Source organism: Molothrus ater, chromosome 21, assembly GCF_012460135.2.
Source record: "Molothrus ater isolate BHLD 08-10-18 breed brown headed cowbird chromosome 21, BPBGC_Mater_1.1, whole genome shotgun sequence".
Classification (NCBI taxonomy): domain Eukaryota; kingdom Metazoa; phylum Chordata; class Aves; order Passeriformes; family Icteridae; genus Molothrus; species Molothrus ater.
The window spans coordinates 8234604-8510592 of record NC_050498.2 but is presented as its reverse complement, the minus strand read 5'-3'; the positions used below and the strand labels follow the sequence as shown (position 1 = coordinate 8510592).

Sequence of the window (275989 nt, the reverse complement as noted above, 5' to 3'; positions counted from 1 at the left end):
CAAATCTCATCATCCTCCATGGCAGTGCAAATTGCTGGGGTGCCTGGCTGTGGATCACCTCATTTGAAAGCAATTCAAGGGTTCAGGATCAGAACTCTATAAGAACTCTGAAGACAGGCAGACATTTTTAGAGATAGAGGAATTGGGTGAAACCCAGTTTCATGCACTTGCACTCTTCAATATCACCTTCAGCAGCCTTTCCTGGGCTCCTGAGTGACAGAATCTGCCTCCAAAAACAGAAGTGTGATTGCAGCTGGGGTAGATAATCACTGAGACTGGAGATTTGAGATGAGGTGTGAAGCTGTGGAGCCTGTGGAGGTTTTTTTATCTTTTATTTTATCCTTTCAGGCTTTGGCATCTTTTGTTTGCTGCTGGTGGGCGTCTGCTATGCCTTGGGCCTGTTACCACTTGTGTTTTCACTCTTGCTGGGAAATAGTGCATTCAGACCTTTCCTTATTGCCTTAAGTCTAAAAAAAGAAAATTAACTTTGTGTCTGTTTTATTTCCTGGCTGTCTGTAGAGATGTTTGTGGCACTTGCCACGAGGGATGTGCCAGCCCTGGTGGCAGGAGGGGATGTGTTTTCTGTCAAACCTTCTATCAGCCAATAAAACAGATGAGCTGCTCAGTATTTATCAGTGTTTATTAACACAGTTGGCTCTCAAACATTCCTGCTGGATTTATGCCAGATTTACAGCATCTCCCTGAACTTCCCAGCAGGACCAGGCGTTGCAGGCAGGGCTTGGTCTGTCAGGGGATGGTGACAGACCATGTTCCACCTGACTCTGGGCCAAACAGCCACCTGGGATGCTGTGCACTGAGGAAAAATTACTGTTCATTTTTTATTTGGTGTTCTTGAAAGGCTCCAAGGGGAGGGAGGGGGTTCCTTAGGAGAGGGACATAGTGAAAATCTGCATTTTCTCCCATAATGGGATGGTTCCTCACCTGCAAGAAGACACTGTCCTGTCTTTTTTATGTTGTTGGGGACCTCTCCAGCCTCTGAGAGCCCCCCATCAGCTCCACCCCGATCCCTCTGTGCTGCTGTGGGTAGCACAGGCAGGTCCTGGAGCTGGCACTGGTGCAGGCAGGACGTGGCAGTTGTCACACGGGGTGGGATGGTGTCACCTTGTTCCTCAGCCCCTCTGCAGCGACCTGGGGACTGGGGGCAGCTGGAGAGGTTTTCCCCATCCCCCTGGGGTGGTAACCACAGCACAGCATTCCCAGCAGGCAGCTCTGGAACTGAGCAGGGAAGGAAGGGACAGGTTATTTGTGGCAGCAGAAATCCGGCGTCACCCGGAGACTGGGCAGCTTGGACCCTGGTTACATTTTGGGAAGGATCTCTGTCTATTCCCAGTCCAACTCTTTGTGCTTTATGGACAATAAAAGTTTCATTCTGTTTGCTTTGTGCCTTCAACGAGCAGCTTGTGATCCAACATTAAGTTGCCTGACCCCATAAAACCATGGAAGCAGAAAATGAGCTCTTGTTCGGGCTCGTAGGCTGCTCCCTCCCTTTCCATCTTATTCCCCAAATCCTCGCTGCTTACACAGCAACCCCAAGCCTGGGACCACACTTCCAGAGAAGACAGATGCTTCCTCCAGGATTTTTGAGCCTGTCCAGCTGCTCTCCAGCTTGGTTTGTTGGTTGCTCTGTTTATTTGGAGCTTTCTCTCACCTGTTTGTTCATGAAGACGTAGATGATGGGGTTGTAAACCGTGGCCGTCTTGGAGAAGTAGGAGGGCAGGGATGCCAGGGCTGGCTGGATGACAACGTCCTTGTTGGTGGCCACCACCAGTGCAAAGGTGGTGTAGGGCAGCCAGCAGGTGAGGAAGGCCACCACCATGGCCACCACCATGCGCGTCACCTCCCGCTCTGCCTGCTGGGTCGTGTCCAACTCCTGCTGCTGCGCCGCTGCCTGCGGCGTTTGGGAGACAGGAGAGGCCTGTCAGCAGCCTGGAACAGCCTCCCATCCCTTCTGGGACGGATCATGTGAGGAACAGCTGCTCCCTTTGGAGATTTAAAAAGGTTTATTGAGTGTGAAAAATGCGTATTTTATGATTGGCTTTTCGCAAGTAAAGTTAAAATAGGAACTATGCGATGTAAGATACTTCTTTAAAGAAAGGACTCGCGCTGAGATAGCAGCTACAGGACACCTGAATCCTTCAGAGAAAAAGAATTTATTGCCCCATTATCAGAAGAAACGAACTTCTTCCTGCCTTGAAGACACTGTTAGGATTCAGAGGAAGAAGCTGACACTGCCCAGACAGAATCCTGTGTTTGAATGGAATTTATGCATCATGGATGAGCTGTATGAATATGCAACAGGCTGTTGTTTTTAAGGGTTAATCCTCTGTTAACGTGGGTCCTTTTTCAGGCTTATTTTGCCCAGAAAAGGTACCTGGACATCTGTAACTCTTTGTTTCTATTGTCTCATATCGTCCTAATTCAAATTGTCCAAATTATTATTACTCTAATTGTATTACTATTTTTACAACCATTTTATTACTATAAAACATTTAAAAATTTTAAAAACAAGCGATTGGCATTTTTCACATTAAACCTTAACAAAAATACAACAAAGGACTACATCAGGAAAAAGCTGCAGCCCTGGGAACTGCCCCTTGTGGATACCATGTTGTCAGTTCATCTTCAAGATGGATGCTCAGTCTTTTATAGCCCTGGGGATTGCATCAGCCAGCCCTGGCCCCTCCCAGAGTCTGTCAGTCAGCTCTTCTTTGCCATTTATCAGTGGAAACTCTTTTCTTGTACCTGTATTGGAGGTCAGGTGTTGTCTGCCTCACCCCCTGAGCACCCTCAAGCTTTTCCATTCCCACCTGCCCCATGCAAGGGACACCTGTGCAGCTTCTTTGTACCTGTCCTGGACAGCCCAGGCTGTCTGATGGCAACAATACAGGGGGAAGGGGAACCATGGGGAGAACAGAGGACATCTAAACTACAATAACAACTACACATCACTAAAGCTTTTCTTAACATTCACCCAATAGGTATCTCCTAATTGTGAGAGCCAATCATCTCATTATCCATCTGTAACAGATGAGGAATGCCATGATTGACTCTCACAATTAACAGAGAAATATCATGGATATAGGTTAAGAAAAGCTGTATAGGTTTATAGGTATGTTGTTCCCCCTCATGTGGTTATCAAGGGACATCTGGGAGGGCTGGCTTGTCACTGCGGTGACACCTGACCCCCAGTCAGGATTTGAGAGATCTCCACCACTGGACAGCGAAGAAGGGGCTGATGGACAGAACTTTGGGATGGGTTAAAGGGTTAAAAAGGAAAAAACCTCCATTGTGAGGGGGCTGAGCACATGGCAGGGAAAATCTTTTGCTCCCAGCACCGTAACCTTTTTGCTTTATTCAGCCTTCTGCTGGATTTCTGATAAGGTTTAATAAACCTTCCTAAACTATGAAAAGTGAGTAGCCATTTCTCACAACTGGGAGCCCTGATGGCAGTGCCAGGAGGAGCCTGGCTGTCCCCAACACCTGCCCTGAGGCTCTCCATCCCCTTGGAGACGCTTTGGGAAGGGGCTCACCTGAGCTGGGCTCACTTACCGCCCGCAGGGTCAGCAGCAGGTTGGTGTAGGAGAAGAGGATCAGGCTGAGGGGCACCACAAAGCAGGTGACAAACAAGGCCAGGATGTAGCTGCTGTTGTTGCTGCCACCCGTGTACCAGTTGGGCCCGCAGGAGGTTCTCAGGCCTGGAATAAAGGTTGGGAACGAGCCCAAAGCATATGGGGCTTGGATAAGGGCTCAAGGATGGGCTCCAAAACAGCCATGCCACCTCATGTGCCCATCCCCAAGGGCCTAGAGATCAGCCACTGGGGGTTTGGGCTGGCCAGATGTGATTTGAGATTTGTTATGGAGTTGTGCCAGGCCCCTACAAGAGCAGATTTGGGCTGGGTGCTGCTCCAGCAGCCAGAGCAGCTCCAATAAGAATGGCTGCAGAGTGTTCTGTGGTGGGGAACTTCCAAAGAACAGCCTCCAGGAGAGGATTATTGGCTGAGCAAGCAGGAGATATTAACGGGAGAGATTGACCCTTTAGACTCCATCCCAGACCTTCTCCAGCTACCCCAGGCTTGAAAACAAGATGCAAGAACTCAGCACAGCGGAGTCTGATGCACATCTCCCCTACCTTCAGGCACGTAGCTGCTCCAGCCCAGCAGTGGTGGGGTTGTCCAGAGCAGGGACCAGCCCCAGGTGAAGGCACAGCCACTGGCAGCGTGCTGGTGCTGGAACCGAAAGTCTCCCAGGGGTCTGCAGACCACCAGGTACCTCTCCAAGGCCAGGATGGCCAGGGACCACAGCCCCACGATGCCTGGGGGGACAGCAGGGGTTGTGTCTCAGGGACAGCTTCTGCTGCCTGTGCTGGCACCTGCTAGATGATGGTTTAGTTCAAGGAAATATTGTTTGAACAAGAAGTCGGATGTTTTTTCCTTACATCAGGGACAGCTGTGATATTTGGCTGTTAGAGACTGTGATTTTGGCACTGCTTCTCTCACAGCAGGGACAACTGGGATATTTGGCCCTTAGAGATGAAGTTGGCAATGGGTGGCTGTGATGCCTTGTGGTTACAACAACAGAGTGTCTTCAAGAAGAGGTTCTGTGCAATTTCCAGTCCCTGGTGCACAGCCAGCACCCATGAAATACATCCCAAACAAGGATTCCCAATGTCCCCAAGTGGCATTTCCCACTCTGTCAAGACCAAGACTGGATGTGTGGTGACCTGGCACAGCCAACCCTTCCCTGTGCTAACCAAGAGCTGAAGGACACGGCTTCCACAACGTGAAACTGTTGACTTTAGGTGCTGAAACATCTCCAAAAGCCCCTCTGCTAAACCCAAAAGCACCATCCAAAGCCCAGGGGCAGGTCTGGAGTGCTCTCCTTACCTGTCAGGGACACCATGAAGCCCTCCAGCTGGCAGAGGCGCTCCCCAAAGACGAAGAAGCCGCGGATGTTGTTGGAGAGGCTGACGGAGCTGCCGCAGAGCGTCACCAGCAGGTTGGCCACGGCCAGGTTCACCAGGATGTAATTGAGGGGCGAGCGCAGCCTCTTGTGCCTGATGGACACCACGATGACCAGGCCATTGAGCACCGAGGCCGAGGCCACCACCAGCCCCATGAGCACGGCCACCCCCAGGTACACGGCCCTGGGGGCCTGGTGGGGCCACTGGGGGCCATCAAAGGGCCCTGGGGTGCTGCTGTTTGCGGGCTCCTGGGTGCTGTCCATGGAGCAGCAGCACCTGGGGCAGGTGAGCTCCCCCAAAAGCTGAGCCTCTTTATAGAGCTGGAGGGGCTGACGTGCCCCAGAGCAGCTTGGCTTTCAAATACCTTAAGCTTTATTTTAATCTGAAGGGTTTGTCCTCCCTCCTGCTTTTTATAATCAGCTCTTTATTCCCGAGGGGATAAAGAGTGACTTAAACAGAAATCTGATGGCTGAACAGAGCATAATTTAATTGAGTAAATATTTTTTTCCTTGTATTTTCCATCTGTGAGCCTGGCCTTGGCACCTGCGTCTGGACATCATTCCCTGTGCCCTGGGTTTGCTGGGCTTCAAGGCTACTAAATACATATTAAACATAAATAAATATAAATATATATGTAGTATATATACTTAATTGGGCCATATAGATGTATTTTCTCTCTCCAATATATGTATTTTCTCTGTCCATATATATATATATCTATATCTCCATCCCCATATATATATTTATAAATACTTATAAGTACATATATAATATTTATAATACATTTATAGTATTTTATAGTATTTATATAGTACATTTATAATATTTATGCTATATTGGGCCAAGAAGCCCCCAATGCTCTGGTTTAAAACCATTTCTTCCCAAATCCTTGCCATCCCCCAAATTCAAAAGCTGCACCACCAGCATCAACCCTTCTTTTTCTTTTTTTTTTTTTAATTTTTATTTTTTTAACCTTTTTATTTTCGGTTCTCGTTATAAATATTAACAAATCTGACCAAAAGTACACAGATAGGTAATACTGAAATACAAAAGTCTCTCAGGATGCAGGTAAGGACGGTTTCTGCAGCCTTCACATGGTAGCAAAACATTGGTATCAAACATTTTCACGAGGCCTGGCATGACAACCACCAACTCTGCATGCAGCTGGGACGAGGGACGGAGCGTCCACTTAGAAAAGACTGGGGTACAAAGTGAAGGAACCCACACACACGTGTCCTACTCCACCTCAGGCATCAACCAGTTTCATCGGCTGGGAAAAAGGATGGATTGAAAGGAACTTCGCCAGAAAAGGGAGGCACAGCCAACCTGGTGCTCCTGGAGCTTCCCTGGAAGCTCAGACCCCAACCAGGTTTTAAGGTGCTGGACCAGAAAGGATTAGTGGGAACATCCGACTTGACAGGCTGCCAGTATTCAAATAAAATCCATGCACATCTGCAGGATGCATTACAAATATTGAGTTATTTAAAAAACCCCTAGGAATGTTGTTTTTTTTTCTTTTTATCTCCCTCCCCCCACCCCAATATCAAACAAGGTGTAACAAGGTGTAACAGGATCATCACTTGGAAAAGTAAACATAGGTTTCCACAGATTCCAGTGCTTCCCAAGAGAAAAAAAAAAAAGAAGTTGGCAATACCTGCACAGGGTTTGGAAGCTGAGGGTAACTGAGACTCGTGGGGAAAGAGCAGCTCTTCCTAAGAAATCATTGTTTAAAGGCTTCCAAACGTTTTGGGAATGGTGCAGCATTTCCTAGAAAGCTTTAGCTTATCCCACTGCATGTCTGGTGGGATGATGATGAAGATCCAGCCAAGGTGGATCACAGAGGATGACATCTGGGATTATTGTAATATTAATATATTATTACTGTGCCATATTAATATTACTGTGTCATACACAGAAATTTATTTGGTTTGGATGCTGTTTGAGGCAGAAAATGAATCAACCTCACGGCCATGCTGAGCTACAAACACAATTCCAGCTCAGCTCCGAGGCTCAGCATCTTCATTATTTAATGCATGAATTGGAAAGGGATGAAAAAGGGAAAAAATTATAGAAAAATTCAGCCTGAAAGCTGTCTTTGCTGGAAAAACAGCCATGTTGCTGCATGCCATGGTTTCATTAGGAGAGAAGCTGCTTCCTGGGAAGCAGGAACAGCCAGGCTGTTCCAGGGAGCTTTTTCATTTTGCCTCCCAAAGGTGAAGCTGCCTGATCCCAGGAGGAAAAGCTTGGTCTGCACAGCTCTGCTGCCTGCACGTGAGTTTTACTGGAGAGGACGAGCACAACATTCCTGGAAGGAGAGCGAACACTCTGTCCGGGTTCACCAGGGACACGATCATTCCAACAGAGGAGCTTGAAATGCAGAAAAGACTGTTTAGGCCCAAACCACAGAGACTGACAAACCACCAGAGATATGGCACAAGCTGCCTCGAGGAGACAGTTCTGGGTTCTGTGTGTGTTTTTTGGGGACGCCTTTTGCCGATGCCGGACACACGGACGCGGACGGACGCATTATTATTTTTTTTTTTTTTTGCCACTGACTTGCAAGGCAGCGAGAAGGTAAACTGTGAGTAGAGAGGCAGGATTTGGGAGAGGAGCCAGACTGCAGTGCATGCAGGGGTGCACACCTGCGTGAGTGTGAGTGTGAGTGTGAGCGTGCGGGCGCGCGCTCCAGAGCGGGGCTGCGGGTGCGGCAGGGCGCAAAGAGGCGTTCTGGAAAAGCCAGAGCAAACCATCCGTGCCTTCTTCCCTGGGAAGGGCTTCCCTGCAGCCAGGCCCTGCTGGGGGGTGTCCTGCTGTCCTGGCTGTCCTGGCATCCCCCCGTACCCAAAGCTGGGAGGAGCCCGAGGGCGGTGGAGCCGCGGCCCCGCGGGGCTCAGTCGCTGAGCACGGCGCCCGGCAGCTCGTTGGTCAGCGTGTGCCAGCGCTCGATTTTCTTGTCCTTGTTCTTCAGGCAGTCGAACCAGTGCTTGAGCCGCTCCCCTTTGGCATTGATTCCTAACACGACTCCGCCTTGGGAGGGAGACAGAGAGAGGGAGAGGTGTGGGGGGAGCATCAGCTCTGCAGGGGATGCTGAGAGATGTGGAGGGGTGTAGCCATGATATTTTCTGAAAATCTAATCCTTTCCTTAGGATTTTTTTTCTCATGAGAAGCTGAGAGGCCTCAGGAACAAACTGTAAGCCAATGGTTATCTGCTGCTGTGGAATGCAACAGGTGCATCTGGGATTGGTCTTGTGTGGTTGTTTCTAATTAATGGCCAATCACAGCCCAGCTGGCTCAGACTCTCTGTCCGAGACACAAGCTTTTGTTATCATTCCTTCTTTTTCTATTCTTAGCCAGCCTTCTGAAGAAAATCCTTTCTTCTATTCTGTTAGTACTGTTTTAATATAATATATATAATAAAATAATAAATCAAGCCTTCTGAAACATGGAGGCAGATCCTCGTCTCTTCCCTCATCCTCAGACCCCTGCAAACAGCATCACAGAGGGGGATGCTGGAGGGAGCCAGGTTTCATTAGGATTCATCAGCATCCTCATGGCATCCAACCTGATGTGGAACCCAGCCCAGATTCCCCACCCCTCGTGGCTGTGGTGTGGGACCTGTCCCAGGCAGTGCCCCAGCCCCAGGCAGTGCCCCCGTCCCTTGTGCCAAGGGCTCACTGCAATCACAGGGGCTGTGAGGCACTTGTTAGTGATAAATCACAGTGACCAGAGACAAAATCACAAACAGCCTAGACATCCAACAGAGATAAATGAAACCTCCCTGTTAAACATGTTTTGCACTCAGAGGAAAACATCTGAAAACAGAAGGGGAGAGGCAGATGCATTTTCTCCCTGCTTGGATGCTCTGTGAGAGGCTCAGGTGCAGGAGAGGGATAAAAGCAGAACAGAAACCAAGCGAGAATGAATGAGAAAAACCAGGAGGGTGGAGGAGTGCAGGAGAAATAAGAGGCACAGAGAGCAAAGATAAATAAAAAAGAGGCCAAGGAGGCCTTCTGTAGTGTGCCACTCACCTATGAAATCATTGGATTTCCCGATGTCATAGTCCCACACTGTGACTTCCAGGGTCTTCTTTGCCAGGTCACCGTGCTTTATCTCATAGAAAAACTCCTGTGGAGGAGCAGAGGCAGAGCCAGGATGAACCAGGGACTGGGGCTGCCCATCCTCCTCCTCAGGCTTTGCTGCCCACGGGGAGCCCAACCCCAATCCCTCACACAGTGACCAAGGTGGTGATTTTTTATCTTTAAAGTCTGAGGTTGAGAAGAGCCCCTGGGTGAGAACCACACCCAGCCCAAACCCACCTCATTGAACTCGGGGTTCAGCGTTTTCTTCTTCACTGCTGTCTTGTGCTTGGATTTCTTGTCCTCATCTGGTTTCAAGTAACTGCAAGGAGACCAAAGTGGGTCCCAGTGAGGAGGGCAGGAGGCCACGGGTGGGGACAACAGTGGCTGCAGCTCCTGAGCAGAGCCAGGGTGAGGTGGGTGACGGAGCCCCCTGAACCTCCAGATCCTCCTCGCCTGCTCCCCGCTGCCAAAATGCTGGGGCCGGCTGGGAGGAGGCAGCATTTCAGCATTTCCCCTCCTCAGAACCGAGCCAGCTGCTGGCTGCCATCAGAGAGCACCGATTATCCCATCTCCAGTCCCTAGGGGACACTGGCACTGCACACAAAATGCTCTCCAAACCCAGCACTCCCAGCCCAGGACCTGTCCACGCTCGGGATTGTGGCTGGTCTGCTCACGCAGAGCCTCTCCAGGAGACAGGAACCACATGCAGGGTGGCAAAAGGGAGCAGCTTTGAGCAGCTTTGAGCTGTTCCCTGCTGATATTCTGGACAGCAAACAAGATTAAAGTGTCATCAGGCAGAGAGGGGACCTGAAATGTGGGGCAGGCCAAAGCCAACCCATCGTGGTTTTGTGCTGGTGCTGTGCCTTTAAACATCAGTTCTGCTTCCTTGCTACACGTTCCAGATCTTGCTGATAATTAAAAAATTAGGGCTTGTACTGAGAAGCATCAGTTCCCTATCTGCTCTGATCCCAGCCCTGCAGATGCAACCTCCTGTGGATGGCACAGGGGACACCCAAAACTGACTGGGTGCAATGGCAATTGTGTTGCTCAGGGACTGATCCTCCCATGGGCATCTAAAAAAGCAACAGGGGATTTTTATACAAACACCTCCACCCCTAAAAACCAATTAAATAAGAAGGTGAAAGCGTGCTGCTGATGAACTCCATGCCCGGGTCTCCCAGGTGAGGTTTCTCCCAGTATCTCTGCCTTAGCAAACACCATCCCTAAAAGTGCCCAAATTTGAGTCAGCGCAGTGGGGACAAGCAGGTAGGACAGGCAGGCAGTGAATTTGGAAAATGCCATCCCCAAAAAAACCAGGAGCTGTTTGTTTTTTTGGGTGAGGCAGGGCCAGCCCAGCAGGGACAAACCCACAGCACCAAGTGCTGTGCCCACCTCACCTGGAAGCTCTGCCAAACAATTGCCAGGGAATTAAACCCCGGGCAGGGACAAGCTGCTGCCTGACGGCCTCATTTGCATCTCCTAATGAGAGCAATTAATTCCCGCTGCAGGGAGGGGCGGGAGGGGACAGCAGGGCCGCGGGTGACACTCACATTTTGACCACATTTTGACAGGTGACACTCACATTTTGATGGGCGACACATTTTGACAGGTGACACTCACATTTCGATGGGTGACACTCACATTTTGACCACATTTTGACGGGTGACACTCACATTTTGATGGGCGACACATTTTGATGGGTGGCACTCACATTTTGACGGGTGGCACTCACATTTTGACCACATTTTGACGGGTGGCACTCACAATTTGATGGGGGCACTCACAATTGATGGGTGGCACTCACATTTTGACGTAGGGGTCGGAGTAGCCGTTGGCATCCATGGCAGCCAGGTGGGCACAGCGCATGATGCCCACCTGCAGCCCCTGCTTCTGCGAGCTGTACTTGAGGGAGATGAGGATCCTGCCACGCTCCTCCAGAGACTTGTCCTCTGTTTTATCTATCTGGGGAGGGAATGCACCCAGTCTGAGCGGCTGCACCAGGGTACAGCCACAGCCAGACACCTCCCCAGCCAAGGGATGCTCTTCCCCACATCGCCGATTATGTCTGAGAGGCCAAACAGCTCCACATTCCCACATGCCACAGGGAGAAGCTGCTGTATCTGTGATTCCTGGTTGGGATGAGGCTCTGAACCCCCCTCACTCACCTGGCAGCTGCTTCTCCAGGCAGATGTTGAAGTTTTTGGTCTGGTTGGGTTTCAGTTTCTTCAGCGGGATGCGCGTCTCGCCGATGAACTCGTTGTGCCGGAACTTGTCCTCGTCACACACCGAGATCCTGCAACAGCACAGGGTGAGCAGGGACACTGGGGACAGGGCAGGGTCCCCCTCGTGAGGGAGCAGCTGAGCTCACCCTTCCCCAGGCCACAGACAGGACAGCTCCTCTGCAGGCAGCTGGAATGGAATGGAATGGAATGGAATGGAATGGAATGGAATGGAATGGAATGGAATGGGCACAGCCCAGCCAGGGCAGCTCAGGGTGTGAGTCTCTGTGCCTAAATGCACATCCCAGCCCAGGCACTGCTGGAAAAGCAAGCAGCCACCCTAATGACTCTTCCATTAAAACATCAGAGCCATCAGCGACTAAAGCAAAATTATTCAGAGTTGCTGGAGCTGCATTTTGCCCAGCCATGGAGGCTCTTCCTCATCCCTCCCTTGTGCGGCTGGGAGAAGCCTGCTTCCCACACAGCTCCTTCCCTCCTTCCCGAGGAGCTCGGGCGCTGCTGGGAGTGTGGCAGCTCCCAGGGTGACCCAGGCTGGGACACAGAGCAGGTCTGCCACCTCCTGCCCCAAGGCCAGGGGTGATTCCCACACCCAGAGCATGGGAAATGTCACACCTCGGGCAGGTGAAGCTCTCCCAGCCCTGCTGGGATCCCGGCGTGCATCCCAGTGAGGTGGTGCTGAGCCCAGGCTGTTTTCCATGAAAAAAGCTTTTCCATGAAAAAGCCACCACTGCCTTTCCCTGAGCTGGCAGCTCATGAGTCATTCCTCTGCTGCTCCTGACAGAGGAGCAAAGTCAGTGCTTGCAGGAGCCTCTGCTTGCAGCTCCCGAAATCCCAGAGGGCCAGGAGGGTGCCCTGAGGGAGCAGCAGTGCTGGGAATGGGGAAAACCATCCCCATGCAAAGGGAGCATCCTGCATCCCCACTGGAGCCATGCAGGGACTGGCTGGGCTCCCTGCCCACGAAGGAAAGGCATTTATTTTCCCTTCCCTTCCATCCTTTCTCCTTAAAAAAAAAGAAAATACCCAGTCCTTTTGGTGTCCATCTCCCCACGGGTGGCATTGTGCCCCCAGGGACCGCAGGGGAAGGGGGGAAGGTAATTAAAGACAAATAATGCCCTGTGATTCCCACCTGAGGGTAAATAATTGCACACCACACCTCTGGCCTGCTCAGCATCTGGATGGTTTATCCACGGATGGGTTATCCCTGCCCATAAATCTATTTATCAATAGATTATTTATCTGTGGATGCTTTAGTGCCTTATCCAAGGATGCTTTGACCAGCCTCACGCTCACAAATGAGCAATGAGGAAGCGAGGAAGCCGTGGGGATGTCTCAGTGCCACAGCACAAGGATCATCAGGGCTGGGGAGCAGCACAGAAAAGGGGTTTGGGAAAAAAAAAAATGACATGAGCAGGAAAACAGGGAATGCTGCTCTCCAGAAAAGTGTGCTGGATGCAGCGTTACTATAGATACCCACAGCAAAAACCACCCCACCACAAGGCTGAAATCCTCAAAGAGAATCTCAAATGCAGGCACAATATTCCCCATTTCCTCTCCTCTTTCTTGTAAAGAACAAAACCAGCAAAGGAGCAGCAGCAGCTCCAGAACTCCACTGCACTTGCCTGGAGTGTGGAGGGGACAGGAGGGGACAGGAGGGGACAGGAGGGGACAGGGGTCTCACGGGGAGCTGGCAGCCCAGGATCTGTGCCTACACCCAGCAATTGAGGAGTGGTCCTGGCTCCTGGGCATTCAGGGTTTTGGGATGGTTTACCTCTTAAAAACGTGACAATTCTCCTGGCAATGTCCAGGGAAGCACAGCAAGATCCCAAACACAACGTCCTGCTTGCTATGAAAGCTCAGGAGCCTCAGGATGGGCAAAAGCCCAGGAAGGAAAGGTGAAAAACTCCAGTGGTGGTGGCAGGGAGAGCATCTCCAGTGTCATGCTGGGAGGGACCCACTGGGCCCTGTTTCAGTGCCCTCAGGGACATGGGAAGGCCCTTGGGAAGTGGTTTTTGGCACTGGGAACTGTCCCTGCCCTGAGCAGCACAGTGGAGCTGGAGACACCTCCAGATCCCTCCCAGCCCCGTTTTCCCTGTGGCACCTCTGGTCCCCACATTTGTGCCCATGTGTTGTGATGCCCAGAGGGGCTTTTGTGCCAGCTCTCCCAGTGCCTCAGCCCCCAGTCCCAGTTCCTCTTCCCAGCTGCAGTTCATCCCCACTGGAATGGGATTCCAGCACTGGCCCAATCAGTGAGTTTTGAGTGAGATGAGCAGGAAGCTCCAGCCCCATCCCTCCCTTTGGAAAAGGGCAGACTGCAATCACACCAGCTTGGATTTCATTAGGAGAAATCCATGTGATGGAATTTTTATGCCTTGGGTTAGAAAATCAGCCCCATGACAAACAGCACGAGATGCCTCTGGCAGCCTCGTTCCCCTTCCATCCCCAGCCTGGAACTGGAGCTTCACCCCTTCCTCATCTCTCCTTATTAATCCCCATCCCTCCAGCCTGGTGTTCCATTTGATATCCTCACTGTGGGGTCCTGATCTTTACATTAATGGCTGTGAAAAGCACCTTGGAAGGAAACTGAGCAGCAAATGAACAATCACTGCTCATTAAACTTCTCCTCCCTCCTACTCAGCCCGGGCTCCTGGGCTCCAGCCCTGACTCACTGAGCAGCTCCAGCAGCTGACTCATGGCTTCTGCTCCCTCACACGAGCTCCTTCCCAGTGTGGAAAGGGGAAATGGGGGTCAGCAAGGACCCTTTTCCATAAAAACACCCAGAGCAGAGCCTGAGATCATCCCCTGTGCCCAACATCCCTTATGGCAGCAAGGGAGGCTCCCCGTGAGGAGCAGCTGATGCTGGCTTGGTTCAAGGACAGGCAACGCCAGGCAAGGAGACAAAATAACACTTTGGGAAAGGCCAGTTCTCCAGAAAACAAAAGGAGGGTTCCATCATGGGCTCCACCACAAAAGGCCTCAAGTCTGAGCACAGAAACCACAGCAGGAATGAGCTGTAATTACAAGTGCACCTGCAATTCCGAGCAAACCTCATTCATCCAGACTAAAGCAATTTGGGACCCCAAACCTTGAAGTGGCTGCACTCAGCTTATTAGTCCTGATCAAATACTATTTTCTGAATAATACATTTAATGAGTCATGATGTTTGTCAAACACATGATTAAACAAAGAATTCCTGGCATTCGTGGGCTAGCTGAGTAGCCCATGAATAATGCATCAGCTCGCCAATATATCTGGATATGAATAATTGTATCCAATATCTGGCCAGCTCGGGTATTTATTATGAATGCAATTTATTTATTGTATATTACATCTATTATTTAACTGGAGGAGATTGTATTCTGCCTGTTCCAGCTTCCCCTGCAGCATTTCTCTGCCTCCCCCTGACATTGTTCCCCGTGCTGGGAATGGGGGCTCCAGGGTGGGATTTCCCCCTGGTGCTGGGAGGGAATCTGTCCCCAATCCCTTCCATCTGTGCACTCCAGTGTGTTTTGCATGGCTCTGAACCTGCCTTTTCCCGGGCTGGTGGGTGGCTTCATCCCTGCTAAGCCTTGGGCTACACTCAGGGATATTCAATTCAATGAATGGATGAGACCTTTCGAGATCCTCCCACCTGCTGCTCTCTCTATCCCAAATATCTGCTGCTTTCTGAGGGGGTTGGCTCATTAACAAAATCCTGCTTGCCAGAGCAATTAGCTGGGCTGCCTTCACCTCTCCTTCACCTCGGGGAGGTGAACCCTGCTGGCTCCTGGGCTCCAGGACAGCAAAGTCACCGCACCAGTTCGGACAAGGCCACGCAGGGATGAGGGAGAACCTGTCTGGCCATGATATGGGGCTGGGGGGCTTGGGCAGGAGGGGGTCCGACACCCAGCTCTCTGGGATGTCCTGACAAACGCCACTTGTCCCCTCCACAAAGGCTGCAAGCGCTGGCAGGGTGCCCCATGCAATCCATGCTGGACACGTCCCACCAGGTGGGCAGGGAAGATTTTCTCTGGGTGCTTTTCCAGCTTCCCTGGCACGTCTCCAGGCTGCAGGGAGGCAGCTTTTGATCTTGAGCCTTTATTTTCACATTAAAGAGGCTTTGGAATTGCATTCCCTGCCCAGCTCAGCACCAGGGAGGCTCCCAGGGAATGGGCTCCACCCAGACCCACGGGAGCATCACTGATGCTCTTTCAAGCAGCACCAGCTGCCTGGCAGGAGCCTCTCCTGATTAACACAGGGAAAACCAGAGTCCTGCTGGCTTTGAAGCTGCCTTTTCCTCGTGGAAAAGGAGATATTTGGAGGGGAAGATGGATGGGTGAAGCAGAGCACCCAGTGCATGGAGATGTTTCCTGTGGGAAGCAGCACTGGGGGAATGAAGGGCCAGCTCAGAGCAGAGAAACAGCTCCAGCCACACCAAAACACTGACAGATGGCCAGTTTAGATGGGATATTGGGAAAAAAATCCTTCCCTGGGAGGGTGGGCAGGCCCTAGCACAGGGTGCCCAGAGAAGCTGTGGCTGCCCCTGGATCCCTGGAAGTGTCCAGGATGAGCTTGGACAGAGCTTGGAGCAACCTGGGGCAGTGGGAGGTGTCCCTGCCTTCTTTAAAGTCCATCCAGCCACATTCTCCTGCAGACTGAGGGGTCCCAGGTGGGCTACAGGGGTCCATGCACAGTTTGGAGCTTTGGGGAGGGCACAAGGAGCTCCACAGCACCCAGGCTGGCCGGCAGGAATGGGATGGGGCAGAGCAGGGGGGAAAAGGCAAATCCAGCCCTGGACATATTTTGGTGCGTCCCCCATCCCACAGCTCCCTGCTGCCTCCAGGATAAACAGCCCTTCCCAAGGGAGAAGCAGCTCCCAGAGCCCTGGAGGAACGGGGGGTCGAGCCCTGCTGCTCCCTGTCGCCTTCCAGCAAACAACTCAGCCACCATCTCCTTACAAACCCATTTCCACGCTTGAGGAGGCTGCAAACTTCAAAGCCTGCAGTGAAAAAAAAAAAACCCACCAATAATAACAACAAACTGGAGGCTTCCCAGCCCCACCAGCCTGCAGCACTTCCAGCATGACTAATGCTTTCCAAGTGAAATAATAATCCTGGTGCTGAATTTCCCATCACCCTGCACTCTGCAGACAACAGGTGGGCTCTGCCCTGCCTCAGCCCCGAGCAGCACCTTTCACCAGGCAGCTTTGAGCTCCTGGCATGGGGAAAATCACAAATCCCCAGGGCACCTGCAGGTGAGGAGGGTGGGATTGCAGCCACGGAGCTGGCAAAGCCCTGAGTGCTTGGAGAAGGATGTAAAATCCCTTCTTTGCCAGTGGATCTGACAGCAAATCCTGCAGAACAGCCCCAGATCAGGGTGGTGATGGAGCAGCTGAGGCTGCCCACAATTCCTGCCCTCATCCAGGTGGGGCAGAGGCCAAAACATGAGAAATCTTTGCATTCACAGGTATCAGCTCCCTGCAGAGCATCATTCCAAACTCTGCCCCTGCTCACTTCCACCCTCACACAGCCTCTGCCAGCCCCAGGGAGATGCTGAATGCACAGACTGAAACAAAATAAAATAAACCTTCTGTGAGCAAAACAAAACAAAAAAATAAAGACTTACATTCTTTGCTTAGTTGGACAATAATTCACAGGTGCCTCCAGCTTTCTAACAAAAAGCTCAGCTCTGAAAGGGGCACAGAATTCCCTGAGATTTTCTCAGCAAGACACAAACCACAAAGCCTCAACACGTGAGAGCTGGGCACGGAGAGTTAAACCCAAACCACAGCACCTGGGCAGGCAGGAGCCAGCCAGAGGGTTCTGAAATTCAAGATGCAGCAGGAACAGGCTCCTCACTGCTTCCCCCAGCCCAGGCTGCCTGTAAATCATCTCTCAGAGGCCCTGGGGGTGATGGATGCGCGCAGGGCACCCACGCCAGCTCTTTGCTGTGCTGGGGATAACTCTGCCCTGCTCTGCTGGGAGCAGCTCCAGCAGCCTCCCGTGGGGCTGAGCAGGGGTGGGGTTGTCCCTGGCGTGGGGAGGGGGGCATGGAAGGGGGACCCACCTCAGCGTCTTGCGGATCATGTCCTCGTCGGTGATGCCGTAGTAGGTGAGGGTCTCGTTCCACGTGGGGTTCAGGGTGTTCCTCAGAGTTTTGGTTCTCAGCTTGTTTGCCTGACAAAGCAGAGGAGGTGGGGTCAGTGGGATTGGTCATCTGGGCAGGAGAGGAGGCCCAGTGTCACCGTCACGTTTTCTGGAAAATCCCTTCGCCAGGATTTCTTCTTCTGGGAAGCTGAGAAGCCTCAGAGGAAATCGAAAACAATAATTATCTGATTGTTTTATCTGATTGCTTTATCTGATTGCTTTATCTGATTGTTTCTCTTGTGTTTTGCTGCTTTGGAATGTGGTTTGGAGATTGTTTATCCAGCATGTGGATTGTTTTTACTTAATGACCAATCACTGTCCAAGCTGTGTTAGGACTCTGAGGAGTCAGCCACGGGTTTTTAATTAGTATCTTGTTAAACCTTCTGTAAGGGGCCTTTCTCTATTCTTTAGTATAGTTTTAGTATAATATAGTATAATATTATAATAATATAATATAATATAATATAATATAATATAATATAATATAATATAATATAATATAATATAATATAATATAATATAATATAATATAATATAATATAATATAATCTTAGCCTTCTAAGAACACAGAGTCAGATTCTCAATTCCTCCTTCGTCCTGGGGACCCAGCAAATGCCACAGCCCAGTTTGGAGATGAAGGGGCAATGGGTGCTGTCACTGTTCTGTCCCAGCACTGGAACCCTCATTGGGGTGGCCTAAATTCACCCCTAATCCAGCAAAAATCTGAGGGGCAGGGACACAGCAACTCACTAATTTCCAAACCATTCCAACCCCTCATCCTGCATCCTGGAAACAGCCAGCAAAGTGGGAACCTTGGCAGAGCACACGGACAAGGATTTCATTTAAGCAGTAAGAGAGAGCAAGGGAGGGGAAAAAAATCCTTTCTGGATTAAACAAAAAAAAAAAATGCTGATTTGCTGTTCTGGCTGTTTGTTCGCACTCCTGCTCCCAGCACAGTTCTTGATCCTGCCTGGCTCCAAACAACTTCCCTGGCAGGTGTTTTGTCAGCACAGCAGCTCCCTGCAGCAGGAGGATGGGGACAGCAGGGCTCGTGTCCCCTGCACGGATGGGACATCCTGGCACACAGCCACTCCCCAGCTCAGGGACAGGGATCTCCTCACTCCCCGAGCCCCTCTCATGTCTGGGGACAGCAGAAAAAAGAGGCTGAGGCTGCAGATTGGGCTTCTCCACCCGGCTCCCAGCCTGGCACCGCCTGGCAGAGCAGCAATTTTCCCTCTAATTAGGTGTCAGACAACTCAATCCCTGCCTCAGCTGCTGCTGGGCATAAGAAACTCTCAGCACATCCATACCTCCAAGCTGTCTTGTGGATCCTTGTGGGGAGCTGCTGCATTCCCCACCCTGGGTTCACGAGCCCTGAGTGACCAGGACAGCAGGGAAGGTGCCCCAATGGCACCACAGCCTGCTCAGACCTGCAGGCACCAGATCCTGATCCCTGGGGCCCCAGGGATTGGGAAGGAAAGTGGGCTTAGCCAAGGGGGTGACATGAACACCACCCAGCTGCCAGAGCTGCCCTGGGAAGGGACACGAGCGAGATCAGAGGAGCTGAGCTCCGGGAGTGCCTTTTGCTCCCATCTGGAATGACTCAGGAGTCAGCACCAGCTCTGCATGGGGATGAACCCAGCCCTGCTCCCGCACCCACGGGTGCCTGAGAGCCCAAATCTGGGACAGAAACACCCGAGGGACTCAGGGACTGTCCTGCTGCAGGAACAACCAGCCCAGGGCAAATCCCAAACCCTGAGAGCTGCTCCCCTCTCCCAGGGCAGATCCGGGCGGTGCCGTTTGGAACAGAGCACAGAGATGGGGCAAGGAGAGGGTCCCCATGGCTCGTGGATCTGCAGCTCCTGTGCTCCCTCCCCTCCTGCCTGCACCAGCTCCAGCAGAAATGCTAATCAATGGATTTGCAAAACATGGGAATGATGATAATATTGCTGATGAGAGCGCTCGCAGCTCTGCTCGCAGCGGAAACTCAGGATGTGGTTAAAAACTCCCTCTGCCACCCTGAACATTGGGAATTAATCCAACTGAACTGTAACAAGTAAATACACCTCCCTCCCCCCCACCCCCAAAAAAAAAAAAGGTCTTTCCTTTAGTGTGGAATAAGAGTGCAATTAATATTCCTAACACACACATCGAGCATTTAAATTCCACATCCCCATCACTTACACCCAGCTCTCACCACACATCAATATCTTTAATTACTCTTCTCTCCAGCAAGTGCTGAACCTAAGGAGATGGAAATATTTCCCTTATGATTTATACTCTGTTTTATTATGATCTGAGGGGTTTTAAATGCAAAACAATAAGGGTGGGGAAAAAAAAAAAGGGAATTAAAAGGGTCTGATTTGTTTATGGCTGAGGTTGTTTCACTCTGGAATGCAGCATTCCCATGCTGGGCTCCCAAGGTGAGCAATCAGGGCTGGCACCTGGCTGCCAGCCAGTGGTTTCCCAGCAGGGCATTTTCCATCCCTCTAAGGACGGATTCAACCCCAATTCTCTCCTCCTGCTCTCTCTGAGCACCTTTCACTCAAGACACTCAAGGTCTGGGTGCAGCAGCCCCTGGGTCAGGAGCTTCTCCCAGGCCTGATTTCCAATGAGAAGCTGCAGCCCCAGGAAAGGAAGGAGAAGTGAAAAGGTTTCTCACCTTACTGGCTCCGGGGAGCAAGTGCAACTTGACATAGGGATCAGCCAAACCATTGTGGTCCATTGGCTTCAGGCCCTGCAGAGGCAACAGCAAAGAGCAGGAATCAGGAGGGCAGTGGGAGTGCCTCGGGCAGGCAAGGGGGCCTCACTGAGCCCATCCTGGGGTCTCCACGGAGCTGCTGTGGCTTCGCCAGGATTGGGAGAGTGGGTTCTGCAGGATCCAGGCTCAGCATTCCAGTCTGTGCATTCCAGGAGGGGCTGTGGGCAGCTCCTCACCTGCACATGGCAGCATCCACCCCTCCCTCACTCCCTGCCAGCAGCCAGCTCTGCCACCCTCATCACCATTCACTTGGGGGTGAAAGAGAATCAGTGCAGTGATTTCCCAGCTTTGAAATTACAGGGTTCTGTCATTTAACAATTGCTTCTGAGCAAACACACACCTCTGCTGTTGTGGTGCCACTTGCAGAGGGTGTGATAGCACCTACCTACTCCCAGCTATTAAGGAAGAGCAGCTCCAGGCCAGTGGGAGGCTGATGCCAGCCAGATGCTGTGGTGTTCACAGAGTAAATTTGGGGTTGCAGGAGCACCAACGCAAGGACACACTCCCTGTGGCCATTCCTGATGGGTTTTCTACAAGACCCTCACAGTTCTTAAAGGATGATGTGGATCAGGTTTGTTATCAGGGAGGGCACAGGCTGTGCCTCTGTTCCTCTTCTAAACCCCCTGAAAATGATCCAGGGGTGATGCACAAACCCAGCTCAAAGCCACACCTGCACAGACCGCATGGAAAAACAACTCCACAGGGCAGGGAGGCAAGTCAGGAGGGTGAAAAACGGAGCCTAATTTTCAGCAGTCCTAAGTAGAATTGAGGATGGCTCCGTGGTGGAAGTCCTTGGATTATTTCCAGCCTGGCTGTGGGATCCCTGCAGGAATTATTGCTGGGCTGGCTGAAGGCAGGGCTGTGCCTGGATCAGAGCAGGGCTTCTCTGCAGAGGTACCCATCCAATCCTGGCTCCAGGGGGATGCTGAAGAGTCCTCACAGCCTTTTTGTGAGGAGCAGAGTGCCTGGATAATGAGTGTGTGTGTGCAGCTGCCAGGGATCCGGTGGCAGGGAAGCATTTGTATGGACTTCTGCACGCAGAAGGAACGCAGCCATCCAGGATTTGGGCAAATCCAGCAGGGAAATGCTGGGGGAATCATTTCCATGCCTCACAGGCAGGGAATAACTCACCCAGCCTGACCCACAGGGACCCTCTCTGAGCTGCAGTTTTGTCCAGGATGCTCCTGACCTTGGGAGTGTCTCTGACTTGGAGCAAGGGCTCTGCCACAGAGACAAACCTGCTGCCCTGGGGCAAGGGAGGCCAAATGGTGCCCAGCAAAGAGGATTTTGCTTCTACAGCAAAGCCAAAAGGATAAAAATACCAGCAGTGAGTGGAGGTGAATGTGCTTTGAGTGCAGCCTCGGGGGCGATGTCTCTGGTCCAGGAGATGATGAGGATGGGGCAGGCAGGGCAGGAAGGGGCTGGGCTGTCCCCAGACTCTGCACAGCCCAGTTGTGCTCTCCCCAGCCTCCCTGGCCAGAGGTGCCCAACCTGCACAGCAAATGAGATCAGCACCGAGCAGGCAGATTCCCAGGAAAATGGATGGAGAATGACAGGCAGCTCTGTAATTCACCCATCAATTCAGCTCAATTAAATTACCTTCTGAGGAGGCTATTAAAGGCTTTTTTAATAGATGTGCTATGGAAGATGGAGTGACAGGAGCCTGGAAAATGGCTCCTAATGTCACGTCTACCTCCCTCCCGTGTCACTTGATACGTGTTTGGCACAAACAGCTGAATTTAACAGGGCTCTGCTTTGCAAGGATCCCTCCCACAGGGAGGAACCCCTCTGCTTCCCCTGGGTGCAGGGACCACCAGCCTGGAGCTTCTCCAAGAGGGATGAGAGGCAGAGAGGGACAAGACAGAGAGGGACAAGGCACAAGAGCCTCCCCCAGATCCATCTGGGGCAAATCCTTGGCTCCAGCCCTTCCTGCTGCTGCTGCTGCGCTGATTTGTGGAGCTGAGATTAAGTTTCTCCTTTTCTCCTCCTCTACCCAACCCCAAAAATCTCTGCTGCAATCCTACAGAGACCTCCAGCTCCCTGCATGCCAGGCTCTGCCAGCTGCTCCTCGTGCCAGTGACATTTAGCTAATCAATAGGGTTTAATTACAGCTTGGGCTAATCGGGGCTGCCGATTAACGCCACGCTAGAGGCGTCCAGAAATCACAGGAGATGGATTCATCCCATCCTTCACCCCACAGCCAGCTGCCTGCCCAAAAACCAGCCTGGATAATTCCCAGGCTGAGGCATCCCATTCTGGAAAAAAGGGGGCAAACTGCATTTCCACCCTGCCAGCCCAGAGGAGCCCGACAGCTGGAGGAATTTCCCTGCAGTGATAAATATTTATGAGTCAATACATAAGTAATGCTCAGTGCAGACCTTCAGCACTCACCTCGGGTGGAAGGGAGGGAGGGAGCAGCCAAATGCTCAGTGGGGTGGAAGCTCCTGGGTGTTTTCTGGCCAGAGGTGCAGGGAGAGCAGGCCAAGGATGCTCCAAAGGGCAGCAGCTGCCTGGCATGGCCTGCCTGGGGCCAGGAGCTCCTTCACCATTGCCCTGCAGCCCCCTGAGGCTCGTCCCAGGCACCTTTGTCCCAAAACCAGGGGACCACTGGAGCTGTAGGATGGCACAGCCTGCTGTGTCTGTGCTGCTGCCGGCCCCTATAAATCCCCTACAGCAAATTGGGCTCTGTGGGACTGAGCACAAAGTGAGATCCTCAGCAAAGCCATGGCATGGCAGGTGCCTGCACATTCACCAAATCCTTTCCCATCCTATTTTCCAGGAGGGGGTGATGCCCGGCAGCACACCCCAGCCCTGTCCCACGCAGGGCAGCAGAGATACACACAACCCCAACCCCAGGGCTCGTGCAGGGGAGAGGGAGAGCCCTCCTGCCAGCCTGGCTGCTCCTGCAGTCCAGGAATGAGCTCCCACAACGCCCTGGTTTATTCTCCTATTGATCCGAGCCGAGCTACAACGTGTCTGAGTTCAGCCGTGCCTGAAGTGTGACAGGCGGGGCTGCTGCCAGCGCCGAGAGCCATCGGGGCCAGGTGCCTGCTGCCAGCCTGGCTGCTCCTGCCTTTTCCTGGCTGCTCCTGCCTGTTCCTGCTTTTTCCTGGCTTTTCCTGGCTGCTCCTGCCTTTTCCTGGCTGCTCCTGCCTGTTCCTGCTTTTTCCTGGCTTTTCCTGGCTGCTCCTCCTTGTTCCTATCTGCTTTTGCCTGCTCCTGCCTCTTCCTCGCTGCTCCTGCCTGTTCCTCCTTGTTTCTGTCTGTTTTTTGCCTGTTCCTGCCTTTTTCTGGCTTCTCCTGCCTGCTCCTCCTTGTTCCTGTCTGTTTTTACCTGTTCCTCCTTGTTCCTGTCTGTTTTTTGCCTGTTCCTGCCTTTTCCTGGCTGCTCCTGCCTGTTCCTCCTTGTTCCTGTCTGGTTTTTTGCCTGTTCCTGCCTTCTCCTGCCTGCTACCACCTGTCTGGGTGACACCCAGAGCTTCCCAAATCCTGCTGTGAACTTACACCCCTCATAAACCCCTCAGGAAAACCCCTCAGCAATGTTCCCAGGCACAGCAGCAGGGTGAATTCCCACGTGGAGTGAGGCCCTCAGAGCAGGGAATGGCTGGTGGAGCACCACAGGTTGGATTGAACCTGCAGCTCCCCAGGAGTGATAATGGGACTCGTGAGGAACAGCAGCAGATATAAAAGTGCTGGAGATTAAAAAAAAAAAAAAAAAAAAAAGATAAAGAGAAGTAAAATAAAGGGAGAGAGGGGAGGTTGTTTGAGGTTACCAGAGAGAAAGAAAAACGTGTCTCACGTGGCTGGAATAGGTTTGAATGGCTGCTGGCAGCAAGCAAAGCTCCAGGAGCTGCTGGAGTTGGGCACAGCATTTCCCTGGAGGGTGACAGAGGTACCCAGGAGGGCAAATCCAAGGGTAAATCACAGCCCAGCACTGCTGGGGCTTTTCCCCCACCTCCTCCTCTGCAGCTCTGCTTGTCCCAGCCCCGGAGCCAGCGGGGTCCTGGCCCTTACCTTTCTGTAGTCAAGTTTTGGCAGCTTTCCCCAGGCGAGAGATGAAATGAGAGCGAGCAGATGGCAATGTAAATAAAAGAGAAAAATGGGAGAATGAGAGCAGAATGGAAATGAACAGGACTCCAGAGCTTGAATGTCAGGGTGGCCAGGGGGGCTCTGCCCTCCCCGTGGGCAGGGGGTGATGCTGGGGTACCCCCACACCCCCGCGTGGGCACAGCAGGGACCAGGGCTCTCCTGTGCCAGCCCTGCCTGTGCCATTGCTGATGTGAGATTTATCAGCTGCTGCCCAGAGCTCTCCTTCCTCGCTGCCTTCCACCCACTCCAAACCCAATTAGAAATCTCCTCCCTGGCACGGCTCCCGTGTGCGCCGAGGGAAGCCTGACCCGGCGGATTCACAGGAGACGGGGAGGGAAGCAGAGCCCAGAGTCTGCCTCAGCCCTGCCCTGCTGGCACCTGAGGGTGCTGCCCTTGCCAGGAGCAGCTCCAGGAGAGCCGGGGCTGGTCCCTCCACACCCATCCCCAAAATCCAGCTTTGCTGCTCGTGTTCCAGCCATGGAGCACGGCTGAAACGAGCCATGGAGGGGGGAGAGGAGCATCCTATGGAGGCAAACAGCGTGGTCTGGCCCTCTGGGGGGGCTCAGCCTCTTCTTCTGCCTTTTTCCAAACCCCCCATCCCTTCCCAAGATCCACAGGGATTGAGTTGTTTCCCCCCAGCCCATCAGGAGCCCTCTCTGGTGGTCACTGGGTGATGCAGAGGGGAACCCAGCAGCATCTTCCACAGGCTGAATCAGGACCTCAGCTCCCCGTTCCTGCTCCCAAATGTGCAAAAAGCCCCTAATTGCCTCAATCACGCAGGCGGCAGCACTTTGGGGCCGTGATTAGCAGCATTTAAAAGAGCCATTTATAAACCGACAGCCGGTCACAGTAAATAACAACATCGGGATGGGCTGCTGGAAAAAGCATCAATCATCAATCCCAGCTCGTCACGGGGGATGAGCAGCCGGCTCCCGAGCCTGGGAACGCCCTGAGAGGCAGGGGTGGAGGGGAAGGAGAGGGCAGAGGGGTGGGGAAGGTGGCGGAACCCAGGGATGCTTGGCACAGCCATGGATGAGGTTCCCTTGGCACAGCCATGGTTTGGGTTCCCTTTGAGGGGAATGGCAGATTTGTGTTTCCAAACAAGCCGTGGGTCTGCTGGTAGATAAAACCAGCACTGGGAGAGAAAAGAAACAATGGGAAGGATTGCACTGATTGATGAATGGAAAAAGAGATTTGCTTTTACAAATAAACTTTAGGCTTGCTGATAAACGAAGTTGGACATTGAAAGATGAAAGAAACGACGGGGAAGAAAAACTCCTAAATTTCATAAGAATTAAAAATTAAAAGGGAGGGTTATACATTGGAGGGAAATCTTTGGTATCAGGCGTTTTGGGGAGTCTGAACCTCTCAAGTACCTCAGCCAATGGGGAAAGAGAGAAGGGAAATTGGGATAAAAAGGAGGCTGCATCCTCCAAAAATTGGAGAGATCACAGGGGAATGCCCCATGGCCTCTCCCTTTATTTGAATAAAGCCAAAAAGGACTCCTCTGTCTCCTTTTTGGACATAAACCTCTAGTGTCTGTGGATTAATTTTCCTAAGACCTTGGCACAGGGATGGGTGAGGTTCCCATGGGTCAGATTCCCTTGGCACAGCCATGGGTGAGTTCCCCATGGGTCAGATTCCCTTGGCACAGCCATGGGTGAGTTCCCCATGGGTCAGATTCCCTTGGCACAGGGATGGGTTGGGTCCCCATGGTTCAGATTCCCTTGGCACAGCCAGTCCCTGCTGTCCCCACAGCCAGGCTGAGCCCTACCTTGGCTTTGTTGATGGTGCAGTGCAGAGCGTTGTTCTCCTGGTCGTAGAGCAAACTGAAATCCAGCGTCCCCAGCGCGGCTGCAAGGGAGGAGAGATGTGATTAACCTGCTGCACCCTGCAAACACGGGGCTGCTCTCCCTCTGAGCACTAAGGGAGCGTGTGGAGATGCTGAAGAACAGGCTGCAGGCATTATAAAACACAAAGCATCCTGCTGGGAGCCCTGTTATGAAACGTGGCCATTCCCAGGTTGGCACAGCCCTGGGAGAGGAGTGAGGGATGAGTGGGCGCAGCTCTGCCAGCACTGCAGCCTTTGCTTCCGTGGGCTCTCACCTGGCTTATCCCCATCCCTCAGCAGCCTGACTGCAGCCAGCAGCTTCCTGTCCCCCAGGAGGTGAAGGATGTCCCCTGGGAAGGTTTTGGGAGTGGCTGGGACACAGCTGAGAGCTGCTGTTGGCACATCCTCCCCTCCAGCGCCGCTGGCATTCCCAGGGCGTGTATTTGTATAGTGACACCTTCAAACAAATGAGCCACCAGTGGGATCCCTTCCCAGCTCCAATCTGGCTGCAAACTGTAAATTAAACCCAGTGAGGATGGAAATACTTTCCTGGTTAAAATGAAAAACACCAACAGCTTTTAATCAGCTCAGTGCTCCTTTATGGCATCCTCGGGATCCAGGAGTGGCAGCATCTCCTGGGATGGGACACAGGGATGGGGCAGGGGAGCAGAACAAAACCAGAGGAGCCTCAGCAGCAAAAGCCCTTTTGATTTGAGAAATTATTTCCCTTGGGATGATCTGAGCACATCTCACTAATCCAAAGCAGAGGAAAAGCCTTAAAAAGACAGGCTTCCCAAAAAACACGGCTTAACCTTCTCCAAGGCTGCCAGGCCTGATTTGCACACCAAAGCCTGGGCATGGAGCAGCCTCTCCCCTGGCTCAGCTTTACCTGCCACCAGCCTGGAACTTCCAGGGTGGCTCTGGACCCAGCAAACCCCACTTTTCCATGCCCACCTTCCCCAAAAGAGTTTTGCCTGAGTGCTGCCCTGCCACCAAGCACCATCCCACCGCTGTTTCCAAGGTAACTGCACCTTCCTGCCGTGTTCAGAACGTGAAAAAACATCCAAAATAAAAACCAGAACAGTTTTGCTTAATATCAAAGCAGGGTTTGCTGACTGGAGAAGAGTTGGACAAACTTTATGGGAGGAAATGAGGTGGTTTTTTTTCCCCTCCCAGCATTGATAGCAGCAAGGCACCCACGGAGTTTAAGGATATTCAGGGGACCAAAACCATCCTGCTGCAATTTCACAGTGATCTCCCAGCCCAAAGGCAAAGGAGCTACAGGTTTGCCTGCTGGCAAAAGAAAAAATAATTTCTCCCAAAAAAATACCTTGAGTTCAAAGCAGAGTAAACACCCAGAGAGAGTCCTGCCAGAATAATGCACCCCCCCTGGTTGTGCAGCAATTTCATGGCACATTAGCTCCTGGTCTGGGTAAGGCACAAATCAGAGGGGTTTTACCTGCCAGGGGAAGATGAGGGGTGAGGCCAAACCTGCTGTGCCCTGTGCACCATCTCTGGCTCTGGCTCAAATGAGCATTTCCAGAGCAATTCCCAGCTAAACCCCCTGCAGACCCTGCAGGGAGGGAGCACCAGCAGAGCTCTGGGTGCTCTCAGTGATGGGCAGCTCAAGGATGGCAGCGTGAGGAGCTGGAGGCTCCACAAACCCAGCCAGCAAAACTTCCCAAATCTGCATTTTTCACTCAAGAGCGGAAGATGAAAGCTCCGGTTTCGGAGCCTCATCATTTCCACCTGCCCTTTAATCAGCATTTCCTGCCAGCCCCACTGCTCTGCCCTCCGAGTTCAAGCTGTTATTTTATTTTTATCACAGAAGGGGGCCCGCGGTTCAGCCTGCTGGATTTGGCAATTTATAAAACAAATTAAAAAGCTTGGCAGGCAAACAAGAGTTCAGCCAGGAAATACTGACAAAGCCCCAGCCTGCCCCAGGGGCGAGGACAGCGGGGAGCCCTGCTAAAAAAACCTAAAATCACCTTCAGACAGCAGCAGGAGCTCGTTCTGCAGGTGGGGACTCAGGTCCTGCCCCCCAGCTCTGGCAGTCCATGAGCAAACATCCAGCAGCTCCCATCCCTCCTGGAGCTGGAGCCCTGCATGTCCATGAGCAAACATCCAGCAGCTCCCATCCCTCCTGGAGCTGGAGCCCTGCATGTCCATGAGCCAACATCCAGCAGCTCCCATCCCTCCTGGAGCTGGAGCCCTGCATGTCCATGAGCAAACATCCAGCAGCTCCCATCGCTCCTGGAGCTGGAGCCCTGCATGTCCATGAGCAAACATCCAGCAGCTCCATCCCTCCTGGAGCTGGAGCCCTGCATGTCCATGAGCAAACATCCAGCAGTTCCATCCCTCCTGGAGCTGGAGCCCTGCATGTCCATGAGCAAACATCCAGCAGCTCCATCCCTCCTGGAGCTGGAGCCCTGCATGTCCATGAGCCAACATCCAGCAGTTCCCATCCCTCCTGGAGCTGGAGCCCTGCACCCCTGGCTCTGCTCCAGCCCTGGAGGGGTTTTTCTAAGCAGAGATGGTTTTTATGGATGGTGAGTCTCAATTCCCAAGGAAGGGAATTCAATTCCCGCCTTGTGCAGAGGGATGTAGAAACATCAGCACAATGTGTGCTAATTGCTAAAAATGTGGCTGATTGATTAGGGGAGGGGGAAATGTTTGCCGAAAAGGGGTTTGGCAGCCAAGGTGCTGCTGTGGGGCTGGAGGTGAGCGCTGCCACCAGAGCCAGGAGCCAGCAGATGCCCAGGACTCGTGGGACACATTCAGGACAGGGTGACAGCCCCACAGCCTTTGGTACATCCTGGGAATGCACAGCCAGGGATGGACCCAGCACGGCCAAGGCTGGAGCTCCAGCTCAGGGCTGAGGAGGTGGCAGCAGACCTGCAGCCCCAGCAGGGGTAGGAGCCACCCCTGCAGCCCTCAGGAGCACCCTGTGAAGCCCCAGGAGCCCCACCCCAGCCCTGTGCTCCTGCAGGGCTCAGCACAAGCCACCAGCCCTGTCCCACCGCTCCCACTCCCGCAAAGCCCAGCAGCACATCCAGCCCTGGCTGTGGGAATCCTGCATCCCCAGCTGGCAGGATTGGGCCCAAAAACCTCTGCAGAACAACCTAATCCCCCTTCTTTAATTGCTCTCCCCCTCCCACTGGAGATGCAGCTCGATTGTGATCTTAATTAGGGGAGCAAGTACCTAAAAAAGAAAAGGGCAGCAATTAGACTCAAAGCACTGTTACCAGGATTATTTAACTCGACTGGGCTATTCTGAACACTGCCCTCTAATCACAGAGGCTGCAAATAAAAAATATAAATAAATGCCTTTGTCAGGCTTTACAAAGGCAGCTTGGCGCTCTCCAGACAGCAGGCAGGATGTATCATTATTATTACAATTATTCTGCTCCAATGATAAAATAACCATTAGGAAAACTGAACTCATTAGCAGGTTCTGACCCCCTTTCCTCCCCATGAGCTGGGAGAGATTGATGGGAAGGCTCTGGCCAGGGCCTGCCTTTTAACACAGCCTCTAAAAGGGAAAATAAATCCCACTTCCACGGGAAGGTGGCCTCTTCTCCCACTGCCCTTTGGGGGAAAAGAAAAAACCACCTTTGGGTGTTTTGATTAATTCAGGGGGCCGGGGGATGATTGGGGGGCAGCAGGAGCAGCAGATGTGTCCGTGGGCTCAGCAGGAATTTATTGTTTATTGCTGACATTTCCTGGCTGAAGGAGCTTCTATTTATACCTGTGGGATGAGAGGTAAAAAATGTGGTGATGAATCTGAGCTCTGCTCCCTTGCCCAGCCCCTGTCCTTGGTGGCAGAGCTGCCCTCTCCATAGCCTGGGATGCTCCAAAGAAAAGAATTTCACATCCCAAGATGTGGAAGAGCCACTGATACTCCCAGAAAAAGCTCCAGCAAAGCCTGGAAGTGATGATGGAGCACACTCCTTACCCTCCCAAGGCAGGTGTGACTGCTTCAGAAAGCCCAGCAAAGCTCTACAGCAGGAGAAGTTGAGGTGTGCACACAAAAACCCCACTATAGAACTAATTAAAAAGGAGTCCAAAAAGCCTTAAGTCCCTCTGCTTATCAGCATTGCTGCTCCCAAGATAATCTGCTCACGGATTTTGTGCCAGGGAGATCAGAGTGGAGCAGTAAAAAGACTGCTGGGGATTGTCTGGATTAGCTCTCCCTTACAGAAAGCACAGGTTCAGTAACCTTCAGACTGGGTATTTTTTAATGCACTATAAAAGATAGGTCCCTATTCTTCCATTGCTTTAATTTTCCCTTGCAATGGAGATAATTTTAAAGGTCCTGAAAGGCAGCAAGTAATTCTGTGCTCTTACAGCCCCATATAAAATGTTGGTAAATGAGTCCTCAGGAGGAACAGAAATTATCTCCTGCCATTTCCGAGCCAAGCTGCTGAAGAACATTTTGGTGGGTGTGCTCCTGCCTCCCTGGCATCCTGAGCACATCCAGTGGCACACAGTGGGGACTTGAGGACTGGCCCCATGAGCCTGGAAAACCCTTGGGGTTATTCCTGGAAAACAGAACCATCAACCCCTGCAGCTGGGGCTGAGCTCCCCCAGCACCCTCAGCATTCCAGCCCGGGCACTGATCCACTCAGGATGCTGCTGTGCAGCCAGGGGTGGGTCCCAGTGGTGCTGAGCTGAGGAGCTGAGCACAGCCAGGTGTCCCTGGTGGCAGCACTGACCTCTGGCATGGAGCTCCAGCCTTGGCACCACTGCAGGATCCGGGGTGGTGGAGGCGGCTGGAACGGGGCACGACTGAAAGCTGCATCACCATCAGCTATGCCATGAAAGCAGATCTCTGGGAGGTTTTGGGGCATGTCCCAGGGGCAGCACAGCACATTGGGGCATGAACATCCCCGTCAGCACCACAGGAATCAAGAGGACACAGTCGCGGGCTACGTCAGGGAAGGTACAGGTTGGATATTAGGAAATTATTCTTTCGGTGAAAAATTTTAAATGCTCTTCCCAGGGAAGGGGCAGAATCACCATCTCTGGATGTGTTTAAAGAAAGCCTGGACATGGCCCTTGGTGCTGTAGTGTAGCTGAGGTGTTAGGGCACAGGTTGGACTCGATGATCTTAGAGGTCTCTTCCAGCCTCATCATTCTGTGATTCTGATGTGCTGCTGGCAGGGCAGGACATTCCCAATCCTACAAAAAACCCCAGCAGGGACCAGATCCAGCACACAGGCAGGAGACCTTCCCTCCTCAGCTGAACGCGGGAGGATCAGGAGCAAGGAACAAACACAACTTTTCTCTCTCGCAGTGTTCCTTGCCTGGCCGTGGGTTTCTCACTTAAAATTTGCAGCAATTAATATTTCTTCATTTTGGAGACATGGAGCCAGCCCCTGGTGAGCTCTGGAGCAGGGAGCTGCTTCTTCATGGGGTTGGTTGATGGATGCTCATCAGCTCTTCTGTCTTCTCCAGGAGGAGTGTTCAGAGGAACACTTATCTGCTCAGAACAGTTCAGAGATGCAATTATGTTTTACAGCACTAAATGGTCCCTGATGTCAGCAGCAATTAGACTTTCAGCAATTTCAGTTTAGAGATGGCCTTCAAATCTCTCCCGCTCTCCTCCTTTAATGAAGTACAGCATTGCAATTAACAACCCCCCAAAATTGCCTTCAGTGTTAAATACAAAGAGGAGAGATCGGGGAACCCCTTGGGAACAGGGGGTGTCTCTCTGTGTCTCCTCCTGCCCGCTGGAACTGGGAAAGGTGAAGGGCTGGGCAGGCTGTGGGAGGAGGGAACCTCATTGTCCAGCAGCTGTGTGGCTCCTTCATTAGCAGAGGTGCCAGAGGCCACAGCCCATATGCTGCTGCTGCTATCCTGGATGCTGGAGGAGGGATGCCCGGGCAGACCCTGCTCACCCTGGTGTGCTTTCCTCTCCTGGTGTTCAACTCCAGCACTTTGGGGTGTCCCTGCCCGTGGGCAATCCCTGGGAAGAGGAAGGCTCCTCGGAGGACCAGGATGTGCAGCCTGCACCTGGATATCACTGCTGGGATGGTCAGCAGGAAGGTGTGAGAGATCCCAAATATCCATCTATGCCACAGGAAAGCAGAGAGGAGCTGATCCAGAGTCACCCCTGGGACACCTCAGTGACACTGCCCAGTACCTGCTCACATTTCCCCAGCGCTCGGGCTGTGCTCTGCTTGGCAAAGCCGTGCTCTGCTGAAATCTCTGGCGGTTTGTTTAGTTTCCTGAGTGAGAAAAATACTTCTTTTGGCCTTATCTGGATTGAAAAGACGATTCAAAGCTTATAAATAGCAGTTGCAGCATATGCTAAGGAGCTGTGTTCCAGAAGTAAATACCCTGCTCGTTCCTCGCCGTCTCCTCTGCCTCCCCCTGTCTGGCCAAAAGCACTGCCAGGTGACTTGCAAACCCTGCACCCCTTCAGACCTTCCTCCTCCTTTACATCTTCAAGCAGCCAGTAATTAATATCTCCATGATGGCTTTGCCTGCCTAATTATCTTCTTTGCTCAAAATAAGAGTCTTCCTAAATAACTCGTGTGGCGCTGCAGGCGTCACGAGCCGCCGCGCACCAGGACTGGCCTCTCAGCTGCACTTTGGAGAAGTGCTTTCCATGCTGCTGCTGCTGCAGCTCCAGAGCTCAGGAGGATGCTCTTCCATGAATAAAACCGGGCAAGAGGTGGAATGGGATGGGTTTGTGCACACAGGAGCAGGATGGGGCAGCATTTGCAGGGATAGCGGCTCCCGCTGCAGCCCGTGGCTCCCCGGCTCTCTCCTCACCTGGAAACCCAGAGCCAAACACATTTGGGGGAGGGAAGGAATTCCAGTGTGACCACAGCCTCTGCCCAAAGGCAAACAGCAGCTCAGGGAATGAGGCATTTCTCCAAGGGCTGGAAACTTGATTGCCTGTTAGAGGAGGATGGCTGCTCCCTGCAGGGCTCTCTATCCCCTGCGAGAAGCCCTGGCAGTGCCCCCTCTCAGGCCCTCTGCTCATTCTGGGGTTTCTTTAAAAATCCCTCAGGTACAAATTCCTGCTGGTGCTGTGGGGGGGAAGGTGCAGGCAGTGGAGGGGCAGCAGCATTTGGGTGGAATCAGTGGAGATGGGAGGCGAGAGCAGCTCCTCACAGGTGGCACATTGCCATCTAGCTGGCATTTGCTTATTCTCCCTGCAAACCAAGTTTCCCTGCTGCCCAGCTGGGTGGGAAGCATCCCTGGTGTCTGAGGACCCCAGGGAGCTGCTGCTGTCAGAGGGGAGCCAGAAATGAGGTGACAGCCAGGTGTCTAAAGGCAGCAGGAGCCAATTCCCCCGCCCAGCCTCCTGCCTGGTCCTCTCAGCTCACAGCAAATGCTGGTCCAACAGCACCAAAGCATCCTTCTGCAGCAAATGCACATTTCCCTCTTCTCCTGCCTCATTCCTTCCACCTCCTCAGCAGCTCTGCTGGGGACAAACCCACTGCAGGAACAGTCCTGCTTCGCCAGGGCAGTGCCGAGTCCCTGTGCCAGGGTCTCCCAGGGGTGCCCACCACAGCCCTGCAAACCCTCACAGCAGCACTGCTGGCAGGGGAGAGCTGGCTCCATGAAATTCCCAGTGATCCCAGAGCCAGCCCAGATGCCTCCGCTCATTTTCTGCTGTGTTGGTTCCCTGCCTGCTCCCTGCCACTCGCTGCATTCAACAGGCTGCTGGAGAGGTGTCCAGACCCACAAACCCGATCCTCCCATGGCTGTCCCCAGCTGTCCTCCCACCTCAGCCAGGTCCCTGCCCATCTCTGGGAGGATCCCACCTGCTCCCCTCAGCCTGAGGGTTCCCAGTTTTCCAATGCAGGCACTCACACCCCCCTGCCACATCCCCGCTCCCTGCAGGTGCCACACCTGGGTCAGGCCACCCTGCTGGGATGGCAGCAGGCACTGCAGCTCCCACAGGCTCCACAGGGTTTGCTGGTGGGGTTTGAAGCAAAACTCAGCAAAGGATTTAAGAACAGGGTGCAGCCAGCCAGCCCAGGGGAGCTGCAGGACCCACCCAGGCAGGACCCACCCAGGCAGGACCCACCCTGCCCTGCTGGGGCTCTGGAATTCAGGCTGGGATGGCAGCTCAGGTCCGGCTGGAAAAACCCCAGAATACCCAGGCTGGAGCAGTAACTCCAGGCAGGAAGGAGCTTGGGGAAACCCAGACAATTGCTGCATTTCTCCAGGCAGGGGCAGATCTCCTCCTCCCACCCTGGCACCGGGGGAGGGAAACCCACAGGCAGGTGGGACAAACAGGAGGGAGCCATTCAATCCTCCTCCTCCTCCTCCTCCTGATGGATCCTGCCACCAAAATCCCTCCCCCTGCACCTCTCCGGGGCTGAGAGCATCTCTGAGGAGTGAGGCAAGATGTGCCTGGCCAAACCTCGATTTATGGGTGCTGCACCCAGCTCTGACACCTCCATCCCCAGAGCCCCCCTGCACCGCGTGTGCCCCCCGAGGGCACTGACACCACCGACACCCCAGTGCAGGCACAGACAGGTTCTCCAGGGGAAATTTAGTGCAGGTGACTAATGCAGCAGCCCTGAATCACCCTCCAGAAATGTGGGGGAGCTCCACACACTCCCCAGCGTGGCTGATGGCTCCAATCAGGCTGCAGGATCCCCTCCCTGCTCCCAGCTTGGGGAATGGCTACAGGCAGCTCTTGCCTGGATTTACAACTTGGCTGCTAAACACGGGGGAGTGACAGTCCCATCCTGCACATTCGTGCCAGCCAATGTCCTCAGGGTGTCTGGGCCACCCCGTGCTGTCCCCGGAGATGTGACACCAGCGCTGCCACCTCCCTGCTCTGCTCCTGGCACCGCTGTGCCTTTGCCAGCCAAAACCCCACCACACCTCTGGCAAAACAGCCTCAGCAGTTTTGCCTGACACCTGTTACGCTGCAGGAAACACTTCCTAACGCCAGCCTGGGTGAGAGAAACACCCGCCGGCCCCGGCACGGAGCCAGGCTGCTTCCAGCTCCCGGGATCCAGATCCCAGCACCCCGGATCCAGCATTCAAAATCCAGCACCCAGCATCCAGCAACCAGCACTGAAAATCCAGCACCCAGCATCCAGGATCCAGCATCCAGCACCCAGGATCCAGCCTGCAGCACTCAAAATCCAGCATCCAGCACCTGGCACTCAAAATCCAGCATCCAGGATCCAGAACCCAGCACTGCTGAGGGATAAATGCAGAATGCAGAGCCCTGGGCAATTTCCCTACGAGGCACCCGAAGCAAACGCTGCACTCTGGGCCCCCAGTGCCACGCTCCCCCCTGGCCCTGCAGCCCGGCTTCTCCCGTTTCCACCGCCACGCTGGGCAAAGACGATGGGATAATTAGAGCAGCTAATGACCCAAAGCCGGTTAAAGTCCCCGTTAAGTGCCCGGCTGGGACAAACGCGGCTTAGCAGAGATGTTCTGCCTGGCAGTGCCAGAGCTGTCGCCTCTCCGCGGAGCCGTGACCCCGACACCAGCATGGGGACAGAGAGCGTGTGCCAGTTCGGGGCTGGCACCCAGCACCAGCCTCACAGAGGGGGACACGGGGGCAGCCGTGCCACCCTGGGGCAGTGCGGCCCTTCGGGGTCACACTCGGGGGTATAAATGGAATAAATGGCAGCAGCCCAGCGGCCGGCAGCGATGCCGAGGCAGGGCTGTGACATTGGGCCAAGGGAAAGCCCCCGGCTGTGACATTGTGCCAAGGGAAAGCCACCAGGGCGCTGGGCCCTGCGCGGCTCAGCCTCCCCTTCCCCCAGGAGGAGCGCGCAGCAGCGCTCAGCAGCACCCGCTCCCTTCTCCCCGGCATCTCCCGGCTCCAAACTTTGGATGCCCTCGCAGGATCTGTCCCCCCAAGGCTGGGCTGGATGGAGCCCTCGGCGTTTCTGTCACTCCGAGGGAAATCGGGTGATCTCGGGGGCCCAGGGCCGGGCAGCGCTGCCGTGCAGCTCCAGGCGCCGGCTGGGAAGGACGTTTTGGGTGGGGAGGGGTTAACCCTTGCTGCAAACACCTGCATCCACCACGGCCAAAGCCTTCTGCTCCAAAGGCCCCCCGGTCTCCTCCTGCAGGAGGTTCTGTGAGGAATGGAGGGATGAGACGCCAGAGTTTGCCGAGGGAGAGGGCAGAGCTCTCATTCCCGACAGATCTCCCCGCTGTGGAGCCGGGCGATGCTGGAGCCCGTGGCCAGCTCAGCAGCAGGGTGACTGGAGCAGCCTGCACCGCCCAGCCGGATTAAAAGGGCTCTGAGCCCATCCGGAGGGCTGGAGGCACGGAGCCGAGCAGGGACGGAGGCAGAGAAGTGCACCAACCACGACAGCAACTGGTGGCTCTTGGGAGACTTCCCTACTTTGGGTTCAGCATCCAGCCTGGCTGCGGCACGGACACTCCCAGGGCCCCCTCAGAGCCTCCCCGGCCACACCTGGGGGCTCCTCACGGCTGCACTGCGATCCCAGCTTCCCCAGGATGGACGACCAGCCCTAAACACCCATCCGCACCCTCAGCACCAGGGCGAACTCCCACGGAAACTTAGCAACTCACTGCAATCGTCGGACTCGTAGCCCTCGGGGTCCACCAGCTCCTCGGGCGCTTGGCTCTTGGCCGGCTGCTCGGCGGGCGCCGTTCCGTGCGCTCCGAAGAGCTGGTCCACATCCTCCTCATCGTCGCGGGGATGCTCGGCGGGGCTGCCCGAGCTTTGGCTGGGCGCGGGGCGAGGGGCGCTGCCGGTGCTGCTGCTGCGGCCGACGGCGGCGGGGAGCCCGCGGGGGAAGCGGGGGAAGTAATCGGAGATCTGCTTGATGGGTTTGATGGGTCCGGGGCAGACGTCAATGGCCATGTGCTCCTGGATACTTATGGTCATTTTCTCTCCTTTGCGGAGTGTCATGCATGCGGCTGTGGCTGCCGAGCTGCCCCCAACCCCGGAGAAGCCCGGACCGTGCGGGAGAGGGAAGTTTCAGCCGGGGGTAGATGAGGAGGAGGAGGAGGAGAAGGGTTCCTTAGGTGGTCGTGGCGCCCTGAGCCTCGGTGGCCGCACGCATGCTGCTGCTGCTTCTGCTGCTGCCGCCGCCAGCCCCGGCGCTCGCACGGCCCCTGATCCTGCCAGCGCTGCCTGGGAATAAATGAGCGAGACAGAGAGACGGATAAGAGGCAGGGGGTGGGCTCTCGGGTGATGTCACCAGCTAGCAACAAAGCGGTGCCCAGCAGCGGAGGAATGAGGGCTGTGGCCGGCCTGCCGCCCCGGGCACACGGCCAGCAGCTTGGGCAGCCCGCCCTGCCCCAGCCCCAGCCCCTGCCCCTGTCCCGGCCGGCAGGAGTTGGGGTGATGGGGTGAAGGGAGGTGGGCTTTGATTCATCTCCCGGCAAAGCGGGGCTGGTGCTGCCAGACCCCTCCTGAGGTCACCGGGCAGGGTCAGGAGCCAGCATCCCGGTGTGTCACATCCCGGTGTGGTGTGGAGAGGGACAGGGACAGCCCCCAGGGACAGGGACAGACCCCCAGGGACAGGGACAGACCCCCAGGGACAGGGACAGCCCTGCAGGCAGTGCCAGGGAGATGCTGTGCCAAATCCCCAGCTAGGGGCATGGATGGCATCACTGCCCCACTCCCTGCAGCCCCCAGGGACAGGAACAGCCCCTAAGGATCCTGAGAGCCCCCAGGGACAGGGGCAGCCCCCAGACCCCAGGGACAGGGACAGCCCCGCAGGCAGTGCCAGGGAGATGCTGTGCCACATCCCCAGCCAGGGGCATGGATGGCACCACTGCCCACTCCCTGCAGCCCCCAGGGGCAGGGACAGCCCTGATTCAGATCCCTGCTGCCCCAGCCCACAGCAATGTCCCTTCCAGAGCTCAGCACCGGCTGGATGAGCTTCTGGAGCTGGGAACACACCAGGGAGTGAAGGAACACATGTGCCCTGCTCAGGGTGGCACAGCCCCTGCCATCTGGTGTGTGGCTGTGCCATGGAGCTGGTACAGCACCACAGAGGGGCCAGGGATGGGCTGGGACAGGGCTCAGTGCCACTGTGGCCATGCTCAGCACCCCGCCTGCCCCTCCCTGGGCATGGCCAGGGCCCCAGCACAGCCAGGACAGGAACAGGCTCCACCACAGGCTCCCTGGAAAATGCTGAGCTGAGCTTTGCTCAGGGAGTTGATCTCAAACTGCTGGTTTTACTCATTCCCCCCCGTGTCCAAATCAATAAATCTGTGGCTTCACAAGCTGCTGGAAGTGGACTTTTCAGCAAGGAGTGCCAGAAGATAAACACTGGGAGAAAATGATGCAAAATCCTGCCCAAGTTACTCACCCTGCCCAGGAAAATGTGTCTGAAATATTTCAGAGGAGGAGCCTCTCTGCTGGCTCAGCTCTGGGGGGGTCTGGTGTGAGGCTGGGATGCTTGGCATGCTCTGGTGACCCACCACCATGTCCAGCTGCCCACCAGGCATCCTGGCACATCCCTTAGCCATGCACACAGAGCTGCAGTCTCCTGCAGCCTGGCAGGCGGGTGATTATTAAAAACAAAGCTCTGTTCTTCAGAGGATTTCCCCCAAATCCCAACAAAATGACACCCAACCTGTCTGTCTACAGCAGAGTTCAGCTTTCATTCAGATTTTGGTAAATGTTAATGCAAGTCTTTGAGTCATAACACACTGACACCAGGCAAACCAACCTCATTTACTCCTCACAGGCAAGTGAATGTTTCTCTCCTGAAGCATCCAAACTTGTCACTGCTGTGTACCCAGACATGAGGCACATCTGAGGATGATCTAATGACCTGGGAGAGCAGGAGACAGCTCACTGCTCCTTTGTGCCCCTGCTGTGTTTTCCCTCCGAGGTGGCTCCTGCCTGTTGCAGGTCTAACAGCAGATCCAGCCTCAGACAGTTTAACCCCCTTCCCACATCCAAGGGCTCCCAGGACACTAATTCAGAGGGAAATGCCATCCAGAGGCTGGAAACCTCACAGGTGGGCTGATGCTGGGTGGAAAGATGACGGCAAGCACAAGGAGGTACCTCTGGATTTGGGTGTGTCCATCCACACAGGCTCCATCTTTGGGTGCAGCACGCAGGATGTGGTGTGGACTCAGACAGAACGAGGCAGAAATTGGGCCTGATGCCCAGAAAATAGCAGCAATTTCCTCTGAGAAAGGGCAAGTAAATAAATAAATAAAATCAAGTTACACGTGAGAGCCTAATGCCGTTACTACCATTACAAAAGCGTCATCATTTCAAATGCTTCCTCAAAGACCCAAATAGGCAAAGATTGTTTTATAGGACAGAAAATCAAGGCTCTGGGAATTAAGCTGAACCTCTGAGCTCCTCTTCCTCCTGCACCCACAGCCCACAGCCGGGATCAGGGCCCAGCAGCACCAGCTGGGAGATGCTCAGCTCACCCGGGGATCCACTCCCATGCTCAGCTCACCCAGAAAAGCAACAAGGGGACAAAAAAGGCAGAATTGAAGCAGACAAACTCCCTGAAGCAGGGCGGGTGTGGCCCCTGATGGAGACCCCACCACCAGCTCTGCAGACAGAGAGAAACCAAATCCAAGACCCACTGCAAACAGCCCAGGTGGGACCTTTGCAGTCCCTGCCCGATCCCAAGCCTACAGAAAGCAGCTGGAGCCTTTTCTTAGCCTTTAATGAGTCCCAAAGCAGCTTGGTCTTGATAACACACACTTTTCCTGCCTTCCCATCCTGCCTGAGTGTTTCCTCCTGCCCTGCACAGCCCCATATGTACCCAGGGCTCCCCAAACGTGTCACGCACGACAACACAGAAGGTGAAAGGGACAAAAATAGAAAGTTGGGCTTTGGAAGACAAAAGCAGGGCTTGCAGATACAAAGCCAGTTTCCAGGTAAAGCTCTTAATTCCCACCGTCTGTCTAATGCCCTGGAATGTGACTTGATTTGATCCCTGGCTCTGCTGGGGCCATCCAGAGCTGCTCTGCCCACGCTCGTGGCCTCTGCTGCCCTGAAAGGGGGAGTTTGATTTCCCCACCAGCCCCCCGGGAGGAAAAGGGAGAGTTTTAATGTTAAAATGCCAATTTGAACCCACAGTTTTTTCCTGGCAGGAAGCAAAGCCACTCTGCCAGGGCAAAGCCATCCCTGTAGGAAGGGGGAGGTGGCCATCACAGAGCCAGCATCAAAGCAGGGGTGGGATGAGGAGAAGAGTAATTTTCTCTGTCAAAACCCATGTTTTCTCCCAAGACACTGAGCCCAGCACCTGTGACATTGTGCTTGGGCTGTGGGATGCAGGAACTGACACTCAAACTCCAGCCCAGGCTCTGACAACACCAAGGTTTTACTTTAAATGTTGCCCTTTGGGCAACAGGGGCACAAGCACAGGTTTAAGTACACCCAGAAAAAGCCTGTGGCACTCACCCTCCCTGTGCCACAGCCCAGATTCCTCCTCTGCAAATGGGCAAACAGAAGGGATGTTCCTGCAGCCCCCAAAACTGCAGCACACAGATTAAACACACACCCAAACCCACAGCCTGTCCTCAGGGCACACTTCAACCAATTTTCTTACAAATGCTGAGCACCAAGCTCTGCTGTTCCAGGTTTAAATCCAGAGAGAGCAGGGGCTGGTTCCAGCCTGATCAATTAATTTCCAAATGGAGAGCACAGCAGCAGGCTGGCACATCCCATTGCCTGCCAGGGGTTCACCCACTGGTTCTTTATTTATTTCTTTGTCAGCTCAAAATCTCTCTGAGCCCCCCTGCTCTGCTGGAGAGAGCACAAAGATGCCAAATTAAAGCCTTCACCACCCCTGGGTCTCATCCTCGACCTCGGAGAGGTGGGACAGGGGGGTTTGTCAGTGTCCCCAGGGAGCTGACACAGGCAGCACCAGCCCTAACTGGAATTTCGCTTTTCCCAACCATTTTTAAGCCTGAAAGTCCCCGCAGCTGCAGGCAGGAGAAGGTGCCAGCAGACACCACCAGCTCAATCTGGCTGCAGGGGCAGGGCTGGGGAGTTCAACACTGCCAGGGGATGCCAGCACTGCTGGAAGAGACCCCTCCATCCCTCCGGGCTGGCTCAGCACTGACCCTGCCCTCAGCTCTCCTGGCTGGGAGGTATGAAACGTGGTTTTTATTTTTTTTTTTTCCACTGAGCTTAGCTCCAGCATGGCTGTGTGCATGGGAAGGGGGTTAATTGAAAAGCAACACGTGCCTGGCTCCTTGGCTGGCTCGGGGCTCTGTCTCCTGGCTGATGCACAGCTCCTGGCTGCCTCCCCTCCAAGACCCCTGCCCTCCACTGCTGGGGAGGCTTGGCTGAGCCCATTGCACTCCTTACCTGGTCAAACAGCCTTTGCATTTGCTAGGTAAAGCAATAATAATAATGGTGATAACTGGGAAACTTGGCCAAAATAATCCTAAGGAGCTTATTGCAGGCTGTGCTGATGACGGCTCCCCAGCAGTGCTGATATCTCAGTGCACCCTGGCCCCCACTGCTCCTCTGCTTGGATAATATCTGAAGTTATCTGTGCTCCAACAGGCCCTGCTAGCAACCGTTATTTGACCAGATTTAACCAGCAATTACTAGCTGTGAGCAAAATCACTGTGGTGGAATACAACCCACATCCTTTTCACAACACAGACACAAACAAACCCTTGCATTCAGCCAGGCAAGGGCCAAATGCCAGCAGGGAAGAGCCCTCTCCCCTCAAAACATTGCTTAAGGTTCCCAGAGACTTTATGAAACACCCAGCCAGTGGCAAAGGTGGATGGAATCTTCCTGGCCAGCATTTTGCTACCTGCAGAAGGACCTGGAAAGGAGCTGGAAAAGAGGAGGGAGGGAGGGAGGCATCAGCTCTCCCTGCATCCTCAGGATGGGCCCAGAATAGCTCTACTTTTGGTAGGGGCTGATGTTTAACGTTCAGCATATGTTGCCATTTCCATGGGAATCCCAAAATAGTTGGTGTTTTCTTTTGTAATTTCCATGCCCTGAGGTTTTTTGGAGTCCTGAGCAATGCCTGCCCTCCTGCTGGGGAGGGGACCTGCTCTGCTCTGCACCCTGACACCCCCCTGCCAACACCCCAGCACCTGCCAAGCCAGCAGAGGGGACAAACAGCTGCTGTCAATCCCACTCTGTGGAGCACAGCATCAGTCCACCCAGGGTGGGTCTGCTCACAGCAGGAGCTGCAGGAAAATCCACCCCAGCAGTGCCCAGGACTGGGGTGACACCCAATCTTAGGGCACAGCACTGCCAAGGGCTCAGTCCTCAGGGGGATTTTCTTGGGGATGAACCTTTTTGGAGTTTTTCCCTCGGATTTTTCTCCTGATCTGTGGGTTCCTCTGACCTCCAGAGCCTTGGCAGGGGTTTGCCACCACCAGAGCCATCCTCTCACACGGCTGGCTCTGATTGTTGTGAGATAAATGCAGACCCACTCCCTTGCAATCAAGGGAGGGGAGACTCCTGTGCAGCATCAACTCCTATTAGACTAATTTTATCTGCTCTCAGCGCCTTCCCAAGCTGGAGTCAACGTCCTCTGAGATTATCCAGCTGACTTGTCTCAGGAGTTTCACCCTGCTTTTACCTCTTCCCGACTGTCTTCCAGCTGCGGGAGGATGACAACATCCCATCCCTCCTCAAGACTTCCCAGGCAGCCAGGAGCAAAGCCTGGTGTTCATTTTGCAGCAGCAGCTGATGCTGTGGTGGCTGGGACACCAATGCTGGCCTGGAGAGCTGAGCTGGGGCTGGGCTCTGCTGCCTCCGCACCCCCAGCCCTCCCCACTCCATGAATGTCCAGGAACAGAGCTCCCATCAGCAGTTGGGGCCTGGCCCCGTTGCCATGGAAATGGATAGACTTTCTGCTCACATTTTGGTGGGGAGAGGCATTTCAGGAGTCACAGCAGCTCCCAGAGTGAGCACAGGAGGAGCCAAGTGAGGGCAGAAAGCAGCAGAGCTCCACAGAGGCACTGAGGGGAAACTGCTCCCAGCCCGCGCTCCAGGAATTCAGAGCTGGACGCAAGCAGAGGGAAAAATGCCACCAATAACCAGCAGCAGAGTGAGCCCCAGAGATTCACAAAATAACATCTTGGGTTTGCAGTATTAAAGAGCAATTTGGCTGCATTAAGAGAGCTTTAGAGCTGCTCCTCTCCCACATGCGCGTCAGGCTAATGACATCCTGTCAAAAGCAATCCACCCAAACCCCCCTGTGCAATCCCTGTACCTGGCACAGCTCTGGGGCAGCTCTGTCCTGCCTGCTGCTCCTCCCAGGGCTGGCAGATGCCCTGTCCATCCCTGGATCATGAGGCTGAGCCATGAGCTGTGAGGGAATGACCCATCCTGGGGGCCAGGGCGTTTTCCTGGCCCCATCCACGAATCCCAGCATCATGCCAACATGAAAAAAAGCCACAGAAATGGAAGAGCAAGAAGAGGAGCAGGAAGAGGAGCAGGAAGAGAGAGGAGCAGGAAGAGAGAGGAGCAGGAAGAAAAGCAAGAAGGAAGAGGAGTAGGAAGGAAAAGGAACAAGAAGGAAGAGGAACAAGAAGGAAGAGGAGCAAGAACAGAAGCAAGAAGGAGAAAAGACCCCACAGATTCACAGTGGGATCAGGCTGCTGGAGAAGCAAACAACCCCAGATTCAGCCCTGAACCAGGCAGGGCTGCTCACACGGGCACCACAAAAGCAAACTCACAGCAGCACCTGCGGGTCAGCAGGGAAGGAATTGAGGCCACAGCCCAGACAAGCAAATTCCTGCCTGGAGAGCAGCATTCCTGGCAGGGCTGAGCAGCCAGGCCAGCCTGCAGGATGCTCCCAGACCCAGGGGCTATTCACTGCCTGACCTTATATCACCCCACTCAGGACAAAGCTCCTCTCCACTACAGGGAAGCCCAAGCATTTTCCAGCTCTGTGGTGATCCTGGGAAAACAAAACTTTGGAGCAAAGAAAACCCACCAGATGGAAAAACAGCAGCCAGAGGGAGAGGTGGCATTCCCCAAAACACAGAATTTAACACCATCATCGAGGGGGGCACCTCCCAGGTCATTTAGCAGCCAGAGGAGTCACTAGATGGCCCTGCTAGCCCTGTTCATCTGATCTCAGCACGGATAGCGAGAAATGCTGCCCCGGCTGCTCTGCAGGAGCTGGGAAAGCTGCTCCAGGTCTCCTCCTGAGAGGAAGGGCCTCAAGGAGAGCGTGGCACCTTGGGCAGGACATGTGGCACCTCCCAGGCAGGTGAAGGGTCCCTCCTGGCGCCACCGTGCCCTGGGTGTCCTCTGCCCTCCCCGAGAGTGGCTCCAGGTGCCAGGGATGCTGGGAAGCTCAGCACAAGGCTGCTGACAGTGATGGGTGTAAGAGCCAGGGAACCATATTAATGAGCCCCGTGCTGCTGGATAATGATGACATTAGCGTTATTGGATTAGCACATTTGCATAATTTGGGCACGAGCTGCTTACCTGCGCGGGGACATGTGTTTACATGAATTTACATCCCATTTGCATCCCAATCAAGCTGCATCCTCAGCAGCTTCCCTGGCTGACCAGTCAGGGGCCATTGGCACCTCCACCCAGGGGGCATTTCCTGCCGGCAGGGACGGTCCCAAACCACTCAGGTGCAGGAAAAACAGCAAGATTTTCCCTCCTCGAGGTGTTCCTCACACAGGTTGGACCTCGTTATGCCCCCTATCCATCCCCAGCCTCAGCACTGGGGCAGAGTGACTCCTCCAATGACCTGGGAGGTGCCCCCCTCAACGGTGATAATTTCATTTTAAAGTTTGTGTTTTGAGGAGTGCCACCTCTCCCTCTGGCTCCCATTTGGATCCCGTTTGCATAATTTGGGCACAAGCTGCTACCTGCACGGGGACATATGTTTACATGAATTTACATCCCATTTGCATCCCGATCAAGCTGCACCCTGACCAGTCAGGGGCCATTGGCCCCTCCATCCCAGGGGGCATTTCCTGCTGGCAGGGTCGATCCCAAGCCACTCAGGTGCAGAAAAAAAAGCAAAATTTTCCCTCCTCGAGGTGTTCCTCACACACCTCGGTGTGGAAGGTGGACTTCCATTGTACTCTCATCCATCCCCAGCCTCAGCACTGGGGTCACCCAGGCTAAAGTTGTCCTTCCCCAGCTCCCCCAAGCTCCTGCTGCCTCCCGGGTCCCAGGATAAGGGGCAGCTGAGTCCATCCCACTCACAGCTGTGAAAAGGGATCCATAAAACACTCCCAGCAGGCTGCAAAGCTCAGAATTTAAGAGGCCAATAAAGGGAGCCCAAAATGAACTCCTTTCTCTGTCTCTTCAAATCATGTGCTCTTTGATTCGATTACTTGATTTTATAGGAAAGGGGGAGGGAGATTCAATTATTTGGTTCTTGATTTCTTAGCGCAGCAACACGGAAACCACAGAAATTCTGCAACCACAGAAAGGCAGAAAATCCCTTCAAAGCAGCATCACAGCAACTTGGTGGCAACATCAGGTTTATGGAGCTGTAAGAAATCAGCAGCTTCCCCTCCTGGGCTCCTTAGCAGAACCTGCTCCAGCATGAAAGGGGTGCAGGAATATCTGAGCACCAAGTCCTGCAGCCCACCCACAAAATTACAGGGTGAGAGGTGGCAGCTGCCTGGCTGTGTGTCCCTGAGTGCTTCCCTAGGGCAGAGCTGCTCAGGGAGTCACCAAACACCTCCACAACCCCGGGAATTATGATTTGGGAGGGAGCAGGAGCTGCACACTCGCTCCCAGGCATCTGCAGCCCCCCAAAATCGCTGCTGCCTCTGTCCAAAGGCTGCCATAAAAACTGACAGCAGGACCAGCCCAGGGGTGTCCAAACCGTGTCCATCCAGGCTCGGGGTAACCACACAAATCTGCAAATTACAGGGATTTATCTCTGAGTGCCGGCCTGCAAGATGTGAAGAGCTAAAATCCCCAAAGTGCCTTTGGGATTAAACCTACCTGAAGCCATCAGCGGCAAGGAGAGCAGCAGGGATTCCTGCTGGGAAGGGTTTCCTGGGATGCTGGGAGCTGGAGCAGCCCTCTGTCCCCTTTCCTGGCGCACACAACGGTGCTGCCGCGTCAGTGAAAGCTCAGATGGTGCTCTCAGGGTCTGCTCGCCCAAACCGAGCCACAGCTGCTGCTTCCCCTCCCGAAGAATCTGGAAAGGAAAGGAGCATTAAGGAACTGCTCACCTGGGTGAATCCAAGCCTGGGGGATTGGGTTCAGAGCCCAGCTCCGCTCTGAGGAAGGTGAGGAAGGTGAGGAAGGCCTGGCCCCCAGCCACCACATTTTCCAATCCCTGCTCAGCCTCAAAGCCTGGCATTCAGCACATCTCTGCTCCAGCCACTTGGGCTGCTAAACGGGCGCGTTTTCACTCAAAACCCTCCGGGAAACTTTTATCCTTATTTTAAATGGACTGCATTGTACTTCACCCCAAAGCTGTTCCTCACAAAGCTCACGAGAAACAGAAACAAACCCAGCAAAGGGGCCGGGGGGAATCTCACCTCCACAGGAGGGACATCACCCCAATTTCTAGCTGAAAAATTTCTCCTGCTTTGGAAGAAAAACAGGCTTGCAACTGTGAAAAACGCCAATCACTTGTTTTTAAATTTTTAAAAGTTTAATAGTAATAAAATGGTTGTAAAAATAGTAATACAATTAGAGTAATGATAATTTGGACAATTTGAATTAGGACGATATGAGACAATAGAAACAAAGAGTTACAGACGTCCGGGTACCTTTTGGTACCTTTTGCCTCTGGGCAAAATAAGCCTGAAAAAGGACCCACATTAACAGAGGATTAACCCTTAAAAACAACAGCCTGTTGCATATTCATACAGCTCATCCATGATGCATAAATTCCATTCAAACACAGGATTCTGTCTGGGCAGTGTCAGCTTCTTCCTCTGAATCCTGAGTGAGGCAGGAAGAAGTTCGTTTCTTCTGATAATGGGGCAATAAATTCTTTTTCTCTGATAGATTCAGGTGTCCTGTGGCTGCTATCTCACTGCTGCAAGTCCTTTCTTTAAAAAAAGTATCTTACATAGCATAGTTTCTATTTTAACTTTTTTTTAATCACCTAAAACTATATTAAACACAGTACTTAAGAGAATTAACACAGCATTACTTTCTAACACAACACATACAATATTCATTTGAATATTTGCGAAAAGCCAGTCACAAAATCCATGCATTTTTCACACGGCTGATTGTGCCATCAGGTGCCAAAGGCAGCTGCTAATGCCTGGTGGCTCCGTGGTGTCACAGGAGCCCAAAACCACGGCAGCAGGAGGGGACAGAACCCTGGAGCTCTGGGCTTTGTGGTTTTCAAAACCCTCACCCTAGGTGGAACCCTAACCCTAACCCTAGGCAGTGAAATCAGCTGGGGTTAAAGCTGGTTTTGATGAAAAAGCTGTAGAGGAAGGCATCTTGTGGCAGTTTTGTGTTCCCCTTGGGATGCCTTTTGCAGCTGCAGTGTGCCTGGAGCTCTGGGATTTCTGCTTTAAAACCCCTAAGCCTAGCTGGAACCCTAACCCTAACCCTAGGCAGTAGACCCAGCCTAGGGATAAGTCTATTTCCAAGTAAAATGCTGTGGAGGAAGGCCTGTTGTGGCAGTTTTGTGCTCCCCTTGGGATGCCTTTCGCAGCTGCAGTGTGCCTGGAGCTCCGGGCTTTGTGGTTTTCCAAACCCTAACCCCAGGCACTAAACCCAGCCTAGGGCTCAGGCTGCTTCCAAGGGAAAAAAACTATGGAGAATTTTGTGTTATCTCAAAATCCGTCAGGACTGAGACTGTGCTGCAAAAATCTGACTCCTGCAGGCTTCCCTCTGCACAGAGGTAATGCACCAGGCTGCATCTGATTTCTCCTCTCCCCTTCCAGCCCTCTCACCCTCCTTTCCCTGTCTTCGAGGAACAGATGCACCCATTCATAACCAAGCAGAAGAAAGTGTGAATTTTCCTTCCCCACTGCAGCGCAGCTTGCAAAGCAGAGGAGGGAAAATGATGTTTTGCACGAATACAGAAATTATCTGCGCTGATCTTATTAAGCCTGAATGGGGAAGCGACGGGAAAAGAAAGGAGGGAAGTGAAAGGCATTGTTTGGGTGCAGCATCATTATTGTTTACCCTCTCCAAGCACTCCATCATCCTCATCCCAGCATCTCCCACGGTGACGGGTCAGGAACAGGGATCTGTGACACAGCACGATGCAGAGCCTGCCTGAGGGATGCAAACCCGGCAAGGCAGCACCTCGGGGAAAGCCTCACCTGCAATTCCCAGGCAGCTCACAAACGTTATCAGTGCTGAAAATATCCACGTGGCACCAATTAGCGCCAGAGCACTGGGATAGGCAGGGGTGGGGGAGAAACAAAGGCTCAGGAACTCCCCAACCCACACCCCCACACAGGGATATTCTTATTTATCGCACGAATAAATCCCGTGCCAGATGCCCAGGACACAAGAGCCAATTGCTCATGCTAAAGGCAGCACAGCAGCTCCGGCAAGTACAGAAAAGCAATCCCAAGGTGGAGATTCGAACAGAGCACGGCTCACCTGCTATCGAAACTGGGAGAATTTGGCAAGTTTCCTCCTCAGCACTTAGCACATCAAGGCTGCTCAGCGATGCTAATTAAACAGGTCCCTCCCAGACACAGCCTGGGAGATTTACATCCCTCGTTTGCATTTCTCAGTTTGTTTTTCCTTCCTCCAAGGCACCATTTGAGCGGCCGCGGTGTGATTGCTTGGAGGGGCTGGATTTGGCACGGGTGCCTTTTGAAGATGAAGGGCTGTCCTGTCAGCAGCTCCAGGGCTGCTCCTCCTGCCCTGCTCTCCCCCAGTGGGGCTCAGATGGGCACTGAGCTTTCCTTGGTCTCTGGGGCTTGGTTTCACCGGCTGGGAAATAAAGAATGCTGGAATCAGCTGCTCTGGGCGATCCAGCTGCTGTCCCAGGGGCTGGGAGTGGATCAGTCTGGGCATTCTTTTGAGGATGAGCCTCTGAAATACCCGGCAGGGTTGTTAGGACCAGCCTCAGAGGTGTGATCCCCCCACCCAGCTCCCAAATCCTGTCCCAAAACCAGAGACCAGGGCAGCTCCCACACCCCTGTTCTGCTCAGAACAGAAGTTTGCTGGAACGGAAGTTTGTATAAGTGCAAATAACAAAAAGCAGCCTCGGCGCTGTGGGAATTTGTCAGCTCCGGAATCACAGGTCAGTCACACTCAGGGCAGGAGGTGTCTCTGCCAGCAGCCCTCTCCCGATAAGGCTCTGATTAGCAGCAAGTCACCAGGCTGATAAGAGGTGGGAGGAGGTGACAGCTGGCATCGTGTTCCTGTCTGTTCTGCCACCGAGTAAAGCAGATCCTCATCTCCTGCCACCCCAGCACCACCTGAACCTGCTGCTGACAGAGGCAATGGTCAGGGAGGACTCTGGGGGAGGAACTCAGGATGGAAGCGTCCCACGAGGTGCTGACCCATCACCTGCCATCCCACGCCTGCTGGAAGTCTCATTATGGGAGGGAGAGCCCTGCCAAAACGCTCCCCTGAGCTGTCTGTCCATCCCAGCTGCCTGCAGAACAGGCTGGAGAGCAGTGCCCAAGGCAGAAGGAACAAAGGGATGGGAGGAAGAAAAGGGACAGGGGAGCTGGTGAGACATCAGCCCTCTCCCCTTGGAGGAAACAACCTCTGGCAGGGGAGGGGAGCAACTGCACCAAGTTCAATTTCACAAATGAACTCCAGAGGCTGTTTGCCAGTTTGTGTCACTGTCCAAGCCCTCCTGCAGACTCTCCAGACCCAGCAGTGCCCAGAACCACGTTGCCCAACGTGAAAAATGCGTATTTTATGATTGGTTTTTTGCAAATATTCAAATGAATATTATATGTGTTGTGTTAGAAAGTAATGCTGTACTAATTCTCTTAAGTAGTGTGCTAAATACAGCTTTAGGTTATTAAAAATGTTAAAATAGAAACTATGCTATGTAGGATGCTTTTTTCTAAAGAAAGGGCTTGCACTGAGATAGCAGCCACAGGACACCTGAATCTTTCAGACAAAGAGAATTTTTTGCCCCATTATCAGGAGAAACAAACTTCTTCCTGCCTCACTCGGGCAGGACGACGCCGTCAGGATTCAGAGGAAGAAGCTGACACTGCCCAGACAGAATCCTGTGTTTGAATGGAATTTATGCATCATGGATGAGCTGTATGAATATGCAACAGGCTGTTGTTTTTAAGGGTTAATCCTCTGTTAATGTGGGTCCTTTTTCAGGCTTATTTTGCCCAGAGGCAAAAGGTACCCAGACGTCTGTAACTCTTTGTTTCTATTGTCTCATATCGTCCTAATTCAAATTGTCCAAATTATCATTACTCTAGTTGTATTACTATTTTTACAACCGTTTTATTACTATTAAACTTTTAAAATTTTAAAAACAGGTGATTGGCGTTTTACACACCCAAACACCAGCCGCTCACCCCATCGCTCTGGCCACAGACGCCTCTAACAGGTGAAGCACTGCCCTCCCCTCCCAAAATAAAGTGTAAAAACCAACCAGGGGAGCTTGGCAGTGCCCAGGCAGCGTTTCTGACTCGCAGAGATCCCACAGCTGACTCTCCCATCTGCTGGCTGTTGTCATGGCAAGCAGGGAGGGGAAGCAGCAGCACCAGAGCTGCTCAGTCCTTGACATGCTCCATCCTTGGCCTGATGGCAGCTCCCCAGCACAACAATCCCAGCAGCAATTACTGAGGAGCTTTTAGAGCAGGGGAAAGCAAAAAAAAAAACAGATTAAAAAGCTATTTGAAACCTTGAGGCTGAATGCTGAGGGCACAGGAGAGCCAGGGCTGTGTGAGCTCAGCACACAATGGGGAGACACAGAGGCACTTCTTGGTGTCCCTGCTTGTCACAGAGCCTCGGGAGGCTGTGGGGACAGCACTTGGCAAAAGGACAATTGCTGCTGCTTTGTGAGTCTCGGTTGCAGTGTGGAAAAGCTTCAGGGAAGGGCCGAGGAGCTGATCTGTGTCCCTGCCAGCCCCAGCACCAGGCACAGAGGAGGGGACAAGACAAAAGGTGACTTTCAAGTGCAGGATTCAATTAAAGTCCAGCCACACCAATCACAATTCCACTGGCTGGGTTATTGTCTTACCTCGCTGGAGGATTTGGAGAGTATCTACAAAAAAACTTCTTTACTGTTTCAGGAATGGCAAGGAGCTGTTACTGAGCAAAAGCTTTATTGTTTCCAGTAGTAAAACACCACATAAAAGTTGTGAGGGATGGAGGTGAGAACAAGAAAATAATAAACACAAATGACCAGAGCAGACTAAGCACATTCACTGAGCTCTTCCTGCCCACATTGAGCTGGCTCAGAAGACAGGTACAGGTTTAGGGTAATATTCCAACAAAAGCCACAAAACACAACCAAGAGAATCACCACAAAGGGAAAAGTGGTCTTCAAAATAAAATAATGCACAGAGCTGCAGATGTTCCTCTATCACATTCAGTTGTGCCTGGATCACATTGTCCAGGACCAGATCCTTCCCTCAATCCAAGAGGAGTCTTTCCACAGCTGATTGAACAGTTCTGGTTTGAACTCAGGTGGAATTACCCCATGGAGTTAAAATACACAGGTAAGAAAGAAAAGTTTCCGGCCTCACTAGCACCAGAGCAACGTCAAATTTATCTCTGAGGGTGTTTTATAAAAGCTGGCCTCAGTTAAAAACCAAGCTGATGCCTCACAGTGGCACAGCAAGGACTCCCAGGCTCCTGTGCAGAGCTGGCAGCCCATGGGGTGGGAAATGAGGGTGGGAATGGGGACACCAGAGACCTGCCTGCACTGCCCTGGAGAGAAGCACAAGGGACAAGGAGAGTTAGAAATGACACTCAAGATTTTAAAAGCTCTTTCCAACTCAGTGTAGAGCTGGTGATGAGAAAGGAACAGGTTTAAGGAAAACAGAGTCAATTCCTAAAAGTCTTTTCCCTTCTCCTTGTGCTGTAGAATTAACTTTGCCTGGCAGGCCAGGCTGAGGCACTGCACTAATGAGCAAGGCAAGAATCACTTGGGTTGTCAAAAGCTTCAAGGCAAAACAGAACTCTTTTTGGTGCCTACACACACTGGAAATTGAAGACCCTACAGCCCTGAAACCACACCAGTATTTCAGCTGGAGTTCCTTTTTCAGCTACAGCTGATGGTTTTGGCATTCCCCATTCCACAGATGCAGTTAATGGCCAGGTTAACAGCAGACCATGCCATAAAACATCTCTCAGTGGAGAACAACCTCATCCTCTGCTCTCTCCAGCACTGCTGGTGTGCTCCTCACACTCAGTGATTTCTTTTTCTGCCATCTCAGGGAGCCCAAAGGTTTTGTTTCCATTTGTAAAAGGGCAGGAGCAGATCACAGAGGGAAAGGTGGGAAGCATTTCACCAGCAAGCTGCCACAGCACATGACCTGGGGAGCAGTGAGGGAATGGCCTCTGTTGGGCCTGGCTCATCTGGAAAGCAAGCCAGGGATTGATTTCCCATCTCCTGCCAGAGTGTTCCAGCACCCAATCTCATTTATCTTCATCCTGCAGCCATTTGTAAGAACACACACTACATGCACACAAAGTGCCCAGAGCAAAGGGAAACAGAACAAAAGAGAAATAACCAGGGGAAAGGCTGACATTAATGGGCACAAATTGCCTTTAACTCTGTGATTTCAGAGGGAACTTTTTGGAATCCTTTGTTTCTTCATAATAGACAGGTCGGGTCCAAAGCATTTAATAAAATCCACAGACTCCCAGTGTGGGTTTTGTTCAGGCCTTCAAAGATCTAATTGCTCCAGAGATGTGAGGTAATTTGATTTTTCTCATCTGTCAGGCCTTAGAGGGAAATTGTCCATTCTGGAGGATAAGCAGGACCAGGGCATGCAGTTTTCAAGAGCCTGACTCATGATGACACCACCAGAGTCAGCCAGATGCTCAAGACTTCCAGGAAAAAGGCAAAAGAAGGTGTGCACGTGGGAGGGGAATCTGCAGAGCTTTACAGGATAAAGTCATTTGAAAGCTTTTATCCCATTTGGGCACTCACAGGCAGCCAGCTGGGCTGGGGTTTGGGGGTGTGCTCCCCCCAGGAGCTGCAGCAAACACATCTCCCCTGACCCCCACCCTCCCATGAGCACAAGGGGAGTGAAAAAATCCCAGCAAAACCCTCGGAGTGCTCCTTTACCCTGAGCAGAGAGGGAGGGAATGGGAGCGCAGCTTCACCAGGTTCATCAGGGGCTTCTGGTTCCTGCTGCTCCCTCCAAACTCACTCCAAGCAGAACAACCGACAGCAAACACAGGGATGGGAGCAAATCCCAGCCCCAGGCTCTTTGCTGGGGCTCTCAGGGTCAGGCAGGGCTGTCCCAGCTGCCACTGCCTGTGGAGCAGCATCACAGAGTCACCACTGGCAGCAGCTCCTGTCTGGGGTGGGATCTGAGGAATGGCAGTGCTGGATCCAGGAAAAGGCAGCTCCATCTTCACCCCCCTCAGAATCAGGGCCGCGTTCTGGTGTGGGCTCCTCGTTTGCCTTCAGAAAAAAAAAAAAAAGAAAAAAAAGAATAAAAGTTTTGTTTGGAAAGCAGCGAAGGGGAGAGGCTCCACAAAGTTATTTCACGTTGCTTTTGTGTGCTCAGTGCCATTTTGAGAGCTCCCTAAAAATAATAAAGAGAACATCTATGCATCATTAGTCCAGCAGTCAGAGCCCATTAGACTCGATTAAAGGAAGAAAAGCCAGGGGAGGGAAATGTGGAAAGGAGGAGAAATGAGGAGTTGTGCTGCTAGAAGTGGCCCTTCAGTACATGTTCCCAGGTCAGAGAGGAACCAAGGCTCAGCTCTGAGGGGTGGCTGGGCAGATCTGCCATGAGACCTTCCTGCTCTGGGCCACGGACAGGAGCCACAGCACAGGGACAGCCCCAGAGCTGGGGATGGGCACAGGACAGCCCTGCTCGACGCCAGATTTGGGCTCCTGTTGACTGAACAAACCTGAGCTGATCCCTTCAGTGCCCTGGCCAAGCTCAGGCTCTGCTGGGACACCCTGCTGCTCCTCCTGGAGAAAGGACAGGGGAACCACAGCACTCAGTGCCAATTGTTCAAGGCAAGAGGAGTCCCAAAGCAAATTCCTCCCAGCAGCTGCTGCCTGACATCCCTGCTGAAAGATAACCACAGAACCTCTCCCTGTGTTTACAAAGACTCCAAAATCCACTTTTCACTTCTATCTGGCTGACTTCCCCTGCTCTTTCCTTCCTGCTTTGTTTGCAAAGCTGCCATCAACTCCTGCCCTCGGCGCTTTGTGCAAAATGCTGAATGGGAAGTTGGAGTGAATGTATTGCAGAGGGCAGAGAATGAGTCTGAGGGGGTGGGGACAGGAGGCCAGACAGGCTGTTTGATCAAAGACCAAAGCACAGACCTCTGCAGTGGGAAAGGAGGCACAAAAACAGGAGTTTCATCCTCAGCAGCAGACTTGTTTCCTGATAGATTGAGTGAAAGAGCTGAGAGAATGAATCTTTGTCATCCCTCTATTTTGAAGGAAGAAGCCTTCAATTTAAAACTCCATAAAGAATTACAGGAGTAGTGAAAGCAATTTATTTTTTAGTTACTTGAGCCTTTATTCGCTTAACTCCGAGGCGGGCTTGAAAGAGCAGGAAATGTTTTGCTTCTTCCACTCGAGGATGAAAATATTTTAATTCCCTCAAACATGGAAAGGGGCACAGGCTTCTCCTGAGGTTCATATTTACAAATGCATTGTATCTGGAATGCAAACTTGAATCGTTTCCTAATGCTGCCACTACCCAGAGCTATGTTTTATTTATAAGTACAGCAGGACCACTCGGTGCTCTGCGGATCTGAGGAGGCAGAGACAGCTCAAAGCTCCTCAGCCATGAAGGCACAATTCAATTTTTTCACTTTGGGGAAGACAGACAACTTATCCTCCTCCTTGGCAGCAGGAAAACTCAATCCCAGGGAGCTCTGAGCAAAACAGCAGTGCCCAAAATGTGATGAGGCAGCCAGTGAAGGGAGCAGAGGCTTGGATGGGTGTGGGTGAGGGTCTTTCCTTCATATCTGATCCCCCTGTCCTTCCCAAATTGTGCCCTAAATGCAGGCAGAGGGAGGAGGAGCAGGGATTTCCCACCTCTTCCAGCCTGCTGCAAAACCAGCCCTGGAAATCCACACAAACAAGGAACAAGCCTGAAAACATTTCAGCAACTTTCTCACCAGGCACAAGAAAACAAAAGTCAACTCCCCAAAGACTGCCATGAAGCAAGTAATTAAAGAAATTACTACCTCATTTGGAGCCTAATTACTGTTAGGACAGTTTTTTTTCCCTTCCTACATGGAATGGAGTAGTCAGACCCACTGAAGCAAAATGCTACCTCCTCATGGTCCCTGAGGGAGCAAAGCAGACATCTGAGAAGAAGAATGGAAGTGAAAATAGAAGTTAATGCTTTAACTTCAAAGATGCCCAGAGAATTTCCTGCCACAACAATAATGCTGGATGGCTCTGCCTGGCTCATGTATTAACAGCTTGAATATTTATGAGCAAAAGTGGATGCCTAGCCAGCCAGGGAGGCATTGAGCCCACAGGGAGACACCACCTCATTTCTAAATCCAGTCAATTCCTGAAAGACAGGGCATAAATCTCCCCAAATTAAGAGAGCTGGGAGCAGCACTCCCTGTCCATCTCCCTCAGCTCTGCTCAGCCTCTCCCAGCACAAAGGAGGCACCCAGGAGACGTAGGGGAAGGGTTCAGGCTGGACCTGGTGACATCTGGGGATCTTTGCAGCAGGTCTCACCCCGTGCCTGCACACCAGAGCATTTCTGACCCTCAGCAGGCAGTGCCACCCTTGTCTCAGCTCTGTTTAACGCCGCTCTGTTGAAGTGCCAGCTGCTGCACCACTCTTTAAGTATTAATGATTTAGACAACACATTGGCAAGCAGGCAGAGATGGGGAGGCTGTGATTTGCACTCACTCATCAAGAGCTTCTCTCCTGGCTGCCTCTCAGAGCTGATTCCAGCAGGAATCAGAGCTTCTGCAGCCCCACAGCCCATGCCAGGCTGGTTCCCCACTCCCCAGCAGCCAGCTGCTCATGGAACAGCCAGCAGGATTCACCATTTCTGGGGCAGATTCCTCAGAAGATGCTGAGAACCCCATCAGCTGGCACCCATCAGTGCAGAACTTGCTGCTGATCTGAGGGGAGATGACTTTGGTTTCATTTACCCCCTGCAGCAGGCCCAAGCTTGGATTTCTTATCTCCATTAAAAGCTCTCCCTGGGCTAATGAAAACCACTGTAAGATACTGATCATTTCTTTGTTTCATTCTGTTTCATATTCCCCTTCCTTAATAAAAACATCATAATCAACACAAGTGAGGATTTTGCTCTTTTTTAAGGCATCTCTCAGCATCAGCTGTGCAGCCAGAGCAAGGTGAGTCACCTGCCCTAGCTGGGAGCAAGAGGGAAAAAGAAAGGAAGACTGCTCTTCTTCCATATGTGCAAATTTAATTTTCTTTAGGATAAAACCTGCTTCAGGACAATGAGTGTGTGACCTTCCTCTTGAAAGCTATCAGGTCAGAGCAGGCACCTCCAGGAACTGCAGCTTCAGAAGCAGAGGGAGCAGCAGCCCCTCCGAAAACAGGGCTTTTGAAAGGCTTTGAGAGCAGGTGGTAAAAAAATTAAAAAAAAAATAATAAAACTGGCAGCCTCTCAACTCACCACTCTTCTGAAACTTTGGCACATGGGCTGAGGTTGCCTCAATCCCAATGCAGCTCTGACAATGAGTCATTTTATGACAAACTCCAGGCTTCATTATCAGCCCCAGGAAAGCCCAGGCAGGGCTGGAGCAGTGCACTGGAAACCTCCAACCTCTCCTTAAGAGCTCCTTGTCCTCCCCTGGCCAAAACCCTGCTGCTGGCTTGGTCTTCAGACTGAAAGAGCCCAGGACAGTGAGAGCAGCTGCTTTTGCAGCATCTGTCCCCCGTTCCCTGCTCTGGAGGTGGCCTGGGATCTCAGGATGCTCCGCAAAGCCGCACTTGAGAGCGGAGTTAGAGCAGAGGTGAGAAAAGAAGTGCAAAGAAAGAACAACACCTGAGGTGATAATATGGAGCAAAAATTGCTCCTGACAGGGCGTTCTAAAGGTGCAGAAAATCAGCTTTTAACAGCCCCATCCTGCAGCTGAGGATCAGCAGCTGAAATGAGGAAAGATCTTTGCCCTTGCTCTGCTCTTAGGGCAGGGCAGAGCTCAGGGAAGGGAAAGGGCAGGGAGAGGCTGGGAACCCTGAAATCCACCACTCTTTAAAGATCTCAACAGCAGGAGCAGCCTCCTGTTAGTTGGCAAAGAGAGGCACCCAAAGTGCTGATTTCTTGCCTCCCTGCCTGGATTTGGGGGGGCCACAGAGCCCCTGTACCTTGAGCTCTGCTCTGAACAAAGCAGCCCCTTCTGCAGGAGCACTGAGAAATAAATGACCCCAGACATAACAAAGATCTTTACAGAAACTCCCTAGGCAGCCAACCTGGCTTAACCTTTTCCTTAGCAGGATCCTCTCTGCATCTCAGGGCCAGCTTTAACTGGGCTCAGGAGGTTGCTGCAGTTTTCCTTTTTTAAATATCAGCCCATGCTGCCTGTCACTTCAGCTCTCCCCCATCTTCACAGGGAGATCCCTCTGGAAAGATCTGACCCCTTGTGCCAAGCTTTGCATATGGAGTTTTTAGCAGGAAAATGGGGGGTTTTTCTTTCTTTCTTTTTTTTTTTTTTTTTTTTTTTTTTTTTTTTTGCCTCTGAAATAGAGTTTGCACTGTCATGGCCAGGCAGCAGTTGGCTCAAAGAGCAGGCAGAGAAGCTACAGAACACTGAGTACAAACACATTGTCCAGGAGTGGATCCATCTATCCACCAGAGGCAGCACCCAAAGGGTCACCTGCTGTCCACCAACACCCATTCCAACCCCAAGGACAACCTGCAGCTCCCCTCCACAGGCAGCAGGAATCCACCCTCTCTAATCCTGCACAACAGGAGCTTAAAATAAACCCCCTAGGGCAGGCTCTAATCCAGGGGGAGGAAGGACAGAGCAGAAGAATCACTTGTTTGGTTTGTCTGGTGAAAAACTAAAGGAAAACTGCCAGTGCCTGGAAGCTGGGGAGGGAGGGAAGAGCAGAGGAACAATTTTGTGCTGCCTGTTTCTAGCAAGAAGAGAAGGGAGGGAGGGGGACCACGGCTCCCTGGTGCACTGAAGGATGAACCTCCTCTCTCTAATCCAATTTATGCCTCAACATGGCCAGCACCAAGCAAGGCTCAGGAAGAACAGCAGAGGCAGTTCAGAGGGCAGGAATGCTGAGGAGGGAGCGGGGCTGGATGATAACTTGAGGGGTTAGTGACTAAATTAGTGGGAACTGCAGAGAGAACACATTTGCATCTCTTTCAGCTGCTTCAGGTGTGATAGCAGCCTCTGCTTTCCCAGTCACTTAATTGTTCTGAGGTTTTTTGAGGGGGAAAAAGTGTCTTTCTTCTGCACTGCAGAGTTCTGGGAAGAGCCATGCTTGGCTTTAAGAGCAACTTCACTCCAGGAAAAATGTTACTCGGTCTCATAAAGCTGCTGGACTTTGCTTTGCTTCAGGAGAAGCTCCATCTGTTCTGCTGGCTCTGCAGGACACAGAGGAGCTCTGCAGGGCCACAGCCCCAGGCTCTGAGTGCTCCTGGCCGTGGGTGTAGGCAGCTCCCACCCCAGACCATTACTCATGTTGCAGAAAAGCTTTTGCATTCAGGGAAGAAAGTGTGACACTGTGACAGCATCTGCTAATACGAAAAGAAAAGAAGCAGAGTGGCACAATGCCAGTGCCCCCATGAAAATACACTCTCCCTGGTGTCTGCTGTGAGATGTGACCAGGAATAGAGCAAAACAGGCTCCCACTTAGAAATAAAGAAGAGAAAACTTCATTAACTTACAACTATATGTAAAAACAAACACACAGAAAGAATGAAAACCTTCCAAAAATGTTTCCTCCTCCCCCCAGCAGATTTCCAATACATCCATCCCTCAGATCACCAACTCTCAGTCATCACCACCCTTTAGATAATCAATTCTCCGTTCATCAAGGGGTGAGGAGTACCTCTTGTGCCATAGGCTTCCCCTGGAAACACGGTTGAGACCTCTTGACCACAGCATCCCAAAAACCTCACTTCCTCTCAAACCACGACACAGAGAAAAGTGATCCTAGGGCCACAGCTTTGTGTGCCTCTGGCAATTCAAATTGTCCAAATTATTATTACTCTAATTGTACTACTATTTTTACAACCGTTTTATTACTATTAAACTTTTAAAATTTTAAAAACAAGTGATTGGCATTTTTCACACCCAAACACCAGCTGGTCACCCATCCGCTCCGGCCACAGACGGCTCTGACAGAGGAAGCACTGCCCTCCCTTCCCCTCCCAAAATAAAGTGTAAAAGCACACAAAGCCCTTGGGAAAGCACACAAAGCCCTTGGGAAAGCTGTGCTTTCAGGGGGTTCAGCCCCAAGAAGCAGGGGTGTGCCCAGAGAGGGGGTGCAGCTTACCAGGGCTGCTGGTGCCGGCGTCGCCGTGGCGCCTGTCCAAGGCTTGGTCACCCTGGCCGCTCTCCGTGGGGCTGAGCTCGGCCCCCTGCTCACTGCCCAGGCTGCTGTGGCTGCCCCACAGCTGGGGACACTGCGGGGGCTCCAGGGCTCTGCTCCTGGCCTGGCTGGGTCCACTGGTGGGTGCTGTAGGGACAGGACAGAGACGAGCTGAGGGCGTGGAAGGGGGTGGTGTTGTATTTAGGGGAAGGAATAATAATCTGGCTCTGTGTTCTCAGAAGGCCAATTTATTGTTTTATGATACTATGTTATATTAAAGAATACTTTACTAAACTATACTAAAGAATACAGAAAGGATGCTTACAGAAAGCTAAAAAAGATAATAATGAAAACTCGTGACTCTCTCCAGAGCCCCAACACAGCTTGGCCCTGATTGGCCAATAAGTCAAAATAATTCACAGCAGAAAGCAATGAAACAATCTCCAAACACATTCCAAAGGAGCAAAACACGGAAGAAGCAAATCAAATAATTATTGTTTTCCTTTTTCTCTGAGGCTTCTCAGCTTCCCAGGAGAAAAATCCTGAGCGAAGGGATTTTTCCAGAAAATGTGAATGCAGAATTTTCCAGACAATGTGAATTCAGAATCCACAGGATGTGGATACTGAACTGGGTCCTACAGGGAGCAGGAACATCCCAGCTCCAGCCAGGAGCCCTCAGGAGCAGGGTCAGCCCCAGTTCTTGTGCTCTGCTCCCAGGAAACACCAGTGATTCCAGGAGTGAGGAGCTGGCCAGGGACGTGGTGCCAGGAGCTGTCACATTCACATTTTCTGAAAAATCCCTTTGCCCAGGATTTTTCTCCTGGGAAGCTGAGAAGCCTCTGAGAAAAGGGAAAACAATAATTATTGATTTGCTTCTCTTGTGTTTTGCTCCTTTGGAATGTGTTTGGAGATTGTTTCATTGCTTTCTGCTGTGAGTTGTTTTCACTCATTGGCCAATCAGTGCCAAGCTGTGTTGGGACTCTGGAAAGAGTTTTCATTCTTATCTTTTTAGCTTTCTGTAAGCATCCTTTCTGTGTTCTTTAGTACAGTTTAGTAAAGCATTCTTTAATATAATATAGTATCATAAAATAATAAATCAGCCTTCTGATAACATGGAGTCAGGTTCATCATTCCTCCCTGCCATGAGGGTCCCCACAAATACAATAAGGAGCAGCTCCCAGCTCCTGGAATGCTGCAGGCCATGGAAGGAGCCAGGGAGAAATCCCAGGGAGAAAGGCTCAGACCCTCACCCAGCACACCCAAGAGCCAAACACTGAATCACTTCACACCTCCCACCCTCCAGCCACAGGGAAGTGCAGCTCCTCACCCATTCCTGCTTGGAGCTTTCTCCCTTGAGAGCCTTTTGATCCCACAGGGCCAGGTTTGTCATCCAGGCTGGAGGAACTGAGCTCCGAGTCGCTCTCACTGTCACTGGAAACCACTGCAGGAGAGATCAGGGGGAGGAGAGGAGACAGACACTCAGCCACAACATCCACAACACTCCCCAAAGAGCTGCCAGATGGATCCAAAGGGAACAGGAACAAACTCTGACTCCCTGCTCACGTCCTCCCTCCCCAGAGGAGACCCTTCCTGCTGCTCCTTCCTCCATGAATCCTCTGGAAATGCTGGAAATCACCACAGCACGAGGTGGTTTCACTCCTTGCAGATGATTTAGAACTCTAGAAGGTGCAGACACCACCAGTGCTTCTCTCCTAAAGCTGGCTGGGACCACGGGGGTGTGGTGCTTGTGGGGTCCCCAGGATGAGGTGAGAGATGAGAATTTGGCTCCATGTTATCAGAAGGCTGATTATTATATGATATGATATTTTACATTACTTATATTATATTACATTATATTATACTATATTTTACATCATTTACATTATATTACATTATATTACATTATATTGCTATACTAAAACTATACTAAAGAAAGAGAAAGGACACATCAAAAGGCTTTAACAAGAATGAATAATAAAAACCTGTGACTCCTCAGAGCCTCGACACAGCTGGACCATGACTGGTCACTAAATTAAAACAATTCCCATGGAACCAAATCAAACAATCACCTGTTGGCAAACAACGTCCAAGCCCCATTTCCAAAGCAGCAAACACAGGAGCAGCAATCAGAAAATTATTGTTTTCATTCCTCTCTGAGGCTTCTCAGCTTCCCAGGAGAAAATCCTGGGCAAAGAGGATTTTTCAGAAAATGTCCTGGTGACACGGGGGTGCTCCTGTGCCGCTCTCTGCTGCCACTGACCCACCCCAGCAAGCCCCCTCCTCCTGATATTTGCTGCCTCCCACCCAAAGTGGCTCCCTGAGGGATGGTACAGGGCTGGCTCCTGCTCAGCTGCCCCTGCTCCACCCCTGGCTGATGAGGGGAGAGGGGTTGTTCCCCTCCAAGCTGCATTTCAAGTGTGGCAGGGTCTAAGAGGAAAACACCAGATAAATCCTGAGCACATCCAACCATCCCCATCAGCAAATTCTGTTACTCCAGCATCCCCAAAGCTCCAAAGGGTCACTCCTTTTCCTCAAGGAAACTCTTCTCCTGTTTCAAAGCTGCTTTTTTTTCTCCTCTGTGTTTTTCTTCCCCCTGAATCCTGGCTCTCTTCCTGCTGCTTTCCACTCCCCATATTTTCCAAAAGAGCTGGAGGAGCCTCATTTTGCCAGACCCAGCTTCCCAAAACTGGCAGGTTCTTCCCACTTTTCCATGCAATTATGCAAACACCTCTCCTGCTTACACTGGTGTAAAAGATAACTCGACTGCCAGCTGCTCTGGGTAAAATTAAAATAATGTTTTTTCCCAATTCCTGGGTTTTTGTGGTGGTTTGATCTCAGAACAGAAATGGTGGGGCTGAGGAGGAAAGTAATGGGAAAAAAAATCTGGGTTTTGTTTGAGGGATTGCACTTCTCCATCTGAGCAGGCAGATACCAGCTCTCCTGGCAGCCACTTCAAACAGCAGGTCACAACTCCTGGTGAAAAGTACAAAATCAGCCCACGAGGGATGTAAAGTAGGTAACACTGCAACCTGCAGCCTCTCCAAGGATGTTTTTTAGACCCACCAGGCCATCTCCAGAAGCTCACACTGCAGTGAGAAGCGATTTTCTCTGTGGGGATGTGGGTGCAGGGGAACAAGGTGACACCCCTGGGGTAACACAGAGCTGTCAGCTCATCCCTCTGTGTCAGCCCAAACCCCCCAGCACTCCCCAGGGCAGCAGGATGGGAATCCCTCCCCTTGCACAGAGCAGGAGCTGTCAAATATTCCTGCCAAGCACCTCTGCAGGCACTGCTGTATTCAAAGATCTGTGCTACACAAAATATTTCATTTAAAATAAAGAGGAAGGAATACCTAAAGTAATGCTAACATCTCTGAGGATATTAGAGTTGGCAGCCAGTGTTATTGCAAAGCATTATTGAAGTTGCCCTGGCAGGCAGCTCCTCACACACACCCTGCACAGCCTTTCCCTGCAGGGAAAAAGGCTCTTTTAAAAGCTGGGGGGCTGCAATGCTGGCTAAGAGTCCTCAAAGCAAAGGTTTGTCTAAAAACTATCTTCATTACTACCTGGGAACTTCAGGAAAAACATCTTCAGAACTCCCTGGGAGAGGTGGGGAGCTTTATATAAACACAGCTAAAAACAATCCATACATACCAGAGTGGGCTTTTTTTTTTCCTATATAATCCAAATCTCAGCTGCAAGACTCATTCTGACCATCTTATTGCTCAATTCTCTCAGAAAATGAAGTCCTGTTCCACTTGGTCATCATCTTTTTTTTTTTTTTTCTTTCTTTTTTTGCTCTCCTGGATTCATAAAATCCATTTCCTCAGCACAGCTCCTTCCTCCATGAATCCTCTGGAAATGCTGGGAGCCAGGATTTCTTTGGAGAAGGCCCCAGTGAATCAGTGGAGGTGACTTTAGCTGCCTGTCCCTGCTGCCATTCAGCAGCTCAGAGAGAACCAGCACAAGAGGAAGAAGAAAATATTAATGACTGGGAGGCACTCTCACCACAGGATCAGCCCTGTCTGCTCTCATTTCCTCTGCTGCCAATAAGATTGTCTTTTACTCACTGCACCAAAGTCTCCCTTTCAGGTAATCCTTCATCCAAACCTTCTGCTGGCACTTTCCAGAGCCCAGAAGTATTAAATCTGGTGTTCCAGCAGTTGCTGATATATCAATGGGAGTTGTTGGACAGCTGTTCTTTCAGAGGATGGAACAGATTTATCCCTATCTCCAGCTGACTGGGGAAAAAAAAAAAAAAGCTCATAAAATAAAATCTGCTGAGATAAAACTTGCTAGAAAAGCAATATTTCCACAGGGAATGGGTCACTCAGTGAGAGCCTGGAGCCCTGCAGCTGCTGGCAGAGCCCAGCTCCCTCCACACGTGCCTCAATCCCCAAGCCAGGGGCACACAGGGGATGGTGAAGGACAATTCTGGCTGTTCCTATTCCCAGAGGCAAATCAGGATGTGAGGAGGCTGTGCTGAGGCCAAGGGGAAGGAGCACTTGGCTGGGGCTGGGAGCTGGTGTTAAATGTGTGTTTTAAAAGCCATCCCAGCTCCCTGGTGCTGCCAGCTCAGGGCAGGCCCAGCCTGGCACACACACACACAGAGCCCTTGGCACCTCCTGCAGCTGCCAAAAACAGCAACAGCACGTGGGAATCACAGCCCCGGGGTGAGCACAGCCCCTGCAGCACCCAGAATTTTGGCAAGCACAGGGAGCAGGGAGGGTCACAGCTCCTGGTCAGTGCAGGTGGGGGAGTGAGAGAAAATGAGGATTTTACTGCTCAGGGTCCCACAGCCAGATCACACCCCAAGAAGGAGAAGGTGACTGGAGCCAGCCCTTGTCCCTTTCAGGAGCAGCAAAAGTTGCAGTTTTGCCACTGCAAAGTTGGCAGGTTGGGTGACCTGCAGCCACCCCCCAGCACATCCCTTTCTGCTCCATCCCCCTGCATCCCCCTGCCCAGGCACTGCTCCCCTGCCTCTGGCACATCCCACTGCTTGGCAACAGGGATGGAACAGGAAAACCCCCCAGGGACCAGCAGGGCAGGCAGCCCTCCTGCCAAACAGTGCAGCAGCTCGGGGATCACACTTCTGCTTGCTTTCCAGCTTTTTCCTGCACAACTCAGAGCCTGGATCAGGAAAGCCCTTGCTGCTCTTGCTCCCTCCCCCTGACCCAGCTGAGAATCCCACCCACATTCCAGCACACGGAGCAGAGCTGCTGCCCAGCAAAAGAAGTATTGCTGCCATTCTCCTCCTGACAATACATTTGTGCCTTAATTAATAGCAGGGTTCCCATGGCAACTGCTTGTTTATAACAGGAAAACTAAAGGCACCAGCAAATCCCAGTGGCAGCGAGCACGGGAGAAATACTGGGTGTGCAAAAATAAAACTTCTGCCTTCCACCCTCCTGCAGTGGGAGCAAATTCCCAGGTTCTGACACTGATCCCTCCCGTTTGAGGGGGAAAAAGGGACATTTGAGGTTTGTCCCATCTCTGCTGCATGGCGGCTCCTGGCATGGAGGGTGTGGCAGGACTGGGCTGGCCCCACCTGACCTGAATCCCTGAAGAGCTCAGAGCTGGCTCCCCTTCAGCACCTCAGGGATGAGCAGAGGGGCTGGACAGGGCTGGCCAAGATGATGGAAAGCCCAGGGAGAGCAGCCTGTCAGAGGCAGGAGTGTTAAATGCCAGAGCTCATTCCCAGGAACATCCGGCCAAGCAAGCTGCAGGGCTGTGCTCCCAGCTGCGAGGACGTGTCTGGGGGAGCCTGCACCAGGTGTGAGCTGACAAATGCTATCAGCCAGGCACAGGGAACCAGCCCAGGCCAGCTCCAGCTGCAGGTTCACCCTGGCAATATCATGGATCCACATCTCCACGGGGGAAGGAGCTGCCCTGCCCACGGCAGAGCTGGGAGATGACAAACAGCAGGAGCCCCAGCACTGGCAGCTTCAAAGGAGGTAAAAGGAGGGGGGAGATGCACAAGTTCCCAGCTCCAGAGATGAATTACAGCCTGCAGTGCCCACTGAAAGCTGGCCAGAGGACAGGCAGGGCAACAGGGAAAGAAAGCACCAGAAAATAAAGCCATAAATTAATATTACCCAACCCATAAAGCAGCAGCCAGACAAACATCAGAGAGCAGGGACAGAGGCAGCTCACCACCCACATCAAAGCTCACCAAAGGTCACTTTGCTGTCCTCTCCTGCTCCTGCCTGTATTTAAGGGGAAGCCTTCTCCAAAAAACAGAACTCAGCTGAAAAGCTGAACTTAGCAGGCCAGGTCTGGGCTCAACAGCTTCAGCTCCTAATGTTATTTCTATCATGTGAACAAAAAACAACCTCATCAATCAGTCCCTCTGCTAAGACAACTCCTTCCAAGCATCTCCTGGAGGGCAACGCAACCATCTATTGTTGATCTAATTTATGTTTAATTACAAAAGTTACAGCAGGGCTGGGAGTGCTTTCTTAGCTGGGCCCTGAAGAGCAGGTTTGTAAACCCAAGGCTCCTGAGGTTTCTTTATTAAAAGGTTATTTCCCCCTGCACTTCTGCTGAGTGGAGGAGAGCATGCAGCTGCTTCACTGGAGAGGTCTTCTCCAGCTGAGGGGATCTAACAGCAAAAAACAGAAGGGGAGAGGCCAGACAGTTCTGCTAATCCACACAGAGAGAAAGGAAATCAAAGCAGAACCGGCAGCAGCTCTGATGCTGCAGCACTCACATGCTGGCAGAGCAACTCCTAACTCAGCTCACAGTGACTTGAGGAATCTGCCCAGCAGAGCAGCAGAAGTGAGGAGCAAGGAGGGAGGGAATGAGCGCAGTTTTGGGTCAGCCCTGGCTGCACAGTGCTGGCCAGCAGTGGCACAGTCCCTGAGCTCAGCAGGAGCAGCTCCTCAGGCAGCTCTCTGTTCCATGGCTGTGTAGTGAAGGAGAAGGAATGAAAAACAGTGGGGTGAGGGCTGCAAGGAATGGAGGAAAGCAGGGCTGGACTGAAGGACAGGCACTCCAGGAGGACTGGGACTAATCCGAGCACTTCAACATCAGCGAATCCTCCAAAAACCATGAAACTCCAACATCCACATGGGGCACACACCACACCTTGTGGGAAAACACCCCTACCAGAGAACTTCCCTGACTGCTGGGAAGCAAGAGGAGAAGGCAGCTCCTCCTCCCACCTGTTTTTTGGGGGGGACAACCAACCTTTTCCCCTGGCCCAGGTGAAGGGGCGGCTGCTCCCGGCGCTCTCAGGGCTCCTGCCAGGGCTGGCCCTGCAGCTCCAGGGCTTTGCTGCTGCTGCTGCTCTTCAGAGGGGTGATGTACTTGGGCAGCCCTTTGTAGAACCACGCCCCAGACCTCTTCCAGACCTGCCAGAGACACAGACAGGACACCTTAAGCTGGGTTTTTACAGCAAAATGAGCTCCCCACCAAGCTTGGCCCAGCCGCTCGCTCTGATCCCAAATTCCTGCCCGGATTCATCTCCGTCCTCCTTGCACAGCTGAAAAATCCCAGCTGGGAGGAAGCAGCAGGTACAGATGGAAGGAGGAGCAGAAGGTGGTGGCAGAAGTGCTGCCTCATGCTGGACCTACAGCACAACCCCAGTGTTCATCCCACAGAGCAATTCAGGCCAAGCCAGGTCGTGTAATGAGCTTGAGAAAACAAGAAGAACTCTCAAATAACCTGAACCTGCCGCAGGAAATGGACCTCGAGCACCAAACTGTAATATCTGCTGTAAGAACAGCCTCCTCTCCAATTTAGCTTTAATGCAGCTTATGATGAAGGCACTCTATTAGGTATATTTAATATAAAGCCTGCTGTAAGCCAGGGGAAGGGAGAAGGGTGGCAGCTCAGACAAGGAGAAATGGCCTCTTACAAACCTAATTCTTGTGTGCCTTCCAGCAGCCTGATAATGAGCTAATGACACAGGCAGGGCAAAAATAAGTTAATATAGTAAAAATATCATTTTTTACTTCTTGCACTTCTGCTCAGAGTGAAGGAGATCATCAGTGTTCCCACTCCAAGTTCCCACAGCATTTTACACACAGTTTCATCACGATGGCAGTGGGTGCAAATGCAGATACCCCTAATTGCAGCAATACATTTGCAATTTGCCTTTAAGCTTAATGAAAGCAGAGGGCAGTGACAAAAGCTGACATTCAGGAGGACACCTGTAGTGACAAAATCAGACATTTAAAAAGCGGGACAGCAGCAGCACCACCACACTGATGGTTGCCTGGCTCCCAGAGCCACCAAGAGAGCTCAAATCTCCGTGTTTGGGGTCTTGAAAGCCAAGTGCAGGTGATCTGAATGCAGAGGGGGAGCTGGGAATGTGGTTTTTAAAGAAATCCACCCATCAGGAGAAGCAAGCAGAGCAGTGCTGCGACCCAGCACGCGCGCAAGGGGGAGAGGCTGGTGCATCACAGCAAGGTCTGCAAAGCAGCAGGTGAGAGCATCCCACAGCTCCACCAACGTTCTCCTGCTGGGTAAGCACCCAGCAGGAATAACCACCCAGCAGGAGGGTGAGTCTGCCACCCGGGAAAAAAGCTGGGGAGCCAATTTCCCCAAGAAACTGCAAGTTGTAATTCTGCAGAGGGGGTTTGGCAGGCAGGACACCTCAGCAGCTCCTTCTCTGCTCTGTGCCAACAGCCAAAGTGACCCAGCCAGGCAAGGCACAGGCTGACCCAGCTCCTTCTGTCCCTTCTGCTGGCACGTGGGGACTCCCAGCAGTCGGTGCAGTGTGTCAAACAGCACATGGCAGAGCAGCACAGGGACCCTGCCGGAACGGGCTCTGCCTGCTGAGAATCAGGAAACGCAACAGATTCTGAAGTGTGGGACAGAAATCTCTGCACAGAGCTCAGGTACATGCAGGAGCTGCAGGCTGGGCAAGCCCAGGGGTCCCTGAGGAGGGCTGGAGGTTTTGGGAGCCGCTGCACCCAGGGGCACAGCAGGAGAACAGGGACAGGGTTGGGAATTGTCCATCCCTGACACACGCTGGGGATCTGGTGCACACACACACCTTCCTGGATGAGCTGCTGGGGAGGAAACAGCCCTCTGGTACAGTCACTCTCTGAACAGACCTTGCAACATCTGTAATTTAATTTGAAGCACTGGAGAGACCTATTATCTTCAGGCTAGCTCCAATTTAGACACACCATAAAACCAATCAGACACAGCATGGATGGCTGGAACAAAGGCTGGGCACCCCCAGGTTCCTCACTACCCCAAAGCAAGTCGTTACAGAAAGAGTTAATGACACAACACACCCAGCTCTGATGTGCTAATACTACTATAAAATTGATTCTCTGCATACATATTCCCTTTAAATTGGTGCTTCTAATAGAGTTTGGTCCTATTATGGCAGCAGTGAAGTTGTTTTGAAATCAGCTCTGAAATAGCTGCAGCAAGATGCTGTCCCCTGGATGGATTCAGTCCCTCTGCCCCTCCAGGTTTGCAGCACAGCCCATCCTAAAGGACCAGAGATCACATCCTGCTCTGCACATGGGGCACTCTGAGCATCCTTGGATCAGAACTCCATGTTTTGATCCATGGTTGATGTTGTTGACTGCTATTGATGGCATCTGATTGATGGCCAGAGTGGCCTGACAGCAAAGTCCTTGCTTGATTTTAAATTAATCCATCTGCAACAGAGCCTTGAGAATAAAATTCTTATTTATCAGCAGGACTTTACTCTTGTCAAGGAAGGGAGGATGCTGCTCCCAGCAGTTCACATTAAGGTGGAATTTGTTCCCCACAGCAGTCTGAGTTTGGGTGGAGCTGGAACGTCAGCAGGGAGAGGGACAGCCGTGGCCATGACAGATAAATGCCTTTTATGACCCTGATAATATTCCCATTAAAGCTGCATCAAGCCATCACTGCAGCTGTGGAGTGACACACGCAGAAGCAGATGGGGATTTTATCGAGCATTTTCAAGAGCAGCCTGGAAATGGGACCTGACACAGAATCACTGGGCCCTGCTGAAGACTCATGTTGCTGCTCTGAGCACACAAGTGCTGAAACAAGCTCCTGAGCAGGGAAAACATTAGGGCTTGCTGATAAAGAGGTGGATCACAGCTTAGGGAATCACAACAAACACTTGCAGCCTCCCCAGAGTCCTCCTCATCTAAACAGAGATGCTCAGCTCTCGGGTTTTGGTTGTTAATTGCAGCCCTGAGATCTGCAGGATGTCTCTGTTTCAGCCCGTGTGTCCGAAGACCAAGTCAGAGCTCTTCACTTTTCGGTCTTGAAGTTGTTTATCAATTCTTATCTATAAAATTTTCTTTCTGCCCAGCCGAGGTCTGCTCAGCAGGGCAGCCACAGGCACTCTGACCACCCCTGAGGCGATGTTGTCTTTTTATACTACAAACTACCTATAACATATTTACAATTACTTTCCAATACCCTATCACCTATGTTAGACAGTGCACTTCTATTCCAAACCAATCCCAAAGTGCCAGCATCACAGCAGAAGATGGAGACCAAGAAGAAGAAGAAGAAGAAGAAAGGCTGGACACGCCCAAGTTCCTCCATCTTATCTCCAAAACCCCCATACCAAAAATCCTAAAATCTACATTTTCGCCCTGTGATCATTTTGTTATTGTACTATTTAAACTTCTATGACTATCAGGTCCTCATACAAAGCTGGCAATTTGCTCCACGGGTCACAATCAAACCCTCAGGTGCTCTGGGCTGTGTGCCAGGGTCTCTGAGCCCCTCGGCAACTCTGGACACCCAGAGGGATGCACTGAGTTCTGACACTTAGGAAAGATCTTTGCTGCAAAGCCACATTTTGCTCCACCACCTCCTGCTCGTGCCATGCAGCGTTCCCGCCCTGTCACAGACATCTCTTATGAAAAATCCTTTCCTTAAGATTTGTCCTCCTGAGAAGCTGAGAGGCCTCAGGAACAAAATGTAACCAATGGTTATCTGCTGCTGTGGAATGCAACAGGTGGATGTGTTGGATGTTTGTAATTAATGGCCAATCACAGCCCAGCTGGCTCGGACAGAGAGTCCTAGACGGAACCTTTGTTATCATTCTGTCTTATTCTATTCTTAGCTAGCCTTCTGATGAAATCCTTTCTTCTATTCTTTTAGTATAGTTTTAATGTAATATATATCATAAAATAATAAATCAAGCCTTCTGAAACATGGGGTCAGATCCTCGTCTCTTCCCTCAACCTGAGGCCCCTGTGAACACTGTCACACCACCCTGCAGCCCTTTCCTTCACAGCAGCCTGGGCTGGGTGAGAGGAAAACCACCCACTTCTACCCTCCCATGCTGACACCAGCAATACCAAAAGGTGGGGAAGCAGCTTCCTGTGGGCTACACGGAGGAGAAAGGCACCTGCAGATGCAGGCCCCTGCTGGCATGTCCTGCCTGCAGCACATCCCCACACAGCCCCTCTGTCCCAGCCCTCCAAACACTGCTGGCAGCACAGAGACAGAGAGAGCCAGAGCTCCTCAGCCTCGTTATTTGCATTCATCTGCTTTTCCATAACACAGAGATTTCCAATTACATTATTTACAGCAAGCTGCTGTCGACTCCCACATTGGGCACTTGAGGATGAAGGAAATTAAAAGGCAGTGGAATTACCATTCCCAGCTTTGTTTCTGGAATAGCAAAATCCATCGCCCCCCTGACCCCGACGTTTCTCGAGCTGCAGTGCCTGCCAGCCTTCAACCATTTATCATCCCCCTTTCAATCAGGCCTCTTTTTTTCCCCCCCTCTATTCTAGAGGACACTATTTTGAGTCTAACTACTCTGCTGCCACCCCCAAAATAATATGGCAGAGGCTATTGATGAGTTCTTTCAATTGCAAACAGGTGCACATCGCTCCCATTCAATGCAGAGTCACCCAAAATAAACACCCCTCTCCATTCCTGGGTTGTTTTGCCAGGAAATCGTCATGCCAGGCAGGAATAACCCCAAGCTATGGTGCTTTACAGTGTTCCAAGTGGTAGGAGTGGATATTTGAAAAGGGAAGCCCCGGGGGCAAAAGGGGGGGGAGATGACTCTGCTCCTCCAGCACAAAAATCTTTGTGTGATAAACTGAGAAATGCAGCCATGAAAATGCTGTGTAGTGAAGGAGAAGGAATGAAAAGGAAAGTGAAGCAGAGAGGGCAATTCTAAACTTTTAACAGGTCCCAGGTAGTTGACACTCTCTTTCATATTCGAGGGAGTTTAAGAAAAAAAGCTTTCCCCCCACCCCACAGAAACTGCTTTCATTATCCCTACAATTCTGGATGTGTCAATTCAAATGTAAATGTGCACAAATGCTTCCAAGAGGATTTAATTACAATGATAGCATCGCTAATTATGGATATATATATATATTAAAATATATGTATAAGGGGTAATTCAGGAAGGTGCTCTGCAGAATCTGGTGCTACCAGTCAAAATAAGGCTGTGCAGAGAGTTAAAGGGCTGGGCAGGGATGTGACAAAACCCAGCAGGTCCCTTTTCCCCTTCAGGCCAGGAGGTGAGAGGCAGATTTCAGCCAGGCACAGCTAATTCAGGATGGGCAGTGCCTGGCAGCAGGGAATCCTTCCAGCTGTGGATTTACCAGCAGCTGTGCTGCCAGGCAAGCTCTGCTGCTGCTGCCACCAGCCCTGTGCACTGCAGGAGCTGCTCCCTCTCTGCCCCGGGATCTCACTCCCACTGCAAACCCACAGCTGCAGGCAGGGATCAGCACCCCTGAGCTCCCACAGATCCTGCAGGAGCAGGGGTGACCCAGGGGATCAGCCCTCCACACCTGACTGCTCAAAGGTGCAGCAAGATCAAAGCAAAGGCACAAGAGGAGGGAAGGGGGAAGGGACATTCTTGCCCTCAGAAGTGGATGTGAGCATGGCTGAATTTGCTTCTGCCTTTGCTTGCAGGAGCACTGAACCACAATCCACAGCATCCACAGCAAAGGAAAACACCCACAGAAGCCTGGAAAAACAAAGGGGGGCTTCCCACAGCTCCCTCCGCAAACAGCTGGGACAAGTTCCCCTGGAGGGATGGTCTGGTTTACTCCAGGATGCACTGCTGGTGTGGGGCTGCCTGGGGGATGCTCCCCCTGCAGACACAGCCCCTGACCCTGCCCATCCCCTCTGCCCTGCCTGGGATGCCTGGGTGCAGCCAGAATCCCAGGAATCAGCAGGCAGAGCCCATCCCCTGCTTCCACTCCCCAGAAATAAGAAGGTGCCAGAGCAGCTCGCGGCTCTGCAGCACAGCCCTGCCAGAGGAGCTCCCCAAGGAAACAGAAAGCAGCACCAAGGCTGGGATTCCAGAGGGATCTGTGGGCACCCAGCACTGGGCTCTGACTGGAGAACTGATATTCCCACAGTTTGTAGCTCTGGAGTTGGTTTTGACCCAGGCTTGGGCGATGGTTTAATCACAACCAAAGCCAGGACTGCAAAAGGGGGACCCTAACCCTGACCTCAACCCTGATGTGCCACTAAACTTCTGCTGGCTTCATTCCAGCCTGCAGGGCTAAATAATAACCTGGGAAATGAAGGGATGAAGAAGTGTGGACACTGCCACAGGCTGCAGCTGTTAGCTGGTGCATGGGATGCCCAGCCCCAGCAGCCTCAGATCCTGCTGGGCCACATTTATTCTGATTTACCTCGACTTCCTTGGCCAAGGTTTCTCTAATTCTCAGCTCCCAAATCCCCAAAATAAAGGCAGGGCATGTAGGAACACAGGGGATGGATGATTTGATGTCTGTGTGCCTTCACTGTGACCCTGCCAACCTTCTCCTGTTCAGGGCACCAGCAGCAGCATAGATAAAAAAGGAGACAGGCTTGAACCCACCTTAAAAGGAATTGGAAAGTAAAGCAGAAGCTAAGGGTTGGGGGGCAAGTTGAGGCTATGATTTAGTCTAAGAAGGAAAGGTCCATCCATTTTCCTCAGGGATGCACTTTGGCTGCATCTCAGGGCTCACAGAGTGAGTGCTGAAGGTTATCATACCCTCACACTCTGGCCACACCTAACACGTGCTGGACACATCAATATTCTCTGCCCACTGACCAGGTTACTTACTATTTTTTAAGAAATAGGAAAAAAAACCCACAGTGGAACAGAGAGACTGAAAAAAACCCCAAAAGAATAAAGGAAATAAAGCAAATTTTAGTCCCTGCGTTTTCCTGCAGAGCACAGAGAATACCTGCACCTGCCTCAGTCTCTATTTTGGGATCTCTATCTGGAATTCAAAACATCCAGATGATTCAGTGTATCAAACTGTTATCAAAATCCAGGGAGCTGGAATGCTCTCTTCCTGCCCTACCCACACTGTTGCTGATAATTTAAATTATCAGCATCCACGTACCCCTCATTTTACCCGAGCATGGACTTTGTGGGTGCTCCCACACAAAAAAAAAACCCTCCAATGTAAAACCTAAGCAATGCAAAGTTTCCACGACTAATTAAAGAAAAAAATTCAGCACCTCCAACAGCTGCACAAACACTCTCACTACGCTTCAAAAATTGATTTAGCAGAGCACCCAGGTTACACAGCTGGGTACAGCTTGGTCTGAAATAGCTGGACTGCATTGATGTTCAAGGACCACAAGCCAAAGCCCAGAATAAATTGATGGGAACAAGTGAAAATCCATCTGTAATCACAGAACAAATTCACAGACTTCACTTCAGAGCCCTGATGTTGGGGGATGCTGGCTGGCAGACAAGAATTGAGGCAGACTATTACTTTTTCTTTTTTTTTGCAGTGTAAAGTCAAGGATGAAGGATATAAAAATTTAGAGACCTGCATTAGAAGTCTCACACACTGGCAAGTTATGGGATTTTGCAGGCAGGGAGGAAAACAGATTTAAAGGCTGCAATTCTAGTTATTTTTAGTGGGGCAAATATTGCAGTTACGCTCTACATCTCTCAAGCAGTATTAAAAAAAAAAAACAGTTAGCCAAGTTTATTTGCCACAGAGTGAGGAAGGAAAGGGTATAAGGGAACAACTTTATGGCCAGAGCTAGAAAAATCTCACAAAGTCAGGCTCCAAGTGTGGTTTTTACCCCTTCACCCCCTCATAAAACAAAGTTGTCACCACTGTGCGTGTTTGAGCCTGCCTGGCCTCCAGCCCAGCCTCCCAAATCCCATTTTCTGCCTTGCAAGGCCCAGGGAGGAGCCCACACATGCTGTGCACAGCTTTGGGGTGGGCAGGTGGGTGCTGCCGAGCCCCAGCTCCCCACAGCTGTGTTTTACCTCTCTCTGCTCACTGCAGATCTTGCACAGCCACAGGGGACGTTTCTGGCCTCCAACAGTTTCTATCCCACACTTGGTGCAAACTTTCTGAAACAAGGAGAGAGAAAAAAAGGAAGAAAAAACAAAAAAAAAGAGAGAGGTGGTGTTAGCAGCTCCCCGCAGCCCTTGGGGGAGAGAAGGTTGAGAAGCAGCAGCTCTGTTTTGCTCTCCTTAAAAACCTAAAGCGTGGCACAAATTCCCTGTTTTTCCTGGAGAAGCACTGCCTGCAGGAAGGTGCTGCAGGGCTGTAAGGACAGGAGACAAAGGCAAATCCACTGCACAGTCCTTGATCCCAGGGAGAGGAGAGAGCTGGGCAGGGCAAACCAAACCCCATCACCCACAGGTGAATTTCCAGAGCTGCTTTTTTATTCCCCTGAATCCCAACCCCCGGTGCCTGAGGTGTGGAAAGCAGCTGTAAGCGGGCACAAGTGCGAGGTTGGGAATGTTCTCCTTCCTCCTCTCACACACAAGTGTTGAACCCCACGTTTTCCCCTCCGTCTCAGCGCTCTCTCCTCGATCTGGGGCTGTTTAGCAGGAGGCCATGGCCGTGGTCACACACATTTCCTGAATGTCTCTGGCTCTGCACAGCCCTTGCTGCTGTCTCTGCTGGCATTCCGAGCCATTTACAACCACCTGAATCACCCAGCATTACATAATGAAGCTGATGCCTATCAGCCCTGGCACTGCAGCCTGAATGAGAAATGGGATGAATCCTTTGATCCTCACAGAGGAGCAGCCGCTCACAAGACTAGAGCAAAGGCTTGCTGAGATATCCACGGGGATTGGATGTCCCCAGGTTCACACATCGCCCACACCAGGCTGCTCCTGTGCCCAGGGATCAAGGTCTCACCTTCTTCATCCCACTATTCCTGCCCTCATCCTCATCCTCCCAGAGAAACAATGAACAGCCTGTTGAGCCTGGTGCATCACCCCTCAGCATGGTGCTCCCCAGGCCAAGGGGGATTGGCACATTCAGTCACAGACCCCACCTAAAAGACCTCAAATTCTCCCCCTCCCAACCCAAACCCCGAGGGAGCAGCTCAGCCTGAAACACCCTCCAAAATCCCAATCCCCACACGGAGAGCGCATTCAAACGCTCCCTCTAGTGGAAATTCCCAACAGGTTTTACTCCCAGCCACGAATTCTGAAAAATCCCAGCATTAAAACGGTGTTTTCCTCCTCCTCCCCTCCTCTGCAGAGTAGCTGGGAAATTGAGCATCACTCAGAATCCCCTCGGAAGAAGACATAAAAATCAAGGGCATTAAACGCAGCCCCATTTCTCATTAAATACAAGACAAAGCACTTTCCTCTCCCACTCATCCTTCACCTTTTACACATGACATCAATCCCCTCTGCATGGTAAAGCACCCTGGGCTTTGTCTCACTCCTGCTATGGTTAACACATCTGGCTTTGCCACAGTTATGTCACAGATAATAAAAATATCCCAATATTAAAAGCATTCTTTCCAAAGCAGAAAGCGGCACTTAGAAGATCCATCAGAAGTGCAGAAGCTCTGTTCAGCAGCAGGGACTTGCTGGAGGTAAATTCTTTGCTGTGTTTCAGGTGCATCATTACAATTCCTGGTACTGAATTAAATGTGCTGCAACGACACGGTACCAGAGCAGGGCCTGCCAGAAAAAGATGAACTTTAAAAAAATCCATAATTCCCTGACAAATTGCTTATTGCACACAGCACTCCATGAGTGATGGATATCCCTGGACAAGAGGGAACAAGCAGTTCACTCTGTGCTCTGCTGAAGGGTTGGCTGTTCCCTGAGTTCACTTCACAACATTAGAAAGCAGAAGGGGACAAGCCCAGGGCACCCAGGCAGAATTGCCTTGGGCCAGCACAGAGCTGAAAAGTGCAGCCAGTCTGAAAGCAGCTGCAAAATGCACCCTGGAAAAGTTGGGGCTCACTTAAATCAACCGTGGATGTGAATGCTGCTGAACTGCCCAACAGACTCCAGACAAAAGGGAATTAAAAAAAAAAGAAGAAAAAGGAAGAAGAAAAAGAAAAGAAGAAAAAGAAAAATAAGAGAAAAGAAATGAGAAAAGAAAAGAAAAGAAAAAAAGAGAAAAAGTAAAAAGGAAAATAGGAGAAAAAGAAACAGGAAAAAGGAAAATAGAGAAAAAGAAAAAAAAGAAAAAAGAAAAAGAAAAAGAAAAAAGAAAAAAGAGAAAAAAAGAGAAAAAGAAAAAGAAAGGAAATAAGAAAATCCAGGTTTTCTCTGGGGTTTTCTGGACACAGCCCTCCTCAGGGACAGCTGAGGGTCACTCCTGCAAGGGGACAGGGCTGGGAAGTGCCTGAAGCAGCCCCTGCCTCCTCAGTAGCGCTGAGGGCTCACAGGAAATTGGTTAAAAAGCCCCATGGCAACGTGACTTAGCTGGCTCCTGACAAGGTGAGGGCAGAACTGCCAGGGGAAGAAGGCAGGAACAGAGCACATCCTGTTATTCCACATGCCTGAAATACAGGAAACAGCCAAGAATCTCCTGCCTGTCACCAACCCTTTATTGTCCACAGTGCACAGAGACCACGCTGCTCCCATCCAAACCCAACCTTTCACTCTCCACTGCTGCTTCCTCCCACATCCCTTCCCTAAAAGCTGCTTTCCCCATGGTTCAGGAGCCAGGGGCTCCAAGATTTGTGTTTCCTTCCCCAGGCACTGCCTTGGAAGGAATTTTCTGCACAATCCCAGTGATTTCTGTGGCTTCCAGCAGAGGAACCTGCTCTGCACGAGGGCTGCGTCCCACAAAAGCCAGCAGGGCCACAGAAGGTTGTCTCCCATGGTCCAACCACCAGTCCATGGTAGTTTTTACTAAAAAAAAAAAGGAAAACCAGCAGGTTTTACTCAGCAGAACCGCTCCAGCACCCAGCAGGTGCCCTCACCTCGCCACAGGAGATGCACTGGCATGAAGGAGCTCCCAGAGGGGAGTCCCCAGGGAAGGTGGGCTTCAAGAGCAGGAAAAGCAGCCTCCCAGCAGAGGCAGGATGAGGTGGTTGCCTTGGAGATCATAATCTCCACAGAAATACAGATGAACCCCTCAGCTGTGGAGCCAAGAGCAGCAGGAACCATCCCTGGGGTGCTGGAGAGCAACAGCTCACACAACACAGGCACTCCCTGAGGCTCAGGGATGGAAATCTTGCACTGGCTTGGAGCTTGAGGATGGACTTGGGTCCTCCTGGAAGGTCTCAGGGCAGACCTTGCAGTGAGGCCCAGCAAAGCTCACAGACTCTGTTCTGAGCTGTCTCTGGTGGCTGCACATTCCTGCCCCTTGTCCCACGCTGCAAACCCCAAAAACCCCAGCTGGGAATTGCAGAGGGGGCTGGCACAGCCCTTCCCAGCACTGAGGGCAACTCAGGCACTTTGGGATCCCAAGGAATCTCTTGTTATCACCAGGACCCTGAGGAACCTCTTGTTATCACCAGGATCCTGAATCTCTTATCATCACCAGGATCCTGAGGAATCTCTTGTTATCACCAGGACCCTGAGGAACCTCTTGTTATCACCAGGATCCTGAATCTCTTATCATCACCAGGATCCTGAGGAATCTCTTGTTATCACCAGGATCCTGAGGAGCCTCTTGTTATCACCAGGATCCTGAGGAATCTCTTGTTATCACCAGGATCCTGAGGAACCTCTTGCTATCACCAGGATCCTGAGGAACCTCTTGTTATCACCAGGATCCTGAGGAATCTCTTGCTATCACCAGGATCCTGAGGAACCTCTTGTTATCACCAGGCTGCCACAGCAAACTCGATGGTCTGACAGCACCGGTGACAATAAAATCACCCTGCAGAGCTCTCCGAGGGCCTGGTGGTGTTTCCTGGAGAGCCCTGCCGCCAGGGACAGGCTCGTGTGACCAAACCCACCTTTTTGCAGTCCTGGCAGAAGACAGAGGAGCTGCCCAGCAGCCCCAGCATCTCCCCACAGAGCAGGCACTGCGAGAGGCCGTTCCCCATGGCGTTCCTCCTCATGTTCTCCAGCCTCTCCACCAGGCGCCTGCGGGCAGGAGGCACAGCACAGTCACAGCACTGCAGGAAAAGCTCCAAGTCCATACCAATTTATTTTCTTTATTGACATTTGGCATGCTAAAAGGACATTTCAGAAAAGTTTGCCATAGTTTAAAGTCGTTATTTCTTGTGAGAAAATCTAAATTTGAATGAATTGAACTAGCTGAAAAAATACAGAAACACTTCTAATCTACAAAATAGCAGTAAAGATATTGCTACCTGAATGAAATTTTTTTGCATACCTTCCCAAGGGGAGTCTAGTATTCTACAGCACCCAAAGCTTGTATGTGGGTCTTGAAATCTCATATTTCAGTGTAGCTGGAGAAGATCTTTACACAATATACTTAAGTGGGGACATCAAAATAGCACATATCTATTTCTGTCTATGACATGTGAAAGTCTAAGTTTTATCCATTGTCTTGCCCTCACACCAGGGCAAGTCAAAAAGCACTGGGAAAGGGGCAAAGGAGCTAAACCTGCCAAGCCCTCTCCATTTCCCATCTCCCTGAAAGCAGCACTGACTTGCCCATGTCCCATTAGAAGCAGGAAGGCCAGGCTGAAGGCCAAAGAGCAAAATGAGCCAGACTGAAGCCATCAGACCAAAATGAGCCTGGCTGTGGCACAGGAATGGCACTGACTGCTCCCTGCTCCCCACCACAGCCCGTCTGGAAGACAAGAAGCACATATGCAGGCTCAATGTCTGCAACAGCAGGGCTGGGAGAGGGCAGGAAGGCGGGACAGGCAATTAGGATGCAGGGTGTGGGGAGCATGCAGAGCAAGGCTGCTCTGCCGTGAGATCACTGCTTGGCAACCTTCAGGCCATCTGCAGAGGGGGACAGCAGTAGCCAGGCCATTCATCAGCACCAGCAGCAGGAGGGAGTGATCCTGCCATCCATGAATCCCACTCTCATTAGTGCTAATGTCCCATCCACCAGGGCTCCTTGGAGAGCAAGGCAAGGGCTGTTTGAAAGAGGTGCTGCCGTGGTGGGGAGGTCAGGCTGCACAGCCAGGGAGAGCCATCATTAGTGGATTTATGATCCTCGACTTGGACTCCGGCACAAAAGAGCTCCTGGGAGTGAACAAAAGGCATTTCAGAGAATGCCTGAGCACAGGAGCTGCAAGGGGAGCACTTGCTGCAGCTCCAGCAGCAAGCACACAGGAGCAGGCAGGCCCTCAGGGTCGCTGGCTGCTGCTGGGGTCTCCCATTTATCACAAAAACATCACTGCCACTGCTCGTTAGCCCTCACTAACGAGCTCAGCACAGGGAAGCAGAGAAGCAAGGCCTGCTGGACAGGGGCTGGGAGTCCCTGGGATTTCTGGCTCATGAACACAAACACTGCTGGGAAATGCTGCAGGGCTGCCCAGCTCCCTGCCTCTGAAGGCAGCATGATCACAACACAGAGCTCAGGCCAGACCTCCAGCAGGACTGAGAGCAAATGGGAACCTGCAGGAGCAAAAGGATGCCTGTAAATTAAATAATTCAAGCTAGCAAACCCCATCCAGAGGGCTCAGCCAGCTAGAACATAAACTCATTCTCTGCTCCAGGCAAAATCCCAGGGGCCTGTTGCGGACAAGGGAAAACCTGATTGCACTGCCAGCAGTGATCCTGAGCCACCCATGCCCTGGGCACAGCCCAGCCTCTCCCAGAGCCCCTGCCTCACCCAGCACCACCTGCATGTCCCAGGGGCTACGTCAGGGCTGCAGCCTCAGCAACCCCCAAGGCTCAAAGCAGGAAAAGACTTCAGCGAGAAGGAAAACACAGCGGTCATCGCCTCCAAACAAGCAGCATGGGAGGGGAAAATCACTGAGCTAAGGGATGCTGTGAGGGATGGAGGCTGAGCTCAGGCAGCTGGGAGAGGCACTCCTGCCTGGGCCGGCCTTTTCTGGGGAGGGAGGGAAGGGAAGGGACAGGAACGTGGCCGTACCCGACGCGCTGCTGCTCCGCCACGTCCAGCTGCTCTGCCTTGCGGATGACTCCCAGGATGAGCTCAAGCTCCTGGGGGCTCAGAGCCTGCATCTTCCTCTGCTTCTCAGTCTGGAATGTGTGCACTGACCAGCCCGTCTGGAGCCTGTGGGAGGGCGTGGAGGGCAGGACTCAGCTGGGGAGGGAAGCACAGAGCCCCGGCCCTGCCCTGGAGGATGGCTGGGATGGATGGAGGGCAGAGATCTCTGGAGCCAGGTTGTGGAACTTGGGGTTTATTGCAAAGGGTGTGGGTGCAGGGGCTCTGCTGGGAGCTGCCAGCTCAGAGCAGGCCCCAAAGAGGAAGAGAGAGGTAAAGAGAGAGAAGGCAAGAGGGTGGTAAAGAGAAAAGGAGAGAGCAAGGTTCCCGTTACAATCCAATAAATCTTCTTCTGTGCTGAATATTCTATTTTTCACTAGCCAATCTAATATAAGATACAAATCCTATAGCATTTACATACAGCCTATAGGAATCATTACATTACCATACTGTGTTACATTTTAAACCCTAAAAACTCCTCTTTGGACCCCTTCTGCCAAGCCTAAAAACTACTCTTTGGAAGCCCTAAAAACTACTCTTTAGAAACCCTAAAAACTACTCTTTGCAGTAGTTTTAAACCCTAAAAACTACTCTTTAGACTCTTTCTGCCAAGCTAGTAGGGTCTGCTCTGCCCCTTGGAGCTGTCTGAAGGCAGAGGGTATTGTTTGATCAAAAGGGGGATTACCTTCAGCTGGCCACATCATTGTTTTCCAGTTGTTCAGTAACTGAGGTATCTCAAAGCCTGCTATCATTTCCATCTTGTTTCTCTATTCTCAAAATCTTGTTCCTATATTTCCATCAGTTTCTATATTCTCAAAACCTCTTGCCAGGCAATCATATTTCTAAGGCTTTCCTGTTTCATCTTTCCTGCCCCACAGCCCAGGCACACAGACCCACGGCAGCCTCCCAGCAGGGATGTCTGCTCCATGCCTAAAGCCCAAAGCAGAGGCTCCTCTCACTGGCCACATTTCCACAGCAGCACTGAGTGCTGTGCTGCCTCTCCCTGCCCTCTGCCCTCCCTTTCTGCTCCTGTTTGTGTTTTTCTAAGCCCCTGTTCTGTTCCTGCCTGTCCACAAAGCAGCAGCAGCAGCATCACCCTGGGGCTGCCTGTCCTGGGGATCCCCTCCCAGGGATGGATGCTGGTGCCAGGCACCACAAATGCCAAGAGCAAACTCCCAAACACAGGGATCACCTCCTCCCTGCAGGATCCCACATCCCTCATGCCCTCAGTTCAAACACACAAACCCCTGGGCATGCCTAGAAATACAAATTTGGCACCATCCTCCCTTGGTCTGGCCCAGGTTCACACGAGGACTCCAGCAAACCCCCTGTGCCTCACATGCAGCAGCTGATGCTTCTCCTTGGCTCACTTGGCAACAGGCAGGAGCTTTCACAGCTCAGTTAATTAATTACCATCCAAGAGAGCTTTGGAGGTCACTGGACACACTTATGGCTGCAAGGAGGATGCACTCCTGGGCACCACTGCCTTGCTGAGGCTTTCTGCAGGCTGGGGAGGTGGCAGTGGGGTGCTGAGCCAGGCAGCCCCCTCAAACCATGGGGTGTTCCCCTATTTTCTAACACTCTGCAGCAGCAGCTGAGCCCAGGGGGTCAGGCAAGAGCAGAGGTGGCACAGTCCCAGCTGCCAGGGAGTGAAAACACCCAAGAAAAATGCACTTCTAGAGCTTGACTCATCCCCGTCCTTTTAGTCCTTAGGTTGTGCAGTAATTTTAACCTTCGGGGGAAAACGAGAACTAATGACAAGTTCCTAAAACAAAAAGGTGCTGGCAGCTGGGGGATGCCATCAATTGTGCTCCAACCCTTCCTTTCACCCAGGGGAGGGCTGTGGGATGGACTCCAGGGGTGCAGGAAGAGGCCAAGAGCCCAGAGACACCAGGAAAGCTGTGAGGGCAGAGCCAAGGGTGGAAAGGGTGGAAAGGGAGGAGGAGGAGGAGGATGAGGAGGGTGGGGAGGACTCACTTGGCTCTCAGGGCCAGCTGCCGGTCGTTGGGGCAAACCCAGGGGCCCGAACCACTGCCAAAAATCATGTCAGCCATGGCCCCAGCCTGGGGAGGGGGTGGCAGGAGTCACACCTGGAAGAAGCAAACAGAGCTGATCTGCCAGCACCACACACAGTGGGAACAGCCAGCCTCTCACCCACAGACAGTGATAAAAACATCCCATCACCCTCATAAAATAGAAGCTAATAAATACTTTCAGATACCTTGAAGGCAAGGCTGGAAGTTTAGATTTTATGGTATACACTGAAAAAAAAAAAAAAAGCCAGACACTCTTTGTCAGTCCTGATTTTTCATTTCAAACTAGAGAAAAGCATTGTCTGTAAAAATAATCCCTGCCTCCCCACCTCCAGAGCCCCAGCACTGCAGTTCTGACAGAGAAAGCCACTCCAAAGGACACAAAGAAGCTACAGTTGCCTTTTTTTTAACCTCTTAATGGGGTAACAAACAAAAACCCACGCAACAATCAGCATGAATAGTGGCAAGTCATTTCCTTCATTAAAACTGCCTCCATAATAGCCTGATATTTATAACTCCAGCCTACAACAGCAGCTTGTTTGCATCCCCTGATCCTTGAGACAGCACCTCTTGCAGCAGATCTCCTGCTGTGGCTCCTGTCCCTGGCATGGTCACACCAGAGCTCAGTGAAAATTCCTCTGAACTGATCAGGAAAGGCAGCAAGAACCAACTTCCAGATGCTCGTGGGAGAAACATCCCCCAAGGAGACTCTGCAGCTGAGCAGTTCTGAGTCCTACCAGCAGCTCAGATGAATGGAAAGCACCAAGGGACAGGCACAGCCAAAGGATTTCAATGGATGCTGAACTAGGCTTGATGTACTGAGCTTTCAACCAGCTGGATGTGCTCTCCAGCAGAGCGTCTCACAAGCCCTAATGCATTAATTCCCAGGTATTAATGCTTGTCCCCAGCACAGACACTTGCCAGCTTTGGAGCCACACCTGCTGGGCAGAGATAAGGTGTTTAATGCTGGTTGGCAAGCAGAAATCAGATCCAATGGCAGGCCAGGTGTATCACCTGCCAGCTGAGCTGGAGTTCCCAAGCAAACTCTGTTTTTCCAGCCTCCCTCCCCAGCAGTGCTGCAGCCACCCCTGCTATCTGCTGCCGCCACACTGAGCTCTGTGTGCTCTGCCAGGCACAGCCTGGTGGCCTTGGCCCCCTCACACAGAGCTTGTGCACATCAAACCCTCCCTGCTGTGCTGAGCTCACGCGTCCCCCAGCACAGAAACACCAGAGAACTGCCAGCTCCCCCCTGCCAAACCCCACCTCAGCCCCCAGAGCCAAAATGAAGCAGTTCCCTCCTCTCTCCGGCCATCCCAGTTTCTGGAGAGAGACTGAAAATGCAGCGCTTGCAACAGGCAGGAGGGAAGAGGGGAAATTCCACACAGATTTCTTTCAGTGCAAGGGGAAATGTGTGCAAAGAAAGGTGGAGGCTCAGAAGGGTCTGACTTCTGCAAAGGGAGGCATGGGGGAGATGGGAAAGCTGCAGGAAGCAGGGCTGAGGCAGGAAGGACAGACAGAAATGTCACACGGGATTTTTTAAATTAGTCAAAGTGATGGCTCTTGAAAGAGAAGAAAACCTTGAACCCTGGCACTGCTCCCCTCACTCTGCTCAGTGCCACACGCTGGGATTGCATTTCCATCCAGCCCCAGAACTCCTCCTGCTCTTTTAATCTTCCTGACAATCTCCAGCCAGAGATTGTCTGTTCTCCAGGAGAGAACACCAAGAACACCTTCCCCACTCCCATCCCACAGTGCTCACACCCAGGGGAGCAATCAGGCATGAACAGCACAAGAACACAGAGGCTCCCACCCTCAGGCCTGAGTTAGAAGCAGAGAAAAGCTACAATTGCACACAGAATGGCTGACCTGGGATTTTGCAGCGATTTCCCAAGCCTGTGATGTGTGGTTACAGGATTATATGCATATGTAGCCCCCCACACAAATGCATATATTAAATTACTCCTCAGCTGCACCATGAATTCCTCCCTCCCACTCGTGAGCACCTGAAGAACAGCACGGCCCACAGTCTGTGTCCATGCAGGGCTCCAGGCAAGCAGCCTGTGGTGCCTGGGGGGTCTTTGGGATAAAACCTGGAGCTGGAGATGAGCCCCAGAGCAGAGCCAGGGCAGAGGAGCTGGCTTTGCCAGCAGCTCTCAGGGTGGGAAGCTGTGCTGGAAGCATCTGCCCCTGCTCAGCAGAGCTTTATCTGCTCCACCAGAGCTGGAGGCGAGTCAGAACAGAGCACACGAGCTGAGCATATTTTCTCAGGAGAGGCTTAAAGGCATTCTCCAGCCTCAGAGCACAGTGAGCTTTGCTCAGCCTGACTGAACAAAAACAAGCAATGTCATGGTCCTCTGCCTCTTGTTACTCAGCATAAGCTCCCTGTCCTCCCCCTTCCCTGAGCAGCATCTGCAAAGAGAGAAGGCAAACAAAACACAGCCTAAAGAGCCACCAGGTCCCAAAAGAGTCTTCAGAGAGATTATTCCCTGAAACATTCACAGGATGTGCCATCTCCTCTGATGGGAGTTGCTGGCTTTCCACTTCTGCCCGTAGAAAAAGCCTGGTGGGGACACAGCTCGGGGAAGGAAACAGGAATGGGGCTACAGGGCATGGTCTGCTGGGGGAAAAGCAGGGCTGGAGGGAAAGGATTGTCCCTCATGGGTGTGGGAATGATGCCAGAGGAGTGGAAGGCGTGGAGCATCTTCTCTCTTATCTCAGTACAGGACAAGAAGTGCAGGGAAATCAGAAACACCCAGATAGCAAAACCACGCCAGCCTGGGGAGTCGTTTCCATGGGCTGTGGTGAAATATGCCCCTCCTGCAGTCTTGCATTTTCTCTCAAAAAAAAAAATACTCCAGTGAGCACCAAGCCATCCCTTCCCTGCCCTCCTCTTCTCTACTGGTGAGAGAGCAAGAGAAACCCACAGCTCCTGGCCCTGCACACAGGGTGACAGCAAAGCACGAGCACTTTGTGGTACAGAAAAACCTCCCACTCCAGGCTTCTGCTTTTTACCTAAATTCAGAATTAAAAGGGGGAGCTCTTATCAATATTTTGTGACCTGCTTCAAAACCACTCCACCTGTTCATTCCTTTCCTGTGATGGAGGAAGTCATGTGAGACAAAACCTCATTAAATCTGAGTCCACCTGGCTGCCCTTGGCACAGCAGTGCCCTGCAGGGCTGCCCCTGCCCGTGGGGCCAGGGGCATCCGGGAGGATGCAGAGCTGAGCACATCCCTGCCCGCAGCTCTGTCTCTGCTGTCTCCGTGACAAGAGTTGTACTCTGGCAACCAGGACTCAGAATGTGATTTCAGTCTGGGAGGGAGAAACCTTCCAGTGAGGGAAGCAGTGGCAGGCAGACACAGCCCTTGGACATGATGCTCTTCAAAGAATTCCTGAGAAAGAATCCAGGTTTCCTCAGCAGAACGTCAACATGAGCATGATGAATTTTACCTCAATAACAGCACAGACACAGCAGGTTGTACCTGCCACCTCACCAGCTGAAAGAGCAGGTGCTTAAGGAAGAATATAACAGGAATATAACAGAATATAAGAGCACAACACAGCAATCCTTCCCCAGAACACCCTCCCAGCCTCCAGGGATCCCTGGCTCATGCCTGACCCAGCCTGCAGCTCTGTTTAACACCCTCAACATTTCCCTGTCCCAAATTTACCAGCTTGCTCTTCCAGCACCAAGTCCCTTCCCCACTCCTCCACCTCAGACATTTGGACTTCAGCAAAGTTAAAACTGAAGGGTTTTACTGACACTGAGGCACTCATGGCACGAAAACCTCCTCATGCAGTGACAGAAAAAAATTGCTACACAGGTCCATGATGAGGCCTCCAGTCAGCTTCCATTTGCCTGCCTATTTCAGCTGAGGAGCTCGTAATTTGTTCTCATAGCAAATTAATTAGACTACTTTTTTTTTTTTTTTAATATTTCATTTTACAAAAATCAAAATGAAGCAGTTGGCTGGAGCCAAGCTCCCAATTCCCAAGCTGTGTAATTACCTCACCTGCTCCCAGGGCATCACCTCCCTCAGGATTCCCAGGTTTTCCCTCCAAGAAATCAGTGTTGTGAAAAATGCTAATTACTTGTGTTAAAATTTTAAAAGCTTATATAGTATGTACATATAGGACATGTTTATACTATATGTATATACTATACTATATTATACTGTATTTTTATGGATTTTTGTAGTATATTATAGTATATTATACTATAATATACTATAAAAATAGTATATTTTTATATATTACTTTATTTTATAGTATATGTATATACTATATGTATATACTATACTATAGTTTACTATATTTTTATGCATTTATTTTTATAGTATATTATAGTATATTTATGGTATATTTTTATATATTACTATATTTCTATAGTATATGTATATACTATATACTTTTATACTATAGTATAAAAATAGTAATAAAAATTAGAGCAATAAGTATTTGGACAATCAGAGTTAGGACAATAAAGGACAATAAAAAAGTAAGGAATTATGAACGTTTGGATGTTTTCTTCAAAAAAGCATGTCTGCTAACAAAGGATTAACTTTTTAAAGTAATAGTTTGTTGTATATTCATATATTTCATACATGATGTAAACATTCTTTTTAAACTAGGGATTTTTTTGTTTATTGTCAACTTCCCCCCCTTCATCTTGTAAATTATGATTTGACTCTGTGGAGTCTGAAAGGAGGTAGGAGTTTGGTTATTCTCAATAAGAAGGTAATAATTTTTCCTCTTTGGGATTTTAGTGTCTTGTTTTTATCTCTGTATGAAGAATTTCTTGATTATCTTATCCATTCCTTGAGCTGGTTAGAAAAGTATCTTGCACAGTTTGTATTTTAACATCATGTTATAGCCTAAAATTATATTTAACACACTACTTAAAAGGATTAACACAGCATAACTTTCTAACACAACCCATATAATATTCATGTTAATATTTGCAAAAAAGCCAATCACATAATACACATTTTTCACAGTGAAATCACCTCCTGCTCTGCAGCCAGACCCCATTATCCCAGGGAAACCCTGGCAACCCAGGAGTGTTTGCTGGTGTTGCCATGACACAAATGAGGGGCAGGGATTGATAAGGTTAACCCAGCTCACCAGCAGGAAGGTTCTTGCTGCAGCCACCCCTCTTGCCCTGTGCTTTAAAGGCCCCCAGCTGTATTTCAGAGCTGGTTTGAAGTGCCAGGAGAACCCTCGGGGCTGGAGGAAATGCAAAGTTGGCTTGGGAGCCAGAGCAAGGCTGAATCAGGGCTTGGAGAAGTTTTTCTCACACCTGAAGCACACTGAGCTGCTCATTCACACCCACATCCAGCAGTTCCACAGCCCCTGCAGCAGGAGCCTGCTGTGGGCACCAATAAAATGCTGGAAAATGATTTTATAAGGGCTAAGCAGGGCCAGGAGATCCCCAGCAGCTCCCTCAGGCAGAGACACACCTGGGCATGGCTGAGGAGCAGCATTTTGGCATTTCTTACACATCCTCAGCAGGAGATGGAGAGCCAGGAGACACAGGGAATCCAACAGGATCAGAGATGCTGACACAGGGATTTAATGGGATCAGAGCTGGCACAGGGAATCCAATGGGATCAGAGCTGACACAGGGATCTAATGGGATCAGAGCAGACACAGGGAATCCAATGGGATCAGAGCTGACACAGGGATCTAATGGGATCAGAGCAGACACAGGGAATCCAATGGGATCAGAGCTGGCACAGGGAATCTAGGGATCAGAGCTGACACAGGGAATCCAATGGGATCAGAGATGCTGACACAGGGATTTAATGGGATCAGAGCTGGCACAGGGAATCCAATGGGATCAGAGCTGACACAGGGATCTAATGGGATCAGAGCAGACACAGGGAATCCAATGGGATCAGAGCTGGCACAGGGATCTAATGGGATCAGAGCAGACATAGGGAATCCAATGGGATCAGAGCAGACACAGGGAATCCAATGGGATCAGAGCTGGCACAGGGATCTAATGGGATCAGAGCAGACACAGGGAATCCAATGGGATCAGAGCTGACACAGGGAATCTAGGGATCAGAGCTGACTTGCAGCTTGGGCCAAAAGACTGCCCAAATAAACACCACAAAGCTTTGCCAAGCTTGGAGAAAACAACTTAAGGACCCAATCAGGGAGACTTTCCCCATGAAAGCTCCATCCAAGCAGCATCAGTGCCAGCAAAATGGGGACAACCTCATTCAGATCCTCATTCTGGCTGGGCCAGCCCAAACCAAACACCAGCTGGGAGGAGATGTCCTCATGGTGAAAGGCCAAGCTGGTAAAGAAGTGGGTGAGGATGAGGTTTGGGGGGGGAAACCAAGAAGTTTCCTCTCCACCACAGCTGCTTCCCAATCCCAGCAGCAGCAACAAGAAGCCAAACTGCTTTTAAGATGCAGCTTATAAAGAGTTTTTAAAATACAATGCCCTGGAGGCCCATGCCAGTCCCGTGAGTGGGAAGATAAAATCAGCTCGACAGGAAAGCCAACATCCAGCACCAACAATTCTGCATGAACGAGAGGCACTTGGTAGTGTGGCTACCTGAGAGATGGTGAGCTGCAAAAAAAAAACCAAAAACAACAAAAAACCCCAAACCAAAACAAAAAAAAAAAAAAAAAACCACCAAAAAAACCCAAACGGGTTTTGCCAAAGCAAAGCAGCCCCCAGGTGCCCCAGCACCCCTTGATGCCGGGGAGGAAAGCCAGCACTGCTCCACCTGCCAAGGTGTATCTTTATTTATCAGACTTTGGACCCATTTCCTCCTGATCCCCAGCCAGGCAGGTGCCTTATGCAAAGTGAATAATTCATGAAGACAGCAGGCTCAGGTTGATCTGGCATGGGAGAAGGAAATTAGCATCTAAATGGCCAATTAGAGAAACTCATTTCACTATTCTGATATGCTAAAAAGCTCAGGCTGCAGGCTGGCACTGTGGCACCTCCCAGCCTCCAGAGAAGAATCAGGTTTCTTAGAAAGAATGGGACAGAGGGAAGCACTGAGCACGGGCCAGCTTTGTCCAGGAATCCCGTGCAGAAGAGGAGCCTCATGCCAGCCTGTCCCACGGGTAAACTCCAGTGAACCAGGAAAAGAACAGCTCCTGGCCGTGGAGAAACTCTGCTGAGCAGCCAGGCCTCCCCAAAAACTCCCTGTCCTCCGAGCCACAGGCCTGCTAGCACATCTGGGAGATGGAAGAGCTTTTCTCGGCATCCTTAAGGTGTAAAACTGGTTTTAGGCACCCTTGAACAGCACCACAAACGCAGCCGCTGCGAGGCTTTTATCACCCTGGACATCGTTGCTACGAGCAGAAGGAAAGCCGTGGACTTTGACCAGGAGAGCACCTGAGCCAACCTGCAGCACCCCAAAAACCCCGAGGGTGGGCACAGCATGTCGCTGTCACCTGCACGTCCAACCTTAATAACCCTCTCCACCCCTATCCTAGTCCCACTTTGATCTAACAGTTGCAAGAATACCCTCAAGACCATCACAAGTACAGTCAAAACCTCCTTCCTAATCAGCTTAATCCCCATAACAACCTACATTTACTCGGGAACAGAAAGCCTAACTTCCTTCTGAGGATGAAAATTCATTACAAACTTCAAAATTCCCATCAGCTTAAAATCAGACTTCTACTCGCCTTCTTCCCTGTCACACTGTTGGTGTGGTATCACCTAAAACCCAGGACAATCCACCCTCCCACGGGTGGCTTCTCCCACCTGCCAGGCTCCCAAAAGCAGGACGTGCTGGTAACTTTTCCACACATCGCTTTCACCTCCACCTGTGGCTCGTTTCCCTGCACACCTTTCCCACTCGCAGTCAATTCCCTTCAGAGCCCGAATCCCACCCAAATTCCCAGAAGGGCTGGGGGTGGGAAGGCACCTGCGGAGCTCCTGCAGCCCAGCCCTAGGGCAGGCTCGCAGGTCACATCCCGGCCATCTCCCAGCTGCTCCCGGAGCCTTTCAGGGACCTCTCCCCCGGCTCTGGGTGCCCTGAGCCCCTCCAAGCTGCTCCCCCTTCCCAGAACCCACAAACCCCGGGCACGCCGCTTTTCCTCCCGCTGCCGGCCGCTGGATCCCGGCTCAAACTCCGCCCAAACCGAGCCGAGTTAGGCTGAGCTGAGCCGAGCCGAGCCGAGCCGAGCCGGGCTGAGCCGCTCCCTCCCGCACCCACCTGCGCTCCGGCCTCACTCGCGGCCGCTCCCGGAGCCGCTGCCCCGGCGGGACGAGGCGGAAACGGAGCCGCACCTGCGCCCGCCCCCGCCCGCCCTCCGCGCGTCCCCTGCTGGTGTCCGGAGCGGCTACCGAGCGGCCCCGAGCGGCCTGGGCACCGCCACATGCGCTGGGAAAGGCTGGAGGGGATGTGGGCACTGCCAGATGTGGATAGGGAGGGCCTGGAGGGGATGTGGGTACAGCCAGATGTGCATTGGGAAAGGCTGGAGGGGATGTGGGTACAGCCAGATGTGCATTGGGAAAGGCTGGAGGGGTGTTGGGTACAGCCAGATGTGGATAGGGAGGGTCTGAAGGGATGTGGGCACAACCAGATGTGCATTGGGAAAGGCTGGAAGGATGTGGGCACCGCCAGATGTGGATAGGGAGGACCTGGAGGGATGTGGGCACAGCCAGATGTGACCTGGGAGAGGCTGGGGGAGATGTGGGTACAGCCAGATGTGGATAGGGAGGACCTGGAGGGGATGTGGGTACAGCCAGATGTGCCCCAGGTCCTGTGTGAGGTTCTAGACACTGCCAGCTGTTCACCAGGAGCAGAACAGGGCTGTGGGCATAGCCAGATGTGATCCAGGTGAAGCTAAGGGGGATGTGGGCACTGCCAGATGTGCCCCAGAACCTTTTCTGGGCTCTGGGCACTGCCAGATGTGCGTCCCAAAACAGAGCAAGAGCCCACGGGAAAAATACACCCAACCATAAACAAGGAAAGGTGGTACCAAAACAAACCCTGAAAAAGACCAAACAATAAGTTTCCCCAAACAATAACAACAAAAAAAACCCCACCCAAAGCAGAAACAAAACAAACAAAACTACCCAACCAAACAAACCACAAACGCACACAAACAGAACAAACCGTCCAACAATCAGAAAAAGAAGGAAAAAAATCCCCAAAAACCAAACCAACCCAAAATCCACACAAGAAACAAACAAAAACCCAACCCCAACAAAAAAGGATCTTTAGAACTGAACAAGGGCACCTGCCAGGCCTGGGACAAGCACAGGGGACTCAGACCTTTTAAAACTGAAGGACCCAAACCTTCTGAGCAATCCCAATTACAGACATTTGCTGGTAATAGCAGCAAAATTTGGGTTTGTGGAGGGACAGCCTGAGATCCTGTGGTGAGTCAGCAGCAAATCACAGGAACACAATTATTCCTTTGCACCAGAACACAGGAATTTGGTCTCCTTACTCTCTAAATGTCCAGTTGATGCTGTGAGTAAATTTGCCGTGTGACAGGAAGGGATGGGGGGGGAAATTAAGGAGGGAAAAGAGAAAGGAGAGAAAATAAATTGTGTTTCTATTGCCCATTCAGAGCTGGCTCTTGAGAGATCTGGAGCTTCTGCAAACCCTTTCACCTCCACACATCCACCAGGGTCAGCTCAGGGACCCTCAGCCACCTTGCACCTGAATCAACTCAAGTCTAAGCAGATAATTTTCTTTTTGATTCAGGCAACTGTTGAAAAATACATCAGAGGGAGCATTTTGCATGAACACAGAGCCTGCAGCTCCGTGGAAGAAAACACTTGACGATGACATTTCGCACCAGGGTAGTTCTTCCACATAGTCAATAATATAAATAAATTAAACACACAGTTCAGTCAACTTCAGGAAGAAGATAAATTACCTTATTTAACCAGCTGTGCTGGCAGGGAAATAACACACATCTCAGAGCCTGCATCCATCCTGCTGTTGAATTTTTCTTGTCAGGATCCCCACAGTTGCTCCAGAGTCTGCAAGGCTGGGCCTTGGCAGCTGGATGCCACAGAGAATAAATATGATGTTACATTAAAAAAAATTTAAAGGCTAAATACAAGGTTTTATCTTTGATAGCACCAAGTCAATTTTTAATAGACTCGTTTCTCAGAAGCCAGGCACTTCCAGTTCCACCCAAAGAACCCTTCAAAGTCTCTCTTTTATCAATGATGGGTTTTGCTGAATTATTCACCAGATCACAGCTGCCAGAGATTTTAAATATCCCCGTGACAAGGACAATGAGGGATAACAACCTCCTCCTGCAGGCTCACCAGTGCTGCTGACAGTGGCACCATGCCTGCCCTCAGCTGATCCCTTCTCCTCTCCTGTGTCACATCAGGCTGGGATGTTCCCCAAGGAATGGCAAAGAAGGAGCAGCTTTTTGGAGAGGTTAAACTTGGTCCCGCAGAGGAACCACAGGTGCTTAAAAGCAGCTTTATTGTACAGCAGAATGGTCCAAGCTGGGAGAATCCTGGAGTGCTCCAGGATTCCCAGTTTGAACACTGGGCTGGTGAACACCAGGAGGTCAGACTGGCTGGATCCTTATCTCTGAGCAGCAATTTCCCAGGAAAACTGGAGCAAGGAGCTGTCTGGCACTGCTTCCCCTTCTGCCTGACTGCCCCAGCTCAGTTCAGCTGCTTCACAATTCACAGCAAGAAGTCCAGGGCTTTTCTCCAAGCTGTTGCTCTGATTGCAATACTCTGATTCAATTTGTGTTTGTCCCTCTAATTACCTCTCCTTAATAAAATGTCAATGATTCTGTCCCTAATCTGAACCAAAAAGGTCTTGTTTACAGAGCACACCTGCTCAAGGGTGTGCAAGACAAAGCAAATGCTGGAAGAATACTGATGCTTCACAGCAAAATCTGCTTATTTTTTAACCTGTTTTAAAGAAAAATTCCCAATTCTGATCCACATTTTGCTTGCATGGGCAAGGCTCAGGTCTAATTCTCCTTTCCCTGTTCACATTGAGCCTGCAGCTCCCACAAGATCATTTCACAAGGCTTCCTTGGTAGCCCATGTGTAGATTCATACACAACTTCTGTGCCTCTGTGGCACAGGAAAACGATGCACATTTGGGAATAAACTGAGAAATTTAGAGAAATTTCTCAGTGTAGTTGTATCCAAAGTCAAAAAGGGCACCAGGGTTTGCCTGGGGATTTTGCCCTTTCAGGATAACCCAATCTGCCGCCAGGGGCACCCCAGCTCCCAGCCCCTGCAGCAGCAGGAGGGGCAGATCAGCCAGGAGAAAGCTGCTCCTACCTGTCCTGGCATCCAGGGAAAAGCTGTCAGAAGATGATTTTCTTTACAGGCAGCTCAGGCCAGCAGCTCCCACTGGGCTCTAATTTTGGCTGGCGAGTCAGGTTTTATCATAATAAAACTAACAACATCCACCACTTGTCATCAGCAACAAGTAATCCCCTTCCAAAAATACCACACTGGTATGGATGAATTATTTACACTCCATCACTGCTGCTGCTGCTTTCCTTCTCTTCTGCCCTGTGTCACTGTCCCTTTTATCCACAGGCAGCTCTGGGGACCTTCTGGCTGCTGTCCAGCATCAGCACTGGGCATGAGAGCATGGGTGGGAGCAGGAGCCTGATGCCACCTCCTGTCCCAGTGCCACCAGCAGTGCCACATCTGAACACATCAGGACAAAAGAGGAAGGGAGGAGGAGGAAAAAGCACCCAAAAAGGATTAAACCACTTGTTCCTCCCAGGGTGAGGACCTGTAAGAGGAGCATGGATTCAGCAGCTGCTCCTGGAGTTGTGAGGAAGGATTTTCACCTCTGCAGTCTGCCAGGGTCTCACAGCTCTTCCCACCAAACCCCAGCAGCAAGGACAGAGCTGCACCAGCCCCAAAAACCTCAGAGATGCTGCTGCCTCAGAAAATGTGCTTCCACTATTCTGGTGGGAGTAAAGGTGGAGAGGGAAGGAAAGGAAAAGGCAAACTGGGCTAGAGAAAGGGAAATGGGGAGAGGAAGGAAGGGAAAGATGAGTTTCCCTCAGCCCCTTGATTTACAGGGCTGAGGTGTGTGAAGGGATGGGATTATTTGGGGTTTGGTGCTTCCCCTGCCACTCCTGCAGCACCTCAGGGCTGGGACAGGGGACAAGGGACAAAGGACAGGCACAGCCCTGCACCTGCTCACGCAGGGACAAGGGTAGGGAACGGCTCCCAGTGACAAAGGGGCGAGTCCAGGCTTGTCCCTGTGTCACCCTGCCCTGGAGAGCTGCCGGGAGCGAGGGAAGGCGCTGGCATGGAGGGAGGAGAGGGGAAGGGAGAAAGTGAGGAGGAGGAGGAGGCAGGGAAGGGCTGAGGGGAGATAGGGGGAAGGCTCACAGGGGAGGAAGGTGCAGAGGGGTCACAGACAGGAGGGAGGCCACGCTGGGGCTGCTGAATTTCCTCCCTCTGCTCCCTGCCAGGCCATTCCAGGGCTGTTGGGCAGCAGAGGGATGCGGGCAGGAGGAGGAGGAGGAGGGACCCAGGACCCCCTCCAGCAGCTGGCACGAAGCCACCAGGGAGGAAGAAGCCACCACGCAGGAGTGCCACCAGTGCCATCACCGTCAGCACCAGGGCAGGTGAGAAAAACCAGCTTTTCCCAGGAAACCACCGATGGTGATTTAAAACCTTGCCCTGCCTCGTTTATACGCAGATTTTCCTCTCTAGCTACAAATTGATCCCAGAGATGGAGCACATGTAACTGCAGTAGGAGGCAGAAGGCACCTGCTGGGGAATAGAGAATTCCATAAAGTGCCCAGGATTTGGGAATATTTAAATATTCACCCTTGCACTGGGTTACAGCACTGATCTATCAATTAGGGTGAGTGGTTGGTAAAACTACGTGACTGTCGTAAAATTGCCATGAAGCGAAACTGTTGTAAAAGGTGCCGTAAAACGCGACTGTTGTAAAAATTGCCGTAAAGCGAGGCTGTCGCAAAAGGTGCCATAAAGCAAAGCCGTCGTAAAAGGTACCGTAAAGCGCGACTGTCGTAAAAGCTGCCGTAAAGCGCGACTGTCGTAAAAGCTGCCGTAAAGCAAAACTGTCGCAAAATGTGCCGTAAAGCACGACTGTCGCAAAAGCTGCCGTAAAGCGCGACTGTCGCAAAAGCTGCCGTAAAGCGCGACTGTCGTAAAAGCTGCCGTAAAGCAAAACTGTCGCAAAATGTGCCGTAAAGCACGACTGTCGCAAAAGCTGCCGTAAAGCAAAACTGTCGCAAAAGGTGCCGTAAAGCGCGACTGTCGTAAAAGCTGCCGTAAAGCGCGACTGTCGTAAAAGCTGCCGTAAAGCAAAACTGTCGCAAAAGGTGCCGTAAAGCACGACTGTCGCAAAAGCTGCCGTAAAGCGCGACTGCCGCAAAAGCTGCCGTAAAGCGCGACTGTCGCAAAAGCTGCCGTAAAGCAAAACTGTCGCAAAAGCTGCCGTAAAGCGCGACTGTCGTAAAAGCTGCCGTAAAGCAACACTGTCGCAAAATGTGCCGTAAAGCGCGACTGTCGCAAAAGGTGCCGTAAAGCGCGACTGTCGCAAAAGCTGCAGTAAAGCGCGACTGTCGCAAAAGCTGCCGTAAAGCAAAACTGTCGCAAAAGCTGCCGTAAAGCGCGACTGTCGTAAAAGCTGCCCTAAAGCAACACTGTCGTAAAAGCTGCCGTAAAGCAAAACTGTCGCAAAAGGTGCCGTAAAGCGCGACTGTCGCAAAAGGTGCCGTAAAGCGCGACTGTCGCAAAAGCTGCCGTAAAGCGCGACTGTCGTAAAAGCTGCCGTAAAGCGCGACTGTCGCAAAAGCTGCCGTAAAGCAAAACTGTCGCAAAAGGAGCCGTAAAGCGCGACTGTCGCAAAAGCTGCCGTAAAGCGCGACTGTCGCAAAAGCTGCCGTAAAGCAACACTGTCGCAAAAGGTGCCGTAAAGCGCGACTGTCGCAAAAGCTGCCGTAAAGCAAAACTGTCGCAAAAGGTGCCGTAAAGCAAAACTGTCGCAAAAGGTGCCGTAAAGCGCGACTGTCGCAAAAGGTGCCGTAAAGCGCGACTGTCGTAAAAGCTGCCGTAAAGCAACACTGTCGCAAAAGGTGCCGTAAAGCAAAACTGTCGCAAAAGCTGCCGTAAAGCGCGACTGTCGCAAAAGCTGCCGTAAAGCAAAACTGTCGCAAAAGCTGCAGTAAAGCGCGACTGTCGCAAAAGCTGCCGTAAAGCAAAACTGTCGCAAAAGGTGCCGTAAAGCAAAACTGTCGCAAAAGCTGCAGTAAAGCGCGACTGTCGCAAAAGCTGCCGTAAAGCAAAACTGTCGCAAAAGGTGCCGTAAAGCGCGACTGTCGCAAAAGGTGCCGTAAAGCGCGACTGTCGCAAAAGCTGCCGTAAAGCAACACTGTCGCAAAAGGTGCCGTAAAGCGCGACTGTCGCAAAAGCTGCCGTAAAGCGCGACTGTCGCAAAAGCTGCCGTAAAGCGCGACTGTCGTAAAAGCTGCCGTAAAGCAACACTGTCGCAAAAGGTGCCGTAAAGCGCGACTGTCGTAAAAGGTGCCGTAAAGCGCGACTGTCGTAAAAGCTGCCGTAAAGCAAAACTGTCGCAAAATGTGCCGTAAAGCAAAACTGTCGCAAAATGTGCCGTAAAGCAAAACTGTCGCAAAAGGTGCCGTAAAGCGCGACTGTCGTAAAAGGTGCCGTAAAGCGCGACTGTCGTAAAAGCTGCCGTAAAGCAAAACTGTCGCAAAATGTGCCGTAAAGCAAAACTGTCGCAAAAGGTGCCGTAAAGCGCGACTGTCGCAAAAGCTGCCGTAAAGCGCGACTGTCGTAAAAGCTGCCGTAAAGCGCGACTGTCGCAAAAGGTGCCGTAAAGCGCGACTGTCGCAAAAGCTGCCGTAAAGCGCGACTGTCGCAAAATGTGCCGTAAAGCGCGACTGTCGCAAAAGCTGCCGTAAAGCGCGACTGTCGTAAAAGCTGCCGTAAAGCAACACTGTCGCAAAAGGTGCCGTAAAGCGCGACTGTCGCAAAAGGTGCCGTAAAGCGCGACTGTCGCAAAAGCTGCAGTAAAGCGCGACTGTCGCAAAAGCTGCCGTAAAGCAAAACTGTCGCAAAAGGTGCCGTAAAGCAAAACTGTCGCAAAAGCTGCAGTAAAGCGCGACTGTCGCAAAAGCTGCCGTAAAGCAAAACTGTCGCAAAAGGTACCGTAAAGCGCGACTGTCGCAAAAGCTGCCGTAAAGCGCGACTGTCGTAAAAGCTGCCGTAAAGCAACACTGTCGCAAAAGCTGCCGTAAAGCGCGACTGTCGTAAAAGGTGCCGTAACGCAAAACTGTCGTAAAAGGTGCCGTAAAGCGCGACTGTCGTAAAAGGTGCCGTAAAGCGCGACTGTCGTAGAAGGGCGTGCCGTTCAGGCGTCCTCCCCACAGACTTGTAGGACACAGGTTTTTAAAGCACTTTATTAGTATCTCCCGCCAGGATCTGGCTGCCGAGGAGGTGGTCCCAGCTCGCTGGGCGCTGCTTGAGCTGTGTTTGCTGCACGGGGGATGCCTGCAGCAGCCACTCCGCCGAGCTCCGCCCCTCCTGCGACTCCGCCCCTCTCCGCCGCGAGTCTCCAGCGGGACACGCCCCCCCCTCCCCGTGGGACCGCTCAGCTCCGGTACCCGCGGTCCTGGTCGCCCCTGCCGGCCCGCCCCCGTCCTCTTGGCCCCTCCCACCGCTCCCACCATCCCCGCCTTTGCCACCCCGTTGGCTCCTGCTCTCCCGGCTACCGCGGGCCCCGCCCCTCAATCCCGCCTCTACGAGCTCCCCCCCCACCGGCGTCACCGCGGCGCCGCCCCCTCCTGCCCCCGCCGCTCCCCCCCCCCCCCCCCCCCCCCCCGCTACCCGCGAGTGCGGCCGCTTCTGCCGCCCCCCACGTCCCCCTCATCCCCTTTGCCGATACAGCGGGGTCGGCTGTGGCCCCAGTCCCGCCGCTGCTGCTCCGCCTCTGCAGTTCCCTGCGGCTCCCGGATCTGCGGCGCCGAGCACGCCTGGCGCGGCCGCGCCACGCCCCCAGTGCCCCCTGCGCGCGGTGCCGCGGGAAGCTCTGCCCGCCCCCCCCCGCCTCCCCCCCCCCGCCGGCGTTCCAAGCGCACGCAGCGCACCCCGAGCTGCCCACGGGCCCGCCCCTGCCGGCGTTTGGGCGCAATCCCCCGGTCCCGGCACGGCACCGCTTGCGCTGGGACCGGAGCGCCCCAGCCCGCCCACCACCCCGTGCCGGCGCCGCGGCGTCTGCACCAGTGGCTGCAGCCTCTGCCGTGCCTGCTGCCGCTCAAGCCCAGCCTCCCGTCAGCGCCGCCCCTGCCCGCCGGACCAGCAGCCCCCCCAGCCCCCAGCGGCCGCACGCCGCGGCCAAGCCGCCGACCAGCCCATCGCTCGCCATGGCCGCCCCGCAGCACCTCCCGCCGCCCCCACGCCGCCCCTCCCGCCACCCCGGGATCATGTCCCGCTGACGAGGCCGCCCCGCCGCCGCCCGTGGCCGCTTTCTGGCTCCTGCCGCCGCCGCTCCATGGCGGGCCGAGCCGTGCCTTCCCCAGCACAGCCTCCCGCTTAAGAGCTGCTGGATGCCGCGGCTCCGCCGCCTCCTGCAGCCACGGCCGTCCCGGCGTTTACTCATCCAACCACCGCGCCGCTCGCGGGATCAGCCGCACGCATGCGCAATTCTATCCCCACCGCCCCGCCGCCCCCCCCCCCCCCCCCCCCCCCCCCCCACTGGCAAAGCGGGCAAGAGAAACAGGAAGGGAAAGATGAGTTTCCCTCAGCCCCTTGATTTACAGGGCTGAGGTGTGTGAAGGGATGGGATGATTTGGGGTTTGGTGCTTCCCCTGCCAATCCTGCAGCACCTCAGGGCTGGGACAGGGGACAAGGGACAGGCACAGCCCTGCACCTGCTCACGCAGGGACAAGGGTAGGGAACGGCTCCCAGTGACAAAGGGGCGAGTCCAGGCTTGTCCCTGTGTCACCCTGCCCTGGAGAGCTGCCGGGAGCGAGGGAAGGCGCTGGCATGGAGGGAGGAGAGGGGAAGGGAGAAAGTGAGGAGGAGGAGGAGGCAGGGAAGGGCTGAGGGGAGATGGGGGGGAAGGCTCACAGGGGAGGAAGGTGCAGAGGGGTCACAGACAGGAGGGAGGCCACGCTGGGGCTGCTGAATTTCCTCCCTCTGCTCCCTGCCAGGCCATTCCAGGGCTGTTGGGCAGCAGAGGGATGCGGGCAGGAGGAGGAGGAGGAGGGACCCAGGACCCCCTCCAGCAGCTGGCACGAAGCCACCAGGGAGGAAGAAGCCACCACGCAGGAGTGCCACCAGTGCCATCACCGTCAGCACCAGGGCAGGTGAGAAAAACCAGCTTTTCCCAGGAAACCACCGATGGTGATTTAAAACCTTGCCCTGCCCCCTGTTTATACACAGATTTTCCTCTCTAGCTACAAATTGATCCCAGAGATGGAGCACATGTAACTGCAGTAGGAGGCAGAAGGCACCTGCTGGGGAATAGAGAATTCCATAAACTGCCCGGGATTTGGGATGCTGTTAATATTTAGGGGATATTTAAATATTCACCCTTGCACTGGGTTACAGCACTGATCTATCAGTCAGGGTGAGTGGTTGGTAAAACTACAGAAAAGGAAGGGTAAATTCAAAAAATTTTCTGTGCAAAGGAATAATTCCATTCATTTGCTCTATCTTAGTACAAAAAGTGCCTGAAATTTTCCAGAAATTGTACTATTAAAAAAATAAAATCATATGGCTCACTTTATTAATGGATGGCAGCTTAAAAAAATCCCCAACAACTCAGAATCAATTTCCTGCTAAAACTGAGTCAGGCAAATGCAGTGAACTTGATGCCAGTGCAGAAGTGCTATTAATGCATTAACAGCTTCAATAAATACATTTTACAGATGTGACAATCCCTATGCTGGCCAATCGGAAAAATATCTATTTCCTACTTAAAAATAAGATTTTTGGGCCATTACTATTTTTCCCGTAGATTTGGGGTTGTATTAAGGCACAGCAAGCCGTTGGCTCGTTTTATTTTTGTTTTATGAAATAATCAGGAAAGCCTGAGAGGCAACACTTACCTTTTTTCTAACAGCATTTATCATTTCAACAGCAGAACAAGACCACAAAAGCAGAAAGCAGCGGGCCCACTCCCCTCCAGCACTTCACATCCCAGCTCCTGGGAGGAACCCTGACTCAGCCCAAAGCTCTGCAGAGGGGAATCAGGAAGATGCAAAAATAAACAAGGCTGTAGCATCAGCTGGCAGCATTTTGGGTTCTGCTGGGGCAGGGGAAGGTCTCTGTGCTCAGCTGAGCCAAAGCCTCCGCTGGGATGGGATTCTGGAGGATCCCCAGGCAGAGAGGGAAAGGCTGCAGGTTTATAGGGTGAACAGGAGGAAAAGGTATGAACTGTACATCCAGGAGCACTTCCCAGCTGCCAGGAATTCCCCACCCCTCCATGGCAGCAGCAGGTAAAGGGGATTCCTGCAGTAATTACTTGGAAGAGCAAAAATTGCTGTGCCTGAATGCTGATTGAGGAATTGCTGTGAAATGAACGCTGAAGGAGCCTCCGAGCTGCACCAGGGGTGTCACCCAAAATCCCAACAATTTCTGTATCCTAACAGTGGTTCCTCAATGTCTGTGTGGAGAAAAGGACATTTATATTTTAATAAACAAACCAATCTGTTAAAATATGGCTGCAACTCAGACTGCATCAATAATTAGAAGTGCTCCTTTCCACACTGTGTTTGTGCTAATTATTGCTGTTGGTTTATTTACAAATAACACTGCTAAACTTTCCAAGTATTCACGTTGTACGCTGATCTCTGAGCACTTGAAGGACCAGACACCTTGTTTAGAGGCTGAAATTATTTCCAGGCACATGAACTTACCTTCCTTGAAACTGAGCGAGCTGCAAAGTCAGGATGGGAATGCAGCCCTCACCTCCTGGCTTTTGATCCAATTGTTAGGTTGAGTGGTTTATTTTGTAACAAAAATTCATTATCCCAGAACCTCAGATGTGACATTCTGGAGAAGCACATGTGAAAGGGAAACAGCACATCCAGAACAACAGGGCTTCCTTGGAATGGTGGCTGCTAATTAGAAGCTCATTGGGCCAATATGAATTAAAAATCACATGAGCAGCCTTGTACTCCCCAACTTCAAATTTTTATAGTAAAATAATGTTTTTCATACAGGGTGTCATGACAATATTTAAGGAGAACAGCCCAGCCCTCACTGCAGGAAGATTTGAAAGTTAGGTGACATCTGAAAGTCTCCCTGAAGTTCCCTGAAAAACACTGTGCTGACTTCTCAGGTTTTTTCTTGATGGCTTTTTAAATCGACCCTTTTATACAGCATTGATGTTTATAAGTGGCTTTTCTCCTGTTTAATACTTCAAAACTCCAGGATACCCAAAAGCTCTCAGAGCCTTTTGCTGGAAGCAGCAGCTTTGCAGCAGCTCCACGGCTCCCCAGACCCCAATAATGTCATTACATGCAACTCTAGAGCTTCCACAAGCACATAACCAGATGAACAATAAAAAAGTAAGCAAAAAATCCCATTAGGAATTAATTAACTGATGTTCAATTACATCCATTCTTGCTCTGCCAGAGTCACTAACAAAATCAGCACGCCTGCAAAATGTGGAAAGGTTAAAAGAACAGATTAAGCATCCAGAAAACCACCACAGCATTTCTCTCAACACAATAGCTTATAATCATCTCTTCTGGTTTTATAAAATTTAATGCATAACACACTCTAATCTTATATTTATGCTATGTTTACTAATGCAGCATTTGAGCATCTACATTTTTAAAATAAATTCCTGCCTGGATAAATACATGTTATATTTGAAAGGGATTAGTTCTTCACTTGTAGGATATGCTGAAATTCATACCAGAAACTCTCTTTAAAAACAAAACTGTACCAGATGAACGACTCAAACACATTAAGGAGAGGATTTTCAGCTGTCTTTAAAGAACTTTTTCAACGTCTTACTAAACTGAGAAATCCACATTTGGTGTTGGTTTGGTTTTTAATATAGACAGTTTTATATAGGAAACACCCTCCTAGAATATGTAAACAAAAATAGAAGAGGAAGGAGGGGAGATGGGATTGGCAGGAAATATTATGTATTTTTTTCTAAGTAACTACCACAATAAACACTGAAAAGCTTTGAATGAGAAATAAAGAGACTTCCCTGCAGGATGGTTTTCAGATCATTTATTACCAATAAAGTAAAAGACAAATTGAAAATCAGAAGGAGGGGGTGGGAAACATCACAGACACCAGAACACTTGCACAGAGCTAATCAGAGCTTTGCAAATGTTGGAACATAAATAATTTAAAAGGTATCTCTACCAATTAAAATATCCTTAAGAGGTACACATTAAGTTTGCTTGCTTTATAAAAATCAGGTGCTTTATCCTAAAACCGGAGCGTGAGGGGCATTTTGTGGGTTATTTTGCTTCTAACTAGGAACAGCTAATGGCTACAACTTAAAACAACCTCCTCTTAGATGTGTTCCAAGTGGATTCCTTGGGAGAGCATTTGTGGGAGCAATCCAGGGTCCGTGCTCTCCCAGAATCCTGTGCCCAGCAGCAGCAGCTGCAGGAGCGAGCTGCGGGGAGCGAGGGAGGGATGGAGCAACCCACCGAGCAGAGTGTGAAACCCCACGGGCTGTGGGGTGAGCTGGGCCCTCTGTTACACCACCAGGACATCCTGGGGCACACTTAGGGCACAATTGCATCATCTCTTTAAGACACATCTCCCCATCTTGCAGCCTGAGACCAAAGTGTTTAAGGGTGACGCCGCGCTGCTCTGAGCTCCGGAGCGCTGCCTGCCCAGCCGTGTCCTCTCTCATCCTGGGATTGTTTTGGGAGCTGCCTCTCTGAGGCAAGTACCAAAGGTGAAGGATGTTCTTTGCTGAGCTAATAAATAAGTAAAAAACCCCAACAAAAACAATAAAAAAAACCCCAAACCATACAAACTCAAGGTTTCCTTCCTGCTGCACTCTTCATCTCCCGACTCCTTTCAGTTCCCTGGGATTCACTTCCACACCATCCATCACACTTGCACAAACACACGTTAAGCACAGCTCAAGAACAGCCTCCCGAGGCTGCCACTGACAAAACTCACCCTTGGGGCTGTGCACTGCCAAGTCCTCTTTAAAAGCTGCTCCAGGACCGGTGTTGCACGCCCACACCTTGGGGGAGTTTTGGAACACGTGGGTGTCCAGCTCAGACAGGTCTATCAGGTGTTTCTGAGAGACTACACCACACAAAAAACCAGCACAACCCACGCTCCCCAAAGCAGATGCTCTCAACACTACACTCTGTCAACACAGGAAAAAAAATTCTGGGGAAACAAGGAAACCTCTCTGTCTTATTTTCATCAAGGCACACGATAAACGAACGCACGTAACATCCAGACAGACTTTCATAGTATCTGAAGCTATTCCCTTTGGTCCCCAAACTCATCACACACTCAGGAGAGGATTTTCAGCAGCCAGCAGACAGGCAGAGGCTGCCCCATCCCAGTGACATCCCCAATCCCCAGGACACAGATTTGTGCTATGACAAGCTCAGCTGGGAAGCAGAGCTACAGCTGTGGATTTTGTTATGCCCTACAAACCTGCCTGTCCCTTGCTACTTTTACCTCCTCCCAACCCCACCACAACAGTGTCTCACACCCAATCCAGCACCTCCTTGGCCATTCTGGGTCTCTCTGTCCAGCACTTTATCTGAATCTTGCTTTGGTTTACAGCTCCTTTAGAGCACGCAGCCTGTGTGGGCAAAAATAAGGCACTTGTGGTTTTCTACCTCCACATCACCAAGATCCAACAACACAGGGATAATTTCTGGCCTGATATTCTCTGTTACAAGCCCTGCTGCAGGCACAGAAACACTTGTGTGTCACACAGAACAAGGGCTCCTCATCACCCTAAGAACTGGAATCACACAGTCCTGTCTCTGCTGCCTGGAGCTGCAGAAGCAGTTCATCCCCCACTCTGCTCAGAACTCCTTTTCTTCCCAATTTACACCTTCACACAAAATGTGAATGCCACTTGTTAACATTTTTGTATGTGTTAAATGCAGAATTCTGGGGTTTTCTCTGTTAGCCTTTTCCAGCAATTTCCAGGGGATGGTTCTTCTGGAGAAAACACGATCTAAACTGAAATGGCTGACAGCAATATGTGTAACCAAACAACCTGCTGGATCCTCTGCAAGAGAGTGAACTGCCCTTGCTTTTTGCACATCACCAAAGCACCCAATGGATCTCCACCTACCAACCACTACCCCACACTCCTCCTTACCTGTCACCTTTTCCTCTGGGGGAAATCACTTCCCGTTGTTATTTTCACCTGATTACAGCGGGGAAGGGGAGGGAACTCGCGGCTTTCGGGAGGCGAAGAGCCAAGCCCCTCGCCAAGTTATTTTCCCACAGAAAACCACGCTCGGGCTGCCGTGAGGCTTAAAAGCAGGAATTAAGAGCTGAGAGAGGGGGTCTGTGCCTGCTTTTAGCAAGTGGAGTCAGCACAGTACGTGAGGGGCGGATCGGAGCGAGAGGGGCGGCCGCCCTCAGCAGCCATGCAGGCCGCGGTCAGCAGCCGTCCAGGCCGCACTCGGCGCTGGGGCACTCCGAGGTCTCCAGCTCCACGCTGGAGAGGAACCTGCGCGTGGCCTTGCGGCAGTTGTAGTCCAGCGTGGTGGTGTAGACAGTCTTGGCGTGCTTGGGGTAGATGATGGTGGTGCTGGTGAAGCGGCGGGGCCTGTGGCGCGGCTCGAAGCGCACCTCGGCCTTGTAGCTGCGCCACGAGCAGTTGGGCACGCAGACGATGGTCTGGCTGCACGAGGCCACGCTCAGCCCCACGGGGAGGTACACGTCGGCGATGAAGTGCTTCTCCGAGTCGTACCTCACCGAGGAGGTGTACCTGAAACAGAAGAGCCTGTGTTTATTCTGGAATAATCAGGCAAAATCACTGGGTTGGAAGAGATCTTTACGATCATCGAGTTCAACCCAGCCCCAACAACCCAGCTAAACCAAGCGCCACATCCAGTCTTGTTTTAAACACATCTACCTCCCTGGGCAGAAAGGTGCTCCCTGGGCACCTCATTCCAGTATTTTATAACCCTTTCTGTAAAAAATTTTTTTTCTAATATCCAACTTTTATTTCCCTCGGCGCAGCTTGAGACTATATCCGCTGGTTCTGTCAGTGCTGCCTGGAGAAAGAGACCAACCCCACCTGACTGCAACCACTTTTCAGGGAGTTGTAAAGAGTGATAAGGTCACCCCTGAGTCTCCTTTTCTCCAGGCTGAACACCCCCTGCTCCCTCAGTTGTTCCTCAAAGGGTTGGGTTCCAACCCCCTCACCAGCCTCGTTGCCCTCCTCTGGACAATCAAGCTTCTCAATGTCCTTCCCAAACTGAGGGGCGCAAAGAGTGATTACAGTGAGGAAGAAGTAATTCTAATATAAACTACAGAGTTTTAACTACAGCAGTGCAATTGTAGCTTGTAGCTAGGAGAGCATTTCTGTCGGAGACAAGCTCCAGTCACAGAAATACAACCTTTAAACATTGTTGACCTCGTCCATAGAAATAACTCTGTGTAGTCTCAGGCCAGTGATTCTTTAAAGGACAATTTCACATTTGCATGAGTGTTTTCTGGCATCAGCACGACTGATGGGACATCTGAGGTGGAAGAAGCAGGGCTGAGGATGGGTTGCTGCAGGGGATTTGTGAGCTCTGCTCATGGGTTTGTGGGGAAGAGGAACTGTCAGGTACTGGAGTGGCTCCTCACCCCACCTCACACAGAACCATCTGCTGGTGTCTTACACATTTACAGGATGAGAAAAGAGCCTCATGTTAGCAGCATTCCCAGGATTATCACCGCCTAGCCCAGCTGCCAGCACTACCAAAACGTCCTCTCAGCCCTGAGCTCTGTGAATGTACAAACCTCCTGCAAACTCCCAAACCCAGAGGCCTTGATCCACATTTAGGCTTGGCACACAAACATCCCAACTCCTCTGGGCTGGGAAGCACACGTTATCTCCTCAGCTTTTCTCTGCCAGGAATCACCCAGGAGTGCTCTGCTATCACCCCTGGCACGGGGCACTCTCTGAAGACAAACTCCTGAAGATTCAGCTGGCAGGAAAACACTCCAGTTTGCACACCCAAATCCTCCGTGCCTGGGTTGTAAAAGAAAGTTTTAATCTCCTTCACACTGCGACAACTCTGTTGGCTTTTCCACTAACTAAGGAGTTAACTGTCTCCAATTCCAGCCACAGCACAGCTCCTTCCCCACACCAGGACATAATTCTCCCTACCCTCCCCTGCATTAGGCTTCCATTTGATTTTATCAGCCTCTCTCTAATTGCACAGTCATCAACTGGGAGCCTTCTTTTCTCATTACTGCAAATCATGGTGTTCAAAGGAATAATTCACAGGCTGTGAAGTGATGCAGTGCATTAAAAAAAAAAGAATTGTGCACTCCTCTGAATGTTAACATTTCTTTTAGTTCACACAACCAGCCACAGCTGTTAAGATAGAAAGTGCTTATTATAAAACCAGGAGGTTGAAAGAACAAAATTTCTTTCCCTTAATGAAACAGTCCTCGGAAGATCTTTGAAGGTCTTCCCTCATGATTGCCTCCTGGTTAATCAGCTGAAGGGAACGTTTTGGAGCAATGCAAGGAAGGAAAAGCAGGAGAGTAAAATGTAAGAAAGTCTTCCTGGAAAAATAACCAACAAAACAACCATATGGGTGGGATTAAAAGAGGCTGAACACTCCTTTAGCCTGTACAAATGTCCAGGTCCAGGAATGTACAGCTGCAGTGAACAATGGCTCTGCAAATAAATTAACTTGACTCACAGGCACTGATAAGGCCTAACTGCTCGTTTACAGGCTAACTCCTCTAACTCCTTGCAAAGGAGATGACTGTAACACAATATTTACCTTATTTCCTTGGCTGGTAAAGGGTCAAACTCAACTCCTTCACCAAAGGATAAAGGACACAGTCTTGGAGGGCAGCTGGAGAGAACGGGGCTGGGGGAGAACACGGAACTCTGCAAAAGAAATGCAAAATGGTTTATGTTACCATACTGTTGTGCCTTTCATGTTACAATGCAGCACATTCTCAGGGAAACAGATTTATTTATCCCTTGGAAAAGAGCTGTTGAGGTTCACATTTACATGCAGGAGGATCTGCTATACCAAGATGTGCTACAGGTGCATCCTTTGGGCCTGACTCCACACTGGTCTAAAGCATCCTAGAGGTGGCCAGGAGCATTTTTTGAAGACAAGGTCCTAACTTGAGCAGCTTAATGCAGAGGAGCCACTCTGGGAAATGAGAGAGGAATGCAGCCCCTCTGTGCAGTGTAGTCTGTTCCCTGCATGAACCCACACTCAAATTAGAAGCAACATTTTTTGGTGCCTGAGAACTCCCTCCTTGCTGAATTCACCCCATACCCCCACGGACAGACCACAGAGGAAATTACCACAGGGCACCTCGCCGTGAGCCACCTCCCTGCTCCACAGCTACGCCCTGGCTCCCGTTTGAAGGCATTAAATCCAACCTAATTCACACACCAAGGGTCGGGAAGGATTAACTCATTCCTGCCGAGCGGCGGGTGATTCACTGCCTGTCCCTGTGCTCCTCTCCTGACACCCAGCACCACGAGCCGACACCGAACCCCACAGCCCGAGGAAACCAAAGCAGCCCTGAAGGATGGAACCCAACCCGTGTGTGTTTCTGAAGCCACCTCTGCACGTGTCTTTGCTATCGAGGGGCTGGGGGGCTGTGAGCATCTTTCCCTCCTATGGCCTTTTCCAATTTCACAGCAGCAACGCTGCAGAAAGAAGATTTTCCCTCTAAATCTGCAGTTTCCAAAGTATTTGCACCAGCAGCTCAACATCCAAAAACTATTTGGTGAAAAACCAAATTAACTGAAACCGCAGTTTATGCACGAGAAAGTTACTGCTCCGGGTCACTCCGGAATAACGGGAGTTCACTTTCCACAGGGATTTCCAAAGACATGCTGCGATGCCAGGAGGGACAGGAGCTTCCCTTGCAGACAGAGCTTTGTGAAAAGCCCCGGCCACCCCGGTTCCCGGCGGGACCCTTCCCTCCCGGCGCAAACCCATTCCGGGACACCACAGCGGCCGGAGGGCTCGGTGAAAACCGAGAAAAACCAGCGGGCGGTTCTTCCAACCCATCCCAGGGCGGCCAGACCCGGGTTCCTCCCTCCTTTCCCCGCGGGATGCGCGGAGCAGCGCGGCGGCTCCGCAGGGCAGCGGCTCCGCCGGGACCCCGCACCTGCCGCGGCGGCACCGGGGGCACCGGGGGATCGCGGCTGCCGGTCCCGGGGGCTCCGGAGGGTGCGGGCAGAGCGGGGAGGGGCCGGTACTCACCGCAGCGGAGGGCGCGGGCGGCTCGGGCTCCGGGAGCCCGTTGGCGGCGGCGCGGTCGGGGCTGCCCGAGGAGAGCAGCCAGGGCGGCGGGGCCGGGCCGGGGCTGGGCGGCAGCCCGGAGTCAGGGCTGTCGAGGCCGGAGTCGCCCCGCTTCCTCATGTCCGGGAGGTCGGGCACCTCCCGCAGGCTGAGCCGCCCCACCATGGCCGAGCCGCCGCCGCCGCCTGCCCCGGCCCGGCCCCTGCCCGCGCTGCGCTCCCTGCGCCGGCTGCGCCCGGGCGGCGGCGGCGGGCGGGGCGGACCGGGCCGGGGAGGGGCCACACAGGGGCGGGGCGTGCCCGGCCCGGTCCCACCGGGGTCCCGGGGTCCCACCCGTGTCTCTGTACCCTACCCGTGTCCCACCCGTGTCTCTGTACCCTACCCGTGTCCCGGTGTCCCACCCGTCTCCCTGTGTCCCACCCGTGTCTCTGTACCCTACCCGTGTCCCTCTATCCCACCCGTGTCCCACCGGTGTCCCTGTGTCTCACCCGTGTCTCTGTATCCCACCCTTGTCCCCGTATCCCCGCGTCCCACCGGTGTCCCCGTCCCCCGGGCTGTCCCCGTCCTCCCGGTACTCGCCGTTTTCCCGCAGTCCCTGCCCTCCTGGTGACCCCATTCCCGCACCCCCGTCCTGCCCCCTCGCTCGGAATTTGCCATTGGAAGGTGGCAGTGGCGGAGTCACCGTGCCTGGGTAAGGACAGACCGGCCTCAGTGCTCTGGTGGGGTTGACAAGGTGGGGATGGGTCCCGGGTTGGACTCGATGATCTCGGAGCTCTTTTCCAACCCAAACCATTCTGGGATTCTCTGGAACCGTGCCCGATGAGCTGCCCTCCACACATCCCGGTCCAACCCACAGTGCACCATCCCAAAGTGCTGCCAGCACGGATTTTGGGAAGCTCTGAAAGAGCTGCCAGATCCTGCTGGGCTGCCCCCACCTCCATTGGTGCTTTCCCCAACAGCAGGGATTTTGGCAGCCGGGTTAAGCCCCCCAAGTTCTCCCTCCAGGCTGCTCTTTCTCCCTCCCCATTCCCAAGCATTCAGGCCCAGGCAGCAGCACTGCTGCCTCTAATTGCATTTTTCAGGCAAAGCTGCCGAAGCTGAAACAAGAGAGCAGAAGGAAACGGTCTTTCTAGCACTACAGGAGAGCGAGGGAACCTTTTTTGGAAAATCCTAATGAAATAATTGCGCCATGTCATCAGATTTGGTGGGGGAATACTCTTGTGGAGGGAAAGCAACCCTGCAGCCGGCCAAAGTCAACACTCCCCTGCACAGAAAGCAGCAGTCTGGGCTGATGGGCCCAGCACAAGTGAGCCCAAACCTCTGAAAAAAATTCCTTCCCTGCCCCAAAATTAAAAGCAGAGCAGAACTTTCAGCCGTAGGCGTCTGTGGTTTGCAGCTATGCGGTGCTGGGAACTCCGGAGACTTCCTCAAGGAATTTACATTCCTTTGAAGAAATACTATGAGGCTGTTTGTCTTTGCTGAAAAATGCAGATGGAAAGAAAAGGAACATTAAGAATTTTGACTGAAATCTTTGGGGTCTGAGCAAATGTGCTGGACAGGTGTTTTCTTCCAATTTAAGTGTATCCCCCCCAAAAAAAGAGATGCTGGTCTCTGCAAGCAATAGGAAAACTGATCAGTCCTCGCTCCAAAATCTCCCATAAAAGCCCTTTATGAAATCAGATGCCTTGGAAGGCACTGGAGCAGTTTCCAGATGAACACAATCATCATTTCAGAGCTGCTGTGCAGCTCCTGGGTGAAAACCCATGCTGCCAACAACCCACTAAGTGCAGTTTAGGAGGGGAGAACTTGTGGCACATCCCAGCAGTCACCTCTGAGAGCTGTGGGTGCTCCCACAGCCACTCCCATGGGGATCAGGGTCCAAGACAGAGAGATCTCAGTGCCTGGGATAAGCAGAACTCATGGAAACCTTTCTGCTCCTTATTTACCAGCAAAAAACCTCCCATTCTGGCGTGGCTTGACACAAAAGTTAATTTTTTGTGCCTTTCCAGGTTCTCATTTCTGGGCTTTGCAGCCCACCCGAGGGTCTCCTGCAGCACCAACATCCAGACCTGCCGTTCTGCCTGCTAGGATGGAAAGGAAGTGTTTAAGCAGAATTTTAACTGCTCAATAACTCAAATACTGTTGAGTCACTGTGTACAGGGGCTCAGCTTTTTCAGGCCGTGTACTCTGCCCCCTCGGAAAGTCTGACTGGTTTCAAGTCTCAAACTGTACCAACCTGTGCCATTCCCTGATGCCATTGGAAATCTTGTCCCTTGCCTGTTTGTCCACATTATTTACTCTTTAACTGCCCACACACAGGCAGGATGGGGCAGATAAAAGTCTCTTATCAAGATCCTCCTTCCATAAAGGACTTTCCACCAGGCCGGGCGTGCTCAGCTTAATCAGCAATGAAACCACAGCCGATGCCACATGACAGCCCCATAGCTGGCAGAGGCAAACCAAAAGGATCCTGTGGTACCTGAAAAAGATAAAACTTTGGAAATAATAACTTTGGGAAAGGATGGGAAATGCCAGGCTGTGTCACAGAGGAGCTGTGCTCACCCAGCCCTGGGACTGATGGCAGGGACGAGCGCTGACAGCACGTGGCTGAAGCTGCCGAGGTTTCATCAGCTTTTACAGCCCTGCTGCCACCGCCCTCGTGGAGCCAAGCAGAGGCTCGTGGAGGCTTGGCCATCGTCACTGGGATGCTCAGAGTCTTGGCTGTAAATCTGGGGGAAGAAAGGAACACCCAGCGCCCGGCGCTGCTCCTGCCCAAGGGCGGAGGGGGCAGGACCGCCAGGAGAAAAGCAAATGAGTCATTAATTCTCTGAGTGAAAGGAGCTGCTCCAGCGTCATGCAGAGTGTGGAAAAAGGCACTACCCCTTAATTAATTCCAAAGGAAAAATTAGGATCTCCCAGAAATCACTCCCGCAGTGGCAGACAGCAGAACTGATGTGATTATTTAGAGGCACAAGGTCGGGAGCGTGGAGCCACCCACGCGGTGCAGGGAGCTGCTGTGAGTGTGGATGGTGCCAGAGAAGGTGGAAAAGGCAGAGAGGAGCTGCAGGAGCAGATGGACAGCAGGGAGTGCTGGGTCCAGCACAGTTTGGGTGAGGTCCATCCCAGCCACTGGGATTTGCAGCCATACAGAAACACCCAGCAATGAGCATCAGTTACCATTTAATTCACGTTAGTGTCACACCCCACGTACAGCCAGGATTACACCCCAGTCTGAAACCATAAAAAGTGGCATTTTGTACAGAAAACACATAATCATCCTTTATTCCCCAAAGCTGTAAACTCCAAAGAGCTAATGCACAAATAGAGACCTGCCAAATCTAATAAACACCCAAGAGCCAGGGGCACAAAACTCTTACACCAGAAGTAGGAAACTGTGGATTTGCTCTCTGAAAATGGAACTCCAAATACTCAGCCCTGTAGCGTTCTTCAAAGGCTGAAACTAAAAATTCATTTCTCATTTTATTTCCTCTTATCTACAGAATGAAATGCAGAGAATGAAATGGGGGAAGCCTTTGGGTAAGACACACGATGATAACTTCAACATCGTCTTCAGCTATTCATAATTTAGTAAGAGACTTAGCCTTAGACAAAGCAAAGAAAAATTCATCTAAAATAAATTATTCATCCCCTCATGGGAATAATGAATCTCTGCAAACCCATGTTCCCTCCTCTCCAGCTCTGCAGTGTGGTGCCTCGTGAGCCATCCTGCACATGCACCTTGAGATAATCTGTCCTTGGGGAATGGCTGCTCAGAATCCCAATGTGCTTTCAACCATTCCTCCTTCTGTCACCTAACGGGGAATCAGGAGGCAACAGCAGCTTTGTAAAACTGGAGTGATGAGAAACTGCTGTCCCTCCCCACAGGTGTTGTTATTGCTACTCTTCATTCCCCATCCCAGTGAAGCTCTGGCTGGATGGAACTCATGTTCCTGGAGTCTGATCTGCCCTCCCTGATGTGAAGCAGTGATTTTTACAATCCCTGTGAGTACAGCCCCTAAATAAATACAGTCCTAAGGCCCAAACTTGCCCTGGTGGGGAGCACAACCCTCCCAGGAAGGAAGGCATGGTTGTTCCTCACCTGCCACACTGGTACAGGACTTCCCTTTCCTGCACATGCAAGTGAAGTTTGAGTTAAATAACACAGGCACGACTGGCTGATCTGCCCTACACCCGTGTGGGATGCACTCATGGTTGGGCATAGGCCTTCAAAGTCTCCCAGAAAGGGCACGGAGGAGTTTGGGAAGAAATCCAGCAGTGCTAATAAAAAGGTGAGGCCTCAGTGCATGGAGACTCCTTGGAGAAGCATCCACTGATCCCAGCCCTGCTCCACGCTGGCTCAGTGCCTGGGAGCCAGGAGCTGGGCCATGGCAAGAGGGAGCTGGGTTATCCAAAATATTTCACTGCTGGTTCTCCTCCCCTCTGCACTGCTGCAAGATGAGGCTCAGAGGAGCAGGAGGAGGAGGAGGGCCTTGAAGCCTGAGGCTGCTGAAAGCCTCCTGTGCCACTAAGTGACCCTGGCGCCCTGACAGAGCCAACATTTCCAGCACCTCTCCCTTGCAGGGCAGCAGAGGTGCCAAGGTGGCACATCCCTGCTCAGGACACTCCAGCTGGAGTGAGAATGAGGGGCTGGAGCAGTCTGACACTCGCTCCATGAAGGGCTCTTTGTGGAGAGAGGGACAGATGCTGGCCAGGAAGGATGGGAACTCCCACTGGGGACAGCAGGTGAGCCCAGCACACACCAGGGAAGTACCAAGCAGCTGGAGAGGGCTCCACACGGGTCCTGCTTTAAGCTCTAACAGCAACAGAGGCTGCCAGCTGGTTGGCAGGAGCTTTGCCAGGGTGCAGAAGGCATTAATTCAGCCCTTTCCTCCTGTTCTGAAAAGGATTTGCCTTGCTGTTTCATGGTGCTGTGTGCATGCCTGTCCTGGGAGCAGGGGAGAAATCTGCCTTGGGGTTCCCTCCTGGGCATCTCATTGATCCAGTGGAGCTGCAGGTGCCTGGATCCCAGCTGTTAAAGGGTTGGGGTTTTGGTGGTGGTGATGGGGTTGGTTCCCCCCACTCCACAATAAATAATGAATCAGAGGAACAGCTCTGCAGCAGGGAGTGAGAACTGAGGGAGTGAGAACTGAAGCAAAACCCTCAGTGCTGCAGCAGGAGCTCAGCCAGGATAAAAGCTGCGACACCAAGTGTATCACAGCCAGACAGTCTCTGAATCCACCTGAATGCTTTCTGTAGCTGCTGGCTTCCAGGTACTTCTGTTTTCTCCATCACATGGGCCTGGCAATGCCCTGGGTATCACTCCTGCTAAGCTGAGGGCAACACCTTGGTCAGATTCCTCCTCCTCGGTCTGAAAGCGTCGCGGCACAGCAGGGACTGGGAGGGACAGCACAGGGGTGTAAATCACAACCTGACCAGCTCTGCTCCCCCTCCCTGCCAGCAGCCCCGAGGCAGGGAGCTCCCCTGTGCTCGCTCAGAGCCTCTTCTTGATGAGTTTCTCCAGTTTGCGGATGCGGGAGGATTCCTGCTCGGGCGTGGGAGCGCTCAGCGAGAGCGAGCCGGAGCCGTCGCCGCCGGGGGGAGGAGCGGGGAGGCGCAGGCGGAAAAGGTCCAACATGCTGCTCTGCTCACTCCTCTTCAGGCCCTGAGGGAGCAAGGGACAGCACTCACTGACCTGGGAGCACCTGCAGCAGAGCCCATTCAAACCTCCACCTCCCGCTCAGCCAGCACAAAGAGCTCTGGGTGATCCCGAGCAGAGCAGGTATCAAAATGTGAAATGAACTCGAAACTTTTTCTTCAGCAGCAACTCTACTTTCAAAGTAAAGATACACTTGTCTTAAAGCGCTTCTCTCATCCCCAAGCCCCTCAAAATTCACAGTGAAGTCCCCAGCAATCCCAAAGCAGCACAGAAGCCCTGCACTGGTTCTCACCTTCATGTCGAGGATCTTCTGGAATGTGTCAGTGCTGCAGTCAGCGAGGAGCTTGATGTAATTGTCCACAAACACAACTGGGGGCTCGTGTGGAGCCATCACCACCTGCCAAGACAAGGAAAAGGAGATCAGACAAACAACAGGAATTAAAGGCAGTGCTCAGTCAACTCTGGCACAGGAGTGACAGCAAGGCTGGCTCCTAAAATAAAATGCCAAAGGAAAAAGAAAGAGGCTGGATATGAGAGGGGTGAAGGTGAGTGAAGAGAAGCAGAGTAAGGACAGGGAGGAAGTTGGGTCTCTTTCAGCACAGCAGCGCTGCTCGTGGGCTCTGCATCGTGTTTCAAAGGGCAGCAGGACTTTGTCTGTGGCCTGTGGGCTGGCAGGCACTGGGGTATTGTTAAAGCTCAAGATTTTATCATGTTGCAGGGGGAAGACAAGCTGGGGAGCTGCTCAGGGGACAGCGCTGGCAGTGGTGGTGACACTCACAAAGTCCCAGGAGATCAGGCAGCCTGGACAGAATCCAGACCCTCAGCTTGGCTGTGTGTCCCTCCTGCTCCCTCCTGCCTGGAGGCAGGACACACAGTGTGCCACAGGGGAATGTGACAATGCTCTGGTCACTCCCTCAGTGCCCAGGACAGCGAGGGCCGGAGCTCTCTGCTCTGCAGCTCTCCTGACATGGCACCAGTGGGTGAGCAGTGCCTCACACAGCCACTCTGTCCCTGGGGTGCAGCTCCTCTTGGACACTCCTCTGGAGAGGAGGAATGAAGGATGGGAACCCCCCACCAACATCTGCCCAGGAGCAATCACAAAAAACAGGGAAAAAATCAAAATAGCATCAAAGCTGGTAAGATGATCCCTCACTGATGTGCTTTTCTTACATAAGCAGCAAGCTCCAGAGAACACAACTTTTGATAATGCTGGGCAGCCAAACCATCTTCCTGGGGAAGAGTGTGTGTGTGTGATTGTCTGAGTGTGTGTAAATGGGCAGAAACAGCACCAGACCAGACCCTCCCCTGTCTCCAAAAACATTTCCATATGTTTGCACTGACCCAGCTCACCCCACACTGCATTCTGTCACCAAGACATTTCTTTCTTCCCCTGCACTTCAGACCACTGAAACATCATAGCCATGTATACACTTATAAATCCTTAATTTACAGCCCTTGTAAAAATCCTCTGCCAAGATGAAAAGCTGGAGCTTCAGAGAGCGTGGCCAGAGGAGAAGGGGAAGAGCTCAGCAGGATGTGCATGGCCCAGGGCCCTCCTCCCCACTCCCATCTGTGCTTCGTGGGGCTCAGCTCAATGGACTTGTTTGTGCTGCCCATGGGCCCAAAGTTTGTCTTCCTGCATTACCTGCCCCAGAACAAGCCTGGGAACACAGACTGGAGCTCCCAGTGCTGTCAGCCTGTGGCTGTTTGATTTGCAGTTCTGCACACTGAGCCCTCGCAAGGCCAGCATGGATTGTGTGACACAGCAGTGACACTGCTGCTGCACAGCCTGGGGACCTGCAGCACTCCATGTGCTGCTTTCCTCTCCAATGTGATGCTAAGGGTACACAAATTAACTCCATTACTCTTCTGATTCACACACAAGCTCCAAGGAAAGCCCTGCTCTGTACACAACAGGCACCAATCTTCCCTGCTCCCGTTAGCACAAACCAGGAACATTTTTTATTCAGGTCATTTCTAGGAAAATTTAGTCTACAAATCACTAACATTTCAGTCACCTCACTCCAAAAGCAGGGAGCTGGAGAGCTGATGTCTGAACCCAGAGCACAAACTCAGCTGTGACATTCCCCTGGGCATGGGAGCAGAGCCATCCTGAGCAGCAGCTGAGGAGGGACAGCCCAGGCTCCTCACCCCCCTGGCCCTGGCTGTGCTTTACAGGAGGCTCTGGCTGGCAGCTGCCTGTCCTGCCTGACCCCAGGTCCCACTAATTCCCTCCCAGGAATGCCTTCCCAGCATTGCTGGCCAGCAGGGGACAATCCCATCACCCAGGAGGGCACAACTGTGCAGCTCCCACAGCTCCTCCTGGGATCAAACCTGACTGCAGCACCAGCTGGGAAGGGCAGATTGCTTTCCTTGCTGCTTTTCATGAAGACAACACTCTGCTTTTGGGTCATTTTCCAGGCACCAGGTCTGGAAAATGAAAAAGGGCTCTGGTGAGTACAGTAACCCAGACATGTTTGCACTGGCTGTTACACTAGACAGTAAACAGGTGACTCAAGCACAGCTTGGCTCCCCTGAGTGAGGAGTCTGCACAAAGGCCTGGAGTAACCTGAACCCTGGGCTGTGCCCCACACCAGACCCTCAGGGATGCAAACTTTGATTTCCACCAGCTCCTGAGGGAACCTGGTGCCCCAACTCTCCAAACTTGAGCCGTTGGTTGCCTTGAAAAGTGAGGGTGAAAACTCCTTGGTGGTATTAGAAGAGAGTGGGGGCAAACCCAAGGGGAGTGAGCCAGGTCTGCAGAGCAGCTGGCAGAGCCCCCAGGCAGGCTCACAAACCTCATGTGCAATTGCAGATTGCTGCATTCAGAGGAAGGGCCCCCTGGAATTCACTGCTGTGATTCCCAGGCCAGCAGTCTGGCTGGCAGGGTATCAACAGGCTTGAGTTACCTTCAGGATCATTTCAGCCCGAGTCATGCCTTTCACCACTATCTTTGTGTAGCTGGCAGGAGCCTTCCTCACCACTTGGGACCCGATGGAGGGAAGATCCAGGAGAACCATCTTCAGAGAGTGAGTGTCCAGCAGCAGCTGCAAGAGTTAACCACACTCTGTTACACAGGCTCCTTCTATACCAAAATCCATCAGCTGCTCTAACCCAACACCCTTAAAAGTTTAACATCCTTAAAAGTTTAACATCCTTAAAAGTTTAACATCCTTAAAAGTTTAACACTTCCCACACTGGAAGAAGTCCTGGTAATTGCACTGCAGAACAGGAGGGACTGAGCCATGTAATGACACTTCCAGGAGACAGGATCACCCCCATGGCTACAGATCAGCATCGTGGTTGATTTTAACACAGCACTGCTCTGCTGACTGGAAATGACTTCTGGCAGCCCAACATCTGGCACATCAGGCACAGATTTCCAGTCCTCCCCCCCAAAAAGTATGAAGTGAAATAATCTTGGTTACCTGGAGCTGCATCATGATTTAGATATTGAGGTCAAATGAACTAACACCAGCCACACACACAGTCAGGTTTTCTGCATTTACTCAACCCCTTGATTGGGGTTTATTTCCTTAAAAACTGTCACACAATGCAGCTACACTGAGAACTGCTCACACCCTGGATGTTGTTTGTTTCTACCCCAGCAAATAAATAAGCAGCAGCCACGAAATTGAGCCCAGACAGACAGCACTGTCTTGTGACAAAATGCTGTGGGTTGGGGCTCCTTAGAGCAAAATTATCCTGAATACCACACTCCTCTGATTGCACAAAGTGTGTCTGAAGAGACAAGACCAGTGAAGAACAGAAATCTGAAATCAAACCAGAGGAAAGAGCAGCCCAATTTATTTAGACAGCAGTGAGCGTGAAAGCCTGCTGGGCTGTCAGCACACCCAGAGCATTTCCTCAAAAAGGGAGCTCCTTCTGGAGGGACACAAAACATCCTGGGCACTGCAGAACCCCCAGCAGTGACCACAATGATGTGAACATTGAATTCCTACATGTGCTGAGGCCAAAGGAACACAAAGGAGTGGCTGTGGAGGAGGAGGAGAGGCTGGCAGGAGTGTGCACCCCATTATCTGCAGTGTCCTTGCTGCTGCTGCCTTCCCATGGCTTGCATGAGAAGAACTGATCCATCAATCTCCTCCTGGAGCCAGGAAAGCACAGCACAGATGAGCAGCTCTGTGCAGCCCAGGCTGCTGGAACCCACAGCTCAGGCTGTCATTGCTGGGTTCCTGTGTGCCTACCAGGGATTCCAGAGAGGGAGAGATTCCAGGGTTGGGGAATTCACATCCTCCCCACATCAGCTCTCTCATGGCTAACAGGAGTTCTGCACACTCTGCAGCCTTTCCCACAGGCACAGCTCCTGCAGACTCTGTCTCCTCACCCCATTTTCCATTCCAGGTCCCTGGCATTGCTAACTCACTGCCAAAGCTTGCTGGGGTGCAGAGTTGTTAAGTCAGAGAGGAAAACACAGAAAGCAAAACCCCACAGGTCTTGTTCCCTGCACTGAACACTAAATACCTCCATAAATATCACCCCAGCATTCATATTGCAGCTGTAATTATCAGCAAACAGCAGGAAAGGCTGTGTGTAGAACCAGAAAGGCCAGGAAAATGGATTCCCCAGCAACATCTGCAGCAGGGAGGAGAAGGTGGCACAGAAAGATGCTGGTGGGTGACCAGAGGGGTTCAAAAGATTTTAAGGGAATTGGGGTTCAACTTGCTGCAGAGAGAGATCAGCTCCTGAAACCTCTGCACCCTTAACCCCAGGGATGTATGTCCCACTTGTAATGGCAAGGATTCACTGGGAATCAGCCTAATAAAAACCTTCCCAGCCTGCTTTAAAGAAGCAAATTGGGCCTGTATTCCCATACAAGAATATTGAAAGCTTTTAACATTAGACACAAGCCCACTGCTGGTTAATCACTTGAGAAGCTTATTTTAAAAAGACTCCCTTTAATCACTCTCAGGTTATTGCTCATCACACAAGGCAAACAGGCACTGAGCTTCACTCATTTGCTTTCCATTAAGGATGAGGAAGGTTTTGATGTAAAGCTCCTGTTTCCTTTTGCAGACACTGCTCAGAACCATCTTTGATGCCTAAAACCCAAGCAGCTTTGAAGGAACCCATTTGAAGTTCACAGCAGTCCCATTAGGGATGATTCTGCTTTTTTTGCTTTTTCTTTCTTTTTTTTTTATGAGCCCACAGGAGTAATAAGCTCTATGTGCAGGGGACAGATGAAATCCTGCCTCTTCCAAATCCCATCCTCACAGGGTCCAGCCCATGGCAGGGTGGGAGATACCTCAATTTCCTGAACCCAAAAACCATCAAATACGACAGCCAATGCACCTATTTCTCCTTACCTGTTCTGCACCCACCATGCTGATAGGCTTGCACTTGAAGAGATGGTTAATGAACTTGGGAATGAAGGAGCTGCAGGAGAGGTACAAAAGGATACAATTACATAAGAATATTTGCAGTCAGACAGTCTTCTGTGGTGACAAAGCATGCAGAACCAAACCAGGATGGCTTCCACAAAGACACTCCCAGTGCCAGCTTCCCAAACTGATTCCAGACATGTTAAATGTACTAAATAAAAAACCCCCAACCCCTAGGCACAGTTCTTTTGCTTTAATCCCTCCTGATCTCCAAGTTTATTGAGAAGCTGCACACACACGCTCTAGAGGTAAATAAATTGCTATAAACTAAATATGAAGTGTTGCAGTAAAAGGTCAGCAAACAAACAATTTTATTTATCAGGATTAGTCTCACTGCTCATGAGTGGATGTATCTTGACTGTATCCAGAACCTACATTTTCCTGCACACAAGTAATTCCATAACATGCATATTACACACTGAACTTGAGGTCCAGCCAAGGCTGGAGGTCTGCTGGGCCCTGGACACTCACACTGAGGCACCTTTCCAGAAAGCTCCTGGCCAACACAATCAAGACAAGAAAAAGTTTTGTGAAAAGGAAAACACCATTACCATATTTTACTGTCATGGGTTTCAGACTCAGAAAAATGACTGCCCAAGCAGAGAGAGCTTGGTGAGGATGGAAGCCCAATATTCACCACTTCAGAGCATCTGCTTGGGGTTCAGCTGATTTTTGCCTCTTGGTTTGAGGCTTTGAAGCAGTTTCATTGCAAAAGCACTGGTTGGGCACCTGCAGGACAAGCTCCTGCCCCTGGCTCCACCAAGGAGCAGCACCAGGAAAGCTCAGGAGCCACAGACTCTGTCAGGACCCCACCACTTGACCAAGTCCTCCTCTCACTGCCTTGTTTTTAATGTACTCTCCTTCTTTCACATGTCCTCCTCTGGCTGAGTGCCTGCAGGGCTCACATTTCCAGCACTTGCCCATGACCTGGTGGCAGCTCCTGGGTTTTAATGGCTCTGTCCTGAGTCAGTCAGGTGCTGTACTCTGGACTGAGGCTGTCCATGATGATGATCTAAATTCAGCATGGTTTCCTCCTTGCATCTGTTAAGCTTTTTGTTCCCTCCCCACAAAGCGAGGAGCACAACAGCATCTTGTTTGTCCTGCCACCTGTTTTCCAAGGCAGGACATTCATTTCTCATCCTTTCTCATGGAAAAGTGACAAAAGTGCAGCTCAGGCACAGAGCAAGCCAAGCTGCTGAGCAAACCCAAAGGAATGGCTCAAGGAGAGCCCTCACAAGCAAAGATTCCTTCCCTTTCCCTCTCTCAGACACAGTCCCTACCTCTCTCAGTGAATCATTTTCTCCTGGAGAGGTGTCAAGGAGAACAGTTTCAAGCTACTGTTGAGAAGCAGCTACTGGGCTGCCCCGAGCAGTTTTGAATTTGGCCACCAGAGAAACAACCTTGGCAACAAAACAGAAAGAGGAGGAGGAAAAGAAGCTCCGACTCCTCCTGCACAAAAGCATTACAGTGGAGATTTAACCTATCTGTTTTAAAAGTCCATTTTTCAGGTCTATAACTAATTCCCAGAGGGCAATTAGAGAGTGATGAGCACAGCTGGAGCTGAGGTGATCCTAGAAAATGATAAATTGGCAGCAGCTCTGGATGCAGCAGCTCACTGCTGGCAGAACAGTACAAGAAATTAATTGTGCCTTTGATAGCACAGGTAGATCCAACTGTCCCTCCCTCTGCAAGGTCAGGCAGGGAGCTAAAGCCCATGTTGTGTATGAGAAACAGGGTGAGCCTCTCCTGCTGCAGGGGGGCACACTGGCAGCCCAAGCACCCCCTCCCCTGTTGGTTTTAATCTTCTTTTCTATATAACCACACAATCTCCCATAGACAGCATTCTGTCTTGCATGAAACAATTCCCAGGCCCCTCTGGATGGCCACCCACCATCAGTGCAGAGGGGTAAAGTGACCTTCCATCCCCACATGCCTCTTATTTCACGCTGCCTTATTGGAAACAGCTTCCCAACTCCAGCAGGACAGACAAGACAAACTGTAAGAGCCAAGGGCTGCTCTGGAATTTTTTTCTCCCCTTGGTTTTTATTTTTTTCCTGGACTAGCAGAGACCATCAAGAGCAGTTACACTTAACAGAAAGTGCCTCTTGCCTAGGCTGGATTCAGTGCCTGGTGCTCTCAGAGTGCAGCAGGCAATCCTGATGAGAATAAAATGTGCATGTTCAGGGGTAATGCTCTGCATGAGGCTCTGTGCTCTGAGTGCCTTTACTCCCTGCACAATCACAGCTAGACTGGATGCCAGAATTCATTTACAGCTTCAGCTCTAAAACTGAACCCAGCAACCCCCCTCTAGAAGCAGGTAAGTCCCCAGTGTAATAATAAAGCAGTGCAAGACAGATGAGGAACCTGAAGCACAGAAACCACAGCATCCGAGAGCCTCCCCTGCAACAGGAGTGTGGCTCTGCCAGAGCCTGTGTTTTCCTAATCCCCTGCACTGATGATGCATCAAACACAATGCCTTGCTGAGAGAGGCACAGACAGACTTGCAACCACAGTCTGTCTGTCTGTCTGTCTGACAGCCTGAGCTACTGCAGGACATCCCCCAAAGGTTCTGGTGTCACTGAGTCACTGCAGCCCAGGAGGGTTTTGCTCTACACCACCCTCTGAGCTGGTGACCAGCCCTTACCCAGGCTGAGCTTAGCCCTGAACCCTCCACATCCCAACCTTCCTCCACCAAACTCCTCTCAGTTTTTCTCTGGAGCACCTGGAAGGACCCAGCACTCACCAGGCCTGGCTGCTGCAAACGGAGGAGCCGCTTCCCCGGCCAGGGGAGAACTGTTTGTTTTTCCTGTCTCTCAGTTCTAATCTCTTCCTCATTGAGGTCAGGTCACAGACTTCCCAAACACATCCCAGCAGAGCAGCCTGGCTGCTGTGGGGTTTGGTTTCAAAGGAGAAGGTGCAGGGAGAGCTGAGCCCCCCACCCTGCCTGGCAGCCTCGCTGTCCCCGGGGAGCGCCGCTCGCACATTGGGCAAAACAAAGCAAAAATGACAAATTAGCTTAAAGGATTGATGCAATTTCTGATGGCCATTTTTCTTCTCTCCAGACTTGGCTCAGATCCTGCTGGTTTAAATTTAGTGACTTTAGCTGCCTTCTCCCCTGTGGTCCTGTAACTCAACACTCACGCTTTATACAATCCATTAGAGCTGAGAAGTGGCAGCTCACAAAGACACGGGCATTAACATGTGGAGAAGCACAAGGCCTGTTAAAAGGATTTTCAGCATTGTGGGGCACACAAAAGGCCAGGTATTTATATTGGTCCAGCCAGAATATTCCATTAAAATGCAATTTCAAAAACAAAAATATTTATAGGTATTAAAAGGTATTTTAAGGAGATTGGTGCTCCCTTACCATTGGGCTGGTTCTCCTTAGCACCAAGTTGCACAGATCCAGCAAAATCACATCCAGGAACCCATTTTACCCTTCTACATCTGATCCATGGCACAGTGAGCTCAGGACTGTGTCTTAATTTTAATGTGCTGCCAATCAGAGCTGCAGTTGTCTTAAAAAATGTTTTGGAGAGGAGCAGGGGCTTCTGTGCTCATGGATGAGAACACTCAGCTTAGATGGGAACTTCCCTCAAATCTGAGAGCTGTTTCATCTGGAGTTTACTTGGTATGTGCCCAGCAATAAAGTTAAAAGGGAGGCAACTAAGCTGAGGTATTAAGAGTGTGCTGTGAACAGCTGAATAAATGGGGGGTTTTATTTATCACATAAAATTCAAGTGTAACCACACAGAAGGTTTTCATACAATAAATTCTCACTGAGACAGCATTTCAAACAGTGATTATGGGCAACATCCCAACATGATTTATCAGGAGCTGCTCCTTAAAGCAAACTCATGAGTACCCTGAGACAGAGAGGGGGATGAAACTCTCAGGTTGAGCCTCCCTGCTGTGAAAGCTCCCAGGATAGCTCCTGCATCCCACCCTGCCGAGGCAGGAGCTGCAGCTCAAATCTCCAACCCACACAGTCCCTGCCAGGCCACTGAGCTTATTTCAGGCTGGTTACCTTATCAGAGATGAATGAAACATTAAGGTATTTTAGAGTGACACATGACACGCACGCCACTGCCCTGCAGTCCACCAGCAGGGTCACATGTGCCACCAAAAGCAGCAGCTACAACTGGCACAGCCCTCCCAAGGGTTTTTCCTGGGGCATTGCCACGTGGAGCTCAGCTGGCCAAAGGCAAGCAGGGAAGAGCTCAAAGTATCTTCCCAAAGAGCTGAATTTGTGTTTCAGACAAAGTTTGGATGTTCCACCCTGAATCCAGCAGCAAGGGGCATTTCTGTCTCATCTGCCACTTCTGTCATGCTGCTCAACTTTAAGTGACTTGCCAGGAAGATACTTTAATACCCTCCAACATTTAAATTGCATTTCCCCTCCTGACTGGGCTATTTTTTGCACAGAAAAGCAGCTTTCAGATTGTGAAGGTAAAATATACTTCTCACACATGCCCTCCTTACAGGGCAATGTTATTTTGTGGCAAATTTCTCAGTACCTGGAAGCCCCATGGAAGAAAAGTAGATTTCCCCACAGCAAGAGTCATAGCTGAAGTCAGATATTCAAAGTCTTTTAAAGGTGCCCAACCCAAAACTTTCTGCACTTGGCAAACACCACCCAGTGACCATCACACTGTTTTATGGGATGAGCTGAATAAAGTGTCTGTGTTGGTAACTTACTTTGCAAATTTTATGCAGAACTGAGTGAAATACTTCCTCGTGGAGGCCAGGTTGTCACGGATGATGGGGACATTCTGTTTGATGTGCAGGATCACTGAGGTGACATAAGGACTCTGGTCACCAACATGTTCCACATTCTGCCACTGCATCTGCACAGAGGGGAAAAAACAACCAAAAAATGACTGTTTAATTCATCAACATTCAAGTAATAAGTAAGGGAAACTGTACAAACTTCCTGCCAGGGGGTCTCTAAGGAATCATTTAGAGACTGCCTCTGCAATTCACCACCAAGGTCAAGTTCTTCATCATTGAAGTGATTGGGCAAAACCATTCCAACAAGAAGACCCAAAGAAAAGCCAGAGCAGCCCTTTCTGCACCAGAGCAGAGACTGTCACCAGTAACCCACACAAATGGGGACCACTAGGATTAAAAATGGCCTTTGGAGCACACCAGGCTGCTTTAATATTTAACAGTTTCCAATTTGCTGGGATGAAGTGCCCATATAAATCCTGATTACAGGCATTTGAGAAAATATCTGCAAGCTTGCAAAGTCTGGATTCCTGTATGGCAGCCAAGACTTTAATACTGGTGAGACTGATGACAGATAGATGGAAGAGGTAAAAAGTCTTAAAGTCCAAAGCACTCTACACCAGAGCAGCTCACTGAAAACACTGCTGGTGTACAAGCCAGGATGCCCAAGTCCAGCTCTTCCAAATGCATGTAAAAAGTACAAAACAAGAGGAGTTACTCAACCTCCCATTTTGTTTTCGTTTATTCTCAGCAGAACTGCAGGAGAACAGCCCCTGTGAGCCAGATGTGTGGCTCTCTTGATTTTCTCTGAGCCTGGTTTGCAGTACACAGGGTACTCCCAATTTAAAACAAGTGGAAAAAACAGGAAAAAAAAAAAAAAAGAGATGATTGGGTCTGGCCTGGCCTTGTGTATGTACCAGAATTTCACTGAGGAACACAAGCACCCAGAAAAGCACACTCAGTTCTGCTGCTGCTCAGAACTCTGCAGTGTCCTCCCAAAAACTCTTTGGAGATCTGTTCCTCATGCTGGAGATGAGACAGGAGGAAAACTCATAGGAAATCAGGAGAGGAAACTGGGCACATATGGAAGATGAGCTTTTTCCTTTGAGGAGCTGTTTGTCCTCAAACTTGTTTTCCCAAGCTCTGGATTTTGCATATAAAGTTTTTTATTCCTGGTTTTAATTTAATTTAATATGGCTACTTTGCCCCCTGCAACTCAGCTGACTCAACTCCATCCAAACAACCCCAGCCTAAGTGACTTAGTGGGAAAGAAAAGCCAAATTCTTTGCAAAACCACAGTGTCTGAGTCTACACATGTCCCACTAAAGCTGCCTTTATTTAAACCAAACAAACCAACCCCAGCCTGCTGCTCTCACATCAGCTGGGTGGCTGGAAGGGATTTCTCTCTCATCACCTGCTCCACAGGTTTTCAGAGTCACAGAGCATCCTGAGTTGGAAGGGACACACAAGGAGCACCAACTTCAACTCAGACACCCCAACAATCCCACCCTGGGTCTGGGATTGTCCAAACACTCCTGGAGCTCTGGCAGCCTCAGAGCTGTGACCATTCCCTGGGGAACTCCAGCATCCTCTGGGGAAAAAACCTTTCCCTAAAATCCAACCTAAACCTCCCAGCTCCAGCCATTCCCTCAGTCCTGTCACTGCTTTCCTGCTTTTCTACTCCTCATGGGGCTGATCACATCAAAACAAAATATTCTGTGCCTTTCTCCCTGATGGATTCACACATTTCCTTCTTGACAGAGCAATCCTCACCCAACACACCATCCCCACAGAATGGGAACAGCCAGAAAGTGGGAAGGGACTGCTGAGCTGAGTTATTGCACCAACAATGAAACAGTAGCTTTTTCATTTTGTTGGTCATCATTCCAAAAGCAATACTTTACAACCAAACCTTTAAAGCATGAACAGTAAAAATAGCTCTTTTGTTGTGTGTGTGTGTGTGCATTGTGGGTGTGTTTCACCCAAAAAAACCCACCCAGTAGCTGCAGAGAAAGGAACAGCACCACATACTGAAAAGTCATCAAAAGAAATATGAGCCCAACTCTGCTGGTAAAGCTTTGTTCCTGTCCTTTTAAATTTATTCTTCTTTTTCCCTTGTCCTGTGTTTTTCTTGGGATATCCACAGAGTTTACAAACACAAGCTGGAAATGAGTGCAAGGAACAGGAGCAGGGAGATTTCACTGCAGGGAGAAGCCCAAAGGCACCTGCAGGCTGGGAGGACACAGAAGGACTGGAGGAGCTGGTGCTGCCTCCTGCTTCTCACAACAAAACACAGGGATGAGAGTAAAACAGGCAGGAGAAAAGAGAAACCATGAGCAGAAATGGGGAACCCAGGGAAGGGGCAGGGGCCCAAGGGTGGCATGATGTCCCCAAAGAGCCACCAGCTCCCTCCATGTGTCCAGCCCCCCAGAAAAGGGGTTTGTGATGGAGCAGAGGATGAATGAACCTTCAATTCTCCCTGTTCACTGCACGGTGCTGTGTCCCCCAAAGAGCCACCAGGTCCCTCCCTGTGTCCAGCCCTCCAGAAAAGGGACTTTGGGATTGAGAAGAGGATGAATGAACCTTCAACTCTCCCTGTTCCCAGCAGCATCCCACTGCCAGCTTGCCCTGCAGGCTCCAGCCTGGGCACCTGCAGAGGGGCTGGGAGGGGAGCGGGAAGCGCTGCTGGCCCCGAGTTTGGGGACAGGAGCTGGGCTCTGCCCTGTCACACCCTGCCCTGCCACACTCTGCACATGTTCCAGGGCTCACACACTCTCCTGAGAGCTTTTAATTAGCAGCTGTAGCTCTGCCTGCTCTGCTCTCAGGGTTTTTTCTGTGTGTGGAGTGCAGAAATGATTAAAGCCCCGCTCTGTCCACTCGGCCTGTGAGGGCACAGGGAATTGCAGCTGGGCCAAAAAAGGTTTCAGGAAAATGTAAAAAGCCAGCAAGAGGTTGATGTGAGGCACTAAAATGTCCCCCAGCACCAGTTCCAGGCACAGTTTTGAATATAAATTGATGCTTAATTCAGCATGTAAATCAAGCCTTAGCCAGTGCAATCCATAAATTTAATCGGGGCGAAAATATCCCGTGCAGATTAGCAGTTCCCTCATCCCAGAAATGAAAAGGAAGCACACCAGGCAACGTGAGTGCCTGCTACAGATCAGTACAGACACATTAACAGTTCTTAGTTATCCAGGATATCACAACAGGAGGGTTTAGGGCAAATTCTCCTCCCACCCACATCCCAGCTCCCCGTCCTACAGTCCTGTTTAATCATCCTACACCTGCTGTAAAGTCTGAGTAAGGATTATCACCTACAAGTTTTGTAATATGGGGCCTTCTCAGCATTTACCATTTTCTTCAGGACACACCAAGTAAAGAATCATGGAAACCAAGCAGCATTCCCAGCTGAAAGCAATATTCCTGATGCTGTTTTCTGTGTTAAATCTCTCAACGTGGCCTGCAGCCAAAGTGGATTGAGAGGTTTAAGCATTTCATAATTTACCTCTATAGTTCCTGAACATTTTTGCAAAGAAAAAAAAAACAAAAAAAACCCCAAAGCCAGACTCCAACAAAGGACTGGGAATGTTCAATCCTGGAGGACACCAGAGTGAGGTAAATGAAAAGAAACTAAACAAAGGAAAGCCCTAATGGAGCATGGATCTTGAGAGAGCAAAATTGGAATGGATCAGCCACACAATCTTTATTTCTCTAATATAGGCTGAAATTTTACATTTCCAAATACTAGCTCTGTGTTTAAATAATTACATGCATTTCTTATTGAAGTGTCAGAGTAACAACCCAGCCCTGAAGGAAAGGGAGGAGGAAGGTGAAGGGAAAAAACCTCTTGCACCAAATCCAGGTCTAATAAAATCACATAAAAGCAACTCTGTCTGATGCAAATAGAGGAGTGTGTGCACAAGTGACAGGTATTTATTTAGCTAATTTCATAACACTTAAACTTGTTTATATATCATCAGTCCCATCACATGTGCTGCATTTTACAAAGACAAAAATAAATGGCCTACCAGCTGCTGCTTTCTCAAGGTTGTGGTTTACTTGGGTATAAACAGTGAGAGCTAAGTGATTTAAATATTCCTGTACTCTGCAGCTTCAGGAGATCTGAGGGGCTGCCACAGCACACAGGCAACACCTGAAGTGCTGAGCCCTTCCTAGGGGTGTTATTTGACTGGGCAAAAAAATCCTCTTTCCATTTGGAACCTGTACAAGCTCTATTACCAGCTGCATTCTACTTCAAATATTAGCTGGGGGGTGGTGGGGCTGGTTACAGCTGGAATACATCATAAAGCAGAAAGCTATTAAAATTCATGGCAGCCAGACAGTGTGTTGATCCTACAAAAATGGAGCTCTATGTTTAATATTTCTAATTAAAAGGAAAAAAAATATAGTTCAATCCACTTTTGTTGTCTTCACCTCTGTCTAAAGCAAGTCTGGGTTTTCACAATACTTTGGCAAGGAAACACAGCTCTGCATTTCAAACATATAAAAGCCAGCAGTGTAACTGCAACAAAATCCTTAAGCTCAGTCCTAGGGGCCTCTCCAGGAATGGCTCCATATGTCCTTGAGAGGATCACAGAGGCAATAAGGCTCAATCTCAATTCCACATCACCTCCAGTGTGGACTACCTCCATTTCAGAGCCCCAAACAAGCAGCCTGGTAAAACTCCCTGCCAAAGAAGACAAAGGGGAGAGCAAAACCTGAAGGTGCATTTGGAATTTCACGCTGACAAAAGTTTTTCCAAATTTGAAATGTTCTCACTGGCATTGGGAGTGGAAAGAGAAAGCCTTGAGTACTCACTGAATGTATTTCATTGTCTGTAGGTTTTAATGTGGTGCAAAAAGCCTGGAAGCTCTAATCTGAATAATAAGAGGGTTTGGAGTGAGGGATGGATTTATAAATACAGCAATTGCTGCTCTAAAAAGTAAGAAAAAAAATCAGAGTAAAAAAATGTATCAGTAGTGAAATCAAGCAATCAAAGCACACAAGAACTCCACATGGATCTTAAGGTGACCTGTTCTGAAAATCCACCCCTACCTTGCTCATAGCAGTCAGGGCAGGGTCACAGGCTGCATCCAGGTCCTGCACTAACAGCTGGATGCTGTTGGAGATCACACTGCAAAAAAGGGAAAAAAAAAAAGAATCAAGCATGAGTTTCAGAATCACAGTGAGTAACAGAGTGCCAGAACTGGAGCCTTTGACTGTGAGAGGAGGAAAATCCTCCACTGGCTGACAGCAGCACTGTGATGTGAATGCACACAGCTACAACTTGTACTGAGGAGGAGCTGGGAAACCCTGCAGGGAGCTGCACAATGCTTTAAAGTGGGCTCCAGGGGAGACAGGATGTTTTTACAGTTGACCTTTCTCTGTTTTAACACAAATAAGGGGCTGGGGATCAAAGGTGGCAGATGAAGAGGAGAAATCCCCAAGCACCAAGCCCAGACTGGGATTCAGCTTCACATTTAATCCAGTCTGTGTAACACCAACATTTTATCATCTCTCCATTTATTCACAGCCAATATTCTACTGCTCACAGGATCTCGCACAGAGGATTTTAAAAATGACATCTGCATGAGTTCTGTGTCTCCCATGTGTGAAGATGAAGGCAGATGTCTTATTTACACTATGTCTAGGACTGCTGCCATCCATTGTTTGAGTTCCTGAGACATATACCAGACTAAAGGACACATTAGTCAAACACATTTCCCTCCCTTCCCCCCCCCCTTTTTTTTTTAAATTTTGAACAGCATGATATTGCTTTGAGACATATTTAATGCCATCATATTATGATGTGAATAGAGGTGCAGCTGATCCTAAAACAACAGCCAAGAAACTCTGCCTGCAGCAGCTCAGAGCCCTCAGGGGCACAGGACCAGCACCCCCGCTGCAGACAGCTTCTGCTAGGAGCAAGAACTGATTCTGTTTCACTAAGCACAGTTTTTAAAAACAGTGTCAACTTTAAATCTGCCACAGATGCGTGTTTACAACCTCAGGATTATATTTGTAAGAAGTGGATTTTACTTTTGCTCTTTCTCATGATGGTAGCACAGATGAGAATCACAGGGCTGTGAGAAACCTGAGCAATGCTTCCTCAAACCATCTTTCCTCTCCCTCATTGTCTTTGTGAAGTTTTGGAGGGGTTCACTGTTCAAAATATCTGTAAGTGTCCACCTTCTCACTGAGACATGGTGACACCCACATGTCATTCTGACCTGGGTTTGTTCTTCACCACAACCCAGAAAAGTTGCCTGTTCCCCTTCCTACACCTCCAGCACATAAAGTCTGGAACAGGATGCAAAGTAAAAGACTTCCTTCAAAGCAATCCATTTGTTTGTAAAGGCAAACTCATGTAAAATAAGTTGGAAAAAATTAATATAGGAGGTGAAGTGACTACAGGCTTCAAGTTACACCATCTAAAACTTGCATTGGGATAAAAAAAGCCTGTGACTGTTTCTGCTGGTGCCTCTGCTTCTGCTGGGCACTCCAGAATCCCCTCCCTGGGGGATTCCCCCAGGCCAAGGGAGCCAGACTGAAATAAGCTGAAATAAGCACCCTGCAGGGCCCCTGCTGCCGCTGCCTGGCAGGGAGGAGCTGTGCTCAGCACCAAGGAGCAGCACAAAGCTCTGAGTGGGTGGAAAATGCCCCCCACCATTTGTGTGTCCACGCTCAGGAGTCTGTCAGAAGTGCAGGCTCTCACCTGAAAACCACAAACCAGGGAGAGAAACTCATTTGTGTGCACTTCAGAATGAACTCCTGCTGTGGAGGTGCAGCAGGAAAAGTGCTGGGAACACAAAGGATCACACCATGCTGAATGAGAGGGTTTGGAGCCTGGTTCTGCAGGAAAACACTTCCAGTCCTCAGCCAGGCAGCAGTGGGTGACTCCTCACACAATCCCTGGCATGCACAGAGGGATGGATCAGGGAGCTGAGCCCATGAAGGAGCAGGGCAGCAACCCCAGTGAGCCCAACACCTCAGGGGTTCTCTGAGTGCTGCCCATCATTTCACAACACAGACCAACAGGGAAATGATGGATGTCTGGATTTGCATTACAAACATTTTTCTTTTGTGGAACATCAAGAAGAAGTTCCCATAATTTCTCCAACTTTCCTAAAGAAACTGCTTTGCCACCCCAAGGGTAAACCCCTCCTTTTCTCCACATATGGGGTGGTTCTGCACCCTCCTTTCTCTGAAAGAAGAAACACTTCCCAGGGTGCATAAACAGCATTTTATCACTTATTTTATGACTGCCTAACAAGACATCAAATCCCAAAAGAAACCCCTTGTTTGATGTTGAATGAGCCAGCAAGGTTTATAGCTCAGACTTCCACTGACAGAAGGCTGGACAAAGCCCTCAGCTGGAACAGAATGAAAGTCAATTAAAAGCCTTTGTTACAAGATATATCAGCCCTGTCAGTTGGACTTTAAACCTGTCCAAAGCAGCAAATGTGAGCTGTACATTAAACAACTTCCAAAACACTTTACATGGGCTGTCTGAGGCAGCCACTGTGGAAATCCAGCAGCCACCTGAAGCTGCTGGCTCCTGATGGCAAAACTCACCTGTCCATGCTAAGAAAACCCCACCTTATGGCACATTTTATTTCTCTTTTCCTGCTACCTTGCTTGCTTTGGCTGAGTGGACACAGCAACCTTGAATTTCAGACAGGGATTCACTCCTAAAAAGGTCTGAGAAGAGCCTGGGGGGAAGGGAAGGGAAGGGAAGGGAAGGGAAGGGAAGGGAAGGGAAGGGAAGGGAAGGGAAGGGAAGGGAAGGGAAGGGAAGGGAAGGGAAGGGAAGGGAAGGGAAGGGAAGGGAAGGGAAGGGAAGGGAAGGGAAGGGAAGGGAAGGGAAGGGAAGGGAAGGGAAGGGAATTCTGTGCAGCCTGGAATGGAGCCTGGGACCATGTGAAAGAGCTGGATGGAGATTCACTGGGATCCTGTCCATGGCAGCAGAAAAGCAGGAATCTCAGGAAGGAAGTCTTCTGAAAAAAATATCTTACTGCTATCTGGGCTGAATCTTTGTTTTAGGAGAGGAGGAGCTGGTGACAGGGATTATTTTCCCAGTCTTGCCAAGATATTCTTTTGTCTGATAAGAGGCAAAACAACTTTTGCCTCAATTTTCTTGTCTCAAAAAATACATTCAATCTGTCTGTCAGGGGTGGAGAGGAAAGGATGTTAGAGCAGAATATTTTTAGCACCGCTACATGAAAAGTTATTTTAATGAATGATAATCTTCTCTCAATTATAATCCCCAAATATAAGATTGGATCAGTCTTTTATGTCATCTGAAATGGGGTTTGATCATACTGACAAGGCTGCTGATTACCAGGGGGAAGTTAAAGCAGGAAGGAATGTACTGAAATAGCTTCCTTTCTTGAAATGTAGCAGCCACCTCGCAGAGCTGCCAAGAAGCAAATGATGTTTCAAATGGAAACTCACTATTTCCTTTCCCTTTTCCAGTGCTCTTGTTCCTTTGGCTTGGACCATGGGGAGCAGCTAAAGCCTGTGCTAGTGCTCAGCCAGAGGATACCATTCCTGAGCAGGGAAATGCCTGTGCCCATCCTGTGACACCAGGATTTCGGGATTGTTTTTACTCCAGCACCATCTGGCTGACAAAAGGGGATGTTTGACACATTGTGGGGAGAAGTAAGTGCTGGACATACATGCTGAAAGTGTCCATCTCTCCTGTCAGGTTGATTCTCTCCATCAGGCTTGTATCCACTTTTTCTTTGAGCTTCTCTTCCAACTGTTGGGAAACAAAACAAGCAACAGGGAGATCAGGTTTCCAGCTCGAAATAATTGTTCTTGAAAACTTGTGCCCTGGAAAGGTCAGCTTCTTCAAACTTCATCTGTGACCAAACCATATCCAAAACACATCCAGTGACACTGGAAATCTTTCCTTCCTGGCATCCCAGAGCTGTTGATTTGCCAGGATGGCCCATGGTGGCTCCATGTGCTCAAAGAATGAAAGCTCCAAGGTCAAATATGTAACTCTAGTATGACATGCTACCGTGCTAGCTTAACACTGTGGCATCTGTCCTGCTAATAAAGATGTTTCTCAACACTCTGCCTGTGCCCAAACTGCAGAGGAGGAGGAGGAGGAGGAGGATTGCCAGACCTAGTGGTGGAGAGGCCTGGATAGAGCCAAACATCACAGCTCATTGCTGACCCATGGCATTTTGGAAGCACCTGAATGTAATGAGTGGAGTGGCTGCAAATCACATCAGCATAAATTCCTCCTCTCTCCACTCCACATTGCCCCAGTATTTCATGCAAGTATTTTCCCAAAAGCATTTTGAATTATTGTTGTGCTTGTTTTGATGAAGGGGAGATAATGAACAGAGAATTTAAAAAAAAAAAAAAATTGGCCCCCAATCCAAAACAAATTATGTAACAAGCAGAAAAGGATTGACCCCAAAACTGATGCTGCAAAGCAGGATTACAAGCAAATTACTTTTCTCAGAAAATCAATACTTTTCTTTCTTTGAAATACAGAATGAATCATGTAGAGCTCAATAATTAAATGGATTTTTTATTACTTTTGGCTGTCCCAGCCTCCACAGCAACACAGAGGAGGGGCTGGTGTCTCCTCAGAGGAAAGCTCACCTGCTGGGTGGTGGCCAGGCAATACTCTGCAGTACTCAGGATGCTGCAAATGAGGCACAGTTCTTCTAAAGTAAACTTTGCCACTTCAGAGCCTTCCTTTTCTTTCAGCAAACTTGTGATGGTGAGCCCACCACTGCTGCTGGTTGTCCTGGGGGAAAAAAAAAAGGCAAAATGATAAAACCTGTGAGGTTTTTGAGAGTACAGACACTCAAGGTGCAAAATTACTGCTGGATTTTAATGCCATAAAAGGGCTTTATGACCACAGACCTAAACCCTGTGCAATACAGGACATCAAACCCACAACTGCTATTTTGGTGAAGGAATTTCTTTTCCAAAGAGTTTTGTACCAGGTCTTCAAGCAAAGGACAACTCACTCATTGACAAGAAAAACAGATTAGGATGCAAGTGGAACACAGCCTTCCGCAGGCAGCTTCACCTTCACTGCCAGTTATCCAAAATCTAATTAAAGATTGCAGAAGGATCTCAGAACTATCAGGAAACTTGTCATATTTATCTCTGCAGCACTAAACAGCTGTCCACATGCATTTGAGACTTTGGCAACCTGTTTTAAAAGCTGATGGTATCAACAAAGTAAATTATGGAAGATGTGCCTTCCCCTCCACTGCCTTCCAGTGAGCAAGGTTCATGTATCAACAAAGACAGAGCAGTTTAGAGGCAGGAAATTCCCTACCTCTCAACTCTTTATAATCCAAATCCATTAAAAAAAAATAGGACAGTGATATTTATCTTGGACAGCAAAAATGGAGCACTCAAAAAAACGTGGATAAAGAATGCAATTGAGGTCTGATGGAGAACACACATTAAATTTATCTTTCCACTTGTCTGGATGGAACCCTCTCCCCTCCTTCCATCTGCGAAAGGTTTTACTGGTTTCAGAAAGTCATTCTGCTGCTCCCAGGTTTACAAAGGAAACAAACTGAAGATGTTAAATGGCAAATAAAATTATCTGCAGTGGAGCTTTGGCAACATCTCAGAGCACCTTTAGCCTGTACACTGATCCATACTGCTGCAAACTCATTATGATTTCCTTTCCTTGCACTGGATTTACATCTACAGATCTTATTTATACAGAGATAAAATGTTCCAGAGCAGAGGGAGGTACAGGGAAGCACTTCAGCATCTCAGAAATAAACCACCTTCATTATAAATTACCATATAGATGATGTTGGGCTAAGGCAGCTGAGAATCCCAGTATGAGCTGGATACCCAAGCAGCAATTCTGAAAGCCAGGACCCTCTGAAGAGACTTGGGCTGGCATTTCAAAAGGAACTTCAAGAAACTGCAAATCTGACTGTGAATCAAAGCCAAATATGAAGCTGTTCTCCAGAGGCCCTTAAAAGAAAAACAATGTGTGACTGCCCATTTGCTCTCCTGCTTTTCTCTCTGTGCAAAAAAACTGAATTTTGGAGGAAACCATGAAGTAAATGGAGTGATCCTGCTGCTACCTGGGCTGTCTGACAGGGAAATGAGTGTATTTGTGAATCATCTTTACAAATGATCAGCTCCTCAGTGCAGTGGGATGTGTGCAGCACTGGCAGTGCCAGACTCACTTGGGCAGGTTTCCAGAGAGGATTTTCCAGGCGTATTCCCTCAGGTATTTCTGGAAGATGGTGGTCAGGGCTATCATGGGCTCCCCAGTGCTGAGCTGGGAGCACTGCACCATGCACTTCTTGTAGTACACAAAGAGGTCAGCACAGCTGGGCAGCACAGCTCCCCCTTCATCCACGTTGGGCTTGGGGGGACCCTGAGCCTTGAAGTCAGCCACAAATCTGTCAATCAGCTCTCCCAGATTCCTGGGGTGGGGAATAAAAAGATATTTGAGTCTGTTGAGGGAGGAATTGGGAGTGAAAAGAGAGAATAATGCTTACAATGAGATGCTCTGTCTTGTGACAGCAGCAAGTCCAGGTTTAGCAGCTGGGTATTCCCAGCCCTTTCTTATCTCCACACTCCCAGCACAAAGCTCACACAATTCCACAGCCCAAACCTTTTGTGCTCAGGAGTTTTAGTGGCAGCTTCAAATCTGTTCTCCAGCCACACATAAAAGCTCCCAGGTCTGCCAGGGCTCAGTTCAGCACATTTGATGCAAGTGCATTAAGCCCGTGCTCAAGTTTCATTCCTGGCAGCAGGAAAAGGAACAGTCAGGCCTCCCATCCCAGCAGAGCTCAGGGAATTCGGATTTTGAAGGGATGTGCTCAAAATGGTGTGTCCCATTTGCCATTGCTTGGTCCCATTTGGATACCACCTGGTTTTGCACAACTTCACACATCCTTTAAAGAAGTTTTATTTAGCATGAGCACGAAGTGCACTTCCTACTCAAACTCTTTTTAAAAGCACAAAAAGCCCTCTTATTGTCTCCAGTGATTCATTACAGCCCGGTCCTTACTCAAATATTTCGGTCTTTAGGCAACAATAAACTTCACTCCATCCTTTCACCAGGACAAAAAGGCTTTTGAGCATGGCAGAGAGCCAGAGCCATCAACAGAGGACCAGAGAATCTTCTGATCTTGGGGAGTTCCTCTGGTCCTACCCCTCCAGAGAACAGCACATCCATGTCCAGCTCAGCTCCATGGAATAACCTCTGCCAGATGAATTCCAGCAATAAACCTCCTCCCCCAGGCAAATTCACCCAGCCTTCCTCAAGGAAGCTTGGATTTTGGGAAATAGATAGGCCTTTCAGACGAGAGGTACCCTGCTGACCAGGAGTTCCTGTATTTTATATTCCTGTTTTGAATATGGTTTTCCTGCAGCTCTCCCCTTCCCATGGCACAAGCCACACCTCTGAGGGTAATGGCTGGGCTGTGCCACGATCCAGGGCTCCTAAGGAGAAAACCAAATCCTCAGGAGAAAGGCTGAGACTCTGCAGCATGTTCTCACCTTTACCAGTGAAAAGGGAAAAACCCACCAACAACAGCTTTCCCCCAGTTTCTATCCCTTTTTGCTTTCCCTCTTGTGAGAGAGAAAATTCCAGAGATTCAGAGAACCCACAAGTCAGAGAATTGAGAGAATCAGAGAACCCACAAGTCAGAGATATTGAGAGAATCAGAGAACCCACAAATCAGAGAAATCAGAGAACACACAAGTCAGAGAAGCAGGAGAATCAAAGAACCTGCAAGTCAGAGAATAGGAGAACCCACAAGTCAGAGAATTCAAAGAATGAGAGAACCCACAAATCAGAGAATTGAGAGAATTCAGAAACCCCCTAAGTTAGAGAATTGAGAGAACCCACAAGTCAGAGAATTCACAGAACCCACAAGTCAGAGAATTCACAGAACCCACAAGTCTCTTCCCTGACAAACTCAGAGGCTGCTGCCTCAGAAGGGATGAGCTCCGACCAGGGGTGATCTGCTGGGCCAAACTTATCTCCAAAGATGTGCTTGGAATATCAGGATCTCCATCATGGAGCCAGGCAGTTGCAAAGACAAGCAGCCCCTTTTTCCATGCCTATTGCTCAAGCCCTGCACACAGCTCTGATTCCACACTCCCAGCTCCTCAGCTGTGCTACAAGCACTGTAAAAACATCAGGCTGCTCCACTGATGTGATAAATCTCCACGCTGGCAGCAGCAATTGAAGGCTGAAGTGAAGCATTGATTGTGTTGGGCCACAGAGAAGCAGAATTTACCTCCCTCTGTAGCTGTAGCAGAGCCAAACAGATGGCTGCTGCAGGAGGGCTGCAGCCTGCACATCCCTGCAGCTCCTCAAGGAAGGAGGACGTGGCTCACTCCTTGTCAAACTCAACAGCTGCATCTCCACCTCTGCATCTGTGCTGGGCTCCAGCTGGGCAACAAAGTGGAGCTTTCTTAGCACTCACCAGTCACTTGATTTTTTTTTTTTTGCCTTCTCTCAGTCTCAAGACACGGTCAGGAATGTCGATGGCTTTTGTTTCTTTATGTTTAGCCCACATGTTCTCCTCTTCTCTGAGGCAAAGTGAAATGGATCTGCATTTTCCTGCTCCCCCCCAAGGTCTTGTCAAGTGGGATGCAGGAGAAAATGCAGCTGTTCAGAAGGGCTGGGAGAGCAGTGCTGGGGCTTCATGCTTGTTCTGATCCCAACCTGGATAAAGCTGCCCATCAAACCAGGCTGTGGGACTGCTCCCATTTCAGAATGGCACTGGTGACAGCTAAACATCAGGATACTGTGCACTAAAAGAACTAATTCATCATTAATGCACACCTTGGCTGATGGCAAAGCTTCACATGAGCCTCGGCTGGCCCAAATGTGATACCAAGGCCACAAACCTTTGTGTGGTGCAATGGGAGCACAGAGAGTCTGGCAGAAAAAGCTGCTGGGAGATGAAACAGAAGGCAGGAGAGCTACAGAAAATGAGTATTTTCTGCACAGACTCTGCAAAAAGGAAAAGCTCCAAGAAAAGTCTCTGGTAGTGCAGATGTGGTATTTCCTAACAGTAGCACATTTATTGGGAGTGAGAACTCGCCAAATCTAACCAAGAGAAAGAATGAAACGAAATCACATAAAGGGAATTCTATTCTGCTTCTTTTCATTCCTGCATTCCTCTTCCTTTGTTTTTTGGGGTTTTTTTTTGTGTTGTTTTTTTTTTTTTTTTTTTTCTTTCACTCAACCTATTGAGGGTTGTTCTGGCAATCAGGAGAAGAACCAGGAGAGGAGAAGAGGGTGCTCAGGAACCTGGGTGTGCCCAGGGGTGTGAACAGAGCAGTGGCACTGCCACACCTGGAGCACTGCAGAGCACTTTCCATGCACTGGGGATTCTGGAAGCCCCTGTGCTGATGAGGCTGCAAACACACAGCACAAAGTGCCAGCTTTCCAAGCACTCTGGACTCAGACGTGCCTCTGAGCAGATTTAAGGAGGGCTCTGCACACTCTCAGCCCTGCAGACCTGACAGAGCTCTTCCTCCTCTCTCAGAACAGCTCAGCTCACATCTGTGTGCTCCTGCTGCTCCAGCTGACCACAAAGGACAGCTAAAGATGCACATCCCAAAGGGGCAGGAATGAAATCTGCTCTGCTGGTCAGAAATCTGATATTTACTCTGCAGCTGAGGGTGGAGAGCAGCATCTTTAAACTCCTTCTTTCAGGTGTCTCCTCTTAAACTGCTACAGATTTTGGCAATGTGTTTCTATAAATGGGTATGGAAACAATTTTTTGGCAGAAAAAATTGTCCAGGCTTTTTTTCTGCCACAGATTTAATGTGGCAGAAAAATGATGAATAAAACTATTGCTCTCACTATTCAGAGCTCAAATATACAATTAATGATCTAAGCAACATCTCATTTTCAGACAATGGCAACAGATTCCTCCAAAGTTCAATCAAAGGAGGAAGAAGAGAGAAAAAAGTGAAGGAAAGCAATTTCTGGCAGTCAGGGGCAGCATGGGGAATACTGTGGCAGTTTTTCTTTGAACTCCCTGCAGCTTGTGGCTATAAAGATAATATAAAACATCTCATGATTGTAAAGGAAAAGGAGAATAAAAAAAAAATAAAGGCAACTGAAGGGGCTAGGAGCACTGTGGGGTAGAATTACCAAAATGGGGATTAAAATGGCCCCCAGTGAGAAGGGAAGAAATATTCAAAGAAGTCTGTGCTCTGTTGGCTGAGGGCAGGGGGGAAATATCAGTTTCCCTTTGTGATATTGCAGAGCAGAACCTAAACCCAGCAGGACACAGCACTGTGCAAGGTTTCAGCTATTCAATCATTTTTTTTTAAGCATAAAAAGTTGATGGGACATGGAAAAGCTTTTTCAAGATGCTTATCATGGAGTTTGGATAAAATCAGGACACTCCAAGCCTTGAGTAAGACACTGTCTCATTGGAAGACACAAAAGCACATACAGGTGAGACTCCAAGCAGGCACCTCCTCCTTTCCAGCACTAATCTGTGCTAAAAAACCAAACTGAACCTTTTTCAGCTATTTCCTCTCCCAGGTGGCACTGCAGCTGTTACTGAGATGTTGTTTAAACCCTGGTGTGAATGGAGGTGCACAAGGAAGTGTGGTGAGAGCCCTGCACACTTCTCAGAGCTCAAAGCTGAAAGCTCCTTTCATTCAAGGTTTTTTGCTGCAAGTCAGAGAGGAAGATGAAGAAGGGTGCCAGGGATTAAAGCCCCTGACAAAGTCCCAGTCTGTGAGCAATGATAATGTTATCTTACAACTAGCTTTCATCTTAGGATCTCAAATAACTTATTCCTACAAAGCAAATCCTGCAGCTCCTCTGCCACAAAGCCACATGTGTGCTTTACAGAAAACCCAACCCTGTTATTTGTGGAAGCCATGAGATGAAAGAAAGACACATGTCTGCAGTGGGAATTGCAGAGGCAACAGAAGTCATTTCAGGAACTCTGAGCCTCTTCCAGAGAAAGGCAGCAGGCACCACTCCTGCAGCCCTCTGCAATTACACACAAACCCAACCCCACAGCCCTCTGAACACTCATTTTGTCCAAGCAAAGGCCCCACTCAAAGCTTCCTGAACCACAAACACTGCTCCTGTTGAAATCAGGCAGCAGAGGTGCAATATATTAAATCTTCTGCAGCTTGAGTACAGAATCCAGCACAACCCAACACATCCAAAACCAAACAAACCCTGAAGTTCAGGCTGGTTACTCACTTGTCCTGGGACTCAATGTACACATAAAGGTGAGGCTCAAAGCACTTGGAAACAATGCCATGGAAAGGATTGTCAGGGACCTTTGGCTTCTTTGGCTGCAAGGAAACATTTAAAATGTTGGTTCAAAGCTGCCCTGTAAGACCTTGAAGGAACAGCAACGCAACAGCACAGAAGGATAGAAATCTTTGGAGATATTGTAACACAGAAATTTGCTGTCAAATCATCAAAGCATATAAATGTTATTATATCCAAGTCTTCCCTCCTTCTTAGAGAGCTGTTAGCAATCCAAGGAATTATCTTTCCACTTGTAAAATATTCTTAGCCTTAAAGAGAAGGCTGCTCCATGCTAACAGATTTCAGCTGAAGAGCCTTAATGCAGTTTGCAAATAAAATCTCCCTGAATCCTTCAAGCAGTAACAAGGCTCCTCTAGTCCCCTCTGAAATAAAATGTAGCAGTTATTTGGAAGCAAGATTAAAGAATCCTTACATTTTAGAGTGTCAAGGGCAATAACTCAAAGCTACAGGCTTCATCTGAATGAATTTTATTTAGATAAACAGCATGTAATTACTGCAGGAGCCAGAATTATACAGGCCTGCTTTCACTGTGAAACATGTTTCTGGGGATGCAAAGATTTCTATTTTTAAATCACATTTAGAGCATTAAGCACAGGTGCCATGTAGAAGCCATCCTGTTTACCCTCATTTGAGTTTAGTGCTGCACTCTAACCATGGCCAAGCACAGCCCCTGGGACTACTCACACATTTAAATTTGTGCATGTTTAAGTACCAGGCTGGGCAGGACCTTTAAGCTCTTTTTTTTTTGCCCTACAGCTAGATTATTATTATTATTCTTTTTTACCAATAGATAATTTCTCTTGTTGCTTCCCAGCAGACCAGCAGCTTTTCCCTGGCTGCAAAGAGAGCTGCAGTGACTCTGGAATGGAATTCTTGCTTCTCTCTCCACAAAAAGCCAAGATCAGCTCCCAGCCAATGAAGATATGAATTTTTCCAGCTGAATTTTTTTTAAAATTCAGGAAAAGCCAAACAAAAGAAGCAAAGCCTAAAGGACTTTCTCTCCTAAACAACAGAGGAGATGGCACTAAGAATTTGGCAGAACTATCAGAGTGTGACAAGGCAAACTTTTCTCAGCAACAATTCAGCCCCAAATGATGAATCCCAACTTATGGCTGCAAGCCTAAAGTGAGGAAATGGTTTTATGGAGGCCAGACCACCTCTATGAGCCTTGAATGAAGAATTTAACTTTTAAGAGCCTTGGGACAGAACCATTACCAGGCATCCTCCACCCAGTGCAGGATGCACTCACTCACTGGAGCTGGGAGGAAAAAAAAGAGCTGGGAATTACAGAAACCTCCCATCTGCAAAGCCCTGGCATGGCAGTGCCAGCACAAAGCTGCAGATTCACCAAGTTTAGCACTCAGCTCCTGCAGCAGGCCTGGCTCTCTGTGTCTCTGCACCACGCTGCTCCCAGCATGTCTGGTGGAAGGAATATTAAATCTTTTACCAGTAGCACTGAAGCTGTGTTTCTGAGTGTGCAACCCTGTCCAAAAGCTGCAGATGTTTAAGCTATTTCCTCCTTGAGTTTGATGGAAATAATAAAAGGTTACTGTTGTCACAGCAAGGAGGTCTGCAGCTGGCCCAGTTTCCTTTCATTACCATCCAAAGTAAACAGATTAAATGGAACTGCTAGGATTACCAAAAGAGGTGCTTTTTTAGCATGGATTCCCCCCCCCAAAATTCTTGTGCTCCCTCTTAGATTCCCAAGTGTCTTGAATTTCCAGGAGTGGTGTCTTGGAAGGGCTCTTTTACTGAAAACCCTTCAACTCTTTGTGTCCCTTCTGTTCCTCATGCAGTGACAGGAAAGATGAGATTTTCAGCACTTCCAGACTCCCAGCATGAACCAGCAGCTGCTGGCACTGGGACACTGAAATGCTGGAGCCCTGCTGGCACCCAGGAGGCTGCAGGGCAGCAGAGCCCAGCCCTGTGACACTGACACAGGGCATTCCTGCAAGGAAGGGGCAGCCTCACCACAGCCTGCACTTCCAGGGATGTCTCCTCTCCATGGATGGCTTCACAAGGTCCAGGGAGCACAGCAGCTCCTCTCTCAGAAGCTCCTGAAGTGCTGTTCAATAAACCCAGCCCTAATTGTTGTAATTATCTCTTCACCTGCCTCCTAACACCTTGACTTCTCCAAGGATGTTCTCTCATCTCAACACTTCACATCCCAGCCAACATTCCAGTCACGAGGCACTGGAGAGCAAATTCTTCCCAAAAAATGCATCAGAGGTGTCTCCCCAGGTTCCAAATCTGCCTCACTGATAAAATCCACACAATACCAACTGTCCAAGCTGGATTTTAATGGAAAGAGCAAAACCTTGCTTAAATCATTCTGTTTCAGGACTTTGGCTGTGGATGAAGGCAGAGGGGCTGCCTTGCTTATGTGGAAATCTGGAGGGGATGCAATGCACCAGGCTCCCACCTCCTGTTCTCCCCAGGGGCATGGATCTGAGCAGGTCCTGAAGCCCTGGTCACCCACCAGGATACACCTGTACATGGCCCATTTACAGGGCTCTAAAGCCCCTAAATAAGAGGAGAGTACCAGCCTCAAGTAACCCACAATTGAACATTTAGAAAACATCCATCTGGTGTATAAAAAAAAAAAATACAGGCTTTGATATTGGTGCCAATTAAAACAATTGCATTTACCATTCACCCTTTAATGTTTGCAGAGGGCTTTGGAAGCCCTGTGCTTGTACAAGCAGTTAGGTGCTGCCTGCTTTGCAGAGGTAATGGATAAAAAGCACTGTAAAGATAAAAATCCCACAAGTGATTTATCTGGAGTGAAAATCTAAAGCTGACACTTGAAAGTTCAATGACTTGCCTGGTGACTCCAGACAGTTTGCTTGGCTGACAGGGCAAAATATGAATTGCAACTGTTTGTAGAGGAGCTTCTTTGGGGATCTGAAAACCCAAATAGCTATTTCATCTCCCTTTGACAGAAATCCTGTAGTTACATCTGGGCTGTTGCTGTACAGGCTGGAACAGAATCCAGCTCACTCTCACGTGGCAGGATTGTCTCTGCACTATTAACTGGAATAAAGATTGCTTTGGTTTCAGTGAAGTGAGCCAGAGCAAAGCATGGTCGTACTGGGAGCCTGAATGCTGCACAAAGGATCAAAACTGCACTAAATTAATTGCACAAAGGATCAAAACTGCACTAAATTAATTGCTGTGAAAACAAACTTTTCAAATCAATGGGATGGGAAAAGCTGAGGCCCCACTGGAGGTTCTGACAGAGGCTGAGAAGTGGGAACTTCAAAGACTTACTTTGTCTGTATCACTTTTCTCCATCACAATCTCATCTGTCTCTGCCCCAGTTTCATCCTCCAGAAAGGGGTTGGTGGAGGGAGGTGGCACCTCTGGCTTCTTCTGTTGGAAAAGAGGAAGCTCTTCAGAGAACAGCCAGTTTTGTGTCCTCTGGCACACAGCTGCATCCACATTTTGCTTTCCTGAGCCCTTGAAAGCATTGCCCAGCAATCTGCCTTCTCCCAGCAGAGCTGATCAGATCCTGGCTCCCTCTCCACCCCTCCATGCTGCCTGAATCCTCCTTGAAAGTGTGACATTTTATCCAGTGTGACATTTCCACTCTCCCAAACCCCACTCCAAAGTGTGTGGTCTCCACTGGGATAAACCACAACAGCAGCTCCAAAACTCTGCCCTGAAATAAACCCCAAATTGCTGCTCCCACTGTTTGTCCCCCCCGCCCCTCAGCCAGCTATTTATAATGGTGGCCTTCATTTTGGGTACAAAACAGGACAAATGACAGCCAGAGTGTCACAGCCTCTAGACATGTCAGAGAGAGGGAAACACAGGATTTTCTGTCATTTGAAACCACACCCTCCCCTTCTGCTTTTCTCACTTCCAACAATCCAGAGAAGTCAATTTAATTAAAGCTGCAAAATTTTCTATGAAATTTGTCAGAATAAATAAAGCCATATTCCTGAGAGATCTAAATTCAGCCAGGAGGAAAACCTTGCAGGACTCCCTCTTTTAATTAGCAGCACCCACAGCAAATGACCAGTGGGTCCAGCAGGCTTTCCTTGGAGGCTGAATTATCACATCCAGGCTGGACAGAGAAGTCAAGCTCACATGCTCTGTGCTGCCAGGGCATCTGGCTGGCAGAGTTCTGGGCTGAAATTCCAGGCAGGAAAAGCTCAGAGATGGCTCCAGAGATATTCCCTGAGTTTTTTCTCTTGTTTCTGCCTTTACAATCTACCAAAAGAGACAAAGCAGAAGCTACCAATGGAAGCCAGAGTGGCCCAACAACATGGGACTGAAAGCTGGTACCATGTGGTCAATGTGTGGTACCCAGAACTGAGAAGAGGAGACTTTTAGTTATAATGTGTCACTGACATGTAGAGAACAAACATCACAAGGCATTTAACCACACCATAATAAACTCTGTGGCTTCAAACAGCACAGGGCCCCAGGAGAACCAAAAAAGCACACAAGTAGTGCATTTTTTATTCTTGTGAGCCCTGTGCCATCTTCTCTACAGTCGACACAACTAAAAAATCATTTTTCCAATACAGTAAAAAAAAGTGATACTGAGTAGAGTCACAGTGAACACCCTGAGCAAGGGGAGGCTGCAGATGACACCTTTTATAGTCTCCAGCCCCTGAGCTATGTGTGAGGGGCTTCTTTCTCCTGAGCAAGCTGCTGAGTAAAGGAGAGCTCTTCAGAAATGTCCTTACCCCTGTGCCATCAGCAAGGGTGCAGCCTGAGAAGCGTTTGGCCAGGAGCCCCTCAAAGTTGGTTGTCCTCTGAATTGCAAACAGAAGCAATTTCACCTCAATCTCCTTGGCCCTGGTGCGCATGATCTTGGAGAGCTCTGCCCTGCAAGAGAGAGGGGAGATAGAAAAAACAAATGTGGTTTCCTATAAAGGTCTGAAACCCAACACTGGAACTCAGTCCGTTCCCCAGAGAGACTTTCACCACAGAATTCAGGCTGATTCCTAAGAGGCTCTCTACCATAAAACTGCTTTGCAGATCCCATTTCAAACACAGCCACGGTTGTTGTGAGCTCTGTGGGTAACAGGACCCCATCTCCTGGCAGCCACTTGGGAAAGCCCTGAGGATCCAAGCTTGGGAAGCTCAGGGGCTCCCACTGGGACCCAGAAAAAAGCCAACAGTGTACTGGGACTCCACTGGCACCTTCCTCTGCTTCCCTGTCTCTGGCTGGCAAAGAGCCTGGTCACCACAATCAGCTCATGCTATTCCACTTGGCCTGAAATATTGCTGATTTTTACCTCTGTTACGCTGAAAATTGATTTTCACATCACTTCAATTTCTCATCGTTTTAGCGACACTTCTCAGCCTTTTCACTCCTCACTTCCTTTTAACCATGGACAATTCCACAGAGACATTTTCACCCTGCCTTTAGACACTGACCAGCATGGCAGGAACCAAGCCAAACTTTTATTTTCAGGAAGCTGGGAGGCAGCAGGAGCTGCATGATATCTCCAAAGGGGTATTGGGACAGACAAAGGTGATACAGAGACTCTATCTTCAGAAGGCATGAAAAGGCACTTTATTATTAGAAATTTGCAGGGGTTTTTAAATTATTATTATATTTTTATTATTTATTATTTTTATTATTTTTATTATTATTTATTTACTCTTATTATTATTAGATTATTATTATTATTATTATTATTATTATTATTATTATTATTATTATTATTATTATTCAGTTTTTACAGAAACAATGGTGGACTTAAGACCTGATTGCCCTTTAGTGTCATTATAGGATACAAAACAACACAATGCAGACTTGCTGCTCTTTCTAAGGTAAAAAAGGGACTTTTATTTTACTGACTCTAATATTTATAGATTTCCAAAAGTGACAGTGGATTGGAGGGTGAAAGTGCTGCCTCTCCAATGACACTGGACAAACCAACAATCTTTTAAATTTCTCCTCCTCCATAAAAGAATGCAAAACAATGAGTTATTTACATAAAGTGTGTGAGAAAGTTCTTTACAAGAATGTAAACATCAGAAAGCTTAAAATATCTTAAAAAATCAGAGCAACACTTTAGGAATCTTCTTTTACACTACTGGTGAACTACAAATAGTACACTCTGGAGAATCACATCTATAAACAATAGAAAGAGAGATAATAATTGTTTTATTCTCTGAGCTTTCTCACAGCTTCTTACAGAAAACCCTGGGGCAGTTCTGTATCCGTTCAGAGATGTGGGGTTCCCCAGGTGGGGCTCACCTGGTGATGTGGCAGAATGCTGGGGCAGTTCTGTGTCTCTGTTCAGAGCTGTGGGCTTCCCCAGGTGGGGCTCACCTGGTGATGTGGCAGAATGCTGGGGCAGTTCTGTGTCTGTCAGAGCTGTGGGGCTCCCCAGGTGGGGCTCACCTGGTGATGTGGCAGAATGCTGGGGCAGTTCTGTGTCTCTGTTCAGAGCTGTGGGGCTCCCCAGGTGGGGCTCACCTGGTGATGTGGCAGAAGTCCACGGCGATGCGCTCCGTCATGCACCACTCTGCGGGGAACATGCGCCCGTACTTCTCCTCGTAATCCACCAGCTGCCTCTTGATCCACGCGTAGCGCCGGTCAATCTTGTCCAGCCAGGCCACCTGAACCCCAGGGACAAAGACTTTTTAGCACCATCAGCATCTTTAGCAAATATTCAGAGCTGTGCTGCTGCAGCTCTGCTTTGTCTCATGATTTTATATTGATTAACATCCTCTGAATGCTTTGGATTATTGGTGATGTTTTTGCCCGATGTCCGAGAGAAATGATGAGGACTCCATCTTATCAGAAGGCTAATTAATTACTTGATTATACTATATTATTCTGTATTATATTAAATTACATCTAAACTGAATCTGCCAAGCACTCAACTCATCTCCACTGCACACACACATGGATTCAGTTGGGCAGTGAATCAAAACATTGACACCAAAATCCAATCACCAATTCCCTTCAGGTGAGCAACCTCCCACAATGCATTCCCACTTGTGAACAACACAGGAGCAGTAAATGAGATAAGAATTGTTTTGATCATCTCTGCTTCTCTCACTGCTTCTCTCAGGTTCAGAGAATGTCAATCCCACATTGGATATTAGGAAATATTTCTTCACTGAAAGGGTTATCAAGCACTGGAACAGGCTGCCCAGGGAATTGGCTGAGTCACATCCCAGGAGGGATTGAAAAGATGTGTGGATGTGGCACTTAGGGACAGGGGTTAGCAGTGGACTTGGCAAGGGTTGGAATCAAGGATCTGAAAGGTCTTTTCCAACCTCAATGATTCTGGGATTCCAAGTGCTTAAACACATGCCAGACTGAAAATCCTATCTTGTGCGAATTAAAGAGAGAAAGTTCTGTTGAAAATGAGGATAACAGTACTCCTAAATCATGCAGAGATTATTGAAAACTCAATCCAATAATATTTCATTTGATCCCACCCTCTTTGTTTCACAGATAGAGAGGTTAAAGTGAGTGGGATGAGAGTGCAGCAATTCCTGGATTCTTACATTCAGCTCACATTTAAATCCCAACTAAAATTCTTACAAGCTGAGCAGGATGGAATTTTCTCCCCACAGTAATTGTGTTTTCTGGTCAAAAAGTAGAAAGATTAATCAAGAAAACTTTGGTGGAAAAATGTTATTTAAACTTAGGCAGTTTAGCCTTTCTCTATTCTATGTCAAACATTTGAAATTGATAAAATACATTTTCATCTAAACGTGATTCTGGTCTGTGTGGGTTTTTTTTTTCCAAATTCAAGAAGGTTATGGTAAATTTTTACAAAGCTGTTAGTATCAGGACAGGAAGTTTAAAAAATAGCTATAATTTAATTAACTTTCTAGAAATCCCTCCCTCTCAGCTTCCTAAGCATGTTGGGGTATTTCTTGATTGTTTGGGAGGGGTGGTGTTGAGTTTTCAATTTTCAGATTTTCATTTTTCAACCTTTTGCAGGGTTGAAATAAAACTAACACAAATTTATTTTCTATATGTGGGAGAAAACATTTCTAGTGATGATCTGAGAAACTGAGGTCTAAGGTGGGAGGATCCTGGCAGAGATAACAGCAACTCCCAGCTCATCAGCCACTCCAGATCACACCCAGAATCAGTTTCCAAGCCCTTGGGATAAAAACTTTTCACCACAGGAACCTGTGGAAGTGAGAACTCTGGGAATGCCAGCAGAGCAAAATGTGAAATCCAAATGGAGCTTGCAAAGCTTCCCTTACATCTTGATTTTCCTGGAAAAGGACCAGATACTCTGAGAGGTGTTGTTTAATGAATTTCTTGATGATTTCCTGTTTGATCCTGGGATCCAGGACGTTGGCTACCAGGCAGGCATCACGTAGGACATTGCTGGGCCCACCAGTCCTCTGTCAAAATAAACAGGAAGAAAATGATTTCAGGTTAAATAAGTTGCATGGGTGATTGTAAATGCATCCAGGTTTATCCTATTCTATTATTCTCTTTTCTGCTGCTGCTCTTTATTTATTGCTGCATGAAAACTGAGCTGCTTCCATTTCACTGACCACGAAGCTGTTCCATGGTAAAGCCAGAAAATTTAGAAACTTTTTTTTTTAAAAAAAAAGCTGCTTTGGTGCTGCTTCTCACAGACACAGATTTGCCCTTCACCAACTGTTCCAAAAAGTCTCCTCATTTCTGTACTTGTCACTTGCATGAAGAAACCAGCAGAGCTGGTAGTTTGAAAGACAGAACTGGTGTTTTCTTGGAAGTAAATTCAAATTCACACCTACTCCCCTTACTGTTTGCAAATGTTTGGATGCACAGTGCTGGGGAAGCACAGCTGGTGCTTTAGCCCCAGCCCAGATTTGTATCTGTACTGAGTAAACCAGACACAAACTTGGTGGCACTGTGTCAACAGCCAGCCTGTGCTTGGCTTCCCCTGAACAAAACACTGATTTTTGTGACAAACAAATAACCAGGCACTGGGTGAGACCCCAAGGAAACCCCAGAGATGGATTATTGGGCATTCCCTGCCTGGCTGCAGGGATCTTGCAGGAGCTGGGTGCAGAGTGAAGGGAAGGGATGGCAGAAATCACCCTCTGCTTTCTAAAGAAACTCCTGAAACAGGCAGAGACCAAATCTAGAGGAAAAATGAGACTAAATCCAATAACACAATCATCCTGAAGAGTCTTCAGTGACACTTTTCAATGGGAGGAAGAGGGAAAGTGAGAACTTTACCTTTGTACCCTGGGAAGGAAAGGCTTCCTCGAAATCAGCCAGGATCTGCTGCCCCAACTCGTTCTGTGCTGCCTTCACCCTGAGGGGACACAGAAAGGGCTTTGGGGGGATCTCAAAAACCTCCCTGAAGGGTGGCTGGAACACCAGCAACTGCAGGAAGGTTTGTAAGGGATCAAAAGGATGCTGAAGAGAAAATATCCACACTCAGAAGGTCTGTGTGTCAAAACTGGGAGACTTTTTGCTCCCTGAATGACGATTCCTGAACCCTCAGCTGCAGCAGAACATGGTCTGGGTTCTCCTGCCCTGCTGCCATTTAATATTTCAATAAGGGGCAGTTAATCAGCTATTTGAAAGGCCTTTAATGCCAGTGTGAACTACACTGAAATTCATTTCTGTTGCCCACATTTCAACAGAAATATGTTTCCAACATGTAAAAAGCTTCACAATGTCTCAATCTCCACCATGAACCTTTCACAGCTCCAGGTGTACTGATCCACTTCTAAATGAATACAGCTGGCAGCAGTTTTATCCTATAAATTCTCGGTGTCTCAGAGAAGCACAAAAGAGCAAAAGGTATGAAATGGGAGTAGAATAAACCACAACCTTGCTCCTTATTTGGCTGAGAGAATAAAGCTTCCAATTTCCAGAAATAAAAGTCAATGCAGCTTAATTGATACTTCTAGGGAAATGGAAATGCCTACACACACTAGAAAGTGCCAAAGCAAACAGTGAGGCACTTCTATCCCTCTGCAGCCCTTGAATTCTTCCATCAGTTTTTATTATACTGGAAAGGCTTTCAGGTCTGAACTGATCACTCAAACAGTGGATTTTTCCACTGAGATTGATACTTTAGCAAGACTGGCGACATTTACTGTTGTGAAAATGTTTGTTCAGACTGTGGGCAGAAGACTTGGGAATTTTTTTTGTGCTTGTTTAAGACTCTTCAACCTTATCAAGGAATGATCTGCTTCTTTAATCTTCCCATTCGAGTTCCATTAGTAGGAAAAACCCACGAGATGATCTGACAGTGCTGGATTCTTTCCTGGTGCCAAGTGCAGAAAATTCCAGCCCTTTAAAACTGATGGCTGAAATATAAATTTATATCTGTGATTTAACTGGATGTACGACCTGCCTTCCTCAGGATTTATTTATGGGGATTTTGTTGGAAAAGCTTCCTGCCTGCAGTGTCAAAAGTAATTCTCACATAAGCTCTCTGCTTCACAGGAATGTTCAGAGAGTCCTCTACTCTTCCAGGTAAAGACATCCAGTTAACAGCTTCATAAGTGGGAAACAAAATGTTGAAATCTAATTCACTAATATGTTGAAATAGGAGTGGGGAATTTAATCAGTAAGGAGGAAGCCACAGCTACAGGTTTACTCCTGCTTAAATTCTACAAGAAAGCACTTGATAAATGATGTGAGAAAGCATCACAGAAACAAACCTTTCATTCTCCAGGAAAAGAAGAGGGAAAAAAAAAAAAAAAAAGACACTGAAAACAGACTGAATTTTTTTATCTTCTAAATAATCCAGAAACAAGAAGTGTGTGGAATTAGGAGTCACAGAAATTAGTGAGTTTGTATGAACAACTGGAAGCTATTAGCAGAGATACTTCTTTCCTTCTGAGTGGCTGTGGGGACCTTTCTGTTTGACAACAGCTGCAGTGCAGCACAGTGGAGGCACTGAAAAGAGCAGCAGCCAGATGCCTAAAGACTCAACAAATTTAAAAGAGCCTCTGTCAAGCAGTTAAAAGCCCTGTCCACAAGCTTTGTTGTTTTGGGCTCTGATTCAGGAAAGTACTTAAGGATAATCTTAATGGGGATTCTCATATCCTTAAATTAAGAAACTTGCAGGAATGCCTTGCTCAAGTGGGATGTTAAAAATATGTATTTTTTAAAAATAGGTCCTGTATAAAAATCTCTCAAAAGCAGGCAGGGAGAACAAGTTTGAAGATCTTTTTTTTTTTTCTTTCATATTTTCTAAGAGAGAGACAGGGCAGAGCCAAAGTTGAGGTGTGAGCAAGGACAGGGAGCCCCAGTGCCCTCCCAGTAAAATTCATTTTTTATATAACCACACACACAGAAACACTCAATTATTTTCACAATCATGAAAACACAGCCAGAAGCAAGAAAACCTTTCTGCTACCTCTTTAGAGCTCAACTGCCTTAGGCAGAGCACAAGGGGGGCACTTGCTTCAGCCACTGGAGATTATTGCCCCTGTGGAAAGCTGTCAGCTTTGCAATAATTCAGAATATTCTCCACGCAGTGGAAACTGCAGCCATAAAAGCCTGGACATTCAACCCTGCACATGCCTGAGGGTGTGTGGGGAACCACTTCACCAGGTGAGCTGGCTCAGCAAGCCCAGATAAGAGATTTAGGATCCCTCAGAGCCTCAGTGGGTTTGATAAGGGTCTCCTTCCCTGGGTAGGTTCCCCCAGAAATGTGCTGGGATATCCCAGCAGCCATCCCACACAGCAGGGAATTGCCTTTTCCTGGGGCTGCCAAACCCTCTGGTTATCCAGCTATTAATGATTTCTGTTTCTCTGACTTCTGTTTTATTATTAGTGGCTTTTTGTTCTCTGTTTCCCCTGCCTTCAAAAAATAAAAACAAGAAAACCCACTGCTATGTTTCAAATGACATTCAATTACTAGAAACCACAATTCCTTTAGCCAAAGCTACCAGAAATCTTAAACCAAGCCTGGCAGCTTGCTGAGATAAAAAGAGGCTGAGCCAGCCTGTTTTCCTGTGGCAAACTTATAATTATCTTTCTCCTAAATACTTTCCAGGCTTTTTTCCACTATCTGCTAGGCCTGCAGGACCATTTTTTCTGGGTGGGTTTGGGACCACTAATTGTACCTCCCTCCACAGACAGAAAACAGCAGAGGATTGAGAGATAAGAAAATATTCCTGTTTACTACGACAGCTACCAATGCACTGCCTTAGAAATTGCTTTAGGAACACTCTTAGGAAAATATTTACATTTGGCTATGAACTGTGACATTTTTACATCAATACTCAACAGGATCAGCACAAGAAAAGCCATCTAATTGAGAGTTCAGTCCAGGTTTCCAATGAATCCTTACAGTGGGATTTTGGCTTGGTTGTTTTCAAAGGGACAGAACAGGTGGAAAACAACATTAAAAACACATCATTACTTCTCACAGCATCCAGGAGCAGCAACCCAAATTGGATACCCCATGACAAAGAGCACATCCAACAGCACCAAGCAGGCACTTCTCCTTCCCATGGTTTCCCATTCAGACTTGGCTTCACTCCATTCACACCACGAAAAAAGAGGCTTTTTATTTCAGAAAGCAACAGAATCTGCTCCTTGAGCAGTGGATATAAAGGGCTTATTGTATATAACAGACATTGGTTACTGTCACAGGTCTGTGCCAACATCTACTAAAGCATTTCTTGCCTTCCCCACCATCCTAGAGGTTTCACTTGTACCCTTAAAACAAATCCATGAGATATCAAACCCCAGCAATTTCACAGCCTAAAAATACCCCTGCAAGAAGCCAGGCAAACTTCCTCTGATGTTTCAGGAATCACAAAAGGATTTCCAAGCAAAAGAGAGAGAACAGTCAACTCCAAACCAGGCCCTAACACACAGCCATGGAGTCAAGCTCCAAGAGCAGAATGATGGTGCCATGGACCTCCCTGCAGGAATTTTCTGCCTGGATGTGGAGCAGTGAGGAGCTCCCAGCAGCGCCCCAGAGCAGCTCCTTTCACCCCACAGCAGCCTCCTCTATCACTACCAGATGGTGCAGCTCTCTCTGTATAAACACTGGAAGGAAAACCCTGCCGAGGCAATGCTAAAAATAGGAGGAACAGACTTTCCTGAGCTTTTCAGATCCTTATCTTGAAGGGAGAATAAAACAACAAGAAGTTTTCCTCCATGTCCTTGCTGGCGTGACTCGAAACCACCCTGACTTTTAGCAGGAGCCTGAATTGGTTTCTGTAACAATCAGCAACTACAAAAGTATTAAATAATCATCCAGCAGAAAGGGAAAACCAGCCAGGATTCTAGAGCAAGGCTTAAATCATATTTGGCCTTTAAATGGCCAATGACAGCAGGTTTCTGCCCAAAGGGCATTACCACTGCAAGCAATCTCTGAGCACAAGGTTGGAATAGACAACAGCCTCAACTCAGAAAAGCACTGACATATGTTTACATTTCCTTGATGTTCATGTTCATTTAAGCAAATGCTTATGGTCAAATGCTTTGTTAAACAAGGCCCCATCCCTTCTCTAGATTTAGAGTGGATTTTTCTTCTGCTCTGTTTCATGGATTCCATCTGTGTTTTCTGGAAGAGGTGTCTGTACCATAAAGAAAGTCCAACAGATTTACATGAAAACATTACAAACAAATCATTCAAACTCTGTTTCCATCACTAAACAACACAGGGAGCCAGCTGCTGTCTTAGCAAAGGAAGGCACAAAAAATAAATTAATGACTGTGCCTGGAAGACTCCTTTGAGTACCTCAGTACTGATCAAAGTCATCTCAGGCAGGGACAACACAAGGGAGGACCTTGTTCCCTGAAATCCCAGCTGTCACATCCCAAATGAAGCCAAGACTGACGAGAAACGGTGGCTTAGAGACCACTGAGCCTTCACCTGCTACTGCTGAGGGTGGTGGGGACTTGCACCAAACCTCACCAAATCAGTGTAACTCCAGTTCAGAAAATCAAAACTGTACAAGCCCAGCAGCAGATTTACTGCAAGCCTCAAATCTCAGCAGAATTGGGCAATGGGAGCAGGTTTTGGCAGAAGAAACTTCAGGTGCTCAGAATAACCAAGTTTGGGAAAGGCAGAAGGAGAAATCCTGCCTGTCCAAGGCCTGGGGCTCTGCACAGCAGCACTGAGGATCCTGCTGAGGCACAAAGGGGCACAGACACCAATGTGTCACCACAGGCAGGGACAGATTTGTGCCTCAGGCCAGGCTGCTGAGCTCCATCACTGAGCTGAACAGAGCAGGAGAGAGCATCACCTCAGGGCTCACCACAAACACCTGCATGTGGCCATCACACACAACAACCTGCACTTCCACAGGCTCCTCCAGGCGAGGAAATGAAAAGCCAGTCAGTAAAAAGCACAGAGTGAGTTAAATTCACACTAATTACTGCTACTGAACAGAATGGGCTGCTCCAGATTTGAGCAAACTCTGTCCAGTTTTAAGCTGTTTGTTTTGGCTGTAAGGAAGCTCCAAGGACCATGTCCAAGCTTCACATCCTTGAGACTCTGAACCTGCCTAAGACATTTCCTACCCTTCCTCCCCAGCAGGAAAGGGAGTGCTCAGGGTTTGAACCTTTTACCTTTCAGAGAGCTGTCGAATCTGAGGGATCCCCATGTATTTGTTGAAGTGCTCCAACACATTCACCACACCTTGCAGAAGGTTGGCAACTTCCCCATATTGTCTCCTCCTGGTCATAGCCCTGCAGAGGAAATTAAAGATTTACAAAGGCAGATGCAATGAAAATCCTGGGTGGTAATTCCACAGGTTACTTCATCCCCACTGGGTCACATTGGTCCCTACTGACATTTATTTTTCTAAAACACACAGCTCTTCATTAACATTCCAACGCTGCATTAAAATTTCACTTAAGCGACGCTAAAATAAACCAATCTGGCACAAATCTAACAATGCCTCAAAAAAACCCATAAATGTCAAAGCAACACTTGGCAAAGAACATGTAAACTACTGAATGCATCCACTTCTCAGTATGGGTCTGGAGGCAGTAAATGTTATTTCACTGTAATGACCTGAGTGAAGCCATTCGTCATCACACACAAAGTGTGAGTTAAAGCTTCTCTGGAGGAGAAGGATGCTGAAAAGCCATTAGCCTTGACTTCTCTGTTAATAACTTTCACAGGGAACTGACAGGGAAAAAAAAAAAAAAGAAAATCAAGTTAATTTATTTTTATATCATCCTTTAGGATCATTCCAGTGGAGACAGCAGGCTAAGTAAAATTTAATTCTCACCATTTCACGACCCAGCGTTCGTGCGGGATTTGCTACAAACCAAGAACAGGCTGTGCAATTTCACAGATGCAACATGTAAAAAAACCTGTATTTTCCTAAATTGTGTGTGCCTCAAGCATATTAAAAAAAACAAAAATTACTATTAGAAATATTTAACCCCCAATTTACACACGGTACAAGCTGCAAGGTTTCCTTAAACTCATGCTAGAATGAAAATTAGAGTCGACCTTTACCAAAACTCATTGCAGTTTTAGATACAAGAGTGACAAAAATCCTCCCAAATTCCCAAGAGCACATCCCTAATGATGATTCCTTAACGAAGCCAGACTCATTCCTTATCACCAAGAATCAACAGAGCAATACAAGCAATCAGTGCTGCAAATTATTAAATGCAACAACACAGGCTGGGGGTCACTCAGAGCAACACAGATCTGCCAGCAGAAATCCAGACCTGGGAGCAAAATTCCCTCCAAAAAACCAGGCAGGCTGTGCCAGACTCATAGAGAACACTGCACAAACTTCACATCAAGAATTCCCAGACTTACTCCAGGGAATCCACCCCCCCTGCCAGCATGTGGAGGTGGTTGAGGGTGGTGATGGAGGTGGTCAGGTGACGTTTGGCATGGTCCAGCTGCTTGATATCCCTGGTGATTTCCTTCACCTGGGGAATGAAAAAGGATTCTGGTTGAATATCAAGCCCCAGCAATGGAATTTTCAGGAGATAAGAAGCCACTCTCTCCTCTTTGGGACTGCAGAGGTGTCAGCTCAGCAGCCCTGTGAACACCACAGGTTCAACACAGGAAATTACCAACCAGCCAGGACCAAGGACAAAAATGTTACTGCCAGGAAAAGTCAGTGTCCCTTCCCTTTCAAAGGCCAGAAAGAAAGTGCTGCTCACCATTTGTTCAGATTTTTCAGCCTTGTCTTTAATATCCTTAATTTTACCAAAGAGCTGTTGAATGGCTTTCTGGGCTTCTTCCAGGGCCTGGAAAAGAAACAAGGTCAGAGTGGAAAGAAAATCTGCATTCAGTTTTCACCTTTCTAAGAAATACACAGTTGCTCTTAACACTCTCTGGGGCTGGGGCACTGGAGGGGAGCAGATTTCTTACAAAGAAAATACCAGCAGCACAACAAAAGTCAATGTACCACGTTGGAATATTGAACCTGAGTGGGCCAGGGTTTCAGAATCCATTTTACAATAATGATCTGGCAAAATTTCATCAAGATATTTTATGAAAGCAGCTCTTTAAGGTTACTGGAATATATTTTGACATACTAAGTGTGGAAAAATCGGTAGAACTTGCTCCTGATCAACACATATTTAGAGCAGAAAAATGAAACCTCCACAAGACCTCCATGCTCATCATTAATTATAAATAAAAACCACACATATAGAACACTGAGTGCTTGCACAAACCCCTTGCTGAATTAACAGGACATTATCCTGGTGGAAAACATGATGCTGATTCCTTTGGAATGGGCAGCTCAGCCTCCCACACACCTGCAGGAGGAATGGCTCTTTCTAAGCACAGGTAAAGAGGTGGAGCCCAGGAAACGGCTCTCACCATTTAACAGGATTAAAAAATATTTTTAATATTTAAAATAGGATTTTAATGCTATTTTCTTGGGGCACCTGGTCCTTTTTATTTATCCAACCATGGCCCAGCCTGAGCTCACAGCAGCAGCGTGAAGCACATGTGGATGCAGTGAGGGAAGCCACACGTCCAAAATCCAAAATCCAGAATCACATGGCCAAAATCTGCCTTCTGCAGTAATTCTACACGTTCTGCCTTCCCAGCCTGATAACATTTCCAGCTCCAGCTCCACTTTGTTGCCTGCTGTTAAGTGGGCTTCTATCCCTCTGCTTTTATGTCCAGTCCCATGACCAAGGTTACAGCACAAGCTACAAGTTCCTTCAGCAAATAAATTTAACACATCTTCATTTGGAAATGGATGAGGAAACTATCTGCCAGGAGCTTTTTGCTGGAATATAGCTGGGTTATAATAAAAGCATAAAAGCTGGAGATGGTTCATAATTCATTTTCCAGAGGGGGTGGGGGAAGAAAAGTCTCCTCTGAAAAATTTTCTGAATCATGTGAAAGTTAACACTTTCTGGATTGGTGTCACAGATGTTCACTGAGGGACATGAACACACAGAAATGTGCTGCAGGGTGGCTGTGCCAGGGCTGAACAGCCCCCAGCAGCCTCTCCAACTCTTTTGAGAATTAAATTTCCTCCTCCATTTAAAGGCTTGTGGATTAAGTGCAAAGCAAAGGAGCAAAGAATGCTCTTTTCGACATATTTAGCTCTGTCTCTGTGCTCAGGCCCGCAACACATTACTCTGTAATGTAATTAATAATTAATAATTAAATTATTAAGCAAGCAGCAACTGTTTTGTATGGCCTGAGCTTTGGATAGGTCTGTATAAAATTCAAGATTCAGCCTGAAATTCTTCACAGATGCCAATTACTGTCTCCCTTTGCTTCAGCACTAACAGCAAATGCTGATTTTTCTGCACAGTCCCAGGAATTCAGAGCTTCTTCAAAAGAACCTATTTCTCTAATGGTGAAATTTAATGATTGTGATTAAAAAGAGGCTTTACAGGAAAGTGGGTGAAGAACAAGTTCCTGCTGCTCAGTGGAAAGCAGCACACTCAGGGTGGGCAAAATCCCCACCTAAAAACTGCCCCTGGAACACTGAGCTGAGAAAAAATGGGATTTTGTCCCTGAAAACTGCCAAAAATGAGGCAAACTGGTGTCATCACCTGGTCCTGACACTTTCACCTCCTAAAAAACTCTGGAAAAACACAAATGAGACAATGTGTGCTCTGCCCCATCTGATGAATTAAAGAATTGTGGTCTCCTGCTGCTGAGAGAAATGTGGCTGGGATGGGGGAGACACCAAACAGCAGCTGCTCTTCTGTCCTGCATCACATCCCTCAGAAAAGGGAAAACATTTCCATAACTGCGAAAAAATTAATAAAAAAACAGGCAGGGAGCTCAGCTGCAAACTTGAGTAAATCAGAATTGCTCATCAACACTTGTTTCATTCCTTAAAACTTTCTTCCAAATATTTGCTTGGACATTAAGACATAAATCTTTATCTATTCTCCTTAGAAAAAGAGCTGCATATTCCTTACATGAGTCAGAACGCACCAATTTATTATATAATCTATATATATTTCTATAATGAATATATCATCTGTATAATTTACATTTAGAGATGAAAACATTCCTTCAAACATTTGCTGAAAGTAACAATGTGGGAAAATCTATTTTTTTAAACTCAGGAGGGCTCTGTCAGACAGATCTGTGAAGTTCAGAACTGGATAAAAAATGTTATTTCATGCATGTGTACCATTAAAAAAATCCCAGAAGACAGTTTAAAGAAATCAATTAAACTCTTTTTGCTGTACACTCTAACTATAGCATCTGAGAGTAAAATACTGTGTGTAGAGGAAACAAATAAAGAAAATTAACCAATAATAGAGAAAATTAACCAACAAATAAAGAAAATTAGCCAATAAACAAATAAAGAAAATTAACCAATAATGAAAGAAAACCATCACCTTCCCAATTACTATAAACACAGAGTAAAGCAAATAGAAAAACAAATTTCAAATACAAGAAAACACCTCATCTTTGATAAATAGTGTTATTAGGGGATAAGAAACCAACATCTAGGGCATGAAAGTAGGTCTAATTGCTCAAGGTGCAATACAGAAGTTTATTAATGTAACTAATGACTGTTCTTTCAGCTGTAAAAAGAGAGGGGAAACCACAGCCACGCTGAAGGAAAAAATGCATTTCCCTTCACACTCTGCTCCTGCTACAACAGTGAATCGTGAATTTTAAAAGCATTTTCTTCCTGCTTTTGTTACTACTTTATTAATAGGTTTCTTTTGGACAGAAATTCTAGGGAAAAACAGTATCAGGAGGCCAGGAATTGCTTTTATTGCAGTCTGGTTGCCATGATGGATGACAGGCAGTGCTCTCCCAGCTGTGCCCCAGCACTGCCTTCACCTTGCCTTGCTCATTGATTGCTTTCCTCACCAGTGCAACTGGGAAACATGGAAATGCACACACCCCAAACAGCAACCAGGAGGGAAGTTATTGCATTTCCTGCCCTCCACCAGCAGTTCATTCTGGGGGCAGAGGAGCAGGAAGAAATAAAAGAGACTGGAGACATCATCTGTTGTGGTTATACGAAACGAGGATGTTGAAAACAAGGTTGTGACACACTGGAAAAACACCATATGACTCTAATCAACAGCTGAGCCTGCAAGCTACAATTAACCCATCAGAATTATTTATTCAACTTTGTGCAACCTCTGAGTGCCAGCACCAGCTGAGAACCACGGTGGGGATGGAGAGGGCTCGGCTGGGAGGCAGAGCCAGGGGTGTCCGAGTTTTTCCCTAATGTTTGAGCCCAGGCTCCCCAACTGCTCTGAGCAGTGGAAATTTAGCAAAGAGCAGCTAAATTAGTAAATTTGGCAGGAGCAGCCATGGGGGGAGTGGCTCCAGCCACAGAGTGCTTGGTACAAGCCACGGATCACATTCCTCCTCCTGTGGTTTAGTGTGTCTGACACGTCCTGGGTGCAGGAGGGAAGGAGGGGATGTGGCCTGCCCTGCTTCCAGGGCTGCCTTGCAGAAGCGAGTTCCCAAAATAATTCATGGAGGGGAAGCCACAAAGGGGTCCCCCAGTTTAAGGCCACTGTGATTTTTCAGCCACCCCCATGTTTTTCAGGCAGTGTTTATGCAGTGGGAGCTCCTGTGCTCACAGCAGAAAGCTGAGACACCACACACAGCAGGTGGAAAACTCAACAGCCTGAGCTCAGGTAAGCTGGGCAGCCAGTGAGCAGCTCTGCTGTTTGCCAAATTCTCCAAAGCTGGAGGGAAAAACACAGCCCATGAATCAGCCACAGCTCTGCAACCTCATTCACCTTGAGATGTGACAGCGAAAGACTCCAAAGGCAGCGGTGTAAAACAATAGGGAGCAGAGGAAAACCGTGAATCACTGAGAGACTGCCTCTAAAATTGCTTTCCTTGGCACTGCCCCAAGCAGCTCCTGAGGTCAGACCACACATCATTCCTTGTGTCACCTCTTCACACCAGATCTTCCAAGCAGCAAAAGGAGGGAAGAAAATAACCCAAGCGAGAGGTGGGACCAGACTGTGACTGGTTTGTTAAATTTGGAAGTGATGCATTCTTTAAAAGGTTATGTTCCAGTGACTTACAGTACCAGGCTGACAAAAAACAGTGTTAGCAACAATTATTCCAGCCAAAAAACAAACCAGCCCAGTGAATTACAGTCAGTCTCTCCAAATCCCTGCAGTGCTGCAGATGGACACAGCCTCCTCCTCCTCCTCCAGCCCAGGTACAGAGCTGTCACATCACCTCATCAACCAGCAGCTCATTAGTGGGTGTGTTAATTTCTAAATACCTCTTTATGCATCCCATCAGGAATCTTGTGCAAGAAAATACTTCAGTACCAGGAAATATGCAAATAGGAATTAAGAGGCCTGTGTGTTACTAGAAGATGTCATTGAAGTGGGAGAAAAAGCAAATTTTCAGATGAAGTTTGCTTGCTTGGGGATTAACTGAACTAAGACTGTTTTTTTTTCCCCCTCAGTAATGGTTAAAATACCTCCATGGTTTCTATTTGCTTGCTGGTGTTGTGCTAGAAACATGTTATTTTTATTTGATTCTAGCCAATATATAGTTCAATTGAATGTTGTTATTCACATCAGAAAGCTGCCCTCTACCAAGTGTTTTATAGACACTTGACATCTGCCAAATTCACAGCATCCAAATGTATTTTTAATGTTACGAATAGGGCTGTGGTCATGATGCTGAGAATTTAATGCTCCTGGCCTGGTCCCTGCTCTTGAATTCTGAGTGTTAATGCTTCTTTCATTTGCTGCCACACTTCCAGCCCAGATCAATGAAAATCTAGACCACGACTAAAAATAAAGTTCCCATCCCCAATTCTCTGAGGAGCCTCAGCTGTGGAGATTTCAAAGCAACCCTCTCACACTGGAACCAGCCTCACATTTTCTGCTGCTGAAACCTCATACAAACGAGTCCCTCCAGATTGGGGAAGGGTGGAAATTTACTTTGATTCTCAGACTGATTTCATTTCAGAGAAAACCCTCACGTTTTAACCACTGTGACTGAAGCCTGGGCTTGTCTCAGCACAGGACAGTGCCAGCTGCTTTCCCTGAGCAGGCAAACCTGAAGGGCTCATCACCCTGGGGTTTGATTTTAGCACATTTCTACCCTGGCAGTTCAGCAAATCGTACATAACTACTCCAATTGTCACTGAAGAAGAGAGTTTTGTGTCATCAGCTCCAATCCCAACCACTCAGGCTGCACAGGACACTTTCTATCAGCAGATTACATCCAACACTGCACAAAGCTTAAAATTGCTGGAACTGCCCCTTCACTTAACCCCAAATCATGCTTAGAAATCAAACCCCACGCTCTCCACAGCTGCACAAACACTGCCAGACACAAGGGGTGAAGTGACAGCTGATTTCCAGGTCGTTCTGGCCAAAACCTTGCAGTTTAACTCCTGAACTGCACCCTGGGCTGCTCCAGCACCTCTCTGAGCTGTCAGATTTTACTGCACCAGGGGTGTCTGCAGCACCCCAGATTTTACAGCATCACCCAGGGGTGTCTGCACTATGAGAAAGGTGCTGAAGTGACAGAGGTTTGGGTGGCCTTGCTCCTGTGAGTAATTTTACATGAGTTTTACAGTGCCTTATCTGCACCAGGGCAGTGTGGCCATTTAAATGTTAATTGCAGGCATTGCACAACCTAAAAAAATAAAGCTCCTGGAGCTTCATCAGGCTTAGGTTTCGTGGGAGGTTACTACAGCTTCACCATCACCTCATGGTGGGTTACTACAGCTTCACCATCACCTCATGGTCATATTTATAATGAGAATTGAAAATAAAAGGGTTAAAAAATAAAAATTTAAAAACAAAAAAAGAAAGGTTGAGGCTGGTGGTGCAGCTTTTGAATTTGGGGGATGGCAAGGATTTGGGAAGAAATGGTTTTAAACCAGAGCACTGGGGGCTTCTTGGCCCAATACAGCATAAATACTATAAATGTATTATATAAATACAGTATAGTATTATATAAATACCATAAAATACTATAAATGTATTATAAATACTATATATGTACTTATAAGTATTTATAAAAATATATATAACCTCATGGCAGGTTACTACAGCTTCACCATCACCTCATGGCAGGTTACTACAGCTTTACCATCACCTCATGGCAGGTTACTACAGCTTCACCATCACCTCATGGCAGGTTACTACAGCTTTACCATCACCTCATGGCAGGTTACTACAGCTTTACCATCACCTCATGGCAGGTTACTACAACTTCCTCACGTGGCAGGTGAGCAGCCACAGCCTTGCCCCACGCCCAAAATTAAACACTATTATCATGCAGCAAAATCTCTGCAGCCACTCATTATTCTCCTTATCTATGTCAGGATAGCCAAGCTGAGGCTCTGCCCTCCTGTTGGTGTTGACACCCTGATTGCAGGTGTTTGCTGCACCTCCCTGTGCACAGCACACACTTTGGAGAACCCAGAGCCCCTGGGAATGCTCCTCACCCTCCCTCCATCCTCCATCCTGTGTCTGCTTGATCAGAGGGAAAACACACTCAGTTTATTTGGGAAGGCTGTGAGTGACTGAGGGACCCCAGCTGATTTGTGTGCTGAGGTGTCTGCACACTGCAGTTGGTGATATTTGCAATTTCAGAGCCACATCTGCAATTTCAGAGCCACATTTCAGAGCCACATCTGCAATATCAGAGCCACATCTGCAATTTCAGAGCCACATCTGCAATTTCAGAGCCACATCTGCAATTTCAGAGCCACATTTCAGAGCCACATCTGCAATTTCAGAGCTTGACTTCTGTGGAGGGTAAGTTTAGCAACCACTCAGGTTACATCAGGTTTTGCAAGATGAATTCTTATCCAGCTTCATGTGCTGGTTTGGGTTGGGGTAGAGTTAATTTTCATCACAAGGATGGTGTTCTTTCTCTGCCCCAGTCAAAATCAGCACAGGTTAAGAGTTTAAAGGCAAATAGAAATGGGGGGAAAGGACAGGCACACCAGGAACCCTGCAAGTAGGGATCTCCAAGTGGAATTCCTGTCAGTTTACCTCCTATAAGCATGGATGCAACACAGCTGGAATAAACATGGCCACACACCAAAAACGTGAGGCGACAACAACCAAAAACAAGACAAAAAAATGGGGGGGAAGAAAAGAATTTTAAATATCCACGATAAGACACAACCTCCTGCCTGTTTGGAATTCTGTTTTCAGGCTGGGTTTCTTGCTTTGTTGGCATCAAAGCCACACAGGACTGGTCACAGTTTGCAGCTTGCAGTGCCTCCAGCAGCACCAGCACCTTCCTCCTGCCAGCACAAGCACAACCCCATCCCCAGGCTCAGCTGCAGGACAGGAACATCCCCTGAGCTCAAGCACAAGGCAAGGTCAAGCTCAGACTTGCTCCTGCCTTGCAGCAGATGGCAAAAGTTATGCCAGCATGAGAATAAACAGCACCAGCTCTTCCTGGCATGCCATTCACCTGAAACCTTGTTCACTGAGCGTGTTCTGGGCTAGAAAAAGCTCAGTGTCACTACAAGGGAAGGACATTGTCCAGCTGTCACAATTCACTAGGGAAATGACTCTGAATGAAACTCACTTCTGATTCATTTTGGCAGCTCAGCTCCTGCTTATTATTCATGGGTTACAAAAGAACATTATGGGACTTTAATCACTCAGCTGGAGCCTTACAGAATCTGTGGCACGACTTTTTATAAAATATATGAAGTCACACAGCTTAAAACCCCATATTTAACCCCAATCCATTCACTATCTTAAAAAGGTATTGAAATCTAACACTAGTCATATTTCATATGCTCACATTTCAGAATAATGACCCATTCATAAAAATCCAGGTGATAAAGCTTAGCCAGGCAGGAGAGAATGAATACAACTGAGAGATGGTGCTTACAACACCAGGGATTGTGACACAAAATAGCTCCCAAATATTTCAGAGACTTAGGTTTAATTATTTATTAAGAGATTATGACAGCCAGTGCTGTCCCAGCAGCAGGGACACATCAACACCCTCCAAATGAGTCAAACCTGGCACTGGGGCCAAGGAAGCAGCTCTGGAATTTGATGGCTGGAAGTGTTTAAATAAACAAATAAATGGCAGGGAAGTGCCTAGGGTAGGAGATGTGCACTGGGTGCCTCAGCTCAGCAGGAAACACAACCTGCAGTCAGAAAAGTCACCTCATAAGGAGGTGGAGGTAAAGGAGGGAGGCTGAAGCAACAGAGCAGCTTCTTAAGCAGGTTTATACACAGAGAGCACAAAAGCACCTCCCTGCCTGCCAGGCTGACACTCCTGTAGCCAGTCCTCACAAAGCTGGAGGTGACTGTGGTGACACCACCCAGCAGCTGCCCTGGGGCTCGGGACACTGCTCAGAAAAGCAGCAGAGTGTCACAGACATCTTTTATGAAAAATCCTTTCCTTAGGATTATTCCTCCTGAGAAGCTGAGAGGCCTCAGGAACAAAGTGTAACCAATGGTTATCTGCTGCTGTGGAATGCAACAGGTGCAGCTGGGATTGGGCTCATGTGCTTGTTTCTAATTAATGGCCAATCACAGCCCAGCTGTCTCAGTCAGTCACAAACCTTTGTTATCATTCTTTTTCTATTCTTAGCCAGCCTTCTGATGAAATCCTTTCTTCTATTATTTTAGTATAGTTTTAATATAATATATATCATAAAATAATAAATCAAGCCTTCTGAAACATGGAGTCAGATCCTTATCTCTTCCCTCATCCTCAGACCCCTGTGAGCACCACCACAGCAAAGGCCCCCACTGCCCTGTGCAGCACCTGCATCCCTCTCCTCTTCTGCTCACTCTCCATCTTCATCTCCTCCTTCCTCCCTCTATTGATTCTGCAAAGTGTTTCCTGATCTCTGTTTAAAGAAAAGAAAAACCAAGGGAGTATTTCACGTATTTCCAGCTACGACCTTGTCAAACCCACAACCTGTGGGCATTTTTCTCTGCCAGACACAGCCTCCTCCTCCTCCCACAGGCTCAAACACTGCCAGACACTGCAGCACACCCAGGGCAGGGCAGGCAGAGTCTCCCCACAGCTGCAGAGCCCAGATGTTCATTTTTACATGCCAGGAGAAAGGACAGCCCTGGCTGACCAAAAGATGGGATGGCCAAGTGAACTGTCTGGGCAGCAAGGAAATATTCCCATTATTTGACCACAGCAGCTACCATCCCTTTTCTTGTACTGCTGGAGTTATGAGAAAGAAAATATATATCACTGTTTTCATGGAGCAAAACAAAGAAGGAGCCAACCAAAGCAATCCCAAGTTATCAGCCAGTATCTTCAGCCATGAGAAACATCCAAAGCTTTTCCCAGCCCAGGCACATCCATTTGCACTTCTGGTTAACACTTAACTTTGTTCTAGCACTAATTGAGCCAGACTCTAACACAATTAGACACATTAAGCAATAAACCACATTTTTCTTTGAAACACAGTCCTTGTTTGATGCAACTTCAGTCACTTACGTTGTGTGCACAGGGCAGGAAGGGAAAGATGGACCAGAGATAACAGAAAGAACTTTGTTGGGTTTTATTTAGATTCAAATTATCAAGCCACAAATCCATTTGGGATCTTGGGACTGCTCTGGGACTCTTGATTCTTTCTTAAACGGATTTCAGCTGAATCCACCTCACCTTTACTCACCCTGGTTGCACAGACACTGCCAAGGGTTAAACCAGCAACAAATGCAGAGGCTACTTATTACAAGGACAAAAGCCTGATAGGTGAAGCAGCTTCAGCCAAACAACCAGTAAAGGCATGTCAGCAACTGTCAGAAAAATTACAGCCAGCCCATGCAGAAGCTCCAGCAATAAACACAACTGAGGAGTGACACATCAAACCATAGGGAGAGCGTTCGACGCTCCCTGGAAAAATCTATGGGAACTTTTTATACTGCACCCTAGGGCACAGAGGAAATTATGCCACAACTGGGCTGCAGCTCTCAGCAAGGTCAGCCCACACTCCAGTTCAGCAACAGCAGCAGCTCTGAGGGAAAAAAAAAAACCCAAAAAACCTTCCAGAGGAAAAATCTGCGTAGCACTGGCTCCCTAGAAACTGTTACAACTGAAGCACAGCAGCTCCTGCATTCCCAGCCTCTCCCAAGGCATCCAAAATAGTCCAAGTCTGGGACTCCCAAGGAAAATTTTGTTACACCCTGCAGAGGAATGTTCCACCCACGGCTGTTGTTTCCTCCCATAAAAGGATCATTAGTGAGATAATTTCTGAGGTTCAGGGCATTGTCTGCAGATTTTACTGAAATATCGCACCAGGAAGGGGAAGCCAAATGAGCCAGACTATTTTAAGGCTTTTGCATTTGGAGGAAATTCTAGGGCAAAATTTCAAGAAGGCAGATGCTTTGAACTGGGAAACGTTATGCTTTGTGGGGAAGGGAGCATTCCTGCTTAAATAACTCTTTTGGGGCCACATCTATTTGATGGCCTTTAATTTTAGACTCAGAATCTGCTTTTTCAAACACCTCCTTGCTAATTTATCCACACACGTTGTACATGAGCAAGAGTGTTTGGGAAACAGTTTAAAAGCTGATAGACAAAAAAAAAAAAAAAGCTATTTTCACATGAAAATTTCTTACTGAAATGCCTTCTCATAGCTACAACTCAGCTCAAAGCCCTGCTCATTAGGCAGGGGGGCACAGAAGTGTTATCCCAACCATCATCCCAGCCAGACAGGACAGGAGACTCCAGCACAGCTGGAGCAGCTGGATCTGCAATCAGGATTTTGGACTTCCCATCCCTAAGGTCTCCTTTTCCTTAAGGAGCACAGAGAGCACATTTCCATAGCTGCACGCTCCATATTCCCCAGTGGCTCAGACTCAGGGATTTAGATTCCTCTGAAAATGTTATCCTGCTCTCAAAACCAAGGCTGGGCTCCCCTCTCCTGGACAGCTGGGAAGGTGCAGCTCTCAACAAAGCTCCTCCACAAGACAGCTTTGGAAAGCTCCTTGCTGGGCTCAGCTGGTAAATAACCCCTTCTCCTCCAAAAAAACCCAGGCTGGCAAGGCTGAGAAGCTCAGTTTGTCTTCTAGGAACCTGCCTGGATCACTGGTGTCTAAAAAAGGGAGTGGGTAGGTTGGTGATAAACCCCAGTAATTCAAGCAGCTTTGAATTAAGTGCCTGCACGAGATTCCCAAGCATTTTTTGGGCAGCTCTGGCTGACAGGAGATGGGAAAGCCAAGGCTGAGCTCCCTCACCTGCCAAGGGCAGCAGGGATGGACCAGCACAGGCAGCCGAGGGCAGGGACTCAGCAAAGAATCCCCTCCTGGCCTGCTTTGACTTAAACAACTTTTTTTTCCTTCTGTCACTGCATCCAGGGTTTGTGCTTCCCTTGGAAGGAAGTCAGAGACTGAAAGGATGTTTATTCAAACTCTTATTTACCCCTCAGACAAGGACATCTCCAGCACAACACACTCAGGCAATGCTGGCAAACACTGGCCACAATACCAGGGGTTGTTAGGAGAGAATAACTGAAGGGAAGATGTTTTTGAAAAACACCTTTCAGGCTCAATCCTGCAGTGAAATACACAAGATCCTGAGCTCCTACTGAAATCCAAGCAGCTACAAAATCAGAGTTCAGATGCACTTTTATTTATGGCACATGCTTTCAAAGGGATGATGGACTGCAGTGCTCCTCCTGGATCTCAGTGTGCCAAGGGATGGAAATCAAAAGACAGGAATTTTCCAAAAGTTTCTGACTTTTCCAAAAGCCAGCATGCTGCAAGTTCTGTGCACTACAGGCAGGAGACATCTCTAACTCCTAAGAGTTAAAAATGGAAGAAGATTAGAGATTGACTTTACTGATGTGGCTGCCTTTGAGCTTCGTTTCAAACCTCTTGTAAAAGCTGGTTGCCAACTGTTTCCTTCCTAATCAAGGGTGGTTTGCAGTTGTGGTTATGATGATAAAATGCAATAATGATCTTCATCCTGTGCTGCCTGAGGGTGAGGCTCACAGGATGACACTATCTGTCCATGTGGATGTGTCAATCCAATTTTCCAGGGAAATACTGGTCTTGAGGATACAAGTTTCTTACAAATTTAGTAAGAATAGATCAGTAGAAACAAGAACTTAATTTTGTTGTGGGACCAAATTACCAGGAAAACTAAATAAGGAAAACAGCAACTCCCTTCCAAGCACAGAACTGACCTGCCTTAACAGCACCTTGTTTTCAGTTGTTTTAAAACAATTTCTTGCATTGGAAAATAAAACCCTTCCCCTCCAAGTGGGAGCAGTCAGGCCTCTTACTCTATAAAAACATTTCCAAGTGTCCTTGATTCCCCCTGTGAATATGCTGGTAAAACAAAGGCACTTTTCAGCACAGGAACAGGCAGCTGAAGCTGGAAAACAAGGTTTGCACCCCCACAATGTGCTATCAGCAGGGTGGTCATGTGAAAAGGGCTGTGCCTCACTCCCCCACACAGCACCCAGGACACTCAGGGGACACAGGGCAGGGGTGACAACAACAAGAAATGTTCCTGCTAGGTTTTCTCTGATTTTGGAGTGACAAATATAAAATTCCATCTCAGACTGAAATGCCACTCAGGAGTTCCCCAGACCTCCTCTGCTGCAGGTCCCTGTGATCTCCAAAATCTGAGCTTGCTGATGCTCCTTCACTGCTTTAAACTTCAAGACCCAGCCAAGTCCTGCCACTCCAACAGTCCGGCTCCAGCAATTCACACAAAAAAAATGCAAATCCAGGTGTGAAACAATGGGCTTGGATTAGAAACATAGAAAGAAAAAGCTCACAGCAGTTCAGAATCAATCTTTTTTTCTTCCCAGAGAAGTAACACATTAAATAATTGAATGGCTTCAGTGTTTGTTAGGATCTCAAAGTAAGAAACAACAGCTGTGCTCCTGGGAGATTGTCTGGCCTCAGCCCATGCCACTGCAAGCTCTGGCATCTGTTTTAAAGTTTGCTTCTACTTTGCAAAGCAGCAAAATGAGGGAAAACAGGAAAATCCACAGCTAAATACAGCAATATCTGTGATTAACTACAGCTTCAAGCCACTTGAAACATGTCCTGCAAGGACACCCAAGCGAACACTTGAAGGTTTTTAGTTAATCAGGATTTTTACTGGTTCCTTTACAACCACACTGCAGGAAGGGCAGCACAGACAGCTTTGCCTTCCTGGTGCTTCAGAGCAGGACACTGCCCATGCCCTGGAGAACTTCAAAGGGATGGAAGAGTGAGAAAGAACAGACCCAGGACAGAGCTCTGAGCAAAGCTGGCCAATCTCCACAGCACAGAAATGCTCCTGTTATCCCACAGGCACTGATCATGGCACTGCTTGTGTTCATCCTTTTTTCCAAGCCCTGAGGCACTCCAGGCAATTCTCACCCAAAGCTCTTCTCAATGCCACTCCTTTGTGGCATTTCAGAGAATTTATCCTCTCAGGTGGGCCCAAAAGGCTACAACAGGTCCAGCTTTCCAACCACAGCCAAACTCCCCAAGCACTGCACCAGCTTCCACTCCCTCTTCAATTCCTGTAATTGCCACCTCACCTGATTGCTGCTCTCCCTCCTGCACAGTAATTACAGCAGCACCACTCCCAGGTAAGCCTCATCCCAAGCACATCCCCAGTTTAACAGCACTGCTGAGACATCCATGATTCAACTTCTTCTGCTAGGACAGGTGAGCAGCTCTCATGTTTTTCTAAAGCATGACAAAAGTATAGACAGCTTAAATAATTCCCTTGAGGGCTCTGTGGCAGAAATGAGATTAGAAATAGATACCAAATGATGTGGTAGCAAGGAGTGGGGAATAGAGAGGGTCATTACCCCATGCCAGTGTTAAGGCTGGTATTAAGAAGTCACTGAGGAACCCTGACTGATGGTTCAAGGTTCAATGACCTCTAAAACAGGACAGGAAATAGAACCAAAGCAGGTGACACCTCAAAATCAGCTGGCACGGGAGCCAAGCTGAGCACCCACAGCCCCTGCAGACATGGCTGTGCTCACCAGTGCTGAACCCCCAGAAAACACCTCTGCCAGGCAAAAAACAAGAGAAAACCTGAGAGGCTGCAAGAGGAAGGGGCAGCCAGTGATCAGCACAGTGACAGAACTTGGGACACCTCAGCAAACAGCTCAGTGAAAAGGACAAACAGCCTTGTATTGATCCCCAGCCAGGATCAAATGTACCTGTGCCTGCTCAGTGCTGCTTGTTTTATCATCAGCTCCAGAGTGGCACACACAGGCCTCCTGCTTTTGATCTTTAAATCAATTCCTCATTCCCTTCCCTTCAGAGGGTGAGGCAGCTCACAACAGCTGCCGAGTGAGCAGCTCATCAGTGTCAGAGGCACAGGAACATCTCAGCAACAGCAGCAGTGGAGTTCTGCCTGCCAGAGCCATTCCTCAGGGTGACATGCCAAGGTGAGAGGCCCTGGCACTGCTGGCTGCACATACCTGCCTGCCATCCTGTCCCACGTTGGTCTGTCCCCTCACCACAGTTCGGATGTTGTCATCCAACCTCCTGCAGGAAAAACCCCAGAGTGTCAAACCCAGCCTCTGGGAGCCTGACCCAAACAAATTGGGGGAGTCCTGAGAGCTACAGAACCAATTTAAAACAAAAAAAAACCCTGCTCTTACCAATGCTAAACTCATTATTTCCCCCCTCCCTCTCTGTTCAATGGCGCTATCTTGCACAATTTCAAAGTCCTGTTGCAAAAATAAAAATCCATTTCCTAATTTAACCAGGGTTTCTTGCATTCCTGTTCCCTTAAGCAATATTGTCAGCTCTCCCTTGTCTGTTTGCATTTCAACTTCCCACATGTGAAAGTGCTGTCTCAATCATTTCATGTTGGCAATATCAGCCAGCATAGAAAATTTAATTATTTCATGCACACTTGTGTTTCTTTTGTACTTTTAGGACCAATAATGACAATTTAAAAATACGGAGTGGGAATTTTTATAATATATTCCAACCCCCAAAACAATGAATTCTTAGCAACTGAGTCTTTTGGATAGTTTGCTCACTCAGCCTTCAAACTGTACTAAAATTTGGTATTTTTTGGTTCTTAGTTGTTTTTCAAAGCTGCACTTTGCAACCCATCAGCTTAAACAGCCTGAAGGACACATAATAGAAGTGAAATATAAAAATTATGATTGTTTTGTTCCACTATTAGACTCGAGGCTGGTCCTATCCATGCCTTTTAAACAAACTAAATCCTATCAGCTGAAGCACTTTATGAAGCCTTGGTGACAATCAGACCTGAGATGCAATGAAATGCAGAAATATAAACATTTACCTTATTTTCAACCTGATCTTGTTCACAACTTCATCAATGTTTGCCAAAGACTGAAAAAAAAAATCAGAGAGAAGTGAAATGGTGAATGCTCTACAGAGGAATTTGTGATCCCAAACACTTCATCACACAGGGGTTTTGGGGAAGAGGAGAGCAATGGTTTTGTTTTACAGGTGGAGGAGCTGAGACAACAACTCAGCTGCTCCTCGGTCACATCACAAAGAGCAGAAAAAGACAGGTCAGGTTTCCCCCATCCCTGAGCTGTGCCCTGTCCTCTGCCAGCAGAACGGTGTGACAGTGACCTCCAGTGGGCACTGGGGATGGGGACAGAGCCTCGGGGCTGAGACCCCCTCCTGCAGAGCCCAGGGCCACAGAAAATAGGCTGGAAGGGGATGCAGTGAAGGCACTGCTGGGGAAGCAGCTCCTCCCTGCTGGCAAAGGGGAAAAAAGCCAAACCACAGCACTGGAGAAAGCTGCAAGGCAAAACCACAGTGCTGCAGAGGATCTCAGACATAAGAGATGTTGGAGCGGCCTCAAGACACAAAATTCACCTGTAGAAACATTTCTGTTTGGCAAGAGGTTAATCCAAAACTGCCCTGGGGCTGAAGTTGGGAACACCGAGCAGGGATGTGGGCCCACAGCAATCTCATTCTTTAAATCTCAAAATAAATAATTGGATTCAAACTCTCCTGTGATACTGTACAGGCAAGACCTGCCTGATTTGGCTGAAAACCCCAGGAACTCACCAATGATTGATATATGGCAAGTTATGACATTTACTCCATCTACAGAGAAAATTAATTTATTTCCACAAATCAAAGCAAGACTTTAACTGCAGCAAGCACTCTGGGTGGAAAGAGACACATAATGACAGCAACCCTGTGAGCTGCAAATTTAAGAAGTGATTATTGTTAAAGCTTTATTTCCTGTGCTAGTGTTTAAAATAAAAGGTTTGGATAGAGGTTTAAACACTGCTTTGGTCATTTGCTATCAGGTTACCCTGATAGTAAAGGGTGGAAGTAAAATCTGATAGTAAAAAGTGTGGAAGTGAAGCCTGAGAGTATTTGGAGCATTACTTACTTGCTCAGTGGGAAAGAGAGCATTAATATACTCCACAGCATTGAAATCTGCTCTGTCCAGTGGATCTTGGCTGGGAAATACCTGGGAAGAGGGAGGAAAACAAACACAATCAACCATCATCAGTGATTTCTGTAACTTTACACAGTTTCTACAATTTTAATTCCCTCAGCACCCACTTCCAGCTGAGTTTCACAGCATTTCTCTAACAAGTGGCCAGGAGCAGAGCATCCACATGCTCTGCAGGGCTGTGACCTCCCAAAATTTCTGTGGTTATCAGCCTAGATAAACACAGATAATTCACACACACGACTCCACACACAGCCCTGGCACAACCCATCCATCCAGGAATTCCCAAGGCACACGAGCTCTGTATCCCAAACCACGCTGATGCTTTTGCTGCTGTCTGGGAACAAACTGAGGCTCTGCCCTGCTCTTTTCAGCAGGCAAGAGCTTTGCCAGGCCTCATGGTGACAGGCAGAGGGTTTGCTTTCCACAGCCCTGCAATAGGAAACGTGAATGAATCAAGGAGTGGCTGTACAAGTTCTCTGGGGACTCGGGTTTGCCACTTTTCACCAAAGAGAAACACAATCTGCTGAATGATTTGGGCAGGGGGAAAGAGCAGCTGTGCTGCAAACAGATCTCATCTCTCCTCAGCAGCTCAAACAACACAAACACAGCTGCCAGGATTTGCTTTTTGTCCCCAGAGACCGGTGTGTGGTGCTTTCCCTTCTCTGCTACCACACTGAGGCTGTGGATGTGCCATCACTGGAAGGGTTCAAGGTCAGTCTGGATGAGGTTTGGATCAGCCTGGGATGCAGGAAGGAATGGGATGGTCTTTAAGGTCCCTTCCAACCAAAGTATTCCATGATTCTGATATTTGTCCCATATTTACAGAGCCATCAGCTCTGCACCCCAAGGCCAACATGCCCCTGGCAAAAGCAGAGCTGACCCCACACAGCATCCCCTGAAAGCCTTCATACCTGGGCACATTAAATAGCATTTATGCACTGTGAAATCAGTGATTTTGTGAGATAAAAGCAAATTCTGCCTGAACCAGCCCTCCTGGGAAGCCTTCCCAGTCATCCTGTGGCCCAGGAGAAGCAGGCAGCAGTTAAACATGCACGAGGCTGTGGTGAGTGAAGAGAATGATCTGGCATCAGCCCATGGTAAGAGCACAACTGCAGCATCACACTCAGCCCATCCTGCTCACAACTCACACTCAACCAATCCCCACAAACCCCAAACCTCCGCAGGTATTAAGAGCAGATGAAACAAAAGGTGAGATGGGAGATAAAGGCTGCTCAGGAGCTCCACTCCAAGTGCAGATAGGGATCAGTGCTGCAGGCAGCTGGAGCAGCTGCAGGAGCTGTCACTCCCAGCAATTTGTCACAACCTATTAATCAGAAATGCTAGCCTGGCTTTGGTGGGGCACTAGTCCTGCCTGTGCTCCCCACCCTGCTTCCGGCAGGGCAGCTGAGCCAGCTCTGCTCATTTAACCAGAATTGGGCAGCTTTTGCCCCAAAACTGGTTAGGGAACACTGACAGGAGCAACAGGATTATTGGGCTGAGAAGTGCCAGAGAGGAAGTTGGAAAGCAGCAGGTGGTGTCATCCTCACCATCTCCCAGTGCTCAGGATGTGAATATTTTACTACAGCTTTAATGTTTGTTAAAATAATTAACCCGATAGCAAATGTCTACAGGTGCAGAGGATTCTTTCTCTGGACAAGCTCTAGGTCCCCTTTAGAAGTTGCCATTTAATTTACCAGTTCCCAAAGTCACCCCTTGCTCTTCAAAGAGGGCCACCAAAAGCGACCCACAAGCCTCAACACCCAAGAAAGTGCAAAAACTTAAATTTGAGTGCTGCTTTGTGAGACAGACACTGCTGCTGCCCAGACTTCTGCTCCAGGAAGAGCCCTCGGGATGGAAGGGTCACTGCAGGCAGGGCAGGCTCAGTCACAGAGGACAAGAGCCATGGTTTGACCCTGGGTTCTCACAGGATTGGCTCCAGGTGCCACAAAGGGTTTCAGAGAACACTGGAACACAGAATGCCCTGAATTGGGGTGGCCCCACAAGGATTATCCAGCCCAGCTCCTGTCCCTGCACAGCCCCTCCAACACCCCACCCTGGGCACCCCTGGAGCGGGGCCCAAACCCCCCTGGAGCTCTGGCAGCCTCGGGGCCGTGCCCCTTCTCTGGGGAGCCTGGGCAGTGCCAGCACCCTCTGGATGCAAACCCTGTGTGTTTCACCGCAATGGAACCAGGACACTCCCATTATCCCAATTCCAGCCGAGCCACGGGCACCGGGCTGCTCTGCACACCACGGACCGCGTCTGCGATCAACGACGGGGACACGGCGAGCCACGCTCAGCCCCCGACGCGGGCCCGGCCGCTTCGAGCCCACAGGGGCTGACAGGGCACGGCCAGCCCGGGGCTCCCGGGCCCAGCAGCGGAAGGCCCGGAGCCGGCGGGGAAGGGCTCGGAGCCGGCCGCGGGCTCTCACCGAGCGGCCCCGGGCCTCGCCCGCACCTGTCCCCTGAGCAGAGGGGCCCGCCCGGCGCACCTGCTCGATGGCGGCCTGCACGGCGGGCGCCAGCTCCAGCGCCGCCTCCAGCCCGGCCTCCAGCTCCGGCTCGTCCTCCTCCATGGCGGCGCCGCTTCCGCCGGCAGCGCGCGGGAGGGGCGGGGCCGCCAGGGGGCGGGGCTTGAGCCGCCGGGGAGGTGTCGGGATGGGCGTGGTTCCGTTGAGTGGGCGGGGTTTAACCGGACGGGGGCGGAGCCTCCGCCCGGCGGAGCGGGGCGCGTCCCGGCGGCGGCGGGAGCGGCGGGGCTGGTCCGGACCGAGCCGAGCCGAGCCGAGCCTGGCCCAGCAGAGCCGGACCGAGCTGAACCGAGCCGAGCCGAGCCGGGCTCTCTCGCCGCCCGGCCGGCTGTTGACAAGCGGCGGCGGGAGACAGCGCGCTCGTCCCCATGTGGCGGACGCTGGCCCTCGCCTCCGCCTTCTTCCCGGGGCTCTTCATCCTCTGCATCCGGTTGCTGCGCTGGGCCTCCCCGGGATTGAGCCTCAAGGACCGCATCCTCCTCAGCGGCAGGTACGGGCGGCAGCGGCGGGAGGTGACGGGAACCGCGGCGGGACCCGCCGGGACCGGGATGGGGACCGGGAGCGGGACCGGGAGCGATCCGGGCGGGCCACGAGCACCGAGTCGCGCCGGCCGTGAGCCTGGACTCGGGGGTGCCGCGACGCTCCGGGGAACGGTCCCTGGCTGGCCCGAGCGGGGGGGAGCAAGGACCGGCGCCAAGGAGCAGCACTCCGAGCGTGGGCATCCCACCGGAGAACGGGCATCCCACCGAGTGAGAGCATCCCCCCGAGCACCGGCATCTCTGCCCGGCCGGACCCGCACCGCGGTACCGCTGTCGGGCCGGGGATGCTCTGCTGCAGCTCTCCCTCCCTCTGCCCACGGGGAACCGGCAGCGTTTCCACCGGCCCGCGGGGGTGGAAGGGACGGGAGCCGGCACGATCCCCCTGGCACAGCCACCCCGACACGTCCTCGCCGTGACGAGGCGCTGCGGTGTGCACGGAGCGGGCACCTCAGTGCCACCAGCTCTCCCGGTGGCAGCCCCGAGCCTCGGCCCGTTTGGGGTCACATTTGGGGTGAGCCCTTTCCTCTCTGTCCGTTTCAGGCTGGTATCAACGGTCCAAGCCACGATGGCAACGGTGTCGGGGATCACGGTTATGCTCAGCTGCAAGAACGTGGTGCACGACAGGTAAGGCAGAGCCCCCTGGGGATGTGCTTGAGGATGTGCTCTGCCAAAGGCTTGCACGTACAAAGGGGAGAGGAAAATCGATTTCGTGCTCCTCTTTGCCCCATTTGGGTTGGGCAATGTGCTGGCTGTACACCCCCTGAACAGCAGCAGCTTGCTCAGGCCTGGGGGTGCTCTGCCAGCACAGGGTCCTCAAAGGATGGGCTGGAACAGGGGCTGGAACATGGGCTGGATATGAGAGAAAAATACAGATATCAACAGCTCTGAAGGGGTAGGGAGTCTCCTTGCTGGAAACTGAAATTGTAGAGTCAAGCAGACCTGTTGAGAACTGATTTCAGAGGTAAATCAAGGCATGCCAAAAGGATTCTGAAATAGTCCAGAAATGGTAAAGTTGGGATGGAGCTTGCTCTGAAGGAAAATCTTGCTGCCTTGTCCTCGGTGCTCTGAGATAAACTGCCCAGAAGTGGCTCTCAGGAGCAGTGATAGTGTAATCTGGGTCAGAAGTCTTAAAAACAGAGCTATTATCCAGACTAGCAGAGAAGATTGCAGGAGGGAAGAATATAATTATGCTGAGCTGGAATTCAACCATCACACACCAATTTTAGGGTGAATTTCAGGAAGGGCTGCCACCTTGGCCATACACACCTGTCTTTAACACACAGATATGAATTATCTTGCCTTGCTCTTCTAGGTAGAGATATCTACCCAGATCCTCACACCTGCTTAACCCAGGCAATCTATGAGTTATCTTTTTGTTCTGAAATAAAATTTCTGCTGTATAGATAAGGCAGATGATAGATCCCAAAGCCACACAGACAGAAGGTGCTGCCAGCAGCCCTCCTTCCCCCGGAGCTGTCTGCTTGCCTGGGTGTACTCAAGGCCAAGGGCTCTGTGCAAACACTTTGTGGGCAGAGACCTAGATTTTCTTTGAATCTGGAGGAAATTGAGCCCAGTGCTCAGCAGGGAAGATGACAGCAAGACAGCGAGCCAGGAAGCATCACAAAGGTTGCGGTAAAATTTGCCAGTTTATTTCCAGAGGCAGACAATCGTTATATTGCTGGTGCTGTAATTGCCCTCCAAAGCCCTGGGCAAGTTTTGCGAACACAATCACTTGCCACCCGTGCTTCACACCACTCACATCTTTCCATCTGGAGCAGAACTGCCACAATAATTTTTTTCTTGGGATGGCAAGAGAGCAAAAAGAGATTTGAGCCCCAAGCTACATTTCTCCAAGCAACGGCAAAGGGTAGTTTTGTCTATTTTTTTTTTTTTTTATCAGTGTGATTTCATGCAGGACTTTTTAAGGAGGCTGGTGTCCCTGCAGAGCAGGGCTTGCTGCTGCCCAGATTGTGCAACCAGGATTCCAACATGCTTTGGGAACAGGCAGCTGCCTGCAATTATTTCCCAACTGACAAACGCCTCATGGGGGTTTATTGCCTATATTGGATATTTTGTGCTTCACTCTCCAAACTCCAGGCCAGCCATCCCTGCTTAACTCTGAGTTCTCCACGTGCTTCCCAAGCATTCCCTGGGTTAGGCAGCCAGCTGGTGCAGTGTGACAGGCAGGAGAGACCCAGGACTGGGGGTTTCCACCACCAAGCACCAGCTCTGGGGGTCTGAGGGCTTAGGGAGGAGATCACCTGTGCAAAGGTGTCAGCTTGGTGCTGGATCCCAAAAAATGCTGTGCCTCTGGTCCGTGCAGCAACCACCTGGCTGTGGGGCTAATCAGGATCCATCCTTAGTGCTGTGTTTGTGCTTGGCCAGGCTGAGCTCAGTGCCTGGCACAGCCCAGCAGCAGCAGGGTCAGCACTGAGATCCTTCTTCCACACGTACCAGGCACCTTTTCTCTGGCTCAGCCTGTACTTGCTGAGCCAAACAGAGTTAAAACTCACCTCCTTTCAGCTTCAAAATCCATTGAGAATGCTGCCATTTCAGTCCTAAAGACTCTTCTATCTCCCAGAGCAAGGTGCTGGGAGCTGTTGTGATGTCTCTGTGTGTGCTGCTCCTCCCCAGGCACTGGCTGGCTGTGGAGTATGTCTGGGTCCTGGTTCCCTACATGACCTATGACATCTATGTCATGTACCTCTGCCACTGGCACAAGAGCCAGGAGAAGGGGATCCTGGAGAAGAAGCACTCGCTGGCCAGCGTGTGGAGCTTCCTCCTGCAGGAGAGGCTGATGGTGACCCACCACCTCTTCATCCTCATCGTGCTCACCCCCATCACCCAGGTAAGGGCTGCTGCAGGAGTCCAGACCCCTCTGGACATGCTGGGTGTTGGCTCCTGGCCACCTCTCTGCAGGGCCCCATGCTCAGTGCTGGCTTTCTTTACAGCACTTCAGGGGAGAGCTCGGGGACTTCTTCGTGGGCTGCATCTTCACAGCAGAGCTGAGCACACCTTTTGTTTCACTGGGCAAAATCCTCATGCAGGTAGGTCAGGAGGGATGGGGCTCAGGGCCGGGAAGCCCCCAGCAGTTCATCCCCTTTCCCTGGCCCAGGGCCCATCAGGCCCTCTTCAGGCACTGGCTGAGCTGGGGGTGTCTCAGAGAGGAGCAGCCCCACAGCTGTGGCACAGATCTCCCCTGCAGTGCTGCCTTCCTCCCAGCGTCCCATCCCTCTCTCCCAGTCACCAGCATGCCCAGCATGCCCTTGGGCTGGTGCTGCCCTCTCCTGCACCACATTAATTCCCACCCCTGCCCTCTGCCCTCCTCCATCCCTTCCCACTCCCCTTCCTCCAGCCCTCCTGGATGCTCCCAGCACCGCCAGTGCCCCGGAGCTTTGTGATGCTGCTCACCCCACATTCACCTCCTTCCTCCCCAGCTCAAAATGCAGGACACGCTCCTGCACAAGGTGAACGGGATCCTCGTCCTGGTGACCTTCTTCGTGTGCCGCATCCTCCTCTTCCCCTTCATGTACGCGGCCTACGGCCGCCAGGTGGGGATCCCGGTGTACCTGGTGCCGTTCCGCATCCCCCTGCACTGCAACATCGCCAACGCCTCCCTCATCGCCCCCCAGCTCTACTGGTTCATGCTCATCTGCCGCAAGGCCGCCCGGCTCTACAGCGGCTCTCCCGCCCACCGGAGCAGATAACGGAGCTGATAACGGCAGGGGCTGGCACGGGGCAGCCCCCGGCCCTTCCCTCGGGGAGCGGCGGCTCCGCTGGAAGCGCCTCCCGTCAGCAGCACAGCCGGGGCTTGGAGGGCTCTCCTCGCGTCCTCCTGCCGAGGGGGGAGCCGGCCTGGAAGCGCGACATTCCCGCTGGGAGGCGGCTCTGCGGCCCGAGGGTTACACGAGAGGGGTTTGTTCCAGCCCCCCCGGCGCTGACACCGGACACCGGCGCGGAGATGCTGGAGCGGGCCCAGCCCCGGCCATGGGGAGCCTGTGCCGGACCTGCCGCGGCCCCAGCCAGGCCTGGAGCTGCAGCACAGCTCTGCAGAGCCCTTCCTGACCTTTACTGACCTCAGCTCTACACTACAGCCCTGTTCGGCCTCTGACCTTCCACGTGCACCTCATCTCCTCCTCCTTCTGCTGCTGCTGGGCTCAAGCTCCACTCAACCCCACACGGTGCTTTTGGGTGCTTTTCTCTACAAACCTCTGACAGTCCTGGGGGGACTCCTGTGCTCCCAGCAGGGCTGGAGGGCAGAAGCTCATGCCAGGACAGGGGAATGGTTCTGCTGTCTCAGACAGGATGGGGATAGGAGCCTGCCAAGTCCTTGTCTCACCACCACCACACAGAGCACTATGCAGAGCCCTTCCTTGGCAAGGGGTGCAATTTTCCCTCCCCTAACCACAGCTGCTTTTATCTGGCCTGCATCCCTCAGCAGGTATTTAAAACCACCTGGCAGGCCCTGCCCTGCAGCTGGCACCACCACCCCCTGGAAACACCTGTACAGTCCATCCCTCCAGCCCCATCCCACCCCCATGAGGCTGCCAGGGACAGACGTGGGGCTGCACAGAAGGAATCAGCAACCCCAGAGCAGGATGCTGAGCTGGTCCTTGACCAGCTCATTTCCACTTTTAGTCACAGTAAAATGGGTACAGGCTCCCCAGCCTGCCCTGCACCACAGGATGTGTGCAATCAGACCACAGCTGAGTTCATCCCCTGCAGCCAGGACAGCCACCTCCTCCTGCAGCCTCCTGTGCCTGCTCCAGGCAGGGAACTGCACTGGCACAGCCCTGGCACAGTCCCCATGCCCAGAGACCTGTGACCACTCTGTGCCTTTCATTCTGTTTGAAACCAGCAGCCAAGCTCTGCGAAACCTGGATCTTTTGGGCGTTGGATCTCATCCCAACCACAGCTGCTGTTCTGGATACAGTGTAAAAAAACAAAAAGGGCCTCTTCCGACCTGTGGTTGTCGTTGCAGAGACTCCACAGTCACAGTAACCACCGAGACCAGCTGATGTTACAAACTCCTGCAACTCCTTACAGATGTTGTATCTCACTGTTTTCATTGCGAATAACGTGCCTTATGTAAGGACCAAAAAAAACCCCAGCCAATGAGGCACCTCAGTTTGCACTAACACTGCCCTATTTACTATCAGGAGACCAATAAAGATTTCCTCTCTGAGTCACACCACTGGCTGGCTCTTCCACGTGCTGTTCATTGCTGGGTGGGGGCGTTACATGTGGGGTTACTGCTGCACCCCCACCTCCGGGCAGAAGCAGCACACATGGATTTCCAAAGGTTCCTGCCTGTCCTGAACTCACCCAACTCGATCCCAGCCTCCAACTTGCTTTCCAGCCTCAGGCAGCACATGGCAAAACCAGCAATTCTCCCGGGACTAGGAGAGGGCTGGTGGCAAAGCAGCCAGAGGGAAGCTATTTCCTCGATGCTGGAGGCTGCTGTGTAAATGCAGAGAGCCAGCAGCAGGCAAGGCTGCAGCCACAGAACTGGCAGCTTGGCTCAGGAACAGCTCTGCCCAGCCATTCCAATGGAAAACCAAAGTGGCTCCTCCTACCCATCTTTATACTCCTACTTCCAGTGCTTAGCGGGAGAACACAGCAGGGAGGGAACAAACTCAAAAAACGAAAAATAAGGGTTTATTACAGATCTTACAAGGTCCAGATCAGTGCTCTGAGCGTGCTCCCAGCTTGCTGAGCTTCTGCAGGAGGGTGCAGCGCAGCTCCTCGTGCCCCAGGCTGTCGGTGACGGACTGCAGGAAGTGCCCCTCGTTGGCTCTGCGCAGCGCGGCACACGGCGACACGTCAGCCTTGCTGGACACCTCATACTGTGACAGCACCTCCAGGGCCACCACCAGCAGGGGCTCCTCGCAGCCCCCAGCTGGCAGCATGGCAGCCACGTGCAGCAGGTGGCAGAAGAGCTGGATGCAGGTGAAGGACACCTCCTGCGCGCAGGGCTGAGCCGCGGCTCGCGCCGTGGCCTGCAGGGAGGCCAGCAGGTCGGTGAGGCTGGAGCAGTAGAGCTGCACCAGGTGCAGCCAGGCCTCTGGGGGCAGCCAGCTGGAGCAGCTGGAGCTGCAGAGGAGCTGGAAGCCCCTCAGGAGGAGCACAGAGAGCTGCAGGTGGCAGGAGAAGGGGCGGAGGTTGAGCAGGGGCAGGTGCTGCACGTACTCCAGCGTGTAGGGCACGTGCAGCACCTGCCTCTGCAGCAGCTGCTCCACCACGGGCACCAGCCTCTTCCACTCACCGTGGCTGCACCAGGGCAGCACCTGGATGAGGGCCACCAGGAAGCCTTTGCTGAAGAGATTCACCTCCTCAGGGTTGTCCACGTTGACGGAGAGCAGTGCCAGCATGGTGTCCCTGAGCGCTGGGGACACGCAGCAGCACTCCATCCACGCCAGCAGCCCGCTGCCCGGCCCGTAGGCTGGCCAGGACTGGGATGTCCACTCGTCCTCAGGGAACCTGCAGATCTCAAACAGTGTTGCTGGGACCTCGTTCTTGAAGTGGTCCCCATAAAGGTTCTTCAGACGGAGCCCCACGGTCCAGTCCAGGGCTGCCACCTTCCTGTGGAGCCAGGCCAGCGACTGCACCCACAGCTCCGGGGAGGGGACGGTCTCTGGTCCCAGCAGCTCACACAGCTGGCAGAGGATGTTCAGAATCAGGTCTTTGGTCTCCAGGGAAGGGAAGAGCTGCTCCCTAGGCTGATGCCAGTACTTGGTGTAACCATCCAGAAGTTTGCAGAGGCTGAGGAGAAGCGGGAATGGGTGGCAGGATTTGATCCAGTGCTCTTCTGAGCAGGATGGTATTCCCAAAACCTTACTGAGGATCTGCAGGCTCAGCTCAATCTGAGCACAGCCTGACTTCAAACAGGGAAGGACAAAGGCTTTGGTCACTTCTGCAGGTGACACCAGTGGGGTGGCTGAGCCTGGCTGCATAAGAAAGGCCAGGAACTGAAGGAATTGTTCCTCTTCCCTTGCTGTGGAAAGCTTCCCCCACACTGCCTCCTGCAGACACCTCAGCACCAGGCTGTGTGGCCTGCCTGCATCCTCATGGCTCTCCAGGAAGCTCAGTGCTGGGAAGGAGCAGAGGATTTGGGCAAGGAACTGGTGTGCTCCGAGGTTGACCACAGCGAGGTGACAAACCTGCTTCACTGTGGCCTCAGGGGACAGGAGTGTCAGCCTGGCCACAGAAGCCACCGCCCTGGCCAGGCCTTCATCAGACACACTCTCTGTGATCTGGTTCAAAGTCACATTCAGGTCCTCCTGGAAACCCTCCCTGACAACTTGCACGTTCTGGGATAGGCCTGGGCCACCCCAGGACGCCAGGACACCTGAGATCACTTTGTTTTTGTCACTCAATGAGAGCTCAGTGTAACACTCCATGATGGCTTTGGTCACTTGCATCTGCAGCTCTTGGGTCTCCTTGTCATGGTGGGATGTGGCAAAGCTCACCAGCGTCTCCAGCAGTTTCAAAACCAGCTCAGGGGTCTGGAACAGAGCTTTGTTTTCCACCAGGCACTCAACCCAGGCCTTTGAGAAAGCCCAGGTCTTTTCAGATGCAAAAACAGAGCAGGTGTCCACGTGGCGGTCCAGCCTCTGTGCAATGATTGCCATGGCAACTGAAGACACCAGGCTGGTGTCCAGATCCTCCAGGACAGCACTGGTGTCCCTGAGGAAGTCCTTGGTGAGCTGTGTCAGCTCTGACACCAGATGTGTCTCACCCTCCCCCAGGTCTCTGGTCTCTGAGAGGAAATCCAGGTTCTTCCCAAGGCTGGTCAGAGCATCCAGCAGCCGGTAGCTCTCGAAGCTCAGCTCCTCAGGTGTCCTCAGAGTGTCCTGCAGCTCCTCTCCCCAGGCCTGCAACAAGCTGCAGAGCAAGTCCAAGCCAGCAAAGAGCTCCTCACGAGAGGGTCTGGTCAGGCACAGGAGGCTCATGCTCCTCTCTGCCTCCCTCACCTTCTCTCCCAGCCCACAGGAGCGGTACTGGCTGTCAGTGTCACTGCTCCACAGGCTGACCATGGCACTGAGCTTGGCCAGGTGCTCTGTGATGGGCAGGGGGCTGTGCCCTGGCCCCAGCCCCGAGGACAGGCACAGCAGCTCGGCCAGGTTGGCCAGGGCGTGGCACCTCAGGCGGGGCTGGGTGATGCTGCCTCGGATCTGCTTCAATCCCTGCAGCAGCACCGCCGGCAGCCCGGGGGCAGCAGGGTCACCCTTGAACCTCTTCGGGGGCTGCAGCCCATCCTCCAGCGAGGGCTCCCCGCCGTGCTGATGGATGAGAGCGCCGAACGCCGACACCGTGGCATCCTCCTGTCCCTCCCTGTGCTTCAGCACCTCCCACCACACGTCCAAGAAGAAGCTGACGTCGGACGGGGATGTGTCGCTGGAGATGTACTGCACCAAGCTCTCCAGCTGTGCCCGGCACACACCGGGGGGCAGCGCCAGCAGCAGCTGCACGAAGAGCCGGGGCACGCCCAGCGCCTTCACCAGCTCGAAGAGCGCGGTGTGGTTCACATCGGGGATCATCGCGCCCACCGAGAAGAACCCGTCCTCCTTCCAGCCCCACTCCAGCGCCGCAGCGGCGGCAGGAGGGGCGGGCAGCAGGATCTTGGCCCACACGATGGCCACGGCCTCCTCCTTCCAGCGGCCCCGAGGCGAGGGGCAGCGCTCGCCGATCTCGCGCAGCGCGTCCGTGATGGGCACCCCGGCGCGGGGCCAGTCGGCCTTGCGGAGCTCCCGCAGCGGCCGCGGCTGCAGCAGGCGGGCGGCCAGCAGGAAGCCGCCGTGCAGGATCGCCGTCTCCTCGCCCACGGCCCACGGGCCCCCGGGACAGCCCGGCGCCATCGCGGCCCCGCGCTCCGCCGGCTCCATGGCGGCGGCGCCGCGCGATGACGTCACCACGGCGGTGAGCTGACGTCACGGCGCAAGCCGCGCCCACAGCGCCCCCTGGCGGGGCGGAGGTGGGCTTAATTAATTAATTAACTAATTACCGTGCTCCAATATCAACGTGTTTAATTTGACGAATAGGATTCAAAACCGTCACTAAATTAATTAATTAATTAATTAATTCATTCATTGCCGTGCTCCAATATCAACGTGTTTAATTTGATGAATAGGATCCAAAACCATCAATAAAACTGAATTGAATTTGGCTTAATTAATTCATTCATTCATTAATTCTGTGCTCCAATATCAACGTGTTTAATTTGACAAACAGGATTCAAAACTGTCATTAAAAAAAACTGAACTAGGCTTAATTAATTAATTAATCCTGTGCTCCAATATCAACGTGTTTAATTTGACAAACAGGATTCAAAACTGTCATTAAAAAAACCTGAACTGGGCTTAATTAATTAATTAATTTAATTCTGTGCTCCAATATCAACGTGTTTAATTTGACCAATAGGATTCAAAACCTATTATTTCAATTCATTAAAAGTGAATTGAAAAGCTCAAAATTGCAGCAAGGTATTTTTCCTGTTCCAGCTCAGAAATGCCTGATCTCCATGAAACTCATTTCAGTTTCATGACGAGAACCCAATTTAAGGTATTTTATTTCATTTTTTCATCAGGAAAACGAGCAGTCAGGCAGCATACCTGGCACAAACAATGCCAGGAGTGACTCCCTGTATTCCCAGAAAAAGCAGAGTGACTTCATTCCAAAGGAATAAACCCTGAACCGTTATTTCCAATGTTTCTTACCAAAACCTAACTGCAAATCTTATTTCAAGCTGCCCCCTGGCACCTCAGCAGACATTGCAGCTGCAAACCCCAAAGCACAGCCTCAGCTCATGGAAATCTCCTGGAGAAGGAGTGGAAACCACCCCATCCACAGCAGGATCCCAATGAGAAACATCCCAGGGGCTCTTGAGTGGAATTTCCCCCTGGAATTTGGGGAAACACCTTGGAATGAAACAAGGATGCAGCATTCACACAAATCATTTCTTTGTTCCCAATAAAGGGATGCACCCCACACCCCAGTGGAGAGGGGGAGTAGCCACAGCTACCTCAAAATCTCCTCTCTAGCCTGCAAATAAACAACAGCTAAAGCAAATTAATCAGAAAATCAATTAATCAGAAAATAACGCATCTATTCACCTTTCTTTCAAGTACAACACCACAGAAATGTGAGGTTTCCTTGAGTGATGATCCCTGGTTCTGAAGCCAGCTGCTCCTTCGCTGCACAGCCCCAGTTCTTTGGAAGGAGGAGATGTGAAAGGCAGAGACATCAGCTTAAATCAACCCAAAAATCCACCATGGGACATCCCAGCAGCCTCTGAGTGCAAAGGCAGCACTGGAACAGGATTGGCATTTTCTTGGAAGGGCTCCAAGGCACAGAGGAGCAGCCCAGGCCATTCCCCCAGCTAAGCTGAAACCTTCTTCATGTTGTGCTCTGCAAACCACTTGTCACTGTTGTCTGCAGCCATGGCCTGCACAAAGAAAGGGGGAAGTGCCCAGAACAGCAGGAATAATTTATCACACCCTCTCTGGAGGGATTCATTATTTTTTAGCTACTAATAAGGAGAACTGACACTGAAAACCAATGTTCTATGCCACAGCAAACAATGTGACCATGCCCCAAGAGTGAGGCTGGACAAGTCTACCCAGGGTACCAAGTGAGCTTTAAAAATTGATTTATTTTCCTTACCAAGCCTGGGTAATTTGCTTCTAGGAAAAACTCAATTTTTTAATGAGTAAAAAATTAAGTTTTAAAAATAAATTTTAAATTTATAAAAACAATAAAAATATGGATATGTATAATAAAAATATGGATATGTATAATAAAAATATAGACAATTATTATAAAATATAATAATGAAAATAATTATATAAAATGTAAACATTTTCAAAATAAATAAAATAAAAATGAAAATAAAAATATATACTGGAATAAAATAAAAATAATAACCTAAAATATAAATAAGATTTAAAATAAATATATATACTAAAATATAATAAAAATAATAAAATAAAAATATAAATAAATGAAAATGAAAATATATAATAAAATAAAAATTAAAAATAAATAATAAATAAAAATTATTTAAGATATAATTATTTTTAATGAGAAAAATTACATGTATCTCTAAAAAGGAAGAAAATGATCATGCAGTCACTTACATCATCCAACAGCTTGTCACCATTAGGATCCACCTGGGACAGCTCTCTGAACGCTTCATCTCCCACAAAACAGACTTCATGGCCATCCTGGAAGGAAGCAGCTCAGTTATAACCAATGGCAAGGAGAAATTTAACCCCAGTTTAATCCCTGTTCCCAGTTTCACTCACAGGATCAGCCAGAATCACCACTTGCACTGTGGCTTTGCCAGGTGTGTCCAGGCTAACCAGAGGTGTCAGAATCTTCTGATTCTCCTTTTTCATCAGGGCTTCAATGCTTGGCAGCTGGAAACAGAAAACAAACTAAAATCACCTCACTGCCAGGAAGATAAACAAGGTGAGTTTTGCTAATACTAAAAATGGGAAAGGGCTGAGGGAAGTGGGGCTGGTACCTCATCCTTGGCACAGGAGAAGGCGACGCGGCCGAACGCTGTCCCGTGATCCACTGCCCCTCCTACAGCCCTCAGCTCCAGCTTGCACTGCAACAGAAAAACACAGCCTGGGCTGCAGGGAAAACCCAGCCTGGGCTGCAGGGAAAACCCAGCCTGGGCTGCAGGGACACTGCTCCACTGCTCTCCAGGCTGCAGCTTTTCCTCCAGGATCTGGTGATTCCAAAATCCCCGCATCCATGCCTTTGCCACCAAGCCAGAGCAAACCACAGCCTGACTTTTTTTAAAAGCTTCAATTCAATACAGCTTCAATTAAAACACTCCTAATTAAGGGCACAGTTGCTTTAATTAAGGACTTTTTCCCTTTTAAGAGTCTGTTCTCAGGAAATTGGTGGTCTTCCAAGGACTTACCTGGTCATCAGCATAGCCCAGCAAAGCTCTTTGTTTCTCCTCATCCTTCTCATATATCTTCATCCCAAGTAAACCAGACCAGTAGCTCACAGACTTCTGCAGGTTTGAGACACCCAGGGTTACCTTCCACACAGGATCTTGAGGATTGCAATAATTTCAAATTAGCTACAAACATTACAGGTTTAAACCCACAGTTAATGTCATTAGTACTCTTGAGAAGTAACAGAGAAATGATTTTAAAAAGTGTTCTGTTTGACAAAATGACATCAAAATAAACACACTCTAATACCCCATTGGTAAATCTCTGCTGAACACCAGTAGGGGTAAATATTTCACCTTGCTTGAGCCGTTCCTTGTCTTCCAGGTAGAACTTGTATCCTCCTGGGGCTTCAGTTTCAAAGACACCAGAGGTGACCTCTTTGAGGGGCCAGCCCATCTTCTTGGCATTGCTCACAGCCTGGCTGGACACCAGAGTGATGCCCTAGAGAGAACACAACACAATCCATGGGGTGGATGCAGAGACATCACCTGTTTTAACACAGCAAACACGACAGCTCCATCTGCTGCCAGGCACTAAATCTCAAAAAAATTATTAAAATAATAAATATAAGAGTGTTTTCCTGCAGCAAGTCCTTCCTAGCTCAGCATTACATGTTGGACCTGGCAGCAAACACCAGAGCAGAGGCAGAGCTCCAGAAATGTTTTCTGGACCTTTAAGTGAGCACAAATCTGCTCTTCCATCTCAGAGACAACCACAAAAACAACACTGAAGTGTTGAAGGAACCAAACAGCATTAAAAAAAAGGCAGCTGGTACAACCCATACAACAAATGAGCTTCTAATTATTAAGGTAAATCAGCTTATCACGAGAAGGGTTGGCTGCTTGCAGTGGAACTCACCAGGAAGTCGTTGCCCAGGCGATATTCCCCAATGCCGTAATTGTAAGTCAGCTCTACCACAAAGTGATTGTCCTCAGGTCCATAGCCCACCATGGTCTTGCTCCATTTTCCATCATAAGGGCTGGAATATCCATGTTATCCATATTTTAATGTCATTAGAATTGAAATGAACCACCAAGAGATGCAAGTATTTGTGTTTCAAGGGGGAGTTGCATTTCTAGAGTGAGATCATGGCAGATTTGACCCCGAGCTGTCATCCATGCCCATATGATAAAAGCAATTCTACCTCATTAACAGTGCTTTAAGAGCACAGGCTGCTCATTAGCTGCAATTACATAATCACTTCCTTATTGCTGAGTAGGAAAGGGCTCTTCAGAATAAAATGTGTTCCTCTTTCTTCTTTTTTTCATTCCTTTTTCTTTACAAAAGCCTTTGGGGCTAACAGGAGGGATTTTTAACTCAAGAACCTTGATAGTGCCACGCTTATATAAACTATCAGTGGAAACTGGATGTAATTCCTGGTAAGCTAAGAAATAATTCAGACAAGTATCAATCTATAGATGTGGCATTTATGTTCAATACAAGCTCCACACCTGCAGAGTGGGGGGCTGTAGGTTCCAAGGGAAGAGACTGAATAAAAGATAAGATAACCCTTACTTTAGTGTGAATAACAGCTCAGGGCACTCACCCGTTGCAGGCGGCCTTGCAGCCCTCCTCGAACTCCTCGTGCCGCAGCACCTGGAGAGCCACAGCACGGGTTGGCTTGGGAGGGGACCCCGAGGATCCATCCCCTCCTTCCAACCTGAAACGCCTTCCCGAGGCCTGGGGAAGCGGGAGGGAGCGGGGCCGGAGCGGGCAGGAAACGGCTCCCACCCCATCCCCATCCCCATTCCCATTCCATTCCCATCCTACCCCCACACCATTCCCATCCCCACCCCATTCCCGTTCCCATCCCCATTCCCATCCTATCCCCACCCATCCCATTCCCCCCATGCCCATGCCCATTCCCATCCTATCCCCACCCCATTCCCGTCCCCGTCCTCTGGGCCGCGCTCCGGGCACACGGAGGGCGCAGAACCGCCGGTTCCCGGCCGCAGCCGCCGCCACCCCCCGAGCGAGCGCAGCCGTCGCCGCTGACCCTCATGCCGAGGAGCTCCCGGTAGAACCGCGCCGTGCGGGCCCGGTCTCCCACTTTGAAGACGAAGTGCAGCGCCCTGCGGGCGGCCATGGCGGCGGCCGTGACGTCACTGGGCGCTGCGCGGTGCCGCGGTGACGTCACGGGGCGGTGTCATGGCGGCGCCGTGGCCGGCGCTGTGGCGGGCGCTGCTGAGGCCCCGCGGGCCGCGGGCGCAGCCGGGGCCGGGCGGGCGGCGCGGGGTGCGGGCGCTGCGGCGGAGCCCCGTGCGGGTGCTGCAGCCGCAGAGCCCCCGGGAGCCGCCGCCGCCGCCTCCGCCCGCTGTGGAGCGCAGCGCGGCCGCGCCGGGGCTGTGGTACGAGAAGGCGGCGGCCGGGGACCGCAGGCTGGGGTGAGCGCGGGGAGCGGGCCCGGCCGTGCTGCCCCTTAGAGCCCCGCTGGACGGGGGGAAAGGGCCGCCCGTGGGAGGGAGGGGGGGTCTAACAGGCGCTGCCGGGCTGGAGGTACCGGGGAATGGTTGGGTTGGGAGAGAGCTCAAAGCCCATCCTGTTCCATCCCTTACGTGGGCAGGGACACCTTCCCACAGAGCAGGTGCTCTAAGCATCATCCAGCCTGGCCTTGGGCACTGCCAGGGATCCAGGGGCAGCCACAGCTGCTCTGGGCACCCTGTGCCAACCTTACCACCCTCACAGGGAACAATTCCTCCCCAGTATCCCATCTAATCCTGCCCTCTGGCAGTTCAAAGCCATTCCCCATTGTCCTGGCACTCCAGGCCCTTGTTGCAGTCCTTCGCCAGATCCCATTCAGGTACTGAAAGGTGCTCTAAGGTCACCCCAGAGCCACCTCGCCCAGCCTTTCCTCCCAGGACAGGTGCTCCATCCCTCAGATCACCGTTGTGACCTCCCAGAGGAGCTCTGAGGGGCTCGTGAAGGTCAGACTGAAGGTGTTATGAGCATCACGGCCACATTCCCTGAATAATTTCTCCACAGAAAAGTGGTGACTATCGCCAAGTCAAAGAAGTTTCGGGATAATCACGGGAAGGTTCTGCTGGAGGGGCACAGGCTGATCAAGGATGCTCTGGAGGCAGGGGCTGTGCCACAGACACTCTTCTTCAGCACCGTGAGGCACCTGAAGCTGCTGCCTGAGGCTGAGATAAAACGAGCCAGCTTGGTTAAGGTGAAATTTGAAGACATTAAGACCTGGTCTGACCTCGTAACTCCTCAGGGGCTTCTTGGTAAGTTGCCTCTGAAACAGTTGCAACACTGCCCAAAGGGAAACTTTTCATATTTAAGATAATGACTCTCTTAATAATCTTTCCGTAGACGTAGCACTGCTGGAAAATAAGTTTTCCTTGCCAAGTAACAAACTCTGCTCAAACTTCCTTTAGGTGGTGCTTTTCCTAACACTTCCTCCAGCACATCTTTAGTGAGATTTGGGCCAACTCTTTCAGAGCAGGCCTCTCCTTGGGGTGGGTCACTCATAAACCTGTCACACTCCATTTCCTCAGGCATTTTTTCCAAGCCTGACCCTGCCAAGATGTCCTACCCAGCAGCTCAGCTCGCCAACTCCCTGCCACTGCTCCTCATCTGCGACAACATCCGAGATCCAGGAAACCTGGGGACTATTCTGAGATCTGCAGCAGGAGCAGGCTGTGAGAAAGTGCTGCTCACCAAAGGTAAGAGAAAAGTTTGGGGGTAAGGGGGGGAATGAGGTGCTTGAAGATGCTCCCCAGAGTTCCTAAGGAGTGGCTGGCATGGTTGGCTGTGGTGTGAATCCCAGCTTTGTGGGGATCCCTGTGCTGTCACTGTTTCTCCCCGTTCCTTCCCAGGCTGTGTGGATCCGTGGGAGCCAAAGGTGCTCCGTGCAGGCATGGGGGCTCATTTCCGTGTGCCCATCATCGCCAGCCTGGACTGGGAATCCCTTCCCACCAACCTCCCTGCGGGCATCCAGGTCTGCGTGGCCGACAACAACGACCCCAGCAGCACATCCCTGCCCAGAGGGGCTGCCTCTGCTCCTGCCAGCCCAACAGCTCCTGTGAAATCCAGCCCCAAGGCTGCTCCTGAGCACGAGGATGAGGAGGGAGCAGCAATCCCAGTGCAGCATTACTACGAGGACTGGGCACGGGCTCCGGTGGCCGTGGTGGTGGGAGGGGAGACCCAGGGCCTGAGCCCAGCTGCACTGGGGCTGGCAGCCAGCACGGGGGGCAGGAGGCTGCTCATCCCCGTGGTGCCAGGCGTGGACAGCCTCAACTCTGCTATTGCTGCTGGCATCCTGCTCTTCGAGGGCAGGAGGCAGCTGCTGTGGAGGCACAAGCAGGAGGATGGCAGGCAGAAGTTGCCTGTGCCAGGCTGAACTGTGGTTTGGGTGCTGAAGGAGCACTTCTTGCATTTGGTTCCTTGAGGGTTAATAAAAGAGCAGCTGGGGCTGTTTGGTTTGTAGTAAATGAGTATTTAAGGCTGGAGAGTGCTGGGATGAGTGTGTGGCTCCCAGTGGATGTGGTGGCCACACGGTGATGCTAGAGAGAAGGGAAGGGAAGGGCCGGGTAGCAGCCTGGCCTCACCTCAGCCGGTTCCCCCCTGCTCCAGCTCTTTTATCCAGGAGATCCATGGAGAGCTCAGATCCCTTGTCTGTGCTGGCCGAGCCTGGCTGCTGCTGACAGCGTGTGTCCTTCCCAGCCTGGCTGTGGTTTTGGGTCACAAAGACCACATTGCTGCTGCCTGAATGGCTCCTGCCTGTGCTTACCCAAATCCTGCGCTCCAGCAATCACTCCCAGCCCTACCATGGCCAGGCTGGCCCGGGTGGCTGTGCTGTGGGGTGTCCCAGCTCCAGCTCTCCTGCCCACACTGCTGGGAGGTGCTGGGCTGCTCCTAGAGCTGCTCCCCAGTCACTTCACCACTGCTGAACAGGGGAACCCCTGAAACGTGCAAAACACAGGCTGGGTTTATGCAGGCTGAGCTGGCAGCCATTCCCAGCTCCTGGCAGGGCGGAAGCTGCAGCAGGATAAAAGAGGAGGCCCTAATCCTGCCATGGCTGACTAATGAGCTGAAAGGGAGAAGCAGTGGCTTGCACAACACGGGCTATTCAGGCTGGGACATCAGGCTGGGAACGCCCCAGTGGCTGCCAAAGGGCTCCCTCCCTCCTGAGGAGCTCTGAGCAATGCCAGCAAAGCAGCACAGGCAGGGGCTGTGTGAGCCCAGGGAGGACACAGTCCCTGGAGCCCCCATCCACGGGGACAGGCTGTGGGCTCCTGTCCCCCACGCAGGTTTCCTCTCCCTGACAGCAGGACACAGCATCGGCACCTCGGGGAGGAGGTCATTGTAACAGTTTTATTACAAAGTTCCAATCACCATGTACAGTTTTTACAATGTCACTTTTCAAGGGCTCGGCTGTGCTGCTTGGGTTAGGGAGGGAGGGTTTGTTTTTTTTCTTAGGGTTTGGGAGGGGTTTTTTTTGGTTATTTTTTTTAAAGAACAGCACCATTAACGTTGAGTTTGGGACACACCTACGAAAAACAGCTCAATCAACTAACACAGAGGGGAGAGGACAATTCATACCAGAGAGAGGGACGAGACGGGACAGGGAGAGCACAAGGAAGAGACGAGAGGTGAGGGCAGCCCGGTGGTGATCCTCCTCCTGGCTCAGAGTGGGAGGGACAGAGGGAATACCCACCCATGGCAAGGGGATGGACCCTGACACAACAGCCAGCGCTGCCTAAGGCTGTCGGTGCTTGGAGTGGGGGGTGGGAAACCCACAAGGGAAGGTCTCACCCCCAGGAGGAAGAGCTTGGCTGTGCCGTGGTCTTTCAGAGGTTGTCAGCAGTTAAGACTTTGTCTTGGCCTTGTCAGGGCACTTTCGTGGGAGAGAAAGAACTGGCCAGGGGCGATGGGGACAGTTTCCTTATTGCTTCCTGGAAGTCATTTAGTCAGCAGGGGTGGTGAGAAAGGAAAGAAGGGGGGGAGGAGAAAGAAAAGAGCCCCAAGAACCCACCCACTGCCTGATGCATATGTTGGGAAGAACACCATGCAAAAAGATTTGCCTGCTAGCTAGTGCCGTGTATAAAATAACGATACAGTAACAGTTCTGGCCTGGTTATTAGAGGATATATCACCATGAAGCACAAGCGAAGTCTCCAAACGCCAACAACTCCCTGCTGAAAGTGCATCTCAAGGAGTTTGCTTAGGAGAAGGATTCACTGCGTAAAACAAGGCACCACAAGAAGGTTGGATACTGGGTCGGGCGTGAGGACACGCTGGAGAATCCACAAGCGGCGGAAGAGAGACCTGGTTTTAAATAACGTCTGTTGGCACAGGGGCCCTTAGATGGGCTCGGGTTTTAGCTTGTCTGCTAGAAAGTCGCTGACAAAGGCTTCCACGATTTCAGGTGTGATCTCCTCCACATCCATCACGTACTTGGCCCTGGCTGACATGTCCAGGATGGTGAGCAGGGGTGCAGCCTCGGGCAGGTTGGTGTAATCCCGCAGGGAGTCGGTCATGTCGTCCTGGAGGCCAAAAAGAGAAGGACAGAGGAGTCAAGAGCAGAGCCAGGAGACCAGGAACAGTTTGCTGCTGCCAAAGTGTAGCCCAGGAGGCTGGGCCTTGCACCAGCATTAGCAGGCAACATCCATCTTGGTGCCTGCTCTGCTCGTGGTTTGTGTCAGAACCAAACTGGGTTGGTTTATCCCAGGCTGGAATGGGACATACACTCCTCCAACCCAGAGGCACTGCTCCCAGACTGACCTGCTGCCCCAGCCACCCCAGAGCCTCTGGGACATCCACAGCTCAAGGAACTGGGGACAAGTGCTGAATGTGGGGACTGCCAGGTCTCTGCCAGCACAGCCACGGCCTTGCTGCTCACCAAGGGTGGATACCAAAGGGACCCAAGTGCACGCCCAGAACAAAGCAAAGAACTGGAATGGGATGAAGACTTTGAGCCAACGATGAGACCCCACCAGCAGGTCCCAGTGTCTGGGCACAGACAGGAGCAGCAGGCTGCTTGCAGGGGGAGAGGACTGCCCTCCCCTCACCCAGGCAAGGCTCAGCTCTGGGCAAAGGCAGTGATTTATCCCTCCCAAGGCTGCAGGATGCAAAGAGCCGGCAGTGGCGCCATTCATCCCTGAGCCCAGGCTGCGCCGCACCCGCAGCGGGGCGTTCCTGCGCGCCCCTTCCGAGGGGCAGGAATGGAATCTGGAATCTGGATTCCATCCACCTGGTTGGCGGCCGGGGCTCTGCAGTGCTGGGGAGCTCCGCTCGCGCCTCCCCTTCCTTTGCAGGGGTTTCTGGCGCAGCTGGACCACGTGGCTGGAAGGGCCAGCAGGGCTGGGCTCGTCGCCTCAACCGCCCCCCACCCAGGTGTCGGGACGCCTTCGTCCTTTATTTACAAAGGCACCGAGGAATATTTTTAATCAATGCAAAATCGGTCCAGACGGTGCTGGGAGAGCGATGGGAGGCGCCTGCTCCGGCCATGGCCGGGCTGCTTTGTGCGTGGGGGCCAGCGGAGCCCCGGGGCCAGCGCTCCCGGCTATTGAGGTGACGGATGAATGGGATGTGCCGGACGCTCCCCATTCTTTGGGCCGGCCGCCGCAGGGCCGTCGGGAGCTGCATGAATAGCAGCAATGTTTCACTACAGCCGGCGAGCCAGGCTCTGGGGGAGGGGGGAAGGTCCCGGACCCTCCCAAAATAGCCCTTTCCAACAAGGGACTTATTCAAGGGTGCCGGGCTGAGCTGGGATGCTCAGAGACCCGTTACGGTGGTGGGAGCGGGAGCGGCTGCACGGAGGGGGCCCAAGGGGCTGTGGGAGGTGGCAGTGGGGGCCTGGCTGGCTGGGGGGGCCTGGGTGTGGCACTGGGGACCCTTTTGTCGCAGGGCGGCTCCGGAGGGCTCCGCGCATGGAGCACTGCAGTGTGACGTGGGCGTGCAGGGACGGAGCAGGCGCAGCCGCTGCCACCTGCCCAGGCCCCGAGCAGGGATGTGGGAGGGGAACTGCAGGCCTGGGGGTGCTGGGAGCTTTTTGGACACAAAACCTTAGTTTGCCAGACTGCAGCAAGGCAAAGTGTCTATGCAAGGGAGGCCAGAAGTCCTCCAGTTTTCCCGTTTCCCATCTCCAGCCGATCTTTGATTTGGAGCACTGCAGCCTGCACATGCCTCAAATACCATCCCAGCCAAGAAAAACATGGTCAGCTCAGGGAAACAGCCAAAATTTCACTAGCTGGGCCAGGGCTGAAACTCAAACCCTGCTCCTCTTCCCTTGCCCAGCCACTTTCCTGCCTGCACAGCCTAAGGGTTGAGCAGGCAGCAGCCTCAGCATGGCAGCTCCACTCTGCCTGTCCCTCTCCCACCTTCAGCTTTTCCATCTCTGAGCAAACCCTTTGCTAGAAGTAATATCCAGCAAGGAGAGCACAGACTGAGCCAGGCCTCAAGTCTGGCTTTGCTCTGTGCTGCCTGACAGCTGCAGTAGCTCCGTGCCTCAGTTTACTCCCTGAACAACAACAACAGCAGCAGCAGTACCCAACTCAGCTCAGCCCCTGTACCCAGCAGGACACAGCCCTGTGCTCTCCTCTCACTTACCTCACCCGCCACAAAGAAGAGCAACGGTGCCTCCTCCTCTTTGGCTTTGTACTTGGCTATGATTTTTTCAGCTATGGGCTGAATCAGTTGTTTCGCCGCCTCCGACTCCCCATCATCCTCTGAATCTGCAGGGCACGGGGTGGTGGAGACAAAACAAAAAGAGGCAGGGCAAAAAAAGGAGGTTAGGATCAAAGGATGCAAACGGGCCAGGAGCTGGCAGCTCTGTCCCACGGCACCACCAGGCAGGAAGCCGGAGCCCGGACGCGCCGCACGGACTTCAAAGGCACAGAGCTCTGGAGGAATCAGGGAAATGCTCTACAGGGAAACACCGAGCTGAAGAGCAACTCCTGCTCCCCAAATACTCCACTGCTCACTCCCTGGTGCTGTTGGTGATGTGCAGGGACAAACAGGCACAAAAAAGCTGCTTTGTGGTTTGAGTGTGTTTTGAAGACCAAACAAAGGCGCTGATCTGAGGCTGCTGCCACCCCTGCCCGCCACCCACCGTCCCTCTGCCTCAGGATGGCTGAGCTGCAGCTTTACTGCTCCAGTCTCAGCGCTCTGAAGGCAGCTTTGATTTGACAGAGGTAGGGCAGAAAGAGATGGCAGCATCAATCAAATGCCAGCCACCACTGAAGTTCAAATAGTGAGCTGGAAAGAGGAGAGTCTGCGTCCTTGGGAAGCGTGGAGATGAAAAGATTCCAATCTGGAGACAACTTTTAGGCATTAAAGGAAGAAGGCAGAAGAGAGCCCCTTGTCTCCACTCGTGGTCCCTGATGTAACCACCACAACAGGTCCAGCCCCAGCTGGGACAAGCCATGCCCATGCAGGGAAAACTCTCTGCCCTTGCTTCACACATCCCTGTCCTCCTCTCCAAGCAAAGCAGGAGATTCCAGAGATGCTGCATGCTGGATTTCAGGGTCTGTCCTGCATGCAGGGCAGTGATAAATACACTGGCTAGGGGGTGTCTGCAAGGATTGCTCTTCCTACAAACATCAGCTGCTGGCAGTGCTCCAGGCAGCCCAGCACACTCTGGCTAACCCAGCCCTAACCCCTCTGGGGAAGGAGGTGCATCAGTCAGCATTTATTCAGCACCAGCACTTGCTAAGCCTGCCCTCTCCTGGGGGTGCTGCTGCCTGTGCAGTGCAGGCACTGGTCTGCTGGGGGGTCTCCCAGCAGGACAAAGCTGGCCAGGAGCCCCCATTCTCAGTGCCTGCCTTGCTGCAGCACCAGCTGCATCTCTGCCCCAGCACATCACTGGTGGGTTTCATCAAGACCATCCACCCCCAAAAGCACCGAGCAAGAGCTCCAGCTGTTCCCCTGATGAGCCGTTTGCAGCAAGGTGATAGAAAAACTTTGCTCAGAGCAAGATAAAAATAACTCTTTGCAGAGGCCTGCAGAGCCAGCCCCAATCCATCAGGCTTGGCGTGGCCAGCCGGCCCTTCCCGCGTGAGGAGAGGATTTTTGGCTCTGTGCTCACATCCCCTGCTGGGCTCTGCTGAATAAATAACCAGGGTCAAAAGGAAATCTGAAAGGGAAGAAGGAAAGGAGCGAGGGCCATGTTATCAGAGCTGCAGAGGAGTGTGTGCTGCTCACAAATGGCACACGAGGAAGCGGGACACGAGTCCTGCCCTGGGCCGGGCACAGCACAGCAAGGCAAGGGGGGCTGAAGAAGCACACCCCCAAACTCCACACAGCACACAGGGAACAGCTGCACCCCCCACGGACTCAGGACACCTCAATTCCCTGCCTGGGATGCTGTGTGCACCCCAGTGCTGCCCACCCAGGGCTCAGCCTGCAGCACAGCTCATCCCAGCCATGCCCTTTCCTGAGTTTTTGTGTCCATTGCTGGAAGCAATGAAGCAATGAAGAATGAGCCATCTGTAGCTCTAGGCCTGTTTCTAACTGCAGGGAAGCTTCATGTGTGGGTTAGCAGTGAAAGGACAAGAACTTCGGGGGAAAACTTGCCCTGTCCTGCAGCCAGGGGAATTGGGGGAATCAAGGACCAGCAGAGCACGAAAGGCTGCTCTGACTGTCACTGTTCAGGGCTCAAGCCCTGAGCTGTGGTTTCAAGCACAGATCTCTAATCCCTTGCACACACACTTCCTCTGACTCCTCTGTAACATCACGTGTGCCTCAAGTCCCTGCTCCAGAAAGGCTTTTCCCATCTCCACCACCACCAGCTGTGACAGTGTATTTCTCACACTCCCAACAGCTCATCAGCATTCCTATCCACAGCCACCACCACACCTTTGTTATGACAGCTCCTCTGTGCTGCCAATCGCTGCTCCAGCACATCCCAGGGGGGTGTGTGGGAGCTGCAGGAAGCCCCGTGGGCACAGCAGGCTCTGGCAAACCCCTGTGAGCTGCTGTGGTACAGGAAAGGGGCTAAGGGGCTTCCACAGGCCTTTCTGTGAGCACACAGGGATGGAAAATGGAAATGGAAGTGATATCCCCTCCAGGGACCTTGTCATTACCAGAGGCAGGTCCCCAGCCCCGTGGCCAGCTCTAGCCAAGCTGTCAGGTCACCCAGCCCCCTTCCCCAGCACAGGCTCTGCTGTCAGAGCAGGGATGCTCCATCCATACCTACAAAGAGAACGAGGCAGGGGCCCTCATTCAGCTGCACGGCGTTGGAGTCTGTCAGCTCCAGCACGGGCTTGGGGTGCCAGGGGAACTCGTGGCACTCGACGTCGTTCAGCACCTCCACCCGGCCCTGCCGCGTGATCACCTCTCCCTTGGCGTCCAGCACAATCAGAGTGGGGATGCCTGCAGTGGGAAAAAACAGCCAAAGCATGAATGGTCAGCCACAGGGTGTGGGGAGAAAGGTTTTTCCTATGGGCTCTGGCTCTGGCAGGAGGCCAGCGAGCCTCCTGCCCCCGTGCAGCTCACACAGTGGGGATCTATCGCCGGCCGGGGGCTGTGTACAAATCACAAATGGGACGGGGCTGCTGTGGAACTGCCTTGAGCTGTTTGATTTTCAGCATCAGTCTCGTTACATGGTTATGACAATGGGAAGATGCCAGCAGCTCCCATCCCAGGTAGCAGACAAAGAACTTAATGTTACAACTCACTTTATAAGTTTTTTGACCAATCACACAAAGCAAAAGCACAGTGACAGTAGTTCTATCCAATCACCATAAGCACAGGTACCTTTGGTTAAACAATGCTTGCTTATTTCGAATACAATACCTGCTTGTAAGCCTTAAAACACGATGCACAGAGCTCCATTACTGAGCTTTAAACTTCCTAATATCTCTCTAGATAAACTTTTCTGTAGCTTAGAGAGTTATTCTAGACAAGCGTTAATACACAGACCATTGTTCTATTTGTCCTTGCTTTTCTAGTTTTTAAATAATTTTTCTGCTGACCTATCTCATGGCTGCTGCTTAGCTCTGATCACAGTTCTGCTGTCTCTGAGGCCTGCCTTTTGCAGCTTTCCCAAAACCCTCTGATTTTGTGGATTCCCACAGGGATCAAGCTCCCTGGATCCTGTTTCCGTCCCAGCAGAGCACTGTGAGTGAGGAGACAGGGCAGGAAGCTGACAGACAGCTCTGGCATTGCCTGCCTCTCCCTGCCCAGCTGCTGTCTGGTGCCATGGGTGCAAATCCCACTGTACCACCCAGGGACCCTCCCTCTTGCACCACCATCCCAGTGCCTAGATGTGGCTGCCTCTGGAAGAGCCCAATTCCCAGGAACTCACTCCCAAGGCCTGCAGACAGCAGTGGCCAGGATGCAGGGTGTGTTCCTTCCCCGAAGAACACCATGTATTATTGCCCCCACAGCCCTCCAGCACTCTGCACTAATGGCCCAGCCATTTCCACAGCACATCCTCTGGAGACTAACAGAGCTGTACAGGAATGTTCAGGTCTACAGGATCCTGGCAGGATGTGGCTCAGGGAATATCCAGTGATGGTCTGGCCCTTGGGGAAAAGCAGCATTTTAACCTGAGCTATGAGGCTGAAAAGTTTAGACATAAAGGAGAAGCTTTGTACAGGAGGTGAACAGAGTTGCAGCAGAGACAGAGCACAGATCACAATCAAATGTCAGTGCAGTGGGGCAGGTTGGACACCAGCTGGTGACCATCCCATCTGATAAAGCACCGGCTTTCCGGCCACAAAACAGCCACGGGTGGGTCAGCAGGAGCGGCTCACACTGGTGACTTCATCTGGAAAGCACACCATTCCTCTGTCATCAGGGAGACAAAGAAACATCCCAGCAGGAAGGAAGAGGGGACAGTGGGATTGGGCCCCAAGGGACCAATGAAGTGACCAGCGTTAGTGCCAAGTGCTGCTGTCACTGCTCATCACCTGGGCTTTGCTCTGCTCCCTCTGCAGCATCTCCTTCACCCAGCAACATCCCTGGCAAGCTCAAACTCCTGCCCTTCATCCCAAGGTTCATTTTAAAGCTCATTCCTCAGAAATTCCCTGCAGAACCCTTCCCTGAGCAGAGGGCACACAGCGTTGTGTGCCCCTGCCAGGCTGCTGGCACTGAGCACTCCCGTGTTTGTCCAACAGTGGGTTACTCACAAGCCCTCTGAATCGGAGGCGTTTCTCTAGGAAATACTCGGCCATCTGTGTGTCCCAGCCTGCCTGCAGGTCCAGGCAGCGGCCGCATTCCCGGCATTCCAGCCCAGCGCATTCCTGCCTGAGCCGGGGCTGGTGCTAAGCAGCAGTGCAGGAACCCGCCCAATGGCTGAGCTTGCAGATCCTTAGGGTACGCCAAGAAAACCATTTTGTATCACAAAAAGGCTTATTCATTACCTGCTGGTAATTCAGTGTAGCCCCAGGGCAGGGATGGGTTAAACAGACTGGAAGAATTGGGAAATCTCACGCTGGCCCTGCCCTTAGAGGCACAAAGTGCTACTGACACCAGGAGAAGCACTCGGAGCTCAGCAGCACGCAGGATTCGGATCTTGGTCCTTTTAGGATTGCCAACCCCACCCCAAACGCCTGCCTTCCATCCATTATACATGAGGGACAGGCTTCCAGGTCATCAGTCAGCCTGAGCAGCACTCCCAGGCAGAGCTTTCAAACAAGCTTTGCTGATCTGGGAAAATTAAGGGCTCAATTTAGACACAGATCGCTGTGATTCTGCAGCTATCAAGGATTTCATCCACTACTCAAAGCATTCCTTTAGACTTCACCTAATTTGCATATGCAGATTATTCCCCCCCCCCCCATATCAGCCATTGAACCTCCAACTGCAAATACAAAACTGAATCAGAAAACTGAATATTTTTTAAGATACTTCACATCCTCATCTTCTCAGGTGACCTTTGTGACTACCCCCCTAAAAGACACACCCTGTTTCCAGGGGACACAGACCTGCAGGACTAGGGAAACCTTTTTTCATGTTATTCACACCTGCTAACCCAAATAATTCCCCCTCCCCACTTGTCCCAGCCACTATTTGTTATTTTAGTGCCTTTTGGGGGATTTGGTAATTGCCTTAAGTCATAACACCAGAATTTACTTATCAAGAAGAATCAGCGATCAGACACTGCAATGAATATTGTATAAGCTTGGATGAGAATTAGCATAGACAGCCTTGGTTGGATTTTATGCACTAGAAAATGGATTTGGCTCCCACGGGGGCAGCATTTTATGAAAACACAGGGGCCAAATGGTTTGTTACCGAACCTGGCAAGGCATTTACATATTTATATATAAAACCCCAGACCCGATATTGAAATCTCATCTGCATGAAGTCTGTTGGGTGAGCAATCACAATCTAAGTGAAACAAACCCCACACCAACCACAGCACAGGTGGTGCATTTTACTGCTGGTTTTTCACTTTTTCAGAAGAAAGCTTCAGAAATCTCCTGTAGCAGTGATTTCCAGGCTGTGAGGGTGACCAGTGGGTGTCTGGAGCTAAAGCATGGGGAAGGAGAAAAACAGTTTTTGGAAGGCATTGCAAGTCCCAAAGAGACACCACAGAGTGCAGGGGGAATATTGGGGAACTCGTGAGATACACAACAACCAGGGGTGATTCCTATCACAGCACCAAATTTATCACTGCTCCCCATTCCACTGGAAGGAGAGCTAAGGCCAGGGGATTTCACCCAAGGCAGGACTGGGAGCTGCCTGCACAAAGGGGAATTATTTCTAAGCAGCCACAACACAAGCCATGACTCCTTCTCAGAACAGCACTGCACCCAGAAGCAATTTACTAGAGAGTGCACATGAGTTATGAATAGAGGCATTCAAAGTAAACTCAAATAAAGGCCTATAACTCAACTTGCATTTTATACTGAGTTTTTAAAAGTTGTAGGGGCCAACACGGGACTAAAACAACAAGAGATTTGACTCTCTTGCTGCTTTCCACCACTCAGGAACTTAAAGCAGACAGGGAAGATAAACTCTTGTGTTGTTTCAGTACCTAGCCTTCCAAAAAACAGAGGGAAACCTCCTCATGTTGTGCTTTCAACCCAATCACCAGGATGGTAACCTGGACACTCTCACTGATCATAGGTGCAGCTCCTTTCAGAGAGGCAACATCAGAACCATGAGTGTGGGAAATGCAGATGTGGCTACACAGAGCTAATTTTTCATGTAGGTGGAATAACCACGTGTGGTGACGAGCAGAGCCCACGACACCCAGCTCTGTTTGCAGGAAGGTTTGGTCCCAGCTGGTGTGAAAAGCCTGGCTGCAAACAGGCAGGCAGCCCCAAATCTGCATGGAGCTGAGATTCAGGGATGACATGGGAGCTCCCTGGGCAGAGGAGGGGACTGGGGTGCAGGGGAATATTTACATAGTACAGCCAATATTTGCATTTTCAGGTCGGCACACAACAAAGAGAGATACCTTTAAGAAGGCTGGAGTTGGAGGGAAAGCTGTTGTAACCGTTTCCCTGGCTACAGCATACCTGGTGCTCAAGTATCCATGTCTGGACACCTTATTTACAGAAAGTCCCAGTGAAACTGGCAGCAGTCCTGCAGCGCTGGGCTGAAAGCAGCACTGGAGAGGGTTGTGAGTGGGCTGGGAAAAGACAGATGAATTTGGAAAGCTCTTGCCTCATGGGAAGGTCATTAAGCAGTGAACTGATGGCTATTTAAAGCAGGCTGAGGGTTATTCTTGGGCTAAGGTCAGGGGACAGGGCTGAGTGGCAGCACCTGAGCTCACACGAGAAGGGGAGTTTGGAGAGGACTCCAAGCAGGGATTATTTCTCCTGTCACTCTTCCCAAGCCCTCAGCCTCCTTTGGCAAAACTCCTCCTTCCCTGCAGATCACATGAATGTCTGCCAGCCTGCACCCACCTGGACAACACAAAGCTGAGTCAGGGGAGGTTTAGGTTGGATATCAGGAAAAAAATGTTCTCATCCAGAGGGCGGTTGAGAACTGAAGGAGGCTCCCCAGGGAAGTGCTCACAGCACCAAACCTGTCTGAGTTCAAGAAGCATTGGGACAAAGCTCTCAGGCACAGGGTTGGGTTGTTGGGTGTCCTACATAGGGCCAGGAGCTGGATCTATGATCCTGATGGGTCCCTTCCAACTCAGCATATTCTGGTTCTATGACATCACACAGAAACAGATGAGGAACAGCCACATTGCAGCAAGACCCTTTAACCACAGGGAGAAACTATTTGTACACACATGAGATCTCCTCACCAGCCAGTCACCTGGCACACCTCTGTGCTGCCGTTTGTCCCCCGCAGGAACAAGGTGCCAGCCCCCAGGAAGGCTGCTGTGAGCTTTTATCATCTTTGAGACTCTTTGAAGCCACCCAGACACACAGAGTCTCTCCCTGCCCCTGTGAGCAGCCGGGGCTGCTGGAATTCTGGCACTGGCATGTACAGTAAAAGCAAAGCCATGGTTTACATCAAACACTCTCTCCTTTGTAATTCATGTCACTAACATAAACCAGATGCCATCTTCCTCAGCCCCTGCACAGAATGATGGCCTGCTTTTGCATTACATAAACCAGCAAGAAAATGAAATTTAAACCTTCAAGAAATAGCAAAAAATAAATAAATCAGTAATTAGACAAAAAACATCCAAGCCAAAAAAACAGCTTCCAAGTTTCCAGGAAGAATTAGGTTGTTTATGGAAGTCCTGTTTCAACTAACAGCCTGCCTGGCAGGTGGTAGGAATGTGAGTTTGTGGAGAGCAGAAACATGAAGCTGCTCTGCCTGGGGCACTGTGCTTTGCTTTGTTGTTTTCTTGGTTTAGTTAAACAAGAGGAGACATTACAAATGCTCAAGAAAAAGGAGGGGGGAGAAGGAGATCTGTGCCTCAGTGTGGCCTTTCCTACCTTGGATGCCGTAGAGTCGGTTCAGGCGTGACCGTCTGGCCTCGTCCGCGTAGGGCACGGCCACCCAGGGCATCTCGCTGAAGTACTGCTTGAAGGAGTCCTCTGACCTGTGCCAGGGGAACAGGGCATGCCATGCTCAGCCCTCCACTTGCCAGGCTCCTTCCTCATTAAAAACCTGCCTTGCAAAGCCTCTTATCCCTCCCACCAAAACCCATCAGTTGGGAGAGAGTCAGACCAAATTTAAAGCTCCCAGCTCCTCATGAAGAAGTCCACGGTGTATTTTACCCCAGTAAAATATTAAGAAATCCATGGTGTATTTTACCCCAGTAAAATATTAAGAAGTCCACAGTGTATTTTTCCCCAGTAAAATATTTCAAATTCTCCAGGGCATCTGAATGTCAACCCATGGTGACAGCAGCAGCTCAAGCATCCTTCAGACCCCAGAGGCACAAAGTGAAGTACAGACCTGCTCTTGCTGACCCCATTGTGCAACTCCCCACTGGGCAGAGGGAAAGGACTCAGGCAGATTTCTGATGCCAGAGCCAACCTGCTCTGCCTGCACAGGGTGTCAGGGCTGCCTCACCTGTCTGCACTAACGAAGAGGATCTCAAACTTCTGGCCTGCCTCCTTGATTTTCCTGTAGGACTCCACCAGCACCCTCGTGAGGCTCCGGCACGGCGGGCACTGCAAGACACAAGCATGAAGGAGGACATTGTCTCCTCCTCTGGACCAGCCCCACACCCAGCAGGGCCAGGTGACCCAGTGACCATGACTGCTGTGACCTCATCTTTGAACGTGCCTGGGGTTTATGGTCTGTCAGTAACCAACAAAACCTCTTCCATTTTTAAAATCTGACCACTCTTCCCTTACAGGGCCAGCTGAGGATAACAGGCCACTGCAATGCTGATGATCAAAGCATCCTAAATTCTTCTTAAATTCTTAAATTCTTCAGCACCAGCCAGCCTGGGGTCTTGACTCTCCCTGAGCCCAGTCCAAGTGCTCTGCCCAGCACCTCCTACTCACCCAGTGTGCAGAGAAATAGACCCCGACGTGAGAGCCCTCCAAGGCACTGCTGTCCAGTGTCTGCCCATTGTTCCTTAGCAGAGGCCCAGCAACAACTTCACTGAAGGGTTTTGGCCCCCAGGGGAACTCCAGACCTGGGGAGGGGTTGGGATAGGGGTGGAAAGAAGACACAAGATGGTAACGTGTGCATGCAGCTTTTACAGACTCAGAAGGTTCCACTAGAAAAAACATCCCATCTTGAGGATACAGGGGATCCTGTCTGAGGAACCCTGCTGGGGTTTATTCCCATCCAAGGGGGATGCAGAACACCTCAGCTGTCAGGCACCACCACAGCCCTGCCCTGAGGCAGCCAAGCTCTGCACTGCATCCAGGGTCACCTCTTTCTCTCACCCAAGTCACAGCACCTTCAGCTTGACAAAGCCTGCTCTGGTTTTGTGCCTGATGAGGCATCTTGCCCTTATCAACAGTGTTTATTTTAGCAAGAGAGGGCAAGGTGGTACGTGCTCAGGAATGCAGTCAGAATGTGTCCCTTATGCTGACAATAACCATATATTTTTACACATATCCATACATGTCTTTATTTACAAACCTTAGCTATATATATGTAAAAGATGGTGTGTTTATATCCATATATCTCTATATATATCTCTCACTAACCCTCTGCACCCCAAACAAGCTGTGTGTGTACACAAAAACATGCTCTGAATCATCTGCTGCCAGCTCCCAGAGCAATCAATCCATGTGCTCAGCCAGAGAGGAGGAAACATCACAGATGGCTCAGGCCACAACATGTTCCTGCTGCACAGCTCCTGCCACTGAATTAAAGACTCTGTCAGGATTTACTGCACCAAGAAACAATCAGCCAGTAATAAAAGAAATGGATGGACAACTACAGCACATGACTGATGGATCTGCAGGGTCTGTGAGTAAGGGCACATTTGGGTGGGGTTTTTTTCACAATTTGGCTCATTTGGGTTTTTTTCCAAATTGGAGGAAGATGGATTTAACACCAACTCCCAGCACAGCAAACCTCAACAAGGGAGAATAGTAACATTTTTCTGTTTAATTTCTAAATAATGGGAAATGCATTAACCTGAGTGTAATGTCAGTGATAAAAGTCCCACTCAGTATTCTGGAAGGATTCTGCTCCCAAGGTATGGAAGGTCTGGGCCCTCATTCTGTCTGTCCATGTGCCTCCATTAGGGAAAAATCCAAACTTCATGTTTCAGTTAGCCTAACCTTTTCCTCATTAGCACTCCAGACAAAAATCCTAGAGGGAAATTCTTTGTTCTTTTCAGTAAGCAAAACCAAAACACAAGATCTGGCAGGAATTATGCAGAAAATTTTATGCCGAAAATAGCACAGTGCTTTGAATAGTTAATTATGACAATAGTTCTTTGTTCCTTCCCCCCCAGGCCATTCAGAATGAACTGAGATGAAAGGGCAGCTGTGTGTCCATGTTTCTGTGGCACAGGGGACTGCAGGTCTTACCTTCAGGGTCATCTCTGATGACCAGGAGGCCGTTCCTGCAAACCACCTTCCCAGAGGAGGCATCGATAAATATTAGGGAAGGAATGTTGGAGACTCTGTACTTGTTCCACAGCTTCAGCTGCAAAAGAGATTGGAAAGGGAGATAAGGAAGGTAAACTTGGCTGCATGAAGAGGAAGATTTTGGAGCATTAGCATCTTTCAGAGCAGAGGTCAAAGGTGAGCAAAGAAACAGAGCTGGTGCTTCAGGGATGAGTGTGTAGGAATGTGAGGAAGAGCTGCTGGGCCAGGGCCCAGAGAGACCCTCACCATCACCACCATGCCCTCAGGACCTCAGGGGAGACCCCTGTGTGTCTCCCACCTTCTGTGAGCTTGCCTGTGAGCAGAGGCAAAGCTTCTCCTCCTTCTGCTTTTACCTCTTTGCAAGTAAAATGGGGATAATACTTGCCATGCTTTGAGCTCTTTGTTTAGAAGACATGGTAAGCACAAATACTTTTAATGCCACAGCTCTGAAGCAATTTGTAATGCTTCCCTGGCTGTTTCCTCCCCTCCCATTTCCATGTTCATTAAACAAACCAGCAACCCCTGCCAAGACACAGCCAGGCTGAGCACAAGGCCAAAACATAAAAAAATTATTTTTCTGTAACTGGGGCTTCCCGGGTTTGTTCCCAGGAGCTGATTAAGGGCTTTGACATCAGCCTGGGGGCCCAGCTCATCCATCCTGCACTGCCAGCTTTGCAGGCTGATGGCCACATTTTGGGCATCCCAGTCTGGATGGGCCTGTCTGCTGGTCACTGCAGCGAGCTCAGCCCTGCACAGCATCAGGACAGAGCCCTCTGGGTGTCACACACCCCTGGGCTCACGTTCCCCAGGATATGCTTCTGGCACAGGATCATTTAGAGCTTAATTCATGCACAGAAGCTGGCTGGGATGAGGAGGAACAGGACCAGCAGCTGCTGGCACAGCCCAGCCTGCAGGTGTGGGCTGGCAGAGCTGCTCTCCCCACCGTGCATGGAGGAGCTGCTGCCATCACCTCATTCTCCTTACATTTCTCCAAGCATTTCAACCCAAACAGCCCAGTGGTGAATTATCAAACTCTCAAACAAAAGCCAAACCATAACCAAGAGCCAAATGTGGAAGGAAACTAATCTCCACTTTCCCCTAACATCAAGCTTTGCTCTGCAAAGCCCCTCAGGCTCTGTGTGTTTACAACGTGCTCCAGTTTGGAGAATAAAACGCAGGCACTGGAGCAGCACAGAGGGGCCCACCAGTGCCAGCCAGTACAAGAGCCAGAGAAACCATCATGTGCTGCTGCTTCCAGCACTATCTCACAGAGAAACTGCACCCACGTGTTCCCAGAGGAAGAACTCTGCAGATGGCTGTCCCTGATTTGCAAAGAGAGGCAATCCCATGTCCCGAGATGGGAATGATCTGGGGACGTAGAGAGAGGCAAGGTTTTGTGTCCTACTCCCCAGCTTTCCATTTCCAACAGACATATTAATGGATTCACAAACCAAATGGCCTTGGGTATGAAAAGAACAAAGAAACCTTACTCAGTGCAAACCAGCCCCCTCACAAAGACTGTGTTCAAACCACAGAAGGTAAAATCCACTTCTGTGCGAAGTTTAAAGGGTGGGGGAAAGCTCTTTATAAGGATCACAGGCATTTAACAGGGTGCTGCAAACAATAAGGAAATTACAACTAGCAATCGGATCGTTCTCTTTAAATAGTTGCTTACATTACACTTCATTTTGCCAAGTCCTTTGTATACAGAAGCAGCTCCCCCGGGGCATCACGGTGGGTCCTGGCAGTTTTGCTTGGCTGGGGAAGCAGCAGGGTCTGCACTTTGGAGCCAAGAGGCTGCATGGACTTGCTGTGCTCAGAGAGATGGGGCTAGAACACCCCAGACAAGGGGATAACAGCAAACCAAACCTGCTCAAAGCACTGCAGCAAGCGTGGCACGGCTGGCTCCAGGCAGTCTATGAGGTCCAGCACATGTGGCAATTCTTGCCAAAGGTTGGTCCTGGGTGTTCTCAGGATGTGTAAAACCACTGGACACAAACTGCAGGCACTGCTCTTGGCTTCCCAGACATGGATGGCACAGGCAGTCTGCAATCCAGACACTCTGTCCCCAAGAAATCAGGAGTTGCCACTTCTCACTCATCAGCAAGGGTCCAAAGGAAAATGCCTCAAGCAAGCATCAAGCCAGGTGTGCGTCAAAAGGGTCAAAAAGCATCAAAAGAGGTCAATGTGACATCTCTTGCTGCTGGGGGAGCACGTCCATCACTGAGCTCTGAGACTTGAACCTGAAGAACATCATGTCAGGCTCAGTCACACCTTGGGTGAGTGAGAAAAACAATTCAAATGGAAAGGTTTTTAAAAGCTCCCAGACACAGCCCACCAGCCAGGGAACACCAAACCAAGTTTCAGAGCTTCACACAGGCTGAGCAGCACAGCACTTCCTATTTTGAACAGATTTGCTGCCTGTGTTATCACTGAAATGCATCACACAACACCAATGAACAAACACAACAACTGCACATAAAGCAACTGGAACTGGGCTGGCATTTGAAGCCTTCTATAAAAGCCTTGAATTGGAAGTTAGTGGTCTCGCTGCACTAACCATATTAATTCCATCCAGGAATGTGCTGTTTAAAGTGGGAGCAGTTTGGTTTGATGAGTCCCCTGTGCGCCAGGAAAGCTGATGGGGAATGAGAAACGCACGCGCCGCAGGAGGAGCGCCAGGATCTACCACAATTCCCACCACCCTGGCCCTCATCAGCCAGATTCCAGCCTTTCCAGAGCCTGTCAGACATTTGGGAAGGAAGCCTGATGGCTCATTTTACTGCAGGTCTGACCTGAAAGAGCAGAACCTTGATAGGAAATGGGCTGGTTCCTTTCAGCCAAGCTGAAGACAGCTCCCGATGGGATTCCCACGCTGTGCCATTATTTTGCACCTAAACTACAGCTCCCAGCAAGGGCATCTGATCCCCACCTAAAACCACTGGGATGACCCAACCTGTCTTGTGGCAAACCATTGTGCTAGTTAGCTTTTCTCAGGGTAAAATGTCAAGGATTTGCACATGTGAAGGTTCTGCAAAGGGACAAGCTCAGTTTACACCCACCCACTGGTTGTGGTCCATGCAGAAAGGGAAATCCAGGAGAAAAAAGGCATCTCTGGTATGGGTACCTGCACAACCACACAGCTCACAAAGGATTCTGTGTCAGGCTGGGTGTGGGATGCAGAAAGCAAATTATAACTTGCTGTGAGACTGCAGGCTGATGGGATGATAGCTCAGGCAGGAGGGCAGAGTGCTGCCTCAGCAACTCTGAAAAGCTGTTTTTCCTGCCGTGAAGAGGATGACATGGAAATAACATACTCCACACACTCTAAGGATTTGATCATCCATTTAAAGAGGGGATCTCTGCTCTGCTTCCCAACAGCTGTTGCAAATCTGTGGGATCAAGCCAAAGCTAACACAGATGTGGAAATAATCTACGGACTATTCAGCCTGAAAGCAGCTGATCCTCTTGCAGTGCTCTTCACTCCTGGTTCAGGCCTGTTCCAGTCACTGCTCACCCCAGGACACCCACTGGAGAAGAAGTGAGGAAATACAGCCCCTCACAAGACTCTGTGCAGGCTGAGCAGCCTTACAGAAACTTCCCTGGCTCCTGTGCAGATGGTTTAGTGCAGCGGTCCAGTGGAAAAACCGGAGTCACCAGATTCCTCTGGTAACTTTATCCCTGCACAAAAGTATCACCACGACATCCTGGAAACCACAAACCCTGGGGGCTCCCTCCATGACTCCATCCACAGCCAGCTGGGAGAGGCTTTCAGAGATCACTCATGATCTGAGGGCTGATCCCAGACATTGATCCCCAGACAGACCATGCAGCAGCACAAGGCTGCTCTCCCCACCAGTACCGGCTCCATTATTCCCCTCATCCTGAAGACTGGGAATTCCTGGCTGAGAGGCTGAGGAGACATTTGCAGACAGCCACAGTAATTTTTCCAGATAAAGGTGTCAGACAAGAGGTCTCCCCAGCAGCCGTGGCTGTTTCTGCACAGGGCTGGCACCCGGCCGGGGAGGATGAAATCCCCTCCTGCTCTGCTCCTTCTGCTGGGGAAGGGATCCCCCACTTCCAACAGCTGCCAGGTGCTATTTTTGGTTGTGCTGATTGATTTATCAGTCCTGCTCGCATTCACTGGCTCACATAAATCCTGAGCTGCAGCAGTGAATGCTGGCAGAGATAAAGCACAACTGCCTACAGCGCACTGAGCCCTGGCTGCTGGGAAAGTGGTGCTCCCACCCTCCTTGGGGGCTGCATTTCTCTGCTGCTGTGTGAAACTGGACCATAAAAGCTCTCACACTTCCCTCTTCCATTGCATATGGAGCTGACTCTGCCCAAGGATGCAGAGGGCAGACATGGTCTCTACCCATCTTGCAACCCACACTTCCACCCTGACCAGTGACAGAAGACAAAGGCAGTTAAAGTACTCAAAGGCAGCAATAAATTAACATATTCCTGCTGTGGATGGCTGCTGCTTTATAGTAGCACAAATGTAAAGCCACTTTTCTAAAAATTCACTCTTAGATGCAATGGAGAATTTATTCTGGTGAGGCATTGGAAAGATCCCACCTTCCAACAGCCCCATGAGTGACCATGTGAGAGCACAGAGGGGTTTCCATTACAGCAGAGGCTCAGCTCTTGCTGGTCTCTCACTCAAGAGCCCCAGGCTGAAACATGAAGCCTGTCTGAGGAACACACAAGCAGCCCACAGGTGGAAAAATGCCCTTGGTCCAGGGCTGCAGGGACCAGCAGAGCTCAATGTCCAGCTCTGCCACCCAGAGCAGCTCCAGGCTGAGATATCCATGGCCATTCCCAGTGCTCCAGCGCTGCGGGAACCCCTCTGTCCTCACTCACCGACAGTGCTAAACTGCAGCTTTTACATCGTGCCTTAAAGGGTTTACAAGCACCAGGGGCCACCCAGGCTCTGCAGACAACAGGCTGCTCCTCTCCCTGTCGATTTAAATCTACTTCACGCCTGTCCTTACGACTCAAGCTCAGCTTGGACAAAAGCTGCTCTTCCAGCCCTCCCTCGCTGCTCCTTTTCCTTCGTGCATCAGGGAAGCCCCTGAGCAGAAGGAGAACACGGTGAGGGAACAACACACAGCCAAGCAGTGGGGGGAGACCAGATGGTGCACGCCAAGGTCTGACCCCGTGACACAGAGGAGACCGAGCGAGGCTTGGGATAAATTAATGTCCATTGTGCTGTTGCTCCTCTCCGAAAGTAAATCAAAATCTAATTACAAAATACAATGGTGACAGAGATGTCTGCTCCAGGAACGTTAATGAGCTGAGGAGGGAGGATTTGGCATTGTAATAAACGAGATTGATGTGAACAGCTGAGACAGACAGCACAGAGCACCAGGGCTGTGGGTCCACACAGACCCCATTGCTCCCCTCCCTGTGCACACTGCCTGCAGTGGCTGAAAGCCCAGCTAAACCCAACCAGGGTCCCCTGGCACTCAGCCTGGCAGCACCTGCTGGGGACATTCCAGCAATATGACTCGGTGCAAGAAAAAACCTAAAGGAAATCAACCCAAAAGTTCTGCTTGTGACTTCCATCCTCTCCTTGCTGCGGCTCCATGGTGGGAGATGGGCACAGCACAGTCCAGCTTGTGGCTGCCCACATCGCCCCACAGCTGCTGGGGGGACAGGGGACACCCTGGGCTTTTGTTCCTCCTGACCAGGGAGCACAGTAGCAGCAGGTTTGGAGGTGAAGCAAAAGGAAATCCTCTCTGTGGGTTTCTGGCACAGCCAGAGAGCTGCTCTTTGTTCCCTGAGGAGCTCCACAGCCAAAACCTGCGATGAGGGACCTGGGCCAGCCCAGCCTCATGTCCTGGCGTTTCCTCCCATCCTCTTCCCTCACCACCCTGTTCCCCAGAGCTGGCTGCTGCTCTTTGCAATTTCCCAGGCCGTGCCATCCCAGGGACAGAGAGCTGAGGGTTTTGTTTGAGGGCAAGGCAGCAAGGCTGGCTCTGAGCACAAGCTGCCTGCTCTGCCCCTGACACACACCCAGGCTGACAGGCTGGATCCTCCGCAGCCCACAGCTGATAGGAAAACATTTAATTTGAGCAGAGCTGAAGAGCAGTTAACATGATGTATGGAGAGCAAAGCCCCAGGGCCCTCAGCAGACACGGGAGCTGGCCTGGTTGTTTTACATTGCAGGTTTCAAAGAGGTGCTGGGATGGCAGCTTGATTTGATCTCAGGATCAGGAGGAAGCAGCATTTGACTAAACATACAGATAACAACACAGGCAGGAAATCAAGCTGGGAGGATGCCACCAGACAGGCTGGTCTATCAACACTATGAGGATGCTTTTCATAAATATATTTTTTTCAAGTGTTCCTCAAATTGTATTCAACAGCCCAAAGAATGCAGAATTTAAGGATGCAGCATTGCACCCAGGACTAGGAAATACACCTCCGTGTATATCCAATAAATGGGGTTTTTTCCTCCATGTGCACACCATGCTTTACCTCTTAAAAGGGGGCTTGCACATGAGCAAGGTATTTAATAAACATTTTTCTTTCTGCAAAAACACAAAAAGCAGTGAGGGCAGTGGGAGTTAAAATGTATGTGGGAAAAATTTAAGACACATGTAGAAGTATATCATCCATGGCCCCTATAAATTACTCCCCCAAATGACTAACACTGAGTAAGAAATGGCTATGTAAACACAGAGGCAATAAGAAAAAAGAATAATTTCTGTCTATGGGAAAGGGATATTTTTCCATCTGTTTATAGGAAAGGCGAGGGGTGGGGTGGGAGTCTGGGATGTTGAATTGGAGTTCAGGGCCTCCCTTGGTCCCATGTCTCATCTGTCAGTGGAAGTGGGACAGTTGCCAGAACATGGGTTTCCTACCCACTGCCTTTGCTGCTACTGTTCACTTGAGGGCTGGCAGTAATCTCAAGGTCAAACACCTTGCAATCCCGGATCATTAAGAAACAAACACTTCTGAAAAGCCTTGAGTTAAAACAGAGTTCCCACCAAACACAAAAGCCTTTTAAATCAGCAGGGAAATCGGGATTTGGTTTTTTGTTTTGTTTTGTTTAATGCACACAATGAGGTATTAGTGAGGTTTCTGCTTTGTTTTCAGTGGTTAATCTGAGAGGGAACCTTACACAATCAGACCAACAAAATCCTGGAAAACAATGGAGCATTTGTTAGCACTGTAACACACCCTGGGGAGGGAGGCAGCCAGGAGCCTCCCAAGCAGTGACAAGGCAGCACCAGGACATCCCCCAGACCAGCTACACAAAAGATCCCTGCAAAACTATCAAGACATCACAGATACCCCCTTGTGCCCACTCTGCTGAGGTACCCACTGGGTGGATGGCAAATTTGCTTTTCCACAGCACCTTTTGAAATGCAATAGCTCATCCATCACATCACAGTGATGCTTCCTCCACTCAACACAGCTCTTGCATCACTGCAGACACTCAGACTGTTTAAAAGCAGCTGATCTCAGGATGCTCTGGTTGAGGTTGGCCTGATCCTCCCTACAGCAGATCTCCCTACAGATCCTCCCTACAGCTGCATCCATCTCCGTGTCTCAGAGCCAACAGCATTGAATCTCATCTGGCAGCACTCCTGGTTTGCAACCCAAGGAGGATTTTCATGCAAAGGTTACACAGCTGCAGAGCTACAAAAGGCCACAACCACAGCCCTGGCTGCGGGGGCAGCTCTGGGCTTTGCATGCAACAGGCTCTGCTCCCAGCTCAAGGGATTCACTCTGTAACCACAGATCAAAATATGCCAGGAACTAACCAGATCCAGGTGCTCTCAAGCTGCAGCTGGAAAGAGCAATCCCTGCCAGTGACAGCTCTGAGTATTCCTGCTCCTCCTCTTCTCAGGGTGCAGCCTGTGCCAGCCTGGAGCAGCCACAGTGCTCATGGGGACTTCTCCTTTGGAGCCCCCAGTCCATCCTGGGCAAACATCACACCACCAAAACGGCTCTGGGCAAACCCCCTGATGATGATGTTGTTGTGTTTTCAGAGCCTCTGTGCCCTCCTATCACACTTCACCAGCACAGCTGAGCCCCAGAGCTGTGCTGGCCTGAGCCAGCACTGGGTGCCCTGCGGGGAACAGCATTCGAGTGAGGCGTGACATGGGCAGGACAGATGTAACACAGGCTGCTGGAAAATGCTCTTCTGCTGAGCACTTCTCTGCCTCCTGCTCCCCAAACTGACATCCAGCCCCTCAGCAGAAAGGCTGGAAATGTAAACCTGCCCCAGCCAATGATCTCTAAATGGGAAAACGCCACCGAGAGTCCCACGTTTGCAATTAATCACCTGCACACATGAAAAGCCAGGGCAGAACAAAGCTGCCCGGAGCTCAGATGCACCAACACCTCAACTGCAGCACAAACCAGCAGGTGGGAAGTTGGAGAAGCCATTTCTTCATCCACTTCTTTTGCAGAGCAGCTTTCCCATCACACAGTGCTCCAGCAAAGCTGGGGAACCGGGAAGGGAGGGACAGGGAAAGGAGCAGAGTCATGGTATGGGCTGGGCACAGAGGAAGGGGAGGGACAACCAGTATGGGGCCAGCAGACAGGCCTGAGGGGTTTATGACACACACACATGGTGGGCCAGGTGCAGGGCCAGAGAGGGAACCTGATCTGTCCCCGAAACCCAGCACCGAGCCACAAGAGGCCCCCAGCTCCAGAGACATCGAGCAGGGAGGAATGGGACAGCAGCCTGCAATTCCTCTTCTTCATTTTAAGGCACTGTGAAGCAGCCAAACCAGCTAAGAAGATGAACATGGACAGTGAAAAATCAGTAGCAAGTCAAAAGCTCCACTGATGAAAGTCAGAAAATACAGAGCTTCCCAAGGAGCCAAGAGCCTGTTGTCAGCATATGGAGGAAAGCAGGACACTGGCGAGAGAGAGCCTTGGCCACCGTGTCCCTCCTGCCACCACGAGCATGGCACAGACAGTCATGGAGAAACAACAAGGAGCTGCTGCCAGGAACTGATGAAATGTGAATCCCACGGGGGTGCTGAGAATGTCAGATAAGATGCAGAGTATTCATTCCCTCTGCTGACAGCCAGCCCCAGCTGGAGGGGGAGGCTCGGAGACCGCAGGATTCAGAGAGCCAAGATACCCAACACCAGCTCTGCCATTGAGTCTGAGACAAGAGCAAAGCAGGTGACACAGAGGACTGGGTGGCAGGAGGGCTACCTCATGTTTTTGCTGAAAATAAGGGAGATTCTGTGGAAAAAAAAAAAAAAAAAGCAAATTGTGTGTTCTTTTATAACATGCTGAAAACTTCTGTGCGCTGGCAGCGACCCTCCTCAGATGGGGCTGTATTTCAGCTGTTACTATATTCAGTTTGTAAAATGCTCTGGGATGATAAAAATCACTCCAGAAACAGTTACTAAAACTGTTTCCAGGAAATAGATTCACAGAGTTAGAGAAAGCCTGGTGTTTTTACAAGACCTTCTACTAGAGAAAGACCAAAGATAAGCAGCAAGTTTTGCTTCCTTGTCTTTTCAGCAATGAAAAGGACCTGTGCTGGGGTTTATTTCATTCTGCAACATACAAAACCACCATCAGTTATTTCCTCAGAGAGTAGCCTGACTTGAAATGGACAGATAACACCCCTCAAATCACCTGGAGTTGAAGGCTTTCTGCCTTAGTCAAGCTCTGGATTTGTCTGCTTGCATTCTTGTTTTATCCTGCTGCTTTCCATGATTATTGAATTGTCCAGAAGATGATCCCAGGGTAACTAAATCCATGCTGCAAGAACAGAGATTTTATCCAGGAAAAGCACCGTGGGAGCACGGTCTATCTTCCCATCCCCACTCCAGCCTCAGTGCAAGGAAGGAACATGTTTGGAGTTGGATGAGCCACAGGAAATGCAAGCAAATCATCCACTTGTGTCCAAGTGCCTTTTTCCAAGGATCTGCCATGAAGTTTCAGGCTCAGTCACCCCTTCCCCACCCCTGGGTCAGAACTGATTGAATGCAGCCACCGAGTCAAACTCCAACACACTCATCTCCTTTGGCAGCTCTGCGGTTCCGCTGCGAGCTCCAAGCTTTTCCCCTCGTCTCCCTCTCCCTCCTCTCCCTCAATTATCTTGCTTCATCTTTATTCTGTTTCCAGGAACACTTAGCAACAGGCTCTCGCAATCAGCCACCGGCAGGCAGGATCTGAGGAGGAGACTGCAGTTGTGATGACCTTTTGCTACACTCATGCAAATTTTAAAGAAAGTATGAGAACAATTTGCCTTTTAAGTATCCTCTGCTTACATTCACCGGGAGTTAATTCTCCTTCTCTCCTCAGAGGCATCAGAAACACCAGATTTTCTGATTTTACACTAATGAGAACAAAACCCGCAGCTTAATTCCGGCTTACTTTGTGGGATTTTTTTTTTCTGTATCTCACGATGTGAGGAGAACCTGAAGGGGCAAAAATTAACATGTGACACCTACCCTGGCCTAGACCTCAGGCCTGCTCAGGCACCACGTGCTCCTGTCAGCAAAAGCCAAGTGTGGATTCAGGGCCCATCCCAGCAGCCAAACTCGTCCTGAGAAGGACAAGATGCTGCTGGCTCCTCTTGGTGAGGAGCAGCTTTCACTGCTCACCATCAGAGACTTTCATCCCAGGACAGCCCCAGGGTATGCCAGGAGCCAAACATTGCCTCAGCCTCCCAAGCAACCACAGCTTTTGTGATCTCCATAATTAAAGGCAGCAGATAAAGGCTGGGACAGTGGCTCAGGACTCTCATTCCCATGGGACTCCTGGGGTGCTCCTGCCAAATCCAGGGACTTTGGCAAGTGACATCCTCCAAAGCAACACACCGACCACCACAGGGCTCTGGGAGGGCAACACTGATGCTGGATGGATGAAAATGGGTAAATAACAAACCTGGGTTTGGAAAACCACAGCAACAAACTCACAGCAGCCGTTTTTACAGCCACCCCAATGGGTGCTGGCATGGGAGAACAGGCAGCAGCCTTGCTTTTCATCAGATTTAAATCAAATCCCCAAAGCTTTCCAGCACTTTCCCTGTCACTCAGTAATTTTCTCACATACACAAACAAGTCTGGAGACAGCCCAAAGCACACACCAGGACAGCCAGTGCAGCTTGCAAGGCACAGGGCATTACTGAATTTAGTACTTTCCCCTTAAAACAAATACTCTGTGTTTGGAATAAAAAAATCCTGTATTTCTTGCAGTGGCTAGAAGCTGAAGGGAGGGAATGGGTGAATACCCAAGTACCAAGGCTGGCAGCTCAGCCTCTGCTTTCTGACAGGTGTTCATAACCAGGGAAAGAATTTGCAGGTCCCTGATCTGGGAAACAAATGAAACAAAAACCCCTCACAGATCTTTGATACTTCAGATTATCTTAAAAAGTATAATCTACTTCTTTTTTTTTTTTCCTTTAAAAAATGAAAAGTCTAAATAAGCACATCATTGATCTGATTGCTGAGAACAGCATCTGGAACATCAATCTCTGACTGAGACTGCAGAAGCTGCAGGAGAGCTCAAAGCAGCCAAGGCTGCCCTTGAACCAGATGCTGCTCACTCTTACAGAAACGCCTGTGGATCTGTGTGAAAATGATTAAACAAAATTGCTCCCTCTTTTTCAAACTACAGAACTCAAATCTGTTTTCTCTTAGAGGGCAGATGCTCATTACATATCCCACAGAACATCAAAGAGCAGGAAAAGAAGGAAGGCAGCCACCCTGCCATGCACCAATGCCCAGGGTCCTGCCTGAGCAGCACCCACCACCTCCCCTCCCCAAAACCCTTGGCTTGGGGTACAGAGGGTAAAAATGCCTCTTCAAGTTCAGTCCCCACTTAGTGACAGCATCAAAGATGCCAATCAGGGGCTGTCTGCTCCAACAGCAGCAAACAGCAGCCATGTGTTTTGTAGGCAATTCTTTTGGGACTTCAAAAACTCCAGCTACTGCAGCACCTCAGGGAGCCCCAAACCTTGGGCATTTCTCAATATTCCTTTCCCATCAGTGCTTGAGCATTCAGAGCAGAACACGAGGGACCATCAGCCCAGTCCCAGACCTGTAACCCCATCCAGATCCAACCAGCACCTTCTTCAGGTGCTTATTAACAAATGAGAACATCAAAAGAGCATTGCAAAGGTGCCAGGGGCCTCCCAATCCCCCATGAGAGGCTTGGCAGGATGTGACCTTAGGGGCACCAAACTCTGTGCCTTTAATGCCACACCTGATTCAAACCCCTGTGCTCAGAGGTAAAAGGCAAGTGACCGATGGGAGGCCTCATTCCCAGAGCCCTTCTCGTTTATTTTAGTTCAAAGAGCTCAGAAAACTCAAGGCAATCACTCAGCAGCTCGGATATTTAAGGAGGAGTGTGGGGAAGTGTGCCTGGGAAGCAGGAAGCACAAATTCAGCTTCATCCAAGATCCAAGAGAGAGGAGTCACAGCCAGGCTCTCACTTAACAGCTTCTTCCAGGCAAGCCACGGCCTCATCTGTCTTAATCTTTGACCACTGAGAGATGAAAACAATTTATCCTCATTCCCTGCTCTTACAAGGAGAGGTTTCAAGAAACAAAACTAAACCAAAGATCAATGTTATAGCCCTTCTCAGAAAAACTCTGCCTGACCTGGACTTTCTCAGTATCCTTTTATCTGGGAGTGTTTTGGCTAAAGCTTTGCCGAGGAAAGCCATGTGAGTAAGCCAGTTAAAAACCTGGTACTTTCATGTTTATACAGCCAGCTAAGCAGCTCACTACAAAGGCTTTTATTTCAAGTCTCTCCTGACAAGCCAGCATGGATAAATTACATAATCTCCCAGGAATTATGATGCACAGGAGGAAAAAAACCCACCAATTCCCTAGGTAAGAACTAAGGGCTCAGAAACTGAGAACTGAAGGAAAAGTCTGTACAAAAACCATCCCAAGATTAGAAGGCAACTTTTTTGTACTCAAAGAGACAGCAAAACCAGCTGTAGATGCAGACACACTCCTTCCCCATGGCTACCAAGAATTCACCAGGTCCACAGCTGAACATGGAAATATCTCAAAGGTCTCTTCTCCCAAATACCTTTATTTCCAGAAAAACCAATCTGAAACAAGCCCCTGTGCTTGACAAGCAGTGCAAAAGGCTACAAGCACGAGAAGAGATGAGCTTTCCAGTCTGAGAGGTGCAACTGAGCAATGAATCACAGAACAGAATCATGGAATATCCTGAGCTGGAAGGGACCCACCAGGATCATCAAAGCTGCTGTCAATGGGGTGCATCCAAGTACAGCCTGAGTCCCCAGGTTGAACCAGGCTTCACACACTGGCTGTGTACTGAGCTGTGTTGGTTTTACATGCTGTGTGTGCAAGAGCCAGGAAAAATCCATCTTCAATGTCATAACAAACCCTAAGTTAAACACAAAGGCAAAGCCAAGCATGTTATTCAGTTAAACAGGCACATAAAGGAGAAGGCAGCCCTGGCCGTGCGTTTGCTCCTGATTTTTGTTGTTTCTCAGGGAGCACACACATAAATGGGCAGATGCTCCCTTCTCTAAGAACAAACCTGCTGCTCCTAATAAAAAACAAGAGTTTTGCAGAAGAAACCTGCACTTCACAGCCTGTGCACTGCTCTCCCCCACCGTGGAGTGAGAAAGGAGCACACCTTGGTCCCCTTGCAGACACAGTGCCCCAGGGGCTGCCTGGGCTTGGGCAGCTGGGATAAACACCCAAACCCAGGGAATTCCCAAACTCTGAGAGACCAAACCAGAGCCAGCAGGTCTGTAAGGCTCCAACCCTACAGAAGAGTTTTGTCTTCAAGTTATGAATTTTATGGCATTTGCTCTGCCCATTATAAACTACACATGTGGTTTTTAAGGTGGTGGGCAAAGGAAGGGGTGTCTGAGGGTCCAGGTGCCCAGTCAGGCCAGGAGCAGCCAAAGGAAGAGTCCACCTACACAGAACCTTCTACAGCTGGATTGGGTCTTTTGTGCTTTCTCCAGGAAGTCTGAGCAGCTCCTCCCTCCACTGGGCAGAGCTGGAGCCTGACACATTAAATTCTGGGCACGGAGCTGGTGGCACTTTGGATTACTGACAACTTCAAAAGGACCAGACAAGCCCTTCTCGCGTAAGTAAGCTCTTGCTGCTCAGTTTGCTGAAGGACATGAGGACAGCCTGAGCCAGCAGCTTTGCTGAACATTTCCAGACAGCCTGGAAACAGTCTGGCAGCCTGGCACCCAGCCTGCTCCCCCTTTTCCGTGCCAACAGGGACACGCGGATACGCAGGACCCGCCTCGGGTACGGCAGCTCCGAGGGGAAGGGATGAGCAACTTCTACAGGAAAGATGCTCCCACAGATTGTACAAAATTCGTGATTTTCAACTCTGTGCTAGCTTAGGAAAGGAGGTTTAAAGCTCCAAAGTTAGGCTGTTTGTAAAAATAAATAAATAACCATGAGTCCCAGATTCTGTTCTGGATCTCAGGGAATCAGCAGGTGGCAGATGGTCAAAGCCAGAACAAGGTTATTTCAGATCTGCAAGCTGAAATATCCCCCTCATCCCCCCTGCAGATCTACAGGAGGACCACAGGGAAGATTTAGCACCTGCAGCTTGGGGTTGTTGTGGTTACCTTTTAGCCCATTCAAAAGAACATTACAATGTATTCCCCAAGGGAGTCCATAAATAGAAAAGGATTCTGCTCTAATCCCCTATCTACTCCTTTCTGGATAATATGGCGTTTGGACAAGCACTGCCAAGACAAAGATTTATGACAAAGCTGAGAGTTTGCATGGCCAACACATGCTCTAAAAACTCAGGATTCCAAGGAATAAATAAAGCCTCTCCTAGGATATAGACAGCCCTTCAGTTATGGAAGCTTCATGCAGATACAAACTTGTTTGCAGGATTTCTGCTTCCCTCTCCCATACCAGGCAAAAGACAAGTTTATGCTGATTTTGCCCAACACCCAAATCAACTGTTCTCACTGGGTGTTCTTGCTGAAACCACCACCACCACACAGTCACTTCCCATTTCTTTACTAATACTTTATAACATCTATCAGCTATTACCTATCCAGCCAGCTTCAAACTTCTTTTTCTGACAGTAACCAACATCAAAGGGAAAAGAACTAAGAAAACTGCAGACTAAAGGAACTATAAAAAGTACAGCTGATGAATGCTACAGTTTTACGGCTTCACTGGAGACACCAGGGAGCTGTGTGTTCTTAGAAGTTCCTCAGTGAATGGTGTATTAAAAAAACAAACAAACAAAAACAAAAAAACCAAATAACAGCAACTTTGCAGTGCTACTGCAATTAGATTTTGTAATGGAAATGCTGAAAAGCACTTGGACAACAGAGTCAGTGTAACACACACGTGTGCCAAAGCAGAACCAGTGGAGGCAGAAAATTCAGCACCAAATGCAAGCAAATATATTTTGCCCACCTGAAAATTCAAGGCAGTGAAGACACATCCACTCACAGAGGGACCAGGCAGGATTGTTTCCTACTCCACACTCCCCAGGTGTGATTTTAAATTACCCACTGCTGGGGCTGTCACACACCTCCCTTGGCTGCCTGCACACAGCCCTATACAAAGGCACAGATGAACAGCCAGGCACCACAGCAGGGTCTGGGAGGTGCATGCTAGGGTACAAAATTAAAAAAAAAGAAAAATGCAGTCATTTTTGACAAAGGGGAAGTGCTGCATCCCTGCTGAATCTCTGTGGCTGCCTACACACCCTTTGGATCCTGGCTACTTGCAAGCAAAACATAAAACCAAGGATATTTGTTCAAAACCCACAGGCGGACACTGTGATTCTATTGAAGAAAAAAATACAACTGGCATTCATTCTAAAAACTTCCCACCATTGGGACTGGGATTCAAAACCAGCACTGGGCAGCGAGGCCAAAACACACTGAGAGCAGACGCCTGCAAAAGATTCCAAGGGAAATTAGTTATGTGGGTTTTAACAAAAATAAAATTAAATCCAATGTTTACAAAGGGAAAAAAAAGGCAGCTTCCCTAGGAGACAGTGCTGCAAACACCCTTTGCAGATAAGTCAAGACCTGTCTGAGGCTTCCCCGGGTTCCTGTGCCAGTGTGTGCAGACAGGGAAAAGGCAAAGCCAAATGCTGAGCAGGCAGCAGCTGCCTCCTCCCATCCTTGGGGCTGGCACTGGCTCTGAGGGGCAGTGAAGGGAACTCTCCATCCATCCATCCATCCATCCATCCATCCATCCATCCATCCATCCATCCATCCATCCATCCATCCATCCATCCATCGCTCCCTCCTCTTCCATCAGGGAGCTGTGGCCAGGGGAGCTCCTGGGCTTCCACTGCTCTGCTTCTCTTGTCTCATCTCTCTCCAGGAAGAGACATGGTGAGCTAAAGCTGGACGAGCAAGTGGATTTACAGAAAGCCCCAGCTTCCCTCCTGGTGTGCTACAGTCAGCCTGATTCTGTAAACTTTTCTTTTTCCCTTAAGTAATTTTGCTGCAGCTGAGTCACACACAGGTCCTGCCAGGAATTTTTATAATTACTGAATTAGAGCAAGGTTTTGCCTGTGCACGCCTGACAACATCTGCTGATGGAAGTGAGCTCTGCTCAAACCCTTGCAGAGCCCTGGAGGAGCAGGGCTGAGCGCTGCCCTTCCTCCCAACACCACCTCTCATGGGGCTCTTCTTGCCGCTCCTCCTGCAGAGAGCTTTGCAGCTCCCAATCCATGTTTTGGGAGGAAGGAAATAAACTGGAACAAAGTCCAAAGGGTGCTGAAGCAGAATGCTGGCTGCCTCTTGGCTCTCCAAGCCTCTTGCTGGAGCATCCCTGGGGCAGCATCCACAGTTATGTGCCTCTCCACATAGCTGCAAAGCCATCGTGCGTCACATCTTCCTTGGAGACAGACAACGGTGTAGAGTTCCATAAAACCACAGGAGAAAATAACTCCCTCCACCTCCTCCTTCAATGGACACGAGGAGTTATTCTGCAAGCGAAGCTCCACCACACAACACTGCTCCAGACTAAAGATCAAACACAACGCAGGTTCAGATAAGCCAAAAGCAGACATCTGGCATTAGCAGCCTAGACTACCCACTTCCTGGACGATCCAAAAACCTCCCACTTTATGCTACAGGTCAGAAATGCAAAGGAATTACCATGCTCAGCCTCCTCCTTGTTACTGTTTGCTGGAGAGTGATGCCTGTCCCCTCCTGGTTCACCCAGTGCTGTAATTTATCCCATGCTGCACCCGAAGGGCTGCATTAAGAACACAGTACAGCTGCCAAGCCCTGAAAAGCAGGGATGTGCTGGAAATGTGCTGTCTCTGTAGCTTTAATCCAGTCCACTTGCAGGGGTCTTTACAGCATGGCCACATACCATGTGTGCACACAGTCCTGACGCAGTTAGAACCAAGAATAGATGCTCAGCTAGAGGGGAATTACTCAGTTCTGGGTTTCAGCTGGTTGTGCATGCATAGCACTCAGCTCTCTTCACTTCACACTTTTCATGTGCTGCTCCAAGGCAAAAATGAAGGCGTCTTGCCACTACAGACTGGGATTCTTCTCAAAGGATCCTGAATTTATTTTCATAAAATCCTAAAGAACTATGTTCACAACACCTCGGGTTTACAGATGAAGAAAATAGTTACAGAGAAGCTCTGGGCACCCTGTTCCAGAATCAGCCTCCAGCTCCCTTTTAAAAAATAAATAGCACGGAGAGGCATTTTAAATGTTTGACGTACAACTTCCCATGAGATCATCTGCAGCAGGAGCACTCAGCACTTCTGCAGCTCAACCCTCACCCTGGGGACCTGGGAAATCAAGTCCCTCCTTGTGCATGAAAAGCAATTTACCCAGCACCATCCCTGAGCCCTGCAGCAGCAGCAGAGCAGGAATTCCCATCTCCTTAAGCAGCACTTTATCCTCTCTTTTTCCATCACTTGCCTCACCTCCAAGCCTGAGAAGGGCTGAGGTTCTACACATGGAACCCCATCCTTCACTGGGCTGCCTCAGCTGCCCTCCAGGAGCAGCAAGGGCAGGGGTGCCATGGAAAAAACCCATCTGTGGTCCCATAATTAGAAACGGCATGGTAACGTATACAGGGGGATGAATTAAGGTTGCAGAGGAATACTGTAAATTGGATGCACATTTCTTGTTCCATTTTACTGCTATTTTTTTTTTTTACCCTCTCCCTTATTGGGCTTTGGCTGCACTTCAGATTAAGCTCCTAATAAGGGCTGGAGTTGGATGAGATTTTTTTCAGCCCATCAGATTGCAGCCTTCCAAGCCATTGAAATGAGATTCAAGCTGAACTTGAATTTTCAATAGTTTGGCCTAAAGGGGAGGGTGTTAACAACAGACCTGCCAACACCTTCTCCATACAAAATGTCTGAAAACATGTCTACACATCAAATGCTGCTCGGGCTCTGCTAGACAAAAGCCACAAAGCCAACATCTCAAATCCACTGCTGACTTGCTCAGCTGGTTCCCCTGCCAGTGAAGCTCACACATTTCTCTGAAAATCCACAGAATTTCTGTGTTCTGTATTCTCTCTAGGAAAAAGGGTTTTCCCCCAGCAACCCAGCTGTTGTAGTTTCATTATGATAAATCAGGCTGGCCTGAGGAGACATCAGGTAAATCAGGTGGACACACAGGATGCAGACACACACCAGTTCACCCAACACAGTTTACTTAAATGATACAGCCCCAAAATTAAAGATACTCCAATGACATGCACAGGCTTTAATCAAGACCTCTGCCAGTACACATTTTTAAATGCTGAAGTCTATTTTCTTGAGGACATGAATGTTTCAGCTTCCATGCCACTAAAATGATTTCCATTTCACATTTCCAGTATGAACATCCATGGCTACTTTGGCCAGTGCTGCAGGGAGCAGAGCAGTAAAGGGAAGGTGCTCCTCTCCTTTGATGAGAAACAGTAAGAGAAAAGGAATGATGGTTTCTTGATCTGCATTCAAGGGAAAGTATGCCCTGCTGGAGTGCCTGGCAGGGCATCAAGAGCAATGGAAATTTCAGCTTTCAAAGAAATAATACTCAAGAAGGGGGTGGGAATATCGTGTAGGAGCTGAGGTGACACTAATCCCATGGTCTGTTTTACAAACTGTCACTTCTCTCCAATGAAATTAAATCCTCTGCAGAAAAATCCTCTGGCTCCAACATCTTTTGGTAAGTAGAGCATAAACAGAATGAAGAAGAGCTCATAACTGAGCAGAAAATGGACTCAGATGGGTTGATTACAGGCAGGAGAGTGGAGGGACAGCAACCTGACCACTGGGATTTTGCATTTTTCTTTGGATGGTCACTGCAGGATCTTTGAACCTCACCTGGCCAACAAAGCTCTTCCAACACGACAGCGACCCTCTGCTCACTGCGAGGGGAAGGAGAGCAGGGTGGGAGAAAATCACAGCAACTCCTGCAAAAAGGTCTGGACTTGATTAGCAACTTATTTTCTTTAGGAGCATTTAGCTAAGCATGTGGGGAAGAAGCCTGTGGTGTCCTGCAGTGGCTCTTCCCAGGGAAGCTGGAGTGAGGCTGTTCATTCACCCGAGGAGCTGAACAGGCTCAGCACAGCAGCAGGAGCTGCTCACACCAATATCCATTTCCCTGTTGGGAGCTGCTTTCACCAGCACAAACAAGAAACACTGAAAATGTGTGAGTGAATGGCACTTTGAAATCAGAAGGTGTCTGGCAGCTCTGTGTCAGTGTGATGAACCCTCCAGGGCAATCACACACCGGCTCCGGTGGCTTGAAGCTCTGAACAAAGCAAATGCTGTGAGTAATCGTGGAGGAAAAAAACCCAACAAAATGGCATGGAAAGTGTTTGCCCAAGCTCATGTCAGACAGGACTTTTCTATCTCTGTGACACAATGTCCAATCTGCTGAGCTACAGAAGAAGTTTAATTTCTTTTTATAGGTTCGTGTTCTCAGCATTGCTCTGGCCACGAATCCGTGAATCCAGAACCAACAGGGATGCATCTTCAGCTACTGCAAGGATGATTGGAAGTATTTAACAGCTGAAGGAAAATACAGGTACAGCTTTTGTAGCCCTCATTTTTATGTCACTAAGCAGCTGCAGGTGGACACAGGCAAAGCACTGACTTGTGCAGGAGCAGCTCAGGCCAGGCACAGTCTCATTGACTGCAGAGGGACAGAGTCAACATCCACATGGATCCTGATTCTCTTAAATTCACCAAAGCCTCTCCAGGGCCAGCCTGTGCTTTTGCACAAGGCAGGTTTATCCTCAGGGCCAGCAAATGCTGTGTGAGACACGCACACAGAGCAGCAGAGGGAAGGCAAAATCTGTAGCCGTGCTAATTGGTGGAGGAATTACAAAGTAAAATACCAAACTAAATACCACAAGTCTGAGAATGAGCAAAGAACCCTTTCCCTTTCTGCCTCTCACAAATGACTTTCCCACCAAGAACCACCTCCACGGGCCCAGACAGATGTTTGAGCAGATGACCAAAAACTGTCAGGTATTTTTCTTTTCAATAGATTTGCATCCAGACAGGATGAAAAGCCCTTTCTCTTGAGCAATTGAGTTCTCCCCACAACAGACACGAGCTGGCATGTTCTGAGCCTTTGGTATTTCAATCCCAATTAATAAAATAGTAATTGCTGCACCTAAGGGGTTCTCAGCTCCCTAAGAGGAAACACTTAATACATACACAGATTTTCCTAAGCTTTACCACTACATACTTAAGACATGGATTGAGGGATGAATCACAACTTCAAATTCTTCACTACTAAGCCTGGCAATCAACACTGCCACTTTCTGGCGAAGAAACCCTAAAAGCCCTCACCTGTGATGTCATCTGCCGACAGATTTATGTTCTGCGGGGCGCTCCCGTCCTGTGACTCCTTCACTGAGGAGGCAGCTGGGTAACAGGATTTGTTCTGGATAATCCCTGCTCAGGCTCTCGGGAGGGGAGGAAACAGATGAAGATGCACTCAGCCAGAGATGGCAGCCACCACTTTTAGGGAATTTATTATGCCCCAGCCACCTGCCAGGTGTAAATCCCATTTCTAGTTTCAAGCCTGGAGAAGGCAGCAGCATGAAGACAGAAGGGAGGTGAGGGAAGTCTGCACTTCCCCTCCCAGATCCCAAACCTGTGTGTCCACAAGGCAGGAGGCATCAAGCCTGGCCTGTCACTGTAGGGGAGAGGTAACACAGCCCTACATAACCAACTCTAGGGTAAGGACCATCTCCTTCAAGTGCAGTTCCCTGAACAGAGCCCAGCACAAAAGACCCTGAGCCACCAGCAGGGCCATAAGCTCTGCCTGGGGTTATTATTTTCATAATTAGAGGGATGGCAGCAGACAGAGGTGGTATTTGGTGGCCTCTTAACCTAGAGACTTACTGGGGTTTATGCAGATGACTCCACTTTTCCAGCAGCAAAGCCTGCAGCAAATCCTCGTGGGGACAAACATCAAACCAGGATCTGGATGGGGCTCAACACAAGGCCACTGCTCGGTCAGCCAGAGCCAAAAGAACAACACAAAACATGCAGAGCTCAGAGGGAGTTTAAGTTTTAAAATTGAGTGAACCCTGCCAATTCAAATCTGTCTGAAGCAAAGTGACTCTTCAGGTGAGGCACCACTCCTTGCTCCAGCCTGGTCCTCATGCCTCCCTCCATCCACCTGCTTCTCTTCCCAGCCTCGGAGGCTCCTCCCAGCCTACCACATCCCCTTCTTTCCACCTGAAGAGCCACAGGTCCCATGCAGCCAGCAGGGACATGCCTGCAGGGAAAGGCACGGACAGCCACCTACTCTTCTGCTTTACAACGCAGCAATTAACTGGTTTGAAAACTGCCTCTCTAGGCAAAAACTCATCCTGGGAGCCACCAGGGTGACAAACATCCATTTTGTGCACCACCTAAGAGATAAACACCAATCGATGCCCTGGATGCTCCTGTCACACACAATAATTAAACCATCAATGGGGACACAGCGAATTAAAGCAGACAGAGGGGGACAAAGGAATGAAATAGTTTCATTTGAATCCTCACAGCTTAACAAAAGCAAAACCAGGCCAGACTTATTGAGGAAAAAAGCAAAAGATGGAAGAAATCTCATTTAACAGTTGCTTTTCCCAGAGAGAAAAGCAGAAACCCAAGTATGCAGCAAACCAGGATCAGGCTGGGATGAAGACAGGCACCAGGGGCATTGCTGTGCCACAGGCAGGAGCACACACAGGACACTCCTTTATTGAACACCAAGAAAACACTGTAAGAGAGGTGGACTGCAGGTCTCTGAGGACAAGAAGGAGGCAAAATCCCTGGAACAGCAGCCCATAGCATTTTCCACTCCTTTAAGAAAGAAAGGAGCGGAAGCTGTGCCATACGTTAGCACTTAAGTAGTCCTTACCCTCAGTTTCCCACCATCTGTACTGCTCTCTGCAACTCCCCTACTCATTTAATTTATTGCTGTGTGTCTCCGCCAAAATCAAAGACCTAAATATCAGCAATCTTGGTGGGAGGCATCCAGCTGCTCCAGCTCATTGTAGGAACAAACCCTATTTGTGCAAAGTTGCATTGAGAAAGCCGGGCAGCAAATCTCCCCAGGAACAACTTCCCATGCTTTCAGATTAGCAGATCAAGCTGCAGGCATTAAGACCTTGCCCCTTCTCTATCTGTGAAATCCAGGGCTTTAGGACACGAAAATGGGTCTTTTCTAACCCTGGAACGAAGCGATTTTGGAAGCACACGGCACAGCAGCAGCAGGGGGCAATGGCTGAGGGAAGCAGAGCTCAATCTCGGGGTCATGTTCATGTGAGATGGGGATTTTCTGGGAGGCTGGAGTGCTGGGACCTGGAAATCATGGCTGTGGCAGAGGCACAGCCCCACTCTGGTCACTCATCCAGCCCCTTCTGCTTCCTTGCACAAGGGGTGAAGCCAGCAGGATTTCCCTAAGAATGCAGCAATTTGCAAATTTCCAAGCAGAGATTACAGGGAAGAGCTCATTAGAAGCAGTCTGTAATGTAACAGCACAGTGACCTCTGTTCTGTGGCCACAAACCTGAATCAAAAAGGGAGCATCCTAAAAAATCAGCTCTTAGAGTCATCAGCCTCTCAGAAGCAAATAAGCACAGCTCCCTGCCCTCTTAAAACACCAGATATCAGCTGATAAAAGAGGAGCAATCCTGCAAGCCAAACACCCAGGCAGTACTTGCAAGGCAGGATTTGTAGCCTGGTGCTCTTTGATTTGCTCTGAGAGTGACAGAACAGTAGTCAGAAAAACATGAAGGGGAAGAACATTTCTAATGTTCTGCTGACCCGTCTGATGCTGAAAATCCCACCAGACCCAGGACTGTGCACAAGGACCGGGGTGCTGCTGCTGCTGCTCAGACCCTGAAGGGCAGACAGAGGGACAGCAGTCCCCCAGTGGGGCTGGGGACACCACGGACCCCAGCAGCTCTTGGACTCACTTGGTTCTCAGGGGCTGAAACAGACATACAAAGGAAGTTTCATCTCCTTCACAGATCTGACAGTAGATCTGGAAATTGTCATCTCCTTCCCACGCCATCACACAGCGTGGTTCATTTGAAACCTGTTTTATCCTGGCTCAGTTCAGCTTCTCTTACTCCTGCTCACAACAGCAGCAGCCAAGCAAAGAGTGGACAAACTGGGACCCCCAGTGAGGGGGAAGTGGATGCTGAACGGGCAAGTGGATGCTGAACTGCAAACACAGGGGCACAGCCCACAACCAAAGCACCCCACACACATCCCCAGCCCAGCGTGCAACCTTTCAACCAGCAGTGAGCAGGAGGGGATGGAACTGAGATCCCTGGCAACACCACTAAAACCCCTGTGTTTCTCCATTATTTTGGGAGAGGCAGGATAATCCTTTTGAACTACCCAAGTGGGGGAGAACCAACATCTGTTCAGATTCAACAGCTTGGGTCTCACTGCTTCAGCTTCAACTCTTTCCTGGAGGCTGGGGAAGGTCTCTAGCTTTTATTCAAAGGCACTGCCCTCACACAGGACCTTTCAGCAGAGGCTTGCAGAGCACCTCACAGACATTTAATTAAATCCTACAGCCTGCCCCAGTGAGGGAAGGATTATAAACAGGCCCCCAGCTCAGGCAGCAGCTCAGCAGCACAAGCATCTCTTTCTGTGGTATGGCTGAGGCGTTGGGCTCACTGCAGGGGTGCAGCAGTCCCAGCTCCACCGAGCTGCTAAATACACATCAAACAGCCCAGAGACTCTGGAGAGCCAGCAGAGCAGAGCAGAGTGACCAGGAGCATCCTCTGATGGGATGGGTAGGGGCCCCTCTCCACGCTCAGAGCCCCGGCAACAAATCCGTGTTTTGTCACCCCTCTGCAAATTAAACCATACATTTCCAAAGTACAGCATTCCTGGTGACCAGTTCATCCACCCCACAGCCCTGGGAGCTTCATAAAATGGAAAAACACCTTTTTTCCTTTCTTTATTTCCCCCCCCATGCTCACCTATGCAGTGAGACTTTTGCTGGCTGAATTACATCTATTTAAACAAAAGTAAGGTCAGACATCTGCCTTTGCACAGTGTCAGCTGCAAGAAATGAGCTAACATCCAGATGCAGTGGCATGTCAGGATTAGCCCAGGCTGGGGCAGGAATGCTTCCATGTATGGAAAAATATTGGAGCAGTGAAACCATAAGCTTGGAGCTGAGTGAAGTGAGAGGCCCTGTCAATGAAATTGCAGGCTCAGATTTAGAGGATTTAGCAGCTCAGATCCGCCATAAGATCCTCAGTGTGTATTACAATAAATTTCACACTTTTTCCAAAAGGGACTCCTACAGCAATGCTGAGAGTCGTGAGGGTGAGATCCTGCACCCCTCTGTTCACTCTGGAAGCCAGGCTGGAACTGCTGGCCACCATTAATGCTCCCCATACCAGGCACAGGCTCGGGTGTTGATGGAGATGTTTTGGCTGCTGCTCTCCCATCCCTGGGCTGCTGCCTTCTGCCCAGCAGGATTCATCAAAGCCAGCTCAGAGCTGAAAGCAAGGATGAAGCAGTGGCAATTCAAAAGCAAATGCTGAGCTGGATCAGCTTGGCTGGGGAAGCAATGCCCACTTCTGCCGCTGTCATGGCAAGGGCAGTGACTGCCAGGGCGTGGGGAGAGAGCCAGAGCAGTGTCCCAGTCAGCCTGACACAAATCAAACAGGCTCATTTGTCAGCATCCTGAGCTAACACTAATGAAGTCATAGCTATGACTTCATCTCTCCAGTGGGAATCTCCTGGGAACAAGGGAGAACTAGAATTTCTCTCTCCGGCTCGCTCACGCAGTTGCAATTTGTTTCAGTCGCCTTATTCTCTGTTCTGCAAACATTACTTAATTCTCACCCAGATTTTTAAATCCTTGCCCTGAAATGTAAAATAATGTTTCCTTCTCAGCTGTCAAAGCCCAGGCTTGCTGAGATCCCTCCTGGTGGGATCTGTCTCCTTGTGCCAGCTGCCACCCATTCCCTGGGGTGTCAGCCCACAGCTGAGGATGCCACCAGCTATTTTTTAAACCTCAAATGTGTAACTAAAATCTGGTTAGTCTTGCCAAATTCATTTTAAATAGAGACTTTTGCACCTTTTGTCCATTAAAATATTTTAAAGTCAGGCTGGATTCAGCCACAGTTGCAAAGACAAACAAAATGTTGCAGGAGGAGCCCTGGAGCTTCCCTCCTTGGCTGGGCAGGACAGATTCCAATGCTGCAAAAACCACCCAGCAATGAATGTCTCACACCACCCTGCTGCTACAACACCTTCTCTGCCTGGAGATGCACCCAGGAATTGTCCCAGGATATCCCTGCTGCCTTCCTCATCACAAGCTGTGGCGAGGGTTTGCTCCCCTCCCATTTCTGTTGCCACAGCTGGAGCAGCACCCATCACTAGGAATGCATCCTTTAGGAACCAGATTCTCTGTGGTGTTTGGGCTCCCCCCACACAGGCAGGGATCCAGGGATCCCACACTGCCCTGTGCCTTGCTGAGGGCTCCCATCCCTTTGTTTTTAGGCCAGAGGGGCTTGCTGAGCCCCAGCATGGGTTTGATCAGATTGCAGATGCTCAGCTACTGCCCTGATGCAACTGAGCAGTCAGTCAGTCGCTCACACTAAATAAAGACTGCAAATTCTTTACATATTAATTGTTGGTTACAATTGTTCTCAGTGCTGACAGACAGACGTGAGAATATGCAGAAAACATTCCTGCATCTTTTTAGTTCCACCCTTCCATTAGTTGTGTGTGCTCTATGCCAAATCAATAAGGGACTGCATTTTCCCTGGAAAACTGAGATGATGAAAACGTGATCAGCTAGGAGACAAGGCACACATGTTGTAATCTGAAATACTCAAATAATTCACTTTCCCATGAGAGAATTTAACAGGTCTATCTGCTTACTTGTCAACTCATCCCACTCCCAGCTTCTCCATTGACCCTGTCTTTAATTTACAACCTACAGATTTAACTCTGATTGTGTTTTTTTGCCTACAGAGCATCAGCTGAGAAGCAGCAGTTCCAGCCAGCACAGAGGAAGCTGCTCTGCAGAGGGACATCAAGGCAGTGCTGGAGAAAGCCCCCACCCCAGAACACCCCCCAGTCCCCCATCTGGGCTCTCACCTCAAGAACAGAGAGGAATTAACATGCCCAAACCCCAAGCTGGAATGAATCCAAGCACCCTCCCCAGGCTGGCAGCACTCCCTCCTTTCCCAGCCGTTATTATCTGGAGATGGCACAAAGTGATCTGTCTACAAAAACATTTCAAACCTATCGTGCATTACACTGTGATGTGCCATGGAACCAGTTTAGAGAGCACATGCAGCTATAAAGTTGTGATTATTCAGTATTCAACCCAGCCTGAAAGCTCAGGAGTCAGCTTGTAGCTGCTGAAAGCGGGGGGGACCTGAAATTATCCGTGAATAGTTCAAAGCTGCAGTTAATTCAACATCTCCACTTTCAAAAGCATAAAAATCACAGATTCCTGGAGCGTGTAAGCTTTTCAAAAATTACAAACCACTAACTGTCAAATCAAAGCAACAAATAGAAATCCACATGGCTGATAAGACAAATAGTTGCATTTTAAAGAGTAATTAAATATCACTTTGGAATATTTTGCTTGGAACTTGTTTCCCTGATAAAAACAATGGGGAGGGGAAGGAGGAGGAAGCAATCCACACACACCAATAAGCTTCTCATCAAACGAATGCTCAGGCAAGCACTGCTCAAATTTGTTTTGCTGAATTCAGAGTTCAGCCTGCTGTACAACAGCCTCCCATGCCCTCTTAGTTTCCCTAGATCCCGACATTTCACATCAAACTCCAGCAATAAGGAGGAGGCAATCACTATGTTGAATCTGGATTGTTGGGGAGGAGGGCTGGGACGAGAATCCCCATGGTGTGGTCACTAAAAACTGCAATATTTTCTGATTTGACTTAGATTAAAACCATGCCCCAACTTCCATGCTGGGAGCATGGCTGAAAAAAACAGGAATGCAAAACAGAGAGCTCTACCCAAATGCAATTCAGAAGTGAAACTTTACCCCACTCCCACACAGTCACCCCACCAAGTTCTGCTTTGAAACATTAAAAGTTTGTCCATGAGAAAGTATCAAAAAACTCCAAACCACCCTGGACTCTTCCAAAACCTGAATCTGCCAGCAATGAACTCACCATGAATTTCACCCAAACTTTCTAGTACTAAGCAATACTTGTGGGCAACAATACAAAAGGATTGAGTACTGAGCAAGGAGACAGCTACTGCATTTCAAACTAAAATGTTATTGAACCACTTGAAGAAGCCACCATGCAAAAGGCCAGGCAAACCTGATGTCAGATTTTGGGATGGGATGTGTATAGAGCCCTGTTCAAGAACCAACCATATGATCAGCAAACAGTTTGTCCCCACCCTGGAGCCAGGAGGATTTGATAATGGAAAGATGCCCAAGACTTTTAGAGCAGGTCCTAAAACGTGGGCAATTACCCACTGAAGGATGTAATAAACACCACAGCAGACTACACGTCAGCAAGACTTTTAAAATACTAATTCTCCCCCAGGGAAAGTGCTCAGGCAGGCAACAGTTTGGATATGGGGGGAAATCCAACCTCCACGGACGTCAGAGGTGTTTTTGCAACTCTTGCAGGACCAGGAGCAGGACAAAGTCCCCAGACTTGCAGCCTCCTGAGCTGATGGGGATTTCACACAAGGATTAGGGTCTTGGCATGAGAGAGGACTGCTAATTGCATGGAGGGTGACTGCAAAGCTGTGTAAAACACACACAGAAATCATTTGGAAAAAAGGCATCAACAAAAACAAGAAGAAGTCAAAATGTTTTGGCTTCGATGTCATCTGCACAATGTGGAAATAGTGAATAATTGGAGTTCACTGTTGAACGTCTCCAAAATCGCAGGGAAAAACGCTCCATTGTTCTGCACTTTCTTTTGTAAAGCTGTTACGTGTTCAGCCTCTAAAGAATGCATTTTTGGAGAAGAACTATGCACTGATTACTTTACAAACTAAAGTTCCTTTGCTCGGTCCTGCAACCTGAGAGTAACGAATGAAATTGTCAAGCGTGCATTTTTAAACGAACGTTTTCATTTCAACATCTGGATTAAGATGCCACAATGAAAAACAGCACACAGGCTTCCCTCTGCTCCCTTCATACATCTCCCATTCTTACATTTCAGAACCAGGGAAGTTTCAAAGCAAACAAAGAATCAGTTGGTGCTGCTAATGCCTTGCTTCTTACTCAATAGCCTGATGTCATGAAAAGACCATATTTTTCAAATCTACAGCTCTGTGAGCCAAAGAGTTCATATACATTCCCACCCCAGAAATATAAAGTCAGGAATACAGCTGAAAGTGATTACTTAGATATTTTTATATGATGAAATTCAAAAGCTGCTTCAAGTGATTTACAAAATCTTCTGTAAGACAAATCCCACATCTGTGCTGACCACTTGCCTCCCAGATCTCAGCAGATGGCAATTTCAAACAGAAAAATTCTGAGTCCCTGAAAATCAGGGTGTACCTTAAACTAATCTAGGGTTTGAAGATTTTTCCTCCATTAAAAAAAAATTGTGGACAGTCTAATTTAATGACATTTCTATCTTCTCCCCACCATTTCTTGTACAAAATCTACACACAAAATTAGTACCTGGTTTCTTATTAGGAGAGCTCCCATGGCAGATGATCTTTTCAGATAAAGAGAAAACACTCTGTCCCAACCAAAGGAAATTTACCAGCGTGAGCAAAGAGAGATCCTCAAATTGTTTTCAGATACTTGACTGAATAATCACAGAAAAACAATCAACATGTTTTGCATTTGTTTAAATCCAGAACAGAAGCATCTCAGCCTTCCCAAGAAGAATCTGTACAACACTCAACCAGATGCATAAATAAAGTAGAAAAACACAAAACACGAGAGAGGCAAAGCACAGCCCCAGAGCCACTGCGGCACTGTGTGGATGCACCAAGGAAATGTCAGGAGAAATTTCAAGATGAAAAAGAATGAGGAAGACGACTGGGCCAAGAAATTAACAAGTAAAAACAAAAGCAAAGGCAAATAAACAACAGCAAAAGATGAACTGCTGCTCCCTCACTGTAGAGCTTTTTCTCCTCCAGCACTCTCCTTTCTCCCACTCCTATGTGGAACCAGGAGAGAGGATCTACTCAATGGAGAATGTGGATGGTTCAGCATTTTTTAGCAGAGATGCCCAAGATGTCCCACAGCAACACAGCACTCCTCCAACAGCCTGTGTGCCACAAGGCCTTGAAAAGCACCCAAATTCACCCTGAGTGTGGGTGGACTCTGCAGCAGGGACGGTGTGGAGCTCACCAGGAGAAGTCTGGGACCCTTCCGACAGCAGGAAGGGAGACAGCTCACTGTGGGTGCTGGGGGACATCAGGGCATGCAGGCAGATGGGGGCTGTTTACACTACTGGGGCTCTCAGCAGCAATCAGGATATTAAAGCTGTTATTAAATCAACCCTCCAGAACTTGAGCAGATGTCCATGCAAACAGACAACAACGGGGTGATGTTAAACCAAAACCACAAGCAAAACGAAGACACTGAGTAACATCTTCTCCCCATTGCTCTGCTCAGCCAGGCATTATCAGAAGAACAATCAATCACCAAAAGCTACCTGTGGCTGCTCAAATCCAGGCCTGAACAACCTAACTGAGGGATGTGCACTATGAGCTAAAGGCTCCAATCTCATTTGGCTCATTCTGGTTTTGTCCTTGAAAAAACCCCACCCAATAATAGGTCTGGCTGCGGCTCAGACAGAGGCATAATGCCATCCTCCTCATTAATCAAAGGCTTTCCCCATGGCCAGATGTTTGCTGACTTGTACTGCTTTCTTTTATTACTGGTTTGGAGGCAAAAATTGCTGTGTGTTGAAGTTACTCCAATTGAACTGGCTGTCCCTGGTAACTGCACCCCAGCATTATTGAGTTACCGAGGCATTCAACAAAGAGTGGCTGTTTGCTTTGACAATTCCATCTACTTTCCCCAATAACCATCAGAGTAAGATGCTAATTTACTTTTAGGACTGTGGGGATTGTTCTGCAAACCCACAAAGGAGCCTGGGTTTTAAGATCTATCAACCTAGATCTATTAGGTGTCCAGGATTTGGAAGAAGGAGAGATGTAGAAAAATGCAGAGTACGCCAGAGAAGGACAATGACAGATGGACCTTAAAAGTCATATTTTTTAATAACACTGAGCAACAAAAGTGATGCTTTTCTATAGGATAGGAAGCCATCATCTCTCCACAAAGCTTTCATGGCCTCAGTAAATAAAGTAAGCAACCCACAATGGGAAGAGTTGCCTTGAAAGGACTTCTGGAGGACTCTGAGCCGGGTCATCACCCACATTCAACCCTGCTGGGCAGAGCTTCTCCCAAACAAGCCCTGTAACCTGCAAGGATGGGGAGCTGGGAGCTCTCAGTGTTCCCACCCCTCTTGCTGTCTCTACCCTGCATCTACAATATCCCTTTCTTCCCATAAATCTATATAATTCGCTGGGGTTTAGGAGTATCCCTTAGTGCAAAGGAACCATAACTCAAAAGCACTGCCTACATTCCTCTAATGCTTTTGTTTTAAAACAAATTAAGCCCGTGAGGTACTGAACATATGCTCGACTTCCCCAGCTCTCGCTGGCATGTTTTTGAAAAATACAAAGTTTGTGCTTTTCTGGGGAGTCAGGTCATTAACCCGACTATTTAAAAAATCAGCCTATTATACAAGGAAACTTCTAGCTGCCTGAGCTACAGGTTATAAATCTCCTGTTTAGAAATCTGATATCCTGACATAATTGCCCTTACAACTTACAAATAGGTTCTCTGTTATCCGTAGATTAAGCTTCCTCCAAAGCCACATCACATCTGCTTAGTTTTGAAAATATACAGCACGAGCTTCAATTACTTTACACTCCACACAAAAATAATCCTGAATTTAACTCAGGGCTTCTTGGAATAAGAGTTTAAGACCCCATAATCTTTTTATTTCGTGTTTTCTTGCAATCTAATAGATGGAAGCATTGGCCGGCACGTAAAATTAATGCCACCTTCCACTTCTATGATTTCCCGACCATTTAACTACATTGCAGTGGAATTTTTAAAGCAAATACGGCAAGCAGAAGTCCCACCATCTAAATAATCTGAAATGTTCTGTAGGGAAACGGTCAGCTACTAATTGGAACCACAGTATTTTCACATCCCTGTAGGAAGAGGGTTTGGTTTAAAAGAAACCTGAGTTAAACTGTAGTTTCTCTGAAGGTTGCAGCTCCTCTGATTAATGGAACTGCTCAGATCCCGAGCACTTGGGTGAGCTCCCAGTTAGAAGTGTCTGGACTTCAAAGGGGCAAACCGGGGGCCTTGGGCAGCACTATCATCCAGGTGCACGGCATTAAATACACGAGTTTTTGCAGAACTGGGGGCTTAGTGACAAAAAAACGGCAGCAAATGAGGGAAAAACCAGCAAATCCATGTTTCAAAGCTACATCTCTTCTCAGCAGCAGGGACATCACACGGCGCTGCCAGACAGCAGCCACCTATTCCTTAAACAATTCCTTCACCTAAGGAGCAGAGCAGGGCTCAGAGACCCATCCTGGAAGATGCCATCCCTCTCATGCCTTCCATCCCAGCCCCTCAGTGTCCAGACACGGGGGATGCCTGAGGGGGCTCAGCCACCCCCGGCCCTGCAGGCACCAGCGTTATCCCAATCCCAGCCAGGGCTGAGCCAGGCTCTGCCCGCTGCTCCCACACCCGCTGCCTCAACCACTCGCCAGAAAGACGTTTAGAAATGGCACTGTGGGGCACCATCTTTTCAATTCTTACTCAATTGCTTCCAGAGATTAGATTTCTAAAGAGGTTTCTTTTTTTTTTCCTTTTAAGCGTTGCAAGCTCGTTGGGAAGTGGAAGCTCAGCCTGCGCCTTTCTTTTCATCACAGCCTGCTCTGTCTGGGTCTTAGCGTGCTTTCTGTCCATTATCTTTCAGATTAAACTCTACGGATGAGAAGCTGTAACTTGCAGAGTACCGAACGCACCAAACGAGAGGAACAAACCCCATCCCACAGACTGGCCGGGCAGCCTCGCCAGCCGAGCCGGGCTCACTCGCTCCTCCAGCACCGCGTGTCCTCCCACGGCTGCCGGGGGCTCCTTTCTGTGCCCAAACCCGGGCAGGAGCCCACGGGCACCGTGTCCGCTGCCAGGGCAATGTCTGCCTTGCCCGGTGCCCACCGGAGTGACGCCGTGCCCGGAGCAGCAGCTCCCCTCACACCTCACCTGCAGCCCCGCTCCTCTGCGGGCCCGGCGGTGCCCACGGTGCCCAGCCCAGGGCTCCCCTCGTACCGGTATCGCGGCTCCCAGGCCCCGCAGGAGCCGGCGTCGCCCCGCGGGACAGCAGCCGCCACCTCCCCGCCGCTTCCCCGGCTCCCCCGGGAACTTTCTGGAAGGCGCCCGGCCCCGGCCGAGCCCCGCGGCCCCCAGACAAAGCCCGGGGCGCGCCCCGCCGCCCCCCGCCCGGCCGCGGCCGCGGGGCTCACCTTGCGGTGCTTGTCGGCGAAGGGCAGCGCCAGCCAGGGCATGGCCCGCACCGCCTCCTGCCACTGCTGCTGCTCCTGCTCCGCCGACACGAAGACGATCTCGAGGCGCTGCCCGCCGGCCGCCGCCGCCTCCCCCCTGAAGCGCCCGTAGAAGGCGGCCAGGCTGGCGCCGAGCTGCGCGCAGGGGCCGCCGAGGCTGCAGCCGAAGTAGAGCCCCACCAAGGAGACCCCGCGGGCGGCCAGCGCCGACACGGCCACCTCCTCGCCGTCGGCGGCCACCAGCACCTCTCCCAGCAGGTCGGTGAGCGCGCCCGCCATCCCGCTCCGCTCCCGCTGCGCGCCCGCTCCGCTCCGCGCCCGCCGGCCGCGCACGCCCCGCCCCGCCAGGGGGCGCTGCCGCGCCGCGCGGCCCCGCGCCCGCCCCCGCCCCGGGCAGCGCCGCCCCGGCCCGGCCCCCCCGGCCCCTCAGAGCCGCGGCCGGCCCAGGCCGGGCACGGAGCAGCGGCACGGCGGGACCGGGCTGCGCACTGTGCACGCTTAGGTGGGGAGTTGGGGGGAAATTCTTCCCTGAGAGGGGAAGCGCTGGCGCAGCTTGCTCGGAGAGCTGTGGGTGTCCCATCCCTGGAGCGTGCGAGGCCGGGCTGGATGTGGCTCCCAGCAGCCTGCTCCGGTGGAAGGAAGGTTCTGCCGGCCTGTGGGAGACCTGTGGTGGCACACGCAGGGTCGCACAGAACCAGCTAGGGTGAGAAAAGATCTTTGAGTCCAAGCTCTGACAGAACACTGCCTTGTCAAAGAGCCCATGGCACTGTGTGCACATCCAGCCTTCCTTTAACGCCTCCAGGGATGGTGACTCCACCACCTCCCTGAGCAGCCCATTCCAGCGCCCAAGCGCTTTTTTCTGTGAAGAACTTCTTCCTCGTGTCCAGCCTAAACCTCCCCTGGTGCAGTTTAAGACCATCCTCTTGTCCTCTCGCTGTTATTACCTGGAGCAGAGGCTCAGACCCTCCACCTGGGTGCAGACCCTCACCTGGCCACAACTTCCTTTCAATAATTAATAGAGAATGATAAAGTCACCCCTGAGCCTCCTTTTCTCCAGGCTAAACATCCCCAACTCCCTCAGCCATTCCTCCCAGGGCTCCTTCCATAAGCTCCTTTCCAACCCAAACCATTCTGTGACTCCCCCATGAGGGTAGATCCAGCCTCCCCCAAAGCCCACAGATTTATTCCCTTCTTTGTTTCCAAAATCGAACATAAATACATATTTACCCCTATCAGATGCAGGCAGAAAAACCTGAAAGCCAATCCAGAAGCATAAACATAAATCGGGCTGCGTTGAGTTACACCGTCTGCCTGGCTGGGATACAGAAAGGAAATAAAGCAGAGATAGTGACATGCAAACCAGGCTGTAAAATGTATTTGCTCTTTGTGTAATCAAAGTCTGCAATCTGCAAGCCTGCAGAATTCACTGCGGGATCCTCAGCTGCTCCCGACTGATGTCCATGCTGCAGAAGAGCCCCAAAACAGCACATGAAATCTTACTATCTACTGCAATAAACACCTTCATTTTTACAACCCTTCCTTATTTGGTTTCTCGTTACTGTTGTTGCTTTCCATTGTATTTAAAATCGTTGTGTAGCATCCAGAGCCATTAGGGGATGCTTTATAAATACAATTAATTATCATTATTCTTATTATTTCAGCTTTACAATCTCTCTTTTCTCTTGCCAAGACCTGCTCCCTTGAGGTGGTTCAAAGGAGGAGAAGTTTTGTCTTGTTTTTTATTTGTCCTTCCTTATCTGCCTTAATTAAGTATCTGGGTTCTTCAGGGCAGGGAAGCTGTTTTTTAAGTCTGCAACCCTGAACTCAACCAACCCATGCAGCAAGATAAATATTCTGCTGTAAAAATATTTATGGCTGCAGTTAATACGTCTGGCCCTGCTTTTAGTGAACAAAGAAGGAGGAAGATGCTCTGAAACACAGAAAAAGTCGAAAGCATTTCTCTCTTAAGGAACAATAAAATAAAATGAGGAAACAGCTGTTCTTAATGAAAAAAAAAACAAATCACAAGGTGAGGTGTGACTGAACTGAAGTTACACCATGAGAGAGCTTAAAATGTGGTGGATGAGGTGCTGGTTCTGCAGCAAAATCACAGATTCAGGATGCCCATTTGAGAACCAGCTTGAGAAACTAGAATTAAAGAGTCAGGACAGCATCCCAAGGTTTTTAACAAGAAATTTCTTGTCCATATAGAGCCAGTGCCTATCTGCATTTTTCCAGCTCCTATTTATTTTTCATAAGTAGTGAGGTTTTTTTTTTTAATATTACACCCTAGTTGACTAGTACATACTATATTTTTCACTTAAGTATTTAGCAAGTATTTTTTCAAATATATTTAGTTTATTATATTATAACTATTATATTTTATATATATCTCTTAGTTTATTATATTTAGTTTATTTATAAAATAAAATTAATTTATTATATATATATTTATTATTAGTATATTATACATTATTATATCATTATATCGTTATATACTTATATATTATATGTTATATATATTTATACTTATATTTATATTTATATCTATATTTGTAGGTATATTTATATTTATAGGGTTTTTTTTAATTTTATGTATATTATTTCAAATATATATTTTTTCCAAGCATATTTAGCCAGTATTTTTTTCCAAAAATATTTGGCGTATATTTGGCTAATGATTGGCACATTTTGGGATTTCCCTGCATGTTTAACAGACACCCGGTGTCTATTAAACATTAGGGTCTTGAAAAATCAGCTCATTAGTGTCTTGAAAAATACGAACACCGGCGAAATGAGGCAGGGTTAAAAGCGCCGAGCCCGAGGAGCGGAGAGAAGAGCGGCAGGAAAAGGGGATCCGTGTCCCCCCCGTTCCCTCCCGGTGCTGCGGAGGGACCGGAGGGACCGCGGGGCTCCGGTGCCATCTGCCGGGGACACCGCGCACGGCAAGCGGGGACCGCCACCGCCACCGGGCAGCGAGCGGGGACAGCGCGGCCGGGAAAAGGAAAGGCTCGAAGGGACTTTATGGAGCTCCAGAGCTCCCTGCGGAGAGATCGCAGCCAGGTGTGCGGCAGTCTGTCCGCCCAGGACAGGAGGAAACGGCCTCGAGCTGCAACAGGATGGATATCTGGGAAAGATTCTTCACCAAAAGGGTGGCCGAGCCCTGGAAGAGGCTGCCCAGGGTGGTGGTGGGTTCAAAAACCATCTGGATGCGGCGCTGAAACAGCAGGGTTACCCTAAAGTATCCTCTGATGGCTCTGATCATCTGATCTATGGTACGAAACTTATATAAAACCTTAATTTGATTGCAAAAGGCTCCTCAGTTTTTAATTCAGCTGCATCCTGAACTCCATGTTGCACTGAGGGCAGTGGATCTTCCACAGTGTGTGGACATCAGCCACAGCAAGGTGCCTTAGAGGAAAGGGACACACTCCAAACAGTTCAGTGCTTGACACGAACCCATTGTGTCCTGACATTCTCCTTATTGGGCAGCTCTCAATCACGAGCACATTTGTGGGGTGCATTTTAGCAGCGAGATGTTGTCTGTGATTCAGATTATGGACATCCATACCCAGAGAAAGCCTGGGGTAACCATCCTGTGGGGAATCTGCAGGGAAAACCAGAGCTAATTCTGCTCTGCACATGATGCAAGTCAACTGCAATCCTTCTCCTCTCAGTTTTTTTCTTCTGCAGTCACATCAGCATTGCTGAGGACTGCACAGTGTCCCGGCTGCCGAAACCAGCTCCAGCAGGACAGCCCGTCTGCTCCAGCTGGGCTGGGGCTGGTCACACATTAACTCCTTCAAACTGCTCTGTGTTAAGGTACCGGCCCCCCAAAACGCTGCTATGGATCCACTGGGGGTCTGAAACAACCGTACGGAGTTTGACCCTTCAAATTCCTCCGGCTGTGTTGCAATCCTGTTAATATCCGGATTGCTGAGGGCAGCTCGTGGTACCTTTGACCATCCTCGTCAGAAGATAAGTCCTGCTGAATCCAGCTGCTGGCAAGGTCCTTGTCCCTGTCACAGAGGCGGAGGCAGTGCCAGGTCTGTTGTGCCTGCGGCCTCAGGGCACCCCTGCTCATCCAGCCAGGTCCCGGGTGCCCGTTCTGCCACTTTCCAGCAGGACTGGGATCCACGTGTAACCACAGAAACACAAACCAGCGCTTCTGAAAGTGACCAGAGTTGATTTCAAACAACACCAGCAAAACACAAGGAAACTGATTTCAACCACAGCCCTTCTGTGTGTATTTGGTTTCTGGGGGATAGTCCAGGACCTGGCTCCTGGGACTGGGAGGGAGTTTTTCTCCCCAAGCTTGTAAAGATGACCCTTTTTATTTTCAAAGCCCTTTCCCCCCAGGTTTCTGCCCGATTCTCTCCCTGCTCTTCACCAGCCCGGGGTATTGATCTCAGCAGGGTCACCAGTAAACTTCAAAGGGACTCACACTTGCACTGCTCGTTTAGGACCATGAATAACAGCATCTGAGCCTTATCATTTCCCCTCTGCCTCCACGGGAGATAAGGCACGGCAGGAGCCCTCCGGCCATCTCGCAGCCAGGCTGGTGACAGTCACACCACCAGTTATCACCTTTTCCCATAACCATTTCTGTTTCTTCAGAGCTGTCCCTGCAGCACCATCCTGCACCCACAGGAGAGGAGGGAAAGATCATTGAGAGGAGCACTCTTTTGTCCGGAAATACCCTGATTTTATCACGGCACATAAAATCAGAATGACTGTGACTCACCACCACTACTATGGGATTTTTCATGATGTCACGTCGTATCTGAAGGGACAAGGGGATAAGTGAAACATTAACAAGACATTATATTTCGAGCTGGTGACACCACAGCTATAAGGCACCAGGGCAGCATTTAAACAGCTGGAAAACCGAGACCCACTTTCCACTGCAATTTTCCATGCGTTAGCAATAGGTTTGGTTACAGCTACTTGGTTACCAGCACTTAGGTAAAATTTCACTCCTGTAACAACCCAGCCTCTGACCAAACCAAATCTCCTTTTTGCCAGGTGCTGGGCGAACACAGCCATTCCAACCTCCTAACCCTGCCACTGCTGGGCACTGCTGGGTGGCAATCCCTGGATCAGGGACAATCCCTGCTCACCAGGTATTGGTGAGTGGATGGAGAAGAGGAGGCTGCCCAGAGCCGGCTGTTTCCATGACGCTGATGGCAGAGGGGACATTCCTTTGCTCGGATGTCCCATTCCTACATTTGCCAGCTCCTGTGTTAGGGAGGACACAGCACCTTGGGGGTCCTAAACCATCGTCCCACAAGGAGTTCTCCCAGTCCATAACCACCACCCGGGGGTCTCTGGTGACCCCCTGATCAACACGTGTCTCCTCAGGGAATCCCCATCCCAGGGCCGGCGAGCAGGAGAGCTCCAGATGCCGCTGAACAAACAGGGGAGGTCCCCTGCCCTTTGCACAGCAGATCCCCAGACCACCATCACCGGCAGGGGATCCCCAGTCCCCAAATTCCCCGCGACGGGCTCTGGGCACCAACACGTGTGTGCGGGGACTGCCCGGCTGCCGGAGCGCGGCCGTGCGACTCCCGCTCCCAGCCCGGAGCACGGAGCTGCCGAGCCGAGCCTTGCCGAGCCGTACCGAGCCGAGCCGAGCCGTACCGAGCCGTGCCGCCCCGCCCACAGCCCCGCGGCCCCGGGGGCGGAGGCGGCCGTGCCGTGCCCATAAGGCGGGCGGGGGTGGCCGGGGTGGCGGCGATGGCGGCAGCGCGGTGCCTGCGGAGCGCCCGGCGCCTCCTGCCCGCGGGCGCACGGCACGAGTGCTTGGAGCTGGCCCGGCTGGCGGGGCCCGTGGTGAGAGCCTGGGCGGGGTGAGGCGGGAGGGACACGGGGGACACCCGGGGGACGCTCCCCGGCACGGGGATCGTGGCGGGGCTCGGCTGTCCGCATCTCCGGGCGCTCCGGGATGCTCAGGAGGGGGATTTCAGGCACTGCTGGTCCCGTCCCGCCGGGTTTCGGCTGCCTCCAGCCTCCGGGTACGGCTCTGCGACCGCGGTCCCTCGGCCGCTCCCCGAGCCTGGTTGCCGCCCGTGTCCTTATTCTTTGCCCCAGGCGCTCTTACTGCTGCCCAGCGTGGTCCCTGCTTCCCTGCAGCTCGGCTGTGGAACAGCGCTGGTGGGCTCGGGGAGGGGGACTAAGCTGTTAAACTGCTCTGTGAAACCAGGCCTGAGCCCTGGCACTGCCACTCACCCCTTGGGTGACAAGTGGCACTTTGCTTAGTGCCAGCTCCATATCTGGCCCTTCCAGCGGGCTCTGGGTGCCCGGTGCTCGCTGTCCTGAAATCCTCCCTGGACTGGAGCTGCCGTTTGCCATTTGTCTGGACCCTCTGGAGGGAAATGACCCTTTGGTAGCTGGCACAGACAGTGCTGAGCACGTTTTGCAGAGGCTTCTGCAGAGGGGAACCACGCACCACAGCCCTGCTCCCAATCACTCGTGTGTGAACGTCTGTGCTTTTAGTCTTCTGCTATATCTGGTAAATAAATACCAACTGTTAAACATCTCAGAGGCAACCTCCCTGACATCAAATCCCTGACCTGCTGTGTTCCGTCAGCAGAAGAAGCCTGGACTAGTTTCAGTTTCTGTAGATGAGCACATTAAACCCTCTCAATCCCCTCAACCATGCTGCCTGCAGCACAGTCTGCTCCTCCATGTGCACAGACACCTCCAACCCAAACCTACAGCTGCTGTTTGATGATCATTCCATGATAAACGCTGTGCTGGGATGATGCTGGAGGTACAAACCCCTCCTGTGGGGATTACTCACAGCAGTGGGTCGAGCATGCCTGGGCCTGCATCTGCAGGCAGCACTGGGAGGTCTGCAGAGGAGAAGGGATTGTTCTGCTCTTCCTCTGACCCCTCAGAGCTGGTTTTCCAGCAGCTCTGGGCTCTTGTCTTGCCAACTGCTGTGTGGGAAGGAGCATGAACAGCTCCTGGGCATGGTTTCCAGCTGTGCCCACCCCTCAGTGGGTAGAAATGTCCCTAACTCCTGCCCATCTGTTTCAAGCTGTGCCATGACTCCGTGCCCTGGATGCCTGCAAGGGAGACATCCTCTTGCCAAGGGAAAAGGAGGTCTGGAGTGCAATCTCTGCTGCAGCATTGTTGCACACTGCTGGCAAGGAGCTCACAGACTGGCCTTGGTGTCCCTCCAGGAGGAGAGGATGTTGTGGTTTTGGAGGATAGATTTCCACAGATGCACGCAAATGTGGAAAAGCACTGGGATGTTTTATTTTCCCTTCTCTGTGCAGCCTTCATCCTGGAAAAGAGGATTTCTAGTGAAGCCCTTAAGCCTCTCTTAAATGGGGTCATCTGGCAGAGTGGCTGTGTAACACCAAAATACCACGGGGCAGGTAGATGTTGGCTTTGAAAGACAAAGCTACTGAGAGTCTGCTTGAGTGCTGGAGCTGCCTCCCTGCCCAGCAGTGTTGGCAAGCAGGGATGGGCTCCCAGGACCTCAGCAGAGCCCTGGCCTCGAGGCATGGACAGAAGCACAAGGAAACCTGAGTGTTCATAGTCCATCTCCTGGGGCAGGCGTGGTGTTCCACAAGCCCTAACAGGTCCTCATCTCACCATCTCCTTCTCCTCTCATCCTAGTTCTTTGCCCAGCTGCTGGGGTTCCTGATCAGCGTGGTCAGCTCCATCTTCTGTGGCCACCTGGGGAAAGCTGAGCTGGATGCTGTGACCCTGGCTGTGTCTGTATGTATTGCTCCGATTCCCCTCGGATTTAAAACACATTAATTACGTGTCACCAAAAACTGAAGAACTGAAAAACCCGATCTGTAGGAATGTATATGTGAGGGCCCTGGGGTTTTTTTTTGCCCTGAGCACAGGCAGGAGAGGGGAGCTGAGCAGTGCCAGTGCAAGGCCAGCACCTGAGAGCCTCTGGCCAGCTCTCTGAACCCAGCAGACCTGGGCATGTAGCCAGGAGCAGCACTGTTTGTTGTGGTGCTTTAGATCTTCACCCCTTGCTAGAAGAACCTTTAGTTAACCAGACTGTGTTATTCTGAGAAATAGAGAAGGACTGGAAAACTTCCCAGAAACTTGCAGCAGAGCTGTCTCCCCACCCAGCTGGGAGGGAGGCAGTGCTGTGGGCCAGCTTGCCCTGTCTCTCCCCCAGGTTATCAACGTGACAGGAATCTCCATCGGTGCTGGCTTAGCCTCAGCATGTGACACGCTGATGACCCAGGTCAGTAGCAGCTCCCCCTTTCCTGTGCCTGGGAGTGTTTGCTGGGGGTGTCTCACCTCCTGTGCAGCGTGATCTGAGCACAAAGGGCAGGGCAGTGGCAGCTTCCAGACAGAACAGGGTTGGAAACGCTCTGGCTGGAGCCTGCTCCTTCCCCAAGGAGCTCTGGGTCATGCCTGGGTGCCAAAGGATTTGCAATCTGCAAGTTGCACCCAACCAGCCTGGTATCTGCAGCTGCAAGGCATAAGAAAGGCATTTAGCTGTCCTGTTGTTGCCCAGCCCCTTTGGCTCCCTGTGATGCCCACCTTGATGCTCTCTCCTGACCCAGACCTACGGCAGCAAGAACCTGAAGCAGGTGGGCACCATCCTGCAGCGAGGCATCCTCATCCTGCTGCTCTTCTGCTTCCCTTGCTGGGCCCTCTTCATCAACACCGAGAGGATCCTCCTGCTCATCCGACAGGACCCCGAGGTCTCCAGGTCAGGGGTGAGATCCAGCCCTTCTGGATCAGGCATTTGCCATGGAGTGTTGAAATCAAGGCTCTCTGGAGCTCGAGTGCAGCTCTGTTTGGCCTGGCTCTTGCTTTGCTGGATCATTAACTGGGGAAACAACTCTCTTTCCAGGTTAACTCAGCTCTACGTGATGATCTTTATTCCAGCTCTTCCTGTAAGTCTCTGCTAAAGCTGCTAGCAGCTCTGAGTACCTTAGGAACACCAGGGAAAGGAGGGAAGGCCTTTGCTGTGTTCCTCACAGGGCAGCTTTAGGGCTGTACAGCCCTTGTGCCTTGCAGGATGTGCACAGGCCAGCAGCTGTTGGACCAGCAAACAGGGGCTCTCTCATCTTCCTGTGCAATGGCTTTTGCTGTGGCCACAAAACCTGTGATGGACATTGGAACCAGGGCCTCCAGGCTCACTCTTAGCCCCAAGATAAAGGCTGGAGCTGTTCCCACACTCACAGCTGACTCCTCTGAGGCAGGGAGCAGAACCCCTGTGGGATAAGGGTCTGTAGGTTTATCCTTCCAAGCTTTCCAGGCTTTCTCACGCTGATGAGGAAGCGTTGGAGATTTCCCATTTGGAGACCGATCTGTGTTCCCAATGGGAATGAGATGTGCTTTTTGTCTCTCTTGGTTTTGGGTGCTGGCAGTGCTTCAGCTGGAGCGCAGGGGCTTTGGAGGAAGGTGCAGGGGGGTTGGTGTGTCAGTGTGCAGTGGTCACAGTGTGGTGATGAACTGAATCCTGGCTTTTGCAGGCAGCGTTTCTGTACCAGCTGCTGACAAGATATTTACTGAGTCAGGTATTGTATAACTGGCCAGCTCCTGGCCTTGGAATGCAGGTATTCCCAGAACATGGATAAACTTGGGGATCTCAGTTCACCGTGTTCCAGGGAGAGCTGGGCTGGGCAATGTGGGATGAGCCAGCCCTGGCTGAGCTCAGGGGAACCACTCTTAGCTGGCTCCATTTCCTTTTTCCCAACTCTGTGTTTTATGGGTTGCACCAGCTCCTGAGCTCTGCTTGTCACCTCCTGCATGTCTCACACAGCCCAGCCTCACCCGGAACAGGAGCTGCCTTCTTGGCTTTCTCCTTGGGTGTTGCTGGAGGTCTCCCTTGTGCTCACTGGATGGGGCTTGGGCTGCCTTTTGGGGAAGCAAACTCCAAAGTTCCTCCTTGGCTTCCAGGAGATCATAATGCCTCAGGTGGTGACAGGGATTGCAGCCAACATCCTCAATGCAGCCATGAACGCCTTCCTCCTCTATGCTCTGAAGCTGGGCATGGTGTAAGTGTGAGCAGGGCTGGGCACAGGCTCTCCCTGGGTGCAGGGCTTTGCTCAGGGCATGAGGGGGTTCCCTGTGTGCCCAGTTCTGCCACCCCCTCCCTCCAAACCCCAGCAAAGCTGAGGCTGGAGGGGTCTGTCCCATATCTGCAGCAAGGTTGCTGTGGGTGCCCTGGGCTCTGTCCTGCTGTGGCTGGGGAGGTGGGCACGAATGTCACTTGTAATCTGCCTGTCTCTCCCCAGGGGCTCTGCCTGGGCTAACATGGTTTCTCAGTACACCCAGGCCATCCTCCTCGTCCTTTACATGTGGTGGAGGAAGATCCATGTGAAGACCTGGGGAGGTACTGTTCTATCTTAACCCTTCAGGATATCAGCGTCTTTGGCATTGTCACCAGCATGTGACAAAGGCATTGCCATCCCCTCACAGTGGGAAGGTGCTGTAGCCATGTCCTCAAGGCCTTTACTGTAGCTCCTAACACATTCTTGTCAAATATCCTGTCTCAGGAATGGCACAGCAGCATCCTGGGCTGACGTCCTGTGAGCTGCAGGGGGGGTTGTCCTCAGAGAGTGGATGTGGCTCCCCTTTAGGATAACAACACATGTTCATTCTGCTTCACCTCCTCCTGTCAGGCTGGAGCAGGGAGTGCCTCGTGGATTGGGGCTCCTTCATCTGGCTGGCAGTGCCTGGCATGGTCATGATGTGCATTGAGTGGTGGACCTTTGAGATTGGGAGCTTCTTGGCTGGTGAGTCCAAATCCTCTTTTCCCTCTGGTGCCTGGTGGCTGCTGCTTGAGGGTGTCCCCAGAGCGCCCTGGCCCTGCCAGCAGCAGCCTCCTCACCTACAGGGGCATCTGCAGGACACTGCAGGTGTTCCCATCCATCCCATGGGGACAGGTGCCTCCTTTTCAGCCAGTGAAGGAGGTGGCAAATCTCTTCCAGGGCTGATCAGTGTGGTGGAGCTGGGTGCACAATCTGTCATCTACGAGCTCGCCTGTGTGGCGTACATGGTAAGGGCTGGGGTGTGAGACCCTAAACAGCCTGAGAGGAACCCCAAAAAAGTGACCCTGTGGATCAGAGCTGGGCTGGGATGCAGGGCTTGGTACCAGGCAGGTGGTGCCTCTCCAGGGTGTGCTGCAGATGGGAAATCCCTTCACTGCAGCAATCCCAGTTTGTCCCCAGTTCCCCAGTGGGGAAGAAGAAAATCCCTGCAGGCTCTGCTGGCCCTGCAGGCTCTGCTGGCCCTGCAGGCTCTGTCACTCACCCCCTGTTGTCTCCTGCTTCTCAGGTGCCTCTGGGCATCAGCGTGGCTGCGAGTGTCAGAGTGGGGAATGCCCTGGGAGCAGGGAATGTGGAGCAAGCCAAGACCTCCTGCATCACTGCACTGCTGTGCACAGGTCAGTGCAGTCCTGCAGAGCAGAATAAAGGGCAGTTATCAGCAAATAACTTCAGTTTCCCTCCCCCAAGGCTGGGGACCTCCCATAGGAACCCAGTCACACTTGTTTGGACCCTTTGGGCAAGGCAAGATCCTGATCAATCTTTTCTGCTATGAGCCTGGTGCAAAGGCTTTGATAATTAAAAATGCAGCTTAATGTTCTGTCCTCACACTCCAGAGGGTAGAGGGGATATCTGGGGAGAGTGAGAGGAAAACAGACTTGTCCTCTGCTGCAGTATCATTTGAGGTCACTGAAGTCCAGTCACCACCACATGGAGCCCCTGAGGTCTGGGCCTGGGTCAGGAGCAGGATGTGCTGCCCTTGAAGCAATTTGACTGTTCCTTTTTCTTTCAGGAGTTTTCGCTGTGGTGGTTGCAGCATTACTGGGGAGCCTAAGGAACGTGGTGGGATACATCTTCACCAATGACACGTGGGTTAACAGCTTTCTTTTAAGTACTATTGCCTTCCTGGAGGCTGTTATTTATACCCCAGAAGCTGCTGACAGATAAGAGTTCATAAACCCCTATCTGGCAAAGGTTCCTCAAAGGTTTCTCCCCATTTGCCAGCATCCCTGGGCAGCACAGCTGCTTCTAACACTGGGACACTACCATGGAACCAGGCTGGGATCAGAAAACTGGGATCAGCCTTTGTGGTTGATTGAGGAGGATATGTGAGAACCAGGGACCAGGTGGTGCTGCTTCCCCTGATCAATCCATCCCTCTTCCCAACAGGGAGATTGTCACCTTGGTGTCCAGAGTGATGCTCATCTTTGGTCCATTCCACTTGCTGGATGCCACAGCAGTGAGTGTTGCAGCACATGCAGTGACTCTTCCCTGCAGCTTGGGCAAAAGCTGCCTGAAGCCCACTCTGGACCTCTTAAAATGATCCAGAGAAGCCAACTGGGAAACTATCAAAGCAGCTGCTTGTGTTACCTGTACCACCTCTGTGCCTGTGGCTGCCCCCTGGCATTGCTGCAGACACCTCAGCTTTTCCTCCTCTTTTCCCCTGGCCACAGCCCCAGCTTTTTACTGGTTTATCAAAGCAACACAAGTGAGCAGCTGGCTCTCCAGAGATACCAGGCTCTCCCAGCACACTGGGATACTCAACAGACAGTAATTCTGGCCTGTTTCCTCCTGTCATATCCTGGGGGAGGCACCTTGGGGATCTCTTCGGGATCTGCTCCGTGTCTGTGTTGCCACCTGGAGCGAGACGAGCCCCACACCACATGCTCCAGAATGTAGCTTTGCTCCCTCTTGGCTGGGTGGGGCAGTGCTGTGGGTTTCCCTGTCCCCAGGGCTGTGCCATGGCCTGGAGGCCCCTGGCAGTGACGCCGTGTCCCTCTCCTCAGGCCACGTGTGGCGGGGTGCTGCGGGGCACGGGCCGGCAGAAGCTGGGCGCCATGGCCAACGCCGTGGGATATTACACCCTGGGCTTCCCCATCGGCATCTCCCTGATGTTTGCAGCCAGGATGGGGGTCTTAGGTACGTGTTCCCTCCAGCTGGTGTGGTTTTGAGCTGTGTGGAGCAAAGGCTGAGCCCTGGAACTCGTGCCTGAATCTTCCTTTGGGTCAGCGGGGCTGGATTGGACACTGCTGTGGTTGGGGCGGGCACTGAGTTGGTCCCAGTAAATCCAGGCTTACTCCCAGCTTCCCCAGGAGCTGTTTCCTTGAAAGTTCTTGGGCTGAAGTCCTTGGGCATTCTGGCAATGACTGGCAAAGGCAGGTTTTCCTCAAGCTTTTCCCTGAAGGAACTTCCCACTGCTGCAGGTCTGTGGGTTGGGATGATCATTTGCATCTCCGTGCAAGCCCTTTCCTTCTTGGCTTTTGTCATCCGCATGGATTGGAGGAAAGCTGCAGAGGAGGTGAGAATTGTGCTTTTCTCTGGTAGTTCTTGAAAAGTGCTGAGTTAACTCCTGTTTCAGTACAACACTACAGCCCTCTGGGAGGTGGCAGAAGTGAACTGGGGTCTGTCCTTCTCCTGTAGCAGAGGAGCAGTTTGGTACTGAGAATGCTTGTCTTGGGAGAGTGGAGAGTTTTTTGGGCTGGGCAGGACACCCTTGCCCTGAGAAGAACAACTCTTCCCTGTGTTTTCAGGCTCAAGTCCGAGCTGGAATGAAAGAACAAGTGGAAGATGTGAACTCCAATGGCACAGCTGCTGTCAAAACATCTGCTGTGGGTATGCAGCCAGGCCTGACACCAGGCAGGGGGCCCAAATCCTCCACCCAACCCCTTCCTTTCCTTCCCAACTGTGGCAACCACGTCTGTCCTGGAGGCTCAAATGGCTGGAAAGAGCACAGTGCCTGCTGCTGGCCCTGAGCCAGCGTCGCTTCTCCTGCACTGAGCAATGGGGTACAAAATACAGCTTGCAGCTGTGTGTCCCAGTGTCCCCAAGCCTTGTGAAGGGACCCTGAGGACTGTCACAGGTGCAGGGCTGTATGTCCCAGTGTCCCCAAGCCTTGTGAAGGGACCCTGAGGACTGTCACAGGTGCTTGTGCAGCCTCCCTGCAGCTCTGTCTGTCCCACAGGTTACACCTCCCTTGACACGGACACTGGGGACACCACGGTCCTACCTGAGAGCATGGTGATGGCTGAGAGGCAGCCTGGCCATGAGCTCAGCCCTCAGGAGGAGCCTGCTGTGGTCCCTGCCCTTCCCCCTGTGCCATGGAGAGCTGTGATGCTCCGCCGAGGCCTGGCTGCTGCTGCTGCCATCGCTGTCCTGCTGGTGGGAGTCCTGGTCCGGCTCCTGACTGGCAATGGATAAAGCAGGGACACTGGGGAGCTGTGCATGGAGCAGGAGGGCACAGGGCAATGTCCCAGAGGATGGGGAGGGGGAGGGATTCCCCCACAGTGCCTTACAAAAAGTCCCTTTGCACGGTTTCTGGTTAGCTCACAACGTTTTATCCCACACGCAGAGTTCTTAAAGGGGGTGAGGATGTGGCACCTGGGAAAAAAGGCTGGAGAGCTGGTTCCTCTCCTGCTCTGCACTGGGGTGTCACTCATCAGAGGTGGATGAGAGCAGACAGGGCCCTGGTGCTGTTGTCCTGCTCTCTGGGGACATTGGACCGTGTCATTTGCTCATGGCAGAGGCTCCTGCTGCCCGCAGCACATTTCCTCACACTGCATCTTGAGGTGGCAAATGTCACTTGCAGCAGCTGTGGAACAAAATGGATTTTGCTGGAAGATGTCAGACTCTGCTCTTGGGTGCTGGCCCTGACCCTGCTCTCCCTCTGCAGGGCGGGCACAGGGCCTAAAGCAACTCTTCTTTACACTTTTGTAAGGTGGGATTTTGATACAATAAAGTTTTCTGAGTAAACATTGGGCTGTTTAATATGGTGTGAGCGTGACCCTGGTCATTGGCAGGACTGTGCTCTTGAGAGGGAAGATTGTGGGTCTGCTCCTGGGCCTGAGGTTTGGGGCTGGCTCCAGACACAGTGTTACCACTCTTCCCCTCGGGTACAAAAGCAAGATTTGTTGTTGTCAGCATTGTTGAGCACTAGAAGAGGGAGACTGTGTTGCTCAACCACCAGGGAACTGCCCCATGTCACAATGCAGCCAGCCCAGCACTGAGTCCCCCCGGGCCTGGCCCGGGCTCTCACCTGCCCCTGGGTGACTGTGACATGTCAGCTGCTGGGCGCTGGGAGGTCAATACCTCATACAGGTGTGTGCACCTCCCTGTCACCCCACAGCTCTCCTGGTGCTGCTGGCCTGTGAATGAAAAAACGTGACACCGAGTTGGAGCGCGCCACCACCCCCAGCACCAGCGGGAGGACGGGGCAGACCCTGCCCTGCTCAGAGCCCCGGTAGGTTTGGGATGGCAGGGAGGTGTCCCACTGTGTGCCACGCGTTATCCCAGCCCACTCCGTGCAGCTGGGGGCTGCACTGGCAGCATCTCCCATCCCCATTCGGGCTCCGGGGGAGCGGTGCCAGTGAAACCCGACACGGCGGGGCTGTGCCAGGACAGCAGGAGCCAAGGGGCCGGCTTGTCTTGGCCACTGTGATGGGAGTGAGTGAGACACAGCCCCGCCACTGCCGGCAGAGCTCAGCAGAGCCCTCAGACCCCACAGCCCTGCCCGCCGCTGCCAGAGCAGGAGCAGCCTCCAGCCGCTGCCCGCGGGAGTGGGGTGAAGCAGGAGAGGTAGGAGGGCTCGCAGGGTGGATTTAGGATGGCTCGGCCCTAACGCTGGCTCAGGACAGGCAGCAGGAGCCTGGCACGGTGTGTCCGGGCTCCTTTCGCTGCCTCCTGGGCGTTGCCGTGCGCTGCCAGGACCTTCCTGGGCTCCGCCGCTCCGTGTCCACTGCTGGGGTGAAGCAGGAGAGGGCGGAAGGGTCGCAGGGTGGATTTAGGACGGCTCGGCCCTAACGCTGGCTCAGGACAGGCAGCAAACACCCGGCACGGTGTGTCCGAGCTCCTTTGCGGGCTCCGCCGCTCCGTGCCCTGCCGTGCCCCGCTGCCCACCCTTCCCCTGGGCAGCCCAGCTCCGCGGGCCCCGGCTGAAGTTCAGCCCGGCGTGGTTACACATTGCTCGCCCCGGCGCGGTTTAACAGAGCGCGGAGGAAGGGGCTCGCTGCACTCCCCCGGCAGGGCACCATGAAGCCGGAGAGCTTCCCCGAGGAGAACGGCTTCGGGGAGGGAAGGGCCGCCGGCCAGGGCGACCTCACACCCGAGAGCTGCCAGAAGAAACGCCGCTGGATTCCGGAAAACTTCTGGGAGGACGTGAGGCAGCTGCTGGTGCTGGCGGGGCCGCTGGTAAGAGACTCTCCCCAGCACAACCAGCCCTGCTCACCCCCATCATCCCTAACCTTCAGCTCTGCTCCGTGCTTAGATCCTGATCCAGCTGCTGATCTTCCTGATCCACCTCGTCAGCTCCATATTCTGTGGCCACCTGGGCAAGGTTGAGCTGGCCTCTGTCACGCTGGCCATCGCTGTAAGCATTCATTCCCTCCCTGCTGACACGGGGATGAGATATGGCAGGGGAAAAAGAGGAGATATCATACTCCCACTTTTCCTTTCAGCCCCCTTCTCCCTACCTGGAAGTCTAAAATGCTCACCTATACTCCTTGCTTTTTTAACTCCCAGGTTATAAATGTCACTGCCATCTCTGTAGGTTACGGTTTGACTTCAGCGTGTGACACCTTGATATCACAGGTGGGTAGGACATGCTGGCTTATCCTGGGGACACGGGGGGTGTCCAGCATCAGCTGATGGTGCCCAGGCACCACACAGAGCCCTGGCTGCTCCTGTGAGCTGGGGAAGCTTCTCCCCATGCAACAATCCCATAACAAGGAGATCTGTGCTCCAAACCCTTCCCAGGAGATTTTCAGGGTGGTCAGGGCTGCTCCGCACTCTCCAGGGCCCCTTTTCCCCCAGCACCAGCTGATTTCACTGCTGCCCTCTCACCCTGCAGACCTATGGCAGCAAGAACCTGCTGCGTGTGGGGGTGATCCTGCAGCGTGCCACCATCATCATCCTCCTCTGCTGCTTCCCCTGCTGCGCCGTCCTCATCAACGTCGAGCCGCTGATGCTGCTCATGCAGCAGGATCCCGATGTCTCCAGGTTGGGTGGTCCCCTCATCCCTCCCCGGTGTGGAGGGGCTGAGAGGAGGGAGGTGGCCATGGCCATGCCCCTCCCTGAGCCCGTCTCTGTGCCCCCAGGCTGACCCAGCACTACGTGAATGCATTTCTCCCTGCCCTCCCGGTGAGTGCCACCCGCACATGGGGCAGGCTGTCCCCATCCTACAGCTCAGCACTGCCTCCCTCTCATCCAAAATCTCCTTTGCAGGCAGTTTTTTTGTATAACCTGGAGACAAGATATCTGCAGAACCAGGTGGGTCCCAAAGTCCTCACACCCACCCTGGCTCAGGGCTCCCTTGCACAGTGCATCCAGGGTTTCCATGCTCACTGCTCCCACTGACAAGGAGCCCAGGTGCCCCAAAAGAGCTCTGACCCTGTAGATGACCCCATTCCACAGCCAGCTGTATCCACCCACCTCCCTTCATACTTCCCCACACCAGGGATTTACCTCCACCACACTCATTTTCCAAGCAGGCAACATCCCTGGAAGTTTGGGGTTTTTTTTTTCTGGGAAAGGCACTGAGAGTGGGGCTGGGGGGAGCTTCACACCTCCCTCCCAAAGCCTTTGGGAAGACTCCCCCATCTCCTCCTCTTTGCAGATGATCATGTGGCCCCTGGTGCTGAGTGGGGTCATCGGCAACCTCACCAACGTGGCTGCAAACTACGTCCTCCTCTTTGTGTTCCACCTGGGCGTCATGTGAGCGGCACCTGTGTCCCCTGGAGGGCAAAACAGGGCACCTGGCACTGGCCAGGGAACACCAAGCTCCCAGGGGTGCAGCAGGATGTCTCTTTCCACCCTGAGGGAGGCATAAGCAGGATGCCAATGACCTTTCTCACTTCCTCTGCAGGGGCTCTGCCTGGGCCAACACCATCGCTCAGTATTCGCAAGCCATTTTCTTGTTCCTGTACATCATAGGCAGGAAGCTCCATGTGAACACCTGGGGAGGTAAGGACATCTGCTCTGCTCCCTCTGCTTCCTGCTTTACCCAGAAGTGTCCATAAAACTTCTATCAGGTGTTCTTGATAGAAGAGGAATTCTGCTCATCCTGATGGTGAAACATTAACCCCAGCCCACAGTGCTGCTTCAGTGGCACTCGTCACGCACCAGCACTGGCAGAGCTGTGATCGGCACTAAACATTAATTCTGCAGAAATGAAACTTTCTGCTGAGGCTTTGGAAGGTTCAGCCCCCAAGCCAGATGAGCAGAGACGTAAGCAGGAGGGTGTCCCTGGACACAGCTCCAGGAGGGATGGGCTGAGGGTTGCGCTGCTCTGTGGCCCATGGGGCAGCAGCAGAGAGGTTGTAGGTGGACATTGAACTGCTGGACTTCCTGTGGAGGCTCTGAGAACAGGAGTGGCACCTCCAGCTGCCCTGGGTGCTGTGCAGGATGTAACCCTTGGCCAGGCTGGTCATCCATCAGGTGTTTCTCCTCTCAACAGGCTGGTCCAGCGAGTGCCTGCTGGAGTGGGACAGCTTCACCTCCCTGGCCATCCCCAGCATGCTCATGATGTGCATCGAGTGGTGGACCTACGAGATTGGGAGCTTCTTGATAGGTCAGTGGAGAGGGGATCTGCCAGGACACGGCCAGGCTGGACCCAGAGCAGCACCCACAGCCAGCACTGACCCCTCCTGTCCCACAGGCCTGCTGAGCGTTGTGGAGCTCTCTGTCCAGTCCATCATCTATGAGGTGTCTGTTGTTGCTTACATGGTAAGGGCTGGGTTACCACTGCACACCAGCGCTCCAAGGGGGCTGTCCCCAGACAGGCACACAGCAAAATCTGCTCCAGCAAACCCCATCTTCCCCTCTGCACTCAAATCTCTCCCTGCTCTTGCCCCTCCCTCCTCACAGAGATGCTTTAAATCAAATCCTGAACTCCACCCTGCTCTCTGCTGGGTGGGTATCCCCCTGTCACTGTGACAGCCCCATTGTCAGGCACATGTGAGCCCTGTGCTTGCAGATCCCCCTGGGGCTGGGCACAGCTGCCAGCGTGCAGGTGGGCAACGCGCTGGGTGCTGGCAACGTCGAGATGGCCAAGAGATCCTCCCACACCAGCCTGATCTGCACAGGTCAGTCCACAGCAGCCTGGAAAGCCTCTTCCTGGCGTCCTTCCCATGGAGCAGGGAGTGTTTGCAGCCCTCTGCCTGCCTCTTTTCCCCCTGCTCTCCAGCCAGGCCAGGCTCAGCTCTGTGCTCTGTTTTCAGGGGTGTTCTCTGTAATTGTGGGGTCCATTTTAGCTGCCTGCAAGGAATGTGCTGGGATATGTCTTCACCACAGACAAGTGAGTGCCCCCAGCTCCTGGCCTCGGTGTGTGGAGGTCAGTTCCCAAAAGTGATCCTTGGCTTTCCTCCGTCCCCAGGGAAATCATTGACTTGGTGGCGTGGATCATGCCTGTCTACGTTGTCTTCCACTTGTTTGAAGCCATGACTGTAAGTCCCAGGGAATGCTGCTATTTTCCATGGGGAACCTTGGTGCTCAGCAGTGTCATGGATCAGGCAGTTGAGGGTCCCTCAGGCTGCAGCTGAGCACCAGTGCCCACACCAGGACCCTGCAGAACTCCTGGGATCATCCCTTAGAAAACATCGAGTGCATAAAAGGATGGCGACCCACAAGACTGGGCAGGGACACAGAAACAATGGGCAGAGGCAGGGAGAGCTGGGTCATCTCCTGAGCTGGGCCAAGGTGCTGCTCCCTGCCCCAGCCCCTCTCCCTCTCCTGGCAGGGTGCCTGCAGTGGGGTGCTCAGAGGCATCGGGAAGCAGAAATTTGGTGCCATCCTCAACGCTGTGACTTACTACGGTGTGGGCATACCCCTGGCAGCTGTGCTGCTCTTCGTGGCCAGGATCGGCGTCATGGGTACTGACCCCTGGGCACTGCACCCCCAAACCCCCCCCCAGGCAGCTGCAGCTCCACTGGGGGCTCACCACAACCCTCGTGCCCGGCTCTGTCCCTCTGCTGACCTGCCCACACACTGGGCTGGACTGGGATGGCTCCTGAAGCTGCTGGGAGCTTTTACTGGGAAAAAGTAACCACAAAGCAGGCACTCATGAGCACCCCGTGTCCCCACTGACCTGGGTGACATTCCCTTTCTGGACCTGCTGTCCTGGGAGGCTGGGTTGGCTCTGGCTGATGCTGTGTGCCCTCTGCAGGCCTGTGGATCGGGATGCTCGTCTGCGTCTTCATGCTCTGCACCAGCTTCCTCACCTACATCTCCCGTGTGGACTGGGAGAAGGCAGCCAAGAAGGTAATCCAGGCACTGACAGCACATCCCTGCACTGGGAAGGTCCTCAGTGCCCTGCTGGGATGAGACAGGCTCAATCTCATGTCCAGTGCTCCAGAGCAAAACCCAGCACTCCCACGACATCCCTGAATTCAGCTTCCCCCTGCGCAAGCACTCAGGGACCTCAAGGTTTCTCCCTGCCCCTCTTTTGGGGACACAAAGCTCAGAGCAGATGGAGTGACCTGGGCTACCTCAGCCCTGAGCATCACCTTGTGCCTCAACATCTCCAGGGAGGCCCCAGGAGAGGCAGCACAGCTTTGCCAGGTGGGAATTCCCAACTAACCCCAGCACATTCCCTCGGCAGGCTCAGCGCCGCGCAGGAGTGACCCCACAGGAGCTGCCAAGCCTGGGCCCCGAAGGCTCCTACAAGGACCTGGATATGGCACCAGCCCCCCAGCCCCACACTTTCCTCCCTGCCAGGGCCGTGCTGGGGTCTGTCGGTATGGCAGGAGCTGGGCACTGTGTGCAAGGGAGGGTTTGGTGCAGAAGGGTCCTGAAAGGTTCAGGAATGAGCCCATAAAATGGGGGAGTGCCATGCTGGTGACACCCTCAGCTACGGGGAGAGCGGTAATTACAAGCATGGGCTCAGGAGGGTGACAGAGGTTGGCAGAGGGACAACCTGTGGGCAGTCCTCACCTGGTCCCACCTCCAGGGGCAGGACCTGGTTGAGATCTGAGATCTCCACTGCTCCTAAGGTGCCTTCAGCCCTGTGACAAAACCCTCCTGAGAAACCCCTCCTGAGGTCCCCCCCAAACCCTGTTCTCCTTGCAGCGGGATTAGAATCACAGAGCGACGTTGTGCTCACGAGCATCACCAGGACAGAGGGACCCACGTACCAGCTGGAGCTGAGGGAAGCCACCTCCTCCCCGGGCACCCCTGTGGCGGTCACCAAGCAGCTGCTCCTCCGCCGTGGGCTGGCCGTGGCCGCGGCCATCGCCGCACTGGCCCTCGGCATCGCCGTGAAGCTGATTGTCAGCACAGACTGACTCACACCGAGGACTCTGGGGACTCGTTTTTGGGGTGAAAGCCTTTCCTGAGGGACAGGCGTAGCAGGCACGGAGGAGCCAGAGAGAAGGTGGAGCGCACGCCTGTCCCGCAGGAGCCGAGGGGCCTCTGTCAGTGCTCAGCAGCGTTTGTGCAGGTTTTGGTTGGGAATGGGCCCTGAGGATGCTCTGGCACCCAAAATGATGCTCTGAGCTGACTGACACACACTGAGTGTGTGGGAGACCCCCCCCAGTCCACACTGTGACCACCCACTGCAGCTGAGCTCAGCCCAGCTCCCCCTGCTGCTCCGTGACAAATGCCCAATAAAGAATAAACCCAGCTGGAGTGGGACTGGCTCCTTGGGGTGGAGGCTGGGGACAGAGCAGGGAACATCCACACATGGGTCTCACCCTGCCCCAAGTGGCCTTTGCAGTAAAATAAAGGTTTTATTCAGCAAGGCTCAAGGGCAGCTCTCAGTTACAAGTCTGGAGGTAAAAGACTATCCATAAACTCATAAACCCCTGAAATTCAGTTACAGAGGAGGTGGCTGTGCCTGCTCTGCCACTCTGGCCAAGGATACCTGAGAGCTGGGACTCCAGTTGCAGCAGTGCCCCTGTCTTTGCCCCAGTAGCCCCCAAAACAGCAGCACAACAGGCTCTGGCACTTCTCAAGTCCTTGGGACAGCATGGTCACAGCTCAGGTGGCTTTTGCCACACCTTGGATGGCTAAAGGTGGTTTCCCTGCAAGGAGCATCACCCTTTCAGTCATGAGGCCCTTCAAGGATGAGATGCTGCAGGTTCTTCGAGGCTCCTTTCCCTCTGCTCTGGGGACAACCAGCCTGGACTGTGCCCTGCAGTGAGACCCTCATTTCCCAGGCTTATCGCTGTGATGAGCAGCTTCCTCTGGGGATCAGGTGAGGTGTTACAGAGATAACAGGCTCAGTAACGTCTGGCTTTGTTTAGATACCCTTGTGACAAACACTCCCACGTTCCCAGGAGGTTTTAGAGGAGCTGCTGTTTACAAAGCAGGGTGTATGCTTCCTTCCCTCTGCCACTCACTGCTCAGGCATGATCCACGGACTAGGTCTGGATAGGTTCCTGTTTCAGCAGGAGCTGGAGTCTTTAACTTGGGGTGTCTCTGCTTTGGGAGCATTTTTTTGTCTTCTACCTCTTCAGTGCACTGGCTGCCTTGGAAGAAATGAAACTGCAGCAAAGAAAAGTTCAGCAGTAGGACTGCAGGGAGTGAACAGTGGGTCCAAGGGCTGGCTGCCCATCACCCCTCTCAATGGGGGCACAACACCTGGAAAGGCACAGAAACAGGGATGAGTCCTCCAGGGAGGGAGCAGAGCTCAAAGGAATGGGGTGATGAAGGGTTAGGAGGGTCTCAGGGGACAGAGCTGGGAGCACACACCGACAGGGACAGCAGAGAGCCAAACTCACCTTTGCCACCACGGCTTTCACAGCCGCCAGCAGGGCCGAGATGAAGTGTCCCACCCTGCTCCTCTTGCACTGCCTCAGGAGGAAGAGCTTGACCAATTGCATCAGCTCCTCGCTGCCAGGTGGGTACCTCAGCCTGTTCACAACCTCCCACCTGAAGTCCTTGAGCAGGCAGGAGCGGCGGTGGGAGAAGGTCTCGAAGCTGAACCTGCCGTGGTAGGCGCCCATCCCGCTGTGCCCTGAGGGACACAGCCAGGCAGGGCACTCCTCAGGCTCACACTGCAACACCTGCATTTCTCAAACTCACTTTGGCAGCCCCCAGGACACAGGGAAAACTCGATCATGCTCCTCCTCAGCACAGAGGAGCAAAGAGCAGCTTTTTGAACTTAGCAGCAATCAGCCAGGACCTGCCCACTGCCTTGAGGTGCTGCTTGTGTGAACCCACCCTTAAAAGGTTAATGACACAAATTATCTCCTCCCAGGGCCAGCCTTGCTTTTCCCACAAAATTCTCACAGGGGTCAGGGACAGGAGGAGCTGGGCCTAAGATTTCAAGGAGTGGAGATGAGGAGGACACTCAGCAACACCCAAGACCACAGCCCTGTGCCCACAGCCAGGTGAGCTCTGCCACGGGAGTCTGACAGCAGCTATGGAAACTCAACCAGGCCAGGGACAAATCCATCCCACACCCCAGCACAGGAGAACCAGAGCTCACTTGTGTGCCAGAGGGTTTTCCTCTCTCACTGAGAGGCCCGACAACCAAAACACAAATGAGCCTTTTTACAAAGCAACCCACCCCAGAAAATAACACTAAGGGGCAATGCAGCTGAAGCTCCTGAATTGCCAAATGGGCAGAGAGCTCCTGGGTGGGGCCAGAGGCTGCTGCTGATCGAATGCAGGTGCGTGGGCTGGGGCAGGGACTCACCCACACCGCCGAAGGGCAGCTCTGGGAGCACGGTGTGCATGATGACATCGTTGGCTGTCATGCCACCGCTGGAGGTCTCTGCTATCACCCGTCTGATCAGCTACCCACAATGGGAGAGGGCACACAACAAATCAGGAGGGGACACAACACCATGTACCACAGCAGGGAGGGTTCGCGGTGGTGCCTCCATCCCCCTTTGTAGGGGGCACAGGCTGTGCCTTGTTCCATGAGAGAGGCCACTTTACACCACTTAAGCACAGGATCTGCCCAGCTGGAACAGCCACAAAATGAAAAGGCTTCAGCCCAAGGTGCTCCTCAGCCCTCCCACCCAAACTGCCTGGGGCTGTTGTTCCAGGGCAAAGCCCTGACCTGGATTCCTGAGCTGGCACAACAGAGCCAGGAAACGGGGGCAGGAGACAGGGCAGGAAGCAGCACCCACCTGTGTGGGTAGAGATGAACAAACCTAGAGCCCTTCAGCATGTGACTGGGAGCTTCCAGCAGCTCTGGGGACTCTCATGGCCCCCAAACACTGCAATTTCCATAAATTTCCTTTATGGAAAAGGAACTGACTCAGACCCTGCAGAACTCTGTGTTGGGATCAGCCATGGTCAGGATCCAGCTGTGCAGAGACACATCCAGGAGAGAGCACAGCCCAGACCCACCTGCTTGTTGTTGGAGAAGACATACAGGGCAAGAGGCTTCTCTCGAAGGTTCATGAACTCAATGGCTTCCTCCACGCTCTTCACAGTCACAATGGGCAGCACTGGCCCAAAGATTTCCTCCTCCATCACCTTTGAGTCCGGGGAAACATCCGTGAGGATGGTTGGAGCTGAGGCAGATGGGAGAATGAGAGAACAGCATGAGCAGGACACAGACCTGGCCCATGACAGGACCTTGGGCTGCTCAACATAACTCAAGTTAGGCACAGACAAACAGACCCCACAAAACACCCACTACCACCTCCCCTCCACAGCAGCTGCCAGGAGCACCTATGAAGCGGGAGGCCTCATCAGTCTCTCCCCCAAAAGCAATTTTCTGCCCTTCCATCAAGCCCAGGATCCTCTTGAAGTGGCGCTGGTTGACGATCCTTTCATAGTCTGGAGATGACTTCACGTCCTCCCCATAGAATTCCTGACAAAAGGGAACAGCAGAAACAAAAGTGCTCAGCACACCTTCCAACAGCTCCAGGAAATCACACCTGGGACAATCTCCAGAGCACAAGGGACTCCTCCCTCACCTTCACACTGGCCTTGATGTTCTCCACCACCTTGCTCTGGATGGATGGGTCACACAGGATGTAGTCTGGGGCGACGCAGGTCTGCCCACAGTTCATGTACTTGCCCCACGCTATCCGCCTGTGGCAAGGGAGAAAGGGACATGCTTGCTCCACGCTCAGTCCCTTCCCCACCCCTCAGCCCAGCTGCCAGCACCTGAGCTGGCCATGCTGGCCCAGAGACGTTCCCCTGCCCTGCTGCTGAGGGCCCATCAAGGCTGCAAGAGCCAGACCTGCAGGCGACAGCCAGGTCACAGTCCCTGTCGATGTAGCAGGGGCTCTTCCCCCCCAGCTCCAGGGTGACAGGGGTCAGGTGCTTGGCAGCTGCTGCCATCACAATTCTGCCCACAGCAGAGTTGCCAGTGTAGAGGATGTGATCAAATCTCTGGGTCAGCAGCTCGGTTGTCTCAGGAACTCCTCCAGTAACCACAGCATACAGATCCTGCAGGGAAGGAGTGTCAGGATCACCCCAACCCAGCTCATCACTGTGACACAGAGAAACAAGGGGACCAAGACAGGGCCACACTCACCTTGTCCAGGTACTGTGGGAGCAGCTCAGCCACCAGCCGAGCCGTGTTCTCGCTGACCTCCGACGGCTTCACCACCACAGCATTGCCTGCAGGGCACACACAGCACGGACACTGAGCCCTCAATCCTCTGCCCACACCCAGCCAGGACCCCACCAAGGCCCTGCTGGATCCCCACCTGCCGCAATGGCCCCGATCAGGGGCTGCATGACCAGGGCAAAGGGGTAGTTCCAGGCCCCAATGATCAGCACCACGCCCAGGGGCTCGTAGCCGATGTAGGCCTCGTCCCTCATGGTCAGCAGGTCCTTTTTGACGTGATGAGGGGCTGCCCAGGATGGCAGCTTCTCCATGGTGAGGGCCAGCTCCCCCAGCACGCCCAGGATCTCTTGGTTGAAGGCGTTGGGCCCACTCTGTAACAACAGGGAGTTTGGGGAAGGGATGGAAAAGGCAGCACCTCCCACAGCCACCGTGGCCCCCTGGGGAGTCAGAATCATCCAGTTCCACGATGGGGGACATGACAAAAACCATTTGTCACTGCACAGGCAGCCCTTGGCCTTCCTGCTTTGCTCAGGGTTACCCACTCTCCGTGCACAGCAAAAGGGAGGGAGCCCCTCGCAACACAGACCTTGTTCAGATCGGCCTTGAGGGCTCTCATGATCTCCTTCTCCTTCTCCTGCACCATCCTCTCCAGAGCCTTCAGCTGCTGAATCCTGAACTCCAGCGGGCGGCTCCGGCCCGACCTGAAGGCAGCCCTGGCCCGGCCCACGATCTGCTGCATCTTCTCCATGGCTGCTCAGCACTGAGGAGACACTGGCGACCCCCAGCTCAGCACAGGGCCATGGAGGCCTGCTCAGCCCCGGGAACACCTCCAGGAGTGTCCCACCCCGAGCAAGGCTGGAAGGTGTCGTCCTTCTTGTGAGGAGTTGCCACTCTCAAGCCGAGTGCTGAGGGCTCACAGCACCCAAGCCCTGTTCCACCTGCACAGGGCACCTCCAGAGCAATCTGGGGTTTGCTGATTGATCCTGCTCTGAGGGTGCTTTCTCCAAGCCTCAAACCCACCAGCCACTCCACCCTCTGCTCACAGGGATGTTCCCAAGGAGCCAAAGCACAGAGATGACCGTGGCCAGGGTGGGCAGCCAGCTGGAAGCAGAGCTGTGTGCCCGGAGCCGGCCTGCACCCGTAACCCCGAGGCCCCCACACGTCAACACAACAAAACACTGCAGAGATCTCACCCTGCTTCCCAGGAGCAGCATTTCACTTTGGTCAGGACCAGAGATCTGGTGCTGCTTCCCTGCCCAACCGACACACCAAGATCCCCTTACAATGATTAAATCCTGCCCTTCCCAACTCACTGCCACAGCTGCGTGACACAGCCTGAGAAAGCAAGGGACCCATTAAAAAACGAGGGAAAAAAAGCAAGTTACCTTCAGAGGAGCTTCTCTCTCCACCAGCCTCCTGTGGCGACTGCAAGCAGGCACAAGCCCTTCCCCTGCCATGGCTGGGGGCGATCCCTCCTCCCACGGGAGAGCTGGCCCTGGCCCAGGGCTCTTGCTGGGCATCATGAGATGCCCTTTACCCAACCCTGTCCAGCCCTGGGTGGCTGCTCCAGGCAGGGCAGTGACTCAGCCCTGGTGTGGGATGGCACAGACCACGTGCCTTTGCCCACGCCTGGCCCACGTGTCGGGACACAAGGCTCAGACTCAGGATCTAAAACCCCCAAGCAGGCAGGTGGCAGGGAATCCAGCACGGATCTGAGAGGGGGAAACAGGCCAGCTCCTCTGCTGGCTCACCCCACTCCCTGCCTGGCTCCAGGAGTGTTTTCAGTGCCCAACAGAGCTCTGGGGGATCCTTGCCAGGGTGCCAGGGACACCTCACAACACCTGTGTGACATTCAGCCAAGCCATGGCCAGAGCTGGGACCAGCAGAGCAGGATTCCTCAAGAGACTGCAAGGACTTACCACACTCAGTTTATTATTTAAATCCTCAGTGTTTATTTAGTGGCTTGCAAAATGTATCATCAAAAAGGCTTAGCATATGGATTTTCACCAGACATGAAGAAATCCCACTTATTGCACAGTAAATATAATTTTCTACTCTATAGTAATTGCATTTAGTAATATTTTTTCAATTTGCTTAAACATTAATAGTTCGAAGGCTCTTTCACCTTCAATTCCTTCAGCATCCTTCCCCCAAGCTAGAACAAGCCCCACATAATCCCCCAGTGCAAGATTACAGAATCCTGAGAAGCTCAAACACGAAGGAGCACAGACACTCTTCCAGTAATTGTTTTCTCTTGGAGGAACCTGACCAGGAACAGCTTTGTACTGGGATGAAGTCAGTTTTCCTGTTAGAAACTAAGTTTCTTCATAGAAGGATGGTGCTGTTTTGGGTTTGTGACATTGGGAGTCCTGGTGTTTGTCTTCCCAAGTCACCACCAGGTGTGATGATGCCCTGCTCTCCTGGGGATGGCTGAACACCTGCCTGATGAGGGGAATTAATGAACAAATTCCTTAATTTGCTTTGATCTGCCTGCAAGCCCAGTTTTCACTTCACCTATTAAACTATTTTTATCTCAACATACAAGTTTTCTCACTTTCTTCCAATTCTCTTCCCCATCCCACAGGGAAAAAACAAGTGGTTCTGTGGGGCTAATCCACAAGGTATTTGTCATTCCCACTTCTCTGAACAGGCCTGAAAATTCTTTTGCTCCAGCATGAGACACTCATCAGCACAACACAGGCAGCACAGGCATCACCTTTGGAATTTTCTAACTGCTAAATAACTGTTAAAGGCACATGATGAAACACAGAACCCAGCAAGCAGCCCCTGACCAGCTGTGGATGATTCTGGATTGCAGAGATGTGAGACTGTTTCACCTCAGTTAAATGGCAAGGGAAACCTCACTGGGTTTATTCACAGCCACCACTCTTGGCCAAATGCATCGGGCAGCACAGCCTGTGCCAGGCTTGTCACCAAGAGGGTGAGTGTTCAGACCATCCCCAAAACTGCAGGGAAAACACTCTCAACCCAAGGACTGCTGAAATTTCAGCTCCTGTTGGTCAGTGAAGGAAGGTGAGTGGTTTGGTGCAGGACACTGTGTGTCCCTGGAAGCTCTGCATGGCGTGGGGTGCAGGTAGGGACTGGAATTCCTGCAGTCCTCCTTCGGAGAGCTTGGCCCCAGTGTTCCCTCTGTTCCAGCATGGCTTTTAAGTAAACAGGAATCTGAGCCTTCTCGTGGTTAGTGCCTCTCTAAGGCTACTCTGTGTGCTCGACAACTCACTGAAATCACCCAGAACAAAAGAAAATAATGACTTCCCAGCTTAAGGAAACAGACACAAAGCCAGCACCCAGAGTATGATGTGCACATGGTGCCTTCTCCTCTTCATCAGTTAAGCACCTGTGAAAGCAAAACACAACACCAACACCCTGTGAAGGATCTGCTGAGACGAAACCAATTCCCTTTCTAGAACAGCCTGAAGCAAAGCCCCTTCTTCAGGCAGGGGTTCCCCAACGTGCAGCTCTCCTGCCCCTCAGCATGCACTGGTTATCTCAGATGCCAGGGAAAACATCGCGCTCTGGCTCAGCCCCACATTCACTCATCTATAACGCTTTTCCCAGTCTCAAACTAGGTCTACACACAGGAGAAGAAAAAGGCTCCTACCTCACTGTGGCAGCCACAGCAGTGCTCTGAAACCTGCTCCTCCTTACCACCCACTGGGCCAGCCCAGCCTCTGCACAGCCAGCACAACCAAGAGGGCTTTTCTCTTCAGCACAGACTGGTGGCTCTGAGAAACCCAAATGATTTCAAGATGCCGTGAGATTCCCCCCCTCTCATTGCCCTACACAGGGCCTGCCTCCCTGGCTGCTGCCTCGAGGCCTGAGCCAGTTCTTGGCTCTTAAATCTCCTCCTGGGTTATGTGAGCAGGATATTTCCCCTGGGATGCTGGGCTCCTGAGTGTCTCCGTGCAGCAGCAACTACACAGACTGAAAGGCAGAGCTCTGATCACCCTGCCTCCTCCTGTGCCCTCAGGAGCTGCTCCCTTAAGCTCAGTAATCCCCACAGAGCAGTCAGTGAAGGCACAGGTAGTGTCTGCTATGTCAGACATGGAGAACCAGCAGTGATCACACTTAGAGATTCAGATCTTGCTCCTCCACCTCAGGAGGCATCCTGAGCCTCCTGCAAGCCTCTGCCTCCTGCAGAGAGGAGAGGACATCCACCCTTCCGCACTACCCAGCTGGAAACACAGGAGGAAATGGGAATAATTGAGCTGAGGTCAGACAGGGGCTGCCACGGGCGAGGAGGAACAAGAGCTTGTGGCAGACCCCAGCTTTGGGACACAGCTTCCCTCCCCAGGGTGCCACGGCACAGACTGCAGCTCTCTGGACTGTGAGGCAGCTCAAACGCTGCTGAAGGAAGCTCTGGGATGGAAACCACGCCTAAGCAGTCGAAAACTACCAACCTCTGCCTCTGGAGGGAGCATCCCACGGGTGTCACCTACCAGGGAAGAGCAACAGGGAGTACAGCAGCCTGGAGATCTCTCCGGGGATATTCCTATTCTACAGACAGCTTGCAAGAGTGAGAAGGTAAGAATTTAAGGTGGGACAGATATCATAAATCTCAAGACAGAAAAAGAGGCCAGGCTTTACAAAAGGGCTGCAGTTGCAAAGAACAGGTCAGGCAAATTGTAAATGCACTGCTATAGACAGCAAAGACCCAAAACTCACCTTGATCATCACTGCTGCCACCACCCCCAGCAGGGCCAGGACAAAGAGCCCAATTCGGGCCTTGCTAAACCTCTTCAGCAGGAAGAACTTGGCCCAGTCCACCTTCTTCTGGCTGCCAGGTGGGTACCGCATTTTGTTGGTGCTCTCCATCTTCAGGTCCTTGATGAGGCAGGCGCGGCGGTGGGAGAAGGTCTCGAAGCTGTGCTTGCCGTGGTAGCCACCCATCCCACTGTGCCCTGAGGGACACAGCCAGGCAGGGCACTCCTCAGCCTCAGCCAGCCTGAACTCTGCCCACCTGAGGACAACTGAGCCTTCCCCTGCAGCACTTCTCATCTGTACTCCAACCCTCTTCTTCCTCACCTCATTTACACCAGTCACTCTGATTGCAGATCATGGTTTTAATGCACCTTCCCCAGCAGGCTGCACTAAATGCTTCAGTCTTTCCAAAAATACACCCAAAGATTTTTCCCTCCTGGCCCCCATCCTAATGCACTCCCAGAACTTATAATTATTATCAAGACCTGCTGCACAGAGACTCTTGAGCTGTAGGAGGCACAGGGATACCCAGACACAAACCATGAGTTGTTGCTCCCTGGGACACACTGTATATTAAGTCCCAACTCTTAAGGAGCTCCAGTAACTTACCAACACCACCAAAAGGCAAAGTTGAGAGGAATAAATGCATAATGACATCATTTCCAGTCACACCACCACTGGAGGTTTCCGAGATGACTCTCTTGACTAACTAGAAAAAGAAAAAAACACAAATCAAAATATTAAAAAGGCTCATAGAAGAGACCAGACCATGTAACTGAGGATACTGGAAAGGGAGCTACATTTCAGCAATGTTCATCTCCTCTGGCACAGCCCAGACCCACCTGCTTGTTGTTGGAGAAGACATACAGGGCAAGAGGCTTCTCCCGACCGTTGATGAACTCAATGGCTTCCTCCACGCTCTTCACAGTCACAATGGGCAGCACTGGCCCAAAGATTTCCTCCTCCATCACCTTCGAGTCCGGGGAAACATCCGTGAGGATGGTTGGAGCTGAGGCAGATGGGAGAATGAGAGAACAGCATGAGCAGGACACAGACCTGGCCCATGACAGCACCTGGGTCAAAAAAGGCACAGACAAACAGACCCCACAAAGCACCCACTACCACCTCCCCTCCACAGAACCTATGAAGCGGGAGGCCTCATCAGTCTCTCCCCCAAAAGCAATTTTCTGCCCTTCCATCAAGCCCAGGATCCTCTTGAAGTGGCGCTGGTTGACGATCCTTTCATAGTCTGGAGATGACTTCACGTCCTCCCCATAGAATTCCTGACAAAAGGGAACAGCAGAAACAAAAGTGCTCAGCACACCTTCCAACAGCTCCAGGAAATCACACCTGGGACAGTCTCCAGAGCACAAGGGACTCCTCCCTCACCTTCACACTGGCCTTGATGTTCTCCACCACCTTGCTCTGGATGGATGGGTCACACAGGATGTAGTCTGGGGCGACGCAGGTCTGCCCACAGTTCATGTACTTGCCCCACGCTATCCGCCTGTGGCAAGGGAGAAAGGGACATGCTTGCTCCACGCTCAGTCCCTTCCCCACCCCTCAGCCCAGCTGCCAGCACCTGAGCTGGCCATGCTGGCCCAGAGACGTTCCCCTGCCCTGCTGCTGAGGGCCCATCAAGGCTGCAAGAGCCAGACCTGCAGGCGACAGCCAGGTCACAGTCCCTGTCGATGTAGCAGGGGCTCTTCCCCCCCAGCTCCAGGGTGACAGGGGTCAGGTGCTTGGCAGCTGCTGCCATCACAATTTTGCCCACGGCAGGTGTTGCCAGTGTAGAGGATGTGATCAAATCTCTGGGTCAGCAGCTCGGTTGTCTCAGGAACTCCTCCAGTGACCACAGCATACAGATCCTGCAGGGCAAACAAGAGCCTGAGAGTTACCTTGATTCAAAGCACTCACATCAAGGCAGCAGCTCTGCCTGTGGCAGAGGGCAGACTTGTTTGCAGCCTACTTCATGACAGGGACAAAATATGGTGGTGCCACAGATATGCTCTGCTCCTTCCCCTGAAATGAAAATTCATTTCCTACTTTGTGCCACTTCAACTAAAAGAAACGAACGCTGAGGCCAGGGCTGAGTCTGGCTGTGGAGCTGCTCCCACACAGGAAGAATCAGAGCACATATGACTGCCAGGCTCTCCCAAGGGCTGCCTCCTTCCCCTGCTCCTGCCTCCCACCCAGAGAAGGCACTAACACCCTGGAGGAAACTCCACAGGGCCCTGTGCAGTGACAGGAACAGCCTATCTCCGTGACACAGTGCAAGGGATGACAGAACTGCTAGGCAGGAGGAGGAGGAACACCACCTCCTCCTGCAAGTGCACTTCAGCAGGACATGAAAACCCAGGCCATGTTGCCATGGAACACCCAGTGCCCAATTCTCAGGAAGAGCCAGGCCCCACCAGCATCCCACACAACCTGTGCTGACCTAAGGGCATCCCCAGCACAGCTCCAAAAGAGCAGTGAGAAGTGCATACACAGCTCTCCATACGGTCATGGGTGTCAAAAAGGCTGTGATGCTGCAGCAGTGTTATGTAAGCTCATACACAAACACAGGGAGAATTTGTCAATGTACCTTTGGACTCTAACTGTAACTCAACCCTTCCTGTGCCTCCTGGTTATGCTCCTTTGAAGGGAGCAGGCAATGGCATTGGCTCGAACCTGCAGGAGCCCTTTGAAAGCAGGACAGATCAAGACACTTATGTCAGGCATGGGGCCACACTCACCTTGTCCAGGTACTGTGGGAGCAGCTCAGCCACCAGCCGAGCCGTGTTCTCGCTGACCTCCGACGGCTTCACCACCACAGCATTGCCTGCAGGCACACACAGCACGGACACTGAGCCCTCAATCCTCTGCCCACACCCAGCCAGGACCCCAGCAAGGCCCTGCTGGATCCTCACCCCACCAAGGCCCTGCTGGATCCCCACCTGCCGCAATGGCCCCGATCAGGGGCTGCACGACCAGGGCAAAGGGGTAGTTCCAGGCCCCAATGATCAGCACCACGCCCAGGGGCTCGTAGCCGATGTAGGCCTCGTCCCTCATGGTCAGCAGGTCCTTTTTGACATGATGAGGGGCTGCCCAGGATGGCAGCTCCTCCATGGTGAGGGCCAGCTCCCTCAGCATGCCCAGGATCTCTTGGTTGAAGGCGTTGGGCCCACTCTGTAACAACAGGGAGTTTGGGGAAGGGATGGAAAAGGCAGCAGCTCCTACAGCACCCAGCTCCCACAGCCAGCCCTGCTGGCTTCCAAGTGTCTGTCACTGGCAGTGACAAAGGATCCCTGGCTAGAGATGGCCAGTCTGGGTGTGTGAGGCAGAACCCAAAACCTGACAGCCAGGACAGCCTTTGCAGTTCTGCCTTAGACTGACTCCTTCTCAGTAATGGTGGCAGCAGATCTTTGCAGGCCACAGTGGCACAAGGCCAAGGGGACAAAAGCAAAAGTCATTTAGCACAGCAAAGGCAGCCCTTGGCCTTCCCACTTTCCCTTCAGGGCCAACCACTGTCCGTGCACAGCTGATGGGAGAAACCCAGACCTTGTTCAGATCGGCCTTGAGAGCTGCCATGATCTCCTTCTCCTTCTCCTTTATCATCCTCTCCAGAGCCTTCAGCTGCTGAATCCTGAACTCCAGCGGGCGGCTCCGGCCCGACATGAAGGCAGCCCTGGCCCGGCCCACGATCTGCTGCATCTTCTCCATGGCTGCTCAGCACTGAGGAGACACCGGCGACCCCCAGCTCAGCACAGGGCCATGGAGGCCGCCCAGCCCGGCTCGTCCCCAGGAGCACCGGGCGCGCTCCCGCCCTCCAGCCGCTCCCCCCGGCCCATCTGCAGGCAGCGATCCCGCCGCCGCGCCTCCCTAATCCCGCCGCATCTCTCCGGAGCCTTACATAACTCCCGAGTTAGAAAAGTTTGAGAAGCAGCGCAGGGCGTTGGTGGCAGCGTGGGGATGTCACCGAGGGAGCCGGGGCTGCTCCCGGCGGGGCGGAGCGCACCGCGGTACCGAGCGACACCCGGCGAGGACACGGCGGGATGGGGACCCCCTCTCCCACCCCCCGAGGAACCGCGGGGACCCCCGAGCGACACCGGAGCTGAGGCGGCAGTGGCTGCGGCACGGTGGCTGCGAGCCGCTGGTTCTCCCCCCGGCCGGTGCCCCCAGCCCCGGGCAGGACCCTCCGCCCCCGCGGCCCCGCCGCCCACCGGGGTCGCCGCCGCCGCCGCCGCTTCCTCTTTCCGCTCACATGACGGAAGCGGAACGGGCGAGGCCGCGGGGCAGCCGCCCTCCCTCCCCTGCCCGGTGGTCCCGGTGGGAGAGAGGAGGAGG

General features: G+C 50.9%; 14 protein-coding genes and 1 long non-coding RNA gene across 16 annotated transcripts; 5 read left to right on the top strand and 10 right to left on the bottom strand.

Moving 5' to 3' along the window:
* Positions 1-1098: 1098 nt before the first annotated feature.
* Positions 1099-5244, bottom strand: LOC118694335 (pinopsin). The gene is made up of 5 exons (XM_036395370.1): positions 4905-5244; positions 4151-4333; positions 3571-3716; positions 1670-1909; positions 1099-1236 (listed from the first exon to the last, which is right to left on the bottom strand). Exons 1-5 carry the CDS (start codon positions 5242-5244, stop codon positions 1099-1101), a joined length of 1047 nt encoding a protein of 348 aa, XP_036251263.1.
* Positions 5245-5917: 673 nt separating this feature from the next.
* DOC2B (double C2 domain beta) lies at positions 5918-37200 on the bottom strand. The gene is made up of 9 exons (XM_036395210.2): positions 36637-37200; positions 26047-26126; positions 20085-20159; positions 17343-17452; positions 11227-11353; positions 10865-11022; positions 9298-9379; positions 9010-9106; positions 5918-8008 (listed from the first exon to the last, which is right to left on the bottom strand). The coding sequence occupies exons 1-9, from the start codon at positions 36977-36979 to the stop codon at positions 7872-7874; spliced, it is 1209 nt and encodes a 402-aa protein (XP_036251103.1). The 5' UTR covers positions 36980-37200; the 3' UTR covers positions 5918-7871.
* Positions 37201-51199: 13999 nt separating this feature from the next.
* Positions 51200-82881, bottom strand: RPH3AL (rabphilin 3A like (without C2 domains)). Its single transcript, XM_036395211.2, is given in 9 exon segments — positions 51200-53531; positions 59551-59733; positions 60914-61027; positions 66772-66824; positions 66826-66935; positions 74762-74848; positions 78673-78802; positions 80739-80882; positions 82791-82881. Coding segments are annotated over 9 exon segments (933 nt in total). The 5' UTR covers positions 82868-82881; the 3' UTR covers positions 51200-53496.
* Positions 82882-99568: 16687 nt separating this feature from the next.
* LOC118694301 (uncharacterized) lies at positions 99569-101514 on the top strand. Its single transcript, XR_004981403.1, has 3 exons — positions 99569-99616; positions 100003-100158; positions 100935-101514. It is a non-coding gene; the product is annotated as an uncharacterized LOC118694301 (long non-coding RNA).
* Positions 101515-103030: 1516 nt separating this feature from the next.
* On the bottom strand, positions 103031-109434 carry RFLNB (refilin B). Its single transcript, XM_036395326.1, has 3 exons — positions 109231-109434; positions 107776-107885; positions 103031-105755 (listed from the first exon to the last, which is right to left on the bottom strand). Exons 1-3 carry the CDS (start codon positions 109432-109434, stop codon positions 105425-105427), a joined length of 645 nt encoding a protein of 214 aa, XP_036251219.1. The 3' UTR covers positions 103031-105424.
* A 2998-nt stretch (positions 109435-112432) lies between these two features.
* VPS53 (VPS53 subunit of GARP complex) lies at positions 112433-176652 on the bottom strand. Its single transcript, XM_036395171.2, has 22 exons — positions 176563-176652; positions 174004-174084; positions 172927-172976; positions 172085-172151; positions 157404-157490; positions 157051-157166; positions 155838-155957; positions 150519-150597; positions 149546-149689; positions 147789-147931; positions 146041-146182; positions 144614-144715; positions 141269-141363; positions 136248-136490; positions 134677-134824; positions 133734-133816; positions 130111-130189; positions 125026-125174; positions 120253-120322; positions 117835-117972; positions 115218-115322; positions 112433-114931 (listed from the first exon to the last, which is right to left on the bottom strand). The coding sequence occupies exons 1-22, from the start codon at positions 176644-176646 to the stop codon at positions 114761-114763; spliced, it is 2496 nt and encodes an 831-aa protein (XP_036251064.1). The 5' UTR covers positions 176647-176652; the 3' UTR covers positions 112433-114760.
* A 243-nt stretch (positions 176653-176895) lies between these two features.
* On the top strand, positions 176896-182334 carry TLCD3A (TLC domain containing 3A). Its single transcript, XM_036395072.1, has 5 exons — positions 176896-177091; positions 177681-177764; positions 179775-179988; positions 180092-180187; positions 180578-182334. Exons 1-5 carry the CDS (start codon positions 176970-176972, stop codon positions 180845-180847), a joined length of 786 nt encoding a protein of 261 aa, XP_036250965.1. The 5' UTR covers positions 176896-176969; the 3' UTR covers positions 180848-182334.
* A 438-nt stretch (positions 182335-182772) lies between these two features.
* On the bottom strand, positions 182773-186150 carry GEMIN4 (gem nuclear organelle associated protein 4). 2 transcript variants are annotated; one of them, XM_054517016.1, is made up of 2 exons: positions 183371-186150; positions 182773-183316 (listed from the first exon to the last, which is right to left on the bottom strand). In XM_054517016.1, exons 1-2 carry the CDS (start codon positions 186023-186025, stop codon positions 182825-182827), a joined length of 3147 nt encoding a protein of 1048 aa, XP_054372991.1. In that variant the 5' UTR covers positions 186026-186150; the 3' UTR covers positions 182773-182824. The 2 variants fall into 2 exon arrangements, with proteins under 2 accessions (XP_054372991.1, XP_036250962.1); XM_036395069.1 differs by having other exon boundaries at positions 182773-186150.
* A 1074-nt stretch (positions 186151-187224) lies between these two features.
* On the bottom strand, positions 187225-191221 carry GLOD4 (glyoxalase domain containing 4). The gene is made up of 9 exons (XM_036395071.2): positions 191109-191221; positions 190659-190708; positions 189971-190091; positions 189409-189553; positions 189073-189209; positions 188665-188751; positions 188444-188557; positions 188276-188362; positions 187225-187584 (listed from the first exon to the last, which is right to left on the bottom strand). Exons 1-9 carry the CDS (start codon positions 191196-191198, stop codon positions 187519-187521), a joined length of 897 nt encoding a protein of 298 aa, XP_036250964.1. The 5' UTR covers positions 191199-191221; the 3' UTR covers positions 187225-187518.
* Positions 191222-192207: 986 nt separating this feature from the next.
* On the top strand, positions 192208-193548 carry MRM3 (mitochondrial rRNA methyltransferase 3). The gene is made up of 3 exons (XM_036395289.2): positions 192208-192281; positions 192613-192780; positions 192934-193548. Exons 2-3 carry the CDS (start codon positions 192642-192644, stop codon positions 193455-193457), a joined length of 663 nt encoding a protein of 220 aa, XP_036251182.1. The 5' UTR covers positions 192208-192281; positions 192613-192641; the 3' UTR covers positions 193458-193548.
* Positions 193549-194410: 862 nt separating this feature from the next.
* On the bottom strand, positions 194411-241772 carry NXN (nucleoredoxin). Its single transcript, XM_036395288.1, has 8 exons — positions 241454-241772; positions 208429-208546; positions 206938-207071; positions 206498-206598; positions 205915-206021; positions 200252-200431; positions 197669-197793; positions 194411-195603 (listed from the first exon to the last, which is right to left on the bottom strand). The coding sequence occupies exons 1-8, from the start codon at positions 241769-241771 to the stop codon at positions 195421-195423; spliced, it is 1266 nt and encodes a 421-aa protein (XP_036251181.1). The 5' UTR covers position 241772; the 3' UTR covers positions 194411-195420.
* Positions 241773-247228: 5456 nt separating this feature from the next.
* On the top strand, positions 247229-256214 carry LOC118694086 (multidrug and toxin extrusion protein 2-like). The gene is made up of 17 exons (XM_036395012.2): positions 247229-247324; positions 249122-249223; positions 249645-249713; positions 250039-250187; positions 250332-250374; positions 250957-251001; positions 251384-251481; positions 251722-251819; positions 252109-252222; positions 252418-252485; positions 252764-252872; positions 253265-253340; positions 253642-253711; positions 254259-254391; positions 254676-254770; positions 255003-255084; positions 255434-256214. The coding sequence occupies exons 1-17, from the start codon at positions 247229-247231 to the stop codon at positions 255667-255669; spliced, it is 1683 nt and encodes a 560-aa protein (XP_036250905.1). The 3' UTR covers positions 255670-256214.
* Positions 256215-256966: 752 nt separating this feature from the next.
* LOC118694085 (multidrug and toxin extrusion protein 1-like) lies at positions 256967-263085 on the top strand. The gene is given in 19 exon segments (XM_036395011.1): positions 256967-257043; positions 257491-257655; positions 257732-257833; positions 257986-258054; positions 258314-258462; positions 258561-258603; positions 258688-258732; positions 259079-259176; positions 259328-259425; positions 259919-260032; positions 260120-260187; positions 260438-260546; positions 260682-260719; positions 260721-260758; positions 260837-260906; positions 261200-261332; positions 261626-261720; positions 262061-262196; positions 262528-263085. Coding segments are annotated over 18 exon segments (1779 nt in total). The 5' UTR covers positions 256967-257043; positions 257491-257496; the 3' UTR covers positions 262743-263085.
* Positions 263086-264021: 936 nt separating this feature from the next.
* On the bottom strand, positions 264022-267698 carry LOC118694336 (aldehyde dehydrogenase family 3 member A2-like). The gene is made up of 10 exons (XM_036395371.1): positions 267525-267698; positions 267078-267309; positions 266903-266988; positions 266606-266814; positions 266337-266454; positions 266089-266230; positions 265762-265928; positions 265100-265199; positions 264180-264415; positions 264022-264039 (listed from the first exon to the last, which is right to left on the bottom strand). Exons 1-10 carry the CDS (start codon positions 267684-267686, stop codon positions 264022-264024), a joined length of 1470 nt encoding a protein of 489 aa, XP_036251264.1. The 5' UTR covers positions 267687-267698.
* Positions 267699-268866: 1168 nt separating this feature from the next.
* On the bottom strand, positions 268867-275713 carry LOC118694084 (aldehyde dehydrogenase family 3 member A2-like). The gene is given in 12 exon segments (XM_036395010.2): positions 268867-270296; positions 271625-271860; positions 272270-272369; positions 272503-272669; positions 272802-272943; positions 273050-273167; positions 273319-273437; positions 273439-273528; positions 274399-274484; positions 274600-274831; positions 275204-275377; positions 275556-275713. Coding segments are annotated over 11 exon segments (1464 nt in total). The 5' UTR covers positions 275366-275377; positions 275556-275713; the 3' UTR covers positions 268867-270284.
* Positions 275714-275989: the final 276 nt, after the last annotated feature.

Excerpts from the sequence above, each read along its gene's own strand:
- DOC2B (XM_036395210.2), bottom strand. The coding sequence starts at position 36,979 with ATGACACTCCGCAAAGGAGAGAAAATGACCATAAGTATCCAGGAGCAC. Across the intron at positions 11,023-11,226 it reads GCCTGGAGAAGCAGCTGCCA|ATAGATAAAACAGAGGACAA; the intron begins GGTGAGTGAGGG and ends TTCCCTCCCCAG. Across the intron at positions 9,380-10,864 it reads TCCGACCCCTACGTCAAAAT|TTACTTGAAACCAGATGAGG; the intron begins GTGAGTGCCACC and ends GTCTCCTTGCAG.
- LOC118694086 (XM_036395012.2), top strand. The coding sequence starts at position 247,229 with ATGGCGGCAGCGCGGTGCCTGCGGAGCGCCCGGCGCCTCCTGCCCGCG. Across the intron at positions 253,712-254,258 it reads ACTTGCTGGATGCCACAGCA|GCCACGTGTGGCGGGGTGCT; the intron begins GTGAGTGTTGCA and ends CCCTCTCCTCAG. Across the intron at positions 255,085-255,433 it reads TGTCAAAACATCTGCTGTGG|GTTACACCTCCCTTGACACG; the intron begins GTATGCAGCCAG and ends TCTGTCCCACAG.
- MRM3 (XM_036395289.2), top strand. The coding sequence starts at position 192,642 with ATGTCCTACCCAGCAGCTCAGCTCGCCAACTCCCTGCCACTGCTCCTC. Across the intron at positions 192,781-192,933 it reads GAAAGTGCTGCTCACCAAAG|GCTGTGTGGATCCGTGGGAG; the intron begins GTAAGAGAAAAG and ends GTTCCTTCCCAG.
- RFLNB (XM_036395326.1), bottom strand. The coding sequence starts at position 109,434 with ATGGTGGGGCGGCTCAGCCTGCGGGAGGTGCCCGACCTCCCGGACATG. Across the intron at positions 107,886-109,230 it reads CGCCCGCGCCCTCCGCTGCG|AGTTCCGTGTTCTCCCCCAG; the intron begins GTGAGTACCGGC and ends TTTCTTTTGCAG. Across the intron at positions 105,756-107,775 it reads TTACCAGCCAAGGAAATAAG|GTACACCTCCTCGGTGAGGT; the intron begins GTAAATATTGTG and ends CTTCTGTTTCAG.
- VPS53 (XM_036395171.2), bottom strand. The coding sequence starts at position 176,646 with ATGGAGGAGGACGAGCCGGAGCTGGAGGCCGGGCTGGAGGCGGCGCTG. Across the intron at positions 174,085-176,562 it reads TGCAGGCCGCCATCGAGCAG|GTATTTCCCAGCCAAGATCC; the intron begins GTGCGCCGGGCG and ends CCCTCTTCCCAG. Across the intron at positions 149,690-150,518 it reads TTCCTTCCCAGGGTACAAAG|AGGACTGGTGGGCCCAGCAA; the intron begins GTAAAGTTCTCA and ends TTATTTTGACAG.
- LOC118694336 (XM_036395371.1), bottom strand. The coding sequence starts at position 267,686 with ATGGAGAAGATGCAGCAGATCGTGGGCCGGGCCAGGGCTGCCTTCAGG. Across the intron at positions 266,989-267,077 it reads GATCGGGGCCATTGCGGCAG|GCAATGCTGTGGTGGTGAAG; the intron begins GTGGGGATCCAG and ends TGTGCCCTGCAG. Across the intron at positions 265,929-266,088 it reads TGAGGCCTCCCGCTTCATAG|CTCCAACCATCCTCACGGAT; the intron begins GTGCTCCTGGCA and ends CATCTGCCTCAG.
- GEMIN4 (XM_036395069.1), bottom strand. The coding sequence starts at position 186,025 with ATGGAGCCGGCGGAGCGCGGGGCCGCGATGGCGCCGGGCTGTCCCGGG.
- LOC118694335 (XM_036395370.1), bottom strand. The coding sequence starts at position 5,244 with ATGGACAGCACCCAGGAGCCCGCAAACAGCAGCACCCCAGGGCCCTTT. Across the intron at positions 3,717-4,150 it reads GAGCAGCTACGTGCCTGAAG|GCCTGAGAACCTCCTGCGGG; the intron begins GTAGGGGAGATG and ends CCTTTATTCCAG. Across the intron at positions 1,910-3,570 it reads TGCTGCTGACCCTGCGGGCG|GCAGCGGCGCAGCAGCAGGA; the intron begins GTAAGTGAGCCC and ends CAAACGCCGCAG.
- GLOD4 (XM_036395071.2), bottom strand. The coding sequence starts at position 191,198 with ATGGCCGCCCGCAGGGCGCTGCACTTCGTCTTCAAAGTGGGAGACCGG. Across the intron at positions 189,554-189,970 it reads GCCTGGGCAACGACTTCCTG|GGCATCACTCTGGTGTCCAG; the intron begins GTGAGTTCCACT and ends TGTTCTCTCTAG. Across the intron at positions 188,558-188,664 it reads TCTCCTGTGCCAAGGATGAG|CTGCCAAGCATTGAAGCCCT; the intron begins GTACCAGCCCCA and ends TTCTGTTTCCAG.
- NXN (XM_036395288.1), bottom strand. The coding sequence starts at position 241,771 with ATGGCGGGCGCGCTCACCGACCTGCTGGGAGAGGTGCTGGTGGCCGCC. Across the intron at positions 206,599-206,937 it reads TCTATTTCTCTGCACACTGG|TGCCCGCCGTGCCGGAGCCT; the intron begins GTGAGTAGGAGG and ends TGTGTCTTGCAG. Across the intron at positions 206,022-206,497 it reads CTCTTCGTTAGTGCAGACAG|GTCAGAGGACTCCTTCAAGC; the intron begins GTGAGGCAGCCC and ends CCCCTGGCACAG.
- TLCD3A (XM_036395072.1), top strand. The coding sequence starts at position 176,970 with ATGTGGCGGACGCTGGCCCTCGCCTCCGCCTTCTTCCCGGGGCTCTTC. Across the intron at positions 177,092-177,680 it reads CGCATCCTCCTCAGCGGCAG|GCTGGTATCAACGGTCCAAG; the intron begins GTACGGGCGGCA and ends TGTCCGTTTCAG. Across the intron at positions 177,765-179,774 it reads AAGAACGTGGTGCACGACAG|GCACTGGCTGGCTGTGGAGT; the intron begins GTAAGGCAGAGC and ends GCTCCTCCCCAG.